General features: G+C 45.8%; 1 protein-coding gene across 1 annotated transcript; it reads left to right on the forward strand.

Moving 5' to 3' along the window:
* The first annotated feature begins 22,611 nt into the window (after window positions 1-22,611).
* ATOX1 (antioxidant 1 copper chaperone) lies at window positions 22,612-187,987 on the forward strand. The gene is made up of 4 exons (XM_069653997.1): window positions 22,612-22,743; window positions 85,247-85,322; window positions 86,425-86,589; window positions 187,770-187,987. Exons 1-3 carry the CDS (start codon window positions 22,738-22,740, stop codon window positions 86,547-86,549), a joined length of 207 nt encoding a protein of 68 aa, XP_069510098.1. The 5' UTR covers window positions 22,612-22,737; the 3' UTR covers window positions 86,550-86,589; window positions 187,770-187,987.
* The last annotated feature ends 16,586 nt before the right edge of the window (window positions 187,988-204,573 follow it).

Genomic DNA, 204,573 nt, shown 5'->3' on the forward strand with positions numbered 1-204,573 from the left:
GAATGGGGGCACGGAAGCACTGCAACTGTTGCTCACAGTGCAGGTGCTTCCGTGAAAACCATGCCTGCAGGGGCCGGTGCTCCCGGTAGGTCAGACCTGCCGGGAGCACCGGCCCATGAAGGCATACTCATAATCTGGTGGTCTGGAAAGCGTACCAATATATTGCTACTGGCAGCCTTATTTCCGGACTGCCAGACTTGTAATGAGGCTCACTATGTTGAAGGGAATGTGTATCCCCCAGAATCATATTGTACCCAGAAAGGGCAAATTGATAGTGTCTTTGCTGTTAGAGGTAGAATTTCCCATTTATATCTCTGCATACATTGTAGCGGAGCAAGGACCCAGATTTAAGATCTATTCCCTTATCTCTAGTGGAAAGCAATTGAAACTTATCATCCTACATTTTTCAACCATTACCCATGAAATCCATCGAGGAGATAGACTAGGCAGATTAATGTATGATGTTGTTTGGGAATCATGTCATCAGGAGAGAAAGATACCTGCCAATGCCAACAGTGACATTAGGAATGTTTTTCTACCTGTGAACTTTATAACACTAATTCTAGTGAAACTAAAAAGGAAGATCATCAGAGTGCCATGCTATATTGCTGAGCACGAGAGTGGAGATTAAGGTTTTTATAGAGTGCTTAGTAATAAAAGGACACATTTTCTGAATGTTGATGAGGTTAATATGAGAAGCAGAGGCAGTAAGAGTAATGAATCGTTGCAGTCGTAGGTGGCTGTCAAAAGGATAGGAGATAAGAGACAGGAGGTTAAGGATTGCATTGGAACCTGGGAGAAAGATGACTTCTGTTTTTGAACAGTTCAGCATGAGGCATTGGAGAGCCATGCAGTGATGAATTGCAGTGAGGCAGTTCATGATTTGTTCGGAGATGACTGGGTTGAAGAAAGGGAATGAGAACAATATTTGCATGTCATCTGAAAAAAGGTGATGGTGAAAGCCAAGGGTTGAGATAAGTCTTCGTAGTGCAGAAGTATAAAGGATGAAGAGCAGAGGTCCAAGGACTGATTGTTTGGGGGTGTTGACAGGGATAGGGGTGGCATCATAGTGTCGAGAGGCAAATGAATGCATCATTCATGGCGTCTACCCCTCTCCCACCACTATATCATAGAAAGGAGTACATCATTTATGGCGTCTGCCCCTCCTCTGCCTGCATACCGCAAGTGAGAGAAATGCTATTCACTAAGGCAACCTTACCAACCTTATCATGGAACAATAGAAGAAGAGATAAATCTGCAAGCTTAAGAAGATATGAACATGCTGTAATTGAAGATGATGAGAGCAAGTGACATCCCTGCCAAACTGACACACGTAGGCGTACTAGACATGGAGCAGATATGCACTCACCAAGAAGAAACACAGACACTAGGTCAAACTTGCATTTAGACATGAAGATTGTTACCTGAACCATATAGAAACTTGTAGCATAAGATAATCAATGTATACGCTGAAACGTAAGATGAACAAAGTACATATAAAGCTTGCTAAATGTAGGAATGCAACAGTAACGAGTGGCCATGTTAGCCAAAATGGATGGCCAAACCACATTAGAGTGAATGGGAAGCCTCGAAGTAGCCTTGAAGCTGCAGGAAGATTTGCAGAAAGTAGCTAAAATGTAGACCTATGCAGGCCAGACAGAAGCTGCACAGCCCCCTCCAAGGTTACTGTGAAAAGGGAGGTTTGGATAACTCCAAAGAGATAGTAATACCCAAGCGTTAGGCATTTTTCTCTTAAATTAGGTAAGAGAATAAACAGCCTTTCAATGCCAAGTGCCCATTAATTAGAAGCTTAATGCTGGAAGAAGAATAGCCTGAACCGAAACAAATCTCCAGTGGCCAGAGAGGGAAAAGACACCCATATTCATATGTGCTAAAATCCTAATAAAATCCAAGTGGAATCATTTAAAATGTGGTCTCCTCACAAGTGACCTATGATTGGAGAACAGTGGCCATTTATGCAGCTCCAGACAGATAGACACCTGCCTTGACTCCCCACATATTTCCAGAATGAGGGACGCCTGACAAGGCCAAGTTCAAAGCTAGATACCCTGGCCTGTGGCCTAGGAAATCAGGGATGGTTTCTTATTTACTTGGAAGATGCAGTTCCTTGATGTCGCTACCCCCACCACTACTTTTGATCATGTGCTGATGACCTGCCAAGTGCTAAAGGTTGGTCAGTAAAATGCCAACCAATGTAAATCCCCAAGATAATGCCACCTTATAATTGTCGTAATGTCCAATTACGTATTACCAAGATTATGTCTTTCTTATTTGCATCAATTTAGGGGTGGTCCAAGTTGTGGCCATCAGATAGGCCTGACCAATGAAAGGACTAATACCTATGCATTATATATGTAGACAATTCCCCTAACCAATCCCCAGACCCGTAGGTTTTTTGTAACCAGGATTGCAGTGTTACATCAGTTGTGACATATGTTTGTCTTAATAAACTACTGTTTTGCATTGTAGAGAATACTTTTTTGCCATCCTTGTTTTATAAGGATTATTAATAAAATAGGAGAAGTGGGTTTGCTCCTGGTTATCTTGCTTCAAATTTCGGGGTAAATAATCCTTCTAACACGGTAGTTAGTGCGATACAGGTTCGCTTTTATTAATTGTATTTGGAGTGGTTCTTCTCAATACAATGGTGAGTGTCTAGAACACTGTTCTGGCATTTGTGCGCTAGCTCGGTCAGCCGACACTTGTTTCGACCCGGAGGGTCTTTCTCAAGGCATGTAAACAATGCTGCGAGCCCCAAGAGGGGTCCTGGTCGTGTTTGTAGTGGCTGTCCTTAGGGCAGTCCTGGCTCTTGTTGGGCCCTGTATACGAGTGAAATCTCGTGCTGGGTTGTACACAAGATTTCACTCGCATACAGGGCCCAACAAGAGCCAGGACTGCCCTAAGGACACCCACTACAAACACGACCAGGACCCCACTTGGGGCTCACAGCATTGTTTACATGCCTTGAGAAAGACCCTCCGGGTCGAAACACGTGTCGGCTGACCGAGCTAGCGCACAAATGCCAGAACAGTGTTCTAGACACTCACCATTGTATTGAGAAGAACCACTCCAAATACAATTAATAAAAGCGAACCTGTATCACACTAACTACTGTGTTAGAAGGATTATTTACCCCGAAATTTGAAGCAAGATAACCAGGAGCAAACCCACTTCTCCTACACACCAAATTGGGGTCCAGGCTAAACCCCAACCCACTCCTGTGATCTTGCGACACCAGAACATTCTTTCAACCCAAATAGAAGTGGCGCTCAGCACGGGCAGGTTCCAATTCTAGAGCCAACCCAGACCCTTTATTAATAAAATAGGCCCTTGCCATTTACCATGACTATTTCCGTTATTGGGTGCAGGACTTCCCAGCCTGTCTGTTCCGCTTGCACTGCGACTTTCCAGTGTATGTTTACATATGGTAGTGGTCCAGACTCTTGGATTAAGGAGTGACCTGTGGAGAACGGTGAATCACGCTTGAACTGAGACGGTCGGCAGGAGCCCACTTGGAGAAAATCGTGCCCAGTACCCATGGGCGCCCCGCAGGGCGAGGGCGAAGTGTCCGTTTGAGGGCGTATCGATACCGAAGGCCTCGGCTGATCCACAGATGTAAGTATAGAGCATTGAAGTGGCAAATGAAGGTAGGAGGGATTGAATTGGTCTGCATATGATCATGATAATGATATATTTATTTATATAGCACCTTAAACCAAAGCGCTTTACAGAGCACATATTTTACATACAATATCACCCAACTGAAATTGGTACTCATTTATCGACCTCTGAAGGATGAAAGGCTGAGTTGGCCTTGATGGGATTCGAATCTGCCACCTGCAGATCACGCTCAGATCACAGCAGCGAGTGCTCAACAAGCTGGGCTATCTTACTGGCTATATATTGGGGAAATGTGAGGTGATGAAGCGTTAATTTATGAGAGGATACCTGTAACAAGGCTTATGGAAGGGGGTGCACTAAACCTTGTGACAAGGTATTAAGTTATTAAGAGTTAAGAGATTTCCTGTGACAAGGTCAAAGAAGAGTGCACCATGCCCCATCCGGGGTAATATTAAGAGATAAAGGATACATTGTCAAAAAAGTCAGGAAGACAGGTTTTGGTGTGTTATTTTGAGGGTGCACCCATATGTGTAGTGATTTCTGGCACCAGCAGGAGGGTGAGAAGGGGGTTGTATTGTGAAAGTGAGACTTTGTGGATATTGGCTTACATCGTGCATGGAGCTGCGGTTTGGACCCAAAGGGCATGGTACTGAGTACGGGCAGTGTTTGTGGTGCTTGCCCGAGGTGCTCTTGTAGCCGAGAGGCTGGGAAAGGACATAGAAAGTATTGTAAATAGGGGGAAATTATTGTTGAAAAAGATTTTGAGGAAGGAATAGAAGAGGTAGAAGGTTATGAAGGTTTATTAAGGTCTGGTAAGTATCGGCAGCCAAGAGCGTGACATGCCATCATGTAAGTCTGTGCTGAGATACAAAACTAAGATATGTATATACCACACGAGTGGGTTCATGGCACAGCAGGAAGATTATTATGCCCTGGCCCCAAGGGGCAATCTTTCGAAATCAGTGCTGCAAAACATGATGACATATTTACATGCTGCATATAAGGAAACACATTTGCAAAAAACACTAGCCATTCTAGAGTTATGGATGATGTTTGGGCACGAGATCGAGGATCCGCCCGAGAGAGAGTGGAGGCTTAATCAGTATGAAGGGGAGTGCACAGCGCCTTTGGCTCCTTCTCCTTCTACCCAGACCACCGATCCGCTAGGGATTTTACCCATTGAAAGAATTGAAAGTAGCAGGGTACACTAACCCCGTATATGTGCCCCCACTTACAGTAGTGAGGATGATATCGATGGAGCCAAGTTAAATAAATTCCAGTATCTATGAGCAGTGGGTATTACGAGCGCAGCAAGCTGCATGTGAAGTTAGCCGAAGCTGAGAAAAGACAGAAAGGCTGGCAAAGCAATTAGGAAGAGTCAGTGATCACTGCAAATGAGTGGGTGGTTGGACAGATATTGCTTGAATTGGACAGAAGGAACATAGACAATGCTAAAGGCAGAGAAAGGAAAGTCAAAGAAAAACAGGACAAGGAAGTAGAATAGGAGAGAAAACAGGAAGAAAATTCATAACAGAGAAGGAATCAGGAGGAAGAAGAAAGAGAATGGGACAGAATAGTTGAGGAAGAGAAGGAAAGGGAAAGGAAACGTGAAGCAGAACAAGAGAGAAAAGGAGCGAGAGAGAGAAGAAAAGAGTGGGAAAACAAAAGGAAGAGAGGAAAAGGCAAAAGGAAGCAGAGAAGAAGAGAACAAAGGAAATGGAGGAAGAAAGAGAGAGGGAGATAGAATGAGAGATGGAACAAAGCCGAGAGAAATGGCAAAAGTAAGCTGAAAAGATTGCCAAGGAAGGCATGTGTCGAGAGAAGGAAAAAAGTGAGGAACAAGAGCAAGAAAGAGAAAGGAGTTTAGAAAAATGCGTTAAAGAGCATCATCTTTGTACTCACCCAGACGAAGATGGGGGAGCAACAATACTAAGAAGGATTGAAAATCTGTACAGAAGCAGGAGGGACAATGGTTTCGTCCGTAAGATAAAAACGAGTGTAGTAGGGTCCCCACAAAAAAGAAGGGAGCTTTTTAGAAAAAGCTAGCATAATCTGACTTGGAAGAACCAGAAGGTATTAAGGCCAGAACCTGTATTATACCCCAAACATTCAAAAGGACGATCACATAGTTTGGAGGAGACAAACCCATATGTAGACAGGTTAAAAACATTACCAGGGATGAAAGAAAGCATGACTGATGTTGTCGTCAAAAATAAGGGCGTAGCTGGATGTGAACATGGGGCAGGATTAATGCAATTCCCATTGTTAGGAAAAGGGGGAGGACAGCTGCAATACATACCATGGCTGCAAATGGATAAGGATAATTTCAGGTTTAAGTTACCAAGGCCCTCCCCCCCTCTTCAGTAAAGATATCTTTGGTCCTGCCATGCAGTCAAGGAGCTCCTCTTGCTCCTGGAACCCTCGGCTGCATAATACTCTTCAGCCACAGTTTCCGGCATGGTTCCTGCTGCGCAATCTGTGCAACTAGGTTCAAAGGGAATTGCACCATACAGGAGTCCAGAAATTCTTTACGTTTTTTGGGATTGGCGTCATACTTTCCCATAGGTAGAGGTCCTGGCGGCAATTCAGTACCGGAAGTGACCTTTTGTCTTAGGACAGCGTTTTTGTTTCTTAGTGCCTGGACCTCGGTATTGAGGTTCTGCACCGCTGCCACCAATTGTTGCACCTGCTGATCCATTTTTGGGCGTCGCTTACTATTACAAGTTTGCAATCTTTTGAGTACTCACAGTTGCTGTCTTTGGCAGGTGCTGGCCCGTAGCTGACGTGTAGAAATGGGAGTTGAATGGAATACTTTCCCCAAAGCATTCAGAGGCCAGTAAATGGGCTCTGTGCACCTCAGGGGCTGCACCCTTGGGAAATCTTCTTGGGGAAGAAAACCCAATCTCTTGTAATCCGAAAAAAGGCACAAAGTTCCAGACGGATTGATGTTGCGGTGCTGCTGCTGGATTGTAGAGATGTAGATTTAGTAGCAAACGCTTGCTGTAAGGGTAAGCTGTCAACTGCTTCAAGGATAAGCATGAAGAAAGCCGCTGTGGTCCGAATGCGGCATGCTGCAGAACTCAGAGCGGTGAAATGTTGCTGAGAGAGCAGCACGAAGCGGCGTACTGTAGGATGTAGGATGGTGGTAAGCTGCCGAGAGAGCAGTGAAAAGGAAGCCGCATGTATACAAGCGGCGCTCTGGAAAAGGCTGCAGAGCAAGAGAACATGCAAGGCGGAGAAAGGAGAGTTGCCGAGCGAAGCAGCAAAGTAAGGAGGAAAGACACGTAAGAAAACCTGCGAGGAAATTACTGCAGAGCGGTGAAAAAGAGGAGGAACTGAAGAACGGAGCAAAAGAGAAAAGGTAGAAGGTTCCGCGAGGAACAAGCAGTGACAAAAGCAAAAGTAGGAAAGTGAAGATAACAGAGGAGGAAAGGAATGAAAAGAGGATCGCTAAAGAAGTAGCGACATAAGTAGCTGTGCTGAGGCAAAAAGAGCTAAAGCACCAAGGAGCGAAACAGAAGCGACGCACCTACTCGTTCGTTGTGCTGAAAGATATAGAATGGGAATTATGTATGTCGCCATTTTGGAAAAGACTAGACCGCTCCAAAGGAAGTTAGAGTTAGAGAAAACATGACCCTCTCAAGACAGGCAGCTGAAATCTGCTTGGTTAAAGTCCTGGTGTCCCTTTGGTTCACCCACTTCTGCTTGGATCCCCAACACTGTGCTCTGCCTCTGCTGCTGCTACTGCTGCTGCTATCGCTCCAGCTCCATATCCTTTCAATGGCCTGCAACTTAAGAGGCTTTGAAAGCTTCTCTGCTTCCCTCAGGTGTGTGTCATTATGCTTAACAGGCTGACGACTACTCCTGCAACATTTCTCATGAGCCTTCTTTCTCGTCACAATACTTAAGTGATTCTATGTCAAGACAGAGGCGAGCATTATGCTTCATCTTCTCATTTATTTGCTCTCCAGCAGTTTCAACAAATCAATAAAAATGTCAATCTTTTCATTGAAACAAACATTTTTTTTTCTTTTTAAAACTTCATTTCCCATCAGTCTTAGGTCCCTATCCCCAGTGTCCTGGTCATGTGACCTAGTCCTTCCTCTTCCTGTAACCTCCTCTTCTTTTCCTGCTCTCCAGAGATAAGTACCGTTTTCATTTAGCTGTGTAACTTAACAGCATTTGTCTAAGGGTATTGACCAGATTAACTGTGTATTCAAAGATTTCATAATATGGGCATGTGAGCTGGAAGCGCAGGGACCGCGCAGCGTAGAATTACGAGATTACAGACTTATTGTAATATGGCAGCCCTGTGCTGCATTTCCAGCACCCTAGGGGTTTGCCAGAGGATTTTATCTCTACTCGCGGGCGACGCGAGTGAGCAGAGAGCCCCCACCCTGGTGGTGGGGACGGAGTGAGGCTCAAAGAGCCTGCCAAGGCATCCTCGCCTCGCGTGTGCAAGCCGCGAGCGAGGGAATGGCCTCCACCCTTGTGGAGGCGGAATAACAAAGCTCCGAGAGCCTGCCAAGGCCCTTTAGCCCGCTTGCGGGAGACGCGAGCGAGGCGATAGCCCCCACCCTTGGGGGGGGCGGAGCGGGAGCTCAAGGAGAGCCGCTCTCACAGCCCCCACCCTCGCGGGGGAGGGGCCTAATGCCGGGAGTCCCGGCATAGGGATTGGAGGAGCGTGTGGCCCCCTCCTTTGGAGAGGAGGGGCCAAATCGCTCCAAAACGCTTTGCGGGCATTGCGCCCCGGTCTCCTGACAGTGACAGCCATAAATATTACCGAAGGAGACACAGAGACTGAATAGTACAGAAGCTGCTTGGCAGCCCAGGTGCAGCCTCAAGTGAGAAGAGTGAATAGTGGACGTGCCAATACACCTGTACAGGTATTACCAGGCACCTACCAGCACACAGCATGGCTGATTTTGAATGGAGTGAGGAGGAGCAAGAAGTCACATACTGTGAAGACTTGGCTCAAAGCTTCAAAGATGTGCTAGGCTAATCACTCGTAGAGGCAGTGGCTCTAGGGGTCAGACCCCTGCAAGAACCGCTGCAGACAATTGAAACATTTCTGAGCCAAAGAGACAGAAGCACCACACCACGAGCAAGAAGTCCACAGGGGCCGCGCCACAGGGCCCACAGGGGTGTAATAAGGCCCGGAAGAGCACAAACTCTTCTGACCCCCCGGGCCAACCTGAAGGGGTAGATCCAAAGGCCCCAGAGGCGACCAACACTTTCGTTAAGCTAAAAGAAGCCTTTATGTCTAAGTCGGGGGTGCCAAGCCTCATGACCCCCTGCCCAGGGGAAGAAAATATGGGCGACACAGAAGAAGAGGTTCCCCACGAAGAGGAACCCGCAGAATGTCCGACCTCCTCGCAAGAGGAAGGCGATAAGGAAGGAGATGAAGGGAGTTTGCCGCCTTCGAAAAAGAGGCTGAGGAAATTGAACCATATAGAGGAGGAAACCTCAGATATGTTCCAGCCAGAGGAGATCAGAAACCCGAAATCCTCAGAATGGGTGCCTTCTCCAAGAGTGGCACGATATATGACACAGAGGCTGCGCAAGGCACTTGAGAAGGAGGTGAGGCAAAGGATGAGGGCAGAATGCCCTAGACCGGAACTCCCAGGCAAAGTGGCGGAAGCACCAGAATTGGATCCTAAAATGCTAGCTTTCGTAGCCAAATCAAACAGGGATCCTAGAAAAGGGATCGACCGCTCATGGAGAAGTTGCTAGGAGAAAGTCCTGGATCTAGCAGGTCCACTGGCCAAGATTATGGATTTAGCAGGGCTCAAAGAGCCGTATGTCTTTTAGGGAACGCCAACTGTGCGATATCCTCTGACCGCAGAAGAGGACTACTGCTGAAAATAGACCAGAAATTAGGAGACCTGTCCTCATACGAAGCGGGCGAAGCAGCACAGGGGCTGCTGTTTGGTGAAACTTTCGGAAAAGAGATGGGGAGATACGTAGGGACCTACACCTCCCTAGAAAAGGCACAAGCCTCATTAAAAAAGATCTTCCCCGGAAGAGTTTTTGGAGGGACCGGACGGTACAGAGGTCGAGCGACCGGTCGCTATCAGACGTCCAGAAGGCCTCAATCAAACAGAGCACACCACTGGCAAGATAAGAAACCAGACACTTTCTTCCAACCCAGAGGTCGCTTCCCCAGAGGAAGGCGAGGCAGAGGACAAGGAAGAGGACAGTACCTCCCCACAGGTGAGAGCATCCACATATCCTTCAGTAGGTGGAGGACAGCGAAGTACTGGCAAAACTGGCGCGTGCTTTCCAACAACGCTTGGGTGCTACAGCCAGCCAGGGGCTTACACATACAATTTATCCAGACCCCAATCCAGTACAAAGCCCACACGCAGTTACACACAGAACTACAGAGTCTAGCGAGGAAACAAGCTATCGAGCCATGCAAGGCTCCGAGGTACATAAGCAATATGTTTCTAGTCCACAGAAAAGACAAAGTGAGACCAGTCATAAATCTGAGGGACATGAACAAGTGGGTAGTCTATAACCACTTCAAGATGGAAGGGACTCACCAGTTGAGAGACACACTCAGACAAGACGACTGGCTCACAAGAATAGATCTGAAAGATGCATATCTCACAATCCCAGTAGAAAAAGAATACCGATCCTTCCTGGCGTTCGACTGGGACGGACAATTATGGCAGTTTGCGACAATGCCATACGGATTAGCGTCCGCTCCCTGGGCGTTTACGAAACTGATGAAACCAGTAGCAGCAGCGATCAGGGAGAAAGGAATACAGATCATCATCTACCTAGACGATATCCTAATAAAGGCAAGCAGCGAAGACATTCTTCGCTACCAGACCAGCTGGGTAGCGAACCTCTTAGCCTCTCTGGGTTTCCTAGTGAACCGAGAGAAGTCGGAAATTATACCAGCGAAGAGGATAGAATTCCTAGGTTTTATCATAGATACCAGGACAGCGACCCTGGAGCTGCCGAACAGGAAGATTCGGGACATAAAAAGAGAAATAAGGAACTGCCTCAGCAGCCCAACCACATCACTGCGAACGATCGCACGGATCGTAGGCCTGTTAGCGGCATCAATCCAAGCGATATTTCCAGGACCCCTGCATTATCGAGCACTACAGAGGCTGAAAATAAGACACCTTCAGCAGGGGCTCAGCTACCACCAGCTAGTGCCGTTAGACCAAGAGTCCAGAACAGAGCTAGAGTGGTGGCTTCAGAACTTGGAGGCATGGAACGGCAGAGCCATTTTCGGCGACCGTCCAGACATAGTAATAGAATCAGACGCCAGCAGGGCAGGCTGGGGAGCCCGGTGTGGGGAGCTCCAAACGGGAGGCAGATGGAGCTCAGAGGAGCTCAAACTGCACATAAACTGCCTAGAACTATTGGCCGGCTCTTTTGCAATCAAGGCCTTCACGAAGGACAAAGTGAATAATGTATCCTACTGAAGATGGACAACATCTCAGCGGTCAGATACATAAATCACTTAGGTGGAACGAAGTCCAGATTGTTAGCCAAGATAGCCAAGGACTTTTGGCACTCCTGCCTGGAGTCAGGAACCGCAGTAATAGCAGAATATTTACCAGGTGCTCAGAATGTAGTGGCGGACTGGAACTCCAGACATCTAACAGACTCCAGCGACTGGATGCTCGACAGAGCAATCTTTCAACAGATAGAAAAGCTCTGGGGGCCAATTCACACAGATCTGTTTGCGTCCAGACTGAACGCACAGAAGAGCAGATTTTTCAGCTGGAGGCTGGACCCAGCGGCTGCAGGGACGGATGCCTTCCTACAAGATTGGAGAGAAGAGGCGCTATATGCGTTTCCTCCATTCGTAATGATAAGCAGAGCTTTAACGAAATTTCGCAGAGAAGCAGCGAATCTGTTAATAGTAGTTACGATATGGAACTCGCAAGTATGGTTTCCAGCGCTGATGGAGCTGATAGCCAACTATCTGAGAATGCTGCCGCAAAGAGAAAACCTTCTCACGGACCCAGCTGGGTCGTGTCACCCTCTGAGAGCGAAGGGGACGCTGCCGCTGATGGCGTGCAAGATAGCAGGAGACGCTGGAATTTCCCAGGAATTTCGGCGCAAGCTGCGAGCCTCATCGCAGAGTCATGGGCTCCGTCCACTAGAAGGAGCTACGACGCAGCATGTAACAGATGGTGAAGGTGGTGCAAAAGAAGAGGTTTTCATCCCGTTTCTGCCCCTTTAGTAGAGATACTAAATTTCTTAACAGATCTTTTGCAGGATGGCAAAGCCTACCGAACGATAGGAGTATATAGATCCGCAATATCAGCAGGTCATACACCTATCGAAGGAGTCCCAGTAGGGTAGAATGTAGCGGTGATTAGACTTCTAAAAGGGATAAGATTTAGGTAGCCACCGCAAACAAGATACAAATCTCTATGGGACGTAACAGTCGTACTACAACTATTAGCAGACTGGCCCAGTAATAGATACCTATCGCTAGGCAGACTGTCGGAAAAATTGGCAATGCTGCTGTGCATGATATCATGTAGAAGAGTGGCAGATGTCAGAGCACTGGAAATAGACAGAATGGTATATGGACCAGACGGAGTGACTTTCCATCTGGCCAGGAGAACGAAGACAGATTCCTCATCAATAACATACCCATATATGCAAGAACACCCAAAATGGTGCGTTGCCGCATGTATAAAAGAATATGCAAATAAGACAGCTGAGCTGAGACCGATGGGGACGACGCAACTGCTGATAGCGCGCAGGAAGCCGCATAAAGGCGTAGCGACAGCCACCATAGCGAGATGGGTTAGAGAGGTTATGACTCCAGCAGGTATAGACATGGCAAAATTTGGAGCATACTCAGTGTGAGGAGCAGGGGCATCTAAAGCACTGAGGCAGGGTGCAACGTTGCAAGATATACTGAAAGCAGCTGATTGGGCGAGTGATAATACGTTCAGAACGTTTTATTTTAAACCGATTAACACACTAGCAGAAGCTATGGTAAGAAGCTTTGAACAAGCATAATGCTCGCCTGCGTCTTGACATAGAATGAAGATTCCCCCTGCTAATAGCGTGCAGGGAGCTCTTGATTCTATTAAAGACAAGGAGGCGAGCATTACTTTCCCGCTCTAGATACACGGGAGGGACAAGATGATGACAAGGAAATGCACTGTGATATGTATCTGAATGAGTAACAAGATTTTCCTCTCAGAATAGGGTGTGTATCTGCCGCCCTAACATGTACTGTTGTTTCCGTCTTAGGAGACGATCAGAAGAACAGCTGAAGACGTTCGAGAAAAGAACGGGACACGTTGATCAAGATCGTAAGTTAGAATGCGAGGGATCTACTCAGCAGTGTTATACAGTTCAGAGACTTTACGGAACAAGTTGACAGTTCAGTAATGGTTAAGATTGTAGTTGGAAGCAGTCAAAGAAGAGGAGGTTACAGGAAGAGGAAGGTCTAGGTCACATGACCAGGACACTGGGGACAGGGACCTAGGACTGATGGGAAATGAAGTTTTAAAAAGAAAAAAAATGTTTGTTTCAATGAAAAGATTGACATTTTTATTGATTTGTTGAAACTGCTGGAGAGCAAATAAATGTGAAGATGAAGCATAATGCTCGCCTCCTTGTCTTTAATAGAATCAAGAGCTCCCTGCGCTATTAGCAGGGGGAATCTTCATTATCAAACTTGTAGTCCCATCCAACAAAATTAAGTTTTCTTGTCATCTTTCTATTTTTAAAGGCAGTGTTATTTCTCTTAAATACATGAAAGGAAATGTTACAAGAGTTTACTTTAAAAGCTTCACCCACATTCGCAGACGTAATGTGCGGTTTAGACACATCATAACAGCAATAAGCCATTACATGTCTTGGTACCTTTAAAAGGGTGTTCCGTTTTAAAGATAAGTACCATGTCTCATCCCACAGGATCTCCTCACCACCCTGGGCCCTGTCTCCTCCCAGGTGATCCTCCCGCAGTACACCACCCACAAGGCCAGGATCATGAAGCATCTGCCTTTCCCTGGCCACCTGGAAGGAAACTTTAGGCATGGTTTTAGTGAGGGATCTGCAGGATTCATCACAGAAACATTTCACATAAAATGTACATCACTGTTAAATACACAATAATTTCATCATCATTATAACAAGTAGAGCAGAACAGACACAAAAAAAACATACCCAAAACAAATCTTTCCTATTCATGCACATATTACTAACAACATAGCACTTTAGTAGATTTCATTGTGGGCTATTTTTTGCTCACCAGTAGAGTGACCCAATTGAACGGGTTTTGCTAATGTGATGATTGTTTTGCTTGTTGCACATTTGTAGGAATATGTCTATTATCCATATAATGCCAATGTATCCTCCAAAATAGAATGCACCTTATCTGTACTGGAACTTTCTTAAAGTTTATCTCTGACTAAATGTTATTTGACAAGGTACAAAAGGATGGCGCTTATATATTATGATCGTTTATGTTGCAGTTTCCTGTGATTCTCTCTGATTTTATATCATGGTTATGGTTGTGTTTTTGATGTTCTGATGTTTCATGCTTTGATGGTTTATGTGTTGGCTTTTATGGTGCAAACTAAATAAAGCAGAAATGAAGAAATAAAAGCATATGAATATTAAGACACACATTAATAAAATGTCCTTTAAAAAATGTCTACAAATGCTCAATCCTTAATTTAGCATCAACTAGAGTCCATATTCTGAAACGTGAATTGTGCATTTCAGCATTTTTTTTAACAAGGCACGGTTTCCACAAGTTCTGGCTCTTTATGGAGTTCAGGTCATGGATATACCTGCCCAGCTCTCTCATATACAACGGCCCATAGTATTGGCATTGCGTCAGTACATTGCTGGGGGTTTCCAGTTTGCTAGATATTTTACATATTCGTCATACCCTTTGTTCCAGTTGTACCCCCTGTCTTGGACCTGTACCACTTAAGACAGGTAGTTGGTTTATTCTAAGTATCAACACAAATCTCTAAACTTTCTCTACCGGGCAAATAATGAAACATGTTTGAGGAGTCCGAAACCTGTGCATGCTCTCAAATATTTCCCCATATGTTTTTGACTTCCGTAATTTCTCATAATTCATATTCCAGTCCCAGGTTCTCTGCTTCAACATCCACCTATGACATAAGGTGGTTAAATCTTGGGTCTCGTCCGGAGTACAATGGAGCAATAAAAAGTACTTCTTGCATACAGTTTCCAACAAAATTTTGCCTCTGCTTGTTGTTCCTATTTGGGCAATTAAAGGGCTCACGATCCTAAGAACAGTGCACCTTGATTCTTTCAATATAGAGAGACCCTCTTTTAAGATACCTGTCCTTCTAGAGACTGCAGGCCCATCTCAAGCCTAATTACAGAAATGGGTATGCAGGGAGATAGATGTACAATTTCCTCCAAAACCTGCCCTTCACAATATTCAACTACTTAATATCCATATTAGAGGGCTCCTCAAGCCCATAGAGCGTGGATGGGCAGAAGCACTGCCTATACAGTTGCCGAGTTCCATCCGTGCCGTATCCAGCTGTTCCCCTGCCAAATTTGGCAATAAGTACCGAGAGTAGGAGAATCCATCTTGTCATTTCTTTTACCAGGGACTCGCATCCCACCTTTTCTTCAATGTTCACTCCCAGATACCTATAATTGTCCACATATTCCAGTTTTTCCCCTACAAAGCCACAGGGTAGGACGAGGCACCACTGTATCATGGAAATGCATTGCCTTAGTTTTACTCAAATTAATTTGGAGTTAATTTTCCACTGCATATTGCTCCAATGTCCTCCGAGAGCTATTCATTCCTCTTATATGTATCTTATACAGAATGTGTGTGTGAGTACATGCATGCATTACACAGTATTGCTGATAAAGTCGCTTTTTTTACATTTTCATGTTCTTCAATTATAGAATTCTATTTACTTACCTCCTAGTTATGTCACTTCAGTTTGCATCACTTCCTGCGAAAATGTGTATGCTAAATATGGAAACCAATATGCAATCCAAGATTGCATAGAGAAACATTGCCTACTAGACCAGGCACAAGTTGGTTTCAGGCCAATGAGAGGAACCGAATCATCGCTCCTCTCGATATGGGATGACCTAAAAACAAACGCAGATGCGGACAACAGTACGGCCTTGATACTTTTAAACCTCTCGGCAGCATTCGACACAGTTCATCACAACATCCTCATCACAAGACTAGAAGGAATAGGAATAACAGGCAACGCCCTACTATGGATTAAATCCTTCTTAACAAACAGAACAGAAACTGTATGGATGAAACCCTTTAAATCGAACAAGAGAGAATCCACATGTGGCGTACCACAAGGATCATCCTTCTCCCCGCTTTTATTTAATATCTACCGCTCTCTGCTGATCAAAATCGTCAAAGGACATGGCCTCACCTGCTACAACTACGCCGACGATACACAAATAGTATTCAAAATACTAGACCCTCAAGAAGAAAACACATTTGAAAACTGCATTCGTGATATATTCAACTGGATGAATTCTAACTACCTCAAACTCAACCCAGGCAAAACAGAAATAATGATCATCCCAAAAAATGGAGAAGACAACCAATACATCCCCTGGCCAAGGGAACTCGGCACAACCCCATCCCCAACCATAAAAAACCTGATGGACAACAAACTCACCCTAGAGCCACAAGTGAACGCTATATTCAAGAAATGCTTCTTCTTACTGCGTTCGGCAAAAAGGATCCTACCGTTCCTATCATTTGCTAACAAAACACTAACCATTATCGCTCTCGTCATATCCAGAGTTCATTACGCCAACAGCCTATAGCTCGGTATGCCAGAACGACTCCTAAAAAAGCTACAATGCATACAAAATGCGGCAGCCAGACTGCTCCTCAAAATACCCCGAAGAGAGCACATCACTCCGGCGCTAAAAGCGCTACACTGGCTACCAATAAAACAATGAATCAAATTCAAATCAATATGCATCACACACAGAGCAATCCACAACCAAGGCGCAGAATTTCTGAGAGACAAACTACAGCTACATCAACCAACGAGAACCCTCAGATCAAGCAACGACATCCGTCTGGAACTAAAACCTTACAGCAAAAGAAAACTAGGAGGATCCCCTTTCTCTCACCTCGCGCCAAAAATTTGGAACAGCCTACCAAAGACCATACGCAACACAAGGGACCACCTACTATTCAGGAAACTACTCAAATCTTGGCTCTTCACGGAATAATCATATGCACGCTACATAGGCACACACTCACCAGAAACATTGGTGAGTGTAAAACACCAACCGTGGACCCAAACAACCGACCAACTACATACAGATGCCGATGTAGACAATCTATGACATATCACATCACAAACTTAGAGCCAGCCATAACAGGACAACACTAACGACCATACACACAACTAAACCATGATGTAAGACCATAGACGACTATCAACAACATCCTGAAAGTCAGACCCAAACCCAGCAGACGGCCGTCAAGAGAGACAGCGGTAATACAGGAGCCGGCCAAACCACAGCACCAACATCAGAAGGAGAAAGACTAGCCATAGCTAACCTCTACCCTAAGATACAAACAACACACCCTGGAACACTGCGATGCATCATGACACCTTAACCTTAACCTAACGAATAGATGATGAAGAATCATAACCAGCTACTAAGAATACCCACAGGTACGCCACCTACCTAAAATGGAATGCTAATAACCAGTGCACACAACATACTAATCCATCCTCAATCCTATGCTTACCTAACGTACCCAGGAAATCACACTACCATCTCTCGCACAACAAACCGCACCGACTTCACCACACTGCAACAACACCAAACAACACATAATCTGCATCAACAGCACACAAGGTCTCGCTCCGATCCGACATCTACACCAAAGCTCAGCACACTGTGAAAACCGAACTGAAGCCGCCAACAGCAGACCACTCTCCTCTCTCTCCTTCTCCCTCTTCACCCGACTAACTGTAATAAATGCATAGACACACTTAAATGAATATTGAGTATGAAATTTTATTCATGGAGCCCCCGGAGCCTAACGCTGTCTGGCAAACTCCACGTACAAGAATGGCTACATTCCAGAACCATATTACGCATGAATATGTACAGTGTGTGAAAACCCACAATAACACCCCCTTCCTTATGTTGAGAAAGGAAAATAAGTTAAAGAATGAACATGAAATGTAACAGAAATCAAAAGAAGATGGGTAGATAACAAAATAAAAAATTAACTGGAATTGAACAAAAGGGTAAATATGAGTTCCAAGAGTGGGTAAGTATCACTAGTAGTAAATGTAGTCATTGTTGAAATTCTGGATCATCTTGCGGTTTCTCTTGGACAAGACACCATTTGAAACTTCACTCCCACTTCCTACCACATTGTCTCTTTTTTCATGGTCTCTGTCTTGTGTTCCACTGTCAGTGTGGTCGGTTGCTACTTGAGCGTTATACTTGCTGGTGCTTGGCCTATTGAAATCTTTTCGCACCTTCACAATATCATCACAGGACCACATCTTCCCATCCCCAACACAACTGATATACCAGAGCAACTTCGTACTCTCTGTGGTGATCTAAATCTGGATTCACCCTTCAATGTTTTCTTAGGTTCCTTGATACAAACCCAATCCCCTTCTTTGATTATCTTCTCTTTCACTTCATTCCTACGATCATAGTATTCTTTGTACTTTGCCTGATTCTCTCTTACTCCTCTTATAATTTGTTCAATGTCCAACTGGACTTTGTTTGTATCCATGAACATCCATGCAGGTATCTACTGATTAGATGCCAGTCTGCCACGCATCATAGTAAATGCTTCTACATCTGTGGTGGAATGCGGAGTTGTTCTTTAAGTACAGAGAGCCTCTTTGAGGGCCTCTCTCCATGGAAGCGAGCTGGCCACAGCCAACCGAATCACACTCTTCACAAATGTGTTCATTCTCTCGACAAGTCCATTTGCAATGGGATGGTAAAGTGATGTGGTTATATGTTCAATCGCGCTCTCTTTTAAAAATACCTGAAATTCTAGTGAGGTAAACTGAGCTCTGTTATCTGAAACCATTTATTGTAGTATGTGTCCTAATGGCTTATGATCAGTCTTGAGGAGAATGGGTAGCCCCCACACTAAGTTCCTAAAATGTTCTAAGATCCACTTTACTCCCAAGGCTTCTCTCTCTATCATGGAATAGTTCAATTCCGCACCTCTCAAAACTCTTGATGCAAACGCAATTGTGACTAAACCTTTGTCTTGAAGTTGCTCTAATTGCTCTAATACACCCCTTTAGCCAATTTTGCTGGCATCTACTGAGATTATGGTTTTTGCCTTGCAGTCAAACATCCCCAGTGTTGATGCTTCATTGATTGTGGCTTTTATCCGCTCAAACTCGCCTTTGCACTTATCTGAACATATGTATTTCGTGGACTTTTTCATAAGTTCTCTCATGTTCTTGGTCTTACTGGTGTAATCATTCACAAATTTAGAGTAGTACTCTGTCATACCCAAAAAACTTCTTAATTGGTCCTTGTTCTTTGGTTCCGAGATGCCCAATATAGTGTTCATCAATTCTTTCTTGGGACTAATACCTTTGGCATCAATAGAATGGCCCAAATACGACACTCTGTCACACTTAATTTTACACTTTTCAAGTTTCAAAGTGAGTCCACTCTATTGAATTACTTGCAACACTCCCATTAATTTTGCATCGTGTTCTTCTTCTGTATTGGCAGATATCAAAATGTCATCTTGGAAGCAATATACACCTTCAAGGCCTCCAAATAAAAATGGCATCAGTCTTTGGAAGACTGCCGCAGCCGAAGCAAGGCCATAAGGCATTCTCTTAAACCTGAAGGCTCCAAGTGGAGTGACAAATGACGTTAAGCTCTTGGACTAATTTTCCAAAGTTATCTGGTGGTAAGCTGAGGATAAGTTTAGAGTGCTGAAAAATTTGGCAGGCTTCATGGTTGTCAACAACTCCCCTATATTCGGAAGAGGATGTCTATCTATCTAGATGTCTTTGTTCAGATCTCTCAGATCTACACACATTTTTATGGTCCCATCTGGTTTCTTCACCAACACTATAGGGATCAACCATTGTGAGCTTTCTATAGTTTTGATTATATTCTGTTCACACAACCAAGAGAGTTCACTTTTTAGTGCTTCTTTTGTGCCCATGGGAACACCTCTTACTTTATGGGTTATGGGTATTGCTCCTTTTTTTAGAACTACCCTGTGTTGGAAGCCCTCCAGTAGTCCAATCTTCTCATTGAACACTTTGGGGAACTGCTTAGCAAGTGTAGCTTTAATGTCATTATTGTCCTTTAAAACACTCAGGATGGGAATTTCTTATCCCAGATGAATCCTGACACGCAGGGCAGCTTGTTCTTCCCATCCCACTACGGACAAACCGTTCTTTGCTGTGTACAGTCTACAATACGTTTCCCTGTCACGGAAACGCAACTATACCCAGGTACATCCAATGATATCTATGGGGGTTTTACCATACCCTGTTGCTCTCACGCCAGTGCATTGTATCTCCTGTATGTTGCCAGACAGCACTCCGACAAATGTGTCGACATCAACCATAGTGTATGGAGACCCAGTGTCCACCATAATAGGCAAGGATATCCCATTTACTTACAGATTTATCCACGGCCCTTTATTCTCCTCTATTGAAGTGACTGTGAGTATCTGGACATGCTGTGCGCTTTCACTGCTGATGGTTAGCATGTTGTCAGGTACAGGGTTCTCTTCAACCACTCTCACCATGTTTTTTGATGGTCTGTTGAAGGAGTATCTACTGAATCTGCCCCCTCTTCCTCGAATATTCCTGCACACTTTGGCCAAATGACCTATGTGACCGCATTGGTAGCATTCGACAGATGCAGCAGGGCATTCTTTTTCAGTATCATTGTGCTTATACCAGCCACATTTTTGACAACGGCTTTGGCTCTGGTTTCTTTACCCAGTATCTCTACCTCTCTTGGAGTTTGCGCTGGAATTATTAGTGGTCATTCTCCTTATCATTGCCACTAAAGATTCATCAGTGTCTTCCCTTACTTCCTCATGGACCATCTTGATTTCTCTATCTTCATTCTTGTCAAACCTTTCTCTCATGCAGCGATCACCCAGTTCCATAGCCCTGGCAATCTCTACTGTTTGCTCTAGTGATGGATCTTTGGCTTGCTACAGTCTTTGTTGTATGCGTGAATAGGCCACATTTAGTACCAATTGATCCCTCAGATATTCCTCAACACCAGTGAATTTGCATGTGGACATAAGTCCCCTCAGGGCTGCAATGTACACATCTGTTGATTCACCTTTCAATTGACGTCTCGAAAAAAACTTGTACCTTTCCAGCACCACATTGGTTTTGTTGCCAAAATGTTTGGCTAATTTATCAAGTGCACACTCAAATTTACGATTGTTGTCGCCAGAGATTCCCTCTCCACCATCCAGATCTGGGAGTGCCCTGAAAATCCTTAAAGTTTCCGCCCCAATACAGTTTAATAAAGTGGCTTCTTTGAGATTGTTGTTATATTTGCAACCCCCAACTGCCCTCAAGAATACTTGGAATCCGTCAACCCACTGCTCCCATGGGCATGTAGGATTTCCGGGAAGCGGGAGAAACTGTATTGGTGCTTTTCTTCCTTCCCCTCTTTTTTGTTAAGTGTCGACAGTGGATAAAAGTTCCTGGTTTAATATGTCTTTGCTTTTATATGACTCTCTTTTTTTTTTTTTTAAGTGTCCACTGTAGATAAAAGTTTCTGGTTTTAAATTCCCTCAAAACATGTTACTTGGTGTTGTTAATTTCTTTGCAGAATTCACAGTCCACCCACTTTCTTTATCAGTGTCCACTCTGTAGTCTGTGTGTGCTTTTGGCTGTCTATTTGCCTTTTTGTTTCTCCTAGCTCCGTTATATGGTTGCCATTCATCACCATGGTTACACCATTGGGTTTAATGTTGTTTATAAGATGGCCGCCACGTTTTGGCATGCTTTTGGGTCCTATCCTCTAATACAACATTGCCGTTGCAGGAGCATCTCTCGCATTCATAAAATGCTGCGTGCTCGCGCAGCTTTGGGTCGCCGTAAATGTGGCATATATTGTAATTATATGCGAGTGGCTCACCTAATCTTTTGCTGTAGATGTGTCGGGATATTGGACGCTCACCGCTGCCCCGACTGCAGTTTCCCTCACTGCGCCGCCGTTGGTGGGTCCACCTTGTCTCGGCAGGCTGCACGGCTCCTCAGGCTCAGCTGTGGTGCTTTGTTAAACTCCGGGGGCTCTGTGCCAAGAGGTACCTCGTCGCCAAATGTAATAAACGCATAGGCACACTTAAATGAATATTGAGTATGAAGTTTTATTCATGGAGCCCCCGGAGCCTAACGCTGCCTGGCAAACTCCACGTAGAATGGTTCTGGAATGCCTACGCATGAATATGTACAGTGTGTGTAAACCCACCATAAGTAACACTAACCTAACCTCCCAACTCCATTTGTTACAGATCCGCCTGAGCGCCAATTCCATTGGTGACGGTGCTTTACATAAATGCCTTTAACATTAACATGTGATGTAATTTCCTGCAGTGTTATTAATTACGCAATTTCGTTCTCAAGCAGAGCAATTTGGTCAGCTCTGCACACCTCATCTCCAGTCTCCAGTTTTGAAATTGAACAGGGTCCTTTTTTAAATCCTGGATCCTGCTGGAAGTCGCTCTAACAGTAGGACGTAGAACAAGTATAAACACAAATGCCTAAAATGCACTGTACATTCAATTTGGACGTCAGAGACATTATTTAACTTCTAGCTGATAAAAAAAATGTAGATGATCGCCACTTTCCAAATTCAAGAATGGTTTGTCCGAAGAATTTTCGCAACGTATTGTGACCCGATATGATTGGGCTAGTTTGGGCTAGCAGCCAGGTCCTTTTGGGCTATAAAGTGGTTTCCGTTTCTGGCATCGCAGTCACTAGGTGTCGGAAACGGAAGTGAGGTGGCGCTAGCATTTTATTGCCACTGTTGCTCAGCTGTAGCTTTTTGTGTTTAAAAAACTACGTAACGTGCACTGCCGACTTCTGAGGGCTACAAATGCCGGTGAGTGATAGGGTAAATGTGATGTGAAGTTTGCGAGAACTGTTTTTATTTAAACAACACAATTTGAGTAGGTCTGTGATAATACCCCAGACCCCAGCGGACTGCGATGCTTTTACTATACTCCAAAAGTGTAGGCATAGTCTCTTCTAACAGCGCACTAGTGCGCAGAAACACATAGTTACGTTTTCTCAGCTGAACATCACCTGACGCTTTCAGGCTCCTCCACGTTTCTCTTCTTCGTCACAGAACTTCTCTTTGAGCAGGGCAGTTTCCAGTCCATTTGGTGCCCAGGGCGAATCACTAAATTGCGGGACCCCCTCCCGCCCTCCCCCAAACAGCCCTGCACGCGCGCCACTCCCAAACTACACCCTGCGGTTAAGTAACTCCTATCCAACCAATGTGTTTTTGTACGATGAATGTGATGCACACTGTTTTGCCCAATGTGGGCCAGCTTGATGAGTTACTTCGCTATGTTGGTTTGTAGCCCACTACATAGGCTTTGATTTCGACAGGAGGCTCTGATATGTTTCAACAGGTGCAGGACACCATGTAGTAAAGAAGGTAGATGTACAGCGCTTCAAATTATCAGCTTAGAGCCTGTGACTTATATCAAGGCCGGGTACATGGTCTTTTGGATCTAATGTTGTTGAAAATCTGCTTTCTATATTTCTATATGATATATTCGGTTGAGCGTATATTTTGCATGGAAAGAACCATAATGGTGGTATAAGAACACATTTGTGAAAGTGCAAATGTTGTTTGCACATGCATAAATGGGTGTACATATGTATGTTCAAACACACAAACACCGTTTTCAAATTATCACAACCTATGGGTCATTAATATTGATGACCACAAATGATCCATTAGCCCACAGTAATGTAATTTTTGCAACAATGGGTTTATATTTATTTATTTGATTAGCTGTTTTGTAAAGTGCCACATTGCAACGGGCAGCTTCAGTATACAAAAGGTTGAAGATGGGTAGACGGGTCCTTTGACCCATCATCTCTCTGGTCCGCTGCTCATCTGGTCCCACAAGCTTTCCAGGTACAAGAGGTTTAGCAGTCTTTTAAACATTGCATACTCAAAGGGTAAGAAAAGACAACGTTGTGATGGGGCATTCAGACGTGTGTGAAATTAATGCTGTTGTTTAAATCACTTAACGGATTCCTTAAAGTAGCTCATTTGATCAGTTACTTAAGCATGCAGATAGAATTTTTGTTCAATGTTGTTAAATATTCTTTAAAATACAGATTTTGCATCACATTTTATCACCCCCACATTTTATCACCCCTTCCCTTTGGTACTCTTTGGTACTATTCAAACAGTCTGTCACACAAGGAATGAATTGCCATGTGCAACGGTGGGCCACTTTTTAATTGGTGCACAATGTTATGCCCCAATCCCACTTAGGCTGCAGGTAATCAGGATTGGGCACATCAAGAGACCATGATTATGGCAGAGGATGCAATATATACAACCAACACTGAACACAACATTTCCCTGGCCATACATGCTCCAGAGGATAACAATGGCACAGGCAATAGGGGTTGCAATATATGCTACTGGGCATATGAGGGCTGGCCGTACACTTTACCAGGCATTGTGGAGACTGGATACCTGGCATTTTGGAGACTGGAGATCTGGTGACAGAACAAGAGGATATGCCTTGTCTGTGATTTTCCCCCTCCCTCAATTGTCTCATTATCAGGTGCATAGTTTAGTATCTGGGCCTCAACGTCAGCCTGAGTCGCTCCCAGCCCAGTCTTTCAGAGCCGCTTTCCCACTTGCCTCCCAGGGCTGTTGGGACTGAGAGCCACCTTAATCACAGCTTTGCCTTGCAGGCTGCAGCCACGGTGCGTCACCATCTCCACAATTAAAGGCAGAAGATCCATAAACCACGCCAAACCTCCTCTTTCTAAAACAAACACTTATCCACATGCAGGCTCAGACTGGCATATAGGGCAATAGGCCCAAGGCCGAACCAAAAACACAAAATGTTGGTGTGGGACAGTTTTTTTATTTATTTATTTTTTTGGTCAAAGTGGGCCACTTTGTTGACCAATGTGGGCCTGTTTGATGAGTTACTTCACTGTGCAGATAATAGTTTTGACCAGTGTTGCTGAGTAATGACTCTAGCTAATGGTGAAAGAGCAGATCATCTGTGGGGAAATCTGGTTTAAACTGAGGGATTGTCCTGCAACCTCTTTCTTAAAGCAACATTTTCTTTTACTTGAACCACACCCGGCACCGCTCCTGCAGCTCCCCTCTGAAAGCAGTTGGGTGGCTGAACTGTGTGGGATAGTTTCAATGTTAATAGGGGTATTTTATTTATTCATGGAATGTTTGTCGCATACCTGTATATTTATTTATGCACTGTTTGTCGGATACAGGTATCCGACAAACATTGCATAAATAAATAAACCGGGTTGTGGCTGAGGACTGTAACTTCTTCTGGTGACCCCTTGCACGGGTTCACCAGAGGAAGTTAGTTTGCTTTTCCTGCAGAAGTGCCAGCCACAGCATCGCACTGGTGCTTTTTTCAGTCACAGCTGCTCCACTCTATCTTCATTGTGGTGGTGGGCAAATGTCCTGTTGAGGTTACGACCATGGTTGTGGCCGGGCCGGGCGACCCGGCTGATCTCCATTTAAAGCACTGCCCCCAACTATGAGACTGCAGCTGCCGTGCACAAAGACCCATCTCTCAGCATTCCCCAGGACCCTTCTGTCCCTCCAATCCTCGGACACACACACACCTGCACAGAGGCAAAGCTGCTGACAATGCACGCCAATTACCCACACCCCACTGCACCTCCCCGCCCATCAGAATGCAGGCACGAAAGCATTCAGTGACTAATGGCCCATCATTAGCAGTTTTGTGCGCTCCATTCTGATGGGGGGGTCGGAGAGCTCGTCTTAGCTGCAGGGGCACCTGAACTGTTTTTATTGTTGTGCTTATGAGGAAACCAGTGCAACAATAAGCAGCCAATTAACACTATAAGCGGACAAAACTCGTGAAAAGCGACCAGAAAAAAAGCGATTTCGGAGAAAAACAAGCCCAAAGTCGCGTGTTATATGCAGACGTAGCAACAAACACCAGGCACCCTTTTATGCACCCAAGCAGCGGCGCAAAAGCTGCGAGTAAGGTGACCTGGGGCATGCACGTAACGTGAGCACATCGGAGGCAGCGCCAGCACCTGCTGCCTCTACTCGAGCACTCGGGCACAGCCCAAGGCAATGGTGCCCGCCGCAAGGTAAATGCGCCCCCAGGGGAATTTGAGCCCTCACCAGGGTGGGCAATTGTGCCCCCGGGGCGATTGCTCCCCAGGCAGTCACCCGCTCGCTGCGCCTGGGCCAAGAAACTGGCCTGGCTTTGAGGCCCCGCTTCCACCAAAGGAACCCTTTTTTGGCAGAGGTATAATACCTCCGATTTGCTGGTAATCTCTCCGGATTGCCCAGGCCCTAGAGTTAGGTTTCATTTGTTTGGCTAGATTTAAACGGCTCCCTTGCTTAATCGTGCTGGGTGCTCATTTGAAATTACCTAGAGAGAAGAGTGTATGTTGTCTTTGCTAGATACTAATAGAGTTCAAAAACTCAGACATAGTACCTCCACATCCCTCTTCTTCGTCTTAGTGCTTACTTATGAGGCACAAGCCTCCACAACAGTGTTGCGGGGACCGGCTATTGACATCAAGCCGGCCCCCATGGGTGCTATGGGACACCAGCACCCTGGAGGCCCAGTGCCTCAGGGGGTTGCTGTTAAAACGGATTTCTGAACTCTGACCTGGTGGGCAGAGGTTCAGGAGGCCAGCCTAGTTTCTTGGAACAGGGTAACCTTCTGGCTAAGCCAGACCAATCAAGATAGCTTGGCGGTGGTCAAAACTAGGTCTCGGGAGGGTTGAGGGTGACTGAAAGACCTCAATGAACACACAGAGCAAAGGACACTTACAAATCACTCCCAGTCAGTTGTGTGTTTATATATATATTGAAAATACAAATACATTTATTTCAAGGCCTTTGAGTTTCAACACTCAAATCACAGGAATACCTTTAAGCCAACACAATCCTATCTAAATACATATCCAAGATCAATGGGTCCACAGCCCAAAAGGGGAAGGAAACTGGCAGTGCAAATAGTCTTTAGTCCATTCTGCATCCAACACACTCCTAACTGAGAGTGGAGCCTATTGCTCAAATGTACTTGCAATGCTGGCGCACGCGGTAATGCTGATGGGCAAAACGGGGTCTCTTCAAGGGTCTATAGCAGCTCAGTAAGGTGGGTGAGGTGATGAAGAATAGGTTCCGACTATTCAATGAGGGCCTCCACTCGAGGGCAGAGTCGATTCCAAGAGTTGGGAATAGTTTGCTAGTTCGCACTAGCGGTGGAAAGGAGAGGGGCCCTCAGGGCCCACTCGTGTGTTTAAAAAAAAAAAAAAAAAAAAAAAAAAAAAAAATAATAATAAAAAAAAACGAATGGAGGCGCTAGGAGCCCCCAGTTAGGGTTGTGATTACTCGCCGATCCCCGGCGCGCTCCGGACAAACTTCGGCAGTCTACATTTCGGTTGCAGGTTCAAGTGCGGCAATTTGGCGACTGTGCAGCTTTCAGCGACGAAGATACAGCGATGAGTTCCAAACGGGACAGTGGCGATTTCTCCGCTCTTGGTAGATGGATCAGGCCAGTTTCACTCCAGCAGGCTTCAGGGGCAAGAGGGGCACAAATGCAGCGCACCTGCAAAGTTCGTCACCAAGGCTGGGCGACACGGTAATCGCGTATACTCCGGTTCGGGCACACTCACTTTACTCCAGACCTGGGAAGGCCAAGTGTAGGGAATTCGGTGTGAGAGTGCCGTGAACACAGAGCTAGTGACTTACCAAGTTTCGAGTGTCTCCTCGAAACGGCAGTGGCATCAGGGCAAAGAGTCTACGTAAGCTGGTTGGCCCAGGGACACTCCCGAGAAGGCTTACTTGCAGGGTTTGATGAAGGTGCATTACTTGGGCTACTTCAGAATAGTAGGATCGACGACAGATAGGATCTGCCACTGATACACACATGGGGTTCACATAGTTATAGACCTACAACACACTCTATACATCACCCGCGGTTGGCGGACCGCCGGGGGAATGTTGGCAGTTCAAGCACATGTCACAAAACCCTTTTATTAGCCTTGTGTTGGTGGAACTTCCACCAGTGAATGACGCCATTGCTAGCTGCTGACACTGTTTAGAGTATGCCTCAACTTGCGGGAATACAGCTTTGCATCCATTTACCTAGGACCACTTTAAAGCACATATTTTACATGCAGGCCCACAGCATCTAAACACATATCGGTCTTCTCCGACCACTTGCAACGCTGCAGGAGACCAGTTCTCTTCGCTTCAGTGTCCGTTCAGGATAGTCATTACCACAGGCCCAGGTCCGTTGATGTTAGTTTAAAAACCAGTAAAGCCGCACCTGGGGGCACCAGGAGCCACATCGGCTTAGTCCTTTGATGTCAACAGGCAGCGAGATTCGGGTAGCAGGGAGTCCAAACTGCGCCAGGCTCAATCAGTCCCTTAATGTTGGGGCAGGCAGCGAGACGCGGATAGCAGGGCATCCAAGCTGCGCCACAGGATGTGGACAGGGCAGGGGTGTCCACATGTTACTAACCCCCCTTTTTCTTGGCTACGCGCCACCAGGCAGGAGTAGTGTCTCTTCACTGTTGTGGGACAGGAGGGCACACAAGCACTTTTACAGAGCTGCAACCCTCAATTGCCTTGTTGCACTTCTTCTGGGTGGTGGGTTTGATGGCCTGCAAGACGTTGTAAACTGGGTACAGATGATGTCTGGGCCACTTCTTCTCCTCCCCCAGGCAGGAGTCACTGCTGCTGATGGGGTCGCAGCAGTCCTGGTCAGAACCCTCTTCACTTTACTTTTAAATGGTTTAGCATTAGACTTTAGTATGATACAGTGCTGGTATCCTTTCAATGTGCCAGTTTTTTCAATGAACACTTGAGGAAAGGCTGCAATCAAATCATGCAGCAATACGTTTTGGTCTATGAGCAGAACTTGTTCTTTGGCACCCACTTCTAGATCCTTTCCAAATTCTGCTTGGCGTCGCCACCTCAGGATTGAGGGAGCCTTGTCATCCACATTCCCCACAGTCTCTCTGTCCTTGGATCTCATGTTTTGTAGAAACCAGTTCCAATATACTGTCCTGAGTAAGCACAGGGCACCTTCGAGACTGGTTTTGAACTATTGCTTTCAATGGACCTTTTTTATACGTGCTTTCTGGATTTAAAAGATGCAAAGAACCACAGCCCGCCATTAGAGACCTCTTTATACCTGTTTTTTCAATCTCACATGCCGGTCTCGGGGCTTGCAAAATCTCATGGCCCACACGCATTGTTGAGAGATTTTATGAAGGGTGAGGACAATTTGCACAGTCCTCGCCTTTCATGGTGAGTACGGGGATGTAGAAACATTTAACTTGCTATTTACTGCAATGGAACGTTCTTTGCAACATATAGCAAATACACTTTCCACTGTGCGCGACTCTCCACTGGTTGGCAGCATTGCACCAAATATGCTATTTAACAATGGTGATGTGCACCGTTTAACAAAAAAAGTGGATTTACATTTAATATTTTTGGAAGTGCAAGATTTATTTTTTTGGGTTGAGTAGTTGAAGTAAATAACTAGCCCTGTAGGGCTAGTGACAAGAATGTGCAAGGCCTGGGTCTCTTGATGTGCGCACATTTACTATCATCATAATCTGGTCCCAAACCATCGGCACATCTTCGTGGTGTGTCCAGTCAACTAACTCTCCAAACATAATGAATTGGTGTCTTCCACCAAAGCCACTTCTCGCTTTTCTCTGTTTTATTTTCTCAATCTGGACCTACAAGCAACCGCTATGTATCCATAACTTCCACAATTGTTACATGTCTTGTCAATCGTAAAGCTATTTGAAGATGCTACATGTTCTCTTGATCTGCTGCTATTCTGCCTCCTTTGAATGACATCAATTGGTTCTTTATGTTTTACTTTCTCTTCTCTTGTAGCACAAATCTCTCCCATCTTAGTGGTTTCATGCGCAATTCTCTTGCAGGCTTCAGTCGAGCGTTCAGTGCTTTTTGTGATATGCATCACCTTATCAAGGGTGGACTCCGACTCCTCCCAAACCCTTTGCCTCATTTGTTCATTATTGGTGCGCACCATGAGTTGTTCCCATAACCCTTTGTTCGAGAACTGTCCGAAGTTGCATCTCATGGCTATGCCTCTTAATGCTGCTAAGTAATAATCAAGGGACTCTCCAGGCAACTGGCATCTAGTGTAAAATGCATACCTTTTCAGCACCACACAAATTGATTTTCCGTTCTATACATAACGTCCTCGTAGGGATTAAGACCATCATCACCTTCTTCCCCTTCCCCTGTCGGCGGCAGGTTCCTGTATATTTCTGGCCCTTCAGAACATAAATTGTGAATGAAAATAGCCCTTTTTCAAGCAGCATAAAAGTCTGCTGCAGTCAGGCCTCCAAATATGCTTCAAATTCGGCATCCAACCAGCTCCAAGTCCAGGGTTTTGGAGAAATTATTTGGAGGGGTGTGGGGGGTACGTCAATGTGTTGCATTTTTTGTTTTCTTATTAACATGCTGGTATTGATGAATGTATATTCTTTCTTGGAGCAGTAGAGACCATTATATCCGTGTTGTATTTCTTTCCTTCGTTGCTCTTCATGTATATTTTTACTTCAAGTGTTCCCTTCATATTCGCATCATATTGTATTCTATCCCTTAATGTTGTAGTTTAATGTTGTTCATGAATGTGCTTCAGTTTAGCAAATATTTATTTTCAATGTTCATTCAACTTGCGGTGTGACAACTCGTTGTGTGTTTTTTTTGTTTTATTTTATTTATTTATTATTTTTTGTAATTTTTTTTTTGTTTCTAATACACCTAGCCTTTCTGTATTACTCCCGTACTCGAATAGCGCAGAGCACGTTGCTACTATACTTCTTAGCGTTGTTATGGAGTAGGCGTTGCTAAATTGTTTTTCTAGTAGCGCAGTAGGTTCGTTGGAAAAATTCGACAACGAGGCACGTGCCGGTGGCTTCTAAACTTATGTATTTCTTCAATAAATATATCTGCACTCTGCAAATTGTTTGCGCGGCAGTGGGTATTCTTTCACATGATATGGACGTGTGGGAAGGTAGGTCTCTTCTGGAAGGAAGTGTTGTCCAAAATAAAGGATGTCATGCGGTTGCCTCTTCCTATGGATCCTTGGGTAGTGTTGCTAGGTGATGCATGTGATGGTGTTTTCCCCCCCTCTCTGGTCCAAAGGCCACCCTCATTGGACACTTTCTATTGGGAGATAAATTGACTATCCGTCGAAATTGGAAATCTGAAGATTCCGGTGGTCGAGATGTGGTGGGTAATAATATGGGACATCCTGGTGGCAGGCAAAATTACTGCACTGTGTGGGGGAAGGTATAGCAAATATGTCTCCGTCTGGAAGCCATTATTTGAATTTGTGGAAAACCGCCCAGGGATGGTGGACAAGCCCCCGCTGATGCAACACTTTTCATTGCTATAATGAGGTTGACTGTTAAGGTGGTGTTTGGCTTGGAAAACTCTAATATGGCATAGTGGGATTCTGGGGTGCTGGATTTCACATGATGCGCTGCACTTATGGCATTCTGTACTCTTATGTTTTTCTTTTGAAATATGGTCTTTGTGTTCATGCCTGCATCTTCTCCTACAGTAAGTTAAACATTTTTATGAAAAAAAATATATATATATATCTTCAAATTAAACCAGCACATTACAATCGGTATCACAAAGAACGACCTACCCTGGGTTGCACCCTGGGTCCTTGGAGGACTCTCATCAGAGTGGTACTCTCAGGATAGGGCAGGCATGGTCTAGAGCTGGAGAATTCGTCTGCATTTATTGTATCCACACAAGGAACGGATGAAGCCTTGATTCCTGTATAGGTTAATTGTGGATCATACAACATCGTCCTCCTTCCACCAGCCCCGCTCTTAACTGATTTTCTTCTAGAACCTCAGTCAAGGGATGCAGCCTGGGAATTGTACATTACAATCACCATGTGGGCTATAGGATACAATATGCAGTGTTTTTTCCAGATGATGTTTTTGTAACAAGAGCATATCGGACATGAGGTTCTGTGCTTGAAACAGTATGTGGTAGAGCAGGATTACAGAAATCCAGACGTGATGGGCAGTGTGTTGGGACCATATGATTGGTACGTTACTGTATGGAACATGCACATATTTATTTTTTGCGCACAAGGAGATTGAAGCGATTTGCTTATATGCCTTAGAACTTTTTGATCAAGTACTGAAGGCTCAGCTTATAATGTCAGCAACCAGGCCACATCTCTTGGAAATACTTCCACATAGTAATCGGAGTAAATGAAGTAAAAGTAAGAAGTACCATTATTTAGCACTGCGTTTGTCGACCATTGCGTTAACATGTTGAATGCAGGTCGCAAAAGGCATACTGGTCAAGTAAACTGCACCGCGTATTGACTTAAGATAAGAGGAACAAACATCCCACTCAGTTCTGTAAATGATTTCCAAACTCCGTTTTGGATGGTTGCCACCACATTTTGTATTTTATTCGGGAGCTGGAGAATCATATGATCGCATCGTCCCGTGTTCAGGCAATGCAACAGCTTCGTCTTTTCCATTTTGAAATGCTTGAAATACCACTCAAAAAGACGGTAATGTGAGCAGTTCACGTTCGATCTTTGTGACCATATGCTTGTAGTGTGTTCATACAGAGTAAGTGTTCAGCTCATACTGGTACATCAGCACATATTTTCTGTTCTTGTCAACCTTTGTTTAGAGTCCAGCTGATAACAAAGCAGTCTGTAGCCTCTTTATCTATGTTTTATGCTCTGATTTGTGAACCACCTTTGTGGGAAACTGCCATATAAGGTTTATCAGGAGAATTGGAAGGCATACCGCTGTAAGCAGGAAGGGGATTTTTCCAATATGGAGGTAAAGCGTGCACAAAAGCGCTCAGGGGTGGATAGTGAGGTTGTCAAAGGGGCCAGAGGGTGTCACAAGCCACGTGTCCAGTTGCGGTGTGGGCGTTATCCCCGGACTACCCCCACCTTGCGATGAACAGGAGGCAGGGGATTTCTACATGAAGACCTGTTTGGTCCCTGTTCCTTTGCAGAAATTAAGGGTATGCTAAAAATTCCCTTAAAGCAGTTGACCTTTATGCTTCTTCCAAAACGCACACACCACTGCACAAGCAGATCCACCCAGCCTGGCACAGCCCACGTAGAAAGAAATTGGGAATTGGAGCATGCCCTTCTTCGTTCTCACTTTGCCACTGTCCAGCTTTGGGTAAAAGGAATCCAGGGCAAGTAGAGATGCCGTTGAACATGAGAGCGAGCATAGGTAAACTGCTTGGTGCAGTTAAAACTGAGGAAAGCGCATCCGAAATGGTGACCCCTCCATACTGGAGACCTCAGCCTGCGGGCTCTCAACAGAGTCAGGCACACTTGAGCGGGATAACGGCAAAACATTGCTCAGCCAATCCAGTCCAATGGCCCCAAACCCCTGTCCCTACATGTGAAACCACTACCCTTGTTAATTGCCAATGTACTCTCCTTTAAGGGTTCTAAAATGATAGGGTTGAAGCAGGGCAGCGGTGGTGTATGGCAAAGGGGTTATTTGAAGAAAGCTGGAAAAGAGAGCAGATAGAGCAAGAGGATTAGGGGGGTGAAAAGAGGAGTAGAGATGGAATAGCAAGAGTTGGAGAGGGGAGGACGAGGGTGATGAGACTGCAGGCGCGGTGGAACTTCGGGAGGCAAATGGAGGAGCATAGTAAGGGAAGAGAGAGGGGCACGTTCAGCTCCAATGGAGTCAGTGTTGGTGTGGAGACTGGTGAACCCTGAAACTGATCAAGGGAACTCCTGGCTGGGTGGCGGAACGAGCAGGTGGCAAAGTGTTAAGGAGTTGCAGGTGATGCAAGTGGAAAGAGAGGAGGAAATTGGAATAAAGGAAGGTCCCATAGTTACGACAAGCATGTGGCAGGACATTGAGGAGGAGAGGAGTTTTTTACTGGGGCAGAGAGGCAGAGGACCCTGGCAAAAGGAGATGGTCAGAGGCCCGCAAACGGCCCGGAAGGATGTTCTGTCTGCCTTTTGACTCTGGGTGTGTGATTGAGAGACCGGTCAGACTCATCATTTTGGCACAGATCCAGCAAGCTAGCATCACTCTAGACCTGTGAAACCGGGTAGAGGTCTCCCTCTTTACACAAGATATCTAGACACAGCCAAGAAAGCACAAAGGCCAAGAAAGACACATTACCCAAAGACCGAGTGAAGCCCAGAGATGGAGGGGATGGTACGAGAGACATTCTTGTTAGTTTTGCTTTCGGACACTTGTGCAAATGATCGCAATTAACCTTTTAACATCACATTTCCGGAGCTTTTTTTGGAGACCACTTGGCTTCATGAAATGTGGGAATACTATCAAACCTGGAAATGCATGCTCTGAGCTGGGTATCAAGGAGGCCATTGAAACAGTTCTACTAGATAAATGCAAGCTGATGTAAGTCTCCTTTCATGTGAAGGGGCTTTGCTCCAGGAGACTGCAGTGGTCAAGCCACTGCTCAATGTGCATAACACACCAGAGAGTGGTTGGTGTCAGCTTCCCTGGCGCCTTATCCCCAGACTAAGATAATGTTTGCTCAACTTTTTCACAGTGCCATGGCACTACAACGTCAAGCCTCTGTTACGGCAGACTACATTGTCCAGCAGCCCACTGTCTCGGAAGAGGAAGATCGACGGGTCGAGCCTCCGTGTAATATTGCTCACCGATCAGTGACTGCTCCCAGGAAGCATCCTGCGGTCAGGCTGCTAAGAGGTGTGTGTATCTTGTGTGTATAAAACCAGATCACATACATCTGCCAGGAGCCTCGGAAACTGTGGAATACTGCAGAACCACCACATTCCAAGATGCCACCACATGCTGTGGACGCCTTTGAAACCGTACGGGTTCTCCTCGGCAAGAAATGTCAAGCATTGGCAAAGCCAACAATTTTGACTTTAGTGTAGGCATCAGATAGGCTCTTGCCAGGCACTGCGTAGTGGCATTAACTGGACATTGATGGTAGCCGGTGCAAAATGGTGCAAGTACTTAGTCATCTAATAGCATTGCCTGCATAAGGAAATGTTCCACAAATGTATATACAAAAATGGTCAGTACATGCTTCTTTAAAGATCAACACGGAAACAGATGGCAAATAGCATGTAATCACAGGGATGGCATAACTGTATCGTCACCAACCGCCCTTATTGGACATATGTATGTTCATTTCGTTTTTGATTGATCGTTTTCTGATGTTTATGCTCCAACAGCAGCGCTGGTGAGCCGTATGTTGTGATGCACGCTCTTTTGCTTTTGTTCCTGCAGATGTGGATATGCTCCTATCAATTGGATTCAATTGGACACTCGCAGCTTTCGTTGAATCCAATGGGCAGTGTGAATTCATTTGTGAGGAAGCAATGTACACGTATGTAGGGAGTTGTGTGCTTGGACATGCATGTACAGGTGAGTAAGAGGTAGGGGAGTGATGGGGTGAGCGGGGAGCATAAACGTGTCGGCAATTGCATTCAGCATGCATAGTTTGAAGAGTTCCCTTCATTACAGTGAAACGAAGCCTTTGGACTATGTCTATGCTATGTAATTGTGTACAACCCTTAGCTCGTACACGTTTTCCGCCCTTGAAAGGTATTTCCTAGATATATGGTTGTTATTTAAATACTCTCTGTAAAATTGCAGTGCATTTTCAAATGCTGATGTCAACATCTCTGAATGCGCTGTAATTTGAAAAAGAGTACTTAAATAAAACCCATATACCCAGTAAGCATCTTTGAAGGCTAAAAACGTGCAATTAAGGGTTTCCACAATATTACATTAAACACAGACCTAGTAGAAAGACTTCGTTTATCAAGGTGAACAGTGTCTTTGTCTCTGTTCAATGTAAGACATTGCATACTCTTACGGGGCAATTGCTGGCATGATGGGGCTAAGCCATCACAGGTATTTTCTGCTCTTAAAGGGACAAATGCTGTCGTTTTGGGGCGGAGCCATCACAAGTGTCATAATGGATGCAAACGCAGGCAATATTTGGGCAAAGCCATAATGGGTGTGCTCTTGCAGTGGCAACACTGGAGTATGTTTTCTGTTTATACTGCACATCCTATTAAATGTTCCAACTTGCAGCCGGGCGTAAGTTTTTCTGCATCCCTACTGCATGTTTATTCCTGCCAGAAGTTGCCTGCTTCTATTTGCCCTTATTTTTATGCACACATATACTATCAGATGGAGGACATTGCACCCTGCCAATGACCAGTAATAATAAAGAGCTATCAATTAACCCCTTGACTGCCAAGGGTTCGCCCCTACCACTCCACTGCCAATGCCTTTTTTGGTGATTTCGGTATGTCGCCATTCAATCCCTTGTAACCTTTTTGTTACATGAGATATCTTGGCAAAATTTGGCCCATTTTCTTCCCACTTGTAGGCGGTCATAGCGCCACCAAGGAATCCTAGTTTGCTGTATTGGGGTGAGAGAAAATGACCAAAAAGGGAGCACATTTTGTTTTTCTTCAGAAATTGTCAATAAAATGATGTACAAAGAAACATGTGGTTTTTTCCTTGTAAGAGCTAGGAACAAATGGTTTGCTGTGCTGAATTCACCATTTTCCAGGCTTTCAAGAACGGGTTGAGTGGAAACCAAAAAAAACATATTTTTGTATGAGAGGTGGGCGATTTTGCCCTTTTTTTCCCAATAGGACATGCGTGTACGGAATGGAAGAGGAGGGTAGGAAAACAGAATGGGAAGACGTAGAGGCATACATTTCTGAAAAGTAGAGAAAAATTCCAAGTTTAGGAAGGGGTGATTTGCGCAGGTCAGGCAACAACTAAGTAGGGAAAATTCCCACAGTTTGGGGGAAAAGTGATAAAAAAGGGTATGTGGTGGACATGGTTGGCCCTGTAAGGGGTTCCATGTAATAATGTCGCCACATTATTGCATGGAACATGCGGGGGACACCCCCGCAACCCCAAATGTTTTTTTTTAACACATTTTTTATTTTTAATTTTTATTTTTTGCCCCTATCGCCACATATATGGTCACCCAAATAATATCGCCACAACATTTTCGCGGCGATATTATTTACGCCGACCATATATGTGGCGATATTAATACCTGATACCCTGTAAGGCAATAGTAGATTATGAGAAAAGCAATGCCCTGCTACATTGCTCCGACTCTTCACACATTTCCGAATATTTCACAAAACGAGCAATACCACGAGCCAAAAACGGAGCCATGGTACACAGGATTTTTATGCTCACGGCCTAAACAGACATAATTAGCATGTGTAAATAAGGAAACCAAATGTGGTGAGGAATGCCAAGCATACATTTTTTTTGAAAGAGCACATGCAGACCTTTTGAAGGGTAGGTGACATGTGCAGGTTTACAAAAGCACATAGTGCCTAAAGCAGTGACTATATGTAGGTCACATTTGGGAAATTAAAGGGGTGTATGACAGAGTGCAGCAGCAAATGTATGAAAATGTTCTGAAAACCAAGCAAACACAACAAATGTCCTACCATCCCGCATTCCCACAGGTGTCCCGACGAAAACGGTACCTCACATGTGCGGGTGCACCTACCTGGGTGCAAAGGGAAAAGGCTAAACCACTGGTAACTCAAAGTCTTTCGGCAGAGCAGATTTTGTGTGAATTTGCTCTTGTGGAGAAGCTACAGATTCGGGCCTGCGGTGTTGCAGCCACCAAGGAAAACTGGGAACCCCATGCATTTCTGAAATAAGACACCCGTGGGAATCCAGAGGACTGACTTGGGGGAATCGCCTTAGAATTTATTACCTACAAGCCCTGGCAAGTCCCAAATTTAGGAAAAAAAACCACAATTTTCAACATTTCCCACCTGGAATCTACTGAAATACGCCGCCAGCAACACATGTCCTACCTTTCCATGTTCCCACATGTGTCCGGATGACAACAGTACCTCGTTTGTGGGAGCACCTAACTGGGCAGAAAAGAAAAACTGTTGACAGTCCACAAGTCCAACGGCAGTCCCAGGGAGCCCCGGCAGTGTCACTGTCCATTCCCTGAGGGAAATTCTGTAATGCTGCCTAGCCCGAGCGCCAGGATGGTCGGGTGTGCTGTCCCTGGCCTTGGGCACCCGTCACCCATGTGGGTTGACCGTCCACAAGTCCAGTGGCGGTTTCAGGGAACCTCGGCAGGCACCCTGTCCTTTCCCAGAGGGGGAAGGTGTAACGCAACCTAGCCAAAGCTCAAGATGGTCGGAGGTGATGTCCCAGGCCTTGGGCACCCGTCACCCATGTGGTTTGACCATCCCCAAGCCCAGCCTGGAGCTCCGGCTGGGCTGCGTTACAGCTGCTCCCTCCGGAAAAGGTCAGGGACCCTGCCTGGGCTCCCTGGAGCTGTTGCTGTGCTTTGGGACGGTACAACCACATGGTAAACGGATGTCCAAGGCTGGGGACATCAATGCCAACCCCCCTGGAGTTCTGGCTGGGCTACGTTAAAGATTCCCCCCCCACCCCCAGGACGGGATTGGCACACTGCTGGGCCTACCTGTTGGGGAAACGCTGTAACGCAGCCCAGCCAGAACTCCAGGACGGTTAGGGGTGATGTCCCTGGTCTTGGGGTTTTGTTTCCCATGTGGGTCTACCGTCCCCAAGCCCAGCGGCATTCCAAGGGAGCTCCGGCAGGGTCTGTGTCCCTTCCCGGAGGGAGAAACTATAATGTAGGCCAGCCACAGCTTCAGGATGGTGGCGGGGTGTGTGAGGTGGGGGGGTGGGTGATGTCCCTGGCCTTGGGGGTGGCTGTCTCCCATGTGGGTCGACCATCCTAAAGTCCAGCGGCACTTCTGGGGAGCCCCGGCAGGATCTCTATTCCTTGCCCGGAGGTGACATCTGTAACGCAGCACAGCCAGAGGTGCAGCCTGGGCTTGTGGACGGTCAACCCACATGGGAGACAGTCGCTCCCAGGGAAACACCAATGTTATGCTGGGATCGGGGGCAATTTGTGGCCTGACCTAGCAATTGTGTCCCAGCCCACCAAAATACCGACGGCCCACTCCTGCCCACACCACCAACAATCCAGCCCCAGACCCACCCACCCCACTGACAATGGTCCCTAACTGTAGAATAATAGAAAACAGTACTCTCATAACGTTGCAGCTACTCGTGTAGAAAAAACTGTAAACAAAACAAAAAACATTTGTTGCCTATGGTCAACACAGCGAAAATAAATCATAACTAGTACTCTCCGATCAAGGCCCCCCTTTCAAGCCATCCCTGGTGGCTACATACCCTCACCCCCCCCAGTAAAAACACTTTTGCCCCTTCATAGGGGCAGATTGCCAGATTGCACTACCCATCTGCCCCCAGGGAGGGCTACATGAGAGGCCCCCCATTACACTAAAAAAAATCCATGGATGGTTTAGTGTCTCCACCCAAAACAATTTTTAAAAAAATATTTTTTTGTTTTGCCCCCAGGGTGGGTAAAACGTACTGCCTCATGCTTTGGGGGGGGGGGCATTCCAATGTTTTCTGGTGTCCCTCTTCCTCCCCACCTCAAATGGATGGGGGGCATCTCATATACCCCTTCTTAGGGGCAGAATCTGCCCACAGGGAGGGTACACAAGGTGCCCCCCATCCGCTTGGGGTGCAGGGAAGATGGCCACCCCCCCTTCATCACATATAATCCCTTGTGGTTTAGTGTGCACCACCACCCAAAACAACTTATATATTTTTTTTTTTTTTTTTGCCCCTTTCCTAGGGGCAGATGGGCACATTAGTGTGCCCATCTACCCCCAGGGTGGGCAAAATGTGCTGGCGCATGCTTTGGAGGCTGGGGGAGTAAGCAGCCTCCCCAAACCCCCCCCCCCACTTTAAAAACAGATCCCTGGTGGTCTAGTGGCATTGCTGGATGCGGATCGAGCAATGTGCCCGATCCGCGCCCAGCAATGCTTCGAAGAAGGTGGTGTTTGTATTTATTTTATTTGTATTGCGCACCTGGCCCGTAGGCATCTGGGCGCATTTCTTGAGAACATTTGAATACAGTGAAAGGTACATGAATTAGCAGTTGGTTACAGAAGTTGGTAACGCGCAGTAGGTGATTGGTCATGGGCCAAGGCATAGTGATTGGGGAGAGTACATACATATACACGGGGGCACAGTTTCTAGAATAGGTATAGATATTTTCATGAAAAGCAAAGGTACATAAATTTACATGAACAGCAGTTTTATATAATAGGTGCATGTATTTACAGCAGGTATATGAGATGGAGGAGAGTGTTTACGGGTGTGAGGTAGCATGGTCCTGCTCGGATAGACAGAATTTGGCTTTGCTCTTGAATGTGAAGTAAGAGGGTTCCGATCTGAGTGTGGGGGGTGGGGGGGGGTAGTGTGTTCCACAGTTTGGCTGCGAGAACTGGGAAGCTGGATCCCCCCAGCCTTTTGGAGCTTGAATCTGGGTATCGCTAGTGAGTGGATTTGAGCAGTTCTTGAGGGCCTGCAAGAGGTGTGGGCAATATAGCGGTTGGCAAGGTAGGCAGGGGCCTGGTTGGCTTGGGACTTATGAGTCAGGGCAAGTGTTTTGAGGGATATTCTGTGGGCAATAGGAAGCCAGTGTAGGCTGCGACAAGTGTCTGAGATGTGAAGTGTTCTGGGATGTTGAGGGCTGCCCTGATGGCTTTATTCTGAGTAACCTGGAGCTTGTTGATGTTTCTTTGACTGGTCCCTAGGTAGAGGGCATTACAGTAGTCAATTTTGGCCATGACGAGGGCTCTGGCAAGAATAATGCAGTGTAGGCCTGTTGGGAAGGGGTCTGCAAGCTGTTATGAGCTTGCAGGTGTAGGCCGAAACTGATACAAGACAAACCAATGCTAATGCTGTTATGAGTGATAAGGTGGAGTCAAGGTAGATGCCTAATGTTTTTGTATCGTTGGAAACCTTAATGGTGTGCCTGTCAATATTGAAGTATTTGAAGGCAGGGTCTAGTTTATTGAGTCTAATATGCGAGCCTAAGATGAGTAGCTCGGTTTTCTCATCATTTAGACACAGTCCATGATGCGCCGTCCAGGCCTGGATGACTGAGTAAACATTAAGTGCTTTAGAATCGGCTGTGTAGTTGCCATTTATAGTGATGAGTATCTGGGTGTCATCTTCGTAAATGGTATGGGTGACACCTAGATAGTATGGGTAACACCTAGATAGTATATCGAAGAGAGGCTTCGTAAATACATTATATAGCGTCAGGGAAACGCATGATCCTCGTGGGACCCCGCAGGGGACAGTTGATGGTTCAGAGGAGGCGGTCGGTGAGAAGACCCGCATGGTCCCGTTTGCCAGGAAGGATCTGATCCAGCACGTGGCTTTGTCCGAGACGTGGGCGGCTGTTTTTAGATGTTTGCACAGAATTTGGTGGTTGACCAAACCAAAAGCTGCCGATAGGTTAAGCAATAGTAGTAGGGCAATCTTAACCTTATCTTTTAGATCCTCCATTTGTGTTTTTTAGATCAATAAGGGCAGTTTCTGTTCCGTGTCTAGGACAGAAGCCCGATTGGTGGAGGCTTAGAAGTTTTTTAGTTTCAAGGTATGCCTGAATTTGTAGATAGGCTGCCCTATCAAGTATTTTTAGTAGGAAGGGCAACGTGGTAATGGGTCTATACTTGGCAGGGTTGCTATTGTCAAAGGTGGGTTTTTTGATTAAGGGAATAACCCAAGCATCCTTGAGGTTGTCGGGGACAATCCCAGATTTAAAGGAAGCGTTTATGAAGCTGGTGATGAAGGGAGCGAGATCGTGGGCGGCCTCCTTGATGGTAGGTGCTGGGCAAGAGTCACCTTGACAGTTGGTGGGTTTGAGTTTTTTGATGTTCTCTACTTCCCAAATAGTAAGGGGTGACAAGTTGAATGGTTTAGCGGGATATGGTGACGTAGTAGTGTTATATGCAGGTGGTACTGGATCTGGATCCAGGTTGCATTTTTTTTGTATTGATTTGTATTGATTTTGGTTTGCAGTGTGGACATTTTACCTAGGAGAGCTTTTTGGAGGTTGGTGCACCACAAGGTGTCGGTGTTGCACTGGTCTGGGGGGGCTGTTGGAGACTCAAGTTCTTTGAGGATCTTGAATAGCTCTTTGGTGTTAGATTTGGCCTGTAAGATACGTGTGTTAAATAGTGTCTTTTTTAGCTAGGAATATAGCTTCTTTGTTGTTGGAAGATGCAGTGGTCCGTATGCTTTTGTTGCCGGCCGATGGGATACTTTTCTAGTGCGCCTCTGTTTCTTTTTGCTTTGCTTTGCAGGGCTCTCTGAGATTGGGTGTAAACCAGGAGTTGAGATGGTGCTTTGGTTTCGGTTTGCACATTTTTAGCGGGGCTATAGAGTTTAGAGCTTTTAGTATATTTTGGTTATATGTGTTTACTAGTTTTCCTTTGTAATGTCCTTCTTGTTGCGAGTGTGAATGGCTGGAGCGATGCTTGTTGGTATTTGGGGGTGGCTTTGATGGTGCTCGGACCACGTGCAAGTTGTGATGGATGTCAGGTTAATTGTGCAGTTTAGGTCTGCAAGCCAATCGAGGGTTCTCCCTTTGATGTGAGTGGGTTCCTGGATGTGGTGGTTGAAGCCTAGGTCTGTTAGGGAGTTGGCTAGATCAAGGGCTTTGGTGTCTTCCGGGTCTTGGAGGCCAAGATTGAAATCTCCGAGTAGTATAGTTTGTGAATTGGGCTTGGTGTTGGTAGCAAGGATGGTGGAGATGGCCTCGGCAAAGGAGGAGATGGGTCTGGGGGCCGGTAGATAAGGTGCAGTATGATTGGGAGAGATGGGTCATTTTAATTGATAGTAGTTCGTTAGTTGGGATCTGAGGGTGCGGAACAGGTCTCGGCTCAAGGGAGTTTTTGTGGATAATGGCAATGCCACCACCTTTTGATTGGTTTGTACTCCTGTCACATCTAATGATGGCGTCATTGTCTGGTATTGCCAGGGACAGTGCAGGGCCAGCCGCAGCATGAAGCCATGTTTCCATAACGGCAAGGAAATCAAGGTCTTGGGTTGTGATGAAGCCGGCAATGTCAAGGGCATACACAGGGAGGGACCTGGCATTGATTAGGGCACCTTTGATCAGGGAGGCTGTAGTACGTCCAGTAAGGCAGTTGTTAGTGATAGTTGGGGTAGTGTTGCGGGTAGGAGTTGTGGTGGCAGTGGGGTTGGTTGTTAGTTTGGTTGTCCCGGTTAGATGATGATTTTCTCTTCATATGAAGGTGTATGTGGTGAGTTTTGGTGCGGGTTTTGTGGCAGACTCTAGAGCCTAGTCTCTGATTTGTGAGGTAGGTGGTGCACGGTTGGTTTGGATGCGAAATGTTGTAGCCAGAGGGCTGAGGAGTTTAGGTAGGGATTGGTATCTGGCATGGTGGCTGTATGCGTGGGGCTGCCTGGGCATGAGATGAGTTGTAGGAGGTAGTGATGTGGGGATGGGGAGTTGGTGATGGGACACGGTCTGGCCGGGTTGTCTTGCCTATGTTGAGTCGACTGTGAGGGAGAGTGGTAGGGCAGGGGTGGTGCTGAGAGTAAGCCAGGGATTTAGGGATATGTTGAGGAATGAAATGATGGTATAATACGTCCAAAGTGGCCACTGCATTATAATGTATTAGGCAGTTGTGTATAGGTGCTCGGTTGTATGGTGTGGAGTGGGACAGGACAAATTCCAGATTATGGTGCAGCAGGATAGGGTAGATGAGTGTTCATGTGGTTATAGGGTAGCGGCGGCAGTTGTAGTGAGGGCTGTGGTTGTTACACACAAATAAGTGAGGGTCTGGCAAACGGTCAGGGAAGCACGTGAGTGACGTATAGGGTGGTTAGCTAAGCTGAGACACTTAACATGATCGGCAATAAATGAAAACGGGCAATTGCAAGGTAATGAGGGTACTTGGCATAACTGAGACAGTTAACGTGATAAGTAATAAATGAGTATAGTCCATTGCATAAAATATGAGGATGCAATGGTTTTGTGTTCGCTCTAGAATGGTGGTGGATGCGAGCAGCAGCCTAAGGCCTGGTAAATGTCAGGGTGGGGGCAGGCTAAAGTCACTTGCTATTGCTCTTTGTAGGTTGCGAGTGTAATGGCGAGTAGAGACTGTTCCTGTAATAGGTGGTGATGCAAAATAGTGGTGACGGGATGGTTGCCTGAGATGGGGGCCGCCATTGCGTAATGTGAGACTAACATAGGAAACCTGGATAAGTGCTAGGAACCATGAATACGTGGCTCGGAGGGCTAGAAGTCTGTTGTGATGAGGTACATGAGATATCTGGCAGCACAGTTGGTAAGGCTTGCCTCAGTGTCCAGAGGCTTTGGAACAGAGCAACAGCGCAACCAGTGCGCAAACAGGCGCAGAACAGGGCCTTGTCCTTCAGGCTTTCAGCTGGAAGGGCTGATGCCGGCTTCCAGCCGCTGGCGAAACAGCGCGGGCCGAGATACGGGCTGGTGTTGCTAGGCAAAGCGGTACACAACCTTGTTGGCCAGGCGGCCATTTGCAGGGCAGGCACGAAGAAAAATGGAATCGGCAGTAGATGGCCTCAGCTAGGAGGATGCAGGGTGCACTACTATGGCAGGGAGTGCTTTGTGGGACGTGGGGGGGCTCACCCTCTGAATGGATGCAGCCCTCGTCAGCTGAATCGTGCCTGGCGCAGCTGTTCTGTCGTGCAGGAGATGAATGCAGCAGGTGAAGGGCTGTTGGTGTGGAGGGGCTCCTGCCGATGGCGCACTGCTTCTGTGCTGCGGGCGCAGAACCGGGCCTTCCCGTTCCAATGACGCCTCCCTCAAGCTGAACGGCTCAATAATGCCAGAGATCGAGGGAGAAGGGAACTCGCCTCTTTTCACAGCGGCAGCCGAAAATGGCTGCTGCGGTGAAATTTACTTTCAGTTTCATGTCAGTGTGCATTACTCACGCTGATGTGAAACTGAAGAACATCCAACCCCCGGGCCATGAGGAGGAACCTCCTCCTCACATAGCCCGGGGGGGTTGGATTCCACTTTTGTGTGATCGCTGCAGCGATCGCACAAAGTGAAGTGCAAAAAAGGACGAGGTATCTCGTCTTTGGCACTGCAAAGGTAATGTCAAAGCTGAGATACCTCGTCCTTAGCACTTAAGGGGTTCAAAGAAAAAAATATATATGAAAATTAATTTTCATATTTTTCAATGTACAGGAGGAGCAGTGCTCTTTTGATCACACAAACGTACCATAGTTAAGAAATATGATTTGACTTGAAGCTGTGAGCTTCTTACTATGGGGTGTGAGAAACTTGAGGGGGTTCTCACTTAAGACCCCTGGGGTTCTTTGTTCTGGTGGTCGGGGCACGTCCATCACCTTTGGAACCAGACCTTGGGGTGGACCAGTGCGGGAGGATCACAGCACTGTTGTTGTGTGTCCTGTCCCGTTGTCCGCCTCCCCAATTACAACAGGTACCCACATCAAGAGGAGGCGTAGGAGAATAAACACAACACCCTATATTTCACAATAACATAATCGTTCCCCTTCTTCTGACAATATTCTTTTTTTCTAACACCACAAAAAAACTTTTAAAAAACTACAACTCCCACAATTCTTACTTCCACTCTGGAAATCCCATTTCTATACTAGAATACCAAAACGCTAAGAAGTAGGGGAAAAAGGGAGTAGTGCACTAGGGATTCCTATGGGCAGTCGCCATTTTGTCCCGATGAGGCCAGGTAAAGTCAGGCATCCCTCCACAATCATTCCCACCTGAAACCTGTTAAGCAACCCTTTCAGTATAAAATGCAGAGCACACAGGCACACTTTGAGCGAGCTGGGGATGCTGGATGCAGCACAGCGGCCATGAGAAAAATTCGAGCTGGAGAGACCCTGGAGGACCAAAGACTGCCTAATTGCTGGGCCTGTGAGTTCAGGGGAGGCTGCAGTGTGGTGAGGGTGTGCCAACACCAGGGAGCCAAAACTAGGTGCAGCTGGGGGTTACCTGGCAGTGCACATACCAAAGTTCCTCCCCTGGGCAAAGCAGGAGAGCCCAGGTGGTAGGACCTTGACCTTAACAAATATCCCCTTGAACTCCTGCAGCTCCCAAAATGCTGGAATGCCATTTTGGGGGAGCTAGCGAAGTGGAAGCTAAAAAGGAAAGGTGCATTCTGGGACTTGAAGTCCAAAAATATTAAATCTTGCCAATTAAGAGGGGTCCGAGCCCGACTGAGAGAGACCCCTGCAGAGGACAAGAAAGGAATGCACACAGCTGGTGAGTTGGCTAGCGACATGAAAGACTGGTGTGTGTGTTCAGCAGATTGCAATAGTACATCATACAGTTGAAGGCTTCACGCATGTGGATGAAACGAGAAGGAAGGCAGACCTGTGGTGAACTTTGAATAACCGATAGCTGTGAAACCAGTGATACAGAGTAGTGGAGTGGTCCGGTGAAAACAAGTAGCCCGCTCGAAAGTCTCAGTGAAAGGTGAAATGTTTTTGTTGTAAAGTGAATGAAAGTGAAGTGTTTAGAATTTGCAAGGATTGTTACTCATTCCACACTCACCCGGCACTGCGAGCAGGGAGTAGCTCTTGTCGGTGCCGTTGTGTGTTGAACGCTGCGCTTCCTGGAGGGGGCGGGGACACAGTGCCCACGTGACTTATCACGTGACTCCAGACAGCCATAAAACACCGAGGCTGTCGGTCGAGCGCTGTGCTGTTTTCACTCGAACTTTGGAATTTGCAAGGATTGTTACTCATTCCACACTCACCCGGCACTGCGAGCAGGGAGTAGCTCTTGTCGGTGCCGTTGTGTGTTGAACGCTGCGCTTCCTGGAGGGGGCGGGGACACAGTGCCCACGTGACTTATCACGTGACTCCAGACAGCCATAAAACACCGAGGCTGTCACCCTCGCGGCGGTAAGCCCGATAGGAGACAAGCCCATCGGCTGTTGTGCGGCTGTTTGGTGGCGTAATGATGAAGACGTACGGGCTCACAACCGGAATGCCTCAATCTTTTCATACCCGCATGGACCTTGTATCCTCTGACCTTCAGCAAGTAAGCACTAATCTCAATTCAACACCTAATGGGGCTAGAGGTCCCAAGGGGAGGTTGCACAATATGGACATTCGACAATTCTGTAATGGTTCCTTGTCAGCTCATAGAGCAAAATTTAGTCTATCAAACAAACAGGCAACCGTTGCTAAAGAAAATGTTGTTGCTACATTTGCTGACTCTGCTCTATCTAAAGATCTGTGTAATGAGCAGCCAGCAAAGAGACATCCATGTCAAATAGTAACAGATTCCACTTTGCTTGAGGGTGCATCCGAGACTGGGTCTCAGACAATTTCACCCATCAAAGATGTGGTTGTGATTGACTTAGACCCTGATGGCTCGGCACTTTCGAATGGTCTGATGTCAGAAAATCTCTCCAAATCACCAGTGCTTTTTCCTGAGGAACCATACTCATACTCATCAACAGAATCCAATATTTCTAGTTCAATATTACAAAGAAGCATTGCTCACACAAAAACGCAGGGACTGAACACGTCACTCCCTCATGAAACACCTGAATTGTTTTCCAACATAGCATTGCAAGCCATGAATCTAGCTATTCAGGCATTAAATCAAACATACCAAACAATAAATGCACGGTTGGTGACGCAAGATACGCTCCTGCAAAAAATTTTAACATCCCATGAAATGTTGAGGCGCGAGATTGTGCTGATTAATGATCAAAGATCTGTTACCCCAGCAACGCCCTTAATTGCTACCACCACAGCCTCTCAGACCAACCATAAACACGAGTTCATTAATCACAGCACTTTCCCATCCGCTAAGAGGTTAAGAGAAGAACCCATAAGCGCCCTACCTCATATAGCTGCCATCATATATGATCCTTGTAAGAGTCCTGAGAATCCACCTCAAAGTGGAAACACGACTTCACTGGGACAATTAAATGTACCCACTACAAAAGCCCTGTTCCCAATTTTCACTTTGCAAAAATCGAGTGCAATTAAGCACAGTGATGAGAACATATTGGATGCAGTAGTTGCATGTGAAGATATTTCACAGCAACCTAGAAATAAAATCTCTCAAAAAATAAAAACAGGGCACCCAAAACTCTCAAAGAAGGAAAAAATTATAAAGCACAGGGAAAATGCTGTGACTAAACGCTTCCTAAAAGCTATTCCGCTCCCAAAAAAAAAACCAGATTCGGGCATCACAGGCAATTAAGAAAAAATATGCGCTGCAGATGTGCAATGCGAGAAATAAGGATGTGCTTCCCTGCCAATCTGCTCAAGCATTGGATCACTCGCCTCTAAATGACCTCATACAGGCATTACGCCCGCAAAATTTACCTCAATCCCCACCACCCTGCATTCCAACTGTCACAAATGACTTACAGTCTACTGCTAGCCGAAAGGCTAGTGAGAAAAACACACAGAATAATATCGATAGAATTGAGATTAGGAAGGCTGTTGACGCTTACATGTCAAACCGTCGACAATTCCAAATAGACACATCCAGAGGAATCTGTGAATGCTCTCAGAACAAAGGTAAACAAGAGCAGGGCAATCTGAATTTATCAGTGACTCAAGAATTTCCCTCCCAAACACAACCGATAAGTACTTCTATGAATACCCAAATAAAACATCAAGAGGAGCCCAGATCAAGCAAAAGCTGCTTAAAAGCATCCTCCACATCTAACATATATGCACAAGACTCCGCTCTAACGAGTGATCTCTCAGATTCTATCAAACGTATTATTGAGAGTGCTTTGGGAAATGCACTTCCCACACAAACACTATTGAGGGAGTCAGCTCAGATTAGAAAACCAGGCCAAAAGCAAGCCCCGGAGAAAAACCGTTCCCCCAAAGCTAATCCAGCTCCTCACTCACTGATTCTAGCGTGTAAACCTCCGCCATTCACCCAATACGATTTAAACCGTAGGGCTGTTATGGCAATATTTTCGGATATCCAACAGCTTGAGGATATTGTATCGGGAGATTTGGCACAGGTGGAATTTGTGGAACACAGAAATGTGAATATAGTGAGACTCTGGATTCATTCGAGGGTGGTGCAAAATTTAATTTGGCAATCTAAGGGTGCTTTAAATGCTTTAGGCTTTGACCTTGATATCGATAATGTTATTCGGGATCCAACTAAGATTCGAAATCCACAAGTGAATCAACCAAAAGCTAATACACCCTCAAAAACTCAAAATCACGTTTCATTCAATTTGCCTTGCTCTTGCTTTAATAGCAATGAGCATAGATAACTAAGCCACAAAGTTGATCAATCTTTAACTTTAGTTAGTTGGAATACTAGAGGTCATAGGCATCTTGCTAACAACAATTTACATCACTTGAATAGTTATGATTTGATACTATTGCAGGAAACATGGTTGGTCAATCCCCCCATTTGGGACAGATATGAAGTTCATTTGAACCCCGCCATTAAGACACAAATGGGTAGGCCAATGTCGGGTCTCCTTATAGCAGTAAGGAAAAAAGCTGGTATGATGTCCCAGCTATGGGCTATGCCGAATGAATTCATGATGTTGGTCAAGGTAACCATATCCAGTGATGTTGTATACGCGGTGTTAAATTTCTACTGGAATTCACTGGCGATAACGGATGACTGTTTTTTTCGAGATCTAAACTACCTTTTAGACATGGTGGCCAGTGATTGCAGCACAAGGTCACTAATACTTGCTGGTGACTTAAATTTAAGATGCCTGGGGAATGAGAGTGTGTTGATTAACCAGAGACAAAGACGCTGGTTAGCACTGGTTCAGCACAGGGGTCTGCATGTTTTGAACGGAGCTTTCTCAACCGACATACCACCGGCTACAACGTGGCATAGAGGCACAAAATCATCCATCATAGATTATATCTATGTAAACACGACGTTATGGCCGGCCGTTCGTAGTTTTGTGGTCTTAGCCACAGAAGTTAGCGACCATAATATGTTGTCCACTGAATTAGAAGTCCAAATGCAACATGGAAGTAGTCCAAATGAGTTAAATGAAGGCTGCTTAGTGGTAAACACTGGGGGGTGTCGCCTATGATGGTCGGAGGATGCTCTCATTTACTTCAACGAACTTCTCGAAAAGTCAAGTCTTAATCAAAAGAATACAATAGATAACTCGGGAATTGCATATAGCAATATGCTGCAAATTTTCCGGCAGACCAAAAATCACATAAGTAAACAACACAACGAAAAACATCTACACATATTTGATAATTTGGTAAGTGCAAGGAAAACTGCGTATCGTACAGAATTAAGGAAACTCACGAGACATCCTCCGGCCATTCGAATACACCTCTCTGGGAAGCTACGCAACGAATATAAAAATTGGATTAGATGCCATCGAGGTGCTCTTTACCAGAAAGATGGAGCGTCAATGTTAAAAACGCTTGCCAGCAAAAATATCTCCAAAATGTGGGCAGAGATGAACCAATCTGTTGGTCTACGTCAGATCTGCGCCCAGTCAACTGCCGTGGACACACAGACGTGGATCTTGCACTTTGGTAAACTCTATGCTGCACCTCAGAGTAGCTCCTTTTCCAGCAATTTGATTAGCACCACACCGTTCAATCTAGAGTTTAATGAGGCGGGGATATATCAACTGATCACAACTGCTAGCAAGTCAAAAGCAGTGGGGCCAGATGGTTTATCCAACTTTGCTATGCAAAAGCATCCGGAGATATGGGCAACCATCCTGTTTCACATCTTCACCGCAATCAATCTCTATCAGATGATTCCTTTAACATGGACCCAGGCTATCACAGTCCCAATATATAAAAAGGGCGATCGACAATCCCCAGATAGCTATCGCCCAATATCACTATTGGATGCCCCAGGTAAAATCTTTTGCAGAATCATACTCCACGAACTTAATGCTTGGGTTGAAAAAAAATCATTATTAGACCCTCGCCAGTCTGGATTTGTGAGGGGATTAGGTACCATCCCTAATATATTTGCACTTGCTATTATACAGGCTCAGCAGCTAAAGCAGGGCGCCCCTTTGTATTTAGGATTTATAGACTTTAAAGCCGCTTTCGATTCAATCGATCGGGAACGACTTTATAGTAAATTAAAGAAAAATGACTGCCCAAGCACGTTACTTTCTTTGATAATCCTGCTCCATTCTAATACTTCTATGCAAGTACGTATTACCTTTGATGGCCAATTATCGCCGAGGATTAGAACATATAGGGGATTAAAACAGGGATGTGCTATGGCATCCTTCTTGTTTAATTTCTTTATACTTGAAATAGGTGAATATTTGAACAACTGTGCAGGTGATCCACCGAGAATAGGATCACAGAGAATCCCATATTTATTATATGCAGATGACTTAGTCCTTCTGTCACAGACCCCTGTAGGATTGCAAAATATGTTAAATCGGTTGAGCGAGTATGCTCAGGATAACAACTTGAATATCAACATACACAAATCTCAGATAGTTGTATGTGACTCTAAAAAGCACTCCAGAATGAGCAACTATAGTTGGCATCTACAGCAAACTAAAATGGATATCGTCAAGCAATATAGATATTTGGGTGTAATGGTACAGCACAGTAAAACATTGGAGCAATATAAAGATGAGATGAAAGTTAAATTACAATCTTTGGTGTCACAATCCCGAATCCTCTTACGAAAATATGGGAAGTTTTCAGTGATGCACATTATTACATTCTATAAGATGAAAGTAACACCCATCTTACTGTATGGAGTTGAAGCTTGCTCACATAGGAACCGCACATTTTGGGACAGAATAGAATCAGATTACTGGAAACAAGTATTGCGACTCCCTGTTTGTGCACCCATGGCAATAATTCGTTTTGAATTGGGTCTTACATCGCTCTATTCACAAGTAGCATGGAAACAATGTGCATTCCTACGGAAAGCTATGATAGGGCTGGAGAAATCAACCATTTTACAGGTTGTAGCCCATAACTTATTAACATCTAGCAGTATCTTCCCTCGCAAGTGGCGCAATCATACATTAGATGCACTTAGTGATGCGGCAATAACACTTGATTTACTGCTATCAAACCCTGATCGAGCTAAAGTAAAAATATTCCAGCATGATTGGGCGGAAAACATCAATAAGTGCTCAACCTATAAGGACTTTGATGTTACTCTCTTTGGGTTGAAGAAACTTGGCATAACTGCCTCTTACCTTATAAAACATCCGAGCTCGCACTTCAGAGGAAAGTACATGAGGTTCAGGCTGAACCTATATAACACTCGTGACAATTTGCATAGAAGAAAGATCATCACAGGGGAGCAAAATTACTGCAGATACTGCAAAAATAAAGCTCAAATTGAAACCATGCAGCATCTGTTAGTAGACTGTGAAGCAGTGTCAGAGGCGAGAAATAAATGTTTTAAAGGTAAATTAATATTTCAGAACCATGTAACTCAGTTCCAGAAATGGCAAATGCTCTTCTCTAGCCCTAGAATATCTCTGCAAATAGCAATTACGCAATTCCTAGACTTAGTTTTACCAGATGATTATATTTTTTAATGAATTTGAGAACTTTGATCTATGCAAAGTATGAATGTCTTCTCTCCCCTTTTGCATTGAACCCAATGAAAAAACACCATATAGTGTAGAGACCAGAGAGGTCTCAAGGGAAAAATTTTACGATCTAAATCTAATTGTGGTTAAATGATTGTACTATGTATCTTTTATTATTTTTATTATGATCACTATTAATGATTGATGAAATAATGTTGAAAAGTGTTATGTAATTGATTTGAAAAGTTGTTTTACGACTAAACAAATAAAAAAAAAAAAAAAAAAAAAATAATGATATCGAACTACCCAGACCAAGAGACACTGGGGCAAATAACACTAGTGTGTGAATTGAAGGGAAAGTCGAAGTGGTCCTGCAGAGGTCTTTAGTAAAAGCCCCGCACATTTGTAAGTCTTTGACATCAGGAAAATGTCCAAGCCCGATTGAGGGAGACCGGAAGTGTAATATGTTAGGTGAACTGTGTTTTGAAAGCTGGAAAAATACATTAACGTGGAAGGCCAGGTGGGTCCCGATCCACGTTTTGAACTGCCTTTTTTTGAGAACCTGAGCCATTGTCCTCCTGTCTACGGGGACTGGTTTACCACGTGGTGTCCAACGTGGGAGGGACAGCTGACTCAGCCATCTTGATTCTTAAATGTTAGAACACTGTTTTTCATTCACATGCACCTTTTCCCATGCACCCATTTATTGTAATAGTATAAGGGCAGGCAATGGGTTTATTTGTATAGACCATTTTGTTTTGACTGACACAACTGTTAAATTTATTATTTGATGGTAGAGTGTGCTCCCATCTTTAGAGATTGGGCCAGACTGGAGTTTATACAACCCTTTTGCTCAATAAACACCCTTGAAGAGTATTTCTCTTGTGTCTGTCTTCACTTATGATTCCATGCCTCCCTTACAGGGGCGAGTTTGAGGGTCATTCTGACCAGGTTGTGGAAGGGGGTAAATGGAACAGTCACTAGGGACAATACAGAAGTAGACGTACATCTATTTTGAAACTTTGTAAGCCTTGCACCTTCTTATTGCTGCGACCTGTTACCCCTGGGTTTGGTGCGCATTAGAAATAAATAAACAAACAAACAAAATAAACAAACCTACATAGATCAAGGACAACGAACATTGAACATTTTTAAGTGCAGGTAGGCAGTATGGCCAGATGTGCTGTGGATGTGACCATGATGGGTGAAGTGCTAGAGTGGAGGAAGAGGAAGGGAGGGACAGGGGCAGATTTGGAGGCAAGGGAAAAATGTTAGCTAGCAGGCAGATGAGAGGTAGGTTAAGAGGGTAGCTCTGAGGCGATGAGGTAGGCTTTTAGTTTGGTTTTGAACAAATCTGTGTGGACCGTTTCTCGGATGTCCGGGGAAGAGCATTCCATGCAAGTGGAGCAAGAAGGGAGACATTTTCTATGTACCAGAGCATAAAATGATATGCTCCACGTACTCAACGGTGTACTCTACCATGCACCCCACCTCTACCTTAGACTGTTTGATCCTACCAGCAATGTTATTTAATTGTGCTTTCTTTACTGTACTTGTTTGTGGTTAGTCATTTATTGTGAATCATTTGGAAGTATAATTTCCTGATCTGGAACTTGATGAGTAAATCTATATATATATCCGTGGAATAAGTTTGGCATGATACCATTCAAAATGTAAAGGCATTTTATATTCAAAGTAGGCTGTGGAAGTGGAGCTCCTCTCTACATTTGCACCAAAGACATCGATACCAAAACATGTCCTATATAATATAAGACATTTTACAGGGATTGAAATTAAGATTGGAAATGTAGGAACTTAAAACAGCTCCTGGGTATTGTAAGGAAGGCATGGTATCCAAGCAAGACAGATAAGTGATCACAGTTCAAGGGTGTTTATTAAACTGTAAAATGGGTGAGATGAACGCCTAATCTAAATCTAAGATGGGACCAAGCTACGACCATCAAATAATAATATAGTCCAGTGGAGCCTAGTCAAATAAAAAAAGGGCCTACAACATAATGTGAGATAATGTTCAAAAGAAAAGAAAGAAGTGTTCACAAAATAAGTCAGGATGTTTAGGCCGGGGCCTTCCTTCCCCACGTTTTTAGCACGGGACAAGGCAGGACTCTTGAGCACAGCACACTCCTGGGCATCTCTGGCACAAGGTTACAGTTCCTTCTCTCAATATTGGCACCTTCTGTGTCCATGCAAACTCTCTTGCTTCAGAGTCCCTGATATGCCATTAACAACAAAATAAAAGTTCCTTCTGTTAACCTTCCCATCAGGTGATTACCCTTCACCCTTGGATTCCCCCCCAGTCGGGCTCCGATCCTTCTTTCAGTGCAGGCTTCACAAAAACGCATTCCGCGCAGCGTTCCCCTCAGCTGGGCGCGAAAACCTGTTTCACAATTCCCTCAGTTGGGTTCACAATTTCACAACCGTCAAAACCTCTGCAACGTGTCAAGGACTTTCGATTGTACAAGGGGTTTGGCTTGACCCTTGGATGACCACCTTGACACCTCCTGTTGGTCTTCCCTATGGTCTCTTGGTACTTGGAGTTTCAATACAGTCTTTGTTCAGGAGAGTGGTACCAGCCAGAGACTTTTTTGTATGAGCGCCCACGTCGCACCGGACCATCTCTGGTACCAACTTCATTCACAAAAATCCTCTATCTTAATCTTCTTAATGTTGCCACTGCAACCGTGAGTCTAACACAGTCCGGCCCACTATCGGGTTCTTCCGACTCACCGGCTGTATTTCTTTTGCCTCTGGAGTCGAGGACAGTACCACGATGGCAACCCCATCTCCCTGCCCTGGCTATCTGGCCGGGAGGGTTCCATGTACCGCTGACATCCGTTACACAATCTGCTAGCTGCAATTCCCGGTCTTATGTTTCTTTTGTTGGAGGCTTCGCAGGTCTGGTTTGAAAAGGGCAAGGGCAACTACCTCTTTGACGTCCTTTTAGGTCTCGCCGCCTTTCTCATCCGCTTGAACTGCCATCCTGGAATAGCTGCTCTCTTGTGTGTTCGGCCTTGCTCAATGTGCTCTTGTGCTCCGCCTTCTTTCCCTATGGGGAAAGGAAAGGGCAGTCAGGTGTGTGTAGTTGTCGGCAATTGCCTGACTCTGCTTGACCTTTGTGTTGGGACATGTTGGGTAAATGGTTCTGGTATTAGTCTCTTGTTGCTCAGGGTGTGAGAAAGTGTTCCTGTTGGAAAAGGGGGTGGGGAGTGTAGAGTTTCTACATATCCTACTGGGCAGGATGCAGAAAAGGTGTCACAAGGAAGGGGATACCGCATCTCGCCCTTTGGTGTCCCACTTTCACTCCCTGGAGACCCCCCCACCCCCCATCCAGGTGATCCTCCCGCACTGGTACACCCCCAGGAACTTGATCTAATAGCGATAGCCGTGTCCTGGCCACCTGGATGTCAGATCAGTGGGGACTAGCGGGTGAGACACCTTCAGGGTTCTCACAGTATCTAGCATTAACCTGTGATGCATCTTATTTTGTCAATTTATTTTCTTCTTTTTTCTAATTATTTTATAGATTGGTCGGCATCAGTTGGCCTGAGGAACCAAAAGTAGCTCCTTCCTGTCAAGCTAACCAAGCTCTTCTAGGTTTTACACCCTCATCCTGAGCGATTCGTGGGGATTTGTAGCTAAGCGTCTGGCCTTCCAGCTGGGCGACCTGGGTTTGAATCCCAGCCATGTCACTGTTTATGGGGACCTTTTCTTTTTTTAATTAATTGAAAGCACACTGGGTGGGCAGCACTTGCCCACTGGAAAAAAGTGGGTAGATGCTGTCCACCCGCGTGTTTCCTTAAATTCTTCCTTGGCTTATATAGTCCTTGTAATCGTCTCCCTGCCTCACAATTTGCACTGCTTTTGCTGCTGAGGTTTTCTGTTTCAAAGTGGCCACTGTAATGCTCCATGCAGCTTTCTACCATATCATGCCAACGATCGGTGCCACAAGCTAACGTGCAAAACGGTCTGTCACTCAACTGGATAGGTAGTAGTGACTGGAATGACCGGATTCTTTTGTAAGACATGTTTGTGTCCGAGCTGGTTTGGCTCCAGTTTTCTATGCACTGTTACTCTTCTGCCATTTAGAAGTGACTGCATCGGTGACATGGAGTGCCTGATGATAAATATTGACTAATTCAACATGGAGTAGAAATGCTTTTGACTTCCTCGCCAAACAAGATGCTAAGTGAGATCTTTCGATTCTGGGATTGTGTTCCCCGGTGTCACGACTCGCTCCCTTCGCTCCCGTTCCCGCCACTTGGGGGCATGTTTTGGGGCTTATTCCTTGCTGGACATTTCCTCCGAACCTAATGCCACAGTGCTGTAATGAATTGGGAGCGCTAAATCCCTATTTTCCAAACTACTTCCCTTCCGGATCCATTTCCAGGTTTTTGGCAGCCAGCATGCTTCTTTAACCAAATGACTGTGCTTCCCAGAATGCCTGGCCCACTGCTCCACCTCCACCCTTGCAGGACAAGGTTGGGTGGAGGATAGGCAACACCTGTGGCTGCAGGTGCAGCAGTCAGCACACCTGGGGCGTGTGCTCGTTAAACAGCTTTAAAAGCCTCAGTCTCACTTCAGTCCAGCGCTGGTCATCGTTTGCAGTGTTCCTGTTTTTGACTAGTCCCTGGTCCCTGGTCCCTTGCCTTTGTACCTACTTCCTTGTTCCTGTTTTCTTGTTTCCTCCGCCCTGAATTTCGGATTCATGCGCTAATTGATTTCTGCTCCCTTGATTTCCCTTTTTGTCTTCCCCTGTTTGCAGGCAGCAATTCTCAGTGCTTTCCCCTTTTAGATGCAGCCCAGTTTGTCTGTGTTCTATATTTCTTTGACTCTGTCCTTTGCTGCTGTTACCCATTTGCCTTAGCCTTCCTCTTAGTTTAGTTTCCTGTCTTTTCCTTGGAGGGGTAGGGAGAAGTTTGCATAGGTTATTTCGTTTTTTCCCTGCTCCTGATCCTTACTTTCTAGAGGATCCATTCCATGTTTTCCATTGCACTTCTGCATCCCTTTCCCATTTGATCATTAGGTGTGGTGTGCGGTGGTAGCTAGCTCCTGTGTGAATGCTTATGTTTTCCCCACTAATTTGTAATCCCTATTCCAACTTAGGTATTTAGTTTTCTGCAGCGGATCACGCTCCGCTGCCTTCCAGTCTCCGCCCTTGCCCTGCGGGCTCTCCACATAGCAGCGGATCACGCTCTGCTGCCTTCCAGTCTCCGCCCTTGCCCTGCCGGGCTCTCTACATTGCAGCGGATCTCGCTCTGCTGATTCCCAGCCTCAGCCCTTGTCCTCTGGGCTCCCTGCCCGGCAGCCTGCCTCATTCCGGCTGCCTTCAGCCCTTGTCCTCTGGACCTCCCTACTTCTCCCATTGCTGTTATAGCCTTTTCTGGGTCCCAGATTCATCAACAGGATTCGTGGGCTAGCTGACATTCAAGAGGTGTATCTCGTCCTCGTGAGTACAGTTCTTAAGTTCCCTTATGTAATACCATCAAGAGTGTTAGTACACAGATCCTGTCATTGCTGGCCCTCCACGTGGGTTTAGCGCTGTCAGTACCTGTAACAGCAATTGGGGGTAAGGTGCTTGCCGACTTTCCTCGCGGTCAGGTGCTTACCCCACATCCCTTTTCATATATTGGTTTTGATGTCACACTCTATTTGCACTCCTGGGTTCTAGCATACCTGAGTCGTTGTTCCTGGGTGCACATTTCCCTTGCCATATTTGCTGCCTTTGTACTCGCCTGACTAATCCTGACACCCGGTCACTGGAAGGAATTAATCAAGCTTGTTCTTCTTGGGCCCCTTTTGTGCATACACATTCCTCTATTGCGCTGTGACTTATACATGGCTATCATGGCTATGCTCGCTGATTCTCCCTCTCCTCTTCCTTTCTCCTCTTCCTCTCTGACAACGTTTCTAGACAAGTCCGATCTATGAAGGTTTCATCCAAATGGGTGCTCCCCTGCTCCTACAGAACCATCAAGGACCACATTGACACCCTGGCTCCAGCCCTGACTGATTTCTGCAATCACTCTTTTGCCACTGGATCCTTTCCCTCTCTCCTCAAGCACTCCCTTGTGCACCCCCTCCTTGAAAAGCCTTCTAGCAACCCTATCTGTCTGGCAAACTACCACCTGATCTCTCTCACTCCTTTCCTGGGCAAACTCCTGGAAAAGCTGGTCTTCTCCCAGCTTACTCTCCACACTGAAGGAATCTGTTGGCTGTCTCCATGCCCATCAGTCTGGCTTCAGAACAGCCAGAGGCACGGAAACTGCTCTCCTGAACGCCTGTGAAGATTTGCTCTCTAATCTTGACTATGCCTTTTCTTCTGTCCTCATCCTCCTTGACCATACCCCTGCTTTTGACACAGTCAGTCACGCCATCCTGATCAATCGACTACGCGAGAACCTGGGCATCACGGATCGGGCCCTGGAGTGGTTTAGCTCCTTCCTTCTGGACTGACCCTCCCAGGTCCAACGTGGGTCCTTTTTTTCCACCACCTCTCTACACATGTGGTGTTCCCCGGGACACTCTCCACCCAGCCTTCAGTGTATACTTGGCCCCTCTGGGCCACCTGATCTCTACCTTCTCTAACTATCAGTGCTATGCGGATGATACTTGCTCTCTTTCAGGGTCCTTTCAGGCTCCTCTCAGCCTCCCCTCCTCTCTTGCTTATTCCTGACTGTCTATCCGCGATTCAGGATTGGTGCATGCCAGTAAGACGGAGATCCTTCTCATTGGGATCCCTGCTCCTGTTTTACCTCTCACTCTGGCCGGCTGTTTGCCATGGCCGCACACTGCGTCGCAGCCTCGGGGGCCAGGTCGCATGCTGGGCGATCTCCCAGCTGTTAGTCTCCCACCGCCGGTTTCCTGGCCATGCTGTCTTTCCCCTTCGTTTCAGCTGGCTTCTCGATCAGGGGGTTTTCTTACGCCGTTGTCTGCACTGCAGTGGTGTAACGGTTCATTGCCCAAGATGGCGCTGAGCCTGTTGCCATCAGCTCAGGGTTTCGTAGTTTCCCAGCCCCAATTGCTTTGGAAATTGCAGCGGGATGGAGCTGAAGGTTTCTGCCATCACTTGTTGGCAAAAGTGCTTCTAGATTGCCCCGGGAAATAGGATTATTCGAGCAGGATGTCGGCAGCCCCAGTAGAGTTACAGAGGCTCACGTCCTCATCCACTCGCCGTGCAACACCGCCCCCGAAAACCACTACGAGACACACACACAGCATATGCCATCCAGTGATGGAAAGCGTGTTTATCCCTTCGAGTGAAGGAGCTGCAGGCCATCACCTGAGAACCAGTGCCAACTGGGTGAGAATACCCCACCAGTCAGAGGCTGAACGCACAGGTAGTGAGGAACTGTTTCGCCAAACAGAGATGGAAGAGAATGCCATTAACGGAGGTAAGGCCACTCTTCTGACGCGCTGAACCGACAATGATGAAGACTAAAGAGAGGCGGACTGAAGTGTCGGCTTGCGGTAGTTGTTAAAGAAGCTACATGGTATTGGCCCTCATTCTAAGTATGGCGTTCTGGAAATAAGGGTGCTGGTAGCAACGTACCGACACCCTTTCCAGACCACCATACTACGAGAATGTCAGTAGGGATCACAAATCCCCCGGCAGGCCTGACCTTCTGGGTTTTCAGGCCCCTACAGGCATGTTCCTCACTGAAGCACCGGCACCGTTAGCAGCTTTGTTTTATTCCTTCCATGATGCGCACACACAGATGTGCTGCATAAAACATTTGTTCTATGACATCTATTCTGACCCACTGTGGTAAAAGGCACTCTGACCTTTTTTCCGACTAGTCAAGTTCTGACATTATGACTAACTTTATGTTTTTTTAGCACTGTGAAATGTATACTGATGGGTTATCCACTAACATTGATTGTTGGGGTCCATGTTGTCACTTTGCATCTGCACTTTCCATATTAAATGATTTTCTGCTGCTATTCATCGGATTCTTCCGACACCCATTGCTACTAACTGCACATGCACTTTGTTAGAAGTCCTTTTGATCTTAATTACGAATATTTGAATGTGGTTTCTAACATACATGGGCTTGGTATTCCTTTACATCAATATTAGTTGAGGGCACTGTTCTCCTTCATGATCTTATTTTTTAACATTGTCTGACATATAACCATGTTTTAGCTGCTCAATATTGTATTGCACGTATCATTGGCTAACATTTCATCATGGGCTCACCATTCCAAGATGTCTACCTGCGTGTCTCATACACAAGCACTGAGTTGTAATTGTCATTGAAATGGAGAAAGGACCATATTGTATGTATTCACCTCTTTGCCAACCATTTAATTGTGAGAACAAGCACTTTAGATTTTGTCCTTTGTAACCCCTTTTCTTTGATGTCCTTTATATGAATGTAATTGTTTCTCTGCATCTTTGAACTTTTTGGCAACTCCGGTCCTGCCGCTTGCTGTGGCTTTTCTTGTTTCATATAATATTCTTAATGCAACGACAGGAAACAAAAAATAAGGGGTAAGTATCTAAGTAGAGTTCAGGGGTGTGGGAGGGGTTAAATACTGGGCTAAAAGGTGCATTTTACAGAAGACTATGTAATAAAATGAGGGTCAAACACCACACCGTTTGAAATCATCCCATAACTGTTAAGTCACCAACCGTGCACAGGAGCATTTTCTCATGCATTGTCTCATGCCTTTACCCGCAATATATGCCAGTATGAAAAAAACATTTTCTGGATGGCTTTGGTGGTTGCACCAATATATGCCAGTATTACCATGGAAGATACTATGGGCAAACCGATCCCCTCTGGCTCTTCCAAATATGGTTATGTCCCCATTTAAGAACTTACTCTTGTTGGCTTTGCCACCTAGCAATGCGACACTCCAGTAATAAAAAATATCCACAATGGCTCCACCAATGTAGGCCAGTAAGGCCACATAAGAACACCCATCATGTTGGTTTTACCTTTGATGGCAGTAAAACATGCCATGCCAAAGCCAGTCTGGACATATGTTCTTACTGTGGCATTGGGCCAGAGTAAGACAATATGTCCAGTAAACTGTTTTCACCAATGAAGCCGGTTAAGCCACATAAGAAGTCTGCATCCTGTTGGCTTTACCATTGATGCCAGAAATAAAATGTCACCCCTAAGCAGTCTGGAATTATTTTCTTATGAGGGCATAAAACCATAGTAAGAAAATGTCTAGAGCGTCTGCACTAATATAGGCCAGTGTTACGCTCACGTGGCTCCCACAGGGGCGACAATCGGAACTGGATGGCTGCAGTCTCCACCAACGTGACTCGTAATGCAGAGATGACTGACTGGACTGGCCTGCTCAATTTCGTCTGCTGGACCCGTAGGAGGATTCTCCTGAAAGTGGAGAAGGGAATTAACCACCCGTGGATTAAGTGAGCACACCCTCCCCTCCGTCGTCCCACTAACCACTCACCAGCCTCACCTTATGGTTTTGGATGAGGAGCTCTCCATCCTGCGTGGAGTGCAGGGGCGCGTAGATAACCAGTTACTTAACTGGTCCGAAGGAATTGGGTGAGTTCTAGACGGATATTGACTCCGAGGTAAGTGGCGAGGAGCCACAAGCATTAGGTTCTTAAGAGTTCCAAAATGTCTGTTCTTCACTCTTGCCCAATTCTCTCCTTTTGTCTTGCAGCTTGATTCGAGAGGCGGTTGTCCCGTGACAACTGATTGCCTTTAGGTAAGAGTCTGAGTTATCCAACACTGTCTGGTAAAATGCCACTGCTTAACCTGTTGCAGTCTCTCTCCTTACAGGTGTGGCATAATAAGATGCCGGGTGTAGAAGAATACTACCTCCGGCGGTAATTCGGTAAGTCTATGGTGATAACTAGAATTGTCTTTTGTTGGTTCTCTCGGCTCACCTTGTGTCTTTTTGTCCCCTTAGGTGCCGGGAGTTCGGCGAAAAACGATGGAGCCGCGCCGGCTCGTGGAGATGCCGTGAAGACTGGCAAGTATAGCGCGGCGCTGCAGCTGGCGACGCGGCGCACACAAATAGTCTTTTTTTCCTTTTTTCAGATGAGTGCAGGATCCAGGACGGGATGAAGAATGAAGGTAATGTTCGTGCTCTAACCTTTCTTTCTTATTTCCCTTCTCTTCTAGGAGCTCTGGATTCTAGGCGGGCGTGGCAGAAGATGGCGTGGATGCTGAACTGACAGGCACGGTGAGCATTACGCTGCAGGTTGCAGAATAACGCAAAGCGTGTGTTTCTCATCGGGCGTGGTTTAAATAGCCTTCAAAGTAGTCCCAGGTAAGAAGTTCCCCAACACCACACCCGAGTAAAAAATAGTCCCTGAAACAAAGTAGTTCCTTCCAAGTCTCACGTTGGCTTGAATCCTTTGCAGCATGGTCTGCATGAGGTAAGTTTATCCATATGAGTCATGACTGAACCCAGATAGCCCCCAGCTGGGGTTGCTGGGTTTTCAATGTGTCTGGATGCCTGCTCCCGGGGTTGATGGACTTGGTCTGGATGCCCGGGGGTAGGCATCATGACACAGTACGGCCACGTAACTCATTATGTGGGCTTTACCCTTGATGACGATGATATAAAAATGCCATGCTACTGTAAGTGTCCAGATTGGAAGTACTCTGCACCAATGTAACATTCCCCCCACATCGGAACACAGTTTTTAATTTTAAAAACCATTTTTATTGATTTTATTTCAACAACCAACACAAACCAAACTTGCAGTGCGCATAGTAACATTTTGAATATACATTGCTTTATCTGTCCACTGTTTCACCCATTCCCTCCCACCCTCCCGGGCCTACTCTCCCTCATATTCTATTTCTTTGTCTTGCAGTAGGGATTCCTTTTCATTGGTTCCTGTTGGATCCCGGTCACTTGACCCATCATGCGTGGGTCCAAATAGTTCAGCAATTGGTTGTTTCCAAGCTATCAGGGTATCAGCCTCCATTCCCCCCCCCCACACCGATTTCCCCCCCCCCCACATTGCTTCTTGCCATACTGCAGTTTGTCTCAGCCCATTTCTGTAGGTCTTTCCACCATACTTCTAATCTTGGTCTATGGCATGCCTTCCACCCCATAGCAATTCTTCTCTTTGCAAGTGCATATGCCAGATCTTTCAGTTTACTCACATTTGAGTTTATATTGTCTAGGAAACCCTCCTATCAGACAAGGAACACACAGTTGCTTTTGCCCATTATTCCAGTAGTGTTAGTAATATTACAGCAATAAAGTAAAAAGGCAATGTTAGTGTTCTATAAAGGCCTCCCCCAGCCTCTCTTTGATGATGAATTAAACAGAATATCGGCACTCCCCCCAGCCCCCCCCGATCCCCCCCCGATCCCCCCCTCCCCCCCAAGTTGGTTACAGATTTTACCCCGAAACAAGGAGCCTTAAGAACTACTTGTTGAAAAGATGAATATAGTTCATAAGAAATTAATAGGTCTATCTTATTAGAGTCTGGTCTGACAATACAACACTGAACCTACTCCTACCGTTCGACCTGAAACAGACGGCTGTGACACAGTCCAGCTATTGTATGCAAACTTGAAACATAAGTGTATGAGGCAACAATGAGCATAATTGGAGGTAGTACTTGCAAGTAGCTGAAACGCATAGATGCCCTTGGCTGAATAATGGAGCATGTGTACTGCAAGGGTAGTTTGGCTTATCGAGCATTCAGATGGAACACTGAATCTAGTTTGTGCATTGTTTCCTGGAACACACGTGGCTTCAAGAAGCCAAACTTTTAGTTCTTCTAGGTGTCGTTACATCCACATCACTCTTCCTCGTCCCAGTCCTTACCCCTCATCAGGAGCCCTTTTCTCTTTTTATTACTTCCTCTGCTTGGCCCCGCCTCATTCCTCCAGTATTAATAGCCCTCCTCCACCAACCACAGATGGCAAAAAATATGTCTTGCCTCTGTTAGGAACCCTATGGGCAGGAGGGCAATGTTGTTCATGGCTGCAGTCTGGGTGTCCCCTGCTTGGCGGTGGGTACAATTCCTTTGGCCAATGCTCCTTGAGACACTGCTGAGTCTTGGTACTCCAGTTGAGGGGACGCTCGGCCCAAGGGCTCCTGGCGCCAATGCCAAGCACTGGGTGCCGATTGAGGAGGCTCTCCCAGTGAAGATGGATCCTCTGCGACACCAGACCGCTGAGCAGGGCTCCGTGGGAGTTCCAGTACCCCAGGGCGATCCCACCTTGGGCAAAGGTAAGGGATTAGGTTGCTGGGTAAACTGGGTAGGCATCCTGTTTAGCACTGCTGGGGTTGCTAGGCAACTGGCACGCTTCAGGAGTGCCACAAGGGGATGGTTTTTATTTAAGTAACGGGGAGAACAGCAATGGTGCTGGTTCTCCCTTGTGTGTGGCACCCTTGTGTGGGCAGGGTCTATGACAGTGTGCATAACCTTCAATGTGGAAACATTCAGAGATGGGGCACCATGTGAAGTCTAGGTTCCCCTCCTTCCCCTCCTCTTCTCCTGTCAGATCTATCTCGTAAGAGATGCTTTTTGAGATCTTCAAAAAGCCCTAAAAGAAGATATTAAAGGACACAAGCACAGGTGCGTATCTGCTTCCTCCTCTGCTTCATCAGGATGCTCCAGCTCCAGTTCGAGGGCTTCCTTTCCTCACATAGTGAGGATGTTAAGGGCAAGTACCTGGACAAAGAATCTGTGACCAATGTCATCCAGGTGGACCTCTACATGGGATTCCAGTGGCTGCATCTGAAACCACAATGGCTTCCCCCCATGCCCTCTCCAGAACAAACACTCTAAAGGCTGGACTTCCCTGACTCGCAGAGATGGAGGAGATCCTCGGGGAGTGGAAAGAGCCGGATAAGACATCAGTACCAGATTCCTGGCTAAACTCTGTCCCTAAAGGAGGAGGAGAAGTCAATGCCACCGTCTAGTCTGGTGGATGAGATCCTCCCAACCTTAGTAGAGAGGTTGTCGATGGCACCAGAATGAAGCAATCCAACCCCCCACAGAAAGGAAGATGGACGGCGCATTGAGGAAAGCGTATGAAGGTATTTACTTGGCTCTCAGTTCTGCCAACTAGTCCTCATCTTCAGTGGAAATGGCCCAGGGGGGTGCGGAGGTCAGCAATGGAGATGGTTCAGATCCAATTCAGGTTTTGCATGCAGTCAACGGCCAAGTGGAATGTTTGTGAAATGTTTGTCTGGCCACGCGTATGATGGAGTGAAGGGAGCAATGAGGTTTATTTATGGGCTTCATAGTAGGGGGGGAGATTGAGCACCAAGGTACACCCCACTACGGGGCAGAAGTGGCAATCCAGGGGCCCCTGCCCCTATAAAGAGCAGAAGTCCTGCTGTCGGGCCCGTTGAGGTCGCCTGTGGCACCTTTTGGACCTAATGGTCCCTGCTTTTTTTTGTGCGGTGGAGCTAAAAGATCAACTTTGCATCCCTTCTGCACTTATCAGCACGTTTCGGACACCACTCCCCAGAGGCCATGCCAAGAGGATGATGATGCAACAGGTGATTCCAGGAGCTGCGGGCAAAGTGAGTCCTCGAGTGCCTATGAAGTAGAGGGTGGAATGACTTATTCTCCATTGTGTTTCTGGTGCTCAAGCAGTCTGGGAAGTTCAGACTCCTCACAGATCTGAAATGCCTGACCCTCTTTGAACCAATGCAGCATTTCAAGATGGATGGAATACCTGTAGAGGATCATCCCACTAGTACAGGACATGGACTTCCTAGCTTCATTATACCTGCGGGATGCCTATTTCCATATCTCGATCTGGAGACCGCACCAACAATTCCTGAGGTTTTCTGTGGACAGGGAGCATTTACAGTACAAGGCTCGCCCGTTCGGACTAAAATCAACCCAAGAGTTTTCACTAAGGTCATGGGTCACATCGTGGCAGCTGTCCATATCCAGGGAATTTTATTTATTTACTTCTATAGCACCGAACACCTGCAGACATCAGGGCGCTCTCATTGACACGAAAGCACAAACATAATGACCGGTCAAGGGCATCCAAGCCCTATTGTTTTAGTTAAAGGGCAAGGCAACTACCATTTAGCAGAGGAGGTATGTCTAAAGTGTTTTTCGGAAGCATTTCCAATCAGAAATCCCTCTGATGGACGGTGGTAGAGAATTCCAGAAGACAGGGGCCCTAGCCGGAAACGGCCTACCTAGACCGCTGGTTCTTGAATCCACGTGATCTGACCGCGGTTGAATTTACCGCAGCTGGAATGTTTGCATGAGAAAGGTGCGAACTACCAAAAATGTGCATCTTTCTCAAGCAAACATACGTACATACCCCCACCCCCAACATACACAAACCCTACTTACCTTCTCTTCATGCTGGGTCCCTGCAGCGCCAGTTCCCTTTCACTTCCGTGATCGGGAACTGGTGCTGCAGGGTCCTTTTTTTTTATGGGGGGCTGCAGGGGTTTCCCCCGCTCACTCTATTAAGTATAGTGAGCGTGGTGTTGCGGGGTCCACCTCAACACCCCGCTCACTGGAGATATATATATTATATTTTAAACTTACCTGCAATGCTAGCACCAAAAGTTCAAACTTTTGGTGCTAGCATTTGTAGAACTTTTTGTACATGCGACCGTTTAGATAGTCTTTTTTTGTACAAAGCCCTGGTTCTTTTGGTTCTGATTCCTTTTAACAGGTTAGGGTCTGAGGATCGTAGATCTCTAAACGGACTGCAAGGTACGATCATGTTTTTAGGTACTTTGGGGCTTTTCTATAACGAGAACGGTGTATTAGTGATCCCATTTGAAAATTGATACATTGTTGACCTCCTAGGAATGGTCATGGCGATGCGAAAGGCGGCATTTTGGATTACTTGGCATGTCTGTATGTTAGACTTAGTAGATCCACATGGTAAGATGTTGCAGTAGTCTAATCTTGATAGTACCATTGCCCACGTAATTGTTACTGCATTCTTGTTGCTTATGGAAGGGGCGTATGGTATGCAGAAGCCTCGGATCGTAATTACATGTTTTTACGTCCAAATCTGAATTCAATGATGCCTCCAAAAAGACCCCCTGAGTTTTCACTTTTACTTGCGTTTTGATCTTATTACTCTGCAAGACAGTGAGAATATACCGGGTCTAGTTTGTCCCTCGCCTGGGGTGAGCCGAAAATGAGGAGCTCTGTTTTATTGCTGTTAAGGCAAAGCCAATTCGAGGACATCCAATGTTCAATAGCCTTATAGATGTTTTCTAGAGTTAGTGAGTCTTGCTGGTAATGGGGATAACCAGTTGCGTATCATCAGCATAGTTCGTAAAAAAGACTCCAAGCCTATCTAGTAGTAAACATAAGGCACGCATATAAAGGTTGGAAAGGAGTTGAAAAGTATTGATGCACCTTGAGGAACTCCATATTTTATTTGCATGGCTGGACAAGAGGCTGTGCCCCATTGTACTTTGGAGACTTGATTGGACAAGAATGATTTAATTCAATTAGCTGCCATCTCTGAGCAACTCCCTTGTTGTTGCAAATACCCTAGTAATCTCTCGTGATCGAGATCGAATGCCGCCGATTGATCCAATAGGATTAGCATCCCAGCTTTACCACCATCAATAATCTCTAGCATGTGATTCTGTAGGTCAAGAAGAGCAGTCTCAGTGCTATAGGAAGTACTGCTACTGGATGACCGCGCTCTCAAGTTATAGGACACTACGATACAATTGCTATCCTGGTGCCAATCCCCTGACGCAGACTTTGTTCAAGTGCAGGGGTACATGGTCTCTTGTGTCTTCCCTGTCCCCTGGACCAGACTGCATTGAAGGCCCCATCAGATCCACCTCCAGAGGTTTTGGTGTGAGGGCTCCCTGGACTTCGATCGACCAGTCCCTGTGGGGCCATCTCTTCAGGAAAGCCTGCAGTGGTGGCATTGGCTGCCCAATCTTCTGTGTGGGTTCCCTTTGCAGCAGTTGCCTCTGATCATTGTTACGGATGCCAACAAGACAGGCTGATTGCTGTGGTCCTGGGGTCAGCTGTTTCAGGGGAAGTCTATCCTCCTCCAGCCCGACGACACCACCAGAGTGGTTTATATTAACAGGCTCCCACTCGAGATCCCTGAGCAGCCAAGTGCTAAGTTTGGGGTCCTGGGCAGAAGCAAACCTCCTGGCACGGTCACCTGTCCAGATCAAGGGGTAAGGCAACGTAGTGGCAGACTGGTTGAATTGCGCCAGGAAGTTTTTCAGAAAATGTGCAGGGCCCTGAGGTTCACCAATCCTGAACCTTTTTGTGCCTCCCCTGCCTCTGAATGCCAGTGACCAGGTTTTGCTCATGGTTCCCCTCTTGGGGAGCATAGAAAGTGGACGCAATGTCCATGACTTGGACCGAGGGGCTCCTCTTTATTTTTGCTCCACTGAGCTTGAGGGTTCAGCTAAAAATCAGGGACCCCAGGGTGGAGGCTATTCTAGTGTTTCCTGTTCATATGGATTTCGATTTTAGGAGGCCACCCTAGTTGTAGTGAACAGGGGAACTCTGAGAGGTTGCCGTAGCGATGGTGAGCAGTCAAGGCCATTCGCAGGAGAGTGTGAGTGGTGTCAGGAGTCCATAATGAGTCCACACAGTAAAGCACTCAATAATTCAAATTGGACAGAAATTGGACAGTATACAAATACAGTATTAATTCTAGGCCTCTAAAACGCACAAAAAAATGTAACGGGCAGGTGATATTGCACAACACTCCAATAATAAACTTATAAACAGCAACCATAGGTTCTTAAAATACATTCAATGACTTAATCAGCAGTTGAGGCAAGTAAAGTGATGCAGTAAGATGGAACCAACTCACAAATATTCCCTAGCTTCAGCAGTCCAATCCCTAACAAGAGTGGATCTATATGCCCAAAAGGCACACAGCCTCTCCCCCAGAATGTATCGGATGCAAGAGATGCAACAATGTTACTGTTAAGTAAAAATGTGTTCTTATCTTTTAGGTTTTACTGCTCGGGTGTGACAAACAAAAAGCAGTGGAATGGAAGCATACAAAGAGACTAGTTCTTAATGTTATCCTATGGAGGACAAGGGGAGACACTTGCTTTGTGTTTACTTACTCCCCTGACTCAGAATTTCCCAGAAGATTGAATGGGTTGACTGACGGTCGCTGGAGGTTGTTTTTTCCGCTGTTTGTTTCGGTGAGAGGTGCCCAGGAGATGCGGTTGCAAGGAACCTTCCAGTCTGTTGCAGGAGCAGATTGCAACCCTTGGCGGTGAAGAAATACAGAAAGCACTGATGCAGCACTCGTCGGGACCGTTCACAGGATGGGGGCGGGGGTGAGTCTAGTTTCAGCAACGGCCACCGCACGCAGCTGACTGCAGGCTTCCTTCCAGTCGCAGTTGTAGAAACCTTCCAGAGAAGGATCCCTTGAAGTTGGGAGGCTACTTCTAACGCAAGCTGGCAACCATCTAAGTTGCAGCTGCAAATGCGACATAGTGACCGTTTTAGTGAGGTAGCCCACAGGAGAGCTGGTCAGTCCACCGGGTGTTCCAGGGACACTTTTTTTTTTTTTTTTTTTTTTTTTTTTTTTGGGCTGATGACTGCTGGATCCTTGAACACGTCGAGACTGGTTGGTCTCCTGTGTCTGGGGGTTGAAGCACTGCTCGGGATCTTTACAGATCAGGTAGTTCAACTGGGCTTCACAAGTAAGGCTGGGAGGATAGCTCGGGGGCAACACGCTTGTCTTGATAGCAAGACAACGCATAGCAACACAGGTTTGAATCCCTGTCTCGTTCTTAGAAACTAGTCTCCGGTATTAAGCGTCTTATAAAAGAACAATTATAAGGCCAGACGCAGGAAGGGATGCTGGGCCTCTTCAGGAGTTTTCATCAGCTCTTCAGTTGGCTGTTCTTTTATGAGGGATTCTTGGCTCCAGCATGGATCTCAGAAATGGATGCCAAATCCAGCCTGGAATCAAGTCAAAGCCCGCTAATGGTAAGTATCTGCACCATTCAAACAGTCAGTAGTTGTCCTATCAGGGACAACTATTCACCCATGCCTCGTACCCAGGCCCTCTTGCTCCAGGAATGTGGAATGGGACTAGACTGATCACTAGCCTGCAAAAGCAGCAGCTATCCCTGGCAAGTGCATGACAGTATATGGGATTATCCTAACTGGGCAAGTCAGGAAGAAGGCCAAAGAAAAAGTGAAAATTCTGTGACGTGGCCATTTTAGGGCACTATCAACATTGTGTTGCCATACACAATAAATGCCAATGTGCACACTAGAAATAACACACAAATTGTAATAATATAATTGCCGCCATCAGCTTCTCTTTAGGCACATATACAAATAACCAAAAATCCCATGTGGAAAAGGCTTAGGGTATTACAAAAGTATCCCCATTGCACTGCATTGTAAGATGCTGTGTGCAGAGTTACAAAGACGTAAAACTTAAAAGGGATACACGTTTTCCCTAGTACTGATATTATGAAGGACTGAAGATTTTCCCCATAACAAAAGGAGTAACATCCCAGGGGAGTAAAGCTGAAGGCTTCACTTCCCTGTAAAAAGTCAGGACAGGATCAAAAGCAAAAGTTTTATAGGTCCATCGAACTATGCATGGAAAGTTGGCAAAAAAGGGAAATTTTTCCTAACGGTTCCTATCTGAACCCACAGGAGTTGATTCTCTTCTTTTGGACATAGTAGCTACCATGCTCACCTCCCCTCTGTTCCAGGGCCGGTGTTGTCACCTTGGGGGAGAGGGGGCAAAGAGATTGGTTTGGGGACATGGGCATTGTAAGAGCGAGGCTGAGTTCAGGGGATCTCTCAGAGGAGGTGGTTCACTCCATCCAGAGAGGCAGAATGCCCTCCATGCTGAGGGCATACAACAGGCACTGGAAACATTTCGATTGACAGTCAGATCAAAAGGATTTAATCTTCTATGAACCCCAGAGCAAGTATTCCCAAATCCATTGCAGAGGGATTTAACATGAGTCTGTCCATCTCTACTGACAGGGCACAGTGGGCTGCCATTCGCTCCTCCGGGGGTCCAGGGAAATGATGCTTCTGTGCTGCAGGATTTAGTAGGCCGGCTCCTGAAGAGCTTCACCCTGTAAAGGCCTGTCTCAGCATCGTGGCTACGTCCCTAGAATCTCCCTTTGGTCCTTCAGCTTTTACAATCCCCTCCCTTTGAGCATTTGCAGGAGGTATGTGTGGTGTTTCTTACACTTATATTGTCTTCCTTTTAGCCATTGCTTCTGCCAGGAGACGTGGAGAAATTAGTACCCTGTCATCCAAGGCCCCATACTTAGCAAGGCCCCACACTTAGCGTGGCCCCACACTTCTCCCCGGAAGCCTTGTTTCTTCTTAAGGTGATTTCAAAACTTTCACAAAATAATTCTGCCTTCGTCCTCAATGGGAGAGCTCTGGGCAAAGGTGGACTTCAGACATGCTGTACTAAGGTTCACGAAAGGCATTGCTCCTTTCCAGGATTCTAGTAATGAAGTCAACAATACCCACCATTAGTCGCTGACTGAAAAACACAATCTCCCTTGCCTACACTTCAGTGAGCTCTACCCCCCCCCAAATCCCCCTAGTGATATACAGCGGAGATCCCCAGGGGCATGTCGGCTTCCTGGGCAGAAGCCAGTGGTGTTTCCATTCAAAACACAGGAAGGAGTTCCCAACAGGAATTCCATATTTGTTGCACAAAATGATTTCAAGAAAGAGGGAATAAATCTGATCCTAAATCATGATAACTTTACTACTGGATTGCAAACCAATATTAATGGCAACCTGATCATTCACTACATTTAATTAATTAGACAGACTTAAGACATAACATCTTATTGCTTTTCTTAAACCAATAAATGAAACACAAAGGAAATGTATGGAAAACCTGTTGCAAATTTCTGTAAGTGATGCAGAATGTACACATAACAAAAAAAAATAACATACAGCAAAATCAAATTGGAACATATAACGGGTATTAATAATAAATAAGGCAGGTACAACAACTAGTCTGAATCTAGTCTGCACGCCTGAAAATGCATTGAAGTGATAAGAGGTCACACCTAAATCCATTCCGGCATAAAATAACACTCTTTCCCACCTTGTCACAAACATTTTGTTAATGAGAATGTAGAATACAGTAAAAACATCAAGAGCTGGAAAAGCCACAGCAATAGCCCTTTCCGACTGCCGAAACAGTGGGTCCAACAGTCAAATGTCCACTTCATGACTACCATTTACTTATTAATTATTTTCCCTTTGTCTGCTATGGGACATTCCAGTCCAGAAATGTCTAGCTAATCAACTCAGCCAGTTTTTGTTTTTTTTAGTTTCCTTTCCACCCGTGGACCAATTCCTTACCTCTTCTCACTTACCTCTTGCTTGTTTTATCCAGTGCTTCCAACTTAACCAGCATTATGGCACTTCATACAGATCAACATCCTGTTTTAGCACTTCATCTAAAAAGTCGACTGTTGCACATGTTAGCATATTGTTTTCCCCCTGCAGAATTTGCTACCACCTTTCGTCCATCTCTAAAGTCGGGTCAAATTCTGCATTGATTATGCTCGACTTTCTTTGGATGTCTTGTGCAGAATTTATTTTGTTGGATGTAAGTTAAATCTGAAGCAAAGAAATTGTTCCTGATGATCTCAACTTGGGAATCTTACTAGGTATTGTATGAAGATTTTTACTGCACAAGCTTCACCCATTAGATTCAATGAGGAGCAAAGAGCCGCCCTTTTGTTGATCTCTATCCAGTCATTTTGGATTACCTTCCGTTTTATATAATACTATGGATTGCAGCGCTTATAGCCCCATTTTGTACCGAATTGTAGCGATGGGTGTGCATGCAGGGAGGCACAAGACCTTCCTCCAGGATGTTCCATACTGTCCAGCTTAAATTCAGACCCAATTCACTTCCGAAGGTTATTGTTGCTGTTACCTTCTGTGTGTAAAACCTGATTAGTGGTTTCATGGAGAATTTGCCATATTTGGCGTGTAGTATGATTCCTTGCGAAGTCAACATTTTGATCTTGAGTTTCACATCTTGTAGCCGTTCTCTTACGGATTTGTTCAACAAGATTCCCAGGTATCTAATGACCTCAGCTGTTACAATTATTTTGTTGCCTGCTCTCATTTGAAACTTCTGTCTTGCTTTCCCCACCTTGCAACAGAATGGCATGATTTGTGATTTGCTTGCATTTATTTCAAGCTCATTTCTCTTGAAGTAATTGTGAAGGCGATTTATCTGTCTCTGTAATCCCACTTGGGTCATATCCAGTAACACCAGATCGTCGGCATATATGACCCGAGCGACTTGTGTTCCATTTACTTTGGGGGAAATATGTTTACATTTTTAAATGTATCGGGCAAGTCTGCTAGATATAGCTTAAAAATTAAGGAAGTTAATCCGTTAGGTCTCCTTTGGCATTTCATCAGATGCATATTTTTGTATCAGAATATGAGGGCCATTATAGCTTGTAGGACATCCTCCGGACACTGTCATGTTTCAAGTTTTTTCCACAAGATTGATCTATTGACACTGTCCAACGCTTGACGAAGATCGATGAATGCTAGATAGAGCATTTCGTTCGATTTCAATGTTTCAAGCTGTATGATATGCAATAGCTTGAGATTTAGATATGTCCCCTCTCCCGTCTTACATCGATGATATTTTCCTTACCCATTTAGATGGCTTTTTGTGTAAGGGTGAGGCGAATGGCTTTCCGATTACGTCTAAATAGGCTTTAATCTATCTCCTTTCTTGAAAATTGGAACAACTAGCGCCAATTTCCAAGACGCTGGGATTTTTCTTGCATTTGAGATTTGCTGAAACAGGATTTCGATGAACTGTGCCCAGGATTCCTTGTTTTTCTTTCGCATGATGTTGGTCACCCCATCGGGGCCTTCTGCTCCTGAGTTCTTTAATTTTGTAATCGCTTCCGCAATTTCGTCTTTCTTAAAATTGAAGTCCCAGGTTACTATGGTCTCTTCCAACGCTTCATTCTGGGACATAATTGGCCTTGCGAAAACCGTTTTGAAATGATTGACCCATTTTTTCCGCATTTATACTGTTACTTAGTGACGCATTTTGAGACTGTCTCTTCATTTATTATTGCCCATGTTTCTCTTGAGTTCCGATGTTAGATGGAGTTTAGCATTTTTTCTGCTTGTTCTTGGTCCCGTATAGTTTTGAAAGAGATGTGCCAATTACAGCATCTTTGCTTTCTTTTATTTATCTCTTGGATTCAGTTTTGGCACTTGTCCTCCTTCAACCTCCTGATGTCTCTTTGCAAGGTCCTCTTCTGCGCCTCTACTTGCTGGCTGTACACATGTTTTGGTTTTTGATGACGATGCTTAAATCCTGTGTTTATTGATTGGTACATTGCCAGTAGCAGCACATAATTTGGTTCTTGCAAGCTTGTCTTGTTAAAGTTATTAAGGTTCTTGGTTATGTTTTTGATTCCTTTTTGGTTGTCGTAGTCTATTTTTCCCTGGATTGATTTTGCAATCACTGCAGTGTCTCTCCACTTTTCCAGGCTGATTCGTTTCCCATCTCACGTTTAGCGCGTCATGGTCACTGCTGTCCATTGCAATTACTCGAAGATCTCTTGTGTTGGAGGATTTTCAAGACCCAGATGTAATCTATTGTGGCTTGTGACTTATTGAAGTGCCATGTTGGCTTTGCGGGAATGTCTCCACTGGTTGGACCATTTAACATCACACAGTTCCTTACCTCCATTTCTTGGGCTCATCGCTCACCTCTGTCTGTACTTGAGGCGTTCGGATTTGTCATCTGCTCAATGGGTTTTCCTTTCGCATCTATGCGTTTTTATATTGAGATCGCCACAAATTATGATGTAGGGGTTGTGGTATTCCATAATACACTCGTCCATCAACTTGGTCACTGAATCAATCAGGCTTCCCGTTATTTTTACTGGATTCCATAAGTGTTGATAATCGGTAAACTACCATAGTTGATGTTCACGTTCTTTAATTTTTCCAGTACAGTCCCCTGTACAAATAAATTTGGATTTGTGCTCTTTCTCACAGATAACCCATGTTGTCGCAAATCATTGTTATGAATACTGCGAACGGTCTACCATTTAGATTTTTACCAGCCGCATTAATTAAGGTTGCAAATCCGTCACTCACCAGCTGCTCACGCTGCCAGGTTTCTTGTAAATGAATGATCTGATCATCATCATCTTTATTTATGCCCATCTTGTTGAACAAGTGCGCACATCCTCGTGCATTCCAGGAAATGAGGGACCTTTCACTTGTTAAGTCCTTTAGCTAGTGCTGATGGGAGAATTAATCGTTTCAGTAAAATTTTTGTCACATAGTGTCTTTTGAATGCTGACTTTTGTCAAACCTTTTTTTAGGCTCTCTCGCCTTTGATCATTACATGCTCCCTCATTTTCATCGTTTTGTTTGGGTTCTATATGCGCTCTTCTGTGTCCATCTACATTTAGTTTAAGCCTGGTTAAGCCGTAACCAAGGCAAAGCAGAGCTGCTCTTGCATCCAAAAGGGTACTTTGGATAATAGGTGAGTTTACATGTAACGGTACTGAGTCCAAGCATGCTTCTGTGCCCTATTCTACTATGCCAATGTCGTCTGATAATAGTGTTCTTAGTGTGGGGACACAATGAAATAATTTCATTTCGTTCCGTCGATTTTTATATTGACTTTGTAGTTAAAATGGGAAACTACAAATTGGAAAAAGTTCTGTTCTCTTGCAGGGTTTCCTAGAACATTTTCACCTCACGTTTTTTCGTCCTCTCCTTTGTTCTTGTGAAGGTGTACTTTTTTGGTTTAGGCTTGAGACCGACCTTCTGAACTCTTTTTCACATGTCGTGCTGGAATTTATTTGCCCCCTTCTGCGCTTCGCAGGCGTGAACTGCAGCGAGTGAATACTTCCTTCGCCCGTCCATAGTCCTTCTCTTTATCTTGTCTCTTTTTCGGATTTCCTACATTTCTTTGTGGCTCATTTTGCTCACCTGCTATTGAGACAATGGACGTCCTACTTTCCATTGAATCCTGCATGGAGATGTACCTGTTGTCATTCTCGTCTAAGTATATCGACCGGTTTTCAAGTAACTCATTTTCGTCCATATGGCTTTTTTCAGTAACCTCCTCTTCAAACCTCAGTCTTCTCTTTATATTGGTTGTTGGGACAATTTCAGAGCACTGGGATGTCTGGTTTTTTGGGGGTGGTGATGTTTTCTGACCTTTTGACATTCGCATGATCGAATAGGGTTGTGTTTTGGTGGGGTCCTCAGGTTTCTTATAAAGACTGTGGAACCGTTTGATTTCCCTTTTTATTTGTTTGGGTATATACTTTCGTCGGCTTTCCTTTTTAAATGTCTCCAATTCTGTTACACCGAAAATTGAAAATTGGGAAATTAATAACAAATTACAGACTCTGATCTCCCAGACAAGAATCCTTGTTGCAAAATATGGTAAATTTAGCTTCAAACATGCATTGTCTTTTTACCAAATGAAGGCTGTACCAATATTGTTGTATGGTGTTGAGTCAGGAAGCCCGCAAAATCAGCTATACTGGGATAAATTAGAGGGTAAATACTGGAGGAAGGTACTGCAATTGCCTAACTGTACTCCTCTACCTATGATACGTTTTGAGTTGGGGGTATTATCACTATATTCCCAAATACTGTGGAAAATGTCAGCTATCCTAATGTGTCAAATGTATTGGACATAATAGCACAGTACCTACTTGTCAACAAATCGGGATTTCCTCTTAAATGGCGCACGCTTTTGTTTACCGAAATGGCCCTGGCTGCTGTAACTATTGAAATCCTATTTACTAATCCAGATTTAGCAAAGAAAATGATCTTCGAATATGACTGGATTAAAAACTGTGCAGCTTGTAAGACCTACAAGGACTTTGATAGCGCAGTCTTTGGTCTGAAAAAATACATGGTCCTGGCGGAATACTTAAATAAATGTCCATCTCCGCATATACGACGACAATATATGAGAGTCAGATTTAATTTGTGGCACACCCGTGATGTTTTACAGAGGCGAAAACAAATTGCCCCGCACGAGAACTTTTGTCGCTACTGCCTAAATGTACAACAGAATGAAACTCTTCAACACTTATTTGTGGCGTGCCCTGGCCTGTGTACTTTGCGCATGAAACTGTTTCAAAATGTACTTGTCTTCTTTTCTGAGCCAGATGAGGGAACACTTTGGAAATCTCTCTTTACAAGTCCTAGATTGGCGGTGAAGGTAGCTATTGTACATTTTTTAGAGAGAATCGTCCCAGATGTTTCTTCTGTATAAATGTATAAAACATCTTAGAAAAGCTGGGAAGTGAGATGCATTTTAGAAAAATAATTGTGTGTAAATGTATTATTTTACTGATTTTGAAACAATTGCTTAATATTTGAAAAGTTGTTTGTAACAGCTAAACAAATAAAAAAAAAAGTGTCTTTTCAATTTGAATTCCCCTAATCGCACTTTCAGCACTACCTTTGTCGTTATTTTTTGTGAAAATGCGGAAACGTTGTGGAATGTTAGCCTTAGGGATTGAAAATGGATTTTGTGTTTCATTTCCAATGGGATTGGAGCTGCTTTCTTTTACTGTTGTGCATTTGGTCCTGCTCACTATATTTGAGAGACCATCAGTTTTCGATCGTCTGCTGTTGGTTGTTTCATGACCACTTCACACTCAAACACTGATTCAACCTCCCTTCCATCTGTTTGTCTCAACTTCACATCCCCTTTTGTATTCTTTGGGAGTCTGGGCATTCCTTGAGCACAACTCGCGCTTTGTGATAGTTTATCCTTGGTTTCTATACCACGAGAATTCCTTTTACTCGCTCCATTTGTCTGATCAGCCTTTCCCATTTGCTTAGGCATTTTCCTGGATTCTTTCAGCGAGGTATATTCACACTCTGGCTCCACTTTTTTGTTGTTGTTGTGAAAAGTAGTGTCTCATCCATTTTGTAGTCTTATCACTGGCTCCATTAAATCAGTTTTTTCAGCTAGCTCATTTCTTACCAGGTCACCCAATCTATTATGCCATTGACGGATGATTCCGCTTCAATATCCAGTCTTTTTTGGACTTTTTCGGTAAACGTTTCCAAAATATAGGTTTAGAATGAACCATCGCAAGTAGCACCTCGTGATCTTTTAGGCTGCCATTCAATGATTCATATAATTTTATGAACGGGGACATAGAAATTGTCAGAGCCGCCATCACGTTGTTATGAATCTGGATCACGGCAGCTACTGACAACTGTCCTTTCGTCCTCTCTTCAGGACAAGCCTGTTGGAGGCCACTTGATTGGCATAATGGGTCTAAATGGGACGAATCTGGGGCGTATCCACTGTCGACTCTACTCTCCGGTCGTGGGCCGGTTTGCCATTTGGAGAATCCCCTGCCATTTTTGACAGGTTTCGTGACCGGTGTCGTCGTGTACTTGTTGGATCTTTTCTTGTTGATTCTTAACTAGCCAACCTCCTACCCTCTCTGAGAGCCATCTTCCCCGAACTGTTTGCATGGCTTATTGGTGAAAGGCAATGGGCTTTCAGCCTGCTCAGTTCTTTTGCTATTGGTCGTTTACAGCTATTACTTAATTGGTCTCTCAAGGTTTCAAAGTCTGAGTGCAATCGTGCTGTTAACTGAGCCTCTCTTTGCACTTACTCATTGTAATTGACGGCTGTTAACGTCTTTGCCACATCGCTTTCTGTCTCCTTGTGTATCTCTCTGGTCATCTCTTGTGCTGATAACTCCTTTTCATTTTGTGTGACTTCTGAGGGTCCGTCAAGGATTTTCGGTTGTACCTCCATAATCTTACCTCCGTTTTCGGTCTTCTATTCCTCCATTTGGATTCCCCATCTACGCACAATCAAGATAACTGGTTACCATGCTTGTGTGATCCATTTCTTTGCCCCAATCCCTTTCCTGATACCTCTTCAGCATATTCTTTGCTTTGACATGATCTGCTCAAGCTCTGGTTGATTTAGTCCTTTCGTTAGGGATAACAGAGCTGGAGTACAACTCCCACAGACCCATCCAAACACTTTCAGACACTTGACTCCACTTTGCTTCGCGGGGTGGAGAGTTTTTGTAGCTGGCACTGCACTCTAGGAACTCCGGGTTAAGGGGCCGGTACTTTGTGGAGAAAGTCTTTTTGAACACTAAGCACGGACTGCTTCCAAACACTTTACTGCACTTCGAAATTAGTATCATGAATACATTTGGGTACATCCAGGGTCAATGCCAAGGGTGAATTCAAATGGAAGTTTCGGCAGTGTGTGAACTGCCTTCATCAGGACCAACGTATATTGGACCATTCGGATGTAAAACAAAAGATGAACCTTGTAATTACATATAAACTCAATCAAGAGGCCTCTGCCTTACAGTAACGGGTAAAAATGTTGCAACAAATGCTGATGGAAAAAGCTCCCACTGCTAAGAAAGTATATAGCCCAATCACTGAAGACAGTTTTTCATCACCTAAAAAGACTACACCTGTGCGAACTAGAAATAAAAGCAAATGCCCTCTGTAAAGACTGTGACATGGTTCATTAAGCATAGACTCATCGCTCAAGGTTTCAATATGTGAGGCCTAAGACATTGACCATAAAGTTGAAAAAAACGATGCACCCAAGTTTTCCAAGGGCTGTGTGTAAGAGGAAAACCCCACAGCTGTATCCACAGAGCAATTGCGTTACAGGGACACGCTGTTCTAAGGATGGACCACTGTAACTGGTGGCCACAGCCTGCAACAAAGAAATATCCATAATCAGAATATGCAAGGAATGTAACCATTACAGAGCCCACTAGGAATACCAAACTAAATTACCAATGTCCAGGGAATGTGGATGAGGCACCAGTGATGACTAACGGAAATTTCTAATTGCAGAGCAATAAAGACAAAAGGATAACAAAGATGATGAATAGAGCTGAGCTGACTGCAGTGACACAGTCTAAATGCACCAGCCGATGGGGTTACCACTGATTCTGTTGGAAAACGATATATGACAAGAAAATAGCTGTCCAGGCAGTGAGCGGAGTGACTCACATTAGGAAGAGGGAGCCTCTCTTTCCAGGAGTTGTTTGAGGAACCGACTGCATGCTTTGATGCGAACGACTGTGTTGGCACTGAAGTAATCTTAATGGAGGCATGTCACAGAAATAAGGACACATAGCCAAGTAGCAAAAATAGAAACTATGGGTGCCATGATGGAAGAAAAGTATGGCCACCGCTAATAAGCTGCACGTATGTTAGAAGAATGCCATCTACTCATGAATTGCTCAAACTATGAGCAGACTATATAAGTCCTAATACAAATACAAAGAGGAATATGCAAAATAACGGCCCACAACATCTGGTTGTGAAAGAGGGCACAATGTAGTAAGGATGGAGTAAAAAATGGCTGATGGAGCTGGGCTAGTGGCGAACTACGCTGACTACACTGGTACTATGACTGAAATTACATGCATCACCCAGAGGAGATGCCAGTTAGAACTAGCACCACAAGGTTGGCAAAATGTCATTAAGTCCATGCTCTAAGTGTTAAATCTGAACATCCATCTTGCTTCCTTGATGGATAAATGTTATGAAGCATTGGCCGCATTCTCACTGTGTCACGGATTTACCACAATCTATCGTCTGCACAGTGCCCATATTCAATGTAATGGGCTAATATACTGGCCGTGCAGTTCCGGCATCCAATGCAAGACCTGTGTTCAGTGATTCGTATATGGACAGGTCTCGTGGTTTGTCCAACATACCGTAGGCCACGTGGGCATTGTATGCAATATACTGCGTATGCTGTAAGATGCCATTGTTTGCCTGCAATATCAAACCGTTTGATTTTTGTGCTGAATTTGCAGATGGAACATGTCGCATGGGAAATGTCCTGCCAGTGATCTCGGGTCCCAACTAGTGGGTGTAGATCCATTCTCTTTTTGGCTTAGAATGTACAAGATAGTCTCTCAGATTCTTCTGTCGCTTCAAGGCGAACAGTGGTAGAGGTGCATTTAGAAAGGGTACTAGTGGCCAGAACTTTTATTTAACTACAAAAATGTCAGAACTGTAAGTTAATACACAGACCAATTTGTCTTGTTTGTTTGATATCGGTCTTTGATTGAAACAAGGTCTCCCGTTGTGTATGTTTAGCCCTTTTCGTGACTGAGACACTCGTTTTTAAGGATACCCCCTAGCTTTGAGTCTGGCTGCCAGAAATTTAACGTTTTCATAGTTGGATAATGAAGTACAATTCTGACGTAACCATAAGAATTGGCCATAAGGTATATTTTGTCTTTGGCTCATTGGATGGAAACTGGAAAAGTGTAATGAAGTATTCCTATCTATTGGCTTTTTATAAAGTGAACAAATACATTTACCTTGGTGATGTTTAATTGTCAAATCAGGAAGTACATTTCCTGATGACCCATGTCCATTGTAAATTCTATGTGTTATTAAGCCAATAAAAAAGACAGGGTAAAATGAAGGGGACCTGCCAATGAAAATGTCAGAGGATCTGCATGTTTGCCGAGGTGCGTGACTAGTTGATAACTCTGGCACCCCATGATTTGAGTGGCTGGATCACACCAGACGGAACATCATTGTCTGTCTACTCGGACACGGAACGTGCTGAGGATCGTGGAGCCTGAGGCCATGGAACCTATACATGAGTGTTGCCTAAGAAGAATACTACATGTCTCTATGAATTGGAGAATGCTCCTCATTATGTCCCGGATGTTAGTGGAGGATTGATTCCGCTTACCTACCCGCCTTCCCTTGAGCTAAATATGGGGATTTGAAATTGGCCTATACCATTCCATATGGGCGGACCAACTATATCCTACCCTACTTCCTGAAGAAGGTCTTTGTAAAGAAGAGAGAGATTTATCTCTGCTTGTGGACCGAAACATGTGTCGACGAATATAGGAATAATCTGAAAATAAAATTCAGATTAGTTACGACACCTGATACTAAGGTCATTAACGACTGGGTCATTAACACACGATAACATATGGACATTTCTGTGGAATATTATGAACACACAGTGTATTAGATGCCAAATTGGTTTTATATATGCAAATGTGCGAATGTATGGGTTTGAGTATGAATGTTTGAGAAATGTTGATGAAATTAATTAAGGCGCTTTTTTTTTTAATAGAAATCTTTACATAATTGTTTTTGTTATTTGAATATTGATTAAAATGGATACATTTTGAACTAATTGTCATGCCGTTCCACTGGTCCACCTCTTGTTCTATATCAATATACCGGCGCCATGAAGAAATAGGTTGCCTGAAGGGATTGATGGCAGAAAAGGCAAAGCGCTCTTCAAAATTCAAAGCTGCCATAAACAAGTGGCCAAACTCTGTGCGAATGCCGCGCCCATGGCCGTTCCTTGAATTTGCTGAAAGAACTGATCTTTGTATTTAAAGAATTTTTTTTTGTAAGGCCAGTGTTAATTCCTAGATGAATTCTGATGGTGCTCTCAAGGTTCTGATGTCATGTGTGAGGAAATCACGGATGCATTGGACATCCTCATCTTGTGGAATGCTGATGTAGTAGCGTGCACGAATGTCCATAGTAACCAAGGTATGATTCACAGGATAAAAGATTTTGCCTCTGGATAATTGAATGACAGACATGCTGTCCCTAAGGTACTTGTCGGTTTGCTGGCTTGATGGGTTGTAAAAGCCTATCCACATATTTACAGATTGACTCAAGGACTGTGCCACAGCCCGCTACAATAGTTCTCCCTGTTGGTTTATTGACATGTTTGTGGATTTTAGAGATGGCGTAAAAAGATGGTGTAGACACCTCAAAGGAGTTAAGGAACTTTAATTCCTTCTCTGTTAACCACACTCTCTGTATTGCGAATGTGGTAATTTAAAAAATCTTTTTTTTCAAATGAGCCGTTGGGTTCTTTCGGAGTTTAGTGTAGCTACCTGGTTCGTTGAGGAGATCCATCACCATACTGTGATATTGGTCCGTGTTCATCACCACTATTCCTCTACCATCTTCCACTAGTTTACTGACTAATTGATTGTTTGCAAGTGTGTTCAGTGCTGTCCATTCTTCATTCGACAGATTGTATCTCATGTGGTGTCGCCTGGTTTTCATGGATCTAAGTTTTTAGAACACAGTTTTCAAAAGTGAGTATGTCCCTGGGAACCTCATTATCCTGGGGGGGGGGGTAAAGGTGGCTGGGGCATGCAAACCTCGATCACTGTCTTCTTCAGCAAGTGACTGATCTCCAAAAAGGGATTTCAGTCTGATTTTCCTAAGAAACATCCTCAAGTCCATCTCTATATTTAACCAATCCGTCACGTTGGTTGGCATGAAGGTCAGGCCTTTAGATAATACTCTAGTTTGAGCTGATGCAAGGGTGTAGCCAGACAGGTTGAACCCAGAAAGTACACTCTGCTTGGTATTTATCGCTGAAAAGCTCTCCTGTTTTTCTGGCGTCACGGACCTAGCCCCCAGGGTTGGTTGTAATGTTGTACATCCCAGTCTGGACCGTAGATATGGTGTCAGAGAAAGTTAGTCTGCGTCTCTGTGCCTTTTGGCCACCTGCTTGTTGGCTATCATCTGAATTGCAGATATCAAAATAATTTGCTGCAAGATAGGGGGGGGGGGGTAAATAAGCTCTAATTTAAATTCCTAGCAAGTTATATTTTAAAGTGACAAGTTAAAACACTTCAAACTGCTTAGTCTTATCTTATCCTGGGCATTGGTGATTGTGGTATCATTGATGAACTCCTGTTCTGCAGCGTCAAGTTCTTTATGTACAATTGCTCCCGAGCACTGCGCCGTGGAGATGGTAAGTACCATCAAATCACGGCTGCACTTGGTAGTAATGTAACTGAAATTAGTTTTATACTCTTGATCCTCTAAAAACAGACACGGTTCATTGCGCACAACTAGTTCTATTCATGACATTCAGGGCAGCAAGGTGGACTGATCCGAACATCTTGATTAGACACTATCATCCTAATCTGTGGGGTCTTTGGTACTGAGTGCACTGCTGTAACCTGTGAGACATGGACACAGGGTTGTGGTCTGTTGGTTCTTGAATAAATTGGTGATGGTGGGTGCGCATGTCCGCACCTAGTCTGTTTCTTTTCTAGGCCCATTTATTATCCAGAGTTGGTAAATACTGGGACAAGGAAAAGGGATGTAGAGGTAATTCTCTGATTACTTATTGGTAATCTTCATTACTCCTTGTCAGTACGTCCATCCCACCTCTCCCTTCAGATGAATACTATGACAAATGAGCCTTCCAGGGCATTTGATAAAACGCATTGTTGGTGGGTGGAGGAGAGGTATTATGCCCTGGAGGTATCAGGTGGGCCAAGAAAAGAAAGAGAAAAGAGTTCCTAATGGTATGATAGGTTATTTATAACACACTTAATACCCTGAGGTTTCTAAGCGCATACCCAGGGATCGAACCTGTATTGCTCTGTGCCGTCTTGCTTCCAAGGCGAGCACGTTGCAACTGAGCTATCCTCCAGAGACTGAGGGGTAATGTACTGCATAGTTAAGTACTGGGACGAGTAGGTATAAGTAATGAAGATTACCGGTAAGTAATCTGAGCTTTTTAAGTACAGAAGACCATGCCATTTAACAGCAAGCCTGTTGTTGTACCATTGAAGCTGGCAATTGGATATAATGCACTGAATTCGAACCAAGTAAAAAGCTCAAAGTAGTTATGTGAAATGTTCACATGTGTGAAACTATCTTGTTTAAACCCTTTGAACAGTACCTTCTTGATCCATAAGAAGACCGCTGACCTCACTGCTTTACCTGTTACAAGCATTAAAACTGCCACACATAGGAACTGAATTTCTGCGCCCAGAAAAAGTTGTAACAATTTCATGATGCTTGCTGCAATTGATTGATTGAAAACGAACACACAAAGAATAAACGCTTCCTTTTGTTCTGTGTTGCAGAAGCAAGAGTTCTTTGTGGATATGACCTGCGGCGGCTGCTCCAGCGCAGTCACACGGGTCCTAAATAAACTCGGAGGTGAGTGGGTGTCTGAGCAGCTCAAACTTCTGGTGGGAAGGTGCGAAAAGCAGTTTTCAACCAGCGTTCTGATTTTTCGCAGCTCTAAAGCTACCTTTTAGTTTGGGATCACTTGCTAATATGGCGTTAGCACCCTGTTCCAAGGGCTGGAACAGGGGGCAGTTAACGACCCGACAGCCCAAGTTTCGTACAGGCTCACCGCAACGTTACCCCCTCTCCCCCACCACCTCCATTCCATCCCTTGGAGCGGGGTGCTAACAGCATGAGCACCAGTTACCAAAGCCGTAACCCGGGGTGTTAAAAGATATATATTTTTTTTAAAGTGGGGAGGGGGGGCGGTTCATTCATTGAATGGGATGCCATGCGCGTCCTGGTCAATTAATGAAAATCCTTTGCGAAGATGGCTGCCATTGTAATGGAAGGCGGGTTCCATACAGATCCCCTCTTCCATTAACATGGCGGCCTGGAAAAGCGAGAGGCGGTGCCGCTGCCACAACACTCGGGTAAGTGGGGTAGGGAAATATGTATTATTTTTTTTAAAAGGGGAGCGAGGGGCAGAAGATGGGACTGCGGGGGAGGGTGTCAGGCAGCCGGCGGGTTCCATGGAATGCAGGCTGAGATTGGAGGTTTCAGCCTGCAATCCGTGGAACCTGATTGACGGCGCCCCTAATCCTGGGTGCTAATGGGGAAATACTAAAATGAGCTCTGGTCAGACAGTAACTGCTCAACCTGTGTAGTCTCCTTGCTTGCCCCATCTCCCCTAACGTAGTCTGTCTCGTCTTACTCAGTTACTCTGTTTTCCGTTCTTTGGACATCAAGCACAGCAGCCACTCATTCATGTATCTTGGAATGGGTTGTACTGGGGAAAGTTAGTAGCTGGCCACCCAGATGAGAGATCTGGTGCCTCTAAGCACAACTCAAAACGGAACAAAGTGATTAAAAACTCCCTGCATCATGTTTGATTTCTGAAATGATTGTGGTCAGGGGATCCTTCTTGTAGAATTTTTGCCCAATGAGTAAAAGTTAAATTCAAGCATGCTACCTGGGGTGCTAGCTATAGCCTTATCCAAATAGTAATGCCATGTTATTTTCTCTCTTCCAGATGTGCAGTTTGACATCAACATGGAGAGCAAGACGGTATGCATTGAGTCACAGCACAGCGTTGATACATTGTTGGACACTCTTAAGAAAACCGGCAAAGAGACTAAGTACCTTGGAGAAAAGTAGCAAGGACGGGGCGGACATCACGCCCAACAGACTGGCCAAGGTGGGCAACGCTCTCGACCAACATCGCTGTCCAGTTTGCCACACATAATCTAATATTTAGGCATAGAAATTATTCTGGGAAACTGGCTCCAATAGATTAGGAGGGGTCAAAGATGCTTTGATCGTACCTATTGTGGAAAAAATATTATTTCAAGGCGAAATTTGGTGGTGGTAAAGAAAAGGAAGAGACTGTTGATCAAGCGAGCTTGCCAAGGGAGAAGAACATTTTTTCACATGAGGTCAGCTGTGCAGTTTATTGTATTAATTTGTTTAGGGTTTCAGGATCCAATGGTCTGCCTCCTTCCTTGGATCATAAAATGTAATCCTGCATCTTGGACTACATCGTTAGTTGCTTCCTTCAAAAATTGTATCATTAGGTCGAGGATTCCAGAGTTCTGGCAGAACAGCATAATAGTTCCCATCCACAGAAAGGGGTCCAGGAAGGCAATTAATAACACTTGGTAACGGCGCCGGGAAAATATTTGCTTTTTGTGTTCTGCAATGATTAAATGCATGGTCTAGGTAAAATAACACTGAAGATCTTCCAAATGGTGCTCTGGAACAATTTGGTACGCTAGTTTGTGGACTTATTCATAACGGTCTAATTGAAGAGTATTGTCTTCTAAAGAGGATGCCGCTGTATGTTGCTCTTTTGTTGTATTTTAAGCCTGCATTTGACGTAGTTGCTTTTTGTTTAACCATTACGTCGGCAGTTTCTCTGCGACGCAAGACTATCAATAAACTTTGCTCCGAGATTAGGTCCTCTGATAATCCCGTGGTTGCCTTACACCGACGACCTGATCTTGATAGATCAAACAATTCTACAGCGAGTTTGTACCTACTCTCAGGAGAACTTGCAAAAGACAAAAATTAAGGATATGCATGATAAGATGAAAACCAAAACCCTATAGTGGGAGCTTAATGGCCACATAGTGGAGGTAGTAGAAGAGTTTAGATTTTGGGCTTCCGTATAGGTAGATATTCTGGTTCTATGAATCTGTAAATAATCTTCCCCTTATTCTCCAAAGTAAGAAAAACATTTAGCGACTGCTTGGGCTATACTTGGCTCCCTCTTTTAGAATTACATTGGGCAAAATTAATTCCCTCACTAATCTATGGTTTAGAAACTAAAATAAGGGTGGATTGGAAGCAACTGTCTAGGGTTGACGACTTTATTTTAGGATTTTTGTGGGGGTTGCCCAAGGGCAGACTGGTTCAAGACATTACACTTGAATTGGCATTGAATTTCTTATGCATTTACGCTATGAACAGGAGACTAATGATTTTTGGAAAGATCCTATATGAAGGTTGGCATTTTCCTTCGTTCTTGTGCGGTGTTCTGAATAGAATTAGTACTCTTGGTTCTTCTGCAACACTTAATAATTTTAGAATGTAGAGAGTTCATAAAAATATTGGATGTTTCCATGGAACCACTAGAAAATATAGGCGTTGTGGGATCGGGTATGCGATTACATTAATTCAAAATCAGTATTTTCTGTCAGACTTTAAAATGTGCTGGCAAAGCATTGTATGTGATTTAGGTTACATTTGCTCCCCACAATGGAAGGAACAAGAGCAAGAGAAAATGCTTGCAATTTAAGAACCTCCAGCAGTACCTAAGAGTTTAGAGTAGATGGAAACGCACCGTCATTTATCTGCTGAATGTGAGAAATTGGAATCTTTAAGAGCGTAGATTTTCCACCGCTTCGTTAGTGATATAAGGATTCTATATGGAGATGCTTGCTGACGATTATTTAATGGTAATCAATATCTATTATAATAATTTTTGGAAGATCCTGGAAGAAAATTATTTTAATTGAGAAGAAAATGTTGCGATTTTGGTTTAATCGATGCGCAACTATGGGCATAGTCTGTATTTTTTTTAAAGGTATATTGTAGACGTTGAATGAAATGGAATTGTTTACTATGAATTGGGGATCTGTGGTGGTCTTGCATTTGGTATTTTGTCTATGTATTATGCGTTTTTAGTGTAAAAAGCGGACAGTTTGATTTAAACCAAAATTGCCCATATAAATACAATCTGATAGGATCCATCTACCTAAGATGTTGTTTCATTTTCAGTGAGTTTCCAATGAAAAAAGTGTCCAAAAGGAACAGTGACGCAGCAAGCCTAGAACTTGTGCCTTTCCCTTTTGGGTTTGGTATTGGTAGTGCATTGTGCCTTACTTTGAGGAAATAGTATTGGAAATTCAAAGCTAATTCATGCGTACTTAAAGCTTGGTGCAGTCACCGCCCCGTACCCCCCCCACCCCCCCCCTCCCTCCCTCCACACATAAGCTTCCTTGGATGTTGCCTTTACTGGCCTGCTCTGACTGGATTTAGCCCCTCTCACAGCCATGATGGCAGTAGCTCAGAGCATGAGAACCGCAAGCAAGCCTTTTCTCCAAGCAGCTAACTTGTTCTTAATTCTTTACATTTTTTTTTTTTTTTTTTTTTTTTTTTAATCAGGGTTGTCTGATTAGACTTGTGTAATTTTGACCCTCTTAGCTCTGGTGCACGTACATATTAGTAAACTGTTGACCTGAAAGCAACTCTCTATGTTGCAGTAAAAGATTAAGCCGGTTTCTATTTTATTTGCAACTTTCTGGTCAGCTGTTATATAATGTTAAAAATTATTTTCCAGTCTGCATTCCAGACTTTGGCTTTAAAAGCAGAAGCTACTCTCGTTGCTTATTTAACCCATGTAACCCAGGCAGAAATGTACTTTGGCGCGAGGCGTGTTGGGCAATTCAGGTCCAGAAACCTGGCAGAGGCCAGAGCGAGGACAAGGAGACCGTGACAACTAAATTATCCAACTGGGATTTTTTTTTTTTTTTTTTTTTGCGGGAACCAGCAAGCATACCTGAAGTTGAGCAAGCAAAAAGGAGCAAAGCTTGGAATTATTTCACAAAAGCTAGAGATGACACTGTCCGGTGCAGCCTGCATGCGACAGAGCTGAAGTATACAAATAGCCCAGAGCAATGTTGAACCATTGGAGGTTCAAACATCCCTCTAGTTCATGTGAAAGAGAGGACACATCCAACAATGATACTGTCTGATGCTGGGAATTTAAGATACTGTGACGCACAACGTGCAGCAAAACTAAAAGATTTGTTTTGCTGCATGATGACTATAGATCTGCTGCCTGTAAACGTTATTAATTTTGTGGAGTGATTGAGTTTTTTTTATAGAACCTGAATACTGCAGTGCGCTGAGACAGACTGTGACCTTGTGCCCGGAGAAGTGCCCTGAGGGCTATGTGGTGTCTATCAGGGGAAGTTGGATATCACTAGCCAAGTAGCTATATGCATCTACTGCAGGACGGCATTAACTGCAGAAAGTTCCATGAGTCGCATGCCACTATATTGAAAATTGGGACCTTCATTCGGCAGTGGTGCACCCTACAATGTGGCAGAAAACCACACTCCTGAAAACCTTAAGGAAAAATTGAATAATACAGTACAGAGATGTGGTCTGGTAAGACATGTTTTGGCTTAGGTGCAGGATGTGACCAGCAGGGTGCTTGCCAATACAACAAGGTGCACTGTGTGGGAATTGGTAAGTTGTTTTGTCCATTAGTTGCAACAAGCCATAAATTATGGCTTTTCTTCATGTGATGTGGCTCATGCTTTTGCAGCTGCAAGTCCATTTGTTGCACACTTCCACTATTGCAGTGCAGCTGCAAAAGCACTAGAAAGAAAGCAAACAAAGCTTCATATTAAGCAACCATCTGGTCCAGTTGTGCAGAATTTGCTGGAACTCCGTTTCTGATATGTTTGAAAGACTCAGCGAACAGAGGTGGGCTAGAACTGCAGTGCTATCAGATATTATTGTAACAATATCTCTGTAAGCCCAAGTGCTTCAGCTGCAGGATGAGCATTGGCAGTCCATAGAGTACATTCTACCACTACTGAGCACCTTAAAATATGTAACTACTGCAATATCTGCAGAGCAGTCTTTTTCAATTTCTGATATTTATCCAATTTCTTTTCTTCATACTCTCCTCCGAAACGATAGTGCTGTTGAAAACTTGAATGTCCCGTTCATTCAAACAAAATACTTTACTGTCAACACCCTAGGTTACTGGATTGGCAACCCAGGGTGCTAATAGCAGTAATACCGATCCATCCCGCCGGATCGGGTGTTAATGGCCCGTGCACCCTCGTTAAACGCCCTTGCCAAAGTAATATTCTTAACTGCAGGAAACCTTTTTATACCTTAAAGTTCAATGATACAATTCTGAAATGGACCAATTTGAAAGTAGTATGTGTAAAATGCTATTTTGCTTGGATATTTTGATTCTCCTTCCATCTGTCTCTTCATTCTGTCGTTCCTTTCGTTATTCTCCAAGGCATAAAATAAGCAGTGTCACATTGCAATTTGCTATGAAATTTTGTAGTTTTGCTAATTAAATTGACACTTGTGCAGCAAAGCTAGCTATTTAAGTTACCCTGTTCAATGAAAGCACAGTTCACTCTGCAATCCTCTCGCCCACACGGCCCTCTCCACCCTCTTTTCTCTGTTGACTGCAAATTCAGAGGGATTAATGGAGAGAGTGCAGCAGTAATCCTCTCCTCCACTCTTAAATGCCAGCCTGTGTGGGAGTACTATGGAACATTTTTCTTTCTTTTTCAAATAATTGAAAACCAGTACTAATCGGCATTATGCTTTTATCAAGCTAATCCTATCATGTCGGACGACCAGCATGTCATGCGATTCCATTTATAAAAAATGAAAGTTGTTACATAATGCATAATTATAGTATTGCTACTGTAAAACACTGTAATTTGTCCATGCCTCCAGTAAAGATTAGGCTAGTCTATCTAAATTTCATAGAGACAACTCCGGGCCTGCGGGTTGCGCGTTATAAATACAAATAAAATATATATGATTTTGTTGGGGGAAGATGCATCACATTGACGAGTGAACACTTTTGAAAATGTACATGATCACCCGCCCAAATGCTTTTGATGGCAACCTTAGGTCTGTGACCTGCTGATTGCATACATCTGTGCAACTTGTGGTCAGCCAATGAGCTGATCCCAGATTCCTTGACATTCTATCTAATCACCCTGGTACTTAAGGCAAGGTACCCTGAAAGCGAGATGGCAGAAAACTACAATACTCCACCTAGTTTGCCCTTTTCCATGCCTGCTACGCCATCAACTCTGCTTAGTCTCTTACTTCACACAGCTAACTAGACGTTTACGCAAAGTAGTGACCAGTACTTCCATTCAGTCTGTACATCTGCAGATCTACTGCAATACCATACACTATATTTGGTCTCCAGAGCTGCCTTTGCTCTGATTATGATTGCATTATAATTTAGCACCTGCAGGAGCGAGCTGTTCAAACTGTTTTCAGAGCCTTTTTATCAAAGCTATTTATGTTTAGTCATACAGCTAAGCTTTTACATATTACACATACTCATCCAGGGTTTGCAAAATCTACTCACCCACTTGCATAGTAGAGTAGATTTTATGAAGGAGCGAGTACCATTTGCAGGGGATGTTTGAAACCTTTATGTAACACTAGCTTAAGTACCCGGCTTTGCCCGGGATGTCCATTCTCAGATTTGTTTTCATATTCACCCGAAAAAGATGAATAAATATTGATGTTTGACACAAAGATTAAAACGCAATACATGTGAATTTCACTAATTAATTGAACACCAAATTTTCATTTGTCTCAAATTTAAATTCTCACATGAATATCATATTTGTATGCTTACTCTGATTATTTGCAGTGTTAGCAGTGGTGGGCATTTTCGTTGCTAAACACACACTGCAAATAATCAGAGTAAGCATACAAATATGATATTCATGTGAGAATTTAAATCTGAGACAAATAAAAATGTGTTGTTCAATTAGCGCAATTAACAAGTATGGAGTTTATTGCAAAACAAATCGATGAAATTGGAGAGACACTCTCTCTTCTAAAATAATTTGAAAACGCAAGACCAGTTCAGCACAGACAGCATGATGATGAGCACTTTCTACAAAAGACCTGTAGATGGCACGCGGAACACCAAAACACTTAATGCCGAAAAATCAACAAAAGTTAGGTCAGCCCGTTCCTGAGAGAATTATCGAGCTAGAAATAGTTGCATTAATTCGGCAATGAAATAAAGAATATTCCAAGCAAAATTCATGACGTCAGACCTCGCAGTTACGTCCCCAAGATCAACACCACATACACACCCACAAACAAACACAACTTTATTATATATATATATACTTTGTAGTAAATGTCAAAAACAAGTTTCACTGTGCATGGTTGGCCCCTGGGTGGCAGCATTGTGCCAAACAAAAAGGGTTTGTTATGACATGTACCATTTTACAGAAAGCTATTTTACGTTTGTCATCAGTTCCCATGGGTCGAGTGCATTTCTCTTAGGTCGAGTAGAAGTGACTCGATCTGTAGGTATAGCGGAATTTGTAAGCATCTGTAAAGCTTGACTAATGTCTGTCTTCAGTGGTACACAACAATGCTGTATTGATGCTCTTTTTATGTCTTGCGTACAAATAACATCTGGTGACATTACAAATATTAGCCAAACATTGCTAATCAAATGGGTTTATTTGCTAATCAATAATTTATCACACTCTGGTACTTAATGTTTGAAAACTAATGTATGCCTTGTTCTCTTTTCTTCTATCATTTCTATCTTTCATGGTTTTGTTGAAACCTTTGCTCATTGCTTCCTTTACATTCACCTTCAATCATTTCTTTTTTATTTCCTTCAATCTGCCCCTTGGTTTTCTTTTTTCCTTCCTTACTTCACTTCCCCTTTCTTTCTTGTATTCTTTCTTGTGTTACTTCCCCTGCTTTCTTTTTGTTATTTTCCCCTGCTTTCTGTTCCTCCTTCAACTGATGAACAACACAATCTCCACCACTTTCAACTTTCTTCTATTAGTCCTCTCTACATATATGAAGTGGATGATGCATTCAAATATCTAATGAATTGTACAGAAAGATTTCCAGGCTTGTTTCAATAAAGGATGAGGACACTTACTTCCCGTTGTAAATAACCTGATGAGGGCAATCATGTATCAGCCATTGCTATAACTGATGCCAATGCCTTAGCACTCCTTCAATTTGGAATAAGATGTCAGCTGGAAGTATTATGTTGAAGGCAGGGTACAAAATGTGCACTAGCCATTGGCTCTTGGCGAGTAAGAAATGGTGTGTGGTGTATGTATAGAATTGAGGTAGCAAGTTACTTTTTTGTGCTGGCTAGTATTTGCAACTTGACATTTTCCCCTTGTTGAATGGAGCTTAACAGTTCAATGGCTCACACTGTAACACAATCCTTTGCTATTAAATATCAAGTCCCATCTTTGCCTAGCCTCACTTCTATAGCTTTTCTCCTGATTATACTGAAGTCTTCTCTCCTTTATACTTCTCATATCATCCTCCACGTTCTCCTTCTTATTCTCTTCCTCCCCTCTTCCTTGCTAGATGACTCCTCAAAGAGCTCCTCTCCGCTTAACGCCTTGATCAGTCTGTTTTGCCTTAATCATTGGTTAGTAATCTTCTCTAATCCCGCTTCTTCTTTATCTCTTTCCTCCTTTTCTGGTACCTCCTGAATCAGGTATGACTTCCTCTAACTCCTCCTCCCCCCCTTCTTGCTCCTCCTTTTCTATATAAAGTAGGAATCCTTTCTCCTCCTCCATCTCCTGTCCGGTCTCCTCATTTACCTCTTTTCAGCTCTTGGTTTTTTCTACCTCTTTTGCATTTCCCCCTGTTTCTCCTCTGTCTTTGCAGCAAGTACCTCTCTTTTTGCCTCCTTTGTTTTCTGCCCTCTTCCCCCTACCCTTCTATCTGGTACTATTAATTCTTCCTTATACAACACCTCTAAGTCTGCCACATTTCGCTTCTCGAGTATTTTGCTCACTGACTTCATACTGTCCTCAATCACCTAATTTGTCCAACTCTTTACTCTCCCCTGCCACCTCCTCCTTATGCCCCTTCTTAACCACCTCTTGTTTACTCCCCTCTACCACCTATTCATTACTCTGCTGTCTAATCACTTTCTCCAGCCTCTTACTCTGATCTCCCTTTCTCACTGGCATCCTTCCTCAAGCCATCTCCAAGATTTCTCCTAATGGACTGTGCCCTCCCACAGATTCCTCATCTTAGATATATCGATATCCTGCTTTGCAGTCTCTGAAGTTTTTTGACAGCAGAGGGCTCGGTGCGGCATCGAGTCGATGTCCCTCGACCTTTACCATTCCTGCATCCGAACGTGCCGTCGATGACAGTATTACTAGCACGTACTGCGACTGTTGCCTCAGTTCTGTTTTTCCGCATGCACAGCACGCTTTTGGGACAGTTGGACTCGCCTCGGCAAATCTCTTGACTAACCTCTTCCCCCTTTTTTTTGTGTGAAATCTTCACAATGTCTACGCCGAAGACCAACTTCAACAGATGTGTGGGTTGTGAATTGAAGATGTTGATCACTGATCTGCGCAGGATTTGTCTCTTGTACCTTGGCAAAGAAAATTAAGTCCTTGAGTGCGGTCCCTCGGAACCCAATTGTCAAAATTCTCAGGCAGAATGACTGACCTTCAGGTCTTCAGCAGGGTCGCACAGGATCTCCTCTGGTGGGCCTGCAAGGAGAATGTGATTGGGGGGGGGGGGAGCTTTTGTGCATTCCTGACCGGAAATAACTAGTCACAGGTGCTTCCCTCACGGGATGGCGAGCCCACATGAGCGATCTCCTGATTAGCAGACTTTGGTCCCCATCAGAATCCAGACTACACATAAACCTGTTAGAGCTGGGGGCAATCAGACTGGCACTGAGGGCCTTTTTGCCATCTAGTCGGGTAGGATGTCCTGACAATGACAGACAACACAGTGGCCATACATTAACTCAACTAAAGAGGTGGTGTAGGGCCACTAGCACTGTGCAGGGAGGCACTGCAGCTCTGGTTTTGGGGTCTACAAGACAGGATATCTCTGTTGGCTGTTTACCTAGCCGGAGAAGAGCATACAAAGGCGGATATTCTGAGCAGGCAAGGCATGATTCCCCACAAGTGGGAGTTGGCTCAGGAAGTCCTTCTAGAGCTCTTCACCCTTTGGGGAACCCCTCAAGTAGATCTGTTTGCATCCGGTTTCAACAGGAAATGCGACCTGTTTTGCTAGAGGGAATTTATTCCGAGAGGAGCACTGTGAGATGCGTTCTTAGTGTACTGGGAATTTACACTCCAGTGCACATTCCCACCAGTCTCCTCAACCTCCTGATGACATGAGGAATGAAATCCATGATCCTGATTGCTCCGGATTGATCCTTAGAAATTGGATCTACTCTCCCAAGAGGGAAGCAGTTGTTTTCACCCAGGAATCCGAACTCTGAACCTTCATGCTTGGTTTCTGGGAGGGCAAGATATGATTACTGGGACCTCGCACAAGACGTAATGGAGGTGTTGCTTTCAGTTAGAAGACCCGCAACAAAAGCACTATACCGCTGCCATTGAAACATGTTTTGCAGATGGTGTGCAGCGAAAGATATTGATCTTTTCACTTGCAATACACCTGCAGTGCTTTTTGTTTTTGCTGCATCTAGCCCATTGGGGGCTGCAGGTGGCTACTGTCAAAGGATACCTTGCATTGTTATCCATTTTTAAACGCAAGCCAGAGCAAGGCTCCTACTATTCTCTTACTATTCTTACCTTAAGAAGCCGATCATACAATTTCTCAAAGGACTGACAAACACTTACCCACCAGTCCCTTTCCTGGTTTCGTCATGGGATTTGAACCAGGTACTAACCTTTTTAATGGGCGCTCCATTTGAACCTCTCCATTCTTGCCCTCTCAAATTATTAACCCTGAAATCCATCTTTTTGGTAGCCATCACTTCTGCTCGCAGAGTGAGTGAGCTCCAGGCTTTGTCATGCAAACCACAATGTACTACCTTCTCTAAGGAGTAGGTTTTTGGGTTTGTCCCTACTTCCTTCCCACAATAGTGTCTTAATTCCATCGAAAATTACTTGACCAGCTTTTTATCCACTTCCTCTCCAGTCTAAGGATGAAGAGAGTTTACACAGCCTTTAAAGGGCTCTTAGTTTCTACATTTGTAGGTTGGCAAATATCCGACAAGATCACCAACTATTCATTGGTTATACTGATCACAGGCTAGGCAAAGCCATGACCAAACAAACCTTATTGCGTTGGATCCTCCTATGCATTTTGGAGTGCTACTCCATTACGGGTGAATATGTCCCTGAGATCCTACGAGCTACTTCCACCTGCGGAGTGGCAACCGCTTCGGCTCTACAACGATGAGTTCCAGTACAGGACATTTGCAATGCCGCAACTTGGTCTTCACTCCACACTTTCTCAAAGTATTACTGCTTGTAATTGTAATTGTTTATACAGCGCTTGTACAAATGTGGAGTGCTTCAAAGCACTTCAAGGCGGGAAGGGAGCAAGGGAATAGAGTAAACATTTTACACCTTGAAGTTTCCGAATGCTCTAACAGAAAAAACTAGCATACTAGGTCTGACGGCATTTCTCCTAGTGCAAGGGCATGAAAGGTTACAGTTGCGACCATGTTAGATGGGGACAAAAAAAATATCTAAAATAATACAATAAGTATCGTGGATACTCTGTCTGGCTAAGACGCTCGATTTGGAAGAGGTGCCTTTCTGCACAATATCAAACAATGATCAAAAAATGTTCACAAAAATCCACTTTGCCCACCTCCACCCACAAAACTGCTGTGGGAGTCTATCTAAGATGAGGAACCCATGAAAGGACACAATCCATTCGAAGAACAAATTACTTACCCCTGGTAATGTTCTTTCTGAAGGATGCCCTCACACGGATTCCTCATCACCCTCCCAGCCTACCCCTCTGACTGTGGGTGAATTTTTAATTTCTCCAGCATGGGGTCTGGCATGGATTCACATGCTCATGAATATTCCCCGTCGTCAGGCTGGGAATCCTCGGTAAAGAAAAAAACAGTATCAGTTTCGTTTCTGATCTGTCCTTCGTAGTAATAACCAATCACTGGTCTCTGCGTCATACTGACCACAGCCAATGACTGCCCTCTACCTAAGCACCGCCTCTGGCAGCTATCTTCAGATTTTTACCGCACGTTCATGTGTTGGGATCCTCGTGCTATTGCTCTCGAGCGTTAGTGCTATTTTTTCACGTTTTTTCTCAAAAACTTCGTTTTTTCGGTCAAAAGAGCCTCAAGCTCCACCGACTCTCCATCCGATCAACGGGGACCCGTGTCGGATTCGTCTGCGCCCCTCAAGGGTGAAGATTTCGTCGAGCTACACTTTTGGAGGACTCCAGAAGCTTCTCAGGCCCGGACATGGCCCAGGAGAAGGGAAGCTCGACGCCCGGAAAGCTGTTCAGGATCTGCCCTGGATGCCAGCTGCAGAATGTCTTTAAGGAGGACGAACACTCCTTTTGTCTCTACTGCTTACATGAGGACAAGACGCACGTGGAGAAGGACTGCGTTTTGCGGCAATATGTCGGAGCGGACCATGAAGGACCGCCATCAACGTCTCGCCAACTGGCTGGAAGGGAAGAGCCCGTCAGGCGAGAAGAAGAGGAAGAAATCCGAGCGGTCTTCTAAGACCTTTGAGGACGCCCCGGCGACGGGGGTCCAACACAAGGCCAAGCACCGCGAGTCCGCTGGCACCGGGAGCGCCGAACGGTCGGGCTCTGCGGGCGCCAGGCAGGGCGCACCCTCCCCGGCACCATCAGCCACAAGCCAACGCTCTGGGTCGGGTAAGAGGAAGGGCGAGCACCCGGCGAAGCTCCTGGAGAGGCCCCGGTCGAGCTCGAAGGCCCCATCGGAGGGGGAGCGAGGCAGTGTCCCCCCCCCTCAAGGATAAGGCGGTGAGCGCACCTAAGGTGGTGAAGGCCTTAATCCATCCGGCCAAGCCCTCTATCGATACTGTCGCGGCGGCCCTGGCTCAGCCTGTGGAGGCTACACCAGTGGTGGCGACCTCGGGGCTCAGAGTCTCCCTGCCACCTCGGAGGGAGTCCTCTTTTGTGCCCATCGATAGGACCCCCGTGAAATCCCCGGCGGGGAAGAAAAAGGGGGGGCAGGGCGTCGTCGTAGATTCGGCCTCAACCTCGGAGGAAGAGCTGATCAAGGTCTTAAGCCACGGCCTTGGGCCCCTGATCGCCCGTCGGATTCCCCTCTGCCAGCGCCGCAAGACAACTTGGCGGCCATTTTGTTTGCTATACAGTCCTTATGCTCAGAGATAAGGACGAGACTACCGTTGCCGACGGAGGAACCTCTCCCGTCGGGGGATCCTGAACCGGGACCTTCTGGTGTTCCCCCGCCCAAGAAAAGGAGGATTCACCCTCCACCTCCTTTTCAGCCGTCGCGCCCCGTCCAGCCCTCCTCCCCGTCCACCCGAGGGGATGATACGGGGACTGACACGGCAGCGACGGGTACGGACGACGAGGTATACGACGAGGATCTACCGTCGTCACTTCCCACCAGGGCTTCTCCGCCCGACGAGATTGGATCGTTCCACTCCATGATCGCCAGGGCATCCGAGCTTTTCCAACTCTGCCCTGAGGAGAAGAAAAAGGAAGGATTCCTTTATCAACGGCGCGAGGCCAAGAGGAAGACGGTCCTCGCGGTGCCTCTACTGGACGACATTTGGGATGAGGGCCTCGCCCTCCTCAAGAACCCTTCCACGACGCCAGCTAGAAGAGACCGGTACGAGAAGAAGTACCGGGTCCCGGACGCGGCCCCCCTGTGCCTCCGGGCGCAGCCTACCCCGGACTCCGTCGTCTCCGCGGCGGCCAGGAAGAAAGCGGGGGGGGGGGGTGCGGCCTCAACATCGACTTCCCCACCGGACGGCGAGGGAAAGAAATTGGACGCTATGGGACGCAGGGTCATCTCGTCTGCAGCGACGATGATTAAAGCGGCCAACGCCTTGGCTATCGTGGCCCGCTACGACAGGGAGCTATGGTACAAACTGGCTCCCCTGCTGGACTTCCTACCGGACGACAAGAGGGCGGATGCCCTGGAGATCCTACAGCAAGGTGAGGTGGCGTCGGACCACGCCATCACTATTGCGACGGACATCGCCGACACTGGGTTTCGCCAGTTGGGCAACGGCGTGTGCCTTAGGCGGCGTGGATGGCTCAAGGCTACGGACTTCCGTCAAGACGTACAGACCAGAGTCCTGGACATGCCGTTCGATGGGAACAACCTGTTTGGGAAAACAGTGGACGATTCCCTTCAGGCCATTAAAGCGGACACTGAGACGGCCCGGGCCCTTGGGGTTCTGCAGCAACGTCGGACGCCCTTTCGGAGCAGCGGAGTCAAGGGCGCCTCCAAAGGTTCCGGCGGCGGTTTCTCCACCTACCGTCAAGCGGCCCGCTCGTCGTCTCAGGAGGCCTACAGAGGACGAGGCAAGTCTGGCGGACCCCGCCGTCGTCGCAAAGGAGGTCAAGGCGGCAAAGCCTCGTCGAAACAGGATTGAACCGGCCGTGGGGTCGGGCCCCCACCGAAGCACCCCGGTGGGAGGCCGGCTGGCGAGCTTCGTCAGCGTGTGGGAGTCCATCTCCACCGACCGTTGGGTGCTGGACGCCTTAGCCCGGGGCCACGCGCTCGAGTTTCAAAGACGGTGCCCGCGCGTCCCCCCCGTGGCCAGGAAAGCGCTTCACTTCCCTCAGCTTCTCCTGGAGGTAAAGGCGATGCTCAGGAAAGGCGCCATCGAACTCGTCCCAAGGAGGCTTCGGGGCTCCGGAGTTTACTCGAGATACTTCCTCGTGAAGAAGAAGACGGGAGGATGGCGCCCCATCCTAGACCTGCGACGTCTGAACAAGTTCATCAAGGCGCAGAAGTTCCGGATGGTCACCCTCCAGCACGTCCTGGGTCAGCTGGAGGAAGGAGACTTCCTGTCGTCGTTGGATTTGGAGGATGCCTACTTCCATATTCCCATCCTAAAGGGGCACCGAAAATTCCTCAGGTTTGTGGTCCAAGGGCGTCACTACCAGTTCAAAGCCCTCCCCTTCGGACTACGGTCAGCACCCAGGGTATTCACCAAGTGCCTTGCACCGGTGGCGGCGCAGCTGCGCCGCGAGGGGATCCACGTCTTCCCCTACCTGGACGACTGGCTCACCCGAGCCAAGACGAAGGAGCTCGCCGTGGAGCACACGGCAAGGACCGTCCAACTTCTCACGGACCTGGGATTCTCCGTGAACTACGCCAAGTCCCACCTGGTACCCGCGCAAAACGCACTGTTTCTGGGAGCGAAGCTCGACACAGTGTCCCTTCTGGCCTCCCCGTCGGAGGAAAGGACCAGGTCCATCCTGGGCAAGGTACAGCGGATGTTGGTTTCCGACGCGGCCAAGGTGAGGTCCATCAAGTCCCTCCTCGGAATGATGTCTTCTTGCATCTACCTCATTCCCATGTGCAGGCTCCAGATGCGCCCGTTGCAGGAGTTCCTGGACGCGCGCTGGATCCAAACGACGGGCGGCTTCGAGGAGAGGATCACACTCGACGAGAGTTTCCGCCGAGCGGTCCGGTGGTGGGGCACCCGCGCGCATCTGACGGCGGGCATGGACTTCCAGACCCCAGACCACAAGGAGACAGTGACCACGGATGCCTCCCTGGAAGGGTGGGGAGCGCACACCGAAAATCTGCACGCGAGAGGCCTTTGGCTCCCGACGGAGAAGTACCTCCATATCAACGTCCTGGAGCTCCGTGCAGTGTTCTGGGCCCTCAGGTCCTTCCTTCCGTCCCTCAAGGGCAAGGTGGTGAGGATCTTCACCGACAACACCACCACCATGTTTTACATCAGGAAACAGGGCGGAACCAGGTCCCCAGCACTGTCCAAGGAGGCGCAGGACCTGTGGCATTGGGCCGTCGCCCAAAGCATGTTTCTGGTGCCGTTTCATCTGGCAGGGATAAAAAAACACCATCGCCGACTCACTCAGCAGGGAGCTGCGCTCGTGCCACGAGTGGGAACTACGGCAGGATCTAGTGGATCGCCTCTTCCGACGGTGGGGCACACCCCAGATCGACCTGTTCGCGACGGCGACAAACTCCAAGTGCCGGAGGTTCGCCAGCAGGTTTCCCCAGGCGAGGAGCATGGGCGATGCTTTCTCGTTCCCCTGGGAGGGCCTGTTCCTCTACGCGTTCCCTCCTTTGCCACTGCTAATCCGGCTCGTCAACCAGTTTAAGAGGTCACGGTGCAGGATGATCCTCGTCGCACCTGCGTGGCCGAGGCAGATATGGTTCCCGGACCTTCTGGACTTGTCAGCGTCCCCGCCAATCAAGCTGCCGGTGGACGCGGATCTACTCTCCAGGGAAGGAGGCGCCATCCTCCACCACGACCCGAAATCGCTGAACTTGCAGGCCTGGCTCCTGCAGTGCTAGAGTTTGGAGGATACGACATACCGGCCGACTGCAGAGAGGTTCTTGCAAAGGCCAGGGCGTCCTCGACTCTTAAATGCTACGGACACAAATGGAAGAGGTTCTCTGTCTGGTGCCACGCACAGATTATTAACCCTCTACGGATTACGGCTCCCCAGGTACTGCCGTACCTGCTGACGCTGGCCAAAGCTGGACTGGCGCACACGCGTCCATCAAGATTCATCTTGCTGCGATCTCCCGATGCACCAGAACCACGGGCCGGACGTCCTTGTGGTCTCATCGTCTGGTGAAAGAGTTCATGAAGGGACTGTTCAGATCGTTCCCGCCGGTGAAGGCTCCGGCCCCGGCGTGGGAGCTCAACGTGGTGCTGACCAAGCTCATGGGACCTCCGTTCGAGCCTCTGCACTCGGCCCCGTTGAAGTTTCTGTCGTGGAAAACAGCGTTTCTTGTGGCCATCACCTCCGCACGACGGGTGGGAGAGATCCAGGCCCTTTCCTGCAAGGCCCCGTACTTGACTTTTCACGACACGAGGGTAGTGCTCAGGACGCACCCCTCCTTCATGCCCAAGGTGCCGTCGGACTTCCATCTCAACGAACCCTTGGTGTTGCCTGTGTTCTTCCCGTTGCCTTCGTCGACGGCTGAGAGGACTTTGCACTCGCTGGATGTGGCTAGAGCGCTGAAGTTCTACGTGGACCACACGAAGTGTTTTCGGAAGACGTCACAACTCTTTGTGAACTTTGGACCTGTCAATCGGGGGAAGGCTCTCTCGAAGGCTTCCATTTCCAGATGGCTCTCCGGCTGTATCATGTACTGTCATCGGTTGGCAAACCGACCGCTGCCTGGCCGTCCGAGAGCCCATTCCATCAGAGCGATCGCAGCTACCACGGCGTTCCTTTCTGGTGTGCCCCTGCTGGACATATGCAGGGCTGCTACGTGGAGGTCGACGCACACCTTCACGAAATTCTACTGCGTCGATCGGGATTCCAGGGAGGAGTCCAGGGTCGGCCAAGCAGTGCTGCGCAACCTGTTCGCCTGAGGTGAGCCTGGTGAGGAGGTGAGATGCTTAATGTTGAGTTTGATGTACTGCTTAATGTTGAGCCTTTGCCACCTCCCGTGGTTGTGCATGTGTGTACTGCTATGTATTCTTTATTCATGAGCATGTGAATCCATGCCAGACCCCATGCTGGAGAAGGAACAAGTTACTTACCTGTAACTGTTGTTCTCCAGCATGGGTCTAGCATGGATTCACATGCGAACCCTCCCGCCTACCCCTCTGCGGCTCTTCACTTGGTCATACTGCCACTTCACGTGCTTCCAAATCTGAAGATGGCTGCCAGAGGCGGTGCTTAGGTAGAGGGCAGTCATTGGCTGTGGTCAGTATGACGCAGAGACCAGTGATTGGTTATTACTACGAAGGACAGATCAGAAACGAAACTGATACTGGTTTTTTCTTTACCGAGGATTCCCAGCCTGACGACGGGGAATATTCATGAGCATGTGAATCCATGCCAGACCCATGCTGGAGAACAACAGTTACAGGTAAGTAACTTGTTCCTTACTTCTCTCTTTTAACAGCCATGTGCGTTATTTAATCCTCAAGCTGGCTGTGCAGAAGGAGGGAAAAACGTGGAACTGAGGAAATGGGCGCCCTTCCATCAACATTGCGTCCGGATGCGGGAATGGTAACCGTCAAGGAACATCGACTTGATGCTGCACAGCGCCATCTGATGTCGAAAGATTTCTGAGACTGCAGAGCAGGATTTTGATATATCTAAGAGGAGGAATCCTTACCAGGGGAAAGTAATTGGTTATTCTCCAAACATCTGCCACAGACTGACCAGCTACCATCCTATGTGGGCATGACCCTCTGTCTCCCTTTGACCCAATGGGCCTTTGGTGTTCACAGCCCTGAAGAAGAGCCTATTATTGGTTGTATTCACTTAATGGCATGGCATGGATTTGAGTCTTCCTGTTGTGTGGATCGAGCATTTCTTCTCCCCTTTTGCCACCCCTCTCCCCTTTTCTCCCCCCCTTCTCCGCCCCTCTCTCCACCCATCTCCACTCCTCTCTCAAACCCCCTCTTTCCCCTGTCTCCCCCTCTCTCCTTACACGACACACTCCATCTCCCCTATTTACTCTAGAACTGCTATATCACCTATCTTACCTCTTTCAATGCCTGAATGAAAAAAGTTCAAGAAAAACCTCCTGGTCTTCAACCCAGGCCTGCCCATCACTGGCACCTTTCTCAATGCTTCATCCAGACAGATTGTCACTGACATCCTCTTTGCCATTCCCTCTCTGTACCTATGGTCTCAGTCCTCTCCCCTTTCTCTTCTTCGTCCATTAATGGTGGAACCAGGTGGGAAGTACTTCTGGCACACTTCCCATCCTCTAGGTGTATCATTAATCTCTACCAGAATGGCACTGTCATGGCCCAGGGCTCTGTCCAACCTCCTTCTCGATAGGCGTCTCATCAACATCCTTCCTTCTTCCACTCCTCTTTCTGCCACCCGTCTGGCCCCTTTGCCTCCACCGGCAGGTGTACCACATCACTGTACCCCTCTTCGAAAGACCTTCAAAGATGGCAATCGGCTTCACTTGGCTACGTTCAACTCTTGCTCTGCCGTTAAATACTCTTCTGACGCCTCCTTGAAAACCTTGAACTTGACGTCCTCGCTCTTACTGAGACGTGGTTCACGGCCAGCTCTGTCACTGTTTTTGACATTCTCCTCCCTTAGGGCTACAAGTTCCTCTCTAAGCCCAGGCACAGCCGAACTGGGGGCGGAGTGGCCCTGATCTTCCCTGAATGGGACCCTGTTATTATCATACCCACTCAGTCTTACTCTTCCTTTGAATGCCTTGTATGCAGGCTTGGTGTCTCTCCTATCCTCTCGCTTACACTAGCCACTGTCTACAGCACCCCTGGTCCGTTCTCCCACTTCCTCTCTGAGTGGGCTGGCCTCACCTCTTCACTCCTGGCCTCTACCTCCAAGCTTCTCCTCCTTGGAGACTTCTATATTCACCTTGACTCTCCTGCTGCGGCCACTGGACTTTTCCAGAACCTCTGTCTCTTTCCCTCGCCATTCTAACCTCCGACCTACTCAGCCAGACACACCTTGGATGCTCTCAGCAGACATCTCCAACCCTCTCACTTCACCTCTCTCCTGGTCTGACCATGGTCTCCTGTCCTCTCATCTGGATCTCTTGGGTTCCCCGGCTAAGACTGCCCGCACTGCCAATCTCCTTCTGCGTCGTTTGACCGATGAAGCGAGTGTCGGTTGCTTTTTTTCTTTCTTCAAAATTGAAATTTATTGGCATTTTAGTCAGAACAAAAATGAATCGCTCGCCTATAACCAACACATTGAAGCCCTCCCACCCTCTCCACCCTGTGCAGCAGAGTTTAATTGTCTCCACAACGTTCAAACGGAGGATGATGCCCCTTTTCCAACCAGATGTATCACAGGTACGCTTCTCCATGAATCGAGAGCTTCTCCCCCAAATGCACATTGGTCCCCCTGTTACCCGAGTGGGCACCCATGAAATTCCGGCCTCCCCTCTTAATTAACACCCCTCCACCAACCTACCTTCGGGACCATATCCTCTCCCCTATCGGCCACTCCTCCCATACTTTTCAAAGAAAGGCAACCATAAACCTATGTCGGACCTAGACTCGTCCAGGAGGTGAGTGAGGTATTCCATATCGTATAATGCACAAGTCTTTAATACACATTCCTTTTCCACTGGCATTCGTGGGCTTTTCCACAGCGGGGCCAGACAGCATCTAGCTGAGACCATCATGATATGAAACATGTGCCCCTGTTCTGTTTCCGGCTCCTCTCCCGTGCCCACCCCAAACAGGAGAAGCCATGTTGAGAATTCCCTCTGAATCCACTCTACCCTTTTTATCCAAGACAGAACCTCCCTCCAATACCCTTGCACCCTTGCACAGCCCCACCACATGTGAATGTAATCCCCGTTTTCCCCGATAACACTTCAGCAGCCCAGTCGTACCCCTCTTTCATCCGTTCAATTCTCGTTGGCGGTACTGGCATCTATGTAGTAGCTTCAAGGCCTGATGTCTATACTGGAGCAAGGTCGTTGAGTGGCTGACCCTCCTTCACATCTGAACCCATAAGGTATCCCCAATGTTCCTGCCTGGGTCCTGATTCTCGATGGAGGGGGATCTCTAGGGTTCGCCAGGAGGATCCTCTTGTACAGTCTGGCTAGCCCTCTGTGTGATCAGGAATCTTTCAAAACTCATCAACTCCCTTCTTAGATTTCCACCCACCCCCGCCCCCAAGACCCCTCTAATAAAACCCCCTTCAGTTGCAGAAAGTGAAAGGGCGACAGTTTACGAAGGCCTAGATCCTCCTCCAGCCCGCTCAGAGAGATGAGTTTCCTCTTCCCACATTTGACTCGCTCTGCTTAATCCGGCCTCGTACTAGGATTGAAGTGCCAGTGGTTCCACGATCCCGTCCTTCAGCAGGGGAGCCCAGATACAGCTCAAGGGCAATGGCCATGTTGTGAGCCATCTATTATCCCCCCCCCACCCCTCCCTCCATATAGACCACCATACTTCCAGGACTGGGCGATACAGGAGACTCCTCGGGATATGGGCCCTAGAGAACCACAGCCATTCATCTAGTGTGACTAGAGCTAATACTGCGTTTGTTCATGGCCACCCATGGTTTCCCTAAATGTGGATCAAAGTGAGCCACTAGGACCCGGAGCTGGGCCGCCCTATAATACGTTGTCAGGCCAGGGAACCCTACCCCCCCCCTCCTTTGGCAAGATCAGTGTTCTATATGCGATCCTGTGCCTGGCCCCTGCTCAAAGGAATCTCAACCTAGCCACCTTTACCTCTGCAAAAAATGATGCAGGTATTACTAGGGGTAACATCTGGAATAAAAACAGGAATTTGGGAAGCACGACCATCGTTATGCAGTTCAGATGGGCCATCCAGGACAGTCCTGAGCTCAGCCATCTCTCCATCTCTTTTCATGATGGGCCAAAGGGGAATAGGTCCTCGAAACACTGTGTCACTTGGTCCCCAAGGTATCGGAAGGCGTCCTCCTGCAACCTTAATGGGAGTCCCGCAATATATTCCTTTTCCTTCCGACAGCCTCCCCACCACATATGTCACTGACTTTCCCAAATTGATTTTAAACCCTGATAACATCCCATAGCGCTCCAAATCTTCCAGGACTAGGGGGGGGACTGAGTGGGATGGTCTAGTATTATAGAGCAAGGTGTCGTCAGCAAAAAAGGCTCATCTTGCATTCCACCCCCCCAACCATGGCGCCTCTTATTCCCTCGCTTTCCCTGACGGATGCCGCCCATTGTTCCATCACCAATGCATAGATGAGCGGGGAAAGTGGACACCCCTGCCACTTACCCCATTGTAACGGGAAGGTCTGTGACTCAGTCCCATTTACCACCACCTTGGCCGCTGGCTTTGAATACACAGCCTCCATTCCCTCCACCTTGGGCCCATCCCCAAGGAAACCAGGACCTCCCTCATAAGAGACCAACTGACTTGATCGAAAGCTTTCTCAGTGTCCAAGGCCAACAAATGTACCACAACCTCCTCCTTCGCTGCTGGTGAATCAAGAACATGGAGCATCTTACGCATGTTGTACGCGCCCTGCCTATGCAACACGAAACCTGCCTGGTCGGGATGGATCAACCTAGGGAGGCACAGCTCCAGACGCGATGTGAGGACTGCAGATAACAAGGGGGGGGGTCCCTGGGAGACTCTGCCAGACATGAGTTCTGGTTACAAGTCTTACCCAGAGTCTTTAGCTCACTATCTTTCACAGAGACGAAATATCCCAAACATATCAGTCTTTGTCCTGCCCTGGGGCAGTCCAGCATCGAAATGCTAGACAATTCTCTGAATATGATGTGAGGACTGGGAAAGATCTTTGCGTCAAAATTGAGGGAAATGGGCATGTACGAGGCACAGTTGGCTTGATCCTTCCCTAACTTCGAGATGACTGCTATTAAAGCCTGGAGAAATGAAGGCGGTATTGTATCGTCCCCTATTATAGAGTTAAACAGCTTTGCCATAGGCGTTGCCAGTTGATTTTGGTATTTCTTAAGTTAGTCGTAAGAACCATATCTCCCGGGTCCTTCACTGTCTTCCATCTTTGGATGCCCCCCAGTACCTCTTCCCAAGGTATCTCACTATCTAGGGTCTCACTTTCTGCCCTTGTAAGCCTAGCAAGGCGCCTTTCAGCCAAGTACTGTTGCACTTCCCCCACAGACCCCTCCACCGTTTTTTGGCGTATAACTTGCGAAGCAAGTCGCAATGTCCCCAACCCCTTTCACCACACGTCCCTCTGCATCCCGCACTCCCTCTATCCTCCTTGCCACCCTACAGCCCCTCAGACTATTTGGCAGGAGGGTCCCCACTATGTCTCCTTTTTTGTAATCTCTATCGGGTGTATCTCATCATCTTTACGACCTTCCCTATCAAGACCTTGTGGAGTTCCTGTCTCCTATCTGTCATTTCACCCAGGAGCTTCTCCCTGTCTGTGTCCGGTTGGGACCTTAGCATTTTGAGTTCTTCTTGGAGCCCACTTTCAATTAGACCCCTTTTCCTCTTGCTACGAGACCCTTCTGCGATGAGTAACCCCCTAAGAGTGGCCTTGGCTGCCTCCCAAACCACTGTCATGCCCGTCTCACCATTGTCATTAGTTCCGAAGTAGGCCTGTATCTCTGCCCCCAGAAAGTCTCAACACCCAGTCCCTGGACAAGGTGTCGTTGCACCTCCATCTAAAGCACTGCGGAGGCCCCGGGAGCCACCAGTTCGCCATCATCAGCTCATGGTCTGATCGCCTCAACCCTAGGCGCCCCCACTTCACCTTCCCGTTCTCGCTGGACCAAGGAGATCAATCCTCGTGTCTGATGTGGGGGAGAAAAGAAAGTGTAACCTCCTGGACCCGGCTGATGCTTCCACCAGACGTCCACCCAAAAATGATCCTGCAGGAGATCCTGAAAGGCCAAATTATCCTTGGCTGCCACTTTAATACCCACCCACTTCATTGACCACCGGTCTAGCGTGGGATCAACCACCAGATTGACCCCCCCCTCCAAAAAAGAGTTGCGCCCTCCGCCCATCCATCCATCCATCCATCATCTTAAAAACCTGAAGCAGGAACCCACCTGCCCCGTGTTGGGTGTGTACAGGGTAGCTAGTGTGATGTTACACCCAAGAATCTTCCCCCCCCAACCCCCTCTTCACCTGGGTTCCCATCAATTGAAAGGACTTGCCAAGCCGAATACCCACCCCTTCGTTCTTGGAGTCCTTATGGGAAGCCCAGAAGCTGCTGCCCATCTCCTTGCCCTTTATCAGCAATTCCGCCCCCTGCTTATGGGTCTTCTTTAACTAGCAACATGTTCCAGATCTCTTGTTCTTGGAGTTCAGTTCCTTCACGTTCAGCGTACCTACTGCCACCTCAACCATATTTCATCCTCACCCTTCTTTGGTCACCCCTTATATTCGTTGTGGTGTACCTGTCCTCTGTTGCATGTGTACTTCACTGCATAAGGTTCCTTACCCCCCCTTCCTGCCCCTAACCGCCCCACCCCAATCTGAGGCGTTCAAGCTCGTTCCCCCGTCATGTTAGGCATGTCTGTCGAACCATCAGGGATGCAGCCTCTACCTTGGGCACCATATTAGGCAGCTCTAGTTTCCCCTTTTGCCCCGTGTCAACCTGGGTTTGGGGGGAGGCCCCCCGTCTCGAAGTGAAACAATCAACGATCTACCCCAACTCCCGATCTCCGCCCCCCTCTTTGTAAGACTCTTACTTGCACCTTACCCCCCACTTCTGCAAATTCAATTGCAAAGTCCAAAACGGACCACCCTACTGACAGCCACCGGGGATCCACCTCTCTGACCTTCCAACTCTGAAGAAGCCCCAGAGCTAGCCCCGGAGTATCCCAGTGAGGCCAACATCGGAAAATGCAGACCCCCCCCCTTCTCAAGTGTCTGTTTCGAGACTGAGGGGTGTTAAGCTTTTGGAACTTCTGAACTCCTTTTACCCTGTGTTTCCCTTGCACCGATTCTGGGCCCCAAGGGGTCCGGTCCATATCCTCTGAACTCCGAATTGGAGTCCTCTCGACGGCCCACCAGATCCTCCGTAACCCGCTGTATCTCCTCCTCCGCTACCAGATGATGCCGCTCTCCCTCCTATTCGAACACCAGAGTAAAAGGGTAGCCCCAGCGGTACCTCACCCCCTTCTCCTGAAGCCACCTGGTGAGGGCCCTGCACTTTTTTCGCCTCGTAGCGTGTGAGCTGATAGGTTGTGGAAGATAGCCACCCTGGAGTCGCCGTAGTTCACCTCCTTCATGCGCTTCACTTTTGCAAGAATCCTCACCTTGTCTCTGTAATAGTTCATGCGTGCCAGGACTGAGCGCAGGCCACAAGATCCTCCTCCGGCTCAGTGTACCCTGTCTCTTGTGACCCTTTCTCCTTCCCTGGAACTGAGGACCATCCCCATTATTTCTTGTATCTTTTTTCCAGGCCCATTGGGGATATTGCCATCAACCTCTTGCAGCCCGAATAAAAATGGAGGTTGTTCCGCCTCTCCCGGTTCTCAGTGTCATCGACCTTAAGGCGCAACAACTCCTTGCGCCTCTCCATTTCCATGAATCGAGCCTCCATTAGTAGTAGTCCAGTGGAGGCCTGGTTGGCTTCCACACAGCCATTCTGTCCTCTAGGCTGACCACCTTGGCCAAGAGGTCTGCCAGTTTAGCCCTGATGTCCGTCCTCATCCCTCTGATCTCTTCCAGGATGGTTTGTATATCACTTTTGATAGAACCAAGTTCTGCTTGGGCTGGAGCAGGACCAGTGTCTCGGGCGGCCTCCGCCATAGTTTCCTTGCCTTGGTAGTGGAAGCGTGCCAAGGTACCCTGCCAGCGCATAGATGTCCTTAGCCGTTGGCCCTGGTACCCCAGAGGGGTAGTCGGGTGGGGGGGGGGTTGAAGGCTCTGCTCCGGCTACCACCACCCACGAAAGTCTTTTTAGGAAGACCTGGACTGATCAAGTACACTCGGGGTCAGTGGTATCCCTTTGCCTCCAGTTTGATGCGCTGCGGTCTTGACTGGGATCTTCCAGTAGGCTGGCTCCTGTCCCCGCCGGTCCAAGGTACTCCTCCCTCAAAAGGTGCCCCTCTCTGTCCTCTCAGTACACTGGGGTTGGGCCTCTATATACACTTGTAGGAGCAGCCAGCGGTGGTATGGGTCGGTCCCCTGCCGGTGTGGGCCGGTCCCCGTCGGCGACACAGGTCTGGGCCCCCACCAAACTCTGGTGTCAGTCGCCACAATCCGGCCTCACTGAGCAGCCACCATGATATTCTACAGGGCCAACGGGGCCCGCTGCCTCAGGAATCAGCCTTCGCTAGCTGTATCGGAGTTGGTGCACACTGAGCCTCGGGGCTCCGGAGAACCACTGTGAGATCCCACGTTCAGGCGAGTCGGTTTTGCAGGAAAGCAGGCGCTGCTGTTCACTATATCTCCTAAGATATGCCTGGGTCGGGGCTGGAGCTCGGCGCTCAGGCAGCCATTTTGTCTGTGCCCCTTGGTGGCCTCCCCTGTCAGTTGCTGCTTTTGCCACCACTTTCATTCCCCCTCCCACTCCAGCTATTGACTCACGCCGACAGTCTTTGCTGACCTTCACCTCTCCATCTCCAACACCCTGGACATCCTTGCCCCTGTCATGAGGATCTGCCTGAAGCCTGCCTCCAAGCGCAACACCTGGCATGACTCCGACCTAGCCTCTCTGACACGCAAGTGCAGAGTTGCTGAACGGAAGTGGCTGGCTTCAAGCACATCCACTGACAGACTGGCCTACCGCTTGCTCCAAAGGCAATACAGACTCCATCGGCTCTTAGAAGAGGGCCCATAGCCAAGCCCTCATTTCTGGGGCCACCAACAACACTACTGAACTATCTGCAAGGAACTCTCCAATAATACTAAAATCTCCACTTCTCCTCTGCCGTCCCAGGCCCTCTGTACTGCACTGGCCACCCACTTCACAACCAAAACTCAGGACATCCTGTCCTTACTCTGCTATTCCTCTCCCTCCCCCCTCACCCGCTCTCAGGCCTCCCTCAGCCTCCTTCCACGTCCCTCTTCCCTCCTACTCCTCTTCTCGCACATAGCACCGAATGAGGTCTCTAAACATCTTCTCTATGAAGGTCTCCTGCAAACGGGTGCTCCCCTGCTACTCCAGAACTATCAAGGACAACATTGCCTCCGTTGCCACATACATGGCTGATTTCGTCAATCACGCTTTTGCCACTAGCACCTTCCCACTAACGCTCAAGCACTCAATTGTGCACCCTTTCCTCAAAGTCTTCTGCCGACCCTTCCTGCTGGCTAACTACCACCCTATCCCCATTACCCCCTTTGTGGCCAAACTCTTGGAGAAGTTGGTCATCTCCCAACTGATCTACCACACTAAAACTGTTGGTTGTCGCCACAACCTCCAGTCTCCATGACCACCAGTCTGGCTTCAGGGCAGCCAGAGGCACGGAAACTGCTCTAGTGAACACCTGTGAAGACTTGCTCTCTAATCTCGATTACAACTCTCCCTCCGTTCCCTTTGCAATCTTTCCTCTGACTTTGATACAGTCAACCGTGCCACCATTATAAAGCGACTCTGTGATACCCTTGGCATCACGGACCTGGCACTGGACTGGTTGACCTCCTTCCTATCTGACCGACCTTCCCAGGTTCAACTGGGCCCTTTCCTCTCCTCCACACTGTCCACCTGCGGCGTCCCTCAATGCTCCATCTTCTCATCATGGCTCTTCAACATCTACCTTGCCTCACTGGCTCACCTGATCTCCTCCTCCTCTCCTCACTTCTATTGTTATGCAGACGACACGCAGCTTTCCTTCAAGCTTCCTTCTTCCTCCTCTCTCATCCCCGTCTGACTCCTGTTCAGGCATGGTGTGCTGCCAACAATCTCTGCCTTAATGCCAGTAACACGGAGATCTTTCTCATTGGGAGACCTGTACCCTCCTACCCTGCAGCACCCTCTTTGGCTCCCCTCCCCCTCTTGTGAGGCAAAAAAACTTGGTATCATCTTTGACTCCTCTCCTCCCATCGCAGACCTTGCCAAGAAGGCCCACCATCAGCTGTACCTCCCCAGAGGCAGTCTCCCTTTTCTCACCTTCCCCCAGATGCTCAATGTCTCCAGAGCTTTGGTCCTCTCTAGGCTGGACTGCTGAAACAGCCTCTTCCTCTATGCTATCTCCGCCCCCTTGAACTAGTCCAGAATAGGACTGCAAGACGTATCCTTGGCCTATAGCCCACGGACTGCATCTCTCCAGCACTTAAATCTCCCCACTGGCTCCCGGTTGCAGCTAGGACCTAGTTCAAGAGGTATTACCCAAATTGACCTTTTACAATTGACCTTTTGCACAATTTACCTAATTCTAGTGGTCCTAATTGACCTTTTGCACAATTGACCTTTATATTATTTTAGTTATTTTATATATGTTTTGGGTTGGTTTTGGATTAAAAATAATATAATATAAGAGAATTGGGGGATTGCAGGTTTTTTTTGGATTGGGTGAGAGGGTTGCAGATATGTCCTAATTGATAACACCCTATGCCATCGCTTCTCCATTGCAGCCAACTTTTCCCCCAGAGCTTGTGCATGAATCACTTCATTTCATCAGGAAAGGGCTATGAAAGTCTTTTCCGACTCAGCGTGCGTCACTTCCAGTCTCATTAAATGTGGGGTGCCTCAGGGCTCCTGCATTGCACCTACCCTCTATAACCTCTTCAAAAGGCCTCTCTTCAACCTGCTCGATACTCTGGGCATCTCATACACCAACTATGCTGATGACACCCAGGTGCTCATTCCACTTACAGGTGACTATGAGGCAGAGAGGTTTACCCACAACTCCATTTACTGCACCATCCAAGCCTGGATGGCAGAAAATTGGCTGTGCCTTAACAGCGAGAAAACCAAGCTTCTACTAATCGGCTCATCAACTATTCTGGGTAACCTGGATAAGAACTACTGCTCCTTCACCATTGATAATATATCCATTGCAGTATCCCAAACAGTCAAGACCTTGGGAGTCTACCTCAACTCTAATCTCACTATGAACAAGCAGGTCAATGTCATTGCCTCTTCCTCTGCCTACTACTCCAAACTGCTCAATGCAGCAAGACCTTTCCTAACCGCACAGAACTGCCTTACCATTGCCAGGGCTATGATTGGTTCAAGACTGGATTACTGCAATGCTCTCCTTTGTGGGACCTCTAACAAAAACATTGCTAAACTCCAACTAGTACAGAACAACGCCCTCAGGGCTGCCACAGGTTTCTCAAAAAAGGATCACCTCTCCGACCTGAGAAGACTGGTCCACTGGCTACCCGTTAAGGAGAGAATCCTCTTCAAAATCCTCTCCCCCATGCACACATGCCTCCATGACCTTGCACCCCCGTCATAGCCCAGCGCATTACCATGCCAACATCCTCTAGGCCGTCCCGATTGGCCTACACCAACTTGATCTCCATGCCCAAAACCTGTAGAGCGCGTGCAGGTGGCTTCAGCTTCCCAGCCATCGCTGCCACACACTGGAATGCCCTACCCACGCACCTCAGGAGAATCGATTCTCACCTAGCCTTCTGCAAAGCCATCAAAACCAGGCTATTTGTCTGACCTGTTAACCTGTAATTCACCTAACTGTATTGTGTACCTTGTGTACCTTTGTAACTGCGCACCTCCGATTCTCCACATTGTAACCAAATAACCACATATTGTAACCGCAATCTTCACTATGTACACTTCCTTATTGTAACAAAGTAATTTCAGTCTGTAAACGTAATCTTGACTATGCACACTTTCATGTAAAAGCACCTCAATGCCTTTGGGCTGCAGTGCGCTATACAAATGTAAAAAAATAAATAAATTGGGTCAATTCTCCCAAGGTCAATTGTGAAAAGGTCAATTAGTATATAACCGTTCAAGACCCTCTGCATCATCCACAATGGTTTCTGGGCCCTGGGACCCAGCTTCATCCAACTCTCTCTCCCTAAATACCTCCCTGGTAGGTCCCTTTGTTTTTATAGCTCAAACTCTCTGCAGATCAGATGCTTTTCTAAGCAGAGAGTGGGGGGTTAGATCTCTCTGCAGGAGCCTCCCTCTGGAATGGTCTCCTTGCCCCCTCAGGCTTGAGACGGATCTCCTTAAGTACCGTAAGCTTGTCAAGACCCTCCTTTTCTCTTCTTCCTTTTCCCCCGCTAATGCCAGTATCAGGTAATATTGTCCCCATATATAATGTCATACATATAGCCGCCGGGAAACCGCATAGGCAACAATATATGGGGCTAATGGGAGCGGGGGTGCAGGGTTGTCCCCCGCATGTTCCTTATGATGTCTCTGCGAGAAAACTGCCCCATTCTTGCATGGTGACATTTTTGCGGGGGCATTATCACATGGATCCCTAACGCCCCCGTCTGCACATTGACTGGCTGCCAGGTTCCCTCTGAGTTCTACAGGGCACCAGGCTCCCCCAGCTCAGTCCAGTCTTTCCTCGCACGTAGTATGTTTACCCTCATCCCCTGCTCCCCATGCAATCCCTGGTACTTGCCCACCTGCACTCCCCTTGCACTAACTAGCCCCTGTGCCCCCCCCCACCCCTTTCACTTGCACTCTCTCCTCTCCTTGCCCTGCACTTCCCTTCCCACCCTAGCACTACACATTTCAGGCAGACAGGCAATTCCCCCCCCCCCCCACCCACCCTTGGGCCCCCTCTCCCTTGCACTTCCTGTTACTGCACTTGCACGATCCGAATGATGCAAGGTCTCACTCCCTCCCGACTCAACATGAAGGATCTGCATCGGGGAAGAGGCTCACTCTGAAGCTACCCCGCCCCCCCCCCCCCCCCCGACCACAAGACATCTTCAGTTGGAATAACCAACACGCCCATGTGCAGGTAAGCCCACTTGGGCTAACCATTCTGTGTCTCTTGCACTAGGTGAAATTGTTTAAAAAAATAAATAAAGGAAATAAAAACAAAAAAAATTGTGTGTTTAGCAGTACTGACTTAATCTTCTGTGTGCCAGCAGCTGCTTATTGAGATTATCCACAACGACCGTTCCAAGATGGCTGCATGTTTCTAAGCACTGGAGTGCGCTGCTTGGTTTCCTTTCCCAGGGCCTGTGATAGGCTAAGTCCAATATATTTGGGCCAATCGGGGTCGCCTGCAGGGGAATGCCGGTCCCTTCCAAAGGCCCCTGTCTGAGCCTGTCCGGGCATGGAGGGCCTTCTACCTCCCCACCTCCACAAACTGACTCGGCCTCCAGGCTATTTCTGCTACCCCATTTTTTCAGATTCTTGGACATCTAATCTCTCTGCAGATCTGCAAGTGCGTGATGGCTGAACTGTTCCATTGCCTCCTCCACTAATCTTTCTGAACCATTTACTGTGCCTGTGTATTCTGCCTTCCTTGCCTCAACTATCCTACATCATCTCTCTGCATTTGTGCCTCCATTTTTAAAAATCGAATTTAGCTCTGTGTACTTTCACATCTGTGCACCTCTTGCATTGCATTTGTGCCTCGAAAGCACAAAAAAGATATCTTCAGTACAAACCCTGGCCTTCCCATTGTGGACACCTATGCCAGCACTTTCTCCAGAGGGATCTTCACTGATATCCTCTTCTTTCCCCTCTCCAGATCTATGGACCCCCCATCTGTACTCTTTCTCCTTCCACATCCTCTCCTATTAATGACAGCACCAAGTGGGAAGTCCTCTTGGTCGGCTTCTCATCTTCATGTTGCTTCGTTTATGTCTATCACACAGGCACTATCCTGGTTCAGGGCCCTCACCTTCTTATCTTTGACCGGATCCTGCCATCTCTCATTAACTTCCTTCCTTCTCCTGCACCTCCCCCTACTACTCTCTCCATCCCTCCTCCTCTTGACTGGTGTACCACACCCCTGTACCCACCTCAGAAAACCAAGGCAGAGACCTCCTCCATCTGGCAACTCTTAATGCCCCCTCAGCCAGCAAACACTCCGCTGACATCTGCCTCCTTGAAGACATTGACCTCAACATTCTAGCTTTTACTGAGACTTAGTTCAATGCCAGCTTAGTCACTGTTTTTGACTCCCTCCTCCCTGACTGTTTCATGATCATCTCCAAGCCTCGACCTCACCCTGCCCTGGCGGTGGGGTTGCCTTAATCTTACCTGAGTGGGTTCCTGCTTCCATCCTACCCATCCAGCACCTTCTCTTCCTTTGAGAGCCTGGTATGCAAGTTGGTCATCTCTTCCATCTCCACCCTGACCATTGCTACCATTTAGGCTTCCAGGCACCACCACCCTGTTTCTCTGACTGGGCTGATTTCGGTTCTTCCCTACTTCCATCCACCTCCAACCTCCTCCTCTTTGGTGATTTCAGCATCCAACGGGACTCCCCTGCCTCAGCATCCACTGCTTCATCGATCTCTGCACCTCCCTATCCCTCTCCATTCTCCCTTCTGGTCCAACGCACTTGGCTGGGCACACTCTGGGCGCCCTCATACACTCTGACCTGCCCCCCCCCCCACTAGTTACACCTCTATCCTGGTCAGACCATTCTCTCTTCTCCTGCCACCTGGGTCCCTTTGGCCCTCTGACTGCTTCCCCCAAAAGCCCTGCCAACCTTGTTCACTGACATCTTCACAATGAAATGAGTGTCGGCTACTACCTTCAGTTCCACATTCATTCCAACTCACCCCCTACCTCAGACACTACCCCTGACTATGCTCTCTGCAACCTCCACTTGTCCATCACCAATACTCTTGACGTTCTTGCTCCTGTCATGACCTGCATCTAAGCCTAACACCTGGTACGACTCCGAACTTGCTGCCCTGAAACGAACGTGGCAAACCTCAGGCTCATCCTCTGATGAACTGGCCTGCCGCCTGCTCCAAAGGCAATACAGATTCCATCTGTGCCAAGAAAAGAGCCCACATACAGGCACAGGTTTCTGGTGCTTCCAACACAGCTGAAATTTTCAATATCTGCAGTGAACTAGCCAACCCTTCGACTGTCTCCTCCTCCCTTTCTTCTTCCCAGGCCCTCTGCAACACACTGGCCACTCACTTTGCTGCCAAAACTCAGGACATCCTGAACTCCCTTGTTACTCTCCCTCCAAACCCTTCCCACACCCGCTTGCCTCCCTTGGCCCCTCACCCTCATCCTTCCTCGCTCTCCTCCTTCTCATATGTCACACCTGAAGAAGTTACCAGAGTTGTCCGCTCCATGAAGGTCTCTTCTAAACAGGTTTTCCCTTGCTCATCCAGTACCATCAAGGATAACTTTGTCTCCCTTGCCCCTGCACCCACTAATTTCTGCATATCATTCTTTTACCACTAGATCTTTCCCCTCCTCCCTTAAACACTCCCTTGTGTGCCCCTTCCTAAAAAAAAAAAAAAACCTTCAGACCCTACCTGTCCTGTCAACTACTGCCCTTTTTTCATCACCCCCTTCCTGGGGAAGCTGTTTGGGAGAAGCTGGCATTACCCCAACTCAACTCGCAAACCGAACTTGGTGGTCTCCAAAACCATCAATCTGGATTCCAAGCATTCAGAGGCATGGAAACTGCTCTTCTGAACACCTGTGAAGAACTGCTTGCATCTCTGGACTCAACTCCCCAGCAGTCCTCATCCTGCTCGACCTCTCCTCTGCCTTTGACATGGTGAATCATTCCATCCTCATACAAAGGCTCCACGATACCCTTGGTGTCTCAGAACGGGCACTGGACTGGCTGACATCGGTCCTTTCTGACCGCTTCTCCCAATTCCTTTTCCTCTTCTACTTCCTTCTCCACCTGTGGTGTCCCCAAGGGTTCTATCCTTTCCCCTTGGCTCTATAACATCTATCTTGCTCAGCTTGCACGTCTCCTCTCCTTTTCCTCCAATATCCAGTGTTATGCAGGCGAAACACAACTCTTTTTCAAACTTCCTGCTGACCCTTTTGCACCTTCCATCATCCCTGACTACCCATCTTGCATACAGTACTGGTGCACTTCCAACGATCTCTGCCTCAATGTCTGTAAAATTGAGATCCTTCCCTTCGGGACCCCTGCACCCTCTTTCTTCCCTTCACTCTGGCCTACCTGCTTGGGTTCACCCCCTGCTCCTTCGTCTGAAGCCAGAAACCTTGGAGTCCTCTTCGACTCCTCTCTCTCCTGCCTCTCTCGCATTCGGGACATTGCCAAGAACTTCCACTTTCAGCTCTTCCTTCTCTACTGCCCTAAAAAGTCTTCACTGGCTCCAAGGGGCTGCAAGGATTAAATTCCAATCCCTCTGCATCATCCACAAGGCTGTCTGGGATCGGGGATCCCATTAGCTTCAACTTTCTCTCTAAATACTATCCCTCTAGACCACTAGGTTCCTCTGGCACCAACTCTTTGTGTGTAAAGTGTTTTGCTAAACAGAGGGTAGGTGGTCGATTGCTTTCCTCAGCTGGCTCCCTCCTATGGAACAGCCTCCCCCTCCCTCTGCGACCTTGAGCAGTACTTCACTGAATTCCGGAAGCTTCTCTAGACTTTCCTCTTTACCTCCTCCTTCCCTTCTTTTCTCCTCTGCTAATCTCAAAGTTGCTGTTAATGGTGTCCTGGGCTCTTATGCATCCTCTGGCACCTGACCTCCCACATCCAGTCGCCCCAGCCACTGCCTACTCTTAGCACTTGCCTTGGCACACCCTCTGCCCTGGAAGCTCGCACTTACACCTAACACGCCTCATCCGTGTAGCACTCACCATACCACGCACTGCATCTGTACCTCACCAAGGAGTCCAGACACCCCAGCACGTACCCCCTCTACCTTATTGCACTTGCACATTCTGAATACTCGCAAGGCATAGGTGGTTTGTCCTTTTTTCCTTTTCCTCCGTCTGCTTTTAAATTTTGGGTTTTTAATGTGTTTCATTCCCTTGCTCCCTCCCTTTCCCCTGTGGGTGCTTTGAAACAGAATTTTACTTGCTGTAAGTGTCAACAAGCGAACTATAAATAAACAGTGGGCCCGTGCTTTTTATCTTTCTTCCTTGTCTCCCCCCTCCCTTTTTGTGTCTTGTGGTGCCCTGAAACCCCATTTGTTGTATAGGCGCTTTTATAAATATCTACCACGCAGGCAGCAAAAACCTGATGAGTTTCGCATGCTTAAGTGGTCATGTAACCGATCATCACGTCTGTTATTTCTCTCAATACCTCTCTCACTGACTCTTGCTAAGCAAGGTAACATTCCCCCTTAAGATAGTGTCTAATTGTACGAATGTGGTGATTCCTCTCCCTCTTGCTGGGGAAATGATGGGGTTATCTAGGGGATCCTCCCTATGCCACCCTGGCTCTGGATCCCCAGGTTTGTGGTGGCACTATGCCCTCTCAGCTACCCCACCATCCAACTTGAGGGTTAGGCAGGGGTCTTCTTCACTTTACATTGCTACTCAATTTCTGGCCCTCAATTACTCCTCATCCACTGTATCCTTCGGCCACCTGGCCTTTCCAATTTCTTCTTCCCTCATGTTGACCTACAATCCTGCCGGCTTCCCACTTTGGCACAGGTTACTCTTTAAGGTGAGTTCAACGTTTGTAAAAAATACCTGCTCCTCCATCTTTCTCTTGATTCTCTGCTGTCCATGGAAACTTCCTAGACCTTCCTCTTCCTATCACCACACCAACCATCTTGCCTTTATGTTAATGAAAGTTCAAACCTGTCTTCCCACTGAGCTAGGGTCCGGTACTGTTTCCACCTGGGGTCTCTTCTATTGAGCAAGTCTTGCTCAACTCCAACTCTGCCCTCCGCTTTCCATTTCAGTGCTACTACACCGCTCCCACCTTTATCGCTGCTATGCTGCGCCCCCAGCCTTGGATACCCCCAGATTGTTGCCACCTAGAGACCAACATACAACACCATCTCGGGTGCCACAAAGACCTCTCCACTATTTATCTCTTCCAATGAAACTCTTTTGGTTGCAGCACCTTGGAGCAACCTAAGACCACCACATCACCCAACTCATCTCCTAGCTCTGATCTCACCTATGTATACTCTCCACTACCATTCAGGCCATGCTGTGTTTGCCCTGCCAACTCTCTATCTCTTTCTCACTACCAACAAATTCGCCCTCTATTTCCCTTCCAAAATCTGTGACACCTTAAATGCCCTTCTGTCTGCCCCACCTCCTACCGCCTTTACCACTTCAACTCACACCCATATTCTCTTCTTTCCTGGTTCCTTCTCCCCTACCTTACATAATGAAATAGTGCCCATTCTGCAGATAGCCAATCCACCATTGACCATTTTGCTCATCAAATAATCCATACCTGCCACCCTTTACTTGTTCTTCCTCTCCTCTCTAACCTTTCTCTTGAAACTGTGATCTTCCTCATCTCCTTGAAAATAGCCAAAGCACTAACAAGCCTCAAAAAAACCCTGTGCGGACCTCAGCAACTCGGCTAGTCCTCATCCTTTCTCTCAGTACTCCAAATTTCTTTAACCAAATCACTTGTTTCTTGAAAGTGCCTGATCTCTTTGACCCTCTACCAATTGAGGTTCTGTAAATGTTATGCCACTGAAACGGCTCGGATCCACATCTTATTGTTCCAAGCTCTGCCCTATCGTCAACCTGCTTCAACTCTGTAGACGTTTACACTGTTGACCCCCCCCCCACTTAACTTCCTTGTTGCACCTCAGCATCCAAAAGAGTGCACTTGATCGCCTCCTTCTTTTCTAATCGATCATTCTCAGTGTCCTATAAAAAGCACTCCTTTCTTCCTTCCCATCTGTCAGTGGGAGTTTTCCAAGGATGTGTTCCCCTACCCCACTACTCTTAACCTTTTACCATTCCTCTCCCTTGGGTAAACACTTCTCCTTTGAGTTTTCCTACTACCTATTCCCAAACGATATCCAAATATCCTCCTTTTCCACCGTTAATCCCAACCTCTCCTCTGATATTGCTTACTTTTGTCCACCCACCACCGGATAGCGATGTGTTGACTTACGTCTCAAAGACTGGAATCTCCCGGCATTGGAGTTTCCACTGTTCCTTCCTTTGTTCACCCAACTCCTGTCCACCAAAGCTGGTAATCTTGGGGCAACGTGACAGTAATCTCAACCACCATCAATTTATAACCTGCACCGTTTCAGCCACAAGGCGCCATCTACTAATCACCATGAAAAGATGTCCCCTCTTTACCTATTGCTCCATTATAGATCTGACTCCCTATGTGCCATTTTCCCACTCCTTGTTGCAGCCCGCAAATCATACAGCAAATGCATTTCAGATGTCTATGCCCCTCTTAATAAAGATTTAACTGACAAAACTGAAAAGGGGGAAAAAGCCCTCCTGTCGCGCTTCTCAAAATAGAATAATGACACTAATGATGAATTACAACAAAAAGATTTTTTATTTGCAAGTCATTGAATTTAAGCATAGATGGAATGGGTAAATCTAGATGTAGAAACAAAATCAAAAATAATTTTTTGTACTGGTGCTTGGGCAAAATCCAGTTAGTGCATTCAACTAAGGACATCACAATTTGAAAACTAAGTATTAAAGATCCTGGTACCAAAAAGTTACTCGCGTTAAGACTTCGAAAAGAAATGTGCTCGTTGGCTGAAACTTGAAGTGTGCTTAGTTATCGTCACTGAGTTCACTGATGCGATTTTATGGTCCAATTAAATTCCAAATTGTAATATCCTTAGTTGTGTTCACTAGGTATTGAAATAAAAAGTTCTGGTTTCAGCAAGATGATTTGTAAGAGTGATTGAGGCTCGGAAGGTTGTGGTTTTGGCAGAGCGAAGCTATATGGTTCCTCAATCCAATTAAATTTCCAAGTTTTAGTGTCCTTAGTTATATCCACTAAGTGATGTAGTATGAGTCCTGGTTGAAGCAGTGTAGTTCCACTTGAAAGGTTGTGGTTTAACGGAATGGAAACAATATGGTACCTCTTGGAGGATGGTGGTTTGAAGAAGCGAAAACAATATGATTCCTCGACACGTGTTTCCCCGTCGCTGATGTGCGGCGGTTCTTCAGGAGGATTGTGGTATAGAACAATTGTGTTCAAATCTGAGAGAGAGGAGGAAGAAAAGAGAGGAAAAAGAAAGGAAACAGATCAAGATCGGTGGGAAAGCAGTATGGTGTTTTGTTTAAAATATCACATTGTGTCTCAATACGATGTCACAAGTAAGGCAGGATGAGTACTTATGTATAAGATCAATGGTGTTTGTATAAAGGTTCTCACTCTGTGGTAGAATACGTTCTTTGGTCTGTAGCACAGGGTCTTATCTGTTGATAAATGGATATATAAGAATGCGAGATTAGTGTAAAAATATGTGAGGTTATATGGTACAAGTACAGGTTAGACCCAAAAAGATACTAGGTTGAGAGAAGATTTAGGTGCACTTGTATAAAAAAAATAGTGTGGGTGTGCATGAATCAAATGGAGAAGAGGGGAGGTAAGGAGAATTGTATGGAAGAAGTGAAATAGTGTGACAAGGGTGGAGGTAAATCCAGTCTAGCTTGATTCTTAGGAGAGGTGAGAGAATAGATAAGCTGCTTACCACTGAGTGAACAATGTCCTGCCCGTTCGTATTCTGCTGCCGTACTGACAGCATACAGTCTTGGCGAATATATGTGTATTCGCGGGCCGACGCGAGCGCGGTGACGTCACGCACACGTTATTGCGTGATGACGTCATCGTGCCCGCTCGATACCGCGCTATTATGGTGTGATTGAGATAACGAAGTGGCTTGCTCTCCAGGCAACCGTGTATTTGTATAACATTGTGTTGACGTAAAGGTATGTGTCATGATGCCTACCCCCGGAGCACCAGGCCAGGCCCAGCACCCCCGGAAGCAGGCATCATGCCCTCGGGTAAAAGCCCAGCGGCCCCTTATAGGGGCTCTTTGGACTCAGTCCTGGCGCCTTTGGCGCCAGGCTCATAAAGGGAGGTGTTTTTTGCACTTACCTGATGCAGACCATGCTGCACGCTTCAGGCCTCCCTGAGACCTGAAAGGGACTATTTTTTCATAGGGACTATTTTTTCACTCGGGCGTGGCCAGGGAAGGATACATACCTAGTTGGGGAAGGATACATACCTGGGACTTCTTTGAAGGCTATTTAAGCCACGCCCAGACAGCAGCTAATGCTTCGCGTTGTTCTGCTTCCTGCAGCTTAACGCTCACCGTGTCTGCTCATGCTCCTGGACTCCAGCCACGCCCGCCTCGAACCTGGAAGACCTGCAAGGAAGGAAGAGAAGAGAAAGGTGAAAACCAAGGACTATTTCAAACTTCTTACCTGCATCCGGAATCTTCTCGCCAGCATCCCTGAAGAAAGACTTCCATTTAAAAGCATCCCATTGCTCGCTGCAGCGCCACGCTTCACTCACCTGTCCTCGAGACATCTCCCGGCTCCATCGCGGCTGTCAGCATCGGACGCCACATCTCTGCACCTAGGGGAGAGAGGAAGAAACAAAAGGTGAGCAGAAGGAACACAGAAGGAAAGCCTGATTAACAGCCATAATACTTACCGGCTTTTCTTTCACATTTCAGGTCGGCGGCGCCGCCCCGTTGGCAGGTACCGTACCCCGGCCCCTATGGGGAAAGGACAAGAGACAATTCTGGGGAATGATAAGGACATTTAGAGGGATCGCCCTCATCACCTCGGCAGTTTAACCCCTCGACGCATCGCCTTCATTCTGCACCTGAAATAAAGGACAGATCACAGGTTAGAAAGACAACATAAAGGGGGCCTCACTTGAACTTTGAACTTTCATACTTACGGCGCATCGCTCAGGAAAGTCAAGTGGATTTTGCCAGCGCCATTCTGAAAACCAGTGAAGTAACTGGGCGAACGCGCGCCCCTGCACCAGAAGCAGGATGGAGAGTTCATCCTTCCAAACCATAAGGTGAGCTTAAACCGGGGTTTGGAGGAAGTTAGAGAGGAACGAAGGGGGAAAGGGGGGAGCTGGCACACTATTCTGTAGACTGTTAATCCCCTTTCTCATCTGCAGAAGGATATTCCTACGGGCCAGGCAAGCACGATTTGGAGGTCCTGTCCAATCGGTGTTCCGGGTCCTGCGCATCACGCTAGAAGAGGCCACAGCAATCCAGACTAGACCAGCGCCCCCGTGGGAACCAGGTGAGCGTTACAGTATGTATCTCTTAAAAAAGTTTAATGTATATAGAAATGCAAGAATAAAGATCAGAGGATATACTAGATAAAAAAATTTCAATGGTATACATGGTAATTACTAAAACATATACGTGCCGTTAGGCAGACACATGTTCTGAGTGTCAACCATTAAACTAGCTATGTCGGGCCTGGTGTCGGCTGGACTGGCTACGTGGTATGATGACTCTGATAGTATTCTATGTACTATATGGACAAAGGTAGACAATAGTGGAAGTAAAGAAAAAAGTTTCAATGGACAGGGTCATGATACAGTCACAATGATGGGAAAGATACACATGTAGGTAGGGCCTAATGGTGCCTGAGCTAGCTAATTGGTGATGTATGTGTTCACGGTAGATGGGTCAATCTAAGTGAATGACCCATCTACCGTGGGAAGGCCATTAGTAAAAGAGTGTTGCATGTAGTTTGTAGTTATCCAAATGGTAAGAGAGAGGGTGATAAGCAAAACAATCTCTCCAAGGCCAGGTAATTGTAAGAAAGATTGTAAGAATATCAAAACATGGGAGAGGTGAGATAACATGCAGAGTATGCTGAACCTTAGATTTACAGAAAATGGCATAGTTCCTGGTCACTATTTAGACCCGTGTTGCAAGTGTCCATTAGGCAGATCCAGCAAGCTTCTTGTTGTCTAAGTTTCAGTTCCATATTGCCTCAACGGGGGGCAGGTTTTGGTTTGACAATTCCAAAAAATTTCAATTGATTGATCCGAGTCGGTAGATGCGTTTGTTGAAAATGGGTGGCTAGCGGAGATCTTGAGTCCTGGTTGACAATTGCCCGAATATGTTCACTGACTCCGATTTTCAATTTTCTGATGGTGCTCCCAATGTAAAGCTTGTTGCATGGGCACTGGATGATGTATATTGTAAATTTTCTATTGCAATTGATGAATTGTTGAATGGTGCCATTTGGTTTGATGACGGTGGTTCTAGCATTATCCGAGTACTTACACATTGTGCATTGTCCACATTTGTAGTTACCTTTGGTAGGTTTGTGTAGCCACATAGTTGGTGGACTTAGGTTGTTGGTGGCGACGTTGGCTTCAAAATGAGATGGACTTAGCTCATCCTTGAGAGTTTTCGCTTTCTTGAATGTGATTGTTGGTTTGGTATCCAAAAATGTCGTAAGATCAGGATCTGATCTGAGAATGTTCCAATATTTGGTAATTGCTTTTCGGATACAGATATTGTTGACACTGTAGTTTGTGATGAAGCTGATTTTCCTATCGATGTTGGTGATGTTTGTGTTAGTTTTGGTTTTGACTTGTAACAGTGATTGCCTGGTCCTAGATAGAGATTTCTGATAGCTGTTCTTGACAAGTTTGGTAGGGTAGCCTCTCGTGATAAATTTTTCTACTGTGATTTTGGCCTTTTCAGTGAAATCGTCATCTTTTGTACAGTTCCTTTTTACCCTTAGGATTTCGCCAAAGGGAATGTTTCGAATGATGTGCTGAGGGTGGCTGCTGGTTGCGTGAAGAATGCTGTTCACGGCTGTTGGTTTGGTATAGAGCGTTGTACATAAAGTATCATTTTCGATGTAGAAGGTGATGTCCAGAAAATTAATGGCTGTTTGACTTTATTCGGTGGTTAGTTTTAGGTTGTAGGTATTGTTATTGAGGTAGTTGAAATAGTCCTGAAAGGCTGGTATTGTTCCGTTCCAAATTATGAAGATATCGTCTATGTATCTGGCCCAAAAAATGATATTGGTGAGTGAATGATGGATGTTGCCATGCAAATTCTAGTTCAAAGTGTCCCATGTACAGATTTGCGTATGAAGGGGCATATTTCGCACCCATGGCAGTTCCTTGTATCTGGCGGTAAAGGGTTTGATTAAAGATAAAAATGTTGTTTTGTAATGTGTATTGTAGCATTTCTAGAATCATGTTGTTGTGATCATTGAAGGAAATGGAGCGGGTTTTCAGGAAGTATTCGGTGGTTGTGAGTCCTTTATCATGCAGAATACTGGTATAGAGTGATGTGACATCCATGGTTATAAGCCGATAGTCTTTGTTCCAGGGTATGTTGTCTGTGAGTTGGATGATATGGGTTGTGTCTCTGATATAAGATGCCATTGAGTTGGCCAATGGTTGGAGTTGGTGATCTATATACTCTGAGATATGTTCAGTGATGGATCCGATACCATTGATAATTGGCCTGCTGGAAGGTAGTCTTGAGAATTTTTTATGGATTTTAGGTAGAAAGTAGATCGTTGGTGTTATTGGATGTGTTGTCATCATATACTTATATTCCTCTTCTGTCAGAAGTTCAAGATCTTTCCAATGGCTGCTCATCGTTTTCCAAGTTTCCCTCATTTTGGCGAACAGATTCTCTTGGATTATTTCATAACGGTTGCGGTCTTTGAGATGCGTAAGAGCCATTTTTATGTAGTCATCTGTATTCAATAGCACTATATTTCCCCCTTTGTCTGATGATTTTACAGTAATGTCATGATTATTTTTGAGGTCTTTGAGTGCTTTGGTTTGTGAGGCTGAGAGATTGTTGTGTTGGTTTTCCATGACAGTTGTCCTTGTTTTTGATATAGATATCTCTGAGCTCATTTTGGACTACTTTACAGAAGGTATCAATGACATTTTCCGAAGGTAAGATCGGTACAAATTTAGATTTTTCTTTGAGTTCTGTCTGTACTGCTAAACCTGGAGCAATGTTGTGTTCCTCTATGAATTTGTCAACTGTGTATTGACCGTCTTCTTCCGGGATGTTGATTAGATCTACTGTTTGTTCAACATGTTTGACAGACAGCTCTGATGGTTCAACAATTGTTTCCGGGATACGTTTTTTGGCTTCCATATTTGCAAAGAATTTTTTCAATTTCAGTTTTCTACAGAAAGAATGGAGATCAACTATTGTGGAGAAGTAGTTGTAGTTGCGATCGGGACAAAAGTTGAGCCCCATATTTAGTGCTTGAATTAACGGTATTGATAGTTCTGTTCCGGTAAGGTTGATGACTAGGTTTTGCGTTGGGGTAGGGGGTTTTGAGATCGGGTCTGTACACCTGTTATACCTTGACAGTCTGAGTTTCCCTCCTCATTTGCCACGTTTGGTCTTGGTTGTGGAGTTAAGATAGGATTTCTTTTTCCTGGTGTTCTGGGGTAATTGCGCATATATTTTTGTTGTTGAAGTTCTTCTAAAAAAGATGACCCATGTATGTTGTGTTTCTTTACTCGAGGTTGCAATTTCCGTTGTTGGTGATTTGGATGGTGCCGGTTGGGTCAAACTTCTGTCATCCAGTTCACTGTCACTAACTGTGTCTGTATCCGATGATGATGGGATGACAGAAGGTTTGTTATATTTAATGACGTTAGAAGCTCTATTTCTTGATGTTGTAGTTGGTCTTTTATTAAATGTGTAGACTCTTTTAAATTTGTAGTCTAGTTTTCCCGTAGGAATTGTCGTTGTTTTTTAATTTTGATTTCTGTTGAATACTTGTCAATAATTTCATCTAAAATTTCGTAGTTTTTAAATGTTTTCTCCGGGATGTTGAGTTTCTCAATTTTTTCTTTTGTTGAGGTGATTTCTTTTATCAGTCGTGTGTTAGACTTATCAATTATGCTAAAGTCAATGTATCATTTCATTTGAGGTGTTCTCAATCTAGAATTTCTTCAACATCATTTTCTTCAAATGGAGGGAAGATGCAGACTCTAAGTCCTCGTGGTATTCGACCTATTTGAAGGTATTTTTCTAAAGATTTAATTTCCCACCAGCAGGCCAATTCTTGTTTGAGAAGCTTTTCTTGAGTTAGAAATAGTTGCCTTAGTGAGAGATTATTGCTGCTTGGAGTAACAGTGGGTTTTTCTGATGGTCCCGAAAAGATGCGTTCGGCTTCTTCCTCTCTTTGTTCAAAGTTTCTAAGCATAATCACTTGGTGTTCTGAAGAGTGTAGGATATTTTAAAAAATAGATAAACAAAGATTTTTTGTGTTGATCCTGTTAGAGCTGCCCACTGCTGACGATACTGATAGTAAAGAAAAAAACGGATCAGCCTAAGAAACAGTGATGGCGCTCTAGGTGGATAATATTGAATCGATTGACAGTTGAAAAATGAATTCAAGATGCTGCGACTGAGGGATGCCACAGAGGCTGACCTGGGCTCGGAAGACTGAAAAGGGAAAAAGCCCTCCTGTCGCGCTTCTCAAAATAGAATAATGACACTAATCATGAATTACAACAAAAAGATTTTTTTATTTGCAAATCATTGAATTTAAGCATAGATGGAATAGGCAAATCTAGATGTAGAAACAAAATCAAAAAAGTAATTTTTTGTACTGGTGATTGGGCAAAATCCAGTTAGTTTTCAAATTGTGATGTCCTTAGTTGAATGCACGAAGTATTAAATATTGAGGTAAAGATCCTGGTATCAAAAATTTACTGGCGTGAAGACTTCGAAAAGAAATGTGCTCGTTGGCTGAAACTTGAAGTGTGCTCAGTTATCGTCACTGAGTTCACTGATGCGATGCTATGGTCCAATTAAATTCCAAATTGTAATATCCTTAGTTGTGTTCACTAGGTATTGAAATAAATACACATTACAAAACAACATTTTTATCTTTAATCAAACCCTTTACCGCCAGATACAAGGAACTGCCATGGGTGCGAAATATGCCCCTTCATACGCAAATCTGTACATGGGACACTTTGCACTAGAATTCGCATGGCAACATCCATCATTCACTCACCTCAACAATATCATTTTTTGGGCCAGATACATAGACGATATCTTCATAATTTGGAACGGAACAATACCAGCCTTTCAGGACTATTTCAACTACCTCAATAACAATACCTACAACCTAAAACTAACCACCGAATACAGTCAAACAGCCATTAATTTTCTGGACATCACCTTCTACATCGAAAATGATACTTTATGTACAACGCTCTATACCAAACCAACAGCCGTGAACAGCATTCTTCACGCAACCAGGAGCCACCCTCAGCACATCATTCGAAACATTCCCTTTGGCGAAATCCTAAGGGTAAAAAGGAACTGGACAAAAGATGACTATTTCACTGAAAAGGCCAAAATCACAGTAGAAAAATTTATCACGAGAGGCTACCCTACCAAACTTGTCAAGAACAGCTATCAGAAATCTCTATCTAGGACCAGGCAATCACTGTTACAAGTCAAAACCAAAACTAACACAACCATCACCAACATTGATAGGAAAATCAGCTTCATCACAAACTACAGTGTCAACAATATCTGTGTTCGAAAAGCAATTACCAAATATTGAAACATTCTCAGATCAGATCCTGATATTATGACATTTTTGGATACCAAACCAACAATCACATTCAAGAAAGCGAAAACTCTCAAGGATGAGCTAAGTCCATCTCATTTTGAAGCCAACGTCGCCACCAACAACCTAAATCCACCAACTATGTGGCTACACAAACCTACCAAAGGTAACTACAAATGTGGACAATGCACAATGTGTAAGTACTCGGATAATGCTAGAACCACCGTCATCAAACCAAATGGCACCATCTACACCATTCAACAATTCATCAATTGCAATAGCAAATTTACAATATACATCATCCAGTGCCCATGCAACAAGCTTTACATTGGGAGCACCATCAGAAAATTGAAAATCGGAGTCAGTGAACATATTCGGGCAATTGTCAACCAGGACTCAAGATCTCCGCTAGCCACCCATTTTCAACAAACGCATCTACCGACTCAGATCAATCAATTGAAATTTTTTGGAATTGTCAAACTAAAACCTGCCCCCCGTGGAGGCAATATGGAACTGAAACTTAGACAACAAGAAGCTCGCTGGATCTGCCTAATGGACACTTGCAACACAGGTCTAAATAGTGACCAGGAACTATGCCATTTTCTGTAAATCTAAGGTTCAGCATACTCTGCATGTTATCTCACCTCTCCGATGTTTTGATATTCTTACAATCTTTCTTACAATTACCTGGCCTTGGAGAGATTGTTTTGCTTATCACCCTCTCTCTTACCATTTGGATAACTACAAACTACATGCAACACTCTTTTACTAATGGCCTTCCCACGGTAGATGGGTCAATCGCTTAGATTGACCCATCTACCGTGAACACATACATCACCAATTAGCTAGCTCAGGCACCATTAGGCCCTACCTACATGTGTATCTTTCCCATCATTGTGACTGTATCATGACCCTGTCCATTGAAACTTTTTTCTTTACTTCCACTATTGTCTACCTTTGACCATATAGTACATAGAATACTATCAGAGTCATCATATACCACGTAGCCAGTCCAGCCGACACCAGGCCCGACATAGCTAGTTTAATGGTTGACACTCAGAACATGTGTCTGCCTAACGGCACGTATATGTTTTAGTAATTACCATGTATACCATTGATTTTTTTTTTATCTTGTATATCCTCTAATCTTTATTCTTGCATTTCTATATACATTAAACTTTTTTAAGAGATACATACCTTTACGTCAACACAATGTTATACAAATACACGGGTGCCTGGAGAGCAAGCCACTTCGTTATCTCAATCACACCATAATAGCGCGGTATCGCGTGGGCACGATGACGTCATCACGCAATAACGTGCGTGCGCGTGACTTCACCGCGCTCGCGTCGGCCCGCGAATACACATATATTCGCCAAGACTGTATGCTGTCAGTACGGCAGCAGAATACGAACGGGCAGGACATTCTTCACTCGGTGGTAAGCAGCTTATCTATTCTCTCACCTCTCCTAAGAATCAAGCTAGACTGGATTTACCTCCACCCTTGTCACACTATTTCACTTCCTCCATACAATTCTCCTTACCTCCCCTCTTCTCCATTTGATTCATGCACACCCACACTATATTTTTTATACAAGTGCACCTAAATCTTCTCTCAACCTAGTATCTTTTTGGGTCTAACCTGTACCTGTACCATATAACCTCACATATTTTTACACTAATCTCGTGACATAAGTATTCTTATATATCCATTTATCAACAGATAAGACCCTGTGCTACAGACCAAAGAACGTATTCTACCACAGAGTGAGAACCTTTATACCAACACCATTGATCTTATACATAAGTAAGTACTCATCCTGCCTTACTTGTGACATCGTATTGAGACACAATGTGATATTTTAAACAAAACACCATACTGCTTTCCCACCGATCTTGATCTGTTTCCTTTCTTTTTCCTCTTTTCTTCCTCCTCTCTCTCAGATTTTAACACAATTGTTCTATACCACAATCCTCCTGAAGAACCGCCGCACATTAGCGACGGGGAAACACGTGTCGAGGAATCATATTGTTTTCGCTTCTTCAAACCACCATCCTCCAAGAGGTACCATATTGTTTCCATTCCGTTAAACCACAACCTTTCAAGTGGAACTACACTGCTTCAACCAGGACTCATACTACATCACTTAGTGGATATAACTAAGGACACTAAAACTTGGAAATTTAATTGGATTGAGGAACCATATAGCTTCGCTCTGCCAAAACCACAACCTTCCGAGCCTCAATCACTCTTACAAATCCTCTTGCTGAAACCAGAACTTTTTATTTCAATACCTAGTGAAAACAACTAAGGATATTACAATTTGGAATTTAATTGGACCATAACATCGCATCAGTGAACTCAGTGACGATAACTGAGCACACTTCAAGTTTCAGCCAACGAGCACATTTCTTTTCGAAGTCTTTACGCCAGTAACTTTTTGGTACCAGGATATTTACCTCAATATTTAATACTTAGTGCATTCAACTAAGGACATCACAATTTGAAAACTAACTGGATTTTGCCCAAGCACCAGTACAAGAAATTACTTTTTTGATTTTGTTCTACATCTAGATTTGCCCATTCCATCTATGCTTAAATTCAATGACTTGCAAATAAAAAATCTTTTTGTTGTAATTGATCATTAGTGTCATTATTCTATTTTGAGAAGCGCGACAGGAGGGCTTTTTCCCTTTTCAGTCTTCCGAGCCCAGGTCAGCCTCTGCGGCATCCCTCAGTCGCAGCATCTTGAATTCATTTTTCAACTGTCAATCGATTCAATATTATCCACCTAGAGCGCCATCACTGTTTCTTAGGCTGATCCGTTTTTTTCTTTACTAACTGACAAAACTGTATATCCTCCACCATGCTTCTTCCACCACAGCTTATTGTCTACATGATGGGTGGCCTTCCCTGCATCACTAATCCCTCTTCAGATTCCTTCTACTCATTTTAAAATTGATTCATAGTCTAGCGACTCAAAACCATGTATAACTCGTTTACAACCTGCTGCTTCCCTCCTCATAACCTTCTGTCCATGGGCTTACTCCTCTCTCTTCTTACCCAACATTTCCCTTTTTTCCACTTTCCACTGGGACTTCCTCCCCAAGGACATGCATATTGCTACTATCCCCACTTACGAAGAAGGCCTCAAGCTCCATCTGCGCTCCGTGAAAGAGGACTCTGACTTATCATATCATCCCTCCCTTCCACCGTTCTCCATTCTGTTTGTTCTATTATCTTACTTGTATAGTTTTACATGAGAATCTGTATGAACTGTACATATCCTGTGTTGTCCTTCTGTGCTATCTCGTTCAAGTCCATGTACTAACTTCCCACCCACCAACTTGATCAGTATGTGCACATGTATCAGTACCCACTTTGAAACAACTTTAAAAGGCACTGTTCTGCTTTCCATTTCTGTTGCGCTCTCTGTTATTTCCTCAGACCGAACACACTCTTGTTCAGTAAATAGAATTTTCAAAATGTGTGGCTACAGCCAAAGTCCACAAACAAATCAAAGCTTCAGGTAGTAGCCATTGAATGTGTAAACAAGCCAATCAGACTACACGAAGTAAAGAAGGGACCCTGGAGATGCTCAAGGGAAATAAAAATACCAGCTGCATGGTCGAAAAGACATTTGAGGCTTCACTACTAGGGGCTCAGTTTTGAAATCCCTGAAAATTGCATTGAGGGAACTGTAAGGAACTCATGGTGGCAACAGTAAAGACAGACACAAGTGATCATAGTTCAAGGATGTTTATTGAACTTTAATATTGGGTGAGATAAATGCCTAATATACATCTAAAATGGGAGCAAGCTACTACCATCTTATAATAAGGCAGTCCTAGTGGTGTCTTGTCAAATAAAGGCCTATACTTAAAAAAAACAAATGCGAATCCTTACTACTAAATCGCAAAAAGAGTGTGGGATAATATTCACCAGGAAAGAAAGAAGTGTTCACCAAAATGATGTCAGTATGGTATGATTGGTTCTCCCTTCCCAACGTTTGAAGCACAGAACAAGGCGGGACTCTAGAGCACAGCACACTCCTGGGCCTCAACAGCACGAGGGTCACAGTTCCGTTCAACAATATCAAAACCCCTTCAGAGGCGAAGTCTCTTTCCTGCAAAAGTCTCTTGCCCTAGAAGATTTGGTGATTCAAAGTAACAAACAAATCAAAGTTCTCTCTGTGATCTTGCACCTTGGGCGATTGCTCTTCACCCCTAGGAACTCCCTCTGCCAGGCTGTGATCCTCCTTGGAAAAATGGGCCTCCCTCCGTCGGGTTCACTACGGCCTTTCTTCAACACAGTTCATGTATTGCTCAGTTTCATCGGAAAGCTGGGGTTTCATTCTCCTAGCTCTCTTTCGGCTTCCCTCTGTCGGGTTCACATTTGCCAATTATAGTTCACAATCGTAGTGGAAAGCAGGGTTCCTTTCCTCTGGCAATGGGTCGGAGACTATGGATTGTACAAGGGTTTAGACGTGACTCTTGTAGGACCGTCTGACGCCTCATGCCACCCTTTCCTAGGGCCTTCTGATTTTTGTAGTTTCAAAAACAGGTCCTGGTCAGGGCCTTTCGAATGAGCGCCCACATGGCGCCGGACCCCTCTGTACCTGGATTTCAACTGGGCTTTAGTTCAAACATACACACAAGTTCTTATACTTGTAAATTCCTTGTATTAAAAAATGTTGCTACTTGCAACCTTGGGCTCTACACAGTTTTTCTATCAGTTTCCTCCGACTCACCAGCTGTGATGAACCTGGTGGCTTCTTTGTTCTCTAGAGTCAAGGATAGTACCACGGTAGCGAGCTTGCCTCGCCACCTGTTATCAATGCAGGATGCCCCCATGTACCATTGACATCTGCTGCACACGCCAGCTGTAACTTCTGGTCTTACGGTTTCCTTTAAGGAGGCTTCGCTGGTCTGAGTTGAAAAGGGCAAGGGCAATTCCCCCTTCGTCGTCTTTCCAGGTCTTGGTGCTTTTCTCCTCACTTTGTACAGCCGGTTTGGTGTAGCGGTCTCCTCATGCTTTGGGCCATGCTCAAAGTGTGCTTTCGTGCTCCGCCTTTTATCCCTGTGGGGAAGGTAAAGGGCCGTAAGTTGTGTGTGATTGTTAATTGCCTGACCCGAGTGTTGGGAAATGTCAGGTAAACGGCTCTGGTGTTAGTCTGTCGTTTGTTACTGTGTAAGAAAGTGTGTGGGAAAAGGGGGTGGAGGGAGAGAGCTTCTAAATATCCTACTGGGTAGGATGGGGAAAAGGTGTTACAGGGAAGGGGATACCGTGTCCCAACCCTTGGTGCCCCACTTCCACTGCCCGAAGACCCCTCGCCCAGGTGATCCTCCCCCACTGGTCCACCCCCAGGAACTGGATCCAATAGCGATGGCCATGTCCTGGCCACCTAGACGACAGATCTCTGGGTACCAATGGGTGAGGCACCTTCAGGTTTCTCACAGAAACTCCTACGTTTGCACTTGCAAGCAGGTTCCCTCTTTGAAATCTTTGTCATTTACATTGTAACGTGCAAAACAAAGGTGTTTGCGCTTTGCAGTACACATAGAACGCCTGCCATTTGTTTATGACTGGCACCATTTACACCGAATTCCTATGTAATCTGCCTGTTTTTAGCTGGTGGTAAAAAGCAGGTGGCTTCCATAGAAATCCACAGCATTTATGCCAGCATAAAAATGTCATATTGGCATAAATGCTTAGCATGTTTATTGTGGAACAGATCGGAAACGTCTCAGTTCCGTACCTCATCTCTTCAATTCAAATGAATGAATATATGGCGCTGAGTAACATTCATATGTGAAATCTTTATGCATTCATTTAATGCATGGGCTTTACTCTACACCATTGTAAACATGACCCAGTGGGTGTTGTATATTAAACACAGTACAATCTTTGGAAGTCTTTGTCTTATTGGCTCCTATTGTCTGATGTTTTCTGTCTTTTTCTTGTCTTACAAACCTCCAAAATAAGTTTACTGAAGGTCTGAAAAAGTCCTCTTCAAGAGCTGTGCGTTGCCTCCGTTCGTGTTCCCTTCTTCGAACTTACGATGTTTGTGTTTGTACTGACTTGCTAATGAAGGTGATTTATGATATGGCATTTATAATGTGCCTGTAACAACTGTTACTAGGTGGTGGATGGCTCTTGTATGTTTTCATCTCAGATTATGGTATCTTCTTCCGTTTAGTCTCAAGGCCTTCTGCTGATTGGGCTATGCCAGAGGAGACGCCATAGGTACTGTACTAATTTGGTCCTAGTCTCTGTTTGCCTGACGCCATTGGTTACTCGTGGGCAGTGGTACATGTTGTGAGGCCTGTTAAATAACGTAAGCTGCACATCCCCAGGTGTTGCTACTCAAAATAGCTAGCAATAAAATGGAACGTTAGATATGCATGCCCACTCGCTTTCCCACTGTCCATGCAGGGTTCTTTGTGCGTAATAGGTAGGAAGTGACATGCAAACATCTGGCATTGATTTATTAACTTGTCAAAACACCCAGGTTGCTAGAGTACTGGTACTAACAATACTAGACCTGTTGGCATCATATGAATGAAAATGATCGAGTTATTTGGAATGGAACCCTGAAGAAGAGCTATGGCTTGAAACACTTGTCGGCTCAAGGAACCAATAATAAATTAGAGGAATTGTGAAAGGTCATGAAATTAAGTTGGTCTGAATGTTTATCAAATTGAAGTATAACCCAGAGGTTGAACACTGCATGGAACTTAGTATTTGATTTGTTGTGCCCTGTTTACTAATTGGATCCTATTCACAGAAATGATAGGAAGCGCATTCGCCATTGATTTCATACTACGCACACTTATCCAACAAATCCCCTGAAGGACTCTCGCTGATGGGGTAGGATAGCAATGCTGCTGAAGACCTAGCTTAGTTGGCAGCATGGGATTCCTGGAATCCAGCACCATTGACTGCAACTAGGAAATTCAGCAAAAAATATGTTTGGTATATTCTGATCCGACAAGTGGCAATAGTCGTCGCATTTAATTTGGCTATTGTGGCGGGGCAGAATAAGGACAAAGACTTGTATAAGAAATTTCAAGTATATATTTATTTTTAAAAAAGGATAATACCTATCTCTCTCTAGTTCTATGGGTTTCCTTACCTAACAAAACTGGCTATGATGCTCTTCAATCATCCGTGAGTGTCTTAAAAGAATCTGTCCACAGTCCGAATGAACCCTCACTGACCCTACCACTATTAACAACTAAACACAGAAGAATGACTGCCTTCTGGGTTTTGCTTTTCGTTAACATCTGTTCAATTGGTGATTTTCTAGTCTCTTGACGACTTTGATATGTTCATATCGTTCTTTCAGTGCTCTGTTATGCTTTTGCTTCTCAAAATGAGGTTCTTTTGACATTATACTGATGTCTTCTCTTGTTAAGGGTTTTCATTTGTTTGTTCCTTGCTTCTCTAATTTTACTACAAAGAGATATCCTTCTCTTTTCCCAGGTTAAGGTTATCACAACTTTGTCTCACCCTCTCTCTTGAGATTCTCTTCCTTTCTCCGTAGTTCACAAACTTTGTTCTCTTTTGTGTCTGTCTTTTGGACCTGTATATCAGTTCTTCCTCATCTGGTTTTCCTCTTATAGCTTTGCTTGGTTTCTTAATTGAACTTTCTGTACCTTGACTGAGACTAGTATGAATACTCCCATAAATATTCTCATTCACGTTTGTGCTTTCAACTTATACTTTAATTATCTGGACTGGGGCAAGTAAGTCCCATAATAATTCTCATCTAATTATCAGGCTTTAAATATTATATTCTCATTATTGTGACTGGGACGGGAATGAGTAGCCCCATTAAAAATAATTGTATTAACTTCTCTAACTTCTTTGGCTTTCAATCTTCTAGTCTCGTTATCTTGACTGGGACAAGTATGAGTAGCCCCATAACAATTCTCTGTTTCCCCGTTAACTGCAACTCTCAGGGATACCATCCGCAGGGTTTATTTTCATCCTGAGTTGATTCTCTGCTTTGTCAGTCAGGCTTCCATTATTCCTTCAGGGTGTCATACTTTATATCTTCCTTTTGGATGGCTGTCCGATGTTTTAGATTCCGGGATGTTATGCGGTTCCAGCCGCTTAGTGGTTTTGGCGTAGTTTCTGGGACTGCCGGTCCACCACACCACCACTCTTCTTCTCTGGCTATCTCCAATTTACAGGACGCTGCGTGTCCATCACTTAAGAACAGCTTTGCAACTCGCAGGCTTTCTCAACTTTACAGTCCCCTCCACTCTCAGGTACTATATAGCCGTGGGCCTTCCCTAGCATTCCTCTGCAGGCTGCGGCTTCTCTTTACTCTTCACGTTGTTCCATCCTCCTCATCTCAGTTAAATGGGATTTTCCTTTTAAAGTGACACTCACTATTTCTTGCTGACAAAAACACATACTTGTTCTTTCTTCATATAAGTCCTTGCAGGTTATGCCTAAAGAGGTAATGTTGGGATGTTCTTTAGGGAGTTCCTCACAGGAAGGGGAGTCCTTGTCCCCACAAGGGGAGTCTCTCCCAGTGAGGTCCCACTTGACTCCTACGGAGGGTGTTGTGGAGCGGGCTCACTGGCCTCGCTTCATGGGGGTGGGCTGCCCCTCTGGGAGAGGTGACAAATTCCTGCGATTCGTCACACTATGCATGTGCATTAGAGCAATAATGTGTCCAAGACCACAGTGACAAGCCCTTCGGTAGGGGTGTGAAGATAACTTATGTGTCAAGTCTCATGATGATTTCTTCATGTATCCCAAGTCGCCATGTCTCCTAATCACAGGGGTTGAGGCAACACAGCGTATGCATTTCAGCAGAGGGGCGGCCCTTAATTTATATCACTTGTACCCTTCCCAATACAACAGTACCACACCCACCCACCTTGCAGACTATCAGATGGCATAGCCTTAAGACAAACCAACAGTGGTAGTGCCCTAAAGAGATTACAGTAGTAGAGACCAAAAGCCGTGCTTGTGTGCAAGCACGCTGCTTGTCTTTTCCTGGTAAGTCACCAATGGGAGACCAACTCAATTTGTATTTGGAGGAAACCCTTCATAGCCATTCTGTGGAAATTGGCGAGTCTCTGGCACCAGCTATGGAGCTGGATACTCCACCAGGCTTGCAAATGTTGGCACAATCTCTTAAACCCGTAATTGCCATCACAAATTCTTCATTGGACACAAATGTGGACAGCACACTAGGAATTAGTTGCAATGAGGTCGATTTTGGAGATTAAGGAAAGCGCTAGTCGGGAAGAAATTGTTATTAGGGAATAGCCAGTCATTGACATGGGGATTCGTGTGAAAAGGAAGAAAACCTATTAGAGATCTGATTCAATGACTGGAGTAATACGCCACTTTTGGGAAGTGTATGGTGCCCTGCTGTGACGGTTCACAGACCAGGATACTCACTTGGAGACAGGTACAGGAAGGAACGAGCGTGAAGATTAGGGCCAACCCTGAAAGGGAGCAATCCAAGCGCCTAATGAGCACTCTGTCAGACTATTGTATATACATGAGAGCTATTTCTCATAATCCTGGTGAGACCAGACGCTTCAGGGGAGAGAAAGCCACGAGCCTGCTGAGGGTCAAATCTCGAACCCTGGCAGGGACCAGACACAGAGGAGGATAGAATGCCAAGTCTGCTGGGAGCTGTATCTCAGACAATGTTGAAGGCCGGTCACTCAGAAGAAAGAAATCGGCGAGTCCACATTATTTATATTGGTCATTTACATCCCGATCACATGATGGGAGCAGACCAAATGATAAGGTTGAGAATAGGGCAGCCCCCTGGCTGGTGGGTTAAAGTAAGTCTGACAAAAACCCTGTGCATGGGGGAAGCAATACTTGTGGCAGGGGTGTGTACAAAGATATAAGCATCAGCGCCAATGGGTGTCCAATTTCTATTGGGTCATAATATCGGAGTTTGACCCGTACCCAGTTGTATAAGAAGAGAGCTGGGTGCTGTAACGTTCATACTGCTGTTTGAGACCCAAGAACCATACAGGGCGTTATATCCCTGAGGCTGTGTTAGTTTAGGAATTCTAGGGAAGACCAACATTCCACATTAGATAGGACTTTGGTTCACCTTGACTTAACCTTTCCTGACACTATTGGTATAAATATAATTTATCGGTTCTACAATGATTCCACTAGACCCGATAAGAGTTAATTCCATCCATCCTGCTGAAGTGAACAAACATGTTGATCTGCATTAACAAGACCTGTGTGTTTTGGTGATCTTTTGTCACATCTAATGTGTTGTATTTGTTTTTTCCACATATGTTTATTAAAATAAGTGAGAATTCCTTAGGGATCAATGCTTTTGTACTGCCCCATATTTTATTCAAGCTGTCGAGTCGACCTTTAATTACCATACTTCCAAACGGCCGTATCACCGATCTTCTCTTACATTAAACTGCATCTGCTACCATGCGTTTTTGAACAAAATGCAACCGTATGGAGCGTGTACTGTAAGTAATTTCTGCACCAATATCCTCCCCCCCTATTGCATCTTGAAGTCACTTGGTGGTGGTCTATTTTTTCACTACTTCGGTTTCCATGTGAGTAGTAACCAATGACAACAATGACACCAAATGCGAGCCCATGAACTTTGACTGATGCATCCAACATTGTAGAGTACCGTCATTATGATTTTCTTGCTTACACAAAGTAGTGTCTGCTTTTACAGACTATCTCTGAGAAATGAGTCAGTGAATTACATTATCCCATTGGTAATTTACTGTTCAATGCACAACCTTCAATCACTTCCTGACAATGACAAGCTTGCAGCAGTGTTAAAGGACCGTGTACCAAAGAGCATACAAATAGAATATTTTATTTGCCATAATTTAAACATATGATGGTATTTCGTTTTACTCAAACTTTACATTTAGAGTTTCTACAGTTGTTCTAGCGTTGTTGGAACAAGAATATTGTTCAACCAATGCCCTTTTTGTGAAACTACATGTCCACCAGTGATCATATATGTCCCTTTGCAGTTTATAGTTTATAGATTTTTAACACTTCACTATTTCTGTGTTGTCTGCTGGCTTTATAAAAATGAAACAATGTGTGCTTTTTATTTTCGAGTTTTGGTGGAATTTGAGAAAACCCTTAGGCTTCAGTCCCAGCTGGTGAGAATCCTAATCCCTGGATCCTCTTTCAATCCTGCAAAAAGCTGCTTATTGTGTTGTGTTGAAATAATAAAACCTTGTGGTGGCTTTCCCTCTGTTGAAGAGTTAACAAGAGAAGCTCTACACACCTAATATTCCGGAGATGTTGGTACTCCAGTGTCTGTTCTTTACTTCCAAACATCATGTGCCATTTATATCACTTTTTACCAACAGTTGAAATTGGTACAAAACATGAAGGTGAGTAGAAGTCTTCTTTATTTTACATTGTTCTAACAGAAGCTCATCCTAGAGTTTGGAAACGCTAGTCGGCCTTGAGCCTTTTCTTCCAAATTTTATTGCATTGCTTCCAGTGCTTCCTCTACTAAAGTGGCATTTGATATGCAGCTTGTGGCACGTCAGAAGGGGGACGCAGACTCCAATAAGACATTTCACTATCTACTATGTTGATCAAAGGATATACATGCCTGTCTCTCCCTATGCACTATAAGCCGTGCCTAGCTAACAGAACTAGCTAAGGTGCTCGTCCGTGAATATCTGAACAGAATCTGCCCACGGTCCAAACTAACCCTACCTTGAAAATAACGAAGGATAGGAGAATGACTCCCTTCTCCTGGAATTTTACTTTGCACAAACTATATTCAGTACTTGATTTTCATATAGTCTCTGGTGACTCTTTTGAACAGTTCTTTCAACTCATTCAATACTTTAATATGGGTTTGCTTCTTTCTTTCAAAAGTGTTCTGTATTTTATTCCCTTCCTCTTGGTTCGCTTCGCAGAGAGAGATTATGTTAACTTTGTCTGAGACGACAAACAGTTCCAATAATGATTCTCTTTTACTTCTTTAGGTTTCGCTATTTTGCTCTCCTTGTCTACAATGGGATGAGTAGGATTGGTCCGGTAATGAATCCCATTGGGAACTCCTCTGTGTTTTAATATCATAGTCTCTTGAACTTGATTGGTCACATAATGATTCCTGTTCACCACTCTGGGCTTTAATGTTAGCCTCTTGGACTTCAGTGGGATGAATAGGATTGGTCCCATAATGATTCTTCTTCCCCCTCCCTCGTCTCCCGTTTTCCCTATAACTGCTGTTTGTAGGGATAACGTTACCAGGGCTTTCATTCGCTCCGTGTTGGTTCTCTCTTCTTGTCGTGGATGGCCGTTTGGTAGCTTTAATACCATTATGTTCCACATCCTTCGTTGTGGAGTGGTGTTGGTGTTCCACCACAAGCTTGTTGTGTTCACGCCATCAGTATCCTGTTGACAAGACGCTGCATGTCTAACTCAGTTCTGCGTTCCTCTCCGATTACAGGACCCTGCACGTCCAGCTTTTTTCCCGCATCGGATATCCAACTCGTTTATAACGAGCAGGTTTTCTCCTTCCAGTCTCCTCCCCTCTCTCCTATGACGTAGCAGTGGGACTTCCCCAGTGCACGTCTCACACTCTCTCTGCGTCAGGTGATTTCTCTCCTTCCCTCCATATCGGTGGCAGCTGGTATGTAGGGGCGCAGTGCCGTCAACCCCATTCTTTTTTTTACCTAGGAGACAGATGTTAGTATTGAAAACATACATGCATTTTTCACCAAGTGCTGTACAATGCACATGAGGTCAGCCTGTGTGTACAGATGCAGCAATCTGAGAGCATGCTGGCCTGGTTTTAGAGGTGACTCACCCTGCCGAGCTGAGCCGACGAGTACGTCAAGTAACTGCAAATGAAGACCATCACCCGAACCCAGCTGATGCAAGCCTCACTGACTGCCTCAGCTCAGTGGCATGGTGTGGAGGACGAGATAAGTGAGGTACATTTGCGCAGGCCACGCGTGCTATTGCTATGAAAGGCACTGAAGGCAGGAGTACGCTACAGCAGGAGAGCCATGGGGACCTGCACGGTAGAGTGGGACTCGGGCCTTGTGCCTGATCGGACTAGAAATAAGTTCAAAAGAGAGAGGTGTAATGGTTTTTAGAAGGTAAGAAACTTTATATAATTCCTTGACAGACAAAATTGGGTTTTAGGGCATTCAAATTCTGGTTTACAAGTTCACCTTTAGTAAAAAATGAAATGCGCCGGTGAAATGCGCCATTACATTTCAGAGAATCACAGTAGAAAAACTGTATTTATTGTATGTAACGTGAGTCTAAGCTTGCAAATAAGCATCCCACTTCTTAAATTGTGTAATAATAAACTATTTTTACAGTGCTGCGAGGTGGCAAACTGTTTTGGCAGGCGTCATCTACAAACTACTTATAGCGAACTGCCACATCATATAATTCATATGGCTAAGGCTCACTGGCTGTGGTTTGTGCCAGACTGGAAGCAGTGTGTGACCCAGGCTCACACACTGACTTCGGGCGCTGCAGTCCTCTGCTGCCCTTTGTTGGCTCCTGCTGCGCACTTCCTGCTCTCCAAGGGTGGCTGCAGCAGTGCTGCTTCATCTCGTAGAGCTCAAGCCTAGATCAATGGACGTCATTTAGGGGTTGCAACTGCGACCCCTGATCTCCCTTGCTACGCCAAATGTTAGTTTTACTTATTTTTTTATTTTTTATTGAGGCTCATGGGCTGTGGCCAGCAGCATGTGGCTCTTTGTTTCTGGAGTGGCTGGTTTTCTGATGGCTATAGCCGGTAAAATAGGTGCGTGGGTTGAGCACTGGCTTCTACAATGTGTGTGATCTGCAGATTGCAGGTTCGACTCCCAGCAAGGTCGACTCAGCCTTTCATCCTGCTGAGGTTGATCAATGAGTACCAACACAGGTTGGGTGATATTGTATGTATATTTGTTCTATATAAAGCGCTTTAGCGTAAGTGCTATATAATAACACATCATTATCGTTTGTCCTTAGACGTCTGCTTTCATTCACAGTAATTTGGTAATATGAGCCTATACGCACTGATATTAATGATACATATGGTGATCCAATCTTGTATGAAATGTAGATCACTTTACACTGATATCATAACCATATTTTTCGTAGTATACTTAGAAACAATGCTATGTGATGCCACTTCCTGTTTTGTCAGGTGAAATGTCATGTTCCATCGCTTCCTGTGATGTCACTTCGGGCAAGTGGTCAAAAGACATCTCTTCCTGTGATGTCATCAGAAGTCAAGGGTCGTGTGATGTCACTTCCCGTGGCATTCTGGTGAAATTACGTCTCTGCAATCGTTCAACTATATTGTTTATTGGGTGGTTAACCCTTCTACAAAGTTCTGCCATAAAATGGCATTATGCAGACCTTGCAATAAGAACACATTTTTGTCCATCTGGGAATAACTGAAGTTCTGTTTTTAGTGCGGTCAAAAATGTTATGAGCTTAAAAGATGGGCAATAATGCAAAATATATAATAAACATTTTTTAATGAAAGTTCCTATGTAAAATGTTTCACAAATGTTTAAACCCTTTTAAAATCCAGCACTGGGAGGCTTCCATTTTGTGAAATGGACAAGCCTCATGTGCTTGAGTTAATCTCTGCCCTCGCGGCACTAAAGAAACAAAAGCCACCTGCAGGTAGCTTTTATTACAGCTGCGGCTTTTGCTTCATTAGTGAGACCAGCAACGATTTGGTGGTGGATCTCTCTCTTCGGCTGGGGCCTCCCCTGGAACAGCCTCCCTGACACTTGAGGAGAACCATCTCGGGTTCCGGAAGCACTCTTTAAAACCTTCCTCTTTGCTTCTGCTTTCGCTCCCCCCTCTCCCCTGGTGAATTCCTAGCTGATACTGAGACTGCACAGGTTACCTGGCCACCCTTCTGATCTTGGGCCCAGGCCCTGCCGGTTGCATGCCTGCACTGCCTCCCTGGCAACCGCTGCACCTGGGGACTGTTGACTGTTTTCTGTATCCCTACAGTCCCCCTACCAGCACTTAAGCCACCAGCTGGCCGTTTTTTAAATAATATATCTTATTTAGTCTATTATCCCATGTACTGCACTTTAACCTTTCCCCCTTCCCATGCATTTGCGCAATCTGAATGACACCTGGCCTAGTAAGATCGTGGTCTGTCTTCCCTCTGTTCCCCCTCCCTTGCCTCGTCGCGCCTTGAAATAGTTGTGTAAAGGCACGTTATAAATGCCATAACATATCATACCATGCCATAATGCAATTCACTATGCATGCACTGTTTGGTTATTTGAAGTGATATTGCTAACCAGTGTTTGGGGATCCACATTACTTTCCTGCAGCACAAAGCTTAGGAGGTTGTGACCTTTGCTGAGATTATGTGTGCAAGTTCCTGTAAGCAAATCATATGACCTTTATCCAATTTCTTATGTACAATGTGATGTAAAATGCACAATTTAGAAACATTATTGAAAACGTATTTTTGGGTGGAGACTCGCCTACCAACCCTCCTAGGGTGGGTGTTGTATAGTTTAGTGTTTCATCAATCATCAAGCCAATGGCTGCCAGTTTCAGAACATAACTGGATCAGAGGATGAAGCTGCAGGGAGACTTGACCTCTTACATCATGTCCGCATAGAGTAGGGCACGTGAAAGATGCCTTATCACTCTAAGTTCCAGAAATTGGGTACCACATTCAGTTGGGTAACAAAGTTATTACTAAAGTGCTTAGATGTAGGAGGAATATAGCACAAAGCACTAGCTAAAAGTGAATAGTATTTTCACACGTGGGATTCATCCGGTTCTATTTTTTCTTTCTCAAACTTGTCAGTGTGGCAGTATTGGAGGGAGGCAATTATATTGCCTCTGAAGAGATGCAGCCCCAGCAGCGTTTGAGGTCCCCAACAACGTGACAGTTGTATGGCTTGTGCCAGAACCACCACACGTTTCTTTGCCGGGCTATCCCACTTATACCTCCACCCTGTCGAAGCACTTGAGAAATCCAGCCTGTATTGCATGAAGTGGTATTTAAAATTGTGATTTCTTTTTTTTAAGTATCATTTTCAATTTTTGAACTTTTATAACAAAATAAAACCCCACATCCACTTAATTTCCACAGCATCTTCTTTTCCACATCATCTTTTTGTTCTTTTTTTTATACCTGCAAATACTGCTGGCGTTAGTTTAGAAAGGATCTTTGGCACATTTTGAGATTTCTTTGACCTGTACACCCCACTTATATCACTGGAAATGATGACTGTATTGAGGGTAAATGTATCCCAAACATGTGCTTTACAGTGGCAGCATTGAAGGCAAAGGCATAGTGAAAATGTGTTGGACAATGGTCTTATGTGCTGTTGCTAATTTGGCAGCTGTTGGATATTTTCTTGTTTCACCACAAAGCCTATTGTAAATTGTTTGGCTTTTTACCTAATATTTTTCAAAAAGCTGTTGTCACATTGTACCATTTGGCCTGAAGCTTCCTCACTATGCTTGTTTGCGCACATTCAGGGTAAATATGTACCCCCTTCCACTGTAAAATGCCAGCAACCTCCATTGCTCCATATCCTCTTCTTCGTCCCAGTTGAATATGCTTTTTCATTTAAAGAAATATTTTCAGTTTGCTGATGACGGCAACACATACTGATCTTTTCTTCATACCAATCTTCAGAAGGTATTTTTTTCAAAGAGGTATTAATGGGAATATATTTTAGGGAGTCCGTCCCCAAAGGGAGAGTGTCTCCCGCGAGGCCTCATTTGCCTCGACTTCTAGGGAAGGTGTTGTAGTGTGGGCTCACCTCTGTAGCCTCACAGGGTGTGGGGAGCTCCCTTTCGGGAGAAGGGACGAATTCCCGCAATTCGTCCCAAGCGATACCTAAACCATATGAGATATAATACACCTCCCTTATTTTATAATTACGCACAAATCGCCTCCAAGTCTTGCTGCATCATCTTTAAGGCAGTCACCCAGCTACCTTGCAGAGAAACTCCACATCTCTGGCGGACAGCGCACCACCAGAAGCCAAGACGTGCAGATTTGAAATTTGCCGCTGCAAAAAGGACAGGACCGGAAAACAAGCCACCTCTGCCTACACCCCAAGACTATGGGACCTCCTCCCTGTTAGCATCAGGCTCACCCCCAAGCTCCTACAATTCAGAAAAGCATTCAAGAGCCACCTGTAGTGATACACAAAATTGCAACCTTGCCAATCAGGGCTTTAGATGACAGCATTAGCCGCTGAAAGCCAATAGTGTATTCAAAGTATGTGCCAAACATGCTGACAGTAGTCTGTTGTAGCACTTCCATTATGCAGTAGTGAGCTACAAGGAATATGCAGGCCTAGTATGAATGATAGGTCACATTATGCATTGTTGATAGACAGGCAGGGCGAAGGCCCCAGCTCTGTAAGCTAATAGACAATATTGGAGTGTTTGGAACATTATGGCACCTATATAGCGCTTAGATAGCCAGTCTTAAGCGCTATGAACACTAAGCTATGAGTGCATGTCTTTTAGAGCTTGCTCTGCCTCACTAACGGTAGCCCTGCATGGCCCCAAGCTAATCTTCCTTTTCTCTGGGAAGGCACTGATAAGACATTCCTGAGCTTTCGCGCAGATGGGAGCCAGGGAGGGGCTCAGAAGAAGGAGCAGTGGAAATTAACAGAGTTGGGTTTTTTCCATGAGCCAGCCTATATTTTGCACAGGGAAAGTTCTGGAACTGTGCGTCATGGATGGGCAGCACGAGATTATAAAATATGCATGCTCACATGACTCAGGTGGGAGATCGTCCTGTGGACTTGGTTCGAGCAAGATCAAGTGCCCGGAATTGGAGCTCTGACGGCACCCAGCAGCGCTGTCCTCTGAGCGGGGCTTGTTACAGCTAGCTTATGAGGGCCAGGGTCTCCCAGTGCTGATTGAAGGGGCGTAAGACTGTGTTTCTCTATGTTTCTCTGTTTATCTAAGTTCTATGTTTCTCTATATTTTGCATTTCTCTAAGTTTTGTGCTTTGTAATCTTCTCTAACTTGAATACCAAATGTATATGAAATTCACTGTTTAGAATAAATACTAAAACTTATTGAAGGTGTCATTTGTCACTAGCATGAGATCACTGCTCAGCACAATAGAACCTGTATTTTGGGCTGAATTGGGTAATTATTGCTCCCGAGGGCTGGTCCCGAGGACGATTTGGCCCATATCAAGACACCACCTCTTCAAGGAATCTCTCTGCCTCAACACCTAGGCCATCACATCGCCCCTCGCCTCAACTGACTCACTAAATGCTGCCTGCCCCTCTCCTCCCCAACCCCCGGTACAGCTGTACCTCGCTGTATCTCGCCCCAGCGGTACATCTGCTCTGTTACCTCTGAAAGCGCTGTTGTGTCTGTACTGTTGTATACCTCTGTAAAGCACTCCACTATGCCTCTGTAAAGTGCTCTGTTGCTTCTTGAAGCCAGGTCTGCACTCAATAAATACCATAATAATTACACAAACCAGCACAAATATCACACATACAAAACAAAGAAACATTTTCACTGTTAACATTTTAAAATGATCACTCTTCCTTCATTCCAGACATGGTTCTCTTCTTTTCTCACAGCCTGTGCCATTACTTAAGTTACTCTCTAGGGCCTGGAAACTTGAACATGCCTTGTTTGACATGGGTCAAAAAGCAGTACTCAACGTTGCAGCATGTCTTATTAAGGGTATGTGGCAATTTGACCAAATCACCCCCATCCCACGCAAACTACATTGGCTTTCTCTCCAGGGCAGGATGTTCAAGACTGCTTTTATCATCTGCAAAGCAATCATGAGTAGCACACCAGTATACTTGGCGGCTAAGCTCCACATATCTGGTGGCACACTCGTCACAAAGAAAATCGACCAACAGATTAAATCAGAACTTGTCTGCAAAGAGAGGACCTGCAAACAATCTTCTTGTCACACGCCCGCCCTCTGGAATTCTATCCCTTTGTCTGCTCGGACTGCCCTCAAAATTCTCCAATTTCGCCAATCTCTCAAAACATGGCTTTTTCAACAACACCAGACTAAGGACTAATTCAAATGGATGCACATACCGACGCAGAGACCTCAACTCGCAATACTGTTAAAAGATGCCAGCCCAAACTCTGGCTACCCACACTGTGTATCCACTGCTCTCGTGCCAGGTATGTGCTTTACGCAATAAAATAAATGGTGTGGCAATTTAATCATCACAGCATACCCACATTTGACCATGTTTCTAGTGCAATTAACATTTTCATCATGATGTATTTTCATAGCTTCATTGGCATGACCCAATTTCTCCCTCAGAAAATCCATGTCCAAACTTCCACAACATGCTGTTTTCCTCCACCACGTAACGCTAGGATATATACGGCCACCCTCTGGTGTCTCATCTTCTGCCTGCACTTATTACCATTTTCTCTTCATTCATCAAGGTGCAGCTCCTTCATCATTCTCGGGATTATAAAGTGCACTTATACCAAGCTTGATTTCTCTCGGGGAAACTTTTAATGTCTATAGATGACCATTAACCAATACAATCATAGTTGGAAAACCTTCTCATCAAAACTAACACTCAAGAAAATCAGTAATATTACTCATCACTTGACTTGTGATGGAAATTGTAGTAATTTAGAAAAACAGACAGTAAAACAATGCATATGCTACCTTCACCTTGTAAACTGATGGGACCATCTAAGGGAAGACCTCTCAACAACGTCTCTGCATCGTAATCGGTTTTAGGCAACGAACCAGTGGAGTAACTTTGCTGAAAAAGTTGGGGGGGAGGTGGGACATGACATCTGAAGCAACGGTGCCCCAGCCAAATGAATTGGGACAAAATGGTTGGCATGAAAGTTGGGGGGGGGAGACAAACACCCCTGCCCCCCTCTAAAATTACACCCATGCAACGAACACTAGTTTGTCACCTAAAATTTGACCTTCCATCGAGCTAAGATTTCCTCATGTGCCAATGTAAGAATCTTAACCTTTTATAGTTTACGGTGAAAACTGAATAGTGTATCCTTTTCAACTCATCTTTCACTCTTTTAAGCTCTTTCAACTTCTCATTCAACTCTTGAATGCCCATGCACATACTTTTTACTACCACATAATGTTATTCTTTATTTGAACTAACTGCATCATTCCATTTCGTTTACTTCTAATCTTTGTCAACTGAAAAACCCTGTTCAGCACACTCTTCTACCGATTCATTCACAGGCCTGCAAGATGTCCTATCTGCATCTCATTTCATTTTGGGATTTATAATGCAATAGGGAACGGGGCAGCAACTGCATTTGGGCACAGATGTGCCAGTGATGAAGGGAAGCAGAATGCAACATTTGAAGAAACAGATAATTGAAACAAATAAGATTTCAACTTCTTCCAGATTAGGAACAAAGAATCGATCTTCCGGAAAGTCAGTGGGTAGGGAATTCCTGATACAAGGGCCACTAATGGAGAAACGCCTGTCTCCATTATTAACAAGCCAGGAGAGGGGAGTACTGAGATTATTTTTTCCAGAGGATCTGAGTGGGTGATTAAGAGATTTTGGAAGCCATATAGCTGGGGGCAGTTTTATGGATACATTTAGATATTTTTAGATATCAAGCAGAGGGTCTTAAATGCCCAATAGAAGGGCATTGCAGTAGTCCAGTCTGGAGTTAACCAGATACCTTAAGATACCTTAAGGCTGCAGGACGATCTGATTCTGCGATAAGAGGCAGGACTGGTTTTAACCATTTCAGTTGATAATACATGGATTTGACAACTTCACTGACATGTCAATTGCAGCTTAGTTACCTGCCAAATACAACCAAGGTTTTAAACATTGGTCAAGAAGATAGTCGTGGCCCGAATACAATCACCTCATTTTTTTGAAGCATTAAGTTGGAGCTTATTTTTTAGCATCCAAATCTTTGTTTTTTGCTTGCAGGCTAACACCCCGCTGATGGCTTCCGAGGGGTTCTTAAGCCTGACATACATTTGTGTGTCATCAGCATAGGAGTGGTAACTAAGATTAAACTTGTAAAAAATATTTAGCAATGTCCGAATATAAACATTAAACCATACAGGGGAAAGAGAGGACCCCTATGGTACACCGCATAGAGCGGGTAAGGGCTTGGAGTAATGATCTCACATTTTTAGCCACGGATAGGTCAAGCAAGACCAGCATGCTTATATCTCCCTCATCAGCGTCCTTGAGGATATATTGGTTCAAATGGCCAATAGGGCGGTTTCTGTGACACAACCGGGCCTGAAACCAGATTGAAAAATATAAAAGATTTCATTTTCTTCCAAGAAATTCTGCAGTTGTACCGGGACTATTTTTTTCATTACCTTAGACGGCCCAGCCAGTCCAGCAATAGGTCGCTCGTTAGAACCTTATGGTCCAATGTGGATTCTTTTTAGAAGAGGGGTCAGATATTTTTTTTTTTAATCTGGAGGCATACAGCCTTGGGTTGGTCAATGAATCATTTACTAAATCAGTGACAAAGTCCTTCAGAGAGGAAGAGTGTTTTGCAAGGCATGCTGGGATTAAATCATAATCATGGTTTGAGATTATGAATCAAGCTCTCAATTTCATCACTACTGACCATGGAAAATGATAACTTGAAGGCATTGATGAGGAAGGGGACACTGCTTCAATATTCGATGAAAAATGTTGTGGATTAATAAATTGTGTATCAATTTGTCATATTTGATTGACTTTTGACATAAAATTAAAAATGTTCGCCAATTTGGTCAACGTGGCCAGGCTGAGTGAGGTGCATGCAGGGGAAGTTAGATTTTTTTTTTATTGTGGCAGTGAGTTCCTTTGATCTATTTTTTGTGAGATCAATCTGGTTTTCAAGAAATTGCTACTTGGCTGATAAAATACATGTTTAGTAGATGGTTAAATCTAACTTGGCGGCCAGGAGGTCATTAGAGGCTCTAGATTTAAGCCACGTCTTCTCTTTCTTACGGTAATCTTTCTTCATACTCTTAAGAGGTTCAGAATACCATGCATTATTTTTTTTTTTATGGCCTTTAGTGGTGCGTTCTGGTCGCACACGTTTTGTAAAATTGACATGTTGGTCAGATAATCATCGCTACAGTCAAGGTCAGGGGAAACTCTGGACAGTCCATGGGTTAATTGTGTAGCTGTAATGGCATTCAAATCTTTTTTTGCAGCATGATACGATGGTTGTTGCAGGTTGAGTTTTATGAAGACATGCATGCTCTGTTGAGATGAAGAAAGTAACAACAAAATGGTCGGACCATGTAACTGTTTATTCTCCTGATGGGATCGAGAATTCCCTCTATACATGATTAAATCCAAACAGTGGCCAAGATTATGGGTGGCAGACACTGTGAGTTACGAAAGATAATTGGATTGAAAGATAATTCGATAAACTTGGTGCATTCAGGATTATCATGAATATCGCACCATATATTAAAATCCCCAAGGATTAGTAAATTGGAACGTTGAAGACCATCAGAACTCAAAATCTTGCAATTATCCAAAAAGGAGCTGATGGGGTCAGGTGGCCGATAACAAAGTACAAGGTGGTAAGAGTGGCAGATAAAGAAAGAGTGCTGGCATAGATTTGGGAGGAGTTGTCCCAAATCAAGGAGTGAAAGTTAAACAGTGTTAAGGCTGACTTGGAGATAATAACAACCCCACCCCTTTTTGATTAATATGGTTATGCCATTTAATTTGGAAGTCCCTAGGGACAAGCAGATGCAAGTGTGCAATGGAGGTAGCAGTAAAACACGTTTCGGTTATGAAGAGTAAATCAAGTTTTGACGAAATTATAAGGTCATTATCTATTAATGTATTTAAAAAAGTATGCTATGTTTTGAGCCAGATCAATTACTATTCCTGCACATCCACATCCTTTCCATTAAGTGGTCATTGCTATACCAGATAATGAACTTATCTGATATGTTCTTCATAAGCATATTTAGTTATAGTAATTCGCTACTCCTTCGAATCTAAGACATCATGAAATTCTCCATCTCTTTGTTACTTCATTACACATTTGTATCTTTAAAGTATACAATATTTATTTTTGGATTCCAGTGTTCATCCAGTTTTCTATTGCTTCTCCCAAAAACACTGAGGCCGCCCTTGTCATCAGCTTTACAACATTACAGTATTGTTTTGAATACTTGTCCTTCGTATACCAAAAAGATATTATAGTAATGCCTTCATGTATGCACCAAAACTTGATCCTATGCTGCATACATGTTTTGCAGAAAACCTCCCATTTTTAGTTTTGCGCTGTTAAGTGGCAAAGCTTCCAATTAGCTGAAACCATTGCATTAGAATACAGACGGGGAGAAATGGCCTACGAGGAGGGACACAAAGCATGTAGGTGTTTGCTCAGTGTAAGGGTGCAGAAGTACGAGGTGACACAATTGTGGCATGGTGGTTGGCAAAGACCTTTTATTAGATGAAAATAACGGAGGAAAAACTCTACTATCCCTACTACTAAGAAGGGTTCCCCTGCCTCAACTAAAAATATTATGGAATCTGTCAGGATGTCCAAAGTAAAGATTCCACTGTTGTGTGTCAAAATCCTATTTCCATCCCTTACTCTTTGAACTAACTAAACAACTCAGGGGTTTTCAGTGGCTCCACGTTGAGACTGTTGTCTGATGGGGATGTCTCTTGCCCAAGTTATAGTGCCGTAAACCACATAAAGTACCAGTAACACCGGGTTTCTCCAAAATACAGTTCACAAGAAATGTTCCTTTTTTATCGTAGTTTTCACTGTGATTTCTTTGACATACTCGGCTCTTAATAATTATAATTGTTCTTTTATAATGCGCTTAAAGGGGTAGTTTGCTCAGAAATGGTCCCAATCGATCAGCATGTATTTTCGATCATACATCAATCCATCTTAAATAAAAAAAATAATAATTTCAAATCTATTGAATCTTACCTTAGTTTTTCTCACTTTTATAAATGCGAAAACACCTGCCTGGGCACTGCCATCTTGTGGAAATCTTATCCGTTGATCTATTGCCCTATGTTCAATTTCCCTCACTACAATAATACAGATCACCCGCCTCTAAGGCTGACATCACTAGTCAAAACAATATGTTCCAACTTTTTTAATGATATTGGTGGGCAGTGTAGCCAAACGTTCCCTGTCATCACCCATGTCATTTAACGCAGAACCAGGAACATAAACGCACTCATCCACACAGAACGCAAAACTTTTCTTTCTTTTCACAAAAAAGGGTAAAAAACGCATATTTCGACAAACGCCGAAAATCGGAATGGTAGTAAGTACTTTTATTTTTCTCATAATGCTTAAAAGAGGAGATTATGTCCACGAAAACATCTTACAGTGGTGATTCCGTTCAGCGATCGATTAATCAGTCTTTGTATTGTTCACAGAAAGTTCTTATTTTCCATCACCGAATTTGCATCTATGGACATTGCGATCCGTTAGTGAGAATTATGTAGTGGTTTCAGTTTCATATGCAACACTTTCACATCTGTAGGTTTTCATAATCTATAGGCTTCCATGTTGCTTCTTGTTACTACAACGGCAAAAGGACAGATTGGTGTCTGGTGATAGTGGCAGATAATTGTTGTCACAGATGTGGTGTTCATTAGTATCGACCAATTTCAGTTGAAGCAGTCAACCAGAAGAATCACACCATGACATGCACACATATGTACAATATATTTTAGTACCCACTTTTTAACATAATATACACATTACATAATTATGTTCACTAAAAATTGCAGTTATTAATATGCACAATCTCAATTCTTTGTGCCAAATTGACCATCCGTGACATCGTTCCTCGTGTAGCATACAGCACACTTGCCACCCTCACTTGCCTAAACATTAATTAAAACTTTGCTTGCATTGGGTTTTCCATTGTCCCTATGTGACAGATGACCAACCTCTTCGAAAGACGAATCTTAGCAATATAAACCTAACTTTCCTATGTCTGCTTTCAATGTAGTGAATCTTATCAATTCCTTGTGAATATTCACCACATTGTGTCCTTCAAATTGTTAGTTTGGTGCATTGAAGGCCAAATAACAATGATAACCTTTATCCAGTGTTCCCAGCAAGCCACTGCGAGTTTCGTATCTGAGGGTGCACCTGCCACAAAAATGAACAATATTCATGTCAAGCTGTGCAGTGAAACACAATGAAATATTTCAAGTATTTTGCCTAGTAGCAAAATATTTACTACCATTGTAACAGTAACAATGCTCCTAGTGACACAACATTTATGGTTTCTTTCACAGATGCACCTAGTTGATGTGCAGACAGGCTCGGACTGCTCTGGACAGCAATAGGGCAATGGTCGGAACTAAAAAGTAAAACGATAGTGTGGGGAAGTTTTTTGGGTAAAAGTGGGGCAATGATTTATGGCCAAAAATAGAATTCGAATACACATCAGGAAAACTGGCTTTTGCTCCTTAACCGCCAATACGCATCCTTGTGTTTAAAAAATGCAGAAATGTGTGATCTGCCTCCTTGAAAACCGAACAAAAGGGTTTGTTTTTTGAGTTTTTGGCAATGTTGTAGCCTTTGTGACTCTGCAACCTATTTTACCATTAATCAATGCACCAAATTTCTCAACACCTGGTAAGTATGTATTGCTGTTAGCTAAATAGCTAATTGCTTCCCACCTTCACTGCGGTTTATAAATTCACAAACCTATTTTGTTAATTTTACTTGGCATATAGAGATGGTTACCGCATGGAATACGGATGCATGTATCTAGAAGGATGAAAAGCGATGGGTTAATATATAGAGTCAACACGGGTGGACTTGGAAGGTGGCACCAAGGGGGTAATGGGTGGACAAAGGGTTGATTTTGCACAAGGATGCAGGCACTGTTGAACCCATGGACGGCCACACGTGCAAAGAGCAACTTAAATAAAAATGGTAACTTCGCTACAATTCTGACATGTCTAGTGTGAGTTAAATTTTGAAAGGTTTACTGGCTTATGTGTAGATCTATTACAGCAATCGTATTCATTTCCGCATCGATTTGACTTTGATGTGATGAGTAATTTGTAAGGTGCCTTTGTAAGGTGCCTGTACAACAAATTGTTGGGTGGTACTCCCAGGTATGCCAGAGCGATGCAGGGGGTCCACGGACTCGGAGGGCCAAACACCCTCCCCAGAACAAACGGAGTACTCAGTCAATGGCAAGTACACACTACAGTTTATTACAAGTGAAACAAACAGATCAATACTAGAACAGACTAATTCTGGTATCTCTTGTAGCTCCACGGCGCGCAGGCCAGTTTTGTCATACTGTGGCGTCATCACTTGGGCCCTTCCCATAAAAACCTATCACTGTTAGGGATTGGGTATTGAGAGACTCTTTTACCTATATAGGACCCTGTAGGTATTATTCTACTGGTCCTTGCATGCCAGGTTGCTGGCCTGTCCCATCCCCAAAAACTATCTATTACATTGTTGCTGAGTAGTGGGCTTACCATTGGTTCTTGCCCTTTGACATCCATCCCTGGAATACTAGACTCTGGCTGGTTGGAGCTGAACCCCCAGGCCTGGGGCTCGATCGAGTTCTCAGCTCTCTGTGCACCTCTTCAAGGTGATATGAATGATTGTGTCTGTATTGTAACTTGTGTATACCACCTTTGCCTACGAGAATAATCTCCTCCCGTTGCAACACGTGTTGCAGTCTGCATCTGATTTGCTGGGACTGGCTCCTCTTTCCCACCACGGAAGACTGTCTATTGTCACGTTCGACTGGACCACGTGTTTAGAGACCACAAAATTGAGCTCTGCAGCTCACAATTATGAGGATGTATTCAGTTTCTCTGCAGCAGGTCCCCTTGTCATCTGGAGACTGGAATGTATCCTTCATATCTGACCTTGGCTGTGGGCCTGTCTTTGCACGTCTTGCTTTCTGTGCAGCCGGAGTCGGCTCGGTTAGTCTCATATTGAGTAGCTTGAGGCCTGCTTTAATTTTCCTAAACCTTATAATGCAGTTTCTACATTGTCCATGTTATGCTATGTTCTCTATAGGTTAGTCACACTTGGTCCTATGAGGTTCCATATATACCCCTGTAGTTACATAAGGTTATTCACGTTAAGCATCTGCAAGCTTGCACAGGTTCTCTTGTGCATTGCGGTTCCGCGTTATTGCATTGACTAATGACAAAATAAGAAAAGCAATGACAGTAGGTATGTGTCTCTCCTCTAGCTGTAGAACTGTGCACTCATGTTTTTCGTGCATACGAGTGTGTGTTTGTGTGATGCAGTGCGGACTGCGAATGTGCTTCATGTCTAATGCTGTAACCGCGTGGGGTCACCAGTGACTTCGGCATCGTGGCTTCTTGGTGCTGCCAGTCGAGGCAGTCCATAAGTGTATTTCCGTCCACGATCTCTGGTTCTTCTCATATACCTGTGAAGATGTGTACAGGATTCGGTCTGTATGGTTGGCTGAGAGGATACCTTTCAATGTACTTGTCAATCATTGGTGCACTTGGCATCCGTCCGAAATATGATGGGTGGCTGCGAGCATTTCTGGCCTTTCATCTTGTCGTGAATTTAGGAGGGCAGAGGGGTGGTCTTGGGACCTCTGCACCCACTCTTCAAAATAGTGTCACCAGGAGCCACAAGACATACAGTGGCTAGGGAAACGAGAGGAGTAACTAAACAATAACAAATGATCAATAGTAGACCTACTAGGCCTTGTCACATTCGTATCTTGCAATTGCAGTTAGAAGTGAAGGAGAGAGGCAGTGCTGATGGGGGGCCGGTGGGTGGGTGCTGATGTCGACTCGGCAGAGGATTTGGTAGCCTGTAGGATTCATGAAGGACCAGGCTGCCAGTCGCAGCTGCTATGAGCGACCACAAGGAGCCAGTGGAGAGATTTTAAAAATGGGAGAGATGCGGTCTCTGGGCTTCAGGCCAAGGAGAAGTCTTACAGCCATCTTCTGTATTAGTTGAAGGGGGCGAAAGGAGCAAAGGGGCAGATTGAGGAAGAGGCTCTTGCAGTAGTCCAGCCTGTAAAGTACCAGAGCTTTGAAGACATTGAGATTCTGGGGGAAGGTGAGGAAAGGGAGAATGCCTTGAAGGAGGGGATGTTGACAGTGTGCCTTTTTGTAAAGGTCCAAGATTTGAGGAGTGAATGAGAGGGAAGGGGCTTGCATCAACTCAAGATTTAGGGCCTCCCTACATTGTGAGGGTAGAGGGCCCAATTAGGGCAGCCAGAGGGCTGGAGGGAAAATGGGTGCAGGTGTCTCAATCAGAAGGATCTCAGTCTTCCCGACATTAAGAGAGAGATCATTGTCTGCACACCAAGCCTGAATAGCAGTCAATCAGGAATGAGAGGAGGAAGTGGAGGTAGCAGAGGGAAGCTTGAAGGAAAGCTGTATCATCAGCATATCACTCGGAATGAGTACAGAAGGAGGAAATCTGGTGTCGCATAAACCTTTGCTAGGTTTCTGCAGCCGATTAGCAAGATTCTGACTTTCCAGCAAAGTTTTCTTAAAAGACGGTTTGCACCTCATTAATATTTTTATTTTATTGAGCCTTTGTAAGGTGCTTTAAACAACAGAATTGTTTCAAAGAGCCACAAGAATGGGAACAGGGGAAATAATAACAATGAGGAAAAACGGTAACTATGCAGTCGTGGTCCTACTAGACCTTGTTGTATTTGGATGTGCAAGTGCAATTGAGGAGAAGTGCAGGGGATGGGAAATGGAAGGAGGAGCAGATGAGTGGACAAGTGCTAGAGAATTGATCAGGAGGGAAGTGCTAAGGAGAGCCAAGGAGGAGAACCTCTGAGTAAGTGCAAGTACAGGTGACTCACAAGGGTGGGATGTTGCGCCACCAAGCAAGGGCCCACAGGTCAGTGCGTTGGAGAGGAGGGGGTGCCGGAATTGACTGGGAGAAAGAGCCTGGGATCATATAAGATTGCCGAGGGTCATGCCACCAGTCACAACGTCAGTGGGGTGATTAGCAAGGAAGGGAAAAAGTTACAGAAGAGCATAGCTTTGAGCCCTTTTCCGGAATTTAAGGAGGGCCTGCACAAGTCTAAGGGGGCAGCAAGACTGTTCCAAAGAGAGGCACCAGCGGAGTAGAGACACCTGGCCCACACTCTCTGCAACTTTTTACAATTAAAACAATTTGCAAACAGTGTAAATGGTTCAAACTTGCTTTATTTACAAACAAAATATGTGATGAGAGACGCGCATCATTTGAATCTTGAAATCAACCTTTGGACAGGTTCAAGTTTGGGAGGGCAAAACTCTATCACAATGTTTTGTCGCATAGACTGGGCCTTGGGAACAAAATCTTGAACTCTTCCATGCGTTTGTATGGCCAGCACCTCCAATGTCGGATCTTTTACAAATTTGAAGTACATCGGCTGTTAGATTGGCTTTGCCACCACTGTTGGCTTCTTTTGGTAAACTACTTGTTGTAACGGAGAGTCCCGAATGTTCCTGCAGTTTTTGATTTTTCTCTGCAAACGTTCTCATTTTGTTCAAGTACAGCCAGTCTTGGTGTGTCCTCCTTACCATATATGGCAAAATGCAACCTTTTAGGCCTGTACTTTAGGCACGTATAATGGAACACCTCCAAATCTCCATTGTGGCAGAATTCGTTGAGTCCCCTCATGTCTCTTGAAAGCATTTTGTCATGCACAATCTTCTCGAGTGCTGTGTGAGGAGGGGAGCCTGGCATCAACCACCTTTTCTCATGCTCCTTGCCCAATGGTCCATGTGCACATTTGTGGGAATGTTTGTTTAATTCCCATGAGTGTTTGTTTGAACAATGGTGCATCAATGAACGCCATTTTTCGAGCAGCCTATCTACAGATCCATCACAGGTTTTTTACTCCGCCAAAGATGGTTGTTCATAGAATGGGACACCAACTTAAAATGTTTTCTGTGGCCTTTTCTTTTGTACCAGCAGCTGTAACTTTTTTAGAAATTGATTTTGCAATGTGCCATACATCATACTGATGTTGTATGTGTGGGAACTTGCGTGACTTTGGCTATACCCACATGCTTGTTAGTGGCCACCAGGCCTATTTGCATTCCTCTGCATTGCAGAATTTCAATGGATTTAATGAACCCATATTTTTCCATTGAACCCAAAGGTGTACATTGAGACACCTGCACAAGGACTGAACTCGCAATTTGTTTGGTTTCCATGTCTTGGAAGTGGTAAGTGCCGTATTTTGCTGAAAAACCTGGACTGTCACACTGTCCATCACCCGCACGCCTGAGCCTTTTTCCATCGAAAGCATTGTCCATAGATATCTGTTCGAGTGTTCATGCATGGCTAGTAGCCAGGCACAAGAATTTCTTCTGATATCTGTAGTATTGGTTTTTTGCAAGGAACTAAGGTCCCACAAATGTACAGAAACCTGAAATTTTACTGAACGTTGATCGGCTAAGCAGCAAGTTTGCACCTTTTAACTTTACGAGTAAAGTTCACCAATGGCTCCCCTCAAATCCTCCTATATGAAAAATTATAAGATGTGATCATACATTACAATCTCAATGAGGCAACAGTTGAATACAATGTATTTTTTCTCCAGTAACAGCCAATCATCCTGCAATACAGTGGTTTGCATTCCTATGGTGGTGGATAAGTCCTCAACACTCGGAAGAGTGAAGTCCAGATCACGAGCACCATCGTCGATCACTTGTGAATTTGACTTATTTCTGTTTGTGACATTTCTGGATTTTCTAAATGTATTGGGGAAAGAGTGCACATTTTCAGTTTTAGATTGTGATTTTGTTTTTTTTGTTTTTTTGCGGGTGTGGCTTGTGTAAGCTGTTCTGCAAGCAATTTGGAAAAATCTTCTGTTATTTCTGTCTCTTCGGGGTGACTTTTGTGCTGTAACAATTATCCATGGTTACTTTTAATGGGTCACTGTTGACCTTCCATTCAATCTCCGGTCACTGGACATCTGCATCGCGGCTCTGAATCTTGACTGGACCATGCTGAGCTTCAAAAAGTAGCTGCTCCCAATTGACATCGGTTTGGCAAGCCACATCATTAGTTTGTATTGTCTGCGTCTTCAAGTTTCTCTACTTCCTAGGTCTCTAATGGATGAAAAGAAACATGCTTAGTTTTTTGTAAACCTGCATAATATATGAATTACAACCTCAAATGTCAAATCAATACAATACATCATAAACAACTTATTTGAAAACAAAAATGTTAGTTATTTACACTTGTTTTCCTAATTGTTCCTTGGAATGTTCAATTCTGATTTGCGGACCACAAGGCCAAGCTGAAAAGCAGCATTTTGAAATTGTATCAACCATGCAATTTGCTCTTCAACTTCAAGATTCATATATACCAATCTACAAATATAACCAATTTCATTCTAGTAAACATTAGAGAATTAAAAATATTACATGAATGTTATAAATGATAACTTTAAATGTATTAATATCTTCTCTATACCTCTGCTCCATGGGTCTCTTCAATTTCAACCACTGCAGTAGTACACTCCTTACACATGACAAATTGAGCAAAAATGATTAGATTGTTAAACAATAAAGTTAAAATCATTGATCTACCGAACTACATCTTGACACAGTTGATTTAACAATTGTCGTCCTTACAAAAAATAACTAAAAAGATACTGTTAATTCACTTATAATACTTCCCTAATACATTCCCTTACAAGAGGGCCCAGTTACGTGTGTTAATAGACCACCTAGAGCCGTAATCTTGGAAACAATGGGTTGGAATGGACAATGCAATCCTAAACCCGGTCCCTATGGGTGAATGGCTATGGGTGCCCCAGAAGGAGATCCTGCGTAGGGTCCTGCAGCTCCTGCTGTTAAAAGTGCTACGGATGACCTCGAAAGAAGGGGGTAGTATGCAGTGGATTATGACCTCACCCCCCCCCCCCCAGCTGTCACTGGGCCTGCACCCCTGTAAGGAGTTTATTCACATTTGGGATGAGTTGGAATTCCTAGCATATGAGGCTTGCCTCCAAATCGGTCAACTCTCCCTGTTTCGCTATTTGCAGCTGAATGGAGCTGCAAATGACTTGCGATGGGGGGAACAATCTATGAAGAGACCTCACGACCTTCGAGTCATTGTTTTTGCAGAGCAGGGACAGAAAGGGCTGTATAGTGAGTCTATAAAGGTTGCTCCCTAGGTCAGAGCCCCCCCCCCCCCCAAGGTCCAAAGGCTATGGAGCGATGGGCCAAGGACTTGCAGCAGGAAATATCGGATGACTTCTGGTTTACGATGTGCAGAAGGGTCACACAATCCATGTCCTCCCTCCAATATAGAATGCAGGTGATCAAGAATTTACACTTCTGGCACCGCCCCCCCCCCCCCCCTCTTGGGTAAGATCTACTCTTGCCGGGGGGGGGGTGGAGGGAGGGTTGAGGGGAGACTCAAGCTGCTGGAGGTTCTGGCACAGATTACTACCACATGTGGTGGGGATGCACCCATATAAAGATTTATTGGGGAGAGGTAATTTCATGGATTAAGGGGATCAATGGAATTTCACAAAGTCAGTCACCCTGGGGGCTTTTGTTTGGGGTGTAGGAGGAGGATGATGGGAAAGACCAGGGAAATCACATGACCCGCACCTTGTTGGACGTGGCTAGATGTTGTGTGGCACAAATCTGGAAATGAGACAGAGCCCCCACAGAGAAGGAATGGCTACAGAAAGTCAGGGGGATTTATGAAATGGAATATATGACACATTCTTAATGAGTCCAGGGTTAGCGTGGAAGAGATGCAGATACCTTTTTTCGCTAAATATGGCAACAAACGGAAGTGTCGGGAGGAACTAGGGTGGGAATGTAAGGGGCGTGCAGCTGCCTCTAATTGCTGTGTTTTTCTAAGGGCTGTGTGCTGCGGAGGGAGGGGATGGCAGCAAGGGGATTGGAGAAGGCATATTGTAGTCAGGACAAATGTCCTGTTTTAAGAGGCGTTTATTCTTTATGCTTCTCTTCTCAATGTTATAAAATGCTAATAAAATGTGATTTTCAAACAAAAATAGTTTGCAAGGACACATGTAAATAACATGCCATGTTAAGGTAGAATTTAAATATGGTTTAGTAAAGACATTTGTATTATAATATAAGAAATGGTCAGATAAAAAGTGACTGGTGAGTTAATGATCGGCAGCCAAAGGACCTGTTCTCTGTGTGTCATACTCGGCAGATAGCTAAACAGAGCAGAAACAAATCAGGGAGACTCGAAAAGAAATACCCTGATGCGAAGGAAAAAGAAACTCCTACGTTATGTGATCAGAAATTGTTTGTCGAGAAAAACAGGCGTCTTGGCATTTCTATGGATACACGTCAATAGTATGCACACAGAGGACATTCACTTGAGACGTGCATTGGCCTTGTGAACAGGGGCGTAAGCATCTAGTGATGTTAGCTTTAGGCGCGGGTGATCTGTATTACTGCCGCAAAGGCACTTGAACTTGGGGTGATATCAACGGATACGATTTCCACAAGATGGCGGTGCCCAGGCAGGTGTTTTTGCATGTATAAAAGTGAGGAAAACTAAGGTAAGACTTTTCCCCCACAATACTACTGTTTCTTGGTATCCTATACCAAAGAGCAGAAGAATTGAGTAAAAAAAGGCTGGGTTTAGAAAGTGGAAGAATGAGCACTTCCTACTGTCTGCAAAGAAGGAGTGCGAGTTAAGGGTCAGAAATACCACCACCCAATCCCAGGAAACCCTGGTAAGAATTGTAGTGAGCGAGGAACCTAATCACAAATCTCAACACCAGCAAGGACGAAGGGAAAGGAACCCTGATCCGGAGGGCACGAGGACACAGCTATGGGTCAGAAGGGAAGGAACACAACCAAAGTCATCACAGCTCCAGGGAATCGTGGCAGGTCCCAGTCTTAGTTATAGTTCCATAAGATCCCACACAGGACAAGACAAACTTGTTGCCCCTGAGCTAGCCTCCTGGCCTAGGGGATGAATCCCTCCCCTGTGGTCCCAGTTTGTGGTGTTAAGGGGATGGCTCTCTCGCCCTAACCTTTCTCCGGTTTCTGGTTTCTCAAATCTCCTGTAGGAGAAATGTCTCCCTTCCCCAGCCTTCCTCAGGCTTCTGAATTGATATAATACTTGCTGCGGAATGTGTCCTTTCTCCAGGGTTTTCTCAGGCTTCTTAGCAGTTTGTGTTGTCAGGGAGAATGGCTTCTTCCCCTGGTTTCCTTTACCTTTTCGTTATGCACAGCTCACATGCCAGGTACTGTGACTATGATGAGGCACTGAGGGTCCCAGACTTGGTTCTTTTGTGTGTCCCCCTTCTGGATAGACTCGGTTCACTCCCCTGCCAAGTACTAATGTGCGGCCCAAGATATGAGGGTGTACCTTCCCCTGGGTTAGGGTTCCAGACCCCGTATTTTTGGCTTTCTTGCAGGTCCCATACTCTTCTCTTGTTTAGCTTTCTGTTCTGATAGACCTGATTCACTCTTCTGCCAAGTGTTATCTTGCGACCAAAAATATGATATTGTTTCTTTCCTTTGGCTAGGGTCTCGGACCCTGCATTTCTGGCTTGCTCTCCCCTTTTGGGCTCTCCACCACCTTCTCAGGGCCCCAGCGCCCTCCAAGCAACAAGTGTATCTTTTCTCATGGTCCATGCTCATCTTTGGTCTTCCCTGGTGTCTGTAATCAGCTGTGGTGCTTCCCCTGATCTTGTGGTCTGCCTTCTTACTGCTGCGGCTCCGCGGCCCTATGATTTCTGTTGGTTGCGTGGCTTCCCCTTCTTGCACCGTCCCTTGGTAAGGAATGCCTGTAGCTTCTCTTGGCAGGGCTGTGAAGTGGTTCTCCTACTCAGGACTGCCCTCGGAGCTCCTCACTTACTTTTCGGCATCCCGATCTGTTCCCTTCCCCTCTGAGCCGTGCTGGCTCTCGCTGCTCCCATATTGAATGGAACATGTCTCTGCGTTCCGTTTTCTGCTAGTTATTCTTCCACAGATTTTCGTCCCAGTGTTATCCTTATTACTCTCCACTTGGTTAGGTGGGATCCTCCTTGCTCAGTTCCTTTCAGGTCAGATTGGGATAATAAATACGCACGGGCAGCAAATGAAAAGTGGCACAGTACCCCAATAAAATGGCCCACAATCATGAGTTCAAGCAATGTTTGACTATTCTCAACGCCATGTGGAAAGATGATGGATTGTTAGTGCTGCACGAAATTGTGCTTATTGAAAACAATACTTTGGGTAATTATTGGGAAAAGTCAGGATTGCAATTCAATGTCAACACTTCAAGAGTGTGGTTGATATTGGCAAGTGATAACTGCATCATATGTTGCCATTATCTATTGCTATGGGTTAGCAGCAGTGCCAGAAAAGGGAAGGTGGATGTCGCTTTCAGATGACCATCTATGTTGATTCTAAGGACACTGCAAGACCCGTAAAACACATAGCATTCTGTGCTGTAATGGAGGTTCACGTTTGACTGAAGGCAGGAAGGACAAGCATCCCAAGAATGAGGGTATTGCAAGCTATTTTATCCCGGGGTTAAACAAGCTGTTAAGGCACCATAAGAATTACCACAGCAATAACAGCCCTGACTTGCCCCTCACATGAAGCACCATTGATTAGCCCCGCTTAGTTCAGTACACGCTTCTCTTGCTGAATTATCCAGGAAGTAAGTTATTCCCTCCTTGGGGTGACGTAACCTATGCCTGCTGTAGTGTATTGCTAATGTTTTTCCAATCTGTTCAAAGACGGACACACTTGCACATGAGTTATACTTTAAATGTGGTTAAAAACCACGCAGAGATGCCAGCAGACCTGGCAAAGATGGGAACGTGTCATGAAGAATACATATATTTTTTCAGAGAAAAATTAGGGTTTACTTGCGAAACACCTACTGTGGCTTAAACTTTGAATGTAGTGGTCCCTGGTCAGGCATTTCAGTGCTGCATTTAAATGCTGCATTGTCCCTTTCAGGCCAACCTTTGCCACTGGATGAGTTCAATAACACAAAATCAGTTCTGAATCCTCATCACGGGGGAAGGCCAACATGGATTGGAATGGGAGTAACCAACCTCGCTCAATGGATGAGAATACTCGGGTATTTCACTGGACATATCTCGAGAATAGCAGTCTTCTATTCTGTCGTTTATGTCAAATACACCTATGGGGGGCATGAAAAAAAAACATTAGAAAATGCCACGTAGAGTATACCAGTCATCTGGGTACTCCATGTCTACTATATCTAGCCCTGCCTCCATCATGTGCATGCAGAACTAGTTTGATATTAGTCATTAAGACAAAGGGGGGGGTCGTTTTACCTATCCCTTTTGGATAGGCGCTGCATGCCATCGCTAATATGAACAGGCCCTGTAAATAAGGAAAGCGCAGTCCTTCTCAGATAGAATTAGTGCTTATATAATATTGCACAATATTTCCTCTGATTGTATCATAACTTGTTTCTAATACCTTCGCATTACTGACTAAAGTGTGCGTGTGTGTGTGCCAGGCATGGGGAGGGAAAGCAGGGCTATTGAGGAGGAATGCAACGGCAGGGAAGAGAACAAAATAACTCTCCAACGTGGACGGAAGGGAGTAGAAACATGTATGAAGAGGGGAAATAAGGAAGTGGGGACTGGGACGTGAAGGAAAGGGAAGGAAGTAAGAAGGGAAGATGCCGCGTGCATGAAAGTTGACAGGCAGGACCGAGTGATCTAATGGACACATTGCCGTGAGCGCCGACGTCCCTGTGCAGAACTTTCAAATTGAGAGAGGCTAAACATACACGCTCGCAATTTCCTCCTCTGGTGACAGGCATGCAGGTAGCACCTTGGCGACTGTAGACCGGCTGATGGTGAGTGCGCCAGACTGACGGTGACGGGCGGATTGGTCTCAGTCTGTACTCCCACTGGGACTAGTCCAGCTTGAGCGATCGAACAGCAACAGGCACATATGTGTATTCTAATTGACAACTATCTCTCTGGCACTGTAATAAGTGCACCCAGTGACAGGCTACCAGCAGACTTAGTACACAACAACGGAAAGCAGGCCCCCTCACCTGAATGTTGCAAGAGATCTCCAGATGGGGCAGCATTTCATCTCCAGGTTCAAGGATTTGATGATGGAGCTCCGAAAACTGATAATGTTCATGCTAGTACTTTTTCCTTGGTGCACTGCTGTATGCGACTCCGCAGTCTCACTTTGACTTTCTCGAGAGCATGTCAGCCTGCTTGCAGGTCTCCTTGAGATCAAGTAGGCTTTGCCTCGCTCCCCCCATCGCTTTTTGTGCTCGCCTCGCCACATTCAGCAATATAGTTAACAGCCTCCAGTGAGAGGCCCAGGCAAGGGGCCGGGAGGATGGCTCCGGGGCAATGCATTTGTCTTGGAAGGAAGACCGCACAGAGCAACTCGGGTTCGAATCCCGCTGTCCCACCGTGTTCTGATACATTAATAATGTTGTGTTGTAACTCATGTAGTGGAAGGGAAGATGTCAAATTTAGTTTCAATTGGCTGGGCTGCTGATGATGGTGCCAAAGTGACAGTAACAGAGAACGCACAGGGCAGGGCATGGCTAACGTTGCTATTCTAACTTTCTTTACTCAAATCAAGTAGTGATAACGTATGTTCTTCTTTGCTTCTGCTTTCTCTCCCTCTCTCGCCTGTTGAATTCCCGGCTGAAACTGCAGTGCACTGATCAATACTACCTGGCCACCCTGTCTGATTCGGGCGCAGGCACTGCCAGTTGCACACCTGCACTGCCTCCCTGGCAACCCTTGCACCTAGGGACTGTTTCTGTCTCCCTACAGTCCCCCTACCAGCACTTACTTTGAACTTGCCACCATCTGGCTGTTTTATTATTTTATTTTTCTACCACCCCTTGTACTGCACTTTCCCCTCTCCCTTCCCCCCCTTACACTTTTCCCCTTTCCCATTCCCATGAACTTGCACGTTCTGAATGACACCAGGCCTAGTAAGATCGTGGACTGTCGTCCCATTTGTCCCCCCCCCCTCCCCTCGCCTCGTCGTGCCTTGAAACACTTGGGTACAGGTGCGTTATAAATGCCATCATATCATCAAGTTTGGCTGGGCCTGGTGCAAACGAGTAGGGAGCAGAGCAGAGCCGCCAAGCCCCCACCAGCCACACACTGCCACAGAAAAAGAAGTTGAAATATAAATACACCCACACAAGTGGATGTAAACGTGTGTTACAGAGGCAGTTTAAATGTCGCCCATCTTTATTATATGATATGGCATTTATAACGCACCTATACACTAGCTTCATAGCTTCTAAGACTGGCCCACCTCAAAGTGAATTGCATTCGGCCGAGGGGCCAGTCCAGCGCTGGTTCCTTTATGTACTCTGTATGGCTACTCATAGAAGAGGATGAGGGAGGTAGGGGTGGAGGATGGGAATACAGCGTTCTCCCCAGATATTTGTCACTGTCCCATAGTTTCACGCCCCATGAGATCTTCCTGCTGAGTACCATCCCCAGGGGAACTATCGGGTAGCACCCTCGCCTCCCTGGGGTCATGGGAATTGGCTCCCCCCATGGGAGCAGTGCTAATACTCTGGGAATCGTCACATCATCCATTGACTGCCCATGGCCTATGGCCATTCCCACCAAGTTCCTGCTCCTTTCTGCCCAAAACACCTCCTCCTGGGAACTCTTTGAGCTTGCTTTATTCAAGCCTTCCCATCAAACTTTGCGCTCGATGTGCCTGCCAGTATCTTTTCAAAGCATTTTTCTGAGGGTTAATGACTTGTTATAAACCCACTACTGGTGTAATACTTTTTTTTTTAGCCTTCAGCCCCTAGGTTAACAAGCACTGTGCATGTCCTTCATGGAATTCCTGTTAAAAACAATAATTGGCAAAGCCAACAGTTTCGGCTTGTGTATCAGTAGTAGGCATTTCCCAGGCACTGCTATTAGATTCCCAGATACTCGTACCATTTTGCACCGGCTATCTTCAATGGCCAGTTAATATCACTACGGCAGTGCCTGGCTAGTGCCTTTCCCATGCCTACATACAAGCCAAAACTGTTGACATTTGCCAATGCTCATTTCCATTGAACTTGGTTTGTGTACTGATGGGCGAACAAGCGCAGGACATTTTGCACAACTCATGTTATGTTATGTTAAAGGTATTTGTACAGCGCACCATCACTAACGGAATTGGTCCCCAGGCGTTCTCATCCATGTAGAATTGTATAGTCTGTCACTTTGTGTTAGGTACAGCAAGGGCTTTCGAAGAAGATTACATGTGCGATACATAGTCGTCAGTGGTCGGAACGGTTGGGAGCGAAGCTCCTCTTTTTTTTTTAAATCATGTTTTACTGTTCCTACACTTTTATTTTTGAAAAGAAACCGTTCCTGAATGGTTTTGTTTTAAAATAAAAGTGTAGGAAGCAGTTGAATCTTGAACTTCACCGCACTGGACGTTCTCTTATACAGTAGATGCATTTCTTTGGGGGTTTGCATTGTGCATGGGAGGGGGCGTGGCGATGGGGTTTGTGGGGAGCGGGGCAGGCCAGCAGGGAACATAGTTCCAATACTTTTCATACACTTCGATCACTGGTAACCGTTGATGCTTATTTTCCTATTCAACCACACCCAACGTCCGTCAGGTGGGAACATAACTCTCTGTGGCGCAATATGTATGTGCCACACCCTGCCATCATGTCTTGTTTTCATGCCACATCAGACCCATTGCTTACTAGATGGACCTTTCAATCACACGTTTATGTTTCAGGACAGGCGTTCTATTATGTTGCGCCTGGAAGTGCATTTCAGTCCCCGTCAGGTGAGCAGGCAGCCCATCCATTTCAGGGAGTGCATCAACAAATTCGAAAAGGCGCTGAGATAATTTAAGGAATAGAGCTTGTATATTTTAGTCTGCTTTGCTTGCCCCCTTTTGTTACCTTCACACTCCTGCGGGATTCTATATGCACCTTTACCCACAGCCTACGAGTTACTTACAAATGGGACGGAAGTATCGTTGCTTTTGAAGGTTAGACTCTCCAACCTGCCCGTTACGTCGTGTTTTTGTGTAATGTTTAGGGTAGTTGGCTGGGGCTGGAGAAAGTGTGGAGGGCATGGTGGCTTGCTCACCCATTCAAAAATGCCACAAAATGTGCTTGGAAACAGCCACCACAACAAGATGGGACAGAGATCCGTACACTCGCGTTGCATGCCATGATGGATGCCATCTTTTTTTAATGAGCAAGACTATGCCACCCCTTTGAATATCAAGAGATGCTTCTACCTCCATGTGGCAGTCACACCCCATGACTTCTTGGTAACTACTTTCATCAAGTCCCACAGTTCTGACACTGGATCTTTACAAGTTTCACGTATCCTTCCTCTTTGACTATTAATTTTCTCCTCTACACATTTATGTTGTCTTATTTCTTGGTTCTTTATTCTCTTCTCTTCTTTCAGACTTGGACTTCGTTTTACTCCGTGTCCACCCTTTTCCTTGACTCGCTTAAATAGGAATACTCCAGTAAAGTTTCTCACTCTCTTTACTTATTCTTGATACTCTGTCCTGATTGGGACGAGCATGAGTGTTCAATTAATGATTATTTATTTATTGAGTATTTATGCAGAAAATGGTGTTTCAAGGTGACACAAGACAAAAAGGGGTGTGGGGAAGAAAAACAAGAACGGTTCTACTAGGCCTTGTGTCATTCGGATCGTGCAAGTGCAGTAACGAGAAGTGCAAAGGGGAGAGCAGTGACGTCCGGGTGGAAGGGATGGTGCTAGGGTGGGAGGGAGGAGTGGGGCAGAGGGTGGCAAACAAGTGCAGGGCGGAGGAGGTGGTGAAGAATAGAGCACAAGGGGCTGGACAAGTGCTAAGGAAGGCCAGGAGGGCAAGTGCCAGGGATGGGGACCACATGCTAAGTGCGAGGATAGGGGTGGACCAGACTCAGTAGGGGGCCACACCCCACAAGGCTAGTCAGGGAAGTGAGCCAGGCAAGGCAAGTGTAGGTTAGGGTGGGTGCTGGGGTAGACTGGAGGAGGAGGGCTGGTGCCCTGTAGGACTCGGAAGGGACCAGGCAGCCAGTCAAAGCAGCAGAGGGGGGCATTAGGAAGGGATGGGGAGAGGAAAAGAAAAGGGTCTTCAGAAGCTTCCAGAATTTACAGAGATCCGGCTCAAGCCTGAGAAGGGCACGGAGGCCATTTCAGAGGGAGGCACCTGCCGAAGAGAGATCTACCCTCTGTTTGGAAAAATGTCTGATCTGCAGAGAGTTGGAGCTAGAAGACTGAAGGGCTCTAGAAGGGAGATATTTGGGGAATGAGCTGAATGTAGCGGGGTCCCAGGCCCCAGAAAACCTTGTGGATGATGCAGAGGGTCTTGGACTTGATCCTCACAGCCACCAGGAGCCAGTGGAGAGACTTAAGGGCTGGATAGATGCTGTCCCTGGGCTTGAGGCGAAGGATAAGTCTCAGTCCTATTCTGGATTAGTTGAAGGGGATGAAGGGAGGATAAATGCAGATTGAGGAAGAGGCTGTTGAGTAGTCCACCCTAGAGCAGACCAGAGTTCTGCTGACATTGGGTTTCTGGGGGAAGGTGAGGAAAGGGAGAATGCCCCAGAGGAGGTGGAGCTGCAAGCGGGCCTTCTTGGCAAGCTCCCCGATGTGAGGAGAGGGGAGTCAAAGATGACACCCAGGTTTTTAGCCTCATAAGAGGGTGGGGGAAGGGACCCAAGGGGGGCCACCAGAGAGTAGGAGAGAAGGTGGGAGCAGGGGTACCAATGAGAAGGCTCTCAGTCTTACTGGCATTAAGGCAGAGATCATTAGCAGCACACCATGCCTGAATAGCAGTCAGTCAGGAATGGGAGAGGCAGTGGAGGGAAGCTTGAAGGAGAGCTGTGTGTCATCCGCATAACACTAGAAGTGAGGAGAGAAGGTGGAGATCAAGTGGGCCAGAGGGGCAAGGTTGATGTTGAAGAGCCATGGCGAGAGGATAGAGCCCTGAGAGATGCTGCAGGTAGAGAGTGAGGTGGAGGAGAGGAAAGGGCTCAGTTGAATCTGGAAAGGTCTGTCAGATAGGAAAGAGGTCAACCATTCCACTGCCAGATCTGATGCCAAGGGTATCACAGAGCCGATTTATTAGGGTAGCATGATTAGCCTTATTAAAGGCAGAAGAAAGATAATGAAGGATGAGAACAGAAGGATAGTTGGAGTGGAGGTTTGAGAGCAAGTCTTCACAGGGGAGCATTTTGCATGCCTATGGCAGCTCTGAAGCCAGGCTGGTGGTCGTGGAGATAGCCAACATACTCGGTGTGGTGGATCAGTTGGGGGATGACCAACTTCTCCAGGATTTACCCTGGAAGGGCGTAATGGAGATAGGACAGATAGTTAGCCAGGCAGGAAGGGTCAAGCAGGGGAGTGCGTGAGGGGTAGTTGGAAAGAGCCAGTGTCAAAGGAGTGATTGCAGAAATCAGTCAAGGCAGGAGCCAGTGAGGAAATGTTGTTCTTGATAGTTCTGGAGGAGCAGGGCAGCACCTGTTTGGAGGAGACTTTCATAAAGAGGATTAGCTTAGAGACCTCATCCAGTGCTATGGTCGAGCAGGAGGAGAGTAAGAGGGATGGGGCGAAGGAGGGCAAGGGAGCCTCAGAGCAACTGAGGTAGGAGGGAGGGGAGTAGAGGAGAAATGAGGACAGAATGTCCTGAGTTTTGGTTGTGAAGTGGGAGGCCAATACAGTGCAGAGGGCCTGGGATAGAAGAGACTGCATTAGGATTGGCGAGTTCCTTGCATATTTTGAATAGTTCAGTCTTTGAGCGGGTGGAGACTCTGTATTGCCTTTGGAGCAGGCAACAGGCCAGTCTTGTCAGTAGATGTGCTTGATGCCAGCCACTTCCATTCAGCAACTCTGCACTTGCGTTTCAGAGAGTCTAGGTCAGAGTCATACCAGGTGTTGTGCTTGGAGGCAGGGTTCATGCAGATCCTCATGACAAGGGCAATGATGTCAAGGGTGTTGGAGATGGAGAGGTGAACGTTAGAAAGGGCTGTATCAGTGCGACAGTCAGTGGCCGGAGCGGGAAAGGGGAATGCAAGTGGGAGCAAAAGCAGCAACTGACACTTGCTTCATCGGTCGAATGACAGAGAAGGAAACTGGCAATGCGGGCAGAGGCTTAGCTGGGGAGCACAGGAGGTCCAGGTGAGAGGACAGAAGAGCATGATGAGACCAGGAGAGAGGTGTAGTGAGACAGTTGGAGATAGGGCTGCCTGCTGAGATGAGCGCATCCAAGGTGTCTGTCTGAGAGGTTCGGACTGGACGGAAGAATGGTGAGGGAGAGAGAGTCGGAGGCAGTGGAAGAGTCCAGGGGCCACATCTGGAGAGTGAAGGTGACTATTGAAGTCTCTGAGGAGAGGATTGGAGGTAGAGGCCAGGAGAAAAGAGGCGAGGTCTGCTCACTCCGAAAGAACGGGGACACAGGACCCGGAGTCCTGAAGATGGTGGAGAGAGTAAGCAAGAGGATAGGAGACAACAAACCTACAGATGAGGCATTCAAAGGAAGAGTAGGATTGAGTGGGTATGATAGTAGCAGGGACCCATTCTGGGACGATCAGGGCCACTCTGCCCCTAGACTGGATAGGCCTGGGTTTAGAGAGGATCTTGTAGCCCTCAGGGAGTAGTGTGTCGAGGAGAACGTTGGGCCGAGAGCCCTGGGCCATGACAGTGCCATTCTCATAGATATTAATGAAACACCTAGAGGATGGAAAGTGTGCCAAGAGTACTTCCCATCTGGCTCCACCATTAATGGGTGAAGAAGAGAATGGGGAGAGGACTGAGACCTTGTGGTAGTCTATAGGCCAGGAGAGGGAGCAATACAGCGGATGTCAGTGACAGTCTTCCTGGAAGAAGTCTGTGACAATATGCTTGGCTCTCCATCTGTTCCTAATTGTTCATCTTGACTGGGGTAGTATGAGTGTTCCAGTGGTGATTCTCATTCTCTATGTATTTGTGACACTTTACTGGGACAAGTATGAGAGTTCCATTAATGCCCCTTATGCTCTTCAGACACTCTCGATATGGTATCTTGACTGGTACGAGTATGAGCATCCCGATAACTCTTTATTCTCATACTCTCTCCATATTATGTAGACTGGGAGGAGTATGACTGTTCCACTCACTATCTTTGGCCCCCCTCCCGGGTCTTTCCATTTTCCCCATTACCTGAGCTCTTCAGGGATAACGTCACGGGCTGGTACAACATTGCAGGTCCCCTCTGGTCAGCTGTCAGGTTGGCTCTTTGGTTTCTCTGTAGTTTCTCATGCTGGCTTGCTGCCGCTTCTTCCCTCAGTTCGTCTCTCTCTCTCTCTCTCTCTCTCTCTCTCTCTCTCTCTCTCTCTCTCTCTCTCTCTCTCTCTCTCTCTTTTTCTCTCTCTCTCTCTCTCTCGCGCTGAAAGTGGTGTTGGCATAGCTAATAGACTGACTAGTCCACCATGACTTGTTCATGGTCACGCCATCACTTGTTCCTGGAAGGGATGCCTTGTGTCCCTTTCAATACATCTCTTCTCCTCTTTGTTGCCAGACTTCCACTGCTGTACCTGGGCTTTCGTTCTGCATAGGACGCTGCATGCCCAATTTTTGCTTCTGCTCCTCATTGCGGGACAATTTGAAACTCGCGGAGGCTCTTTCTCCGTAGGTCTCCACCTCCTCCTCTTATTACGCTACAGTGGGACTTCCCCAGCATAGCGCTGATGTCCTGCCTTTGTTTTTAACTCCTCATCATTACTCTTCCATTGTTTTTCTTCATCTGTCTGATTCAAGTTTTCCTTTACAGGTACCATTATAGTTTTTGGACAGTAACAAATTCTGAGGGAGTCTTCTTCCCTTTCTTCACAAGATGTTCTGGGAGGAGAATTTAGTGGGATGTGACTTGGGGAGTTCTTCCCCAGAACCGGGGTCCTTGTCGCCACAGAGGCGCGGGGGGGCGTCTCTTTTGGTGAGGTCCCATTTGCCTCTACCCCTAGAGAGGGAATTGCATAGCAGGCTCACGTTCCTAGCCTCACAGGGAGAGGCTCCACCCTGTGTAGAAGTGATGGAATCCATCAATTTGCCACATCTGCTTGTAAAGAAAAGTAAGTTCCACTTTTCTCTTTAGAAGTGCGATCATTGAGTGTAGTTGTACATGTGAAAAACAATGCAGTTCACAACCTTCCCCACACAGGCCAGAATGTCCTCCACACATCAGCTTTTGTATAGGTTTCATTTTAACAACATGCTTCATTTTAATATCTCGACTGAACCACCAGACAAACCTTTGCCTGACGCACTTCCACCCAATTTCCACTCAGATTGTGGTTATCACATTAGTCCTCAGAAAACTAGACAATTGAAAAAGCATCCTTCTGTTTTGTTGCTACTACTACAATACCTACAAAAAGTCTTTGAGTCTGCTCGTATCCCTCTATACCCCAACAAATCATCAACCCCATGCAGACTTGCTTATCGTACATAAAAGGTTGCGGTTTAAGTTACCTATTTGTGTAAGTCTGTCCATTGTGACCCCCTCACTGCCACTCTTTCGAAAGACTTTTAATCTCCCAATGCCAGCCCTCATTCTCTTGCCAATCCAACAATGGCCTCTCTACTCCCAAATCAATCTGTATTCCCTTGAAATTCAAACCAGTTTCCCACGAAGGAAATCTGCTCAAACTAAGGTCTGACTTCTGCCAGAGGTTCTTCAAAATCCTTTTTTCTCTTCAGTTGTCTGATATTTTGACTAGCCAAGTCACAACGGAAGTCAGTTGAAATACCAAATAATTGAAATTTTACCGAAACTTGACCGGTGGAAATAATCAGTAAAGATTTCTAGAAAGAGAAGCATATTGATTTGTTTTTCTTAAATGATAGTCAAGGATAGTCTGTTTAACAGATTAAATATCACATAAAGGCACCAAGCACAGGGGGAAATGAGGCAACTGCACCCTTGCTTCTTTAGCAATGGTTGTAGGAATCTCACGTTGCCCCTGTACAATTGTTTAGTTTTCAGTTTCTGACTGTACACCCCAGAGGCGGTTGGTGAATTTTTTAATTGGACGGCATAAATATTTCCCCAAAATGTGAGTGTGACGAAGCATAGCAAGGGAACTACAAACCAATAAAGAGGTGCTGGGGGCTTCCCACTTTTGGAATAGAAATTAGTCTATCCCCCTCGGGTGCTTTAAGGTGAGGCAAATCCCCTATGAAATCGTGTAGTGTACAAGGGGAGTGAAGAATGCACTTTGAAACTTGGCACGGATATAATATAGCGCGAACAGCAAATGCATTACCTTAGAAGGTGCATAGAAAGAAACACCATTTTGTAATTATGGCAGAGGCACAGGCTTGCTTGGCTTTGCTGCAACAGTTCAGCCCCATGAATGATTCTACTAGGCCCAAATCAGTAGGGCAGAATGAGCCTGCACCACCAGTTCTCACGGAAGGTCACTTCCCCCTTGTCCATTCACTGTTGCAAATACTTCGTATCATTGGAAGGAATGCGCCCTGCATGGCCGTAAGACAACACCAGGCTCCTCGCAGTGCCCATTCATTACAATCAAGCTGCCAGCATCCGCACCGTATTGTTATTAAATGGGCCACGCCGCCGCAGGTGTATCACTAATGTATATGTATGTTGAATGTTTGCATGAATATGCACACATCCTTGAAAAAGACACAGGAGGGTTGAAACATGTGTTGGCAAAACTGTTATTAAGCCCACACTGTGACCAACCTCATCCGACTCATTTGAGGTTTTGTTAACAGATAATATTATCACAAATCGGAACCACAGACCCAGCGCCTGTGTGACTAGGGTTTTAACATGTTTTTGCATAGTATGTGTTCAGTTTCTTTGACTTTTGAGTATAATGGAAATGACATACGTGGTTATATGAATTAAAGTAAGCAGGCAAAGGACTAGTAGGAGTTTTCAAGTTTGGGACAGGGAAAGCAGACAACCTAGTGATGTGTTACGTTTAAGAGGTTGAATTTCTTTCGTCTACGACATTGGTTTAAATATAGGTTTAGTTGTGAGGCTTAAAAGATGGTTGCATTATTAAGACAGTCCAAATGTATGTTTTTGTAGAGCAGCACCGTATGACGATAGCACAGAAACATGCTCATGTGTGTGAAAGTATCACCAAGTGTTAAGCACAAGGACATTTTTAATAAACTTTAAGTTCAATTTTTGAGAGTGAAAGTGAAGAATATGTCCCTATTACAATTTTGTTTACAAACAAGTGCACAATCCCGCAGGAGTATTCCTACTTTTCAGGGCTTTACATTCAGAAGCAGTTCTAAAAAATGTGGACTTGGCATTCCCCAGTGAAGTGAGAGTGGTTGTAGGAATCCTAGGAGTCAATATTACCTTCCCAAGCCTAGGCGATGAGGCTGCTATTGAGTCCTTGGCTCACCTATAGGTAGATATAAATGCTAGCAGGGCTGACGGGTAAATGACCACACGCAATTTTGTTGAATTGCGCGAGGAATATGTGAAAGTGAACTGTACTTTAGATCTCGTAAGAAGTGGGTACATATGTTGGAGCAGTAAGAAATGCAGGTTTAGGAACTGTCTTCATGAAGAGATGGCTCTTTAGTATTTCTTCTGTAAATGAGGGTAACCCGCAATGCCCAAGGCCAGCTGATTCCCTATGAATAGGAGTTTATCATTGTGTCCCATGGGGTGCTGCAGATCATGCATTTGCTCACCCGCAGGTTAGTTTTAAAAAGGAAATAATGGGGTCGATGGACAGGCTTCTGGTTGGCCCAGATGCTATGTGTGCCCCAGAAGTAAGCATAGGCCCAATGGACCATTTGGGGCCTTCTATAACGATGGACTGAGCAGTGGGAACCTTGTGGTTAGATAAACTGGAAGTCAATCCTTTGGTAAAGCAAAGGTGAGTCAAAGGAGGACGGTGTGTGAGGCTTGATTCCACTCTCACGTCCTCAGGAAATGTATGAAAACGCTTCTTCTTTCTGATTCTTTAACCTAGATATGTGTCGTTCTGTGAAACTCCACAAACTCTGATATTCTTGTCCTTTTGGATGGAAATATATTATTTGTTGTTACTGTCTTTTCATGTTACGGTACTTTGATGCCCATGGGCATTAGCTCGATACTAATAAATAAATAAACGCGGTACCTGGTGTCAGTTCTTCAGCAACCTTGTTTGGTGCAACACTCGCTGACTCGCGCTTGACCACTGTGGAGCCACTGCATGCGTATAGTTGCCAAGGAAGAACTTCTGAAGCTTCTGTGTGGTGCAGCTGTCTGGTTCCGTGAAGACCCCAATGATTTTGTCAAGACAGGGTACATCTTTTCCTCCCAAAACTGTTGCCAGTGCTGCAAGCCTCCCACGTGTAACGTTAATATTTTCTCCAGAGCATTGTATCCTATTACTGAGCCCCCTTGTTGTATAGGGTTCTTTTGCTTCACACCTAGGTTAGATATATAATATTTCAGGTGGGTGGCCAATTCCTATGCATAACTCCATTAGCTGGGGTTTCTTGATAGTTGTGGCTCACTTTGTTTAGCAGCCCCAATTGCCAGAAGGTGTTGGTGCTTGTGCTTTGTATTGGGTCAGCACAATGATGGGCCGCAAGTTTTCCTTGAGGGAAGGGCATCTTCTTGGACTTGTGGTTTGACTGGTTTGCGGCATTGGGGGACATGGGAGGGGGGGGGAGAGATGCGGGAAACCTGAAGGGGTCTCATCTGCTGGTCCCCGGAGATCTATCGTCCAGCTGGCCAGGACACGGCCATCGCTATTGGATCCGGTTCCTGGGGGTGGACCAGTGGGGGAGGATCACCTGGACGAGGGGTCTTCGGGAAGTGGAAGTGGGACATCGAAGGTTGAGACGCGGTATCCCCCTTCCTGTAACACCTTTTCCCCATCCTACCCTGTAGGTTATTTAGAAGCTCTACCCCCCACCCTCCTTTTCACGCATGAACTCTTTCTTACACGGTAACAGACAACTGACTAACACCAGAGCCATTTGCCTGACGTGTCCCAATACATGGCTCAGGCAGAGTCAGGCAATTGACCATAACCACGCACACCTGACGGCCCTTTACCTTCGCCACAGGGATAGAAGGCGGAGCATGAAAGCACACTTCGAGCAAGGCCAAATGTACAAAGAGACCGCTACACCAAACTAGCAGTTCAAACAGAGGAGAAAGGCAGTGAGACCTGGAAGGACAACAAAAGGGGAATTGCCCTTGCCCTTTTCAACTCAGACCCTCAAAGCCTTTGAATGGTTAATCATAAGACTGGTAGTTACAGCTGGCATTCAGAGCAGTAGATGCCAGTGGTACATGGGGGGGGGGGTTCCTGCATACATAATGCAGGCGGAGAGGCAAGCTGGCTACCATGGTAAAATCGTTGACTTCAGAGAACAAAGAAGCCAACGGGTTCAGCACAGCCGGTGAGTTGGAGGAAAAGAAGCTCAGTTAAGGTCCAGGAGCAGAGGAGTCTGGCGCCACATGGGATCTCATTCGAAAGGCTATTATCTGGACCATTTTTGAAACAACGAGAACCAAAAGGCCCTATGAAAGGGCAGTGTAAGGCATCAGTGTTCCTACAAGGGTTACATCAAATCCCTTGTACAATCAAAAATCTCCGACCCGTTGCCAGAAAGAAAGCTTGGGGAAGGGAAACCCTGCTTTCCAATAAAGTTGTGAACTGTGGAATGTGTCAAGTGTGAACTTGATAGATGGCGAAAGAAAGCTAGGAGAAGGAAAACCTTGCTTTCCAATGAAAATGAGCAATGCATGAACCGTGTTTAAAGTACATGAAACGCATTAAAGAAAGGCCATAGTGAACCTGATGGAGGGAGGCCAAATTGTGAGGAGAATCTGAGCCCGACGGAGGGAGATCCTGGGGCGAAGAGCAATCACCCAAGGTGCAAGATCACCGAGAGATCTTTCTGTTTTTGTCATTGTGAAACCACCACAGGCCTACTGCAAGAGACTTGTGCAAGAAGGCGACTTAGCCTTTGAAGGTTTTTGATACCATTGAACGGAACTGTGAACCTCGTGCTGACAAGGCCAAGGAGTGTGCTGTGCTCGAGAGTCCCATCTTATCCTGTGCTTCAAACTTGGCGAATGGAGACCCAGCCATACCATCCTGATGTATCATTTGGTGAACACTTCTTTCTTTTCTGGTGAACATTATCCCACACTGTTTTTGTAATTTAGTGGTAAGGATTGGCATTAGGTTTTTTAGTATAGGCCCTTTTTTATTTGACCAGACGTTACTAGGACTGCCTTATTATTATTTGATGGTCGTAGTTTGCTCCCATCTTAGATTTAGGTTTAGAATGGCGTTTATCTCACCCATTATAAAGTTCAATAAACACCCTTGAACTGTGATCACTTGTCTGTCTTTACTGTTGGCAACATGAGTTCCTTACAGAGAGTATCAGGATGTCTCTCTGATAACTGTTGGGGGGCAGAGCTTTGCAATCTGTGATAGTCTTGACAAGTTGCAGGCTGGGGAAAAGCCCTCCCACAAATCCTCTCTGTTGGCTTCTTCTTCGTAGCTTCAGGACTTGGCGACTCCTGTGAAAGAACTTACAAGCATTACTCCGACCAAATTCTTGAACTGGTGCATCAGTATGCTCCCCTCAAATCGAAATTGGTCAGGAAGAATAACAATCACCACAACTAGTTCCACAATGAGCTCTGCAAGCTCAAGATCGAGAAAAGAAGTCGGTCGTTGGCGAACAAGGAACTTTGGAATTGCGTTTAATGTGAAATACAGAAATAGTATTAGAGATGCAAAATCTAGTTACTATAATGAGTTGATAGAAGCCGCCCCCAGCTCCACAAGTAAACTCTTCAGCATCCTCAACTCTCTAGTAAAACCAAAGGCTTTGTTTGTTTAGTTTATTTATATTGCGCCAGGCCTGGGGGCATCTGGTCACATTTCTTACAAAGTTACAGATAACATCACAGAACACATCATAATACGCCCCCCCCACCCATTCTCCATTGGAGGAGGACTGTGATTTAGTGCAAAGGGCTTTTGCCGACAAAATTCAGAAGGCTAGAGATGTTATCATCGAGGCCAGAGAAATATCAAATATGGATTCACCCGTATTTGTTGCTGAACCGAGACAGAGGGAAGTAGCGAGTTTTAATTTTCACCAAATCTCGGAGGACACGATGGTCAAAGTGTTTGCAAACAGGAAACGCACTTCATGCGCTGAAAACTTAATACCACCCAAAGTAATATTGGAAAACCATTGTTTTCCCCAGTCTTGTCCAAATTAGTCAATGCATCTTGTCAAGATGGCTTATTACCCCAATGTATTAAGGAAGTCACCATTACGCCGTTGGTCAGAAATCCTAGTCTAGACCCTAAGGGCCCTGGTAACTTGTACCCAATGACTAATTCTAACTTTATTTTTAAAGTCATGGATAAAATAGCAACTAGCCAACTCTAAGAACATGTTGAAGCCAATAATATTCTTCATGAGCAACAATCGGGTTTTCGGGCCGCCCACAGTAATGAGCCGGACATGCTAGATTTGAAGACCCGTATGCTAGCTATTCTCGATGAGGGCAAGACAGGTCTTCTAATGCTTTTGAACCTAAGTGCAGCCTTTGATCTGGTTGACTACCAACTTTACAGCAGGTCCTGGACAAAATGGCGGGGTGCTCGCGGTTGGCCTTAACATGGCTGACATCATTCTTAGTGGACCGCAAAGCAAGAGTCCGTTTGGGGGGGGGGATACATTTCTAGGACTGTACATTTAAGTTTTGGGGTTCCACAGGGAGCCAGTTTGTCTCCCCACTTTTAAATCTTTACATGAAATATCTGTGTGATCTACTCGAAAGCGTCAGTGTGTTTTTCAACAATTACGCCGACGACACCAAGCTGGTGCTGGAGTTGGATGGAGACTATCGTGCGGACAGTGCCAAATTTACAGCAGTATATGGCATCATAGAAAAGTGGATGGAGGACAACTGGATGTGCCTGAATAGCAAAAAAACGGAGTTGATGATTTTCGGCACCAGCCAAGCAAGAGCTAAGTTAGGAGCAGAATACGAGTCATTCCGCATTAAAGACACATGCATCCAAGTGGCTGCTCAGGTTAAAACCCTTGGGATAATGATAGAGACATCCATGGGGTCAGAGGGCCATGTGAATAATTTACACAAAAATAACTCATCTGCGCCTTCTGAGAGCCATTGGAAGTGAGAAGAACTCTGCTACCATTGCCAGGTCTATCATCTTGTCCCGCCTGGACTATGGCAACTAATTGTTGCTCAGGGCCTCAAAGAAAAGCGTGGAGAGATGTCAGATTATGGAGAATAATGCGGTACGCGTCTTCAAAGGGATTAATAAAAGAGATCATTTATCCGAAGGAAGGAAAGCCCTACACTGGCTCAGGATAGAAGACATGATTCTTTTTAAATCTCTGACCTGAGTGCACAGGTGCCTGCATGACTCTGCGCCAGCTTTCCTGATGAAAAAGATTGTAAGATACAATCCGAATCAGTCATTGAGGTCAGAAGCTCACGGTAGATCCAAGTGCCCTCATTCAGCCGAGCGCTGGGCACTGATAGTTTCTCCAGTGCGGGTAGCCCAGCATTGGAATAAGCTGCCTCTATTCCTCCGTCTTGAATCTAACTACAGAACTTTTAGGAAGCACCTCAAGACCCATTTGTTTAAATAAACTTCTCCGTTGAGCGTTGGAGAGCCTGCTAACTCAACCGTCTCAGTCTAGTCCTAGTTGTATGTTTTCATGTTTACGCCCCCTGATGCCTGCGGGCTGTCGGCGCTTTATAAGCATATAAATAAATACAATTAAAATAAAAAAGGTAAGGGAGCAGACCATCCAGTGATATGGACTATAGGCCCCAATCACAAGGTTCATCCCATTCAGACATTATGCTGGCCACCAAACCAGTGGGGTGGGATTGGGGCTGGGTTGCGGCCCACATTCAGTTTTCTCTGGCTTCTCAGTCTTTTGCAAGGGTGTGGATTAAGCATTGATTCCAGACCCCATTCACAAATTGGTCAAAGCTGGTCCTGGCAACAGCAGCCCTCACTCGCCCAGTCAGACAATAGTTGTGGCAAAGTATGCCACACTCCTCACATTTGCCCAAACATATACGAAAAATGTCTGGCATTTGGACATGGTACTAGATTTTACATGTAGCTTCTGATAGTGACAAAACGCTGTGCCCAACTAGGATAAAAAGACATGCAAGGTGACTCACACAGGGAAAGCAGGGTACAAGCTGTACCCTGACATGCGCAGGGTTCCTCAGGAAGTGAACATCATTTACTTCTCAATCGCAGGAGCCTTGCACCCGAGGATTATGATGGAACCTTTGGACACATAATGCAGGGGGGTCGCAAATAACAACTTACTTCAACCCCTTGTTAAATCTCAATTGACGGATCATGAAACAATCTAGACCCTCTAGCAACATACTGCTCAAAATATGATCAAAAAGTGTGATGCTTATAAGTGGAATAAGCTGGTCGGGTCTAACGTGCTTTCATAACTGCTCTACTCGTAACCAATATGATTTTTGGTCTCCAACTCGTATTTCCAGCAAACATTCCAGTGATTCAGTGGTTGTGTGGACAATACCAACATGTCATTTGAGTGTGTTTTTCTAAGCACTATCCACTTTTTTAAAAGCCTATTAGCAGACCACTGGTCCATATTGCTTACTGGTCCATAGGGCAGAATACAGCCCCTACGCTTGTGCAATAAACTGTTTAATTGAAGGGCCCTTCCTTCTCTCATTATCTCTCCGTTCCAAATACTGAAATGCCTTCTTGTTGGCTATGAATAGATACAAACAAGGGGGGGGGCGTCCTGCCTGTGATAGTAGTTGCGATGTATTTATACACTCAATTTTGGTAATGTGGTTCAGCTTTTCAGTTTGCTGAAACTATTTTTAACATTATTGTAAAATTTCTGAGAGCAACAATCTATCTGTAGTCAGAAATAGACCTTTAATACATTTTTCAAGAGGGTGGCATAGCTTGTTCCCTCTACACAAGTATCCAAATTAATTTGTAGAACAAAGAAGTGAACAACATAAACAAAGAAAACATTCCACAGAAAGCATTACTTCATGCAAGAAGGCAAATTAGTGCAAAAGCAATGCAACATATAACAAAAAGTGCGAGCATGTAAGCCCTAACCTGAAGTATCTAATACTGCATGTTAGTATCCTATGCAAACACTAAAACCTTATTCAATTTCAACATCCTAGAAAAAGCATGCCTAATATAGCTTGTCTAGGAGAAAAGACATTGGAGAGGTCTACCAGAGCCAGGCTAAAGGGTGACCTATATAGCAATACTTACCAATTAAAGGAGGATTTGCGCAAAAGGTGTGTAATTGATGGAAGGTTTTTAATTGATCATAAACATGGGTGTTGCTCTGGGTAAACCTCCAAGCCATAGTTGTTCAGCCTGCTGTGTAGTTGGGGAAGGGGAAAAAACAATATGCAAAACAGGGTTGGTCCCACCCCAAAAGGGGTAGTCTAGTTGACATTGCTTGGCATCGGCCTGATGGTGCCCAACAAGACCGAAACATGTCTGGAGTTCCTCGTAGTCCTGTGCGGAGGGAACTTGCCCTACCAGTTGTTAGGACTGATTTTTCTATACTCTGGCCTGGTGGACAGATGTATAGAAGGCCAATCAGGTATTGTGACAGGGACAACTCTGGGGGCTGTAGACAAACCAGTGCAAGGTATCAAGGCGAGTGGTCTAGGCTAAATCTCAGGAGGTGGTGAGCTTGTAATGGGTCAACAATGAGCACACACAGTGAAGAAGTCAGGGAACACACTTGGACAATCAGTTATACAAATACCTATTTATATATGGCCATATAAAGCAGAGAAAAAGTACTACTAGCATGTAATATTATCATACAACACTAAATAAAATATAGATATATACAATCACTTGAGTAGGGCAAAATACATAATACACCCCATAAAAGGAAAATGAGCATTTGTATGCAGCACTACAGGTCCACAGAGATACAACACTAACTTTAAGTCCATCCCTAAGAGGTTGGAGGCCATGTCCTAATGTTCACCAAAGTTCCTCACAATTTTGTGAGACGGGAAAAAATTAGTGTAGGGTTTCTGGGGTCCAATGAATAGTTCCAAGTGGTAGAATACAAGTTATTCTAAATAACAAAAGGGCCCCCAACTTTCGGAGTGCTTGTGCGAACAAGCAATGACAAAGCCAAACTGTTGTAAACGTTTCTGAAAGTTATCAAAACTTTTAAAAGGGAGTTAGGGGTTCAGGTAAGTATCGTTACAAGTAATACCCATACTTTGATTCTTCTTGGGACCTGGCAGGTCTTCTGAAGAGTGTCAGAGGTCCCTTTTCCTGCCATCAGCTTCAGCCCTTGATGCCCAGGCGTTGCAGGTTCCAGCACCTCTATTCGGCAACAAATACTGGTGCAAGGTCTTCAGGTTGGATACTGCAGAAGAACTCAATGCACAGCACAGGACAGGACACAGGTAAGCTGTTTTGCATGACGGCCACCGATGTACAGCGACGCAAGAGGATTCACTTGCCGTTGTCAGGCTTCGCCTCTTATCTCGGCGCCCCTTGATGCTGAAACCACAAAATTGGTGGTTCTTATAGCACAAGCTGAGGATCCCCCAAATTCCAGGCCTCAACTTGAAATGGTGAAATCTGCAGCACAGTAGCCCAAACTCAGAAATGGTCAGCCACTGGGCGGTCCAGGGGCACTTCAAAGGCTGTTCTTCGTTGGACTCTGAGCTGACGTCGAGAATGGATGTTCCCTCCATTCCAGGGGTCGCAGTTCCTTTGCAGGACTGCTGGAGATAGCCTACAAGACAGTGCTCTTCCAGGTCAGCAGCGGGAATTGGTCACCAGGCCTTCTAACGTGTCCACTGTCTCCCTGCAAGGCTTGCAGCTGGACAGGATACGTGCCTCATTCGGTTTCTTCCAGGATCCCTCTAGAGTGGGTGCAGTGGTCCTCTTCTTATCCAAAAAGTCAGTTAAGAACTGAAACTCTTACTAGCCAAATCACACACACCCCAGCAGTGGTCTAATCAGGACCACTGGTGGCACAATTCATGAATACCACTCAGACACACCAAAACCAGTGTGTGGATTGAACCAGAATGTCCCAACCCACACCCTGGCAGCAAACACACATGGCGCTGCAGTAGCCCATGAAAATATTCTGCTTTCCTGGTAACTGGAAGTTCATATAAGGATTTTCCTGCCGTCACAAGCCAAGAAGAAGGGTCAGAGACAAGATGACCAAGGGACAAACAAAAAACCATGTGGCACTGCCACATGGTTGGGCACTAACCACAGTTGGTAGCCAAATGCGGTAAGGCTAAAGTAAATTACACCAACAAATAGCAATAAGTAACTGCTGCCACCAACCTGTCCCTTAGGCAAACCTAGAGTAACCAAAAATCCTCTGTCTAGGGGAAAACAAAAAGTGACCCAATTGTACTGCATTGTACAATGATAGAAAGTTACCAAAGTGATACCAAATTACCAAAAGTGGCAACAAAATGACAAGACTATGAGAAACAATGTTTCCCAGTACTGACAGCCTGAAGCACATGTCAGTTTCCCCATGACAAAATGAGCAAAAGCCAGAGTAGTGAAGCTTAAGGCTTCACTGCACTGTAAAAATTGCAGGTCAGAATCAAAAATAAATGCAAAAAGTTTCGGGGTCCATAGAAATGGAAGGTGCTGTAAAGAGAAGTCTTCCCTAACAGCAATTTGGGTCGGATTGCTTCCATGGTGGCAGACCCAAGACTGATTTGCACATGCCTTACCTTCTCTATGATGGTACAGAAGGGATTAAAAAATGATCACATGGAAGCCGTCCAGAGCAATGCTAGTGGTTCCGATTTAATTCAAAGCATCCTATTTGTCACATTTTTTGTTTACGGGAAGGGTTTGTGCCTCAAGTGTCATTGAGTATGACTTGCTATACTCCGCTCCTCCCACTCCATTGCCATCTGGACTTATTGCGTGTTGCCCAAACTGTGGTCCAGAATGTGCAGTCACTGTGGTTTGTCTCAGTACATTGTGCCTCTACCCCCTGGTGTGTGAGACCCAGTCAGAAGTCGATGCCGAGATTTCTTCGATGCCCCAAGGGCCATGCATGTGTGTGGATTCCCCCTTAACATGTCTGAAGATGTCCGACTATTCGAGGTGATGATTTTACAAAGCTGTTGGAGTTATTTGAACCTACAAAAAGTCCCTAATGTGCGTTTGTCAAAATCAAGGTCTGGTGATTTTTATACCAAAGTGCATAATAACCTCTCACCAGATGGGTTTGAAAGCGTGCGTGTTACCCATGTCGCTGCAGTATTACTTCTTAGCCAGCAGGTGGGAGCCTTGCATTGCCTAACGTCTTCCTCCTTTTTTTGTTTTGACAGAACCAATTGTGAATGATGGTAATGAAGACACCATCTCGGAGGAACCACTAGCTGGAAACCTCTTTACAGCTGGATCCTTGCCAGGAAGGAAGCCCCGCGCCATTAAAAAAAATAAAAGTAGTGCCAGTACTTTCTCCGCTTTGTCCGAATCATACTGATGTGTCCATCTCCCTATCCTCATTTTATTAATAAAATGTGTTTGCTTTAGTCACAAAGAACACCCTTTCTGTTGGATCTATGAACGATTTCACTAACTCTGGTTCTTAGAAGCTTTCTTTCAAATGTTCCTTTTTTGTTTAACTTCTTTGCATTTGTGGAATTGTGGGTGGTCTGCCAAACGCAATAGACCGCCCTGGTCTCCTTTGCAATTAAAGCTTTCTCAGTTCACCATGTATGTTTTGCACCACTTAACGAAATTGGATTTGAAAATCCAATTTCACAACCAGGAAGTTTTTTTTCACTTTTTTAAAAAACAATAATTGTGTAAGTTCTTCATACCCCCCGTTTTGTTATTGCAATGAATATATTGTAATGCAATTTGGTCTTGTATAGGACTGCCTGGTGGAGGTGTGCAACATGGGGAGCGCCTGGCACCCCCCACCCCTGCACTCAAGAATGCAGGGTTTGGGCTCATAGGCCTTTGGTCCCCTCCTACGCTGTCTTGGGGAGCATGAGGTTACTGGTGACAAACCGTGCTGGGAAACGTAAACATATCCATCATTTTGCACACATCATCAGCAGCGCCCTTAAAATGAGATGTTCTTTAGTTGCAGTGGGTGTGGGGAGACACAGCAGGAACGGGGGGTTGATGTTTGGAGTCCCCCACTAATGCCTGTGCCACATATATCTTATGATATGAATGTTTGAGGGATTTGAAGTGGATGGGCACATGTCCAGCTGGAAGCTGGCACACAGCTCTAGTGACTGCCATAGAGTCAGTCTAGAGTTCTGCCGAAAGTTCAGGGGGTGCGAGGGAGAAACGTTGCTATTTTTAATATAATCAGTTGGGCATGTTAACCAAATTGAAATCAAAATGCTTTTTTTATTACTTTGTAAATCATGTTGCCAGTACTATCTCCTTCTTGATTCTCAGGTGCTCCTACCCCATGGATAAAGCAATGCCTCTGATCTTGTGAGTTAGTGAGTTCTCTTTTCTCTTGCTCTGCCTCTCAAGAATGGATGGGGTGCTCCGGCTAATGTGTTTTGGAGGAAGTGTGCCTAGTGGCATACTAGGTTGCTGGTGCCCCTGGACAGAAGTTCCATATGCTGGGTTCCGTTGATCTTTTTTTGTGTTACTTGGCTTGGGGAATAGAGCGTGCATTCTTGGCGGGAACTTCAGTCCCCTGCACTTGCATAGCTCAATACTATCTGCAGATGATTCTGGCTCTGTGGTAGGCCCTGCAGCAGACCCAAGCTCTAGGAACAGATGGGTCAGATCTATTCACCTGAGCATGACCTGAACGATGTAATGCCACATAGTAGAACAACTATGGTGACTTTAATTCCTGCATTAACCGACTGCTGCAGCAGGTAACCATGCCTTGCTCCTTGCTTAGTGATAACACTTGCAGAGTAGGTCAGATCTAGGAGACAGACAACTAGACATGGTTCCAACCAATTCACTTTGTTAAATTAAAGAAACAACCCCTCTGCTAATCCGACTGCTATAAAGGTCCCCTATTCTAAAAAATTAAAATAAAAGGGTGCTCGGCAGAATGCCTTACAAACGTGTATAGACCATGGTGAAGTCTCCTTCTTAGCTTGTGCTGGTTGGTGGTTGGCTCCCTTCTAAAGTCTCTCTCTGGCCTTCACCTGCTCTTAAAGTCCAAATTACTCTGGGCTCCTTGTTGGAGCTTTAGGCAGAGGGCCTACTTATGCAGTTCAAAATTCCAAGTCCCTTGCTTTCCTCTGCATGAGGGGACTCTCAACAAAGTCTCATTCAAGAACGTTCTTATCTTAATTATGCAATTTGGCTTTGCACGAACCTGTAGCTTGGGTCCATCTTCTCTCTCGTAATTCTGGTCACCCTTGATGGGTTGTTGCTTTCGCTTTCACCCCTCAGGGTCTTCTCCTTTCTCACGGATATTCGATAACCCAACTTAAGAGTGTTTGGCTTTCTTTATAACCCTCTTAAGGATATTAACTTTGCTTTCACCCTCTTTGGGGTTTCCTCTCAGTCTTTGGTTTTTCTATAGCCCTATCAGGCCCTGTGGATAGCTGATTCACTTCCTTAGTGTTCTGACCTTCTTCCGGAATTGAGTCGGATCACTGCTGCTCTCCTTATTGGAAACCATGGACCTGCCTTTCTGTGGTGTCTGCCGTAAGGGGAGGAGGCCGCTCCTTTTGTCCGGCAACAACACTTCTCGGTTCTTCAGTTGCCTTGTGCTTTGTCCTGGTGCCTCTGTTTGAGCACACCAGTCTGCCATCTGGGTTGCGACTCAGTCTCTCTGGTCCCCTGGGCTCAGGGCTCTGGGCGTATGCTGCATCTGGGATCTGCAAAGCTCTGTGAGCTTCCAACACTCTCCTCCCGCTATGCATAAGTCATTGTCCTGCCTCCAGTATGCGCCCGTTCCGTGCTGTATCGGTGGCTTCCACTTTGTGTGACCCTTCTCTCTCTTTCTCTCTTTCTCTGTCTCTTTTTCTCTCTTTTTCTCTTTCTTTCTCTTTTTCTCTCTCGCTCTTTCTCTCTCTTTCTCTCTTTCTCTCTCCTCACTCTCTTTCTTTGTCTCTTTCTTTGTCTCTTTCTTTGTCTCTTTCTCTCTTTCTTTCGTGAGAGAGAGAATATCCCATTGGTCTTGTGTTTCAGGTCTCCAGGAGGGGTCATCGGCACCACTAATCTCACATTTAAAGGGCCCTTGTCCTCAATATTGTTAACAGTTCCCATGTATGCAACCACCATTTGGGACATTGGTAATAAAGGAGATATTACAGATTGGTTCACTGGGGAGTCCTTATCCCTTAAGGACAGTCACCCCCAGTAGGGTTCTGCTTTCCCAATCCCCTGTAGAGTATTTTGTGTAGCTGGTTCACCGCCCTAGTCCCAAAGGAGCTGCTCCCCTCTTGGGGAGAAGGGAGGAATTCCCATGATTTGTGCCACACTATTTTCAGACTCCCTTCCTCTGACTCTCTGAGAGAGTGACAAGCATCCAGACTATGGTAGCCCCCTCTCAACCGAATGTGGGGCTTTTGTCTGGAGTTTTTTGAGAATGGTAGAGCTTGTGGCATCCTGCATCATAGCTCCCTAAGCAAGACTATGAATGCAGTCGCTACAGGGGTCCTGGTGGAGCCAGTTGTCCCAGTTAACCAGGGACATGAGGGACATTAGCCTAGTCCCCTCACAGGTCAGCAACTATCTGCTTTAGTTGGTATACATAACAAACCATGTTTGGGGTGAGGGGCTGGTCATGGACACATCACAGATGGAATGGGGATCCCATCTGCAGAATCTTTCAATGAGTGGTCTGTTGGAAGGCCAGGAACTGTCGGTCCTCATCAGCTTGCTGGAACTCAGGAGACTTTGTCTGGCATGTTGATCCCTTTTACCATCAGTAAACAGTTTGTCTATGTCCTAATAGACAACACCATTGCTGTGCATTACATGAAACAAGGTGCTGGGGGGTGGGGTAGGGGTGGAGGGGGGTGGTCACTCAATCCGTTCAGGAATACTATACTCCTTTTGGTTTTAGACAGTTTGGAATGAGGTGACCATGCCAGATTCTCACCTCACCAGCAAATGCCCAGAGACTGGTCTCTGAGGTCTCCCAGGCATGGGAGGTAAATTGGTAGGTTGTGAAGCAGACCTTCTCCATGTGGTGTCTTTTCCAGATTGACCTGTTTGCTGGCCACTCAAACGGGAAGTGTGACATATGCCCAAGGCAGTTGCCTGTGAGAGCGTCCCCGTGAGATGCACTGGTGATTCCCAGGGAGGTCTTCTGGGGGTATTTGCCACCTCCATTCCTGTTGATTTCTTTGGTGCTGAAAAAGTTGAAGTGGAGAGGAACAGTGATCTTCACTGCTCCAGACTTGGCACGGAGGACTTGGTACAGATTCATGCTGGACATGTTGCTTTTCATTCCTTGGAGGATCACCTGCAGCAAGGATCTCGTGCAGGCTTATGACAGAGTGCTTAACCCCGAAACCATTTCTAGCTATTAGGAGGTTGGGGTACAAGGACTGGGATCCCTCAGAGGAGGTTCTTGGTGTGATGCTTTCAGTGAGGTGTCCATCCACTAAGCCTTGCTATGCTTCCCCATGATAGAAGGTCTCAATGTGTTGCTGGATAGGGGTATTGGCCTGTTGTTGTGCTCCAGTGGTACTCAAATGCTTTTCATTGCCCCAGGTAGGCTTGTTCATTGATATAATAAAAGGAGATCTGGCAACACTATTCTCCAATGGACACCATAACAAGCATCCACCTTCCATATTATGAGGGTCTGCAATTTCTAAGTGATTAGCAAATGTTTTCCTCTTGGAAACGTTTTTTTGTTCTGCCTTGGGTCCTCCACTTAATTCTCAGGTTTGGGTTATATTAGCAGGGATAGAGAAAAAAGATAGAGAAAAAATGTAAGATAGCTTTGCTGTTGCGACGATGCGAAGTACCATGAGCTCTGCATGCTTTTTTGTTTCTAGCTGTCCTCAGTTGAGATCGTAGAGGCATTTGTGTCCAGAGGGAGAGCCTTGTGTGGCCATGGTGCTAGTATACATTGTATGGGACTGTGATATGATAGTTGATTGTAGCGGCGTAGCTTCCTGTTTCAGGTCTTTTGAAAGGGTTATTCAGATGCAACTTAATTAGTATGCTTCTATTGAGCTAAGAGGTTGAGAAGGATAGTTCAGTGAGGTTAGTGGAGGGGCCTGGTGGGCAACTTCTATCATCCATCTGGTGTGGCGATTGCAATCTATCCGTAGTGGTGACCTTCAGGTAAGGTAGTTGTGAGATTTTCCTGAGGCACCCTAGAGTGGTCTGGCATTTCTGCAGTGACCGGTCCTTTATGAGAGTGGGGAAATGCTTGAAAGAGTGGAAAACCGAAAGCATGTAGCAGTGGGAACTGAGTGGACAGTGGGTAGGAACTGTTCCTGACAATATTTAGTAGGGTTTTCAGAAAGGGGAGAGCCCCAGTAGGCTCCCTACTAGGTCAAGTTGTGATATCTAAGAGTGGTTGGTTTCTTGGCCCATGTGAGGTTCTGCATTATAATTTTCGGTCTGTCCTGTATGTGACAGCTGGGCTCCTCATAGGCCCGTCTATTCTGTTTCTTCTGGCGTCGATAGGTCGTCAGTCCAGTGGCTGTGGACGTATTGACGCCACAAGAAACGGAATAGACGGGCCTATGAGGAGCACAGCTGTCGCATACAGGACAGACCGAAAATCACAACGCAGAACCCCACATGATATTGATATTTTTTATTTCCATCATGGGGCAAGAAACCAACCACCACTAGCCTTGATAAAGACCCACAGGTCGAAACCTGTGTCGGCTGACCTTAACTGGGACCATGAGCCCACACCATAACTAATTTTATGAATAAAATCCTGCACTTATCACCAAACGCAAAACAGCATGGAAAATCTATTTTCTGAAAATACAACAAACTACGAGGTATTTGGGAAAACCCTCTATCATGCAACAAAGGAGGTGTGGGCTTCACCTAAAAATACACTCTGTGACCTTGCATTAACAATAAGGGCATCACAACAACAAACAGAGCTCAGCAAGGCCGGTTCCAACCCTAGGGCCCCAGTTCAATTTGTGATATCTAAAAGTAAGGAACTCATAACAAGTATGCTGGTCCAGAAACAATGGTACTGGCACCCTTTTCTGGACCGGCACACTACAACCCGCGATGCTGGAAACTACGTACCCGCAAACATGACACAGTGCTACCGTCGCAGGCAGCACTGTAAATGCCAACAGCGGCAGCCCCTGAAGGCCATGCTGGCAACACTGACACAATGGTAGTACGGCATCATTACGACGGAAATGCTGGTGCTACTGTGAAAACTGTGCTGGAAGCACAGGCATTGTGGAGCAGGCATTAGGCAGTCTCAGGTGTGCAGCAACAGGCCACAGGTGGCCATAATCAGCTCAGCTGTACACCATGAGCACCGTGAATGCTCAAAAGGATCACACACACCTTCCAACACAACCATGCTGGCAGCTGCAGTAGCAGTCATGGAGCTGGGGGCCCTGCATGGAGGGATTGAGGAGGAGGACAAAGAGGAGGAAGAGGAGCCCATACCCCACATAAGTCCCACACCCTGGAACCTCACTGACACACAGATCCTCACCCTGTATCGGCTGGACAGGGTGACCATAACCACCATAGTCACCCTAATCCAGGAAGACATCCAAAGCCTAATTGGCACCCAGACCACCATCCGCCCCTTGCTTAAGGTAGTATCAGTTCTGCATTTCCTGGCCATCGGCCCCGATCAACACACTGCGAGAGAGCTGCATGGGATATCCCAGCCCTATCTTTTAAAGGTGCTAGTCCAGGTCCTGCATTCCCTCATGTGTCTGACCACATTTCCCTCCCAAGAACACTGGCCCAGTTTAATGCCACAAAAGTAGGCTTTCCTGACATGGTAGGCATGCTGAATATGATTGGTGCACTGGACTGCATGCCTGTTGAGCTGGTGCTCAAACATGCTAATGAGGAAGTCTACCGCAACTGGAAACTGTACCACTCATTGAACGTCCATGTTGTGTGTGATGCAGACCTCCTAATAACCCACTGCAGTGCACGTTTCCCTAGATCCATGCACAACTCCATGGTGCTGCGTAACTCCACTCTTCCAGGGTAAATCGCACGATAGAGGGAGAACGTACCTGGCTGTTGAGTGAGTCAAAGTACCTATACATATCAAGTGCACTGTGGAAGGGGGGGGGGGGTTGTCACTGTCACCAGTGCATGTGCATTATAAAACAGTATCTACACAGATTGCATGCATGAGCTGGAGGGCATGTTTGGCATGGACAAATGGAAGGACACACCATCACAATTTGTGCAGAGATGGACAGGCACATCACATGCACTACAGGTACCAGAATGCATTGCCCCATGCCACCTACCCCAGCCTGTACACACTGTGCACATCCCCCACCACCTGACACATTTGATCTACCTTCCCACCAGCAGTGTATCCCACAACATGGTGATTTGCCGGTCACAAGCGCACATACCCATATGCATGTAACCTGAATCTGATCAATGAACAACATGCAAACGCAAATAAAAATGGCACACATCATAGACAATGTAGAAGCCTGTGGCGGCATAAGGGTAATGGCCAAGGTGGGTGTCGTATGAATATGGGTGCGACCCACACCCCGCAATACAATACACCAAAATCTAGGGTCATTTGGGCCATTGGCTACATCTTGCGACAATCCCATGTGACACAGACCCACATCCAAACATGGCTGCATTGTCACTACCACCACAATTGATATTGATATTTTATTTGTATTAATATAAATGACAAAAGGGGGGCACAATTGCTGTCCCTCCCATGCAGGTGATTCTGGATACCCCTTTCTGTCATGACCCCTGTCAGGCACCCACAACATCAGCATGAGCATGCCTACAACCGTGCCCACATCCGGACAAGGTGCTCCATCGAGCAAACATTTGGACTCTAGAAGGCAAGGTTCCCCTGCCTAAGTGATCTGGGGGTGCCCTGATGTACAGTCCTGTGAAAGTGGGCAAGATCGTCTTGGCCTGTGCCATGTTACATAACATGTGCATCAGGCGCAACATTCCCCTACCCCCAGACATGGACATGCCTCCAGCGAACAGGGACGATGCCAGTGACAGTGAGGCGGAGATGCCCCATCACAGGGATGACATGGACGGACGTGAGGCCCACTATCAACTCATCACCAACTACTTTTTAGTCACAGAGCACATGCACATGGCCTAGGCCATACACCACAATTAACACTGTACTGTAAATAAATCACACTTTCACGAAAAGAATGACTGTCCAGTCATGATTTGCAATGCAAAACCCAGTGTATTCAAAAGTTATGAGAAAAAATGTACTGGTGGACCAACAACTACCTCCCAAACTATCCCTCCTCACATCCCCTCCCCAACTATCCCTCCTCACAGCCCCTCCCCAACTTGTGACACAATGTCAATGAGGCAGTCCGAGACATAACCATGCTACATGTTTGTCCAGGGCCTATGTACATGGCTGCTTGCTACCTGGGCCGCCATTGTGCTGTGTAGCATACAGACGCATAAACCTCCGCCGCGGACTGCTCTGGAGTACACTACCAGGCGTAGACCTGGTGGACAGCGTGTGGGATGTCTCACTGGCCCATCTATCCAGTGCTGTCTGCAGGGCCATTGAGTGACTCGGCCCTGGCCGACATTATACTGTTGCCCTCGCAGACGCTCCCAGCCAGGTGTACTATGGCCAACGGTGCACCTCTGAAGGCACGTGCACTGTGATGCCCAGTGGCCTGCACACTTTTGTGCCTGAGATGGGCCTCAGTGCGGAGCAGGGCCGCCTCCCTGCATCCCTCCCCCAGCCCTCCCCAACTTTTGACACTGTCAGTGTGTCAGTCCGAGACGCACCCATGCCACATTTTTGTCCAGGGCCTATGTACGTGACCGCTTGCCAACTGGGCTGCCCCTGTGCTTTGAAGCAGACAGGCGCATAGACCTCCACCTCGGACTGTTCTGGATTGAACTAGCGGACGTGGAGCTAGCGGACGTGGAGCTGGTGGACAGCTTGTGGAATGTCTCACTGGCCCTTCTATCCAGGGCAACTTGCAGGGCCATTGAGAGTGACTCGCCCATGGCCGAAATTATATTGTTACCCTCACGAACCGTCCCAGCCAAGTGTAATATGGCCGATGCTGCACCTCTGGGGACACGTGCACTGCGACGTCCAGTGGCCTGCACACTTTCCTGCATGAGCTGGGCCTCAGTGCAGAGCAGGGCCGCCTTGCCCCTGCATCAAGCAGGACTCCTCCAGGTGCTGCTGCACCAGGGCCAACAATCGTTCCTGCCTTTCCTCAATGAGGCACAGACAGCCATCCGTGTCACTGACACTGAGGAAGGGCCGCCGTGGGGACGCTGTGCCGGTTAATGGGGCTGAATTCCAGCTGCTCATATGGGGTGTGATCCGTGGTGTCACCCGTGGGCTCAACAGCATCATCTGCAGATTCTTCGATTGGTGCATGCGCATATGATGGAGGCTGGTGGGGTGGGGGAAATGGCCATCCTCCTGCCATTGCTCTTGTAGGCAATTGTGCCATGGCAGGGGCTGTAGGAGCTGTCGGTCTGGTGGGGGCAGCAGTTGTGGCCACCGCAGGAGCTGCCGTGGTGGTGGGGGCAGCTGTTGTAGCCACTGCAGGAGTTGCCAGGGTGATGGGGGCAGCTGTTGTGGCCACTAAAGGAGCTGCCAGGGTGGTGGGCGCAGCAGTGACAGCTACAGTGGGTGCTGCTGTGTCCTGGGTGGTGGTGGTGCATGGAGTCGACTGCCTCCCATGTCTGGTGCCCCCTAAGATGCCTGGTCAGCCTCCATCGCTGTCAGATGTGCCAGAGGGTGGAAGAAAGGCATGACATTAGGGACCAGTGTGGCTTCCAAATGCCCTGATGCCTGCAATATGTTGATTGTGTAGCGTGCTGTTGAGGGGCATGCCGTGGTACATGGCATGGTGCCCTCATGCATGTGTTGTGTGGCCTAAGCTGCAAGGTCTGGGATGTTGGCACATGTAACACAGCTTTACTGTGACTACTGGGGGGATGACCGAGCATTTGCTGGGGACGGTGGCATGCAGGTCTGTCTGAGAGTGGGATGTGAAGGGGGAGAATTGAGGGGGGTTTCGGAAGGTGCAAGGCACAAGTTGACAGATGACAGAGGTGCAGGTCCACCATGTGAATTGGGGCTTGTGGTAAGTCTAGCAGGGACATGGAAACTCCATGCCCTCGCCATTCAATGGGAGGGTGTCCATGTGTCGGTGCAGGTGAGTGCTGGCATTGTTGTTTTGTGGAGGCAGATGTGGCAAGCCAGGCACATATGCACTACATGGTGACTGAGTGCCTTTTGTCTGTGTCTGCGCGGCATGCATGTTCACTTGCCAGTACAGGATGCTTGTGGAGTGTTCATCATGGATTTCAGGAACGGATCATTGTCAGGGTGTCTGGGTGTTTATCCTGGTGTGTGTGTACCTGCAGGGTTTGGGTGTGACACAGTGTACCAGTGACACAGTGAGGTGGCCTGTCATGTGGTTGGGAGTGTGTCCGGCACGGGGGACTGTACATGGGACTTGGTTGCCACCATTTGGCCATGCTGGGGGGGGGGGGGGGGGGCAGGTCAACTGATGGGTGTAATATGGGGGATGGGGACTGTGCAATTGCCATTTCAGTGCTGTAGCGCTATGGTTATGGTTGAAAATAGCTCCCCAGCATGCTTAACCATGGTATCGGTGAGCATGTGCAGCTCCGCCTCTGTGAAGTATGGCTAGCGCTGCCGGTTCTCTGGGATACGAGATGCCATGCTGAGGGATTGATTTATGGAGTCAGGAGGCGTGGATGGCTGCTGCTACCCTCTCTTTGCAGTGGATTGTGATTTTGATGATGGCCACCGGTCAGTTTCCTGTTCCGGTGATCACGTAATTTGCAGTCCGTGTTTCTATTAATGGTATTTGTGGTGCCGCTGTTTCCGGTGCTGCTGCATCTGGCATGGTCATGCCGGAAACAGGGGCACCAGTACCCTGGGTGACAGTGCGGCCAGTGTATGGCCTTTTCCATGGTGTTACAGTGATGCTGGTGTCACCATATCCGGCATGCAGGAACGCGCATGGCCAACAAACCATAATCGGTGGATGATACCAGCGATATGGGGTGCAGGAAATGGTGGGACCGGCATCACAGTAACAACAGGGATTTACTGGCATACTTGTAGTGAGGCCCTAAGTCTTGTGAATGTCATTGGGCATCGGAAAGTAAAAACACTGTAGGGCACTGATTGCATTGGGCACCAAGGAGCAAAGTTCCAGTGGGGCAACAGAGAGCAAAACCTGAGCGGGACATGATTGCAGTGCAATATTCAGGATCAAACGTGCAGTGGGACAAGTGGAGCAAAACCCAGTGGGGACACTCATAGTGGGGCACCTGAGTGCAGTATATTGTAAGGTAGAAAGTCACAAGGTTGTTGACTCTCTGTATTCTTGTCCCTTGAGGTTACTCTCCATCCAGACTTTTCTAGTTGCGCTCACTTTAACCAGAAGAATATCCGAGGTGCAAGCACATAGTGTCCTCAGTGTGCATGCAGTTTTTCAAAGAAAAAGTTCCACTCCCGGTCAAACCTTTGTTCTTCTAGAAGGTGGTTTCTGAATATTAATTTTCAAAAAAACAAACAGTTGCCAGTGTTTTTCCCTCCACCTCATCCTTCGAAGATCAAGGCAAGATTGTTTCCATGTGTCAAGAATGAAAACATTTACATTCAGCACACAATTGTTTGTTGGGTTTGCTGGCCCCGAGAAAGGGAAGGATTTCCTGAAACAAGCAGTCGCCAGATGGATATGTTATGTTGATTTATACTGCACACCCCTACCACCCCTGGGCAATCTCCCGGCGCTCATGTGGCTCTGCAAGCGAAGAGGGATGGGTGTGCTTGTTGGGATAGGATGGGTCCAGAATCGGGAGGAAGTGACATCTGTGAGGATTGTCTTGCATGTGGGAATTGGTTCATGAGTCCCTGTGTGCTGGAACCTTATGGCTAGGACTCAGTGTCTCGGATGTGTGCTAGTGTTTGTGTTGGGTGTGTGTTTCGTGTAATGTTACGGTGGGATTGTATTCATGCACACTGGTTAGTTGTATCCACAAGGGTTCCAGATAGTTCACCGTATTAAGACCTGGTATGAGCTGGCAGCCAAGGAGTCCTGGAATATCTCCAAGCACATTCTGCTATAGAACCAGCAGCTTCATCAACTCTTAATAGAGGTTTGCTGTTGCTGGAGATTTGTCAAGCAGCAACGTGAGCTTCACTGCTTACTTAAACGAGGTGTTAGCTAGTGAGGACGCGTAAGGCAGGAACGCCTCTTTTGCAAAACATCCTGATTTACAGAAGAGCATTCTTGCCTTTCTATTGCCTCCAAGTGTATTCTGTCAAGGCTGGGCCTTTTTTCATAGATGAGGATTCAGTGAAAGAAATGTATTCATCAGAAGAAGAAATTACTTTGGAAATATCTTTTCTGATGGCTACAATGATTCATCATCAACCCTCCCATCTACCGCGCACAATTAAGTTCTCAAAGGGCTAGTGCAATATTTGCAATTTCCCCTTTTTTTTGTAAACTGGCAGTTCTACTGTTCCTCGCGGTTGCTTGGTGTGGAAGAAGGTGGAACTGAGAGCAATGGCACTTCTGGCTACAAGTATATACGCGGATGATCTTACTTCTGACTCAAGAGGGCCATGGAGCGGTCTGAAAGCCACATGGCACCACCTGGTACCGAGCTGAAAATACTTTGGTCCAGATTGCGCTTGAAGGTGATTTCAAAGATGAGTCATCTGTTGGAGGAATAATCGTATTCATCAGAAAGATCTTAACTGAAGGGAAGGAATTAGTGCTTTCAGGGACAAAATGGGACCCCTCCGTGATCCTCTTCTGGTGGCTCCCTCAGCAGTGACCTAGAATAGGTCTATTTTATAATCAGCACTACCTTGGCCACATACCACCAATTTTGAGGATGATCGATATTCGCCGTAACCAATATATGGTACCAGAAATGTTAGTACAGAGGACTGAGAGCAGCAGAATCAACAATCGTACCCTCCCATGATCCTGGCAGTCACTAGAATTGCTTGAGCAGGGCCCTTCTTTGACTTATAGGTGGAATAGTGAAAACCATTGCTAAGCCCTGCTACGTGTTCTTATTCTTTATTGTGTAATGTTAGGCCAGGTTACACTATGCCAGGGTGCACATTTTCCATCAATTGTCTGGGGGCTCCCGTTCAACTGCCCACATACTCCACAAAGGTCCTCCAACTGTAGTGCTACAACCGTGTCAGCAATGTCACTGGCCTGGTGTTTTATGAAGAACAACAACTTGCTGCCAATTTGGCATTAGTTTCCACAAACATACTTGAGGGAGAATGGGAGGGACCCCACAGGACACCATGTAGCCCTTCTCGTAACCGTTCCCCCAACGTTTGGGTCGAGTGTCCCCGGCAGCAGCAGTGCAAGCTACCGATGCATCCACACGCAGACACATACAACTTAGAAAGAACAGCTACAACGCAAGCAGCAGTTCAATGCTACCTCACACTCAGAACAACAACACAGGAAACAACAGTGCACACTTCCCTCTCATAAAGAGAACAATAACATTGTGGGCTGCAGGAGATCAATTTTTCTTGATGTATAACTCTGCCACCTTCTAGTACTTCATGAAGTCCTACAATTCTATACGGGCAACGCCAACACGAATCACCTACAAACATTATCAGTCGTGGATTACAAAACGAATCGCCCTGACACATAGCTTTAAATGGACTCTGCTTCGCAGGGCTGGTCCGCAGCAGAATTTTGGTCAGAGTCCATGACCACGGGTCGAAAATTCTCCCATTCCCTCTCCCACTGCTCGCTCCTCCTTTTAGTTCAGCATTGACTTCCCAATTGGTTGATACTTACACAACATTTATTCCATGACAGCAGCCACATATTCTCTGACGTGGCAAACTACACAGTAATATTCACGCCCACTCCTGAGATGGGGGTGCAAGGAGTAAACCGCGGCCAAATCCCGGTTGTTAAGAAAATATGTTTTCCAATGTTTTATTTTATGGGAAGTTAATTGGAGAGTTTTTCAGCTTTCTGGGGAATGGCGTGGGCTGGAACCGCGAGAGTTAAACCACAGTTCCAATTTGTTGTAATGATCTTTTCCATGCTATACAGATCGCTGCAGCTGGCACAGTAACACCCTGATCTATTTTACAGGCATTGGAACTTGTGTTGATTTATTTTGATTTCATTTTTATATTTGAATATTCATAACGTAGAACACTGAGTGCTTATTAATATGGTACATTTAACAAAGTGTTATAATTAGGTTTTGCTAACATTCATGGCAGGTATGAAAATGTAACCACATCTTTACGGTTGCTCCTTTAGTTACATAGGCCACACCTCTTTTAAAGGTTGCTACCTACTTTTGATTCTTAGGTTATGTCAGTTATTCCTAGGCCTGGCCTCAAATATTGTTTCTTGATTCTTTAGGGCTCCCCTCGATTTCTTATTCTGCTTATGTCACTGCCATGTCCCAGCACATGTGACAAATACCTAGATGTCCCTTCCCATGAGGCCAGGGTGGTGAGGCTGCTCCCTAATAGTCCCCCTGCGGTGGTACACAGCGGGAGGAACTCATGGGGAGAGACTCCCCCTCTGGGAACAGTGACAACCATTTAGGGTATGGGCCGGGACACCACACCACAATCACACACATATCCTCACTTTGCTTTTTCCTCTTCTGAGAGCTTAGTAGCTTGTAGAAACGTGTACTGTTGTAAGACCCAAGATCTTGTCTATTTGGGAAGTACTGGGATGAAAAGAAAATGCTAGACTCGAGTAGATCTAGGGCTGAGGAGAGTTTGCCCTGTGAAACGATGAAGATTACACCCAGGAAACCGAAGAAGGACTTTACCCTTTCACCAAGAGAATGCTTGCAACATAGTATAAAGATCGACAAAGGGCTAGATCTTTCGTCAAAGCCAGCCGAAGGAGGCATCAGGCTCAAGGGATCTCCAGCGTGGGAGATTCAAATCATGTACGGGAGCCGACACGGAACGGTGGATGCAAGAGGGGAGCCGCAAGACTTCCTGGAGGGCTTTGGTTGAGTGGAACCACATCAACTGCTCAGAAGAAGAGAAACTGAACAGCCGGAGAACAGGAGACGCTGGACGACCACAGATGCTGCCGCTGATAGCTTGGTGAAGCAGAGAGGCAGAGTCCAGCCCCAGGAAGCCCTGGCAAGGTACCCAGTCCTGAAGCAAGGTAACTGGTGGTGCAGGAAAGCTTGATGGGGCACAGGTACAGTCACGAGGCGGGCAGAAGCACATGGCTACAGGCTCACTGGAGGAGCAGAAAGGTGCAAAGGTGGCATGTGAGACATATAATGGGGTACAGGAACCCCATCAACAAACATAGAAGAAGGGTCTGGGAGCCCAACAGTTACACAGAGGCAAGTTATCTTCCTTGTGGCAGTACTTAGCAGGAGAGTGAACCATGTCTGGCTAATTACAAGGGCCACTAAATACGTGTCTTGGACATGCACCCAAACAAGGAGAAAGATACACATCATTATTCGTCATGGCTGTACTTGGCAAGCCAGGAGACCAAGTGGGCTATACTGGAGAAACCTGGGTCAAGGGTTATACATGTACATGAACTGTTGATAAAGAAGGAAAACAGTGAAACAAGGATCCTCGTGAGAAGGGAGACATTCCCCCTGAGTATTGCTGAGGATAAAGTGACTGTGAAACAAAGGTACCAGGAGAAGGAAGTCATTATCCTGGTAGTGCTACATCCAGAGGGAAAGGCCAAGAAGCCTGGGGAAGGGAGTTCTTCCTCCAGGTTGAAGAAAGTTACAGTCTAGAGAAGGGATTCATTCTCCTGACAGTCGAGAGAACTGAATAGGGATCCTTGAGGCCAGGGGAAGGAGTCATTCCCTCCCAACCCCCAGTGCTTAAAGTGGGCCGGGGCCTGCCGGGGCAGTCTCCAAAAAGTGGGACTGAGCCGGGGCCCTGCTGGGGCCCCCCATTACACACAACATTGGCAGGATGCATTATCCCGCCGCGGCCGCAGCCGCGACGGGAGATGCGCCTGCCAGTTTTATTTCAGGCGAGCTGACAGAAGTGCCAGCCAGGCACAGCGTCGCTGAGGCTGGCTGGCACTTCTGTCAGTCACTGTAACTTCCCTGATGACCCCTCATCTGAGGGGTCATCAGGGAAGTTACAGTTCTTTTGTTTGCCCTCGCCAGGTCACTGACCCTCAGCGAACCTGCGGGCTCCATTATCTAATATGCAGATTAGATCACGGAGCCTGCGGGTTCGCAGAGGGTGAAAGGCGCCTCGGGCTCAGTGATCTATCTGCTCTGAGCAGAGATCAGAGCCCGAGGCGCCTTTCTCCATCGGCAAAGCTTTATAAAAGATACCTTGAATTGTTTACGTTTCAAGCCATCTTTTATAAACGTAGAAATATTTCTATGTTTATAAAAGACCGCTTGAAACGTGCACAATTCAAGGCATCTTTTATAAAGCTTTGTCGATGGACAAAGCCACCTCTGGTTTTGTCCGTCCTCAACGCTTTATAAAAGATGCCTTAAATTGTTTACGTTTCAAGCCGTCTTTTATAAACATAGAAATATGTTATAAATGTCTGTGCTTATAAAAGGTGGCTTGAAAAGTGCACAAACCATAGTAAGGTAAGCACACAAGTGTGCGTAAATTACTATGGTTTGTGCACTTTTCAAGCCACCGTTTATAAACCTAGAACTACGTAACATTGGTATGTTTATAAGGCTTGAAAGGTACACAAACCATAGTAGTGCGCATACAAATATATAAATGCTCCCGTACATTTATATATTTTTTTGCGCACCTTACAATGATTTGTGCACGTTTTAGGCCACGCCCACAATGGAAGCCACACCCCCAAACGAGCCCCCCCCCCCTCAATTTCTTACCCCACTTAAAGCACTGCCCCCCCCTACCAAAACAAGTACTGTGTTGGGGAGTCACCCCCCCCCCCCCTGGAGAGAAGAAACTGTGAAATGTCTGATACAGTG

The sequence above is a fragment of the Ambystoma mexicanum genome, chromosome 3q (genome assembly GCF_040938575.1).
Source record: "Ambystoma mexicanum isolate Mex_15411 chromosome 3q, UKY_AmexF1_1, whole genome shotgun sequence".
In the NCBI taxonomy this organism is placed as follows: domain Eukaryota; kingdom Metazoa; phylum Chordata; class Amphibia; order Caudata; family Ambystomatidae; genus Ambystoma; species Ambystoma mexicanum.

Coding starts and splice junctions, on each gene's coding strand:
- ATOX1 (XM_069653997.1), top strand. Junction 85,323..86,424: donor GGTCCTAAATAAACTCGGAG/GTGAGTGGGTGT, acceptor TCTCTCTTCCAG/ATGTGCAGTTTGACATCAAC.